The 288,358-nt window shown below is 44.6% G+C and overlaps 2 protein-coding genes across 3 annotated transcripts; one reads left to right on the forward strand and one right to left on the reverse strand.

Annotated features, from left to right (window-relative positions):
- Window positions 1-18,279: 18,279 nt before the first annotated feature.
- Window positions 18,280-153,885, reverse strand: SUSD4 (sushi domain containing 4). Of its 2 annotated transcripts, XM_061185336.1 has the most exons (9): window positions 153,671-153,885; window positions 152,908-153,078; window positions 85,977-86,189; window positions 54,211-54,384; window positions 49,568-49,756; window positions 25,697-25,888; window positions 24,683-24,827; window positions 20,567-20,949; window positions 19,498-19,615 (listed from the first exon to the last, which is right to left on the reverse strand). In XM_061185336.1, the coding sequence occupies exons 2-9, from the start codon at window positions 153,041-153,043 to the stop codon at window positions 19,587-19,589; spliced, it is 1,461 nt and encodes a 486-aa protein (XP_061041319.1). In that variant the 5' UTR covers window positions 153,044-153,078; window positions 153,671-153,885; the 3' UTR covers window positions 19,498-19,586. The 2 variants fall into 2 exon arrangements, with proteins under 2 accessions (XP_061041320.1, XP_061041319.1); XM_061185337.1 differs by lacking the exon at window positions 20,567-20,949 and having other exon boundaries at window positions 18,280-19,615.
- Window positions 153,886-181,145: 27,260 nt separating this feature from the next.
- CCDC185 (coiled-coil domain containing 185) lies at window positions 181,146-183,005 on the forward strand. Its single transcript, XM_061185338.1, has one exon. The coding sequence runs from the start codon at window positions 181,146-181,148 to the stop codon at window positions 183,003-183,005; it is 1,860 nt and encodes a 619-aa protein (XP_061041321.1).
- The last annotated feature ends 105,353 nt before the right edge of the window (window positions 183,006-288,358 follow it).

A 288,358-nucleotide genomic window follows, 5' to 3' on the forward strand; every position in this document is an offset into this window, starting at 1 on the left:
GTTCTAAACTTTCTAACCACCAAACATTTATGAGTTTTATACTGTCACAGAGAAAATAGAAGTATGATTTATGCCACACAGTTTATGGACCCAATTTCATAGCTATTTGCTAGTTTTAGCCTATATCTGACAGATACATATTATTTTTTCCCCTAAGAAGTTGTTGAGTGTAGATAGAAACTGCTTAAACATGATAAAGACTATTTACTAAAGACCAAGATCAAACATTTTACTAAATGGAAAAAATGCTGAAGTCATTTCTGTTAATTCAAGAACAAGATACAGTGTCCTCTGTTGCCACTATTGATCAACACAGGTTTGGAGGTTTTAACTAATAGAGTAAGACAGGAAAATGAACTGAGTGGAATAAATATTGAAAAAGGAGAGGAAATATCTTTATTTATAGCTGATAGAGAGTATACCTAGACAACTGAATAGATTTTAATAAAATAATAGTCAAATGAATAAGAGAATTTAGTGAAGTAAATGGATAAATATATAAAGTTTTGATCTATGATAGCAATAAACATTTGGGAAGGGAAATGGAACAAATAGCCCATTCATAATAGCAACAAAACGATAACATTTCTAAGGGTGTATTAACAAGAAAAAGTATGCCACTTATACAAATAGAATGAATAAAATTGTACTGAAGGACATAAAACAACACTTCAACAAATGGAGATGTACAAGACATGTTTCTGTGTGGAAAGACTTAATATCATAAACATGCCGGTGCTTAGGAAATGAATATATAAATTTAAGACATTAATATCAATATATACATTTAATGCAACTGTAATTAGAATCCTAATTCTAAGAACTGGATAGAGTAGTTTTAAATTTTATATGGGTAAAATAATTTTACATTTCAAATGTGCAGAGAAAAACAGTGAAGAAAATTACAAATGGGGGGGAGCAGCTTTAGTTAATGTTAAAACTTAGACTAGGGGTCTTCCCTGGTGGCGCAGTGGTTGAGAATCTGCCTGCCAATGCAGGGGACACGGGTTCGAGCCCTGGTCTGGGAGGATCCCACATGCCGCGGAGCAACTGGGCCCGTGAGCCACAATTACTGAGCCTGTGCGTCTGGAGCCTGTGCTCCGCAACAAGAGAGTCCGCGATAGTGAGAGGCCTGCGCACCGCGATGAAGAGTGGCCCCCGCTTGCCGCAACTAGAGAAAGTCCTCGCACAGAAACAAAGACCCAACACGGCCATAAATAAATAAATAAATAAAATTAAAAAAAAACAAACATGGAAATAACCCCCATCTGTTTCAAAAAAAAAAAACAACTTAGACTAAAGCTGTCAATATCTAAATGGCATGATACTGGCACAGGAACCGACCAGAATAACAAGGAAACAGTTTAGAAAGCCCAGAAATAGATGCAGGTAGATCAAGAAAACTAAAATATGATGGTGGCATTTCCAGTCAGAGGGAAAGGGTGGTATATTTAATGAATTATACTTTCATTGGTCATCCAGCTTTAAGAAAAACCAAGGGAGAGCCTACCTTAACCATATATGAAAACAAATTCTAGGTGAATTAAGTATTTGTGTCAAAATAAAACACTAATATATTAGAATAGGATTTAGGGGCATATTTATAAAAACTTGGATGAGGCAACACTTCTTAAAGAAGGCAGGAATCTCAGAATCCATCAAAGAAAGGGTAGAGACATATTGACTATTTACAAATTGAACATTTTATATGACAAGAGAAATCCAGAAACAAAATCAAAGAGCGAACAATTGATTAGGAAATATATTTCCGTTGGCTTGACAGATGAGAGATAGATTGATAAATGGATAGATGAAGGGTTAATATCTCTTGTGTTGAGTGCCTATAAATTAATTATATTTTTAAAAGTTAAATAAAAAACATAGTAAGAAGATGGTGAGGGAATATGAGCTACCAGTTTGCAGAAGAGGGAACCGAAGAATCCAGTAAACGTGAAAAGAGCGCAAACTCACTAGCTGTCAGAGAACAGATTAAACAAATGAGGGAATGGGGCCACCTAAAGTTTTAGGGTGACCAACTTGTCCCAGTTTGCCTGGGACTCTCCCAGTTTCGAAACCCCTCAGTCCTGGGCAAATTGGGATGGTTGCTCTGAGAGAAGGAAGAAAAACCTGGAGAGAGAGTTTGAACTTGGACTGGACCAAACATTTACCCAGTGAGATCAAGTTAACTCAAACAGGAAGAGAAAAATCCGTTTTCTCTGTGCTTCATCATTGCCTGCTTCCCAGTCCCCACCAGTACTTGGTGGTTTGTAATATCCTGGCTGTGTCCAATCCCCTGGCAGACATGAATCCACTTTGAGTTATGGGGGCTGGAGAGGCCAAGATGCAAGAGATTGGAGAGTGTAATGAACTGAATGTTTGTGTGCCCCTAAAATTCATCTGTCGAAGCCCTAATCCCTAATGTGATGGTATTTGGAGGTGAGGCCTTTGGAAGGTAATTAGGGTTAAAAGAAGCCATGAAGGTGGGGCCTTCCTGATGGGGTCCTTTATAGGGTCCTTATAAGAAGAGATACCTGAGCTCTCTTTCTTTCTCTACCATGTGAGGACACAGCAAGCCAGAGATGGCCACCTGCAAGCCAGAAAGAGGGCCCTCACCATAACCCGACTATGCTGGTACCCTGATCTTGGACATCCAGCCTCCAGAACCGTGAGGAAAAAACTGTCTGTTGTTTAAGCCACCCAGTCTATGGCATTTTGTTATGGCAGCCCAGTGGGCTGAAAGACAGTGGGGAGAGGAAGTTGGGGAAATCACCTCCAAATCCAAAGGAAGCATTGACCATTTAGATGCCTGGACGCATAGTATCAGCCACACCTGGGAACTGGTTAGAAAAGCAGATTCTTGGGCCTCACTCAGACCTCAGAATCAGAAATTCCGGGGTTGGGGCCCAGCATTCTGCATTTGAACAGCCTGCCAGGTGATTGCAGTACGCACTCAAGTTGGAAAGCCTCTTGTTTAGACTCTACCTGGGAAGTGCCAAGTGTGCCTCCCCAGCTCCACAGTCTCTGGGGACTGAAATGCTGGGCTGTAAGGTTGAATATGAGACAAGAGACAAGGTGGCACAGAACATTTGCAATTAACAGGCAGGCAGGAAACGTACAAGCCATCTGCCAGCCTCACCACTCAAAGGCTAATGAAGGTGTATGGGAGGGGTAGTGACAGAGAGTTCCAGCCTGGATCAGCTAGCTCCTCCCCCATCTCTGGGGTCCCTCCCTGCCTCACATTCTGAAGTAGTTAGAGGTTAGGACTCCAACATAGGAATTTCGAGGAAACTCAATTCAACCCATCAGAGCGGATGATGATGTAAACCCAGCATCTGGTTCTACACTTTACTTCTTTACCTCAGGTCATCTGCTGCAACCTTGCGAGAAAAGTACTGTATTTTTTTTCTAACTCTTTATTATAAAAAAAAATTTTAGGCAAACAGCAAGCTGAAAGAATTTTACAGCTAACACCCCTAGACTGCATATGCCTACCACCTAGATGCTATCTTTGACATTTTGTTATATTTGCTTTGTCACATAATCTGTCCATCTATTCACCCTTCTAGCCACCCATTAATCTGCTTTATTTTTAGATGCATTTAAGAATAAATTGTAAACATCGGTACACTTCCCCCTAGATTGGGCATGCAATCACTAACTAGAGTTCAATATTTTTTTAACAGATTTTTCTTTGGAGGTAAAATGTACTTACAATGAAATGCTCAAGTCAAATTTCTTGAGTTGAAACCCAGCTGTGTAATCCAAACCCCTATCAAGATACAGAACATTACTATCATCCCAGAAATTTCCCTCATGTCCTCTCAGTCAGCCCCTGCCCCCCAACCCCCAGGGGTAACCACTGTTCTGATTTTTCCACCATAGGTTAGTTCTGCCTATTCTAGCAAGTTTTCAAGGCTCATCCATGTTGAGTGAATGATGTTGCGTGTGTCAGTAGTTCATTCCTTTTTATTACAGAGGAGTAGTTGCTATGTGGCTGTACCACGCTCCGCTCCAGAGGCCCCTGGCTTGTTTCCAGTGTTTGGCTACTCAGGATAATCATGTATTCACACCTGCATTTTACAGATGAAGAGAGCGATGCTCGGGCTGTTCATGTGACTTGCTGAAGGTCACACAGCTGTGAGGGGTGGAACCCAGATCTGAACTCAGCCACATCTGTCTGATGCCAGAGCCCAACAAGTTTTTTTTTTTTTTTTTAATTATTATTATACTGTGATATCCTCTTTGGCTTTCCCTGGTCTGGGTAGCTTAGGAAATAAAGTATACCCCGGTGTGTGTGCTTCTGCATCAGAGTCAGGCAGTCTGCAGAGAGGCTGTGAATCCTGCTTTGCCCTTTACCAGCTGGGTGACCTTGACTGAACCTGCCTCTGCCTCTACTTTCCCATCTGTAAAATAGGGCAGTAACAGGAGGCCTTCACTGGGTTGCTGTGAGGATTAAATGAGCTAATATATGTGAAGCCCTGGGGCCGTTCTAGGCATATGGTAAGTGCCATGTCAATGATTTCTGTTACTAATGTGACAGGAATCTATTTGGCATTGTCTCTAGGCCGGAACCCTGTGCTAAAGGACGAGTGACACATTGTATCAGACTCCTCTTGTCCACACCTCACATCCTCTGGACACACATTTTCCTCCAGCCATTGGTGAGGTCATCAGCTTCACACAGGTGTACCTGTCAGCATCTCTCGCAGGAAGCTGGGAAACCTGAATAAGTGAGGGTGTGAACAGCCCATGGAGCAACTCTAGACCAGCCGGGCACAGGAGCCAGTTCCATCACTGGGATTCCCAGGCACGTTCTCTTGGGCATCTCAGAGGGTCCCAGTGGGACCGAGTTCCAGGTGCCCCGAGCAGTGACATCTCAAGAACATAGCCTGCATCACCTTTCCTTCCTTCTCTGCTTCACTCTTCCCAAGTCCCCACTCCTGTTTGTTTGCAGGTAGGTGATTCAAGGAGGTGATGCCAAGGCATCATTTCCCCCAAATTAACCACCTGCAAACAAGCCCTTGTTTCAGGCTCTGCTTTTCAGGCAGAAGCTGGGCTGAGAAAGCTGACGTTGCTCACAGGCTGCCAGGGAAGGCAGGTGAAGCCAGTGGTGGGTCCATACTTCAGAAGTGGCATCCGGGAGCCTGTTGCTCTGCGGCCAGAGTGCACTGGACACAACTGACGTGGGGCAGAGGACGTGGCCTGGCCAGTGCATCCTGGAAGTGAGGCTCGAGGGGGCTTCGTGCCATCTTCCCTTCCACCTTCTTCAGTCCCAGGGGCATTCTGAGGCTGGCGAGCCGCATCCAGGTGTCAGGAAGCATCTGATTAAAAGAATCTGTCTTTAAAGTGGTGCAGCCCCTGTGGACAACAGTATGGCGGTTCCTCAAAAAATTAAAACAGGAATTAACATATGATCCAGCAGTTCCACATCTGGCATATACCCAAAGAACTGAACGTGGGTCTTGAAGAGGTATTTGTACACTCATGTTCACAACAGTATTATTCACAATAGCCAAAAGGTGGAAGCAACCCAAATGCAGGTGCTGGATGAATGGATAAAAAAATTGTGGTATAAACATACCATGGGATGTTCTGGGGCCTTAAAAGAGAATTCTGGCACGCTCTCTGGATGAACCTGGAGGACATTATGCTAAGTGAAATAAGCCAGACACAAAAGGACAAATGTTCTATGATTCCACTTATTTGAGGTACCTGGAACAGTCAATTCATAGAGACATGTTGCCAGGAGCTGGGGTGAGGTGGGAATGAGGGAGTTATTATTTAAGGGGTACAGAGTTTTCAGCTTTGCAAGATGAAAATGGTTTTGGAGATGGATGATGGTGGCGATGGCTGCACAAACATGTGAATGTACTTAATGCTGCTGAACTGTACACCCTCAAATCATTAAGACGGTAACTTTAATGTTGTGTATGTTTTACCACAATTAAAGAAAAGAAAATCCTTCTAAAAACTGTTTTAAATGTTTTAGAAGTCTGTGTTAATTACGCCCTCCTGCTATTGACCCCTGGTTGTGAACCTAAATGATTCTCTAGTGTTGCAGATGACACAGCATCTGAGAAATGTTCTGGGGCGAGAGATCACATAGTTGACTTTTCTGCCTGTGGGTCTGGATGGCCCTGCAAGGGGAGGAATGTTCGAATCTTCCCGAGCCCTTCTTCCTAATTTGTGAGAAAGCAGGAGAGGAGGGACCTGCCTGAGCAGGAAGATGCAGCTCCTGCCCACCCCCCCCCTCCCGCCTTTCCAGGACCGGGCTTGGGGCTGGGGTTTCAGGCCTCAATTCAAGCCCCTCTCTTGCACCCCCTGGTGGCGTGCTCCCAGGCCCGACACCCAGTGTCTGTCAGGGGAGGGACGGAGGGGCTCAGGCGCTTGAGTCTAAGTCACGTGGGCTCTGGGGTCCTTGGGTCCCTGAGTGCAGGCTTCCCCTCAGGAGAGTGGGGAGACACCCCCTTCTGGGAAGGACAGGCTCAACTTGGAAATGTTTGGCTTGGTGATATGAAATCTGAGTCAATCCCCAAACGCTCTCTATGGCAATTTACACGAATGTCTGCTATTTGTGATGAACCCTCCGAAGCACTCATTCACTCATTCATTCACTCATTCATTCATTCACTCAAAGAGCAGGCACTGTCTACCAGGTGATAGACACAGAGCTGAGCCCCAGGGCAATAGATATGATGGAGACAGGCCTGCCCTTCCCTCCAGCAGCTTCCAAGGCAGAGGGCGAGGAGGACGTGGGACAGGAGGTGACGCAAAGCTGGGTGAAGGCTCTGACTGGGGAGGAGAGCTTTGGGCATGGAGGACAGGAAAGACGTTTGGTGATGCCTAAACTGAGATTAGCCAGGCAAAGGGGGAGGGGCAAGAGCGTTGCAGGCAGGGAGATGGCATGCACGATGCTCTGGGGTCCAGAGGGCAGGACCCAAGCAAAGTGGAGTTTGGGTGAAACATGGAGTGGGAGGGAAGAAGGGCGAGAGCTGGGCTGGCTGCAGAGGCCCTGTTGCTTGTGCGAAAGAGATTGGGCTGCATTCCGAGGGTGGCGGGGAGGCCTGGAGGGGCTGGGGCAGGGACGGTCAGCTGGCTCTGAAACTGGCGGGGAGCTTCACCACCCCCCACCCCCCGCCATTAGCAGAAGCAAACAGCTGCTGGCACCCAGCAGGCTCTCAGCATCACCCCTGAGCGCCTGTCCAACCTGCTGGCTCCCAACGCTGGCTGGCTCCCTGCCCAACCAGCCTGGGAGGCAGAGGCCGTTGAATTGCTTCTTCATCCAGGGGCCAGAGCCAGACCAGACCTCAGCCTCTGCAACGTGAAAGCAGGTGGAATTCCGAGGGGTTCCGAATTAGCCCACATCTGATCCTCTGAGCAAGCCTGCCTGGGGCAGAGTCCCCAGGAACGAGTGTCCCTGTGACCCAGCGTCCTCTTGGTCTTTGGTCTAAGACTGAGGGCTGATGCGGGCACTAGGTGAGCTCAGCTGTGCCGGGACCACTCTGCAGCCTACCTTCCTCCCCCCTGTGTGTATGCACGAGTGTACACACGCATACACACACAGTCTCAGAAGGTGGGCTTTGCTGCCATGCACCAAGGGCTAAGGGGATCACTTCAGTGGGCAGCAAATGGTCCTTTCATGGGAATTGCTGGGAGTGGTGTGCTGGTACCTGGAAGGACCCCAGTGTTCATCTCTCTGCTCCAATAATTCCCAAACTTCACTCATTCATCACGCTCACCTTCTTTGAACATGCTTTGTTTGCTGATATTTTTCTTTAAATTGATTCATTTGAAATTAAATACCCTGATTTAAAAAGGACAATTGCATTCCTATGGTTTAATGAAAAACTACTTTCACTTTCTATAAATAGAAGTTTAAAAAATAGAAACCTAAATATCTAGAAGGTTGTCCATATACCATGTCAAATCACCTACTGGTGTTCCCCAGTAGGTAGCGGTACCCCAGCTGGTGATTTTGTTTGCATCTGAGAGCATTTTTTTGAAGTTTTGTAAATCTTTAAAAAAATTTTTTTTTTAAATTTTTATTTTATACTGGAATGTAGTTGATTAACAATGTTGTGTTAGTTTCAGGTGTACAGCAAAGTGATTCAGTTTTACATATACATGTATCTATTCCTTTTCAAATTCTTTTCCCATTTAGGTTATTACAGAATATTGAGCAGAGTTCCCTGTGCTGTACATTAAGTCCTTGTTTGGTAATCTATTTTATATATAGCAGTGTGTACATGTCAGTCCCAAACTCCCTAACTATCCCTCACCCTCACCCTTCCCCGCTGGTAACCATAAGTTCATTTTCCAAGTCTGTGAGTCCGATTCTGTATTGCAAATAAGTTCATTTGTATCATTTTTTTTTTTTTTTTTAGGATCGGAGAATATCTGAGAAAAGTCCCTGCACCTGTGCTGTGCTGAGCCCCCAGGGCTGGTGCTGACCTGAAGACGCAGGTGGGAGGCTGCAAGGTGTCAAGGTAGGGGGTGCCTAAGAGGAAGTGGTCAGCCAATGGGTAGACGGGGCTGGTCTAGGAAGGCTTCCAGAATGTGAAGCTCCAGCTGCCTCCCAAAGGACATGGCATGATTTGGGCTGAGGACTTTCCTGGTGAAGCAGGGGCCGAGGGGCCCAGTGCCCTCAGGGGGCTGGAGGGCATCTAGAGAAGCCGGCACAGCTGGCCATGGGGGACCCTTATTCCCACCTGAATAGTAGAGTTGTGAGAGGCTGGTCACAATACCGGGGAAGCCCTTTATGAGACCAGTGCTGGCAGGCACAACTTACGTCGTAATTACAGAAAATACACAGAAAGGACCCAAGCATCAGATACAGTGAGAGTCTTCAGTCCTTCCTTTGTGGCTTCTGCACTTTGATGCCCCTACCGCCAGCCCCTGGGCTTTGCTGCCGTGCACCAAGGGCTAAGGGGCTCCCTTCTGTGGGCAGCAAATGGTCCTTTCATGGGAATTGCAGGGAGTGGAGTGCTGGTGCCTGGAAGGACCCCGGTGTTCATCTCTCTGCTCCAATAATTCCCAAACTTCACTCATTTGTCACGCTCACCTTCTTTGAACATGCTTTGTTTGCTGATATTTTGCTGGGACCCCTTCCCAGTCCCTTGGTTGGATGCTGCTCCTCAGGGGCAGCCTGGCCACCTGCTCATCTCCCTCCTTGTGAATTCTCCAGGTCATCTTGCCCTTCTCCTAGCTGGCAGTCCCATGCCCATGACTCCAAATCTCCATCTCCAGGCCCACCTTGCTGCTGCATCGCTGACCCATTGCCCATCTTGAATCTCCGCTTCCAAGGCCTGCAGCTCCTCAGACTCAACATGGTGGAGTCACCTCATCTTCTTCCACCTCAGACCTGTGTCTCCCCATCACCGTGACCGATCCCACCACCCACTTGCTTAAGCCAGACACCAGCAAATACACTTGGTCCCTCCCTCCTCCTTCCCCAGCAAGTCTGTGCATCCATCTGAACAGCCTGTCTATTCTCCAGTCTTTTCCTGCCAGCCTGCGGCTGGATGGGTCTCCCCAGACCTCAGAGCTGCTTGTTAAAACCCTCCCATGGCTCCCCGCTGCCCCAGGGATGACGCCACCCTCCTCAACATGGTCACGATGCCTCTGCAGTTTGTATCAGGTTCTGGGTCCCAGTTCCAGACTCCTTGAGTCCACTTTTCGTCCCCCCCTCATAGCACGCAGCGTCTGATTGCATTTACCCGGTGCTTCTCCTTCAGACTGGAGTGTTCCAAGGACTGGCCATGTTGAGGAGGGTGGCACGGGCACAGCAAAGGCCAGAGGGACAGTTTAGGACATGGGAAGATGCTTAGTTTAAAGGAGCATTGGTTTTTGTAGGCTTTTAAAAAAAATTATTATTTAGGCCTATGGAATGATTTACCTACATACCCCAGAGTTGCTGGGAGAATTTAATGAGATAATTGACATGAGAGTACTGCGAAAACCCGACAGCGCTACAATTATTAGTCCTTATTATCACCTTATTATCAGAGGCTTACAGTCCTGGGTCTTATGGAGATGGATAAAATGACAGAGCTAGAAGGGATCCAAGGGAGCCCAGAATCTTTCGGCCCTCTTTAAGAAAAAGAAAGCAAAACTACAAATGTGATGTTAATACAAAAATGAATATTTATTTAGAATGAGAAATCACAGCAAATTACACATTTCAAAAAGCTTACAACACAGACATCACAAAAATCGAGGCAAAGATAACAAAATATTTTATAAATCATTATTATTGATTGTTGCTGTCACTCATCTATAATACTTTCATCCTACACGTTTTGGCTGTACGTTCTTTGATCTCCTCTTCATAGGACAATAATTGGTATTGTCATTTTCTATAGAGACAATAAAAAGATAATTCTGTCTTTCCTGTAATCATGGTCGATGTCAATTTGTTTTTATTGTCGGTAGTTTAAAAATGCGTTTCTTCTGGCTTCCCTGCTGGGTGTTGGTGATGCCGCATCTAACTGTGCTCCACATGGGCTGCCCCGATGAGCCAGCTCCTGGTGGTGGCAGACCCGTCGAGAGCCCTGGCCTATGTCCTCGCCCCCAGGCGTCCCCCCAGCAGCTGCTTCAGCTCGGCCACATCCTTGCCCACCTCAACACCCAGCAGTCTTGGCCTCTGCTGGTCCAGTCCTGGGTTGGGGCAGGGTGGCCATGAGGCCTGGGTCACGGCGGTCTCTGAATAGGAGGCTGAGCAGTGTCTTATTCTTCCTGGGACCAAAGTGTGTGTAGTTTTGGTGAGGCGCCCCAGAAATAGGTGGGTGTCGGCCATTAGAGGTGGAGCTGGATGGCAGTCCTGGGACCCTGCTGGGATGGCACGTGAGCTCCGCTGGGGCCGGGCACCCACCGCATCCGGGTCCACCATGGCCTCCTAGACGCCCGGACGAGAATGTGTTGGGACCAGCAAGGCCTCTATGAGTTCGGGGCTGTGAGGTGTGGGCTCAGTTGCCCTCTGAATCCCACTGACCCCGGGTTAGCATTTCCCAGAGGGGTCCTGGGGATGCTCTGTGACGCCAGGGTGCTGTGAGACCATTTTACCATTTCCATAATAAAGATTCTGTGATGCCCTTCAGTAAGGATACCTAACGATTTGCTTAAGAGAACTTTCCCCAGAGTTGACCTTAGAACACCTCTTTCACTTAACATCTGTTAGCATCCTCAACTTAGGGAAATGCTGCCGTATAGAGACTTTTTCAGAGAAAAGTGAGGGTAGCTAATGTTCAAGACCCTCCAAAGGAAACTCCACGGCTGGTTTTCCCACAAGGAAACAGATGGGTCTGAGTATATCCTTCTCAGCGAAGTTACATATTCATTAAAGGGCTAGAGCAAACCCTACATCTCCAGACGAATGTCCCCTGGGCGGGGGGGGGGGGGGGCGGAAATCACCACCATGCTAGAGACACCTGTGTGACACCTGAGGGTTATTTGAGGGTTAAGTTCAATTACACCTCAATGCCTGAGCACGCAATCAAAGTGGCTTTTCTTTACCCTGTTTTTGTTAGGACACCAGATTTCAGTAAGTTCGGGGTCAAGACAGCCTGGGCTCATGGCCTGAAATTCCACAGTGAAGCCCCTCCGGTGCTGGCAGCCCTCACAGTAGTAATTATGACAAGGGACCCCCGGGGAGCCCAGCCTCGGTGAGCCCTGGGTGGCGAAGAGCAGGGACCATGGGTGCCGGAGGAGTGTGGCCTGACCTGAAGCATGGACGTTTGGGGTAGGGGTCGGGCGAAGGACAGGAACGGCAGGGACTCACTGCTGCCCGATGGATGGTGCAGGGCTGATTTTTTGCAGGGTTTTGATTGCTTCACAGCGCAGCAGCAGAGAGAAGAGAGTATAGAGAGCAGCTACCGTTTTTGAGTGTTTACTTTGTGCCAGGCGTTGTTCTAAGCATTCTATGTCATCATGGTATTTAATCCTTTCAACAAACTACAAGGTAGGTGCTATTAGTGGCCTCACTTTACAGGTGACAGATGTGAAGCTTGGGTGTCAAAATCTTGCCTGACTTTGCTTCTGTAAGTGGTAGAGCTGAAATGTAAACCCAGGTCTGTTGGGTTTCAATGCCCAGGAGTTTAAGCAGCAGACAGCACTGCCCAGCGCCCACTCCAGGCACCCAGAAAACCCAGAGCTGATACTGCAAAACCAACGTTAGGGGCCCGTGTGGAACTGCGGAGGCTGGAGCGTCCCTGAGGCTGGAAAGGCCCATCTGGGACAGTGTTTGGCCAAACTAGAGAAGGCGGGGCTGGGACCCACGGACTTGTGAATTCAGTGTTGATAGTAGACAAGCATCTGATTCAGTTACAAAATAGATGGCTTGTCAGCTCTTGGATACGGAAGAGGTGGTGCATAAAAATCACTGTGATATCCTAAGTTAACAAAAAACAGGTTATACCAGACGGACTTCATTCCTCTTTATGGCTTTGCCCTTCTGCTGGTCTGGGGCGTGGTGGAGGGGAACTTGTAGACGGCTGTCCATCGAGTGTCTGCTCCCATTTCTCCTGACATTGGTGAGGACACTTTTGGAAAGTGAGCTGGATGATGCCAGGGCGGGCTGCTTTCTGGTGGGTTGAAGAATTGAGCCCTAAGGGGCCCCCTTTAGCCACAATGAGCACAGAGGGAGTCTCAGGAGGAAAGTGGAGACGGTTCAAGAATCAAAGAGGGAAATGTCACCGTGACCTGCTTGTGGAGAAAGCCAACACCACCGAGCAGGCAGATTTAACTCCACGTCTGGGGCACTGTCTGGGTGAAACAACCTTTGAGTGGGTGTTCCAGGCCAGGCATGGATCGAATCACTGTACACAGATTAACTTGTTAGTTCCTCCCAACACGCCTGTGAATTAGGTCCTATTATTTTCCATGTTTTACACTTGGGGAAATTGAAAGAGAGAAAGGTCATGGCTAGCAAACCCCTGAGACTGTGTCCCTTTAGACTGAGATTGTCACCTACATTGGGGAAGAGCAGCTATTGTGTGCACAAAATGATGACCATCTGAGCTCCCATCCCTGGCTCTGGGAAACCTTCTCTGCCTCCCAGGCAGGGCTGGTGGCCCCTCCATGTACTTGCCAGGCCACACCTCCACCTGGTCTATTATTTCCTGGGTGTAGGTGTCATCTCATCCATTTAGGGACCCTCACCATGCATCTCAGTGATGCTTCACGGGCTCTCTGTTAAAGTTGATGAGAGGTTGGGAAGGACTTGAGAACTGAGGGGTGGAAAGAGTTAGAAAGTGTGGAGGAAAGATGGAAGTCCTAGGGCCCTGGAGCCTGAGGGTTAGCAAAAGTTTACAGGGCATGTGTGGCCCAATCTCAGTTAAAGGCCAAACGGAGGGGATGACATAAGGAAGAAGTTTGTCATACCCCAGAATGTGGTCTTGAGGGAAGCTGCAGAATGTTCTTTCCCGAGTCCTTGGGTGGCCCGGGGAGGGGACCTGGTAATAGATTCCCTGGCTTCTCACACTCTTCTCCAGCCCATGAGCCAAGAAGCCTACGAACTCTTTGAAGTTTCTAGTTGTGAAAATTGGCTGCCTTCCTTGTTGTTCTTTTAAAAGCACAGAGATCTAAAAGACATGGAGGAGCCTTACTTGCATATTTCTAAGTGAAAGAAGCCAGTCTGCTAAGGCTACATACTGTATGATTCCAACTATGTGACATTCTGGAAAAGGCAAAACTATGTAGACAGTAAAAAAGCTCAGTGGCTGCCAGGGGCTCAGGGGGAGGGAAGGATGAATAGGTGGAGCACGGGGGATGCTCAGGGCAGTGAACCTACTGTATATGATACTGTCATGGTGGATACATGACATTGTACATGTGTCCAAATCCAGAGAATGGATGACACCAAGAGTGAACCCTGATGTAAACTATAGCGTTTAGTTAATATTAACGTATCAATATTGGCTCATCAATTGTAGCAGGTGGGGACTTCCCTGGCAGTCCAGTGGTTAAGACTCTGCGCTTCCACGGCAGGAGGCACGGGTTCGATCCCTGGTCGGGGAACTAAGATCCTGCATGCCTCGTAGCACGGCCAAAAAAAAAAAAAAAAAAATAGTAGCAGGCGTATCAAATTGCACTGAGAGAGGGGGGATCTGATGAGAACTCTGTACTTTCTGCCCAACTTTTCTATAAACTACGACAGCTCTAAAAAACAAAGTCTATTAAAAAAAAAAAAAAAGCACGGGTCTCTGTGTCCGCATCTGCAGCGTAACCAGGAAATACTGCCGATCTGTTACCGTGAAGTCACAGGAACGTGAGAACTGGGGAAGGACGGCCTTCTCAGTCCCAGCGATGAATGTACTGATAAAAGAGGCACAGCCAACGGGAACCTGGCGCATGTCTGCTTCTTTCCCATCCCCCAACCCCCAAAGTACACAGTAGGTGAGCGTGCTTCATAGCGTGGACAACGCTACACAATTATAAAGAATTTGTGGGCAAACTCAATCTAATAGATTTGTTTGGGCTTTTAGTTGCTTCCGGTCATCAGAGTGAAATGGACTCCGTGAGGGGCCCTGTTAGCGTCAGCTTCTGGCCAAGGGTCCAGGTAACCGCCTCAGGTGGCCAGAATTGCCCGTGTCTCTTGTCTCCTCCATCTCCATCCCGATTGAGGTGGCTGCAGGTTTTCTGGAGGGTAGATCCCTCCACCAAGGGGATGTTGGGCGGGGGCTGCTCCTGAGTCCCAGGTGCTCAGTGGGAGGAGTAGGTGGGAGGAGTGTGGGGACAGTGTAGGTGGGGGGAAGGGCGGGAGTGGGCGCTGCGAAGAGAGATCTTGGGGATGGGGATGGGGGATGGGGGATGTTTGACTCTGGATTTTTTTAAAAAGACAGGAAAGAGAATTTCACCCTGTCAGAGCTGGAAGGGCTCCGAGACCATCTGTTCTACCCTCTCACTGTACCGCTGAGGAACCGGAGGCCTGGAGGGTCCCCCCCACCCCGCCACCCAAGACCCGGTGGCGCCCTCAGCTGGGTTCAGATGTCCAGGACTCCTAGGCGTGCTCCACAAAATGGAGCAGGACCTGCTCAAACTCTCAGACCTGCTCATCTACCCCCATCTCACCCCAGCACTTCCCTGCTTCACACCTTCTCTGACTTCCCATCCCCCGAAGGGAACCACCTGCCTCCTTAACATGGCACCAGGCTGCCAGGGTCTGGTCCTGAGTTACATCTCCAGTCCCTCCCCAGACCCCCCCTCCAGGCCCCGAAGCACAGAACTACTCTCCCATTTCCCACCCCCCAGCCCTCCTCTACCTCCCCGCAGGCCTGTGCTCCTCTCACCCCTTCCCCGAACACCCCCTTCAGCCTACTCCCAGCTGGGCTACTGTGCCCGCGGGCAGCCCCTGAGAGCCCAGGCCTGGGTCCAGCGTCCTTAGCTTTGGAGCTCTGGGTTTATCTGCCGGTTTCCCAGTCCTTATTTCCACTGGACTGGAGAGCGCAGACCCAGCCTAGCCCATAGCGGGTGCTTAATAAATATTTATTGACTGAACGGGGTCTATAAATATTCTTATGGGCTCCAAGAAGACAATATCAATCTCCTTCCCTCAGGCTCCATCCCATCCCCCTTGCCCCAAGCTCTTAAAGCACCTGCTCGTGTTCGGGTTTCTTTATCCCAGCGTCTTGGAGGACCAGGGACCAGAGTTCCCGCAGGCTCTGAACACGTGGATGAGGCACTAAACAGGGCAGGTTCGGCTCCTACTCAGGTAGCTGGGCCCTTCTCTGGCCACTTAACACTGTGCACCGCAGGTACCCAGGGACTGATTTTGCAGCCCAGTGTGGAGACGGTACACTGCCCGCCACAGCAGTTAAACATGGCCCCAGTGACGCTGCACACTGTGTGTTAAGTTTTACGGTTTCAGTGCGATCGTGCTCAGCATCCGCCCTCCCTGACAGGTAAGTGCTGCTCCCCGGGGCCCTGTTCCGCCTGCTAGAGCACGCATCTTTCCCTTGGACTTCTTTCTTTATCACCTTGGAAATGCATGGGCATTAACTTTTATGCTTTAAATCCAAAATAGACAATAAAATTAGGGGAGCAGGTTAGTGTTAATCTACAGGGCTGCCTGTGGAGGTGATCTGAGTCCTTCAGAGTCCTCGGAGGAATTTGTGAGGTTGTCCTGCCCTCCCTGAGCAGAAATTTCTGCAGCACTCAAGAGAGGGCTACGCTGGGAGGGAAGGCAAACGCCCAGAGGACGGACAGCGTCCCTCTGCATGGAAAGCTTGGCTTGTGGAAGCCAGGGAGGTGCTCCTGGCAAGAGGGTCTGGGGGAATAGGATGGCACATCTCAGCCCGCCTGCTGGGGCAGCCCAAACGAGCTTTGTCTACAAACACTTTGGAGGGTGGTGGGGACCAAGGCAGGTCAACGGTGCCTAGAGCTGCACTGAGTAAATCACCCACGTGACACCCTCTTTCACAGTGGGGAACAAGTGGAGAGCAGCGGCCATTTGTCAGATGCCTACTGTGAGCTGTGACTTACATTAGCTGTCATCCTCACTACAGCCCAGCGGGGAAGGCAGAGGTAAACCATCTCTAGTTTCTGCATGAAGAAATTGAGGTCTGGGGTGGGGGGCAAGAACTCGTCCAAGTGCACAGCCAGTTAGTGGCAGAGGCAGATTTTGAAGCAGGTGATGGCCCGTTCCAAAGCCAGTGCTCTCCCGGGATGCCGCACCGCTCTGCAGGGGTTGCCTTGGGACCCAGACGTCCTGGGAGGAGGGCTGCCTAGCATAGCCAGGTGTGGAGGGAGGGAGCAAAGGAGCAGGAGAGGCCTCCAGGCCCGGCAGGCTGTGGCCTGTGAGCCTCTGCATGTCACTCCCAACTGTCCAGGTCTGCTGTGTGCCCGGGGGCAAAACACTTCTGCAGGAATAGGAGGCAGTCCTGTCCATGTGCCAGCTGCTGGGATGGGTGTCATTAAGTGGAAAAGGCTCTAAGGAGCCCACACCAGCCAATCACAACCTTGCAATTAAAACAAGCTACATGGAAGTGAAGTGTGACGACATCCTGCGACTTCCGCCTGGCGTGCGTATGATGGGGGGCTGGTCAGCCGGAAAACTGCTGCCCTGCAGTTCTTTCTAACAGGCACTTGTGTAAACACCTCAGGCTGACGTCTTGGAACACCTCGGTTCTCAGCTCCTGACCGCTGCCCTGGAGATGCCTCCCTCTCCCAAAGCAGAAAGCACTTTAGGCGGGGATGGCTCTCTCCCACACCACCCCTCTGGGCACCAACTCACAATACAGCCCGGTGTGTTCTCATACCTACTAATTCCTGGGGCAGGGTGAGAATGATTCTGGTTATACCCAGAGGGCCTCCAGGACTTTTACACGAAAAGAGCCAGAAGCATGACATGCTTGGGATAGCATGAGGATGTTTTCCTGCCACAGAAGCTCACTATAATGAAAAAAAAAATCATGGCAAACAGTATTTGTGACTGCGACTCTGATGTGGCCACGCACTAAAGGGACTGAGGGGAGGATCCAGGTAATTCGGTTGGACATCGTCTGACTCTGTCACTGAGCAGGCGTTTCCTTCCTACCAGCCTCTGTGCTTAGAACAACGTTGACACTAACACCTGGATGTACGCTGCACCTGTGCTACCTGTCTCCCAGGTGTGGGGGGCTGGAGAGGCATCCCTGTGCTCGGCTCACAAGCTGCATGCTGTTGCTCTCTACTTTGGGAGAGCATTTTCTGGAAGGAGGCGAGGCCAGGCCCCAGAGACAGCCTCGCAGGCTTCTTTGGTGGGAAATGAGGCACTTACCTGGTGGTCTCTGAGACACACTCTCCATTTAGAGGGAGTGAGGGGAGGACAGGTGTGGCGTGGAGAAGAGCTGAGACCTGCCCGACAGGGACCCCGGGAAGGCTGCTGGCGGCAGGGGGCAGGAGGGTGTGGGCTGCCCACAGTGAACTCCGGACCCCGGTCCCACCCAGCCACCTATGCTGTCTGTCTTTGAGCTGGCCAGATGGACTTTAAGCATGAACACCATGAAAACCCGCTTCCGGCACTAAACAATGTCACAATTACCAAACACCTTTACCCACTCGCTCAGCTGTTGCCGCTGGTGGCCCCGCTGCCCAGGGCACCGGGCCAGGCATGCCCTTTCCTGTTCCCTCCCTCCTTCAGCCTCTGGCTCTGGTCCTCCGCTGTCTCCATCCCCTGGGATCACTGCCACAGCCCCTCCCTGCCCACCCAAACCCACTCCACTATTGAAGCCACGCTTCAAACTGTCATTTTCTTTTTAATTTTTAATCAGTCTGTGTCGAGAAAAAACAGGATTTGATCAAGCTTCCAGCTCTCACCGCTCTATCAGCATAGCAATTTTATGGATCAGAGTTTTGATTGTATTTGTCTAAAACCCAGAGGAGAAACGGAATCAGCTCCACAGATCAACATGTATTGGAAGAGACACTTCAAGACTCGGGAAATGTTTTTATCAATCATTTTCTTAGAACGACACCCAGTGGGCCCCGGGAGAGCGTGGTGCGGGTGCTGGATGGATAGGCGGGTGAGACAGCCGGACGCCTGGGAAGCAGGAGCGGAGAGTTGTCTGTCTTCGGAGACTGCGGACTTCGCAGGACAAAATAAAAGGGGGGAAAAAAATCCAACCTCATATTTTATTTGGAGGAGGAGGAATATATTTTCAGATACAATCTCTGTTTTGGAAAATTAAATCTGTCTGAGTTTGGCAGCAGGGGCAACAACCCTATTAGTTAACTGGAGATGGGCTCACGACTCAGATAAATTGTCAAGTGGGATCTTTTAAAGATGCCGAAACAAAACATTACCTTGGTTACTTCTCCACCATGAGATGCTATTTGAACACACTCTGACCATGTGTAAAGTCACAAGATTTAGCCAACGCCATGGATCCGTGTGCTAGACCATGAATACAAATACTGATGATATTTCACCAAAGGACAGCACGGAGGACAGGAGCTCTACTTTTTGAAGAAATTTCCAGAAAGCCGAGTCTGTCTGAGTCTTTCCTTTCCTTTCTCAGTGGAACCGCCACATCCCGCTTTAGTCTTGCCTTGATCAGAGTTGTCCAGCCCAAGGGACACACCAGAATCTTCCTTGGGGAGCCTGCAGGGGGCGCTCTGCCGCTCTTCCAGCAGCTCAACACAGACTTCCGGCAGAGGCTGATCCATCCTAATTTGGCGTCCAGAGACAGTCTGAAGCAGATTTTAGAAGCGATTTACATAATGTGACATGCTTTCAGAGGAGGCGGGTAGTACTCATAACATAAGTCAGCGGGACGTGGGATTTGGTGGGATATGCGTGGAACCGTCTGTCCCATGTTCCGCAGCACAAGATGCACTTAACACCTTCTTCCAGGACCACACAGGGTCTCCCCCCATCCTTTTTGTTCCTCACTGGTCTTGGCAAATCCTCAAGTTTCATTTAAAAGCACTGCCACTGCCCTTTGTGTCAGCCTCACTGTTGAGTCCGAGACGTATGATGGAGTCACCGTCCCCATGCTGATAAATTAGAAAACTTCCTCCATCCCCCCAAGCTCTGTCCTCCAGAGGCCTCACTCCAAAGTACAAGGTGCCCATCCCCAAAGGGGCAGTAGAATCACTGGGACTTTTTCCAGTTATGGATCTTCTTCCATTAGAGGGATCTCTGTAAAAGAAGAGATGGTTATTATACTAATACACCGGAAGACACCGCAAAGATCTGGAATCGTGAGCTTTAGTAAAATGTCTACGGTTCCTACAAATCAGTGAGAAGAAGAAGATGCTAAGTTCCACATATCAGTCAACAAGCAAATAAACCAACTCCTCTGTACAACATTATTTGCTGGAAAATCTCATACTCAGCTCATAAAAAATAAACCGTTAGGCTTCAACCATGCACCCTAATGGTCATACAAACCAAAAGGTTACAAGTTCAAGTACAGAGAGGCAGGGTGGTACTGGAGAAAAGGAACTCTATGAGGAACCAGGAGACCCCTGTTTCCATGTGGTTACTGCTACTTACTGTCAATATAAGCTGGAATTAGTGCCCTCATTTGTAAAGTGGTGCTGGTGCCCCCTTGCCCCGGGAAACACAGCCCTAATTAGTCTGATGCATTTTTACTATTTTGCCATGAGCTGCAATCTGCCTTTCCTTGCAGTAGGCACATACACATCTTTTACTTCACCCCTGATAAACATAACTTGTATGTACCCAGAGCTTCTCCAGGGCTGGGCCCTCGTGCCCGCATCTGGGTCTTCCCTTTTAGCACGTGTGTGTTACCTTGATCCCAAGCACCACTTTCAGAAGTCCTGCCTAATTAAGGGAGAAAGAAGAAAAGCATCCTGGATCATACGGATGCTATTAAAACCAAGTTCCGCCCACTGTGGCCTTTCTACTTTGGATGGCTTGGTGCTCTTTTATGCCTCCAGTTAATGGGCTCATCACTTGTGAGATGATGATCATTTCTTCCAATAATTGGCCTTGCTCACGGCCTCTACATGCAGAGAGAGCAAGATGCAATTTAAGCTGAGTGAGACGGTAGCACTGATTTGGCCCTGAGCTGGGAGCAGGGTGGGGCTGTGCAAGGGTGGCCCGGGCCTCGGGGCAAATGCTTACCATCTGCAATGTCAATGCCTGGGCTGGTGGATGCCACCTCCCCCGCCGTGCTGGGAGCTGTGTCAGGGTTGTCGGAAGCGGGGCGGGTGCCCCCTTGGCACGTGGGAGGTGAATACAAACTCTGGAGCAGCTCCGAAGAGCCTGAGACGCTGTCACGGGTTCCTGACTCCCCCGGGCCTGTGTCCGTGTCCCCTGAGCCGGGGTATGCTGGGGGGCTCTGGTCGTCCACGGGTAAGGGGCAGCCCTGGCCCACGGAGGCCAGGTACCCTGGGCCTAAGGCACTCAAGCCGCCACTCACAGCCTCGTCATAGGACGGGAGCATGACGGGCACGCCGTCTACCACCACGAAGTCGGGGTCGCTGCTGGAACTCCTGGGAGGCCCCCTGTGGAGAGGAAAGTGGTGCTAATCTGTCAGGTGACAGGTCACCCCGGGAACGAGGCCACAGTGCCCCCCACTGCAGCTGGGGTCCTGGGGGCTGCGGAGCCCTGGGAGGAGGCAGTGCAGGAGATCCAGCCTCCCTGCCCGGTCCCCTCCGGCAGATGGTGCGTCCACCAGGGCCGCACTCTGGACGGGAGAGGTTTTCTTCTCCTGCTTCCCTCCTGGCCTCCTGCCGCCTCTGGGCTCCAGTATCTCCTCATACTTCCTTCTTCCCCCCATTGGACCTCTGGGCTTGGCCTTATGGTCATAAACCTGGGAACAGGGGACTATCTGGCCCATTCCAACTGAGCATCCCAATGTGCCCCTGCAGTGTCCCTGAGGAAGCCTGTTGGAAACGGAACAGTACCGTTAAAAGCTTGGGAAACCGTGGACCCTAAGTGCCCCTTTCAGTTACCCCTGTGCTTCGTATGCTTCGTGTTTGTTTTCTGCTACGGTATAAAAATCACTCATTTTTAGACAAGACAGAAAAACAACAACAGAAAAAAAAGGAACTCTGAACACCATCTCACGGCCACCCCCCGACCCAGCAGCCACCTGAACCTAAGCTCTGCCCGTGCTGCCCAGAGCGGGGGTTCCCTTACGCTGACACACACGCGGTTCTGGCCTTGCCCTTGGCCTCCGGTCCCTTGCACCTTCCGCACCGCGGGTCTGATGCCAAAGCCCGAGCTCCGTGACCACTCTCTGCTCCTGGTCCCTGGAGGAACCGGGGTGGCCAGTAAGTGGCCGGTGGAACTTGGTTCCTTATTTCCTCGGCTGGGAACTGGTGCTGAGTGATGTGGCCAGAAGGTAAAATATCAGGAGGAGAAGACAACCCAGCTGGGGGGTATGGGGTGTAGACCCTGAACCCCTGCATGCCAGCGGCAGGGGCTCCAAAATCTGAGGACTGAGATGTCTGGACGCTGGTGTTTGAGGTGGAGGAAGCGTCAGGCCGCCTCTCTCTGACGCTCGGGGCCACTGGCTTTTTGGAGCATCTTGCTTAGAGATTCTGGCGGGGGGCTCCTTGCTCCACCATCCTTAAGGCCACCCAGAGATGGGGGAGATTGCAAGGCCCATGACCCCCCAAAGGCAGGAGCCGGGAGGAAAGGAAGAGTTTGCTCCAAATCCAGCTTCTCTCCCCTTCCACAGCCCTCGTGAGTGGATCTGGAACCGGCCGAGCTCCCCTCCTCCCTGGCCTCCATGGTCTCACACTGGCCTCCTTTCTCACTTAGGCCTCCCTACCTCTCACTGTCCCTTTCACCAGCAAGCTGTCTGGGTCAGGGCGACCCGATGGATGCCTCTGTTCTCCGTTCTCCCCCAACAAAAGCTCCCACAGTGGCAGCTTCTCCCCGCTGGTCCCAGCCCCACGGACTGTCATCAGCATCTCTTTGGCGTCTACACCTCTGGGACCTAGAGTAAAAAAGTCCTTCCTGGACCTGCTCCTGAGAACCTTATCATCTATTTGCACAGCTGAGATCAACGTTTCCACACAACTAGAGAGTAACCTAAGATGGAAATAAATACTTGAGGGATTAAAAAAAAAAATCAAGTGAGTTTTAGGGACCATTTTTATTATTTATTTATTAAATTCTTTTGGCTGTGCTGCACGACTTGCGGGATCTTAGTTCCCCAACCAGGGATCGAACCTGGGTCCCTGGCAGCGGGAGCTCCAAGTCCTAACCACTGGACCGCCAAGGAATTCCCTAGGGACCATTTTAAAACCATCTTAATATTTAGTCTCTATCCTGGAAACTTTGTTCCCAAGCCTATGTAGAAAAATAGCTCTACAGGCCACGTTCAAGTACTCCAGTGTACTATAAATCACAATATGTGGTTCAGCTTTCTCCTTATAACCCTTAGGCCTTCTTTAGATAGTCTAATTGCTCAATGATAGAACATGGTCCCTTGACTCATAAATAATAACGGTGAAGATGAGAGAGCGGATGGCAGGTTGGAGAGGAAAGAAGATTCTGTCACCTGAGCTGGAGCTTGGCTGTGGCCCCAGGATGGTGTCCACACACACTGGGCCTGGCGTGGATGCAGGCGCACACCCACCCCCGACCTAGCACACTTTCACGGCTGGGAGAGTGGGGTGCTTGCAGGTTGGGGGGCTCCTGCCGCCAGCTGGTGTCATTGCTACGTGGGATGAGGCCGTCCTGGGGGCGGGAGGTTGAGGGGAAAAGGTGGGTGGTGCTTTCTCCAGCAGCCCCGCCTGCTTCCCGCCCCCGCGCCTGCCTGGGAGTGTGAGAGACGCCAGTGAGTTTCCTGGAGGGCGGAGGGCGGAGTGGGAAGCGGTGAGTCCCGGGAGCCGCGAGTCCCGAGTCCCGGGAGACGCCTCCTCCACTAAGCAACACGCTCTTTGCCAGGGGCGTGGTACACACGACCCTGGGGGCCAGTTTGTCCCTGTGGGCAGAAACAAATGCCCTTTTCTGAAGCATGAGGTCCCCAAATGAGAAGACTCTGACATCGGCACAGGAATCCAAGGAGATACTTGATTCCCTTGGGAGCCCTGGCTAGCATCCTATGATGTTCGGTGCCCTGACTTCCTTCTCACGTTCACAAACGTATCCCTGTGCTTTCTTTTTTTTTATAAATTTATTTATTTATTTTTGGCTGCGTTGGGTCTCCGCTGCTGTGCGCGGGCTTTCTCTAGTTGCGGCGAGCTGGGGCTACTCTCCACTGTGGCGCGCCGGCCTCTCATTGCGGTGGCCCCTCCCGTTGCAGAGCACGGGCTCTAGGGCGCACGTGTTTAGTCGCTCCGCAGCATGCGGGATCCTCCCGGACCGGGGCTCGAACCCGCGTCCCCTGAATCGGCAGACGGATTCCCGGCCACTGCGCCACCAGGGAAGCCCATCCCTGTGCTTTCTAAATGACTTCTCCTTCCAGGAACAGTGATCTGCCAGCAGCAGTGCTGGGTGGCTCTTGGTTCCGAAGGGCGCTGGTGTGCTTGGTTCCGGGCAAGGGGCCAGCGTCGGAGGGGCAGGGCCACAGGCTGCCCTGGGCACTGAGAGGACCAGACCGCCTCTGAGGGACTTTGACAAGCTCCTCTCTGGTGATGACGACAGGGAGGATGAAGACACTGACCCAAGCTCACCTGCGCAGCCGAGGAGGATGGAGAACCACCCCCCCCGGCCCCCGCCCGCTCACAGGTCCCACTCCGAAAGCTCAGACCCTACTTGGAGGCAGAAGCTCACCAGCCCTGTCCTGGCTCCCCATCCAGAGCCTTTTCTCCTTCCGGAGACTTGCCACGGTTTTGCACACCGGTTTTGAACCTCTGTTGGGTCACGCACCTTGGACCTTGTCCCTAATTACTTCTGTGTATTTCTTATCCTCCCTGTGGCCTGGAAGCTCCAAGGTACGTAACTCTAGAGCTGCAGGCACATAGTGGGCAATGGGGGGGACCCCTGGGGGTGGGAGGTGCAGGGTGTACAGCCCTGACGGTGCTCCCCTTCTCTGCACCCCCTACAATGCCTGCCTCGAGAATGTTTATCCAGGGAAGGAGGGAGACAGGGGCTCACGGGTGGGGGGGGCGGAAAGAGGGAAATGAGTGTGTCTCCAGCTTGGTGTTCTGACCCCAGACACCCCAAAACCTCCCAGGCGAGTGTTTTTGCTTTCTCCCCTATTCCCCCTTCGAAGCTCAACTCTGCACTCATCAAGGCTGACCATCCTTTCTCCTTGCTGCTCAAGGTGGCTGCACTGACCTGGGGGGAAAGTGGGCCTTGAACTTGGTCTGGAACATCCTGGCCAGGATGACAAGCAGCAGCACCAGCAGCACGCTGGTCGCCGTGAACGCCACGATCTTCCACGTGGTCAGCAGGGTCTCATGGGTGCCGGGCCACGCTGGCTCTGCCGGGAGAGAGAACGAAGCAGCTGTGAAGCTCCCAGGCCGTGACGGGCGCTGGGGTTTCTGTGTGCTCGTTTGAGGGATTTGCCTTCTTTACTTCTCTGCACTCCACCCGCACTGGTTCATGTTACCATTTGTGGGCCTCCAGATGCGCTGTGTTAACAAATGCTTCCCCCCCGCCCCCGACCTGCTGCATCCGGGGCAGCCATCACCCCTGCTTGGGGCAGGTGGCTGTGGCCACATCTGGAAAAAGCCGGGGCAAGCGGGCTGGACCGGGGTGGGCGGGAGACGGTGGGCGGACGTGCACGGGTGCCCAAGTCTCCGTCGTGTGGTCACTACCCAGGTGCTCTGAGACCAGGGGTGAGGATGGTTTGCTAGTAATTTGTTACTAAGTAGGAAGCACTGACACTTGCACGTGGCTTACGTTTTTAGAAGTGAGAGCAGGTTTTACCCATAATCATATCATTTGTGTTCTGATATGCGTCCTGGAGTGGAAGAGAAAGGCTGAGTCATGCATCGCTTGGGTCACACCCATGGGCCTGTGTCCTTGTCAGTGGAAGGGGACAAGGCTGGGAGAAGACAGAGTGCACAGAGGCCAGGTCCTTCCATGGATGCTAGGGGTCTAGGGACCCGTTCAGAGGGTCAGCATTTTAACATGGGCATGGGCGGGTTAATACTCCTGACCCTCTGAACAGGGTTTGGAAGTATCAGCCACGTGTATCCACAAAGATGAGTTTCTATATCCAGTCCCTAACACCGTGTGTGAGGGGGGGAGGGTGTGTGGGAGGAGGCACGGGGCTCAGGACACAGCCACCCGCCACTGTGAGTAGTCTGAACCTGGACCATCCAGGGACGCCCTCGACGTGCTCACCTGACTTGATGCAGTAGACTTGATAGGAAGGAAACCACTCCCCGTACTGGCAGGTGATGTACTTGTAATCACTGGTGAGGCTGTAGCCGGGATCGCAGTAAAACTCCACCACGGTTCCGTGGTTGTAGCGCTCACATGGCCGCGGGTGGCAGATGAAATCGCCGTGACTCACCATGGGAGGTAGCGGACAGACTTGGGCAGTGGGGGAGAATAAGAGTTTCAGAACCACATGCTTATCCTGTCTGGACCCTCAAAACAGAGATTGAGCTCGGAGAACACATCACTCAGAGATGCACTGATACATGAATCATCAGACTAGTGATGATCAGCTGTCCCCGAGACAGTCCCTTCGTCTGTCCCTTCACGTGAGGTCAGACGGAAGCCTGCAATAAGATTCGGAGCACTTGTCGCTGTCACGTGTCACTTTATAATGATAAAGTACATCATAAAAGAGAGGTTCGTTTTACATCGCAAAGAGTATGCCTACTTAATAGACAGTGTTAAGCTGCTCTATTAATAATGCATGCTATTATGTGCCAGACAACCTAGTAAATACAACTGAGATATTTATGGACAGAATCTTCGCTGAAATGAACAGCTATCCTGAGCCTGCTCCTGTGGCTATGGGAGTAATCTGGGACCATCCAAATCCCTGGGTGTGCCTGACCTGATCCACAGATGCCCTCCTGGGGTTTGGCCAATGACGTATATGCAGCTCTTCTGCTGGCTCCGTGCAGGCCCAGGCCACAGCCTCCCAGTCATAGGCCCCCTGACCAGCATGGAGGAGCCTCGGGGCCTGGGCCTGGTTTGCCACCAATATGCTACGTGACCTTACAGAGGTCACTTAACCAAATTTAAGCCTTGATTTTCTCCTCCGTAAAATGGAAGTTTATTCTACCCTTGATAACGTTTTATGGTTTTTCCTAACCCTCACAGTCTATGATTTTAGGGGAAGAAAAAGTTGTTTTCAGTTGCCTCTCTTGAACCCAAACTCTGGGTTGTCAGGTAAGAACGGTTCTGTCTCTGGGTCCAGAAAGATGGTTTTCGTGGAGTTTAGGGCTTGTTCACTGATTCCCACAAAGAGCCCTCTTTCCTGGACGAGGACTCAGAACTGCCCTTAAACATTCCTCAAGAAACAATCAAAGCCCAGACCACCGAGGCCAGCTTCAAACCCACGCCTATGGAAACCGCTACAAGCTTTGACCAAAACAGGGAGAGAGTTAACTTTTGAGCCTCTTCCCAGGGGTACCCAAGCCCTGGGCAGTGGAGACGCACAGGCAGGCCTCAGAGCTCTCCCCACGCAGCCGCATCTGCAGGCAGCTGCCCGCCCCACACGGGCCGCTGGAATGTGTGTCGGGAGCTCTTTTCTGGCAGCAAGCCGGGCACTGGGGCTGGTCAGCAAGATGGGCCCACCCGATGGGGGTGTCCCATGGCTTGGGGCCAAGAGGCTCTTTACAGACACTCTCTCTCATCCTGCAAACAAGGCCACGAGGCAGATCTTGCTGGCTCTTTTCAGAGTCAGGGAAACAGAAACTCAGAGAGGTCAAGTTCTCCAGGAGCAGCTGGAGGAGTGGGTAGGAGCTCGGGCTGAGTTCTGGCTCAGCTCCTCACCAGCCGGGTCACTCTGAACAAGTGGCTTCTCATCTCCGAGCTTCAGTGGCCTCATCTGTAAAATGGGAGCATCTGAGGGTTATTCTGGGGAAGGCTGGCCAGGCCTCAGTTCCGAGCTGACATGATGTAAGTGGGCAGTCAGGGATAACCAGGAACCGGGCATCTACAGAGAGGGGTCGTAATGAGGCAACTGCTTCCGCAGGTGATGGAAAAACCTACGTGGACAATGAGGCCCCTGAGATGCACAGCAGCGGGAAGCCACTACTGCCCCTGGCCAGGTGGGATGAAGGTGTCCTAGTGGCCGGGCCCCCGTGGAAGTTGGAGCCACGGAGGTGATCCTGTGGGAGATGGAGGCCGCGGAAACTCAGGCACTGCTGGAGACGCCCCGGGGCAGCGAGGCTCAGGGGGAAATGCCCCAGCTTCTCCACCTGCCCTCACTCCCTCTGGACAAAGCCGGCGGGGAGCCAGCGGACCGGGGTGGGGGGTGGTGCAGGGGAAGGTCCAGGACTGGGTCTGAGGTCCACAGGCCCAGAGTGTTCTCCATGAATGGCGGCTGGCAGGTGACTGCGCCTCGGGTCCCACGGGTAGACACTGGTGTAGAGTTGGGACTGGAGCTCTGGCTTTCCGCCAGCCCAGGGCATCTCCTGTCCCAGTAGATGCATGCCCTCCACAGAGCTGCCCAGGGCCACGGAGTCCCGTCACCCAAAGCATTTCTAGTTCCACAAACTGGGGCTCCTGCCAAATCCACTCCCTCCAGGGTGTTCCATGAGCATCCCCAGTTGGTGATCAAGGCAGCAGGAGAGGAAAGGGAAGGGAAGGACGAGAAGGAGGGAGAGAGAAAAGGTACCAGCAGCATTGAGCTGGTCCTGGGATGCCAGCAGGGATTTGCAGCAAGGGCCCCTCCTTCCCCAAAGGCCCCTCTGTGAAGAGAACAGGGAAGGAAGTGTCCGGCTCCCGGCCCAGTGAGGGAGGCCACTGGGCTCTCAGAGCCACCTTCCTGGGCTGAAGGAGGCCCTGCCTTGCAGAGTGAAGGGGAGGTTCGATGTCCGCTGTGCGGCCAGCCTGACAGCAATATCTGCCACTCTGGTGGCCTCCAGGGCTTCCTGGCTCATGTGGCCACAGGGGGTTCCCCTCCTCTGCACCTCCCATGAGTGCCCCCCAGCACTGCAGCAGCTCACGGGAGGCTGGACCTTTGCTGGGAGAGTAGGTCCTTTCCACGGTCGAGGGTTATACAGAGCAGCAGGAATCTCCCCCTAGCTGCCCTCCAGACAAACCCCCAGCAGTCCCCACAGGATGAGAGAATCATCAGAGCATTTTCAAGGCCCAGAAAACGTCATGAGAGGTCGGAAGAAGCCCTGTAAATATATATATGCAAGTTTGTTATGCCGACTAAAAATCGGCATTCTCCACCTGGTTCTACAGGAATGAAGTCACTAAGTCACTGCAGTCTCTGACCTTCAACACCCCGTGAAAGGAGTTCAGGGCGGAGATCAGGAATGAGGCACTCTGTGCTCTGGAACAAACTGGCAGAACAGGCCTCCAGACAGTTAGATATTTTCAAGAGAAGATTTTATGAGCCCAATTTCTTGCATCTTCTGATATCTAGAAAAGCACTAAAACCATTAATGGAGACATCTCCTTGTGACCAGCAGCAACCTTCTGCCAAGACGTGAGCTTGACTGTACGTATCCCCGTCACCAAAATCACATGTATGCTGTCCTCCTCCCACCTCTTCAGAGCAGTTCCTCAGAGCCATCTGAGAGCCTGTCTCCCAGGCTATAGTCTTCATTTGGCCCCAAATAAAACTTAACTCACAGCTCTCACGTTGTGCAATTTTTTTCACTTGACAGTTTTCAGCAGCATTTTTCCTCACTTGGAGGATAAAGGACTGTTCAAATCATTGCCTTAACCCTGAGGCAGGTGGTCCCTGATGTGCTAAGGTCCTGGGCTGACCGGACCCTGCATTTGACCAGGGAGGGGGGTGGTACAGCATGTGCAGCCAGGCAGGGGCATGGAGGGCCCCAAATTCATGTTCAAATCCCAGCTCGATACCGCTGAGTTGGGGGCGGGGTGTTAGGCAGCTTGTTTAACTTCTCGGGGGTTTAGCATCCCTATCCGTGTAGTCAGGGCAACAATTCCTAACTCCTAGGGTTGTTGCGAGGATTAGAAAGTGTATGTAACGTACGTAACACAAAAGTCTGGAACGCAGTAGGCACTTAATAAATAACAGTGCTTAGTATTACTGGTGCCTGAACTTGCTGAGTGCCCGTGCTGTATAATCAGGATACGTGGATTGCACCAGGCCGGCCCCAAACATTCCTGGAGGGAATCTGGAAGCATCTCACTGGCAGGTTTTCTCAGAGGCCGGATAAAAACCACCCACGGTAGAGGCTTTGATTCCGAGACTGTCATAATCGGTTGCTAATAGAGATGCATTTGTCCCCTAAGTGGAAACATTTATCTTCACACTTTGCAGGGTTTCTAGTGATTGCACCTGGCCGGCCATTAACTTTGCTGCAAGGAAAACCACCCCGTGCATCCTGGTAGGGGCAGAGGGTCGGGAGTGTTCTTTAAACTTGGAAGGAACAGACAATCAAAGTGTTAATTATAAATTTGGGAAGCTTATTTTTTTTAATAACTCTCTTTTTAAAAAATTATATATTTATTTATTTATGGCTGCGTCGGGTCTTCGTTGCTGCACGTGGGCTTTCTCTAGTTGTGGCGAGCGGGGGCTACTCTTCGTTGTGGTGTGCGGGCTTCTCATTGCAGTGGTTTCTCTTGTAGTGGAGCACTGTCTCTAGGTGCGCGGGCTTCAGTAGTTGTGGCACGTGGGCTTCAGTAGTTGTGGCTCGCGGGCTCTAGAGCGCAGGCTCAGTAGTTGTGGTGCACGGGCTTAGTTGCTCTGCGGCATGTGGGATCTTCCCTGACCAGGGCTCAAACCCATGTCCCCTGCATTGGCAGGCGGATTCCCAACCACTGTGCCACCAGGGAAGCCCTGCTCATTTCTTAATTCATTTACTTAACACATAGTTTTTGGACAACCACTGAAACTAGATAATGCATTGATCCCGCCCTCCTGGGGCTTACTAAAGACAGATAATAAGTAAACAAATGAATATTGATGTGTCTGGATGAGGCCTTTCCTCTTTCTGTTGAAAAACACCATCAACTCTCACACACAGGAGGTGGCCTGGGCGACCTGCCCCCACCTCCCGAGAGGCCTGGAAGGTGCCTGGGACCAAAGGCAGCCAGATGTTCTTTTAGGCACAAGAAGATCCAAAATGTAAGCTGGTCCTGGCAGGGGATTAGAGAACCAGGGGTGCAAAAGCTTTAAAAAGGCCAGACCACCTCACGCCCCCTGTGATGGAGACGGGCCAGAGGACAGCGGCTGCGTGCACCCCATGCTGGAGAAACCGAGGATACCCCAGACGCCAGAGCAGCCAAGGGCAAGGGCCCTGATCTAGGACAGGTGGTCAAGGGACATGTGGGGAGGAACATCCCGGGCAGAGGGGACGACGCACGTGAGGGCAAGCTGGAGGCATGAAGGGAGGAGGGGGTGGTGGCCGTGTGTGACCAGAGAGGGGAGGGGCTACACACGGGAGAGTGCAGAGGCAGCCAGGGCAGTGTGTAGGCAGCTCCGTGGGCCCCGTGGCCGGGAAGTTGAGATTTTACCCACAGTGTCAGGGACACTGTGAAGAGCCGGTATAGACCTATTTTCACAAGGAAGCTCTAGCTGCTCTGTGGAGGCTAGGAAGCAGGGATGGAGGTGGGGAGGCACTCAGGTGGCTGCTGCCACAACCAGGTGAGAGAGGATGGTGGCTTGGACCAGGACAGTGGCAGTGACATGGTGAGAAGGAGAGTGATGGGACCTATTTAGAACTATCTATTTCTACAATAGGATTTGCTGAGAGATGGAATTTGGGGGCCACGGGAAGAATCAAGGATGACCCCCAGATTTCTGCCATTAGGACCCAGGCAGATGGTGATGCCATTCACCACATCAGGTTTTTGTTTGTTTGTTTTGTGGGAAGGGAGAGGTAGTGAGAGTCTGGGCTGCCAGTGAGACAGTCAGCCAAGTATCAATCAGGCAGCAGGAGAAAGTGCCTGGGGTCAGTAAAGAACTCAGGCATCGGGGAGTTCCCTGGTTGCCTAGTGGTCAGGATTCTGGGCTTTCACTGCCATAGCCCAGGTTCAATCCCTGGTTGGGGAACTGAGATCCTGCAAGCCACGCGGTGCAGCAAAAAAAAAAAAAAAAAAAATAGAGAAAGAAAGAAAAAGAACTCAGGCATCATGAGCCTAGAGATAAGACTGAAAACCATGAGACCGGGTGAACTCACCTAGGGAGAGAGGGTAGAGAGAAAAGAGGAGGGGTCCCCATCCAAAGGCTGGGAAATCAGTTGAAAGAGTGAAAGAGACTGGCTGAGCAGACTGGGATGGACCAACGAAGCTGACACAGGAAACTGTTCTGAGCAGGGGGGGAAGTAGTTCCCAGCAAGCTGAGAACGATTGGAAATCACCAGTGACCTTGAGGCAAGCAATTTCAGAAGAGCGGTGAGTGGCCAGCGGAAGAGGGGCAGTGTGGGCTGAGGAGTGGGCGGGGTAGGAAATGTAGACTCAGAGAAGTTTGCTAAAGGAAAGCAGCCAATGGGGCAGTTGGAGGCCCGGGGGGATCCTGCCCACCCCCCACCCCCCAGGAGCCCTGGACCTTGTTTATATGTCCTCTATGGGAGCAGACCAACATGGAGGACAAGGCTGGTGATGCTGGGTGGGAGAAGGAATGCAAGGTCATTATGAAGGTGAAAGGAGCTGTGATCCTGTGCACATCAGTGGACAGACTGGCCTTTGACAGGAGCAGGAGGAGGCCGGAGGGAAGAACTAGAGCTGGACACAGGGACGAGTGGATCGAAGCCAGGGTGATGGAGACGTGGGGGACTTGCCATCTGCAGGTTCGCACTCTCTGAAGGCAGTATGAGGTGAGGCCGTTGCTCAGGGAGGAGGAGCTTAGAGCTGAGAATTATACATCACTTATCACAGTCCTTCGCCCATTTATATATTTCATTATGTCCAGAAGAGGAAAACAAGGTTTAAAAATAGTCTGTGTGCTTCGTGAACATTCACAGAAATTATTTTGGGGGGGACAGAAGAATGTAAAACATTACCACCTCTAATTATTTTTTTAATCCTTCTGAGCCACGAGCCCAGGTATTTGGATTGCGTGTTTCCATTCTCAGTCTTCCAAAGCTTCATGCGGCCCCCTGGGTGGTCTTCGTGTAGGGAGAAGCTGGCTCTTTTGTCTGTGTGCCCAGATCCAGCCCACAGGGCTGGTGCTGGAGGCTGCTGGCTGCTCCCACGATCCCGTTCCCCTCTTCCTTCTGGGCACAGAACTGTCTGCATTGCCCAGTGTCCCTTGTTCCTCTGAGTTCTGGTCAATGAAATGTGAGCAGAAGTGGTAAATACTCCTCCAGACCCGATGCACGGAATTCTTCCAAGCTTCTTGAATGAGACAGCCTCCCAAGAGGACCTTAGAAGCTGCACCTTGAACACAGCAGAGGCTCCACTGGCCCCTGAATGACTGGGTGGAGAGGAGGCACTGGCTGACCCACACTCACTAATTCCACTCGTGAAAATAAACTTCTGTTTTGTTTGAGCCACTATACATTTTTGGGAGCCTCCTCCCAGGAGTGGGTCTACGCTCTACAGTGTGGATCAGCAAAGCACTCGCTTTCCTGCAGTTCACTGCTACCATGACAGGCACCCACCCTCCCTGCCATGTCAACATCTTACCATCTGAGGAGCATCTTAGTGATTTAAGTCAGTGGTCCTTCAACCCTGCACATCAGCATCACCTGGGGTGGTCTGGGGTGGGGTCCTGGGTGTGGCCAGGTCTTTGAAGCTCCCCAGGTGATTCTGCTAGGTGGTCAGACTTGAGAGCCGTGGAGATGAATCTCCCTCCATTCTCCACCTGCTGGGATGGAGGGCTTACAACATCCAGGGGAGCGAGTGTGAGAAGTAAGTTGCCATGGTTTCTGGTCAGAGTCTTTACCTTCCACAAGGCCCTTCACTGCTGTCCATGGACCATCAGCTTTGGGATCAGCCAGGAGCTTGTTCGAAATGCATAATCTCAAGCCACATCCAAGTCCTACTGAATCAGGAACTTCATTTTAGCAAGATTCCCAGGTGACTCACACACACAGTTCAGTCTGAGAAGCGCTGCCCCAGACCACGACGAAGCTTTGTAGCTGAGCTCAGCGGTGACAAGGAGAGAAAACTCGCTCTTAATGCCAGAATCTGGCCCTCAGCTGGCCTGGCAGAGCATGTGGGGGGGGGGGGTGGGAAAGCCAGCAAGTCTGTGTCTCAAGTCCAAAGGCATCATCTCAAGACCAGCAGCATGATATCCGAGCACCTCTCAGGAACCAAGAGCATGGCCACTGCTCTGTACACGTACAGAACCAGCCAAAACTCTGCCTTCAGGAGTTCTGCTGGCTTCTAATAATTAAACTGCCACTGCCCCCACCGGCTGTCCCCAGGCTGATCTAAGTTTGGGTAATGATTCCAGGAAGCTGCCTGGCACTCTCCATGCCAAAATCATAGCTGTTTCCAAGGCTACGTCCAAAACCTTGCTTTCAGCTCAGGGAAAATCAATAAACATTATACAGCACATAACATTTTCCACTTTTGTTTTGCTGTAACAACACGGAAGGCCAATAAATGTGTCCACCCAAGGAAGCAAATGATGACAAGGCTGGGCCTTTGCTTATTTCCAGGCCTGATGGAGCAAGGTGTTGACTTGCTTGGAGATGCGCTGACAGATCAAATTTAAGATCAATATTACCCAGCAGCTCCGAGGGAGGGGCTCTGATCTGCTTTCCGTCTTGGAGTCACCACATTAGGGTGTCCCTGAAGGAACACACGATGCACCTGATGACGACTGTCAAACTTCAGTGCAAAAAAAAAATACGGCTTCACGTAAGAAATCCAAAGTGTGTCTAGTTTTGGAGACACAGTGAAGCCGCAAAGGAGCACACAGATGAGGGAGCAGGTGTAAAACCGTGATTTACTCTGACATGTGTTTCTGGGTACCAATGAGGTGTCCTTCCTTCTTTGTAGTGACTCAAGCACCAGGGGCTAAGCCCGGTACAGCCTCACTCACCGCAATGTGAAAATAAATCACAAGACATCTGTGATGTCTAAGTGTTCGGATGCCTGTGAACATCTTCTCAAATAGGATTCCCACAGATGGAATGCCTGATGGTAATCGGGGCATCTTAATTTTTTGAAAGGGAGAGAAATCGGGGGCTCAAGATGAAAAAGGTGTGTGTCCCACAAGTTAACACAGAAAGCCCACAGGGAAGGGAGCATTTAGAGCAGGTGTCTCCTGCCTTTCCCTGCAATCAGCAAACCCTTCCCCATGAGAGCATGCTGAATATAAAATGTTGCCGGTGTATTCCAGCAATTCTTAAGTTCCTTCTAAACAAACTGGACCAAGGTGCTACACTGATATTAATGCATAACACATTGATTTTCCGAACTTCAAATTTTTCTCCCATAAATTTTTTCTTAAATTTCTTGTGCCTTCTCAATCTTATCTGTTAGCAAATCCTAGCAAATGAGGGAATAAATAATTGAGTACTAAGTTCATGATAATGGAAAGCAAGTGGTTATGCTTTTTTCCTAGCTGAGTGTGGGTGCGTGCGTGTATGGGCATGTGTACACTTACGTGTATGGTCCCATACTGTACATAGAAAATACATAGCTCTGTTTTCTGCTAGCAAAAGTGTTTCTAAGGCTTACACAGTATTCCTTAGTGTTCTGCCAAAAAGAAAAAAAAAACTTGCTATTCTGTGAAAAGTACCATGCTTTTCGGACATCTGAACGTATTTGAAAACTACTGGCTTAGAAGTCATGGACAATGAAAAAAGGAAAAAGGGGAAAAGTCAGCTAGAAGAGCAGGAAAGGAGAGAGTGTGAGAAAAGCCAGGAAGACATAACATCCGTGGATTAATGGAAGTTGCCTACAGGCAACTTTACATAGTGCAAAGCGCATTTTCTTGGGTTCAAATCTTGGCTCAAACACTTTGGAGCTATGTGACCTTGGGCACTTCATTTAACCTCTTTCTGAGGTAGTTTTAGTTTCCATCACCTGCAAAAGAGGAATAGCAACACCCACACTGCAGAGATTTTATAAAAATTAGAAATAATAGCTGTAAATCAAGCGCAGTGTCTGACACAAAAATAGATGCCCGATAAACAGATAGCTACTATTATTAGTAACCATATTGTGTATGTATAGTAGCTGTATTATGAGCCAATGAGAGAAAACGCAAGCAGAAAGGCCAATGACAACTTTGAACAAGCCCCGACCATGAGAGCAGCATACACGCCACATGCTGTTCTACTTCATCCTAACCACAGTTTTGCAGAGCAGATTTTGTTATGGCCTCATGCATACAGAGAAGGGAATCGAGGCTCAAGAAAGTGAAGTTACTTGTCCAAGGTCAAATAAATAGAAGACCTAGGATTTGACCTTAAGTGAGGCTTACTCCGAAGCTATGCTCTCTCACTGAGCCTTGCTGTAGGGTTTTACATGTGCACAGGCACACGGGAGTGTAGGCCACCCAAGGACCAGATGTGACAGAATGGGTTTCTTGATCTGCAAAGATGTGGGCTGTGCACAGTGGGGTTAGAGTTTGGAAAAGCCTTGGAGCCTCTCGAGAGAGAAGAAAGGCAAGATGGGGGAACCCTGATGGACACAGAGCATTCCTGTTCCACTTGTGGGCATCAGCAGGATGCTGTGGACAGGGCCAGAGGAGAGGCGAGCTTAGGACAGGGCTGTGGGTGGAGTCCAAGGATGCTGGCCAGCTGGGGTTTGGGAAGCTTTGAAGACGGTCCTTTAAACCTGACACAAGAGGTACAAGGAAGACACAAGAAGCATCTGCTTCTTCTCAAGCCAAGGCAAGGGGAGCACGTGGTGTGGGTTGCGTTGTGTTCCCCCAGAAGTTCTGTCGAAGTCCTAACCCCAGGTTACCCGTGAATATGACTTCACTTGGAAACTGGGTGTACTGCAGATGTAAAAGTTAAGATGAGGTCATATTATAGTAGGGTGGGCCCTTGATCCAATATGATAGGTATCCTTATAATAGGAGAAGAGACACACAGAAGGAAGATAGCCATGTGAAGACACAGACTCATAGGGAAAACACTACGTGATGACAGAGGCAGAGACTGGAATGGTGTAGCTATAAGCCAAGGAATGCCAAGGCCACCTCTAGAAGGAAGGTGAGTCTCCGAAGGAACATGGTCCTGTCAACACTTGGATTTTGGACTTCTAGCCTCCAGAACCATGAGAGAAGACATTAATTTTGTTTTAAGTCACCAGCCCGTGGTACTTTGTTCCAGCAGTGCTGGGAAACTAGTACAGCATGAGTCTATCCTTGGCCTGGGAGGAAGTGGCCAAGCGCTTGGGCCAGGTCCACAGGGAAGCAACCGGCTAGAACAGGAGGGTTTCCTGGCTAATGTCAGAATGTCTCACTGAAATAACTAGACACCAAGATTTCCTCAAAGTGAAGTAAAAAAAAGAATCGTTTTACATGAAAGTGGTTATTTCACGAGCTATGCTTTAGTGGATGGAGTGGAATAAAGCAATGCAGGAGGACAGCATCCCAGGGCTGGAACCTTAAGAGCTCCTTGGGGAGATACCATTCTTTGGGTAGCACTGGCAGAAACCACGTTGGGGAGCCTTATGCTTTGGGGACAGTAGAGAGTCACTCACAGTTAACTCCAAGGACCACAGGACCTTTGAAAAGGTCAAGTAGTATGGGAGAGTAAGGGTCCTCTTACACGCGATTTTAGTCATGGTTGTCTATAAAACTCTTAACTTCCTAGCTTCCTATAAATTTACTTTTCTTCCCAATTCAAAAAAATTTCCCTTGGAATAAGATGTTTATGGCATGAAAATACAGATTGATGTCGGCACAGTTGTTTGCCTGTGATCTCCTGAGCTAAGGACTAGTTTTAAAATCTGAAATCCAGTATAACTGGCTTTTTTAAAATTCCAACTGTTTCCACCACCTTAATGCCTGGACCTGTTACCTCCCTGCCCATGAGTGGAAGAGATGGCGTTAGAAAATGCATTAGGTTCTCATCCATTGAAGAACAAACTGGCCAGCATGTGAGCAAAGTCCTAGACTTTTCGGCAGGAGCCCCAGGTACTGGGAGGAAGAGGAACGATCAGATGAAGGGCCACCTCCGCTAAGCGCTTTGACTTTACAGAAATCTGGGCACAATTTAGAGTCGGGCATCATCTTTTTGCAAAAACAAAACCCCAAACAACAAAAAATCCTCCTGTACAGGAAGAGAAAATGATTGCGAACACAGATATTATGTTACAGGCTCTAACAACAACAAAAAAAGAATGACGCAAGACACCAAGATGGACACAGACAGGTGTGACTGTTTTACCTGCCTATCATCCCAGACTTCTAATCACCTTAGGGAAAAAAGGGAACTCTGGTAACTGCTTGTAAAGAAAAGTGGGGTTGCGGGAATTCCCTGGCGGTCCAGTGGTTAGGACTTGGTGCTTTCACCGCTGAGGGTGCGGGTTCAATCCCTGGTCAGCGAACCAAGATCCCGAAAGCCAAGCAGCTCGGCCAAAAAAAAAAAAAAAAGAAAGAAAGAAAGAAAAAGAAAAGTGGTGCTGGGGGTGGGAACTGGGGAGGAATGACCCCCAAACCACCCTGCCGAATACTTCCTGGTGACTCTCGGTCTGTAAAAGGCAGGGAGTGACTGAAGGAATTTATTACCTTCTGTGTTGCACCTGATTGCAAGAGGTTTTATTACCAAAGTCATCTAACTTTCCAGAGAGGAAAGAAGGAAATAAATCCTGCCTGGAGCAGGGATGGAGAAGATATTCTAGAGTTTAAGGAAAAACACCAAGATTTTCCCTTTTGTACAAGCCATCTATTTTCTGAGCGTGATGAAGTCACCCTCTCGGCATAGCCAGTGGCTCAAACCACTGGCCGCAGCTTTGAAGTTGCTTAGTTGTGCGTTCCTTTCACTGACCTGACATTTAAACATCACAAAATAAAGACCTCTGCTTGCACGCCTGTGAGCTTTTCAAAAATATGAGGAGACTACAAGGCAAAGCAGAAATACATTTTGGTGATAACAATGAACGCGGTGGCTGAAAGGGATTGGTCCCCACACCCTTGTCCCCTCGAATCCAGCCTGGCCTGCAAAAAAGGGGTGAAAGATCTCAGATCTCTCTGCCATGGAAGGTTTGGAATTCAGACTAATTCAGAACACTGACCCCAGGAGAAGCTTGCATGTAGGAGTCTCGTTTTATACGAGTGGCTTCCACTGCAGAAAATTTGCAGCATCCTTACTGATACAAAGGGTTTCGACAGAGCCAGCATGAGGGGGCTTCCGATTTATTCCGTTTCCGAGGATTCAACCCCACCTCTTTGCCTTGCAACCAGGAGACATTTCCATAAAAACATGAGTGATGGTGCCTGGCTTCAGATCCACTGTGTCCCCCTGGGGCCTGAATCTGCCCCAGGACAGGCTGCCTGCCCGGGTGAGAGCTGAGGGGTAGGGGCCTTGGGAGAAGTTGGGTCCGAGCCCATCTGGTGGGACCCATCTCTGAACGTGACAGTATATTGGGGGGGTCGGTTAGCCAAGTCCCCCGTTGGTGTTCTCTTCTTTCCTTGATTTGGTGAGAGAAACCAGTCCAGAGCCCTGCCACCTTTGCTCGCCTTTGGTGGGAAAAGGAATCAGTTCTATTCTTTGATGTCAATGTAAAATCTCTGCAATTGAATGAGGTTAAAAAAAAAAAAAGATGATCCTAGGAGAGCTGGAGGGTTGATGGCTACATGTTTCCAAGGAGGTTAAAAGGAAAGCAAGGTGGCGGGCAGAGCCTGCTGAGGGGCTACGGCTGGCAAACAGCAGGCCTGGAGAGAGAGGATGAGGCGGAGTTCAGGGCCATCTATCAGATCAGCAGTCATACAGTTCAAGAGAATAAGAGCCTATAATGTAGTAGCCGGGAAGCCTGAGAACTTGGTGCCACTTGAAAAATAGGAACAAGGTCTCCTGGTTTTCTTAGGATTTCTTAGTGTTTCTGGATTCAATATAGAAAAAAGAAAAAAAGAAAAAAAAAGAAAAGAATCATGAAGCTTCTTGATGCCACAGCACAATCTACTCTTGAATACAAGAGAGACGTGTGCCCAAGAAGAGGAAGTACTACAGTGGCAATTACTTATTGTATAAAGAAAAGAGAGAGAGGAAAATTAAGCACAGTGATCCCTCAGAAATGCTGCTATGACACGCAGGCAGCTATTTTCTGGTAATCACTCTGTTGTAATGTATGAACAGTACATGGAAATAGTATTAGAATAATTTACTATTGCTTGTGAACAATAAATTAACAAGGTTGCTTGCTAGTTTGCATTTTCTTCTAATAAAAAACCCCATGAGGGTCACAGGCAAGGTAGCTGTAATACAAACAGTGCCGGATACAGGAATTTTCATTGCCAGGAAACAGAACAGGAGAGGATGTGATGCCCTAACACATGTGCCAAGATGGCAGAAGACATTTTCAGTTCACAAAGCGACTTCCACGTTGCTTCAGACAGGGCTTCTCCCTAGCCAACGTCACTGACACATGACGACGGACGACCTGAGATTTCCTCTTTTCCAGGCCCAGGGAACACATCTGTCTTCAGGGAACTGAAGAGTCTTTTGTTTTTGAGAATAAGATGGGGAAATCCCGTAAGACTTTGACTGATGGAAGTTGGATGCCTAATGAGGGTTCGAAATTAGCCATCGACTCACATACTTGAAGGCTGGGAGTCTGAGGAGATGGGGGAATTCTGCTATGACCTGGCAAATCACTTCATTTCTCTGGTCTCAAGTTTCTAAGGAGGCAGAATTAGATGAATGATTTTCATACTTTACAATGGGAAGCTCTTTCTCCAAATAAATCTTAAGTGGGAACACGAGATGCAAGTATGTAAAACAGTGCCATGGTGGGGGGCGGTGAGGGCAGCTGGAACAAAGCTACCTTGGACTCTGCTGGCTTCCTAGGGACCCCCGGGGTCTCAGAGCCTTGGGGACAGGACAAAACCACCTGGCCAAGTATTTCCTAGCCCTGTATAATCCTCTTACATTTGGAAGAGAAGGAAAGGGAAGGGTATAGGGTCAGATAAGCAGATAAAGAAGCCCTCTCTCCCTCTTCCCATATAGAGGCCCCACTGCTACACTGAGTAAACAAGAGAGAAAAAAGAACATTCACTGCTCCTTTCTTCATTGTCTGCTGACTCCATTTCATTTGGATTCAGCTGCTGGCAGGATCACAGGTGAGTCTGCAGGAAGCTTGAGAGCCCAGGAGAGGCTGAGGGAGACCCTGGTCCTGGCTAGCTGGTCTCCTCTGAATTCTGGGAGGCCTGGGTAGCTGTGGGTGACCAGTGGGTCGCTGCTTTTATCACTCCAGTTTTGGTGAGCAGGACTTGAATTCCTAATAGCAATAGCCCCACAGCATTTAGTACATCTCTGGTTGGTACCAGAGTCCTAACTGGGAAGGAGGGAGGGAGAGAGGGAAGGAGGGAGAAAGGGAAGGAAGGAAGGAAGGAAGTGGGAGAAGGGAGGGAGAAAGGGAAAGTTCCCATGTTGTCCAACATTATATGCAGTGCAGCTTGGGCCAAATCATATAGTGTACCCTCCTCCTCCCTCTAAAATCTCTTACATGATAAAAATCCAGGTTATAGGGAACATCAGCAGAGAAAAAAGTGGCCCACGGGCAGCTGAGCAGATTATACAGAAGGCAGGGACCTGGCCTCTCTCGCAGGAGCCAGCAGGGGCAGGAGAAGAAGCACAGCTGGGGAGTCAGGTCAGGGCTGGATCTTTTGAATCTTTTGAATCCTGGCTCTGCAATTTACTCCCCGAGGCCATGTTACCAGCCTGCTGACTGTCAGTGAAGAGGGGCATAATAATACCTGGAGTTGTTTTAAAGCTAAAAAAAGACAAGTGAAGTGCCCAGTGCCAAGATGACCCCCAACAAACATCTATTTCCTCTCCCTGCCAGTTGCCTACTGGTGATGAAGGCTCATGGGTTGACTGAATACGAGCCTCTGGGAAACTGTCAGCAGTCGTCCTGGGGAGAAACTCTCCCTTTGCTTTGCTCCCAGAGCCAGCGGAGGGCAGGGTGGCCCCTCTGGATGGGTGCGTTCTGGTTCAGAGCAGAGTCAAGGAGCGTGGCGGCTAAGAAAGAGCCTCAGAAATCAGCTCTTCCCACTCCCTCCCTTCCCATCCAACGAAATGGACTCTCTGCAAGCAGCAGAGCTAGGATTAGAGCCCAGGCCCTAATCTCCAGCAGGTACTCTGGGTCCTAGGAGTGCCTGGAAGAGCAATGTGGGTAGAAAGTGTGGGCTCAGGGGGCCCCCTGCTGCACCGCTTGTGAGCAGGGTGACCTTGGGAAAGGGGGGAGACTCTCTGAGCCTCAGTTTCCTCATCTGCCATTGGCACCACACTTACTTCTCATGACGCTCATTAGGATGAGAGATCACGTGCCTCCACAGGGCCTGGCATGGAGCAGGCATCCACAAACAGTCAAAGGAGTCAAAGGAGGCTTTAGTTACAATAGCTACACATTGATGAGTACATATACCACGTGCCAGGGGAATGCAGGGAGGAACAAGTTGTTTTCTACCTTGGAGTTGCTCCTAAGAAGCTAAACTTCTGATCTGCTTCTCCCTGTTCAAGAATGTAAGTGAGGAAGGCAGAGAAGATGAGTGGCCTGGGCCCCCCATGTTGAGGCAGTCCGGTGGTGCCAGAGCCGGGGTACAGGGGTGGGAACCTCGCTGGCACTCCCAGGCCCCGAGACCTCGCACAAATCCACTCATCTCCAGCACTGCTGATTCATTTCTGCAAAGGGAGTGCCAGGGTGCAGTGCGTAGGGTGGGGGAAAGGTAAACTGGTGATGTCTAAGGCTTTCTAAGCTCTGAATTCTAAGATCAATGGTCCCAAATCAGCACCAGTAAATCCTGCTGTGACTTGGTTCTGTCATTTCCCTTGATTGACTTAAGATTCAATACAGAAGCTTCCAGCTAATTAAGAGGTCCAGTTGGCCACTTTGTGGTCGAGGATGGCTGGGCAGGAAGGCGCGAGAGACCTGACGGTCCTTTGCTTGTCTGGTGAGACGTGGCAGCAGGAGGGACACAGCTCCATGGGAGCACGTCTGACTCTGGTTTAGGGGATGACACGGCGACACGTGACCTCACCACGGACACTAATTTACAGCAACCTTCCTCGGACCAGGCATGGACTCCTTTCTGTGCTTCGTATTTTCCTTTTGGAAAATGGGGAACCACCTTGACACAGGGTGGGCCATGATTATTCCTTTGAGTGTTATCTGCCGAGGATAAGACGCAGGGCAGGTCTTTTCTGAGGAGGTCCGGGTTCTTCCTCTCTCTTTCTTGTTCCTACACAGGATTCATTTAAAGTCCTGAGGCGCTTCTGCGCGAAGGCAGGGCTCCTGGAGAGAGAGATCCCTGCCGGCGCCTCTGCCTCCGGGCGCCTCCTGTACCAGAAACGAGTTTTGACTCGGGAACAAAGCACACTGAAAAGGCCGCTCAGGAGCTGGGAATCCACCCCGTCCAAACTGGCTTTCAGTTTTGATCCCAAATTGGAACCTTTCAAGTAATTTCACATTTGACCAAACAGGGTTTTTCAGTTTCTTATTTTTCCTTCTTTTCTTATATAAGGATGCAGACCTAAAAGGACCCCTGGGCACTCATAGGTTCTTAGGAAATCTCGCTGCTGCCTTTCCTTGTAATTGCATCTGAAACTGATTAAGCTTCCATCTCTGACCACGTGAGCAGTGAAATGGATGGGAAGGGGCGGGGCGCTGGGAATTACTTCGGGCATTCTGAGTTTGGGGACTGTCTGGATTTAAAAACAAAACGTCTTGGATATTCAGCTTCTAATGAGGTCAGGTTTGCTTGTTCCTGGGAGAAATGCCAGCCATGAAGCTGAGAAAGTCTGTGGAAAGGTCAGCATTGGGGAAGCCCCCGCCTAAGTCATGGCAAATGAAACCGTAGGCCCCTACAGTTCCTGGAGCGATTTATTTCTCTGTTTGGGAGAAGCAAACACACAAGCACAACAAACTCTCCTGGGCCCCAGCGTCCACGCTCATGGTCCTCCTGGGAAGCCTGTGTTCCCGCTGCCTTCGGAGTGGAGCCCAGGCACCACGTGGCAGACAATCCAACACAGCAAAAAGTGACTCACCCTCCCCAGTTCCTTCAAAACCATAGAGACCCCCTTGGGAACCCCTTCCAGGCGGCCTCAGAGCAGGTGACAATCTTCTCTACCACCAAAGGCCCTGAAAACTTAGAAATGGAATATTCGGAACCGAGACCCACCTGTGTAGAGTGAACTTTCAGGAACTGCACGTGGGATGGGTGAGCCCAGCGGGCAGAGACCTCGTGTCACTAGTTTGCCTGTGTATCCTCTGTGCCTTGCGAAATACTTGGCATATGAACATAAAAATTTTTACTGAACGCATACATGAATCTCCCAGGCATTTATGTAAAATAGCATATACCACTGATTTGGGTTTCTTTCTTTTCAAACTCTAATCTCACGAAATGTTTGACTGGTCCTTTCTAGATCTGATCCCATCTTTTTCCCCAGAGGCTATTGAAAGAAGGACTTTTGGTTAAAGGATCCAGCCCTCTAATTTAATGGTTGGGAAACAGAGGAATCTTTAAGTGGGGAGGTCACAACCAGGGACTAAAAACTCCAAGTTTGGGCGTCCACCATCTGTCCTCCCAGCCCTTGCTACCTGCCTCAAAGATGCAGTCATGTGAACTCTGCTGTCGTTAACCTGCTCCCAGGAATTCCTGTCAACAGATACCCAGCACCCGTGTTACTACTTCCAGGACATTTGAAAACTTGAATGTGAACGGAGTGTTCCGATACTTAAGGCTTTTGGATGGTTCTTCCCCATGCAGACAAAGAGCCCTTTTCTGCAGCCACCTGTAGCCAGCATCCCTTGCAGCCCTAACATCACAGTGTCTATGGGATTCTGGGGAGTTAGTACCACTTCCTAGACATGTGTCTTTGCAGCCTTGCCTGTAACCGTCTGTTGCATGCTTGGTTCGTTTGCTTATTTTTATGCCCCTCAATATCCTCCTATATTCCACCTTCAAACCATTGGGCCGGCACTCCTCACAAGGCATGTTGCCTTGGCTACTGAGCTCTACAGAGCTTCAAAATGTACAGTCCTTCCAAATGAGTAAGATGTTTAGACTCTTTCTCTTTTCCCAAAGCCCAAGCAGAGACAAAAAACACACTTCCGCCCCTTCCTGCACTTAGTTTCTCCTCTGGATCAAACACGTAATAAAGAGAATGTTTGGAATCTGAAAAAACAAAAAACAAAACAAAAAAAAACAAAAAAAAACACACTTCCGTTTGGCCTTCAGGGAAAAGAAACAAAAACTCATAGATCCCCAGACAGAAATTTTCATTTTACAATTGCGATATCACCTACCAGAACTTTCCTTTCACTCTTTCCAAATGCAGACGCACGCACGTGCCCTTTGGTTAAGGTAGCTGTGGGCGTACGCGGTGCAGCCTGTGATGACGCTAGTCTCTAGGTAACGGGATTTGTCATCTTGTTCTCCCCATTAGACTGTAAGGTCTTCAAAGTAAAGAATGATGTCCTTTTCTTTCTCTGTAATTCCCCAGAGCCCAATTCGGTGTCGCTCTGTGCCTACCAGGTGTCCAATAAACACTGCTGACAATGTAAACAGAGTTCTTAGCACTTACAAATGAGAAAATGCCCACATTCACTGTCAAAGGTTTTTGTTGTTTTTTTTTTAAAGATTTCTTGGATTCAATGCGTGTGTGTGTATGAAAGAGAGAGAAATGAAAGCCTCAGAGATGAAGACAACCTGAGAATGGAAAACATGAAGACACATAGAGATAAAGAAAAGCACGCAGACCCACAGCGAGAAAGACCAGCACATAGAAACCCATGGGGCTCCTTCCAGGCTCAAATTTATACATTCACGTATTTTTAAATGACGTAGCCGACATTGTGGTCCAAGATTTTGTGATTTCAGGTGTTTTACCCCACACAACCTGTGGGAAAACAGACAGGAGACGGGTGTCATACCACTCAACAAGCCAGGTGCCACGGCCCCAGGCCTTTGAAACACGTCACCCACACCTTCCTACTGGGCCTGGGAATTCTTGCCACCTTTGGTGAAGCTGCCAGAGTTTTTCCTTCCAAATTATAAAGTCCTTCATGAAGCCAGGCCTCAGTTATGGGATTGTTGACATTGAGTGTGACGGCTGCCACTCAACACTGGCGCCAGCAAAGCCTGCTCCATGCCACTAGGGAGAGGAGACACCACGTAGTGGAAGAAGCCACGGCCAAGGGTTGGCAGTGTGGACAAGTCACGCCACCCTCAAGGTGTCAGTCGCCCGGTCTGCGAGAGGAGACACAATCCCTGCGCAGCCCAGGGGCTGAAGTGAGGCTCTGCTGTAACGGGGTGACTCGTGGGCACGTGCGGGGCAGCGGGGAGTGCTCTCTGCCACCCGGACTCACGGCCCCCTGCAGCCGGGATTTCTACAGGGCGGAGAATTGGACTAGGAGAACAAATCCCTGCCTGTGTGATAACTGTTTTAAATTTTTTGATGCTTTAAAAAAAGGGCTATAAAAATATCAAATTGTAAAGAAATCAGAACAAATTAGATAACGCGTAATTACATAACGCACCTTAGTGATGAAGAGCACGAGCTTTCAAGTGGCAAAGACCCTTGTTCGAGTCCCCACTCCCCCACTTACTAACTGTGTGACCTTGGGTGAGTTACTGAATCTTCAGAAACCTGGGCTTGCTCAGCAGTAACATGGGATTAAAAATAGTACTTGTCTGGGACTTCCCCAGTGGTCCAGTGGCTAAGACTCCACGTTCCCAATGCAGGGGGCCCGGGTTTGATCCCTGGTCAGGGAACTAGATCCCACATGCCGCAACTGAGAGTTCGCATGCCACAACTAAAAAAAAAAGGTCCCGTGTGCCGCAACTAAGACCCGGCTCAGCCAAATAAATATAAAAAAAAAAATAGTACCTGTCTCACAAAGGCAATAGGAGGACTAAATGAGATACTTTGTCAAACATTCTGCTACATAGTAAGCTCTCAAGATTACTGGCAATCATTATTATTGTTCAGTACTTCCTCCCATTATCTGGGATTCATCTTATACAAACACAGTTAAAAGTACGCAAGTAACCAAAATCTCCTCTGAACAACCAAAACGGTGTTGCAATGTAAATGCATAAAAGCCTGGGTATTTTGTTCACACAGCCATGTCCAGATTCTCATTTAGTGTGACTCTGTACACAAGTCTAAGAGCAATACTAATGATGGACACTTGATCGACCACCTACTGTGCACCCAGCACTTCACTAAATGTGTTACACTTGTTATCACAGTGGATCCCCACAGTCCCACAGGTATAATCATCTCCCGCATTCTACAGATGAGGAAGTAGAGGCTGATAGAAGCTAAGTGACTTGCCCTGGGTCAAACTGATTAAGTAGGAGACTCAGGATGTAACTCAGCCAGTCTGATGCCAACCCACACTCTAATCAATACCCTACAGCGCCTCCATGACCATCCTGGTGATCCCATCTCCAGGCTTGTGGCAGGTTAGAAAAAAGAGCTCGAGGGGTGGAGGGAACTGAAGTGACAGGTACAGTGACATGTGATGGATTGACGGATTAATAGGGAGACAGGAAAGGGAAGGGGATAAAAAGCTCACAGAGAAAGGCTTCCACGGCACAGCTGTCCAGACCCAGTCATATCAGGGGTCAGAACGCCCTAATATATATTCAAAGCCCCCAAGAGCATCATGATTCCACAGCACAGTGTGATAATTTTCACTCTGCCATCAAGAAAAATCAAATTGTGTGCTCAGGAAGACAGAAAACAAAATGAGGGGATGGGGGACCATGGGTGATATATTAAAGGGGTGGGTAGATTCCGTCGGGACAGTGCATCTACGTTGAATACCCTTTGACAATTTGCATAAATAAGGCACCGCCTTTGAAAAAGATGATACACTATTCAAGTAAGAGTTAAGGAAATACCAACACCCAGGTGCATCTGGATACTTTTTGTTCGTGGATCCTTACCTTGTATTTTAACCCAGCTTCTATCAAGTCTTGAGACAAAAAACCCTTTAGTCCTCTCTGCCTCTCTCAGTTTAGAATCATGTCTTTGGTGTCTTTAGCCAGGGTAGCATTTAAGGGTCTCACAAACTAATTGCATCAGGTAATTGAAAGGAACACGTATTGAAAATAAGGATGTAAAGATTATTTTTTTAAAAAATGGAGGAAAAAAGGTATTAGGTGGCCTTCTTGTAACAGGCAGCTGTCACCTGGACTTTTAGCGTCCCCTTCGGGCACAGGCCAGGCTGGCAGAGAAAAAGGGACTGTGTTAAATCACGAGACTTGTTTCCAATCAGAAGCCAGTCACGTCCTCCTGTTCATAACCTTAGCTCACTGCCCCTTAAAGTGAGATTTTGTTTTATGCCTATTCACATTATATTCCCTAAGCTCCAGAAAAACTGCTTTCAAAGTCTCAAAATGACGCTTAGAATATGATGGCTTGAAAGGCATTTGAACCGAATTTGAAAAGATTTGAAAATAGCATTTTAAATTGATATAATTGTAACATGATACCTTTAACAGGTCCTCTAGTTCTGGTTATCTGAGCAGGGAGAAACCTCCAGGAACCAGAAAAGCCCCCATTCACCAGCAGCCCACACTCACCACGCTGGCCAGCGGTGTCCAGACGGCAGAAAAGCTGTTCCCAGTGGAAATAGAGGGGATACCCTTATCCCTCTAGGCTAGGGTTGCCAGATGTGGCAAATGAAAATACAGGACACTGAGTTATAGTTGAAGTTCGGATAAGCAAAGAATACTTGTTGACCATGAGTAAGTCCCATCCAATATTTAGGACATGTTCACATTAAAAAAGTATTTGCCATTTATCTGAGATTCAGATTTAACTGGGTGTCCTGTATTTTATCTCTCTCTACTGTGGGGTCTGACCCCCTAGGAGATTCAGGATGTGTGGGAAGTCGGGGCGAGCGGGGGTTCCGCTTACCAGCCTAGGAGAAGAGCACCACTGACGGCCCCGGCTGGCATTCTCTCTCCTTCAAGCACCAGGCTCCCCTCCCTTCCACCCCTTCCTCCTTTCTCTCTAAGGAGGCTCCACGGCTCCAGCCAATCCATGGTCTTCCTTAGGAGACACCTCTGATCCCTCTGGCTGTCACCCCCCATAACACACCTCCTAACCCGACCTTGTCCCACACTGAGGTGCACGCGCGGAGGCAGACGGTGCTTGTAAGAACTTGTTTGTTTCTACGTTCTATTGTGTCTTGATCTGTTTCCCAAGAAAAGCTGCAGATGGGCTTTGGAGGGGCTCTTGATTGGAGATTTCCTTTCATTTTTTTCTTTCCCCGTATAGACCCCCTTCCCGCCCACTGTATTCAGATGCCAAGAAGTAAATCGGTGTTTGTTCCCTGCGATGATAATTTCAAGACCTGAATTAAAGTGAGGGCTGAGCCAGCATGCCCAGCTTGCCTAGGAGAAGTTTCTATAGACTCTATACCCACAGACACTGGCCTGACTCCAGCAGTGGATGCTCTGACCACCTCCCACCCCGACCATTTCATACTACTGATTAGTGGTCTTTAGTGAACCACACTCAAAAATAATCACATATATTTAACAAAAACAAGGAGGAAAGATCTCTTGGTTTCAGGCTTCCAAGTGTGTGCTTGCAGCAAAACATTTAGAGTCAAGCCATAAAATGAATGGAAATAGAAGGAAACACTGACACAACAATAAAATGAGGGGTGAGATTAATGATGCCATAATACAATCTGTTTTCATTTGGTGCAGAGAAAATTAATTTTTGAAGACATTTCATTTAACTTTGCAATATTTTGCAGTGTAACCTTTGACGCCTGAAACTTTTCTCTTTCATCCCCTTTAAGCCTGAGAATGGGGGAAGCCCGTTTTATGTCTGGTTGTAAGTATTGCTTCATGGCAGATGACCAGGCTTGCTGCCTCTGCAAGCAATGTGCACTCAGGGAACAGAACTTATTGCTGACCATAATTCTCAGCTCTTTACCTCCTATTGAAACATCCACTTTAATAAGCCAAAATTCAACTTCCAAAAGAATAAGATGTGATACCTTCCAGAGCAAGGCACCGGGGTGGGCTGGACGACCAGATAAGGTTGTGTAAGCACTCAAGATACTCTGACCCCTCGAGTTTGAATCCAGGAAAGCAGTGATAGGAGATCACAGTTCCCACTGGGAAGGAGGTCTGGAACTCGGAGATGTTCACATAGCCATTAGAAGAGGCGAGCGGTCTCAGGCAGCCTGCGACGTGGGAAAGAAAAAGGGAAGTGTCTCACGTGGTCATCTTTGTACACCTGAAAGACAAAGCACTATATGTCTTTCGGTTTCCCCCGCTGTAAACGTGGCATGGCCTCCGAGGACTGCACACCTTGGTCTTAAATGCTCAGACCTCCTTATCTACGTACCCATTCTATTTCTAAAGCAGGTATTTGCTTTTATAGTTGCAAGTGGCATCGAGAGGGTCAGACGAGTAGGGAAGTAGTAATGGGAGGTGGAGCTGAGGATCAGGACACCCCTAGCCGGTGGTTCCAGCCCTGACTGCATGTTAGAATCACCTGAGGAAATTTTTAAATTAATTTATTTTTCATTGAGGTATAGTTAATTTACAATGTTGTGCTAATTTCTGCTGTACAGCAAAGTGATTCAGTTATACATATATATACATACATTCTTTTTTATATTCTTTTCCATTATGGTTTATCACCGGATACTGAATATAATAGTTCCCAGTGTGATACAGTAGGACCTTGTTGTTTATCCATTCTGTATATAATCGCTTACATCTGCTAATCCCAACCTCCCACTTCCTCCCTCCCCCAACCCCCTCTCCCTTGGCAACCACAAGTCTGTTCTCTATGTCCGTTTCTGTTTCATAGATAGGTTCATTTGTGTCATATTTTAGATCTCACATATAAGTGATATAATATGGTATTTGTCTTTCTCTGTCTGACTTACTTCATTTAGTATGATAATCTCTAGTTGCATCCATGTTGCTGCAAATGGCATTATTTCGTTCTTTTTCATGGCTGAGTAATAGTCCATTGTATATATGTACCACATCTTCTTTATCCATTCTTCTGTTGATGGACATTTAGGTTGTTTCTATGTCTTGGCTATTGTAAACAGTGCTGCTATGAACATTGGGGTGCATGGATCTTTTTGAATTAAAGTTTTGTCTGGATAGATGCATGGGGGCGAATTGCTAGGTCATATGTTAATTCTATTTTTAGTGTTTTGAGGAACCTCCATACTGTTTTCCACAGTGGCCCCACCTACTTGCCTTCCCACCAACAGTGTAGGAGGGCTCCCTTTTCACCTGAGGAAGTTTTTAAAAACACCAATGCCCAGCCCTGTGCCCGGGTCAGTATCCAGCCTGGGCACCCCTATCTTTTTTAAAGCTCCCCACGTAATCTTAAAGTGCCATCAGGGCTGAGAACCACTGAGGTGCCACAGAGGAAAGAGAGACTATTTCCTGTTTCAGCAGTGGTGGTGGGCAGCTTGAGAAGGTTAGGATGCAAACTGGGTTCCACGGCAGCAGATAATGGAAGACACCTGTCTGACGTAGTGCAATGAAAGTTTTGAAAATCCCATTGTGTTTTAGGTGGAATAGGAAAGTAACATGTAACACAGTGGTTCTCAAACTTGAGGATAACCCAGAGAGGGCTTGTAGGACAGACTGCTGGCCCACACACCCAGAACTTCTGGTCCAGTGGGTCCGTGTGGAGCTCAAGGATTTGCACTGCTGCAGGTTTCTGGGTGCTGTTGCCGTGGCACCAGGCTTTGAGCAGACGTGCTGTAGCGAGTTTGTGCACCAGGCACAGAATTCTGTGTGCCATCTGAATGAGCACGAGGCCTGGATCCCTGCTTCTGTAAAACAGTAGCTGCCTTTTGTCCTGAAGCCTGTGCAGCCCAGTGGAACATTCCCAGTGGCACAGCAACCCACTTGGTGTGGCATCTGCTGTGATCAGTGAATTTCTTATTGGCTTCAGCAGCTTCACTGGAGGGAATAATGACCCTGCAGAGCTGTGCTCTTCCCGGGGAGAACTAATTGTGTGTGTAGTAAATAATGGATAATGGAAAAACCTACTTTCCCTTCCAATCACCAAGCACAAATTATATCACGCAGGCACTGCAGCAGATGACGGAACTCCTCTCTTAAGATGACTCTGTGTCACATTACAATACAAGCGTCGAAGAGCCACATATTCAGCGAACTGCTTGGGTTGGCGCCTTAGACTGTGGTGTCTGTGTCTGTATCAAAGCAGACACAGACACCACAGTGAGGGGTGCAGAATGTAGGAGGCATTCACTCTGGGGCCGTCAAGGGTCAACCTGCACTGCTGCATCCTGGTGTCCTGGAGCCCCGCAGACCCCACAGACCCCAAAGATCCCTGCCCGGAACAAGCCACACTCAGGATGGACCAGATCAGAAATGCATGGTGCCCAGCCATCCTTTTGGACAGTCCCAACTGTCTTAAATGATTTTTTTTTTTTCGGAGCTGAAAACTGACACTGTTCATGGCAAAAGTGAAATGTGTGGAGGGAGGTTGGCAATCGGGCATAAACAGGATCAATAATTGAGAAAAAAAAAAAGATAAGCAAATCAACACCAACAAGGGAATGTGTTAGAACCCTGAGCAGGGTTCCAATGTGTGGGCACACGTGACTGTGCCCCTGCCTCCTTCTGGGAAGCAGTGTGGTTCTAAGCTACCCATGTGGATAGACTGCATCCCCGAAGTAAAAAACTAACTCTGACTCACAGGGAGCAGGAAGCATCGGGCCATGGATCTCTAAAACACAAAGTTCCGGGGGAAAAATGGCCTTGGAACGGTTCCCACCTCCGACCCCAAAAGGAGATGAAAGGGGTTGGAACACGTGCAGCCAATCAGAGAAGGAAAGCTATGTCCACTCTTGGTTGGAGGACAGCCTGTCTTAAAAATACAGTAGAAAACTGGCTTCGACTCAATAGTTGAATGTGATTTCTATTTGCACTTCGAGATAATAGAGAGACGGTTCCTCAGGCTGTAGCCCCTGGATCTATAGGTGCAAATAAAAATTACAGGATGAAATGTCACTCGAAGGGCCAATTATATACACCCTGGGGGCTCGAGAGGTGTCAGGCTGTCTAAAGCAACCCTGCTGTGCCCACGCGAGTGGACGGCAAGGTGCAGGGGCTGGAGGGGGGTATCAGGGCCCAGACCAGGGGCACCTCCTCTGTGGGGACCGAGGGCTCTGAGGAGGGCTGAAGGTGGGCTGTGGGCTGTATTGCTGTTTGAAGAAGCACACCTTTCAAGAGCGGCCGGCCAGCTCTTTTGTTGCTGCAAAAAACATCGAAGCTGTGTTATGACTGAGATTTAGTAAGGGGTGCTAGAGGGGAGGGGCAAGAGGGTGCAGACAGAGCAAGAGGCAAGCCTGCACCTGAATTCGTGACAATGACACCCCAAGATGTCTATCACCATAGGGCATTTAAAAAAAATCATTGGAATAAAAAGAACTCCTAAAGAAGCGTACTGTATTTAAGGGACGTAAAAGGAAATTGAAAGGGTGGGAGAACCGAAAGACAAGTGGAAAGTATGAAAGCAAGAAGGGGTTGGAGTCTGAAATAATTTTCTTGGCCGTTACTCGGATAGCGCCGCAGGACTGGAACGAATCCATGGTTAATAAAGTTCATTTGGATAAACAGCCCCACCTGAAAGCTGGCTGCTGATTCTCTGGAGAGTCTCTAAGAGTATAAATAAATCAAGTGTCTCCTTTAAGAATGTAACACATAACACGCTAAACAACCCAGAAGCTTCTGGGGAGAAATGCAGGAGGGTGAGGACCTGGGTTGCCTCTGTCCTCCTAATCCTGAAGCCTTTGTTTCTTCAAGGGGCCGTGACTCTTAAACTCTCACATAAGGAAATGATTTATTTCCAACTATGGAGTGCGCAAAGCAATATCAGAGTCTGCCCGTCATGATTTCCAAGCAGAAAGTTGACATCCGTCTCAACTTTAACATGCCAGTGCTTTTGGTGTAAATAAGATTGCTAGCCCTCTCCCTTGGATTATGAATTATGCATGGGTTTCTTGGTCCTTTGGTCCAAGTCACATGTCAAAAAATAAAATCAGAATTAATGGGAACTCGAGGGCTTATTTTCACAAATAGGGCCCTCTGTGTCGGCCCAAGCAAATTTAAAAAACGCAAGAGGATAAATATTCATCGTATGGTTTGGATGAAATTTGAATTTGATTATTTTTCTGCTCCTCATGCATTATAAAAAAGGATAACATTATTAAGAGAAAATAGCCTCTGTAAGATTGGCTTTAAATATATTCGCACCACAACCGAAATCAGTATAAATGCTGTTATTTCCATTAAATATACAATAGTTCATCATTGGGTTCACAGCCCAGTTACAAGGCTCCTAATTCTGCAATGACTTTTGGTTTCTTAGAATAAAGGAGACATCCAACACACTAAAGAATAAGGTATTTCCCATTTAAACTTTAAAACTGGGTGTATAGAGCTGGAGAGAAGCACAGGGAATTGTGGGAAGATTCCAAACACAGAGCTGTGGTGATCAGAATGCAGTACAGCTGAACCATGGGGTGTGCGTGGTTTTGTGTTTCCCCCTGTCATCCTATCAGAGAAACGTGTACACGCTCCACAATCAAGTCTGAAAGAACAGCTGAGAACCACAGCCTCAGCCCCGTACCTTGACAGATGGGCAGATGGTCCCACGTTCCGTCATCACGACATAATGAAACCTTGTTGTACAGGTCAGGGTACCGGATCTTGAATCCTTCATGACAAGTGATGATTAATTTATCTCCATGTCTGTATGTCTTGTTATGAATCTCGGCATCTTCAATTTGCGGGATGCGGCAATCTGCAATTGCGTAAAAAGGATACATTATTTTCGGAATTCAAACAGTTGTGGTTCACAGCTTCACAAGAAAGCTCTTATTTTCACATCTGGTCTCAACCTACACGGCGATCTGATAAATGGTTCCTTAGTTATCACTAGACTCAGGTCCCAAGGGCAAGCAGCAGAAGTTGCAGAACCTGCTTCACAGACAAATAGGAAGAGGGGTCGAGGTGCCGAGGTCCAGGTCCAAAAGGAACCTTGTTTTCTGCCCGCGACACTTTACACTCTACAGTTCAGCTTACAAGCAATTTTGGAAACGAGTGAAGAAAGACAAAAGCTGGGGATTCACCTGAACTATCTAGCTGGTTGCCCACTTGGCTGGGTTTGTGGACTGTGCACTGCACCGAACAGCCTGGCTGGCTGGTCTCTCCTGGTCCCCCCGCCTCTGCCTGTGGGGCGAGGGCCTGGGCCTGATAAGAAAATGTGCTTTGCAGAACAGCAGGGGGCCGAGCTGGGGCTGCATTTGCTATTAGCATTTCCCATCCACCTTATCTGTTTTTAAAAAGATAATAAATAGAGCAGCACATACTACTGCCAGTATCACAAAAGGCTCAGAGAAAGCAACTGTAGCCTTTGAAAAATGGAGTCAGAGCAAAATGCAGGTGGCTGGGAGGGGAAGAGGCGACGGAGTCAGGAGAAGGGTGTTGGGGGGACAATCATGCAACAAAATGATTAAAAGAGAAAATAAAACTGATCAATCGTAACTATCCGCTTCTAACTCTAGCTACCTCCGGTTTACCCTGCGGGCCACTCCACTCTGCGCTGGGAAGTTGGGATCCTGCTCCCGCTGGCCCCTCCCCCTCTAAACACCGCCCAACTAATCCCATCTAATTTTTTTTTAAAATATATATCGGAGTAGAGTTGATTAACAATGTTGCTGTGTTTGTTTCAGGTGTACAGCAAAGTGATTCAGTGATACGTATGTATGTATCTTTTCAAATTCTTTTCCCATGTAGATTATTACAGAATGTTGAACCGAGTTCCCTGTGCTATACAGTAGGTCTCTGTTGGTTATCCATTTTAAATATAGCAGTGTGTACACGTCAGTCCCATCTGGTTTAAGTCACTTTGTTCACCATGTCTCTCTCTTCATCTCCTGTTTTAAAGTCTCTGATTTTACATGCATATATGCTTGTAAGCATGAGCTATTTATTTATTTCTACTTTTAGAGTCAGGTAGATGAGTTATGTTTCCAGTTTGCTGCTTCTTAGTTTTTTGAAACAAGGCAAAATTTAAAAACAGCACTTTGATGATCATAGAAGCTTCCTTCAGAAATTTCTCGGTGGGTTTCTCAGCCACTCCCCAAAGCCTAGTGAATCCAGAATAGGTTGGAATAGTATTAATAGGAAGTCTGACCTTCAAGTTCCTCTAAGCTTTGAACGGTTAGCTCTAGGGCAATGAGCCTTGGGAACCCTGATGCAGGTGGTTGGCTTGAGGATGGCTCTGGGAGCTGGGAACTTGGGTAGCTTTCAAAAGAGCATGTCCCAGGAGCTTTGATGTGGGGTTCAGGCTGGGTTTACTGGGAGCAATCTGACAACAACGGACTCCAGAAAACAGAATGTTAGTGACAGGAAAGGCTCGGGCAGAAGAGGTCTCCCAGGCAGAGGAGGGCCCTGGCAGCTGAGAGCCCAGGGGTGGTGGCCATTCACCATCTCCTATGAGTCCTCCGGAGGCAAACGCTTGGGAGGCCGGCTCTGCCTTGATCTCAGCCCTCATTCCCAGCATTAGCTTGAGAGCAGGGACTGTGTCGCCACTTCCTCTGACATTCCCTCCGCGCCTCCAGACCTTTGTACACACCTGGCAGAGAAAGGCTGAGGGAAGCCATGTGGACCTTTGCCCGAGAACGCTGTGCGCCTGCAGCCCCCTCGAGAGGCTGATTAACAGGCTTTCGGGGCAGTCCTGGCAGCTAAGCCTTGCCCTGAGGAAACCCATCATCAGCTCTTCCCTTTATCTATGGATTTCAACAGAGAGAGTCTTGGCTGGAGAACCGGGTTCTGGTTTCCATCTTACTTCTCATTTTTGTGTCTCAGGCTGCAGAAAGAGGTTTCCTAACTGTTCATGTTTAACCAATAGTTTTTCTGCAAGAATAGCTGAATTCCTCCCAAATCAATCCCAGAATAATGATGACGGGAGTCACAGATAATTGACAGTTCTCTGCACACCGCTGCTGCCTTCTTCTTAATGGAAAATGTGAATTACATTTTTTTCAATACCGCTATGCAGAAATTATTCACAGCAAATAAAAACACATTTGTCAAGGCATCCGTCTGTAAAATCTGGGCTGTAAATAGATCCTGTGGTAGTAATTTATATGACTAACAGTTATTTTCATGGTTGACTTAAAACTTATTCAAGAATTAACCAGGATACTCAGGAGGTGGCCAACTAGTGGCAGTAAACTTAATGGACAAAACTGGCCATTTGGACACTGTGACATATGGACACTGGCTGACCAGAAGCGGAAGCACCCAAGCCTTGTTTCCAAGAGTGGCTTCTCTGCATAGTGGTCTCTAGTATAGGATGCTTTGAACTTCTAATTAGAATGTCATGTTTCCATAGGCAGGAGCCGGGGACTATAGGTTCAAAGGGAATTCACAGCCTCCCAAATGCCAGTAATTATGTACTCTACTCAAAGAAGAGTCAGCATAGAGAGTGATATAGAACCAATTTACTATGTGAGTGGAACCCCATATCCACTGGGGAGTCAAAAGTTGGAGTTCAAACTCCACCAAGGTAGAGAGGCCAGAAGCGGCCATGCCCTACGTGTAAGCACAAAACTCAAACAGACCAGCTCTAACAAAGCCTAACCTAAACCTTGACAGGAGAAAATACCATCCAGAGCCTTTCTAATTATTTTTTATCCAGAATGTCTGGCACCTAAGCCCCCCAAATGAAAGAGGGTGAAGTAGAAAGAAGGCATTGGAATAAATACATGTCCTAACCAGTTAATGGTAGCAGTCAACAACTCTGGACCTTATTTCTCTGGAAAGAAATAAACCAGGATCTTTAGTCTCTGAAAAGAAACATGCATTCTTCATCAATTCTACAGTTTCATATAGAAATAACATGATTTTCTATAGCACAAATGCATCCAGCTGACACAAAGAATTTGTAAAAACTGCTTCAAAAATATTGTTACCAAAGAAATATACCTATGAAAAAAGGTCTATCAATAACTGATTCTATCAAGTAGAATCAGGTCAACAGTCAAAACTTTTGTCTACAGGGTACCAATGGGCACTTTGGAGATAAATTTGAGGGATATCAAAAGCTTCCATTCCAGAAATCATTTTTCACCAGCCTATCACTATCATTATTTTTGTATCTTGCTACTAGTAACAATGAGGTTTTAACATGATAAATAAATAACAGAGTGGATAAAAGGCCCTAAGGCAGTACTACACATGTATACCTACGTATAAATCAATTGATCAGATTAGTTGCAGACAGCAGAGTCCTAAAGGATGGAGCAGGAAAGAGAGGGAGGAACTTTAAAGAATATGTGCCATGTGTTAGATTTACTTCTCTTTATTTAATTAATTAATTTATTTTTATAAATTTATTTATTTTATTTATTTATTTTTGGCTGCACTGGGTCTTCATTGCTGCACACGGGCTTTCTCTAGTTGCGGCGAGCGGGGGCTACTCTTCGTTGCGGTGCGCGGGCTTCTCCTTGCGGTGGCTTCTCTTGTTGCGGAGCACGGGCTCTAGGTACGTGGGCTTCAGTAGTTGTGGCACACGGGCTCAGTAGTTGTGGCGCACACGCTCTAGAGCTCAGGCTCAGTAGTCGTGGCACACGGGCTTAGCTGCTCCGCAGCATGTGGGATCTTCCCAGACCAGGGATCGAGCCCGCATCCCCTGCATCGGCAGGCAGATTCTTAACCACTGCGCCACCAGGGAAGTCCCAGATTTGTTTCCCTTTAAAATGTTAGTTATACGTGGAAACAAATCTGATTCCTTAAAAATGCTAAGTTTCAACATCAATATGCCCCCCAAAGTGTTCCTAGGAACATGAATACATGATACACACTCAGATTCACAATTCATATTAGCATATTAAAGGCTCTGAAAGCCTTGTTGTAAAGAATTCTACTGGATCTTGTTTAAGCCAGCACTTGTAAAGCTTATTATTCATCCATCAGTTCATTCATTCATTGAGTTATTGAGTACTTACTCTAGGCCCAGTACATTCTAGGTGCTGGGGATAGAGAAAAAGTCAAGTATCTTACTCTTATGGCATTTGCAATGAGGGAGACTGCTAACAGGCAAATTATCAGGTGAGTGAGCTAGAAAATAACAGGCAATGATCACTGCTATGATGAACACATAACAAGGTAATAGGATAGGAACTGACTTGGGCACTCCTTTAATTTGTGTAGACAGGCAAGGCGCCTCTGAGGAAATGACTTTTATTAAGCTAAGACCTAATGACAAGAAGAATCCAATCATGTGTGGACCAGGAAGAAGTTTCAACCAGAGGGAACAGCTACTACAAAGGCCAGGAAAGAGCTCAGTGTCCTTAAAAACACAAAAGAAGATCAGGGACTTCCCTGGTGGTGCAGTGGTTAAGACTCCATGCTTCCAATGCAGGGGGTGCGGGTTCGATCCCTGGTCGGGGAAATAGGATCCCACATGCTGCACAGCATGGCCAAAAAAATAAAGGCTAATTTCATGTAAAAAAAAAAAAAGAAAATCAGTGTGCCTATAGTAAGCAAGAGGGAGATGGAAAAGTCAGATCATGCAGGGCCTTGTAGATGAGGACAGGGGATTTGGTTTTATTTTAGTGTGGCGGGAGCTCCTGGAGCTTCTAAAGCATGGGCCATGACATGCTCTGTGTCATGTGGGTACATGCAGTAAAGGGCTGGCCTTGCCAAAAGGGAGTTCTGGCCTTTGCCCTCAGCTCCTGGGAATTAACCTCTAAGCCCCTGGATTGTTCTACCCAAGATGAGTATCTTTGTTTATCTGGAGCTTAGCATAGACCAGATAGTCTATGCTAACAATGTGACTTAGGCCAGGGAACGTTGGTCCCTACAGTTATCAGCTCTACTTTCGGAAGAACTGGAGACACATAAGTGGCCAACTATGTCTACATGACCAAGCCCCAGTAAAGATGCTGGACACCAAGCCTCAGGTGAGCTTCTCTGGTTGTCAATACTCCGTGTGTTTTGACACACATTGTTGCTGGGAGAACAGGCACTGTGTGTACAGCTCCACTGGGAGAGAGCAACTGAAAGCTCATGCCTGGCGCCTCCTAGACCCTGTGTGCCTCTCCCCTTGGATGATTTTAATCTGTGTCCTTTTGCTGTAATAAACCATAATCATGAGTATCATCAGTCCTTCTGGTGAATTATTGAACCTGAGGATGGCCTTGGGGACTTCCAAACTTGTAGCTGGAATCAGAAGTTGATAGTCTTGGGGACCCTTGAACTTGCAGTTGTTTTCAGAGGTGATGGTGGTTTATGGGGGGATCCCCAAATCTTGTACGACAAAATCCTTTTTTCACTTAATATCTACTAACATCCCTCAGAGTCACTGTTCTGTATCAGTGCTGTTCCACACCTCTACTATTCTACATAACTACTGTTCCATGCAGTAGTACTCAGAGAACACTGTCCTGACCGCCATAGTTTACTCAGGGTCAGGCTGAAGATGCTGAATGGAGTCAACTGTGGCTGATGATGTCATCATAAACAAGCAACATAAGGCAGAGAAAAGTAGAGGCAAGAGTTGGTGCTGTTCAGAAAGGAGACGACTGGAGAGAGTGGATGCTTCACAGAAAAAGAGGCACCACCATGTGGGTAGTTTTGCTTTGGGAGCATGGCTAGTTCAGGCTGTTTCTTTCTTCTTCATAGGATACTGACTCCTATGAAGCCTGAAGAAGCATCAGGACAGGATATTCAAGACCCTGTGGCTCTCAGCTGAATGTTAATGTGGAATTAGCATCAGGTCATGCTTAAAACCACTGAGGAGAAGGCATGTGCAACAGAAGTGGATGGAGTAAAGTTATTATAAGTAAGCGTGTTGCTTGTATTTAGTGTTTTTCTTTGACCTACAGGTTGGTATATTTTATTTATCTGTGGTTGACGAAGGCAATTATTACCTGTGTTTTGTTATTTATTTTTATATTTAACATTTGGATAATAATTCTCTGTGGTTTCTTAGCTGTCCACTCTGAAGGACTAAGAATGTTATATATTTCTTTTAAGCATACATGGAACATTTACAAAAATTGACCATACTTGGGCCATAAAGTCTCAAAACAATTCAAAAGACTGAAATTATAGAGCACGTTTCCTGGCCACAGTGAAATTAAAATAGAAATGAATACAGTCATCCCTCAGTATCCATGGGGCACTGGTTCCAAGTAGGACCTCCCCCTAACCCCATAGATACCAAAATCCACAGATGACTCAAGTCCCTTATACAAAATGGAGAAGTATTTGCATACAACCTACACGCACCCTCCTGTATATTTCAAATCATCTCTAGATTACCTATAATCCCTAATACAATGTAAATGATATGTAAATAGTTGCAAATAATAATATAATAATATAAATGCTAGGTAAATAGTTGCCAGTGTGCAGCAAATTCAAGTTTTGCTTTTTGGAACTCTCTAGAATTTTTTTTTGTGTGTGAATATTTTCAATCTGAGGTTGGTGAATTCTGGTGAAACCTGTGGATACTGAGGGTCAACTGTTTGGAAACGAAGTAAAACTCCCATATGCTTGGAAATTAAGTAATACCTTTCTAAAATAATCCATAGGTCCAAAAAGAAATAACAATAAAAATAGAAGGTACTTTGAACAGAATAACAATGAAAATACTACATATTAAAATGTATGCTCACAGACAAAACTATGGCTCTAAATTTCCCTTTAATCATAAATGCACATATTAGAAAAAGAGAAATATCTGAAAATTAAGAATGTATACCTTGCAGTTGGTTAGGTCAACTTTGTTAATTTCATTGTTCAAGTTTTCTATACCTAGTAGGTTTGCTTTTTCTTGATTGCTCTATAAATTGCTGAGAGGAATGTTTAAAGCTTTCACTGTGTTTATGGACTTGTCCTTAAAGAGCTCTTTTTGTAAAGTCTTATGTCATCAGGCATTTATTTTTTACTTATTTATTTATTTATTTTAATTTTTTGGCCACACCACGTGGCATGCAGGATCTTAGTTCCCCGACCAGGGATCCAACCCACGCCCCCTGTAGTGGAGCGCAGAGTCTTAACCACTGGACCACCAGGGAAGTCCCTGTGGACTTGTCCTTAAAGTTCTATTAACTTTTGCTTTATATATATTGAGGTATATTATTAGGAACACACAAATTTAGAATTATTATTAAGTACCCAAATTAAGAATTCCTCTAGAAAAGTTAGAAAAAGGACAATTGAACCTGAAGAAATTACAAGGAAGTAAATAATAAAGAAAATAGCAAGCATTAATGAAATAGAAAAGAAACATATTTAAGAGAGGATCAACAAACCCAAAAGTTTGTTTTTTCAAATCAATAAAATTGGTATATCACTGATGAAACTGATCAAGAAACAAAGAGGGACCACACACATAACCATAAAAGAATAAAAAAGGGACAGCATTCCAAATGCTACATTAAAAAAAAAAAGATGTCAGACTTCCCTGGTAGCACAGTGGTTAAGAATCTGCCTGCCAATGCAGGGGACACGGGTTCGAGCCCTGGTCTGGGAAGATCCCACATGCTGCAGAGTAACTAAGCCCATGCACCACAACTACTGAAGCCCGCACGCATAGAGCAAGTGCTCTGCAACAAGAGGAGCCACCGCAATGAGAAGCCCGTCCACCGCAACGAAGAGTAGCCTCTGCTTGCCGCAACCAGAAGAAGCCCGCATGCAGCAATGAAGACCCAAAGCAGCCAAAAAAAAAAAGATGTTGTAAAAAACTTTATACCAAGAAATTAGAGATTTTAGATGGAGTCAAATTCCTAAAACAAACAAAAATTGTACAATTTACCAAAAATGACACAAGAAAAAATAGAAAGTGGTTATAATCCCACAAAATACTAAATAAATTAAATTCAAAACTAAAAACTTTCCCACAAAGAAAATTCCAGGTCTAGGTGGCTTCCCTGTGAATTCTACGAAACATTTAAGGAAGAACAAGCACGCTTCTTATACAAACTCTTTCAGATTTCTAGTCTGTAGGACCAAAACCACTCATTTTATGAGTGCAGAATAATCTGGACTGTAAAACCTGACAAGAAAGTTACAAAAAAAGAAAAATTCACAAAAACAAGACCCATATATATGCCGTCTACAAGAGACCCACTTCAGACCTAGGGACACATTCAGACTGAAAGTGAGGGGATGGAAAAAGATATGCCATGCAAATGGAAATCAAAAGAAAGCTGCAGTAGCAATTCTCATACCAGATAAAATAGACTTTAAAATAAAGAATGTTACAAGAGACAAGGAAGGACACTACATAATGATCAGGGGGTCAATCCAAGAAGAAGAAGATATAACAATTATAAATATATATGCACCCAACATAGGAGCACCTCAATACATAAGGCAACTGCTAACAGCTGTAAAAGAGGAAATCGACAGTAACACAGTAAGAGTGGGGGACTTTAACACCTCACTTACACCGATGGACAGATCATCCAAAATGAAAATAAATAAGGAAACAGAAGCTTTAAATGACACAATATACCAGATAGATTTAATTGATATTTATAGGACATTCCATCCAAAAACAGCAGATTACACTTTCTTCTCAAGTGCGCACAGAGCATTCTCCAGGATAGATCACATCTTGGGTCACAAATCAAGCCTCAGTAAATTTAAGAAAATAGAAATCATATCAAGCATCTTTTCTGACCACAACGTTATGAGATTAGAAATGAATTACAGGGAAAAGAACATAAAAAACACAAACACATGGAAGCTAAACAATACCTTACTAAATAACCAAGAGATCACTGAAGAAATCAAAGAGGAAATCAAAAAATACCTAGAGACAAATGGCAATGAAAACACGACGATCCAAAACCTATGGGATGCAGCAAAAGCAGTTCTAAGAGGGGAGTTTATAGCTATACAAGCCTACCTCAAGAAACAAGAAAAATCTCAAATAAACAATCTAACCTTACACCTAAAGGAACTAGAGAAAGAAGAACAAACAAAACCCAAAGTTAGCAGAAGGAAAGAAATCATAAAGATCAGAGCAGAAATAAATGAAATAGAAACAAAGAAAACAATAGCAAAGATCAGTAAAACTAAAAGCTGGTTCTTTGAGAAGATAAACAAAATTGATAAACCATTAGCCAGACTTATCAAGAAAAAGAGGGAGAGGACTCAAATCAATAAAATTAGAAATGAAAAAGGAGAAGTTACAACAGACACCGCAGAAATACAAAGCATCATAGGAGACTACTAAAAGCAACTCTATGCCAATAAAATGGACAACCTGGAAGAAATGGACAAATTCTTAGAAAGGTATAACCTTCCAAGACTGAACTAGGAAGAAATAGAAAATATGAACAGCCCAATCACAAGTAATGAAATTGAAACTGTGATTAAAAATCTTCCAACAAACAAAAGTCCAGGACCAGATGGCTTCACAGGTGAATTCTATCAAACATTTAGAGAAGAGCTAACACCTATCCTTCTCAAACTCTTCCAAAAAATTGCAGAGGAAGGAACACTCCCAAACTCATTCTATGAGGCCACCATCACCCTGATACCAAAACCAGACAAAGATACTACAAAAAAAGAAAATTACAGACCAATATCACTGATAAATATAGATGCAAAAATCCTCCACAAAATACTAGCAAACAGAATCCAACAACACATTAAAAGGATCATACACCATGATCAAGTGGGATTTATTCCAGGGATGCAAGGATTCTTCAATATATGCAAATCAATCAATGTGATACACCATATTAACAAATTGAAGAATAAAAACCATATGATCATCTCAATAGATGCAGAAAAAGCTTTTGACAAAATTCAACACCCATTTATGATAAAAACTCTCCAGAAAGTGGGCATAGAGGGAACCTACCTCAACATAATAAAGGCCATATATGACAAACCCACAGCAAACATCATTCTCAATGGTGAAAAACTGAAAGCATTTCCTCTAAGATCAGGAACGAGACAAGGATGTCCACTCTTGCCACTATTATTCAACATAGTTTTGGAAGTCCTAGCCACGGCAATCAGAGAAGAAAAAGAAATAAAAGGAATACAAATTGGAAAAGAAGAAATAAAACTGTCACTGTTTGCAGATGACATGACACTATACACAGAGAATCCTAAAGATGCCACCAGAAAACTACTAGAGCTAATTAATGAATTTGGTAAAGTTGCAGGATACAAAATTAATGCACAGAAATCTCTTGCATTCCTATACACTAATGATGAAAAATCTGAAAGAGAAATTAAGGAAACACTCCCATTTACCATTGCAACAAAAAGAATAAAATACCTAGAAATAAACCTACCTAAGGAGACAAAAGACCTGTATGCAGAAAACTATAAGACACTGATGAAAGAAATTAAAGATGATACCAACATATGGAGAGATATACCATGTTCTTGGATTGGAAGAATCAATATTGTGAAAATGACTACACTACCCAAAGCAATCTACAGATTCAATGCAATCCCTATCAAATTACCAATGGCATTTTTTACAGAACTAGAACAAAAAATCTTAAAATTTGTATGGAGACACAAAAGACCCCGAATAGCCAAAGCAGTCTTGAGGGAAAAAAACGGAGCTGGAGGAATCAGACTCCCTGACTTCAGACTATACTATAAAGCTACAGTAATCAAGAGAATATGGTACTGGCACAAAAACAGAAACATACATCAATGGAATAAGATAGAAAGCCCAGAGATAAACCCACGCACCTATGGTCAACTAATCTATGACAAAGGAGGCAAGGATATACAATGGAGAAAAGACAGTCTCTTCAATAAGTGGTGCTGGGAAAACTGGACAGCTACATTTAAAAGAATGAAATTAGAACACTCCCTAACACCATACACAAAAATAAACTCAAAATGGATTAGAGACCTAAATATAAGACCAGACACTATAAAACTCTTATAGGAAAACATTGGAAGAACACTCTTTGACATAAATCACAGCAAGATCTTTTTTGATCCACCTCCTAGAGTAATGGAAATAAAAACAAAAATAAACAAATGGGACCTAATGAAACTTCAAAGCTTTTGCACAGCAAAGGAAACCATAAACAAGACGAAAAGACAACCCTCAGAATGGGAGAGAATATTTGTAAACGAATCAACAGACAAAGGATTAATCTCCAAAATATATAAACAGCTCATGCAGCTCAATATTAAAAAAACAAACAACCCAATCCAAAAATGGGCAGAAGACCTAAATAGACATTTCTCCAAAGAAGACATACAGATGGCCAAGAAGCACATGAAAAGCTGCTCAACATCACTAAGTATTAGAGAAATGCAAATCAAAACTACAATGAGGTATCACCTCACACCAGTTAGAATGGGCATCATCAGAAAATCTACAAACAACAAATGCTGGAGAGGGTGTGGAGGAAAGGGAACCCTCTTGCACTGTTGGTGGGAATGTAAATTGATAGAGCCACTATGGAGAACAGTATGGAGGTTCCTTAAAAATCTAAAAATAGAATTACCATATGATCCAGCAATCTCACTACTGGGCATATACCCAGAGAAAACCATAATTCAAAAAGACACATGCACCCCAATATTCATTGCAGCACTATTTACAATAGCCAGGTCATGGAAGCAACCTAAATGGCCATCGACAGACGAATGCATAAAGAAGATGTGGTACATGTATACAATGGAATATTACTCAGCCATAAAAAGGAATGAAATTGAGTCATTTGTTGAGACGTGGATGGATCTAGAGACTGTCATACAGAGTGATGTAAGTCAGAAAGAGAAAAACAAATATCGTATATTACTGCATATATGTGGAACCTAGAAAAATGGTACAGATGAACTGGTTTGCAGGGCAGAAACTGAGACACAGATGTAGAGAACAAACGTATGGACACCAAGGTGGAAAGCTGCGGGGGGTTGGGGGTGGTGGTGTGATGAATTGGGAGATTGGGATTGACATGTATACACTGATGTGTATAAAACTGATGACTAATAAGAACCTGCTGTATAAAAAATATATATATTATTCAAGTCAAAAAATAAAATAAAATAAAATGAACATATTGTTCAAAAAATAAATAAATAAATAAATAAATAAAAGAAAAATTCAGTCCAATCCATCTCATCAAAGTAGATGTTAAATTTATAAATAAGGTATTAGCAGATATAATCCAGCAACAAATTTAAAAGAAAACACATCACAAGTAAGTTGGGTTAATTTCAAGAATGCCAGGTTAGATTAGCATTTGATGATCAAACAGTGTAATTCACTATATTAACAGAATAAGGGAGAAAAGTATTATTATCTCAATAGATGTAAAAAAGCATTTGATAAAATTCAACATCCATTCATGACATTAGAAAAAAAAAACCTCTTAACAAGCTAGAAGTGGAAGGAGACACAATATAACGAAGGTTATCTTTTTAAAAATCTGTAGCAAAAATAGGCATTCCATTTGAGACTGAGAATAAGCCAAGGACGCTCACTCTTTCCACTTGTATTCAGCATTGTACTGAAGCTCTTAACAAAAGCAGAAATGCAATAAAAGGAAGCGAAGTATTAGGATCAGAAAGAAAAAAAGAGAAGTTGCATTGACTAATGTCATACATGACGCGGTTGTGTGTGTGGTAAAAATAAAAAGAATTTACACAGATAAATAGAAAAATTAATAAATGAGTTTAGCATCATGAATTTCTATATATCATCAATTAAAAATTGTTTTAATTTATCATCAATAGCATCAAAAATATTTGCACTTCTAGGCATAAACCTAACAAAAGGAATGTAAGAGTTTTACACAGAAAACTATAAAACATTATTGAGAAAAACTGTTAAAGACCTAAATAAATGGGAGAATATTCCATGTTCCTGTGTGAAAACTCAATATCATAAGGGCATTATCTTCCCCAAAATGTATCTATAAATTCAATACAATCATATTAAAAATTAAAACTTGTTTTTACAATTGATATGTTGATTCTAAAATTTGTATGGGAATGCAAAAGGCCAAGAAGAGTCAGGACAGTCTTGAACAAGTAGAGCAAGGTAGGAAAACTTGCTTTGTCAGAATTCAACACTTATCATAAAGCTACAGTAATTAAAATAGCACAGTATTGCTACAAACATAGACAAATAGACCAGACCAGAGAGTTCTGAAATAGGACATCTGTCTTATGACAAAGGTGGCAATATAGAGCAGTGGGTGAAAACAGTGTTTCAAATAAATGGTGCTGAATTATATCACATACTGAAATCAAATTCAGATAGATTACAGATCTAAACATGAAAGTCAAAATAATGAAGTCTGAGAAGATAACATAAGGGAATGTCTTCATGACATCAGAGTAGAAAAACATTTTTTAAACAAGACAAAGAAAGCACCAGCATAAAGAAAAAGATTGATAGATCTGACTGCATTAAAATTAAGATCTTCTGTTATCAAAAGACACTGATAAGAGAGTAATAAAAAAGTAAGCCACATGATGCGAGAAGATATTTTTAGCACATATAACCAACATAGCGATTGTATTCAGCATATATAAAGAACTCCTAAAAATCATTAAGAAAAAGACAACTCAGTAGATAAATGGGCAAGTGAATTGAACAGGCACTTCATAAGAGAGAAAAACATGGTGCCCAATAAACATACAAAAAGGTGCTTAACCTCCTACTCACCAAGGAAATGTACAATAAAACCACAAGCTACCACTACATACCCACCAGTGTCTAAAATACTGACAATACCAAGTGTTGGCAAGGAGCAACAGGGACTCTCACACTCTGCTGTGGGAGTGTAAACTGGTACAACCACTTTGGATAATGGCAGTACCTATTAACGCTAAACACAGGTATATCCTATGACCCAGCATATCCAATCTTAGGTGTATATCCAACAGAAATGTGGATATATATATTCACCAAGAGGTGTGTTCAAGAATGTTCACAGCAGCACTATTTGTAACAGGCCCAATTGGAAAAAAAACTAAATTTCCATTACCATCAGAATGTCCAAATTATGGTCTATTCATATAATAGAACATGATGTAGCAATGCCAACGAACAAACTACAGCTACATGCAATAATATGCATGAATTTCACAAACATAAAGTAAAAGAGTCCAACATAAAATTATACTTACCTTATAATTCCATGTATATAAACTCAAAAATAAGGCAAAAGTAAATTACACTTAAAATAGTATCATGTTTAGGAATGCACACTTCCAGGCTAAGTGATTACCGTGGGACATGACTGCCATGATTCAGGAAAGGGGTTACCTCAGAGAGGGAGGGAGGAGACGGTGATTGGGGGGTGCTTCTGGGGTACCAGTGATGTTCTATAACTTCACCTGGATAGTGGTGACAGGAGTGTCTGCTTTGTGATAATTTGCAGAATTGTTTGGTTTTGTATACATCTCTCTCTATATGTTATATTTTATGAATTTTAAAGGTTAAAGCAACAACAACAAAATTAATCCAGAAAGAGGAGTAAGGAAATTCACCGGAAAAGTAGTGATCTTTCCCAACTAAACTGGGAGCTTCTGGGCCTGACAAATAGAGAGTGCTTAGCAGAATTTTGGGAAATGAATGACTAAACATCTTGGGGTGGCATTTAAATTTCCGAAAGCATAAAACCTTAATTATTTTCCAGAAACTTTTTGGAAGGTAATTTGACCTCTTATGTAGATATAGAGGTTGTTGGAGAAACTGGGTTTGGTTCAGAGAGTTTGGCCAACAAATCAGGAGACAAATCGACCTGATTTCTTGCTCTTCTCTTTATAAGCAGAATTTTATCGATTTTATTCTTAAAAAAACTTTGAGGTCTCTTTCCACCTTCTGGAAAGTAGCCTTCACTTTCAACAACAAGGAAGTGATAGAAGCACGTGGTTGCTAGAGCTGAGCTCACAAGAAAAATAAAAGAAGACCGTTCAAATGCCATTCTCATGGGCTGCGGACTTTACATAGGTTGTAACCTACATCTTGATGTTCTGCTTGTGGAGCACCTACGGCAAGAAACGCAAGGTGTGTTTTAAGGCCTGCCAGCATGAGAATCTCCTGGAGGTGCCTGCTAAATTCAGATTCCTAATGCATAAAACCTCTAAGAGGAGGCCTGGAAATGTGCATTTTTAACATGCCCCTTGGGCAATTCCCATGAAGTCAAAGTTGAGAACCACTGCTTGATGGATACACAAGGTGACTGACTAGATTGAAGACAGCGGTCCAAATGCAGAGGCTGGTTCACATTTAACAAGCCCCAGCCCATCCTTAGCAGCTATGTCAGACAAATGCAGTAAAGAACAGAATCTTATCTGAGCAGCTGGGAGGCAGCTCTGCACCCAAGGCCTCTCCCTCCGCTGGCCCGATGTGGGGTTCTGAGGAGATCTGCATTATAACAGGACCTCCAAGATGCAGACTGGGGAGCCACGGTCAGCCCCAAACTGCTCAAGATCAGCATGAGGGAAAAACGAACTTCCTCTGGGATAGGTTTGGAAGGATGGGTTGCCCTGTATTTTTCACAAGCAGCCAACCTAATTCTGGCAAGTTTCAGTTGCAAGCTTGTGAAGAACTGCTTTCTAGGGAATCTCCATGATGGGCGTGGTGTTCGAGGTTGCTAACAATCATTTTGTGACCTTTATGCACGATCTGACAAGGATCTGTACACGTGCGGATGTTCTGCACTTTCGAATAATTCTGCGACTTAAAGCAACTCCATACCTCCATGGCCCCTGTACCGAGAGGGAGAATGGCAGCACTCACATGACATGGGAGATGACGGGAAGCAGCTGGTAAAGGCTGCTAGGATTTGGATTTTCCCTCTGCACTTACAGGGGGCTCAGCTGGGCAGGCTTGTGAACCTTGTCTGAGGCGGTCCGGCTGTCATCTTGCAACAATGATAACTGATCATTTCTGTCACTTATCTTTGCTGCATCTGCCCCCAGCTGACCTGACCTTATTTCCTCTGGATTTGTTTTTCCTTTCAAGTCATGACCACATTTAAGTTAAAGAAATCTTTTTAAGAACAAAAACCCAAACTCACACTGAAGCCACAAGGGAGGGAGAGTAGGAAAGCAGTGACTTCTGTTACAAGAATCATAAATAAGTAATGACAGTGGTCCTGGAGACCGGGAGAGGCAGTGCTCTGCTCCTTCCCATCTTAGAAGATGGAAAATGCAAAGAGATTATCTTAGGGGAAGACATGCAAATACTTGCCCTTGTGGGCACAGGCTGCTGTTTCTGATAACCCATGTCCAAGGCAACAAGAAAGAAATTTTAGATGGTAGAAAATGCACACGAGAAGAAAAGGGCCCTAAACAAAACATTTTTAAAGCATCCATCTGTTTTGGGAAGTTTCTGGAACTGGGAGACAACTCACCTTAATGTAGGAGTAACTGTAAAAAAGAAGTAGGACTACCTTGCTTTTGAAAAGTGCCTGCACCCCACAGTTTCACTGAATAAAGGAGTCACCTGCCATCTTTACTGCCAGCTTTAGCTCATGAGTCAAGTTGAATTTTTTAACTAAAAATTTATAATGTAATAATACTACTTAAACTTACATTGCACCTTTTCCCCAGGAAACTCAAGGAACCTTCTTAACATCAAATTACTCATCTTTTACAGCAATCCTGGTCAGGTCTATGGGAGTCAAAATATTTTAGTAAGTACTTAAAAATAACGCTTACTGAGTGAATTCATTTTTTTTCCCTGTTGCACTCTGCAAGGAACTGGGGCAGAGAGGGGTTCAGCATGGAGACACAGCAGATTGGGAAAGGGACAGGGCCAGCTCTCCTGTGCTCTCTGTGACCTTCAGCCACAAGCAGACAATTAAGGCAATTGAGACAAAAAATGCAGGTGGCAGCAGTAACTGAAATTACCCTGGGAACTTTTAGAAATACCATGTCCGAGCTCCCATTGCCCAGAACAACCAAAATAGAATCTCTTGGAGAAAGTTCCAGGCACTGTTATTTCTAAAAGTTCCCGGCACTGTTATTTCTAAAAGTTCCCTAGGTGATTCTGACACGCAGCCTGGGTTGCACACCAGCCGGATGGTAGAAAGAGCACTGAGCTAGGAGTCAGGATGTGGGTCCTAATCCTGGTTTATTAGCCATGTAACTTGTGTAAGTCACTTAAACTCTACAGGCTTTAGTTTCTTTTCTTCTTCTTCTTATTTTTTAATGGGGACCATTTTTTAAAGTCTTTATTGAATTTGTTACAATATTGCTTCTGTTTTTATGTTTTGGTTTTTGGCCACGAGTCATGTGGGATCTTAGCTCCCCGACCAGGGATTGAACTGAGGCCCACGGCAGTGAAAGCGCCAAGTCCTAACCACTGGACCTCCAGGGCATTCCTGGCTTTAGTTTCTTTGTTTATCAAATGACAGCAGTGACATTCTCTGATTCTAAGAATTAATGATCTCCCAGAACCTCTGTTTTACACTAGAAAAAATCATGGTCCCTTCCCCATTGTAAAACAATATCAGACCACATCCCCACATGAGTAGGCCTCAAACTTTTTTGCATAAGAATCTGTTGAGAGTTTTAAAAAAATATGCAGGATCCTTGGCCTCACTCCTAGCATGCTAATGCAGGAGGTGTGAATATGCATTCTTAACAAGTGCTTGATGCAGGGGGTCCTTGGCACACACTTTGGGAACCGGTGCCCTGCATGAATAGGTTCTTACCGGTTTAAGCAAGATGCCACCCCCATGAGGTGTGGGTGTGGCCCACTGTGATTATGTGTCACTTGCTCCCCCTCCCTTCCCCTGGGAAAAATCAGCTTTGGTCAGGTGAGATGAACATACTGGAAAGCACAGACCTGGATCTGGTTACTAGCTCTGCCACTGGGATGCAGGTCTACCTATGAGACCGTGGAAAATTTAGCCTCTCCGAGCCTCCACGTTTCCTGTCTGTAAGGTAGTAGAACCTCACAGGGTTGCTGTAGTAAAGAAGATAATGCATATAAAGCATAGGTACCCAATACATATAACAGATGCCGCCTAGAGAATTCCCTGGCGGTCCAGTGGTTAGGACTCCACGCTTCCACTGCAGGGGACATAGGTTCGATCCCTAGTCAGAGAACTAAGATCCCACATGCGGTGCAGTGCGGCCATTAAATAAATGAATGAATTAATTAATTAATTAAATAGCAGACGCCTCCTAAAACACTGCAGTCTTGCTGAGAAGGGAAAACAGAGGCAATGTGAAGACCAGGAACAGGTATATGGGGGTGTTGGGCGGGCCGGGTGCCCAACACCAAGGTAGACTTTGCCGATAATGATGGGGGCGGGGCAGGTTCTGGATTGCTGTCTAGGGATCTTTCTCCTTCATCTGCTGCCTCTCTGAATCCATCTTTGTCAACATCCCCAGAGTGCAGGACCTGGGACTGGCAACTCTATTCTCAATGTCCTCTGGAAAACTCATTCCCAATTGCTTTGACAACATTGCTAATTGTGGGCAGAGCAATGATAAAATGTGTACCAAGATAATCAGAAGGATGGAAGCAAAGAATGCCCACGTGCGTTCCTTGTGTGTGAGTGACAAAAAATGGCTGGCGCCAACTGCACTTGGAAGTCAAATGTCAGGAAAAGCAGTAAAGGGGAGGCCAGAAAAAAAAATTATCAACTCCTGGAGGAGCTCATTGTAAGTATTCGCGGGCAAAGGCTTACCTGAGGGATGCAAAAGTCTTAACCAGACCGCCTGTCTAAAGGGGGCATCAGGCAGACGGGCTCCACCAGGCCTACAGTCAAGTGATGAAAGAAGACAGGCCAGGAAGCACCACAGGAAACAGCTGCCAGTGTGCTGGGGCCTCCCTTGCCCACCTCATGCATGAGAACCGCCTGCTTAGACTGGCAGGTAATATACATGGTAACATCTAGTGTGGGGAGCTGGTCATCACGTGCACCACGGCTAGCGTGTCATTGGTACCCACATCTCCCTCCTAGGTGGAGGGACCTTTCCCCTGAGAAGCACCAAGAGGCCGCATGAGGTTGCTCTGTGGGTCGTCAGGCAAAGCTCCTGGGTCTCAACGCGGCCCCTGGGACTGCATTTCCAAGCAGACCATCCTGCCAGGGGCTACGCTGGTCCTTCTCAGAGCGAGGAAAGCCATCCCAAGGGCGGCTCTCCTTACAGGGGCGGCCCTTTGGGGCTACACCAATGTGTGCTTGAAACAGTCCTTCTGTCTCTTGCTCGGCTCCAAGCACAGAGGGAGGACTTCCTGAGAAAGCTGTCTGCTCAGCGAGCTGGTTCTCAAACAAGCGGCGCTCAGCAGACCCACCAGCGCTCAGCGGCGTGGTCCTGGGGTTGCTCAGAAGAGCCATGGGGGGTTCAAGCTGGTCTGGAACCTGCTCTGGAAGACTCGCACTTGAACAAGCTGTCTGCCTGCGAGAACTGTGGGCCTCTAACTTCACCCAAATCCTTTTTATTTGCTTAGTACAGATCTATCTGAACTTTACCAACGAGACCACTGACTATTTGCAGAGCTGCTCAAGAGAGAAGGTGAGGAGAAAAGAGAAAGTCCCCTCCACCTCACAGAGGACGGTCTGAGAAGAAGTCCTCCGATATGAAGACCCTTTGCATAAAAATGGACTTCTGGGGCTTCCCTGGTGGCGCAGTGGTTGAGAATCTGCCTGCCAATGCAGGGGACACGGGTTCGAGCCCTGGTCTGGGAAGATCTCACATGCCGCAGAGCAACTGGGCCCGTGAGCCACAACTACTGAGCCTGTGCGTCTGGAGTCTGTGCTCCGCAACAAGAGAGGCCACGATAGTGAGAGGCCCGCGCACCGCGATGAAGAGTGGCCCCCGCTCGCTGCAACTGGAGAAAGCCCTCACACAGAAACGAAGACCCAACACAGCCAAAAATAAATAAATAAATAAATAAAAGCATTAATTAAAAAAAAAAAAAAAAAAAGTACTTCTGCAGCGGCGCTGGTGTAGCCTCTGCCTTCCCGGGTGCATGATCGGGAGGAGGAAACTCAAAGGAGACAAGAAACAGGTGTGTTTCTGTACAAGGGGTACAGGGTCTACATCCAAGGATGCTTCATGGGCATCCTGAATCCACCCAGAAGCTGAAGCTCTGGCTAGAGGTGTCTGGCTTTAAACGGTGTCCGGCTTTAAACGGTGTCCCAGACACTCTCCCAGAAATGAGAATCCAAAGAAAGGGGGGATTTGGGTGCTACAGAACATCATCTCGCAGTCTAAGTAAGGCTCTCACCCTACCCAGGAACTAGGCACAATTATTTAGTTAGTTCTCTTTTTTAAAACAAAACCAAAAACTTGTGTCTAGCTAGTATAACCAATGCCATAAGAGGTGAGATGTATTCTGTATCCCAGCTGGACCACGGGATGGTCAAGTAATGAAATATTTCCATTAATATTGATAATAAATAGATTTTGGCGAGGCATAGGCAGATTCTTCTCTGTCTCCCCATATGATACTTGTTCATAATATAAGTGGATTTGAATTCATTTTAGTTTAGTTTCTTTGGAATATTTATTTTTAAAATAAACTACTTCTTCATGGCGTGCAAATCACAGTCTGAATCGCTGTAATACTGACCCCACCCCTTTTAAGGCTATCAGGGTATGGATAGCATCTTTCCATGTCCTGATTTGACATGTATTGCATAAGTGTCAAGTGAATTTTTTTAACACCTTTATTGGAGTATAATTGCTTTACAATGGTGTGTTAGTTTCTGCTTTATAACAAAGTGAATCAGCTATACATATACATATATCCCCATATCTCCTCCCTCTTGTGTCTCCTTCCCACCCTCCCTATCCCACAGCTCTAGGTGGTCACAAAGCACTGAGCTGATCTCCCTGTGCTATGCGGCTGCTTCCCACTAGCTATCTATTTTACATGTGATAGTATATATAAGTCCATGCCACTCTCTCACTTCATCCCAGCTTACCCTTCCCTCCCCTGTGTCCTCAAGACCATTCTCTACGTCTGCGTCTTTATTCCTGCCCTGCCCCTAGGTTCCTCATAACCACTTTTTTTTTTTATTCCATATATATGTGTTAGCATACGGTATTTGTTTTTCTCTTTCTGACTTACTTCACTCTGTATGACAGACTCTAGGTCCATCCACCTCACTACAAATAACTCAATTTCGTTTATTTTTATGACTGAGTAATATTCCATTGTATATATGTGTCATATCTTCTTTATCCATTCATCTGTCGATGGACACTTAGGTTGCTTCCATGTCCTGGCTATTGTAAATAGAGCTGCAATGAACATTGGGGTACATGACTCTTTTTGAATTATGGTTTGCTCAGGGTATATGCCTAGTAGTGGGATTGCTGGGTCGTATGGCAGTTCTATTTTTAGTTTTTTAAGGAACCTCCATACTGTTCTCCATAGGGGCTGTATCAATTTACATTCCCACCAACAGTGCAACAGGGTTCCCTTTTCTCCACACCCTCTCCAGCATTTATTGTTTCTAGATTTTTTGATGATGGCCATTCTGACCAGTGTGAGGTGATACCTCATTGTAGTTTTGATTTGCATTTCTCTAATGATTAGTGATGTTGAGCATCCTTTCATGTGTTTGTAGGCAATCTGTATATCTTCTTTGGAGAAATGTCTATTTAGGTCTTCTGCCCATTTTTGGATTGGGTTGTTTGTTTTTCTGATATTGAGCTGCATGAGTTGTTTGTAAATTTTGGGGATTAATCCTTTTTCAGTTGCTTCATTTGCAAATATTTTCTCCCATTCTGAGGGCTGTCTTTTCATCTTGTTATGGTTTCCTTTGCTGTGCAAAAGCTTTTAAGTTTCATTAGGTCCCATTTGTTTATTTTTGTTTTTATTTCCATTTCTCTAGGAGGTGTGTCAAAAAGGATCTTGCTGTGACTTATGTCATAGAGTGTTCTGCCTATGTTTTCCTCTAAGAGTTTTATAGTGCCTGGCTTTACAGTTAGGTCTTTATTCCATTTTATTTTTGTATATGGTGTTAGGGAGTGTTCTAATTTCATTCTTTTACATGTAGCTGTCCATTTTTCCCAGCACCATTTATTGAAGAGGCTGTCTTTTCTCCATTGTATATTCTTGCCTCCTTTATCAAAACTAAGGTGACCATATGTGTGTGGGTTTATCTCTGGGCTTTCTATTCTGTTCCATTGATCTATATTTCTGTTTTTGTGCCAGTACCATACTGTCTTGATTACTGTAGCTTTGTAGTATAGTCTGAAGTCCCGAAGCCTGATACCTCCAGCTCCGTTTTTCTTTCTCAAGAATGCTTTGGCTATTCGGGGTCTTTTGTGTTTCCATACAAATTGTGAAAGTTTTTGTTCTAGTTCTGTGAGAAATGCCATTGATAGTTTGATAGGGATTGCAGTGAATCTGTAGATTGCTTTTCATAGTATAGTCATTTTCACAATGTTGATTCTTTCAATCCAAGAACATGGTATATCTCTCCATCTGTTTGTATCATCTTTAATTTCTTTCATCAGTGTCTTATAATTTTCTGCATACAGGTCTTTTGTCTCCTTAGGTAGGTTTATTCCTAGGTATTTTATTCTTTTTGTTGCAATGGTAAATGGGAGTGTTTCCTTAATTTCTCTTTCAGATTTTTCATCACTAGTGTATAGGAATGCAAGGGATTTCTGTGCATTAATTTTGTATCCTGCTACTTTACCGAATTCATTGATTAGCTCTACTAGTTTTCTGGTAGCGTCTTTAGGATTCGCTATATATACTATCATGTCATCTGCAAACAGTGACAGTTTTATTTCTTCTTTTCCAATTTATATTCCTTTTATTTCTTTTTCTTCTCTGATTGCTGTGGCTAGGACTTCCAAAACTATGTTGAATAATAGTGGTGAGAGTGGGCAACCTTGCCTTGTTCCTGATCTTTGGTTTCAGTTTTTCACCATTAAGAATGATATTGGCTGTGGGTTTGTCATATATGGCCTTTATTATGTTGAGGTAAGTTCCCTCTATGCCTACTTTCTGAAGGGTTTCTATCATAAATTGGTGTTGAATTTTGTCAAAAGCTTTTTCTGCATCTACTGAGATGATCATGTGGTTTTTATCCTTCAATTTGTTAATATGGTGCATCACATTTATTGCTTTGCGTATATTGAAGAATCCTTACAATCCTGGGATAAAACACTTGATCATGGTGTATGATCCTTTTAACGTGCTGTTGGATTCTGTTTGCTAGTATTTTGTTGAGGAGTTTTGCATCTATGTTCATCAGTGATATTGGCCTGTAGTTTTCTTTCTTCGTGACATCTTTGTCTGGTTTTGGTATCAGGGTGATGGTGGCCTCGTAGAATGAGTTTGGGAATGTTACTCTCTCTGCTATATTTTGGAAGAGTTTGAGAAAGGTAAGTGTTAGCGCTTCTCTAAATGTTTGATAGAATTCTCCTGTGAAGCCATCTGGTCCTGGGCTTTTGTTTGTTGGAAGATTTTTAATCACAGTTTCAATTTCAGTGCTTGTGATTGGTCTATTGATATTTTCTAGTTCTTCCTGGTTCAGTCTCAGAAGGTTGTGCTTCTCTGAGAATTTGTCCATTTCTTCCAGGTTGTCCATTTTATTGGCATATAGTTGCTTGTAGTAATCTCTCATGATCCTTTGTATTTCTGCAGTATCAGTTGTTACTTCTCCTTTTTCATTTCTAATTCTATTGATTTGAGTCTTCTCCCTTTTCTTCTGGATGAGTCTGGCTAATGCTTTATCAATTTTGTTTATCTTCTCAAAGAACCAACTTTTACTTTTATTGATCTTTGCTATTGTTTCCTTCATTTCTTTTTCATTTATTTCTGATCTGATCTTTATGATTTCTTTCCTTCTGCTAACTTTGGGGTTTTTTTGTTCTTCTTTCTCTGATTGCTTTAGGTGTAAGTTTAGGTTGTTTATTTGAGATGTTTTTTGTTTCTTGAGAAGAAAGTGTATTCTGTTGTTTTTGGATGGAATGTCCTATAAATATCAATTAAGTCCATCTTGTTCAATGTATCATTTAAAGCTTGTGTTTCCTTATTTATTTTCATTTTTGATGATCTGTCCATTGGTGACAATGGGGTGTTAAATCCCCTACTATGATTGTGTTAGTGCAGATTTCCCCTTTTATGGCTGTTAGCATTTGCCTTATGTATTGAGGTGCTCCTATGTTGGGTGCCTAAATATTTACAATTGTTATATCTTCTTCTTGGATTGATCCCTTGATCACTATGTAGTGTCCTTCTTTGTCTCTTGTAAGAGTCTTTATTTTAAAGTCTATTTTGTCTGATATGAGAATTGCTACTCCAGCTTTCTTTTGATTTCCTTTTGCATGGAATATCTTTTTCCATCCCCTCACTTTCAGTCTGTATGTGTCCCTGGGTCTCAAGTGGGTCTCTTGTAGAAAACATATTTATGGGTCTTGTTTTTGTATCCATTCAGCCAAGTTTAAGTCTTTTGGTTGGAGCATTCCATTTACATTTAAGGCAATTATCGATATGTATGTTCCTATACATTTTCTTAATTGTTTTGGGTTTGTTACTGTAGGTCTTTTCCTTCTCTGTGTTTCCTGCCTAGAGAAGTTCCTTTAGCATTTGTTGTAAAGCTGGTTTGGTGGTGCTGAATTCTCTTAGCTTTTGCTTGTCTGTAAAGGTTTTAATTTCTCTGTCGAATCTGAATGAGATCCTTGCTGGGTAGAGTAATCTTGGTTGTAGGTTTTTCCCTTTCATCACTTTAAAGATGTCCTGCCACTCCCTTCTGGCTTGCAGAGTTTCTGCTGAAAGATCAGCTGTTAACCTTATGGGGATTCCCTTGTATGTTATTTGTTGTTTTTCCCTTGCTGCTTTTAGTATTTTTTCTTTGTATTTAATTTTTGATAGTTTGATTAATATGTGTCTTGGTGTGTTTCCCCTTGGATTTATCCTGTATGGGACTCTCTGCACTTCCTGGACTTGATTGACTATTTCCTTTCCCATATTAGGGAAGTTTTCAACTATAATCTCTTCAAATATTTTCTCAGACGCTTTCTTTTTCTCTTCCTCTGGGACCCCTATAATTCAAATGTTGTTGTGTTTAATGTTGTCCCAGAGGTCTCTGAGACTGTCCCCAATTCTTTTCATTCTTTTTTCTTTATTCTGCTCTGCAGTAGTTATTTCCACTATTTTATCTTCCAGGTCACTTATCCGTTCTTCTGCCTCAGTTATTCTGCTACTGATTCCTTCCAGAGAACTTTTAACTTCATTTATTGTGTTGTTCATCATTGTTTGTTTGCTCTTTAGTTCTTCTAGGTCCTTGTTAAACGTTTCTTGTATTTTCTCTATTCTATTTCCAAGATTTTGGATCATCTTTACTATCATTACTCTGAATTCCTTTTCACATAGACTGCTTATTTCCTCTTCATTTGTTAGGTCTGGTGGGTTTTTGCCTTGCTCCTTCATCTGCTGTGTGTTTCTCTGTCTTCTCATTTTGCTTAACTTACTGTGTTTGGGGTCTCCTTTTTGCAGGCTGCACGTTCGTAGTTCCTGTAGTTTTTGGTGTCTGGCCCCAGTGGCTAAGGTTGGTTCAGTGGGTTGTGTAGGCTTCCTGGTGGAGGGGACTAGTGCCTGTGTTTTGCTGGATGAGGCTGGATCTTGTATTTCTGGTGGGCAGGTCCACGTCCGTTGGTGTGTTTTGGGGTGTCTGTGACCTTATTATAATTTTAGGCAGCCTCTCTGCTACTGGGTGGGGTTGTGTTCCTGTCTTGCTAGTTGTTTGGCATAGGGTGTCCAGCACTGTAGCATGCTGGTCATTGAATGGAGCTGGGTCTTAGCATTGAGATGGAGATCTCTGGGAGAGCTTTTGCCATTTGATATTACGTGGAGCTGGGAGGTCTCTGGTGGACCAATGTCCTGAACTCAGCTCTCCCACCTCAGAGGCACAGGCCTGACACCTGGTCAGAGCCCCAAGACCCTGTCAGCCACACGGCTCAGAAGAAAAGGGAAAAGAGAAAGAAAGAAAGAAAGAAAGAGAGAGAGAGAGAGAGAGAAAGAAAGAAAGAGAAAGAAAGAAAGAAAGAAAAAGAAAGAAAGAAAAAAAGAAAGGAAGGAAGGAAGAAAGAAAGAAAAATTAAATTAAATTAAAATAAAAAATAATTATTAAAAATTAAAAAATTAAAAAGTAATAGAAAAAGAAAAGAAAAAAGAAAGAAAGAGAGAGAGAAGAGAGCAACCAAACCAAAAAACAAATCCACCAAGGATAACAAGCGCTAAGAACTATACTAAAAAAAAAGAAAACAATGAACAGACAGAACCCTAGGACAAATGGTAAAAGCAAAGCTATACAGACAAAATCATACCAAGAAGCATACACTTACACACTCACAAAAAGAGAAAAAGGAAAAATATATATATATCTTTGCTCCCAAAGTCCACCGCCTCTATTTTGGGATGATTCGTTGTTTATTCAACGAGTAGACACATTCTATTGTCACAGATTCTATTGTGGAATCTGTGTATTCCACAGATGCAGGGTACATCAAGTTGACTGTGGAGATTTAATCCGCTGCTCCTGAGGCTGCTGGGAGAGATTTCCCTTTCTCTTCTTTGTCCGCACAGCTCCTGGGGTTCAGCTTTGGAGTTGGCCCCGCCTCTGCATGTAGGTCGCCTGAGGGCGTCTGTTCTTTGCTCAGACAGGACGGGGTTAAAGAAGCAGCTGATTCGGGGGCTCTGGCTCACTCAGGCCAGGGGGAGGGAGGGGTACGGAGTGCGGGGCGAGCCTGCGGCGGCAGAGGCCAGCGTGACATTGCACCAGCCTGAGGCGCGCCATGTTCTCCCGGGGAAGTTGTCCCTGGATCACGGGACCCTGGCAGTGGCAGGCTGCACAGGCTCCCGGGAGGGGAGGTGTGGATAGTGACCTGTGCTCGCACACAGGCTTCTTGGTGGCGGCAGCAGCAGCCTTAGCGTCTCATGCCCGTCTCTGGGGTCCGCGCTGATAGCTGCGGCTCGCGCCTGTCTCTGGAGCTCATTTAGGCGGTGCTCTGAACCCCTCTCCTCGTGCACCCCGAAACAATGGTCTCTTGCCTCTTCAGCAGGTCCAGACCTTTTCCCGGACTCCCTCCCGGCTAGCTGTGGCGCACTAGCCCCCTTCAGGCTGTGTTCACGCAGCCAACCCCAGTCCTCTCCCTGGGATCCAACCGAAGCGTGAGCCTCAGCTCCCAGCCTCCACCCATCCCGGCGGGTGAGCAGAGAAGCCTCTTGGGCTGGTGAGTGCTGGTGGGCACCGATCCTCTGTTCGGGAATCTCTCCGCTTTGCCCTCCACACCCCTGTTGCTGCACTCTCCTCCATGGCTCCGAAGCTTCCCCCCTCCGCCACCTGCAGTCTCCGCCAGTGAAGGGGCTTCCTAGTGTGTAGAAACTTTCCCTCCTTCACAGCTCCCTCCCAGAGGGGCAGGTCCTGTCCCTATTCTTTTGTCTCTGTTTTTTCTTTTTTCTTTTGCCCTACCCAGGTACGTGGGGGTGTTTCTTGCCTTTTGGGAGGTCTGTGGTCTTCTGCCAGCGTTCAGTAGGTGTTCTGTAGGAGGTGTTCCACATGTAGATGTATTTCTGATGTATTTGTGGGGAGGAACGTGATCTCCACGTCTTACTCTTCCACCATCTTGAAGGTCTCCCCTCAAATGAATTTATGCAAAGTCAATCTGACTTTACCTATACTTTTTCTTATGAAATGTGGGAAAGGGATGTATTAGCAGGGAAAGTGTCCCCCAGTAGACTAGTTGAGTGATTTTGGAAAGGAAGAGGCCCAGATGGTGGCTGTCCCCCTGGCCTTTAGTCACTGTACTTAGTATGTCAGCAGCCCTGTGCCCCCAGGCAGTATTTTCAGTCCTTTGCCAACTCCATGGTACCCTCTCCACCATACTGGTCACCTCCCCTGCTCCCTGGACCATAAGTATCCTCACCCCTGTTCAGGGATGTGCAGGCTCTAGTCTTACAGAAGCAGCTTTGACAAGCACAGATATTTCTTAGGCTGGAGGCTTTGGGTGCCAGGAAATTAATTCATTGCCTATATTATCAGTTCTGTAAGTCCAAACTTCTATAAGTGAGTTTGCTTGGAATAAACCATTTAGATTGGAGTAAAAGGAGAGAAGGGAGATGGCTGGTATGTGTGGCAGGGTGAAGTGGAGAATAAAAGAGAGGGAATCTGTGTGAATGCACAAGAAAATATTTGCTTTAATACCACCTTGCTTCTGTAGAGCACTTTACTGTTATAAAGCATTTTAATGCATATGAACTTATTTTTAAAAATCTGTATCTCAGGCAGAACTGGCTGACAGCAGGGAAGCCTGGAAGGAGTCCAGGCAACAGTGACAAGACCTGGCCTAGAACAGATGTGTCCCTAAATCACCATTTAAGTCTGGGAAGACTCTTAACTTCTCTGAGACTCAGTTTCCCTATTGATCAAACAAAAACTAAATTAGAATGAGGGCTTGGATTATCTAATTTCTAGAGTCCCTTCGACTCTGAACGTTGATGATGCCATTTGTTATAACAATGTGTTGTTGCATAACTGATTACAGTAGGGCTTTTGTGACACCAAGAGGAAAGTTAGACTTAATCTTGTAGAGGAAAAATGCTGGCTTAGAATGAGTTACAGATCTGCTGCTTACTCATCAGCTGTGTGACTTTGACAAAGCGAGTAACTTCTCTGAGCCTCAGTTTCCTAATCAGGAAATGAGGACAGTAAGACTTGTCTTGTAGGGCAGTTGTACTTGTTAAATGAGATAGTGAATCTGAATGTACTTTTAAACTCTAATGACCTAAAAAATGTGATAATTTATTGTTATCACTATTTCCAGCATGCAGAAAAATCCATTAGCCCTCTAAGAATTACCTAACAGGGCTTCCCTGGTGGCACAGTGGTTAAGAATCTGCCTGCTAATGCAGGGGACACAGGTTCGAGCCCTGGTCTGGGAAGATCCCACATGCCGCGGAGCAACTAAGCCCGCGCGCCACAACTACTGAGCCGGCGCTCTAGAGCCCGCGTGCCACAACTACTGAGCCCACGTGCCACAACTACTGAAGCCCATGCGCCTAGAGCCCGTGCTCTGCAACAAGAGAAGCCACCACAATGAGAAGCCCGTGCACCGCAACAAAGAGTAGCCCCCGCTCTCAGCAACTAGAGAAAACCCGTGTGCAGCAGCGAAGACCCAGTGCAGCCAAAAATTAAATAAATGAATAAATTAATTAATTAAAAAAAAAAAAAAGAATTACCTAACAACGGAAACAAATGAATTGAGCAGCCCTTACTATTCACCCAGCGTTAAGTCCTAATCAGGGAATAAAGGCCATTTACAACTCCAGGGAAAAATAGTTTAGCTTCTTCCCTGCTTTACGACATCCATGGAGTAGACTTCTGTGTGCCCCTCGCCCCTGTAAGCCACATACAGAAGGCTTAGGATGCTAACAGTGATGATTTTCTCCACCGTGAGGGCAACGAAAGTAATCTCCTTATACAGATCTTTCAAAGACCAACAAAGACCACCATTTATATAAAGATAATTAATTATACCATCGTACTTAGAAAGGCAATACCTGTTCTTCCAAACTTTGTAAAATGACGATTAGAGCACAACATCATGACTGGAAATGAGGAATCATGGAACGTTCTTTGGAAGCACCTGGTCTTATTTTAAGTTGCCTAATAAAAGAACTGACACTCCACTGCCATCCCCAGGTACACAGCCCCTCCCAGCACATTTGGGGCTAAGTGTTCAGAATTATGCACGCAGACCTATATAATAGAAGCCTCTACTCCAAAGTGATTTTTCACTCCCTTTCTTGGAATTACTATGTATTACATTGTTATGTACAAGGTTGGAAAGAAGCTCATCTAAAAAGGGATAAACTTTTTTTTTTTTTCCAGGATGACCAAGTAACAGAGGGCCTTCATCTCTGGGCAATATTCAGGAAGCCTATTGTTTTCTTTGTTCTCTGATGTTTTTGAGCTTGTCTGGGTTTTAAGTACTGGGTATCTTAGGCCATAGGTTTTAGCAGGAAAGTCTTTACATACAAATTAAATAACCTTTTTATTTTAATTGAAGTAGAGTTGATTTACAGTGTTGTGTTAGTTTCCAGTGTACAGCAAAGTGATTGTTATATATATTCTTTTTCAGATTCTTTTCCATTATAGGTTATTACAAGATGTTGAATATAGTTCCCTGTGCTATACAGTAGGTCCTTGTTGTTTATCTATCTTATATATTAAATAAACTTTTAATTAATAGAATCTTACAGAAATCATAGCTTGCATGGACTGCATGTAAGAGGAAAAATAAATTTACTTTTAAAAACCTTAATTCTTTATATAATTTTGGCTTTTTAAAAAATACCTTGAAAATAAAAGCAAAGATAGCAAGTACTTTAAGGGTAAGACACCACCTTGCCCATCCTTTATAATTTCCATAAGGAGGAGCATAATAGATGTTTGATCAATGCTTGCCAAATTAAATTACTTTAAAAGTTTCATAAAGAAGATACACACTAAATCAGAATAAGAGTTTACATAGCATTATTATAAAAGCTCCATCCCCAAATAAAATCAATAATGGTGTTGAGAGAAAGTGAAACTCTCTTCTAATGAACTTGATGAAATATCAGTTCTGTGCCTCATGGAAATTTGGGGCTAGAATTAATTCTTAATTCATGCCTATTCCTACTTCAACCTTGCTGATCATCAGAGATATATAATCAACAATTTGGCATTCCAAGTAGCTAAACTCAATGCATTCTTTTAAACTCTAAAAGTATCTCTATAGAGTGAAAACAAACAAGCAAAAAATATATATATATACATATATAAAGTTGTTTCAACCAACAGACTTAGGGATAATTGCTAGGAGTAAATGAATATCTTGTCACGACCAATAAATTTAGGGATACCTGCTAGAAATAAATGTCTACCATGTCAATCTACCATTGCTTGCCACAGTTCTTTCTTTCCTTAAATGAATCATGTCTAATGCAGAACTGATAAGTAGTAATTGATTTAATTCTCTGAGTAACATGCATCTTCTGTATCATTATATACAGTTTTGGCCCAATATATTTACTGCACTTTTTATTGAGTAACATGGACGTGAGTGCTGAGTTGGCAGCCCAATAATAAATGGCCCTCATGTTATCTGAGTTGCTCTCTTGCATTGACAAAAATGGTGATAAATTGGGTTGTAATTGAGAAAGAAAAGGAAGACGATTACTCCTGATGCTGAGATGCATTTATCCCGTGCCCCAGCCCTTACTGAACATGCATGCTCCTCCATTAGCCTGCAGGATCAGCCCTGAAACAGAGAGCAGCCCAGGGTACCGCCCCGTCTGGCACACAGCCTCATACCCCTGCAGCCACAAGCTGACCACGTGAGTGGCTTCCATGGGATGGGGGTAGGGGGTGGAGGGGAGCACTTTACCTTCCTGCACACAGACGGGTTTATCACTTGGGATCCAGCCTAGGGTTCCGTTCAGATGTTTCATACACAGTCTCTTTGTAGAGCCCTTCAGCTTGAATCCATCTTGGCAGTGAAATCGGGTGACAGAGCTTTCAAAGAAAACCCCTCCGCTGGGCGTCCTGAAGCCATTCTCAGGGACTCCTGGGTCAGCACACACCTGAAGGTCATCGAACCCTACATGGACAGAGAGAAGAAAAGGTGCCTCTGAATATATTCTTCGGATGCTGAAGGTTTCCCATGATAAATGGCAGACACTGTATTCTTTCCGATGCTATGGGCCACCCAACTCCACCAATAAAAAAGCCAAGAAAATAAACACTCTAGTGCACATTTCACACTGCTTTTTGCCCTTTGCTTAGAAAAGCGCTCATTAGTGATTTCAGTTCCACGGTCAAGTTAGCCCTTCAAGAGGTTCTAGGAGTAGGAGATGAGGAAAAGTAAACAATGAAAGGAATACAAGACGGTAAATGTCGAGACTGAAGTACAAAATGCAGAAGGGAGCGGAGGAGGGAGAGGTGGTCGGGAAAGGGGAAAGGTGGTCGGGAATCTGAGCCTGGCTTTGAAAGACGGGTAAGACTTCAAGGACAGAACCAACTTTGTGGAGGGAGACACCGGGGAATGGCAGGTGCAATGGCCGGGCTGGGAGACCGCGGGCGTATCTGCAGAGCAGCAGGTGGCTGAGAGGATACAGGGTTTGCGGAAGAGGCAGGCTGGCGATGCCCACCCTCCCCTGCCCCCTGCCCTCGCCCCCATCAGCCCGGCCTGGTCCACATTTCTCCTCCTCCAGGAGGCCTTCCTTAACCCCACTCCCCCTGCCCCCCCCATTGGTTCCACCACTGTAACGTGAACACAGCCCTGTACTGAATCATTTGGAGAATGATCGCCTCTCATTCTGGGTTATGAGCCCCTCGAGGACAGGTTTTGAGACTTTTTCACTCTTGTGAAACCTATCACAGCTCTGTCTAGAACGTGCTCCATAAATGTTTGATGAGTGAATAAACAGAGCTGGAAAAGGGAGTGGGAGACATACCAGGGTGACCTTAGAAAGCCGGGCTGAGCGAGGAGGCCAGCGTGGAGCCATGGAGCTGGGTAGTGGGGACCAGGAGGCCGACAGGACAGCAGCCTGAGGGACTAAGTGGAGGAGGAAGAGCCCAGAGCGTGGCTAGGAGACCCAGGCAATGGTGCGGTCAGATGTGGTGGGCCTGAGGGCACAGGAAAGTGCTGGAAGCAGCAAGGAGGGCACCAGAGTGTGAGACATCCCGGTTCCAGGGGCTCCTTGTCAACTGACTGGATGTCGGGGTGAGGGAGACGGCCAGACGGCTGGGACGAAGGCCCGACTCTGGTCTCCATGAGGAGGAGAGGGGTGGGGTCATGGTACATGGCACGTACTGAGAGCTTCGGACAAAGGCATGACCGGGACCAGATTTGCATTTTTGAACGATCTTTTGTGTAGCCACACGGAGCTCATGGATGTCACGAGCTCGTTGGGGGACACCAAGGATAAGGAAGGGGTCATCTATGTGCACAATGCTCCAACGTACCCTCCAAGGAAAGCAATGCAGGCGACAGAGAGAACCCTAAACTTCTGTGCACTACGAAGGCCTTCTACTCCATTTTCTTACAAAATCAACCAACAAATCCTTCCTGAAAAGGTACCCAGAACAACTATGCATGACTCCATCCAGATGGGGGTTGGTGTGCCCGTCCACCCCCACCCCCAGCGCAGCCAGGTCAAGACGTGGCAGAGGGACAGGAATAGCCTGGGCCATCTTAGAAAATCTCAGCCCAGACCCAGAGGCAGTATCACTGGGGCTCTTGGAGGACTCACGTGGTTTCCAGGTGATGCCCAGATGTCGGACTCATGAGACATCTGATCCTCTGTAACACACTGGGCTTGCAAAACGTCCTCAGCTGGTAGGTGATTCCCTGACCCCAACTTTCATGGGCTCATGAAGGACTCACTTGCTGTCCTCCCCAACTGACCTCAAGACCCTGGACATTCTGCCAGCACCGCTGTGCTGAAAGCCACACGACACGGCACAGTAGGCACCGCGGCAGCACGGGGTCCAGCAGTCATAACGTGCTCTCTCTGCCGAGGGCATGCGGCTGTGGACCAAGCGAAAAGTCAAGGAGGAAAGCAGGGAAGTGGACAGCGTCCACATCTGAGTCTATTACATCTTTAAGTGGGAGCAGGTCTGATACTTTATCAAACAGAAGATGCTTTGACAAAGGAGACATCATCTAGCCTCTCAGCCCCCCTGACACGCAGCTGCAGCTCTGCCCCGCTGTAAGCACCCCGACAGTGGAGGCTGTGTTCCAGCCCCTTGGAGGGTGATTAATACCCATCTGGGGGGAGGGCAATAAAGTACTGGCAGGTCGTTAAGTGATGGCTTCATGTTTTTGCTTCAAAGGAAAGTACTGTAAATTGTCAAGTGCTTCCTAAGTGATGAAGGTCAATGATTTCCTTCTGAGTCTGGCCATCTCAGCGTGGGTCCTTTAAACGTACACCCATTATGGTATTGAGGGGGCAACTAGCAGCAATGGAATTCGTGATTCCATCCCAGCCGAGAAAGCCTAGAAGCATAAACATACAGAAACCTGAATGGTCTGGACACTTTCTGGCAGTCTGTGAGTGAAAGTCACTCTGACACACACGCTGTAAGTCAAACAGAGGCTGTATCAGACACTGGGCGGCCACAGAAGGGCAAGCCGAGGGTAAGAGGAGGGGACAGCCTTCTGGAAGGTCTGGGGCTGACTCCTCACAGCTAGGCAGACACCCGCCAGCCAGAGGGAGGAAGGGTACTGGGGGGGCAGGTCGCAAGGCACGGAGGTGGGAAGCCGCTGAGCACATTTCAGGGAAGAGGCGGTTCTGCCGGGCTGGGGGCAGGATGACTGCCACAGGTGGAGCCCTGGGGTGGAGGGTGGTGAAGGGAGGGCAGGAAATGGCGACAGCAGATCCCGAAGGCTGAATGTGTTAGCTAAGGGTCTGGACTTGAGGAGGAGGTGAGGGGTAGGGGCGTGGCATGTACTGAGAGCTTTGAACAAAGACATGACTGGGATCAGATTTGTTTTGTTGAATGATCTTTCCTGTACTCGCACAGAGGACTGACTCGTATAGACCAAGCAGGGGGCAGGAAGCTCGTCGGAAGTGCCTCCAGGCCACCAGCTGCACCAGAGGAGCAGGAGGGCAGCTTTGTAAAAGGACATTCACGGATCCAGGCTCTCTCTGGCTGGGGTCGGGCCCAGAAGTCTTGAGTTTTAGAAAGTTCTCTCAATGACTCTTAGGCAGCCAGTCCCGCACCTGCCCGAGGGAGGACCAGCATCTGAGAACCGTGGGATTTCAGGGCTCGTGCCAGAACTGGGTGGGAAACGAGGAGTCAGAACCAAGGCGGACGCAATGGAATAGAAAGAGGGCCACCTGAGACACTAAGGACACAGAATCACAAAACCTGTGACCGCCTGGATGGAGGACGGGGTTAGGGGAATGAATTAAAAGAGAGGCATCTAGGATAACGCCCACGTTCTGATGTTGACGACGGCGTAGTCAGTGGGGCCGTGCACTCAGACTGACAGGACAAGGTGAAGACAGCAATGATGTGTCTGGTGGGGGGCCGGGGAGTTTGAGTTCTTGGTGGAAGGGGGACACCCAGGCAGAGATGTCTGGTGATGAGCTGGAGGCTGAGCCTGAAGCTCCATGGTGCCCTGGGCTGGTGCGGGCATGGGCGGGTGCGCTGTCCCGGGAACGAGCACAGCGTGAGAGAAGCAGCAGCCGAGGCACCCGCAAAGGACGCTGGGAATACAGGGCCGTGGAGGAGGAAGACCTGACTGTGTCATGGAAGCAAGGGAAAGGGTTGCAGGAAGGAAGGAATGGGCGGCAGTGTCAGCTGAGATCCGCTAAGCAAAGTCTGAGAAGCATCCACTGGCTGAGGGCACGGAGCACTGAGACCAGTGCCCAGGCAGCTTCAGGGACAAGGAAGAACTAGCCCTGGGGGAGGACGCCTGCCTGCTGATGTGTCGGGGCGGGGGGGGGGGGGGCAGTGAGAGTAAGCATGGGCTTCTCTTTCCAGATGCTTAGTGTGAACAAAAGAACACAGGTTGGGAGTTATCCCTGGATTAGGGTCAAGGGAGGGGTTTTATTGTTGTAATAAAATTATAAGATGAAGGAGATTTGAATACGTCTCTACACAGCAGGGAGAAACAAAGACTGCAGATGAGGGGGAGGCAAGTGGGGTAAGTTCCCTGCACCTGGATGTGGGCAGGAAGGGGACCCAAACCCCGGAGGAGGGATTGCCCTCCACTGAGGCAGGAAGGGGAGTTATGCCGGAACCTCCGCTGAGGGAAGCATGTGCCCCATAATGTGCTCAGCCTCCAGGACTCAGCTTAAATAGCGCCTCCCCCTGGGAGCCTTCTTCCTCCCTTCAGGCACCTGGGCTGACCTCTCTTAGCGTGCCCCTTGCCCTGTCATTGGTCTGCTTAGCTGTCTCTCCCACTGGGCTGTGAACTCCTGGAGGGGGAGATGGGGTCCTATACTTCACTTCCTCCTATAGTGAGTGTGAGCATTGCACAAGTGCTGCTAGTGAAGGATTGGTGGGTGGATAGATGGATGGATAGAGGATAGGTGGGTGAATAGATGGATGGATAGATGGGTGATGGACAGAAGATGAATGGATGGATGGATGGATAGATGATGAGGATAGGTGGGTGGATGCATGGATGGTTGGATGGATGAATAGAAGATGAATGGATGGAGGGTGGGTGGGTGGATGGATGGAGGGTGGATGAATGGATGGAGCCACATGCTCTGCTGGACTCATCAGGCAAAGATCCCTACCCCATCCCACCAAACAGTCACACCTATCACTCTGATAGTCCCAGAAGCTTACGTATTCCAAGCTTACGTATTCCAAGGGAGGTGTGCATTCTCTCCCCCAGCACAGACACACTCTCTCTTAACACCCTCTCGCCTTCCTCTCTTCTCCCAGCCTAAGTAGACTGCATTTCTCAGATTTTTATACCCTTCCTCCAATCCACATCCTCAGACACCTCAGCCTTCCTCCTCCGTCTCCACTGTAGGGCCCAAGGCAGGTTTACACAAAGGATTTGGCTGAGACATCTGTGCCTCTCCCGCCACCACACACACACTTTTGGCCAGTCACCCCCTGCTCACAAATGAGCCATGCGGACTGCTAAGTCCTAGGCACTGACCCCTCGACTTGTCACACCACCCTACCACCGTGCCCTGGGCCACAGAGCTGTTCTCTCTCAGAGAAGGACAGATCATTCAAGTGAGAGCTGAAGATGCAGCCCCGAATCCATCAGAAAAACGACTCCTGCTCTAATAAATAAATGATGAGAGCATCGTGGAAATGATGACGGGAGAGCAGCAGAATTTCCCAATGAATCTAACTCGATACTCTTTCTTTCTTTATTCCTTCCTTTTAAAAAGAGCATTTCCATCCACTTTCCCTGCTTTTGTGTCACCACTGCTAGCCTCCGGCTCTGTTCCTGTGCCTGGGACAGCGCTGATGATCAGGGTGCTGCTGGCCGTGGGATCCAGCCCTTGGCATGGAAGAGGGAAATAAGAACAAGTGGTAAAAAGAGAACAATCAGAAAATGGGATGGTATAAGAAGAAAATATTCTTCATTTTGGACAACTAATCTCATTGAGCAAGATAGTAATTTTCTAGGACTTGCCACAGCTTCAGACTCCACTTTTCAAATCACCCCTGAGCGGATCAGTTCCCAGCCCAGGTCATTCTTCTGTAGAGCTGTTCTCTTAATGTCTTTCTGAAATGTTGATGATCAGCCCCATCAGATAACACATCCATTAAGGGGGTGGGCTGCTTTAGGTATTAGGGAAGAGGAGTGGAAAATAACTTGAGCATGAGCCCACTCAAATAATCTTATCCTAGGAACCATACTCCTAAGGTCCCAATCGCTTTCACCCCATTCTTCAAATTCTGTGTATGCTTTGGAGCTAAGTAGCCACAGCATGGAGAAAAGAGTTCACAGAATGATTTCTAATATGTTTCTTTGTGGGGGAAGTGGGAGGAAAAGGGAATATTCCATTTTAATAAGTGGCTGGAAGCGGCATCCCCTAGCAGTTGCTTCTAAATTCAATTCAGAGTGCAACACCTATCTATAAGAGACAGTCTTTGTGATGGTTCATTTTATGTGTCCACTTGACTAGGCCAGGGGATGCCCAGATATTTCATCAGACATTTATTCTGGCTGTGTCTGTGAGGGTGTTTCTGGATGAGACTGACTTTGAGTGGGTAGACTGAGTAAAGCAGATTGCCCTCCCTAATGTGGGTGGGCCTCACCCAATCAGTTGACGGCCTGAATATAAAAGGGAGAGTAGAAAGAATTCTTGCTCTCTCCTGACTGTCTTCAAGCTGGCGCACCAATCTTCTCCTGCCTTCAGATTCAGACTGAGGCTGGAACTTACACCATGGGCTCTCCTGGTTCTCAGGCCTTCGGATTCAGACTGGAACTACACCCTCGGCTCTCCTGAGTCTCCAGGTTGCCAACTGCAGATCTTGGACTTCCCAGCCTCCATAACTGCATTAGCCAAGTCTTTATAGTGCGTGCATGTGATCTATCTCCTATGGATTCTGTTTTCTCTGGAGAACCCAGAATAATACAGTCTTCCTAAAGGTACTCATGCACTTTACAAACGTGAGTAACATGGATGCTGACTGTCCCCACACTCCAGAGGATGATATTTCTCTCTGGACCCCTGAGTTCAGGTAAGCAGCCCGTTGAGGCAGTCGGGGTACAGTGGCAGGGGTGGGGGCAGCGCCTGGGGCCTGGGGTCTGAACAGCCTGATGTAGAGTCCCGGCCTGAGGTCCCCTCTGGTTGCATTCTCAGCCTGTGTCACACTCTTAAGTCCTGGCGTCTCCATTACTGGCACTGATTTTCCTGCTTAGTGTTTGTGAGCCCAGGAACAAGTCATGGGTAGGATTATAATTTGAACTTGTTCTCAGTGGGATTGAGAGAATCCCTGTCTTCACATACAAAGAAATGCATCCAGCCTCAATCTCATGATGAGGTCTTGACACTTCTCATTTGGTTACTTTTGAGTCTGCTGAAACCTACCAGACAGTTTTTCTGTGAGCAACAGAAGTCTTTGAAAAGAATCATAAAAATGAAAGAGGTGCGAAAAGCAATCTTTTGGCTTATTATAACTGAAAAGTCACATCCTAGAAAGGAAGAGTGTATCAAATGTAGCCAAATCAATTTCAAACTAGGGCCGGGCTTCCCTTTCCCTGTAAACTGCTATATGAGTCTTTGGGGGAAGAAACAGAATAGAGACACAAAAATTGATTTTTTATGCATTTACTTAGTGAGAAGGTCCGGGGGCTAGGGAGAAAAGGGCATCCCTGCTAAAGTTTAAACAGACACGTTTGCAAATTTTAATTAGAATCAAGAGCAGCCCCCAAGCCTCGCCCCCCCCCCACCTCCCACTGCACCCACTGTCAGTCTCACACGGTCGGCATTACAATCACCTTAGAGGGTCTCTGGTCCGACCCCTTTGTCTCCCAGAAGAGGACACGGAGGCCTGCGGAGGTCAAGGGTGAGTCCAATCACTCTGATCACAGAGCTGGAACTGACACCTGGGCATTTGACTCACAATCCAGTGCTCCTGCCACTGACGATGTTGTCCCCACTTAGCCTTTTCCTGTCGTATTTCACATTTGTGAATGACTCGAATCTTCATGAATCCTAAACTCTTTGAGGGCAAGAGTATTCGTTATTGTTTTCGAGTCCCTGTATCTGTTAAAACAGGACTGAGCCAATAGCAACGGTGAAAGAGTTAATGATTCAATAGGATGTAAATCCTCATGGTTCCCCCCAAAGCTGACACCTCCCAGCACACCGTCTCAGAATGAAGAGGCTGGGGAACCTTTATGGTCCCCCAAAACATTCAAGAATCCAGGCAGTCAGCCACCAGACAGCCATTGACCACAACAGGGATCTGTAGAGCAGTTCTGGTGATGAAAGATGCTCTTGAGGAGATCACGACCTAACCTCAGATATCAGTTTCATGAAACAGAATTAGTCCTGGTGAGTGGAGTGCCTAATGCCCTCAACAGCAAAAGAATAAATGGAGAAGGATGTAGTAAGCTTGAGGAAGTCCCTCTTGACCACGTAAGGGCTTTTCCCCCATTAGATGTGAACATTCCAATTCCAGCTGCCTTGGGCTGAAATCTCTCTTCTTCTCATCACCAGCAACGCAGACCAAGTTTCTTTTAAACCACCTAACTAGTAAAATATCACTGTGCTTCAAAAAGCATTTATACCGGGAAGGGAATGCTTCTGCCGCATTAGAGAAAAATCTTCAAAACACCTTTCCTATTCTTAAAGATTCTGAAAGTTTCATTATCTGGGCTTGTTGAATTACAAGCTAAAATGCATTGGGAAGGTCCTGAGGATCTGTTGATGAGGGGACCCTTTGACTGTCTCTTTACTGCCAACACACACCTCACCTTGATCTTCCCCACCGTCTCAAGAATCCCTTGCTCTTAGAACTACTTTAATTAATTTTGTTATTGAACACATGTATTGATGGCCTGCCTTATTCCAGAAACTGTGAGCTGGTGCTGTATCTGTAACAAGGCATCAGCAACAAAAAGAAGAGGAAGATAGAGGCAATACTACAGAAATCATATTAGGCGAAATCTATTCAGCAAATAAATCAATTCTCTAACAACAGTATTTTCAAACACAGTGCTTCTGTGTATCAGGTCGGCTATAGGTGACCTGATAACATAGAACTACCTGACGTGCCAGAAGTTTCCGGCCACGTGGCAGCCAACTGCACTTTTGGGCTGGTCCATTCTCTGCCTGTCAGCCCATCAGAGGCTCCTGACATCCCTTCAAGGTGATGCCACACTGGAGTTGAACATCAGTGGATGTTCCTTCTGAGCCTGAGATCCTAGAGAAGTTCTACATATTCTGGAGGTCCGTCCTGAGCCAAGGTCAGGCTCAAACAATTAGAGGATCCCCCTCCCCGGTGCTAGATAGTTTAGGGGCTGCCAAACATCTTCCAGGAAATGCTAGGAGGACTGAGTAACCCGGGCCCCAAGGCTGCTGGAATGCCTCAACTCTTATGGAGATGGAGGAGCTGGTAAGCCTCTCCCAAATGAACCCACCTGGAGAAGAGAAGCCAGAGTGGGCCACAGAAGACCCTTGCTGGGATAAGAGGAGGTCCCCGAGTCAGAATGTGGTAGAAACAGCAATTTAACAATTTAACACTGTGGAAATTACAATTAAAATCAATGAGAAAATGTAATTTGCTTTATAAAGATTCATTAATAAACCATATCTCCATAACAAGATCATTAGTCAGTGTTTCTTGACCTCCTCTGTTCCAGTCTAAATCATCTCCATGTTTGGCAAAATTTCAGCTTTTTGTTTTTAAAAAGAAAATGAAAGAAGGGGAGAGGGCACTTACTAAAACAGAGATGGGGAAAGGAAAATATAATCTGTGTATACACTCACTCAACAAACAGTGCTGGGCGCTGGGGGAAGGAGCTAACGGGCGCTCACTCAGCAGGTGGCATGAACTGGGACTTCCTGCAGAGCCAGCCTGCATCTAGGACCTTGAGTTTTTGATCTACAAGCTGTGGCCTTGCAGTAGGTCATGAAATCAATTTTAAGGGTCACAACCAGCACTTTTTAGAAATGAAAGAGAAAGGAGAAGTCAGAGTGCATCCTCCATGGTAAGGGTGAGTACTGTTTTGTGTGGTTTTATTAGTTCTGCTTGTGCACACGTGCTGGTCTGCAATGTAAAATATATTTCTTTCAGTGGTTCACAGTCAAAAAGGTTTGAAAAACACTGCTTTAAATATACTCCACCTTATCATTCCACGTGATAACATACATTTACTTCAAATAACGTAGTGGGTGCTTAAGGGCTCAGGTTCTGCAGTGAGACTGCGTACTTTGAATCCCGACTCTGCCATTTTCTAGCTGTGTACTACTAGCTGTGTACCATCTACCATTTATTATAGCAAATTTATACTAACAGGATATCACTTAAACCTAGTTTTTTGAAAAACCAACAATGTGTTGGGAGGTTCAGGATTTATCTAGGTGGGTTGAAAACTCAGTATTTTGGATTCCATTACCCAGAATCTACACTGAATACTGCATACACAGCTATAAACATAATAGAAACTTGGAATATTTGTATGGTAATCAAGTTAGGTAACATTTCCCAAGAAATAGTGAGAATGTTTTAATGTTTCAAGAAATATCCAGAGATGAATATAACATCGGCTATGTCTGAGCAAGTAAATGTAGCAAAAATAAGTCTCAATAGCATAATTTCAACTTGATTAAAATGGATAAAGACTACAGATGTGGCAGTCATAGCACTCCCCATTTGATGCCAGAACTGATATTTTTCTCCTCTTGATTTAATTCGCTTTGATTACCCAATTATTCCTAAGTCCTTTCACTCAGTTTCAGCTCCAATAAAACTGATAACAATGCTAACTCATAATGTGATTTCACTCTAGTCTCGTGATACTGCTCCATAAAAGCATGTCCAGCAACATAATAAAATTATTCCAGATTGTGATATTATAACAGGGAAAAACAGAATAAACCTTTATCTGTTTGAAATAAACCATTCATCAGAAAAATCTGAGGATTTCTTCCATCAGCTGGGAAGAAGAATGGAACATGGTGGCATGGAAATTTCACAGTTGATATAAACTTTAGGATTACCAGTTGACAAAACATTTGAAGAAGGCAAGGATAAATTTAAAAACTGACTGAGAAGTTAAAAATGTGGCTCTTTTCGAAAGCAAATCCTTATTGAGTATAATGAGGTGACCTGTCTAGCTAGCTCTGTGACCCTGGATAAGTAACGCGATCTTCTTGGGTTTTAACATCTTATCACTGAATGAAGTAATTGGATGATTTATCAGATCTCTACCACTGCCAAATTCCATGATTTCTAGTCACTTTTTGATAAAAATTGGTAGAAACCTCCCAAAGCACAAGCACTCAGACTGAAGTGGCCCAGAAGACAATGCATGGTTGGTTAAAAAAAAAAAAAAAAATCCTAGAACACACTTTCAAAATGCTTGTGGTTATTTGTTACTTTCTAAAAATCAAATTCCCTTCACATGAAAAGGGAACATTGCTAATTATTAGAGAAATGCAACTCAAAACTACAATGAGGTATCACCTCACACCGGTCAGAATGGCCATCATTACAAAGCCCACAAACAATTAATGCTGGAGAGGGTGTGGAGAAAAGGAAACCCTCCTACACTGTTGGTGGAAATGTAAAATGGTGCAGCCACTATGGAAAACAGTATGGAGGTTCCTTAAAAAAACTAAAAATAGAGCTACCATATAATCCAGCAATCCCACTCCTGGGCATATATCCGGAGAAAACTATAGTTTGAAAAGATACATGCACCCCAATGTTCATAGCAGCACTATTTACAATAGCCAAGGCGTGGAAGTAACCTAAATGTCCATTGACAGATGAATGGATAAAGAAGATGTGGTTTATATATATACACAATGGAATACTACTCGGCCATAAAAAAAAGAATGAAATAATGCCATTTGCAGCAACATGGACGGACCTAGAGATTATCATACTAAGTAAAGGAAATCAGACAGAGAAAGACAAATATCATATGGTATCACTTATATGTGAAATCTAAATATGATACAAATGAACTTATTTACAAAACAGAAACAGCCTCACAGACTTAGAAAACACACTTAAGGTACCAAAGGAGAAATGGTAGGGGAGGGATGAATTAGGAGTGTGGGATTAGCAGATGCAGACTACTATATACAAGATAGATAAACAACAAGGTCCTACTGTATAGCACAGGGAACTATATTCAATATCTTGTAATAGCCTATAATGGAAAAGCATCTGAATAAGAATATATATGTATAACTGAATCACTTTGCTGTACACCAGAAACTAACACAACATTGTAAATCAACTATACTTCAATTAAAATTTTTTTAAATAAAGAGGTAATTAAAAATCAAATTCCCTTTCTTTTCTGTAATCAACAGCTTTAGAGCAATATGAAAAGTGTTTTCCACATGGAGAGAACTTTACAGTTTACAAAGTGTTTTACATACACAATCTCATTTCACCCACACGCCAACCCTGTGAGATCAAGATAACAGTCTGATAGGATTCACTTTCCCAGCCACTTTATAAAAATCCAACTGTTAACAGTACTAACTTTTCTAACAGTACCCACAATCTTTTCAAAAACACTGTATATTCCCTCCCTTGAATGGTTCAGTCACCAACTAGAGTCCAGATCATGAGGTTTCTAACCTTTATTTACATTCTCAAATGCCACTGGGACTTTTTCATCATGTGGGGACAGGCAGGAAGAGCAAGATACAAAACGAAATAGAAGATGGAAAAGAAGCTGCTGAGTGAGGCCCAGATCGTGCAAGAAGACTGTCTTCTTTTATCACCAAGACAGTCTTCAGTCCTATTAAGAGGTAAACCTCGGACATGCAAGTAACAAAGAGATTAGGGCTCTGTTTTGGGTTTTTTGTTCGTTTCTTTGTTTTTAAGATGCCCTTAGCTCAAGGAAAATCTTGTTTCCATCACCTATATAAAGTCACATACAAAACGTGCCCATATGTTCCAGGAACCACCATTTCTGTTCTGTCTCCCTTGGATTCAGCTATCTTCAGTCAAAGCCACACTCTTCTCCTTGCTGGGATTTGTGCCAGCAGATCCTCTATCTGAATGTGTCAGGATCACGTATTTAAATGGCAAGGTATTTTATTTTATTTTTTAAATTAATTTATTTATTTTTAACGTCTTTATTGGAGTATAATTGCTTTACAATGGTGTGTTAGTTTCTGCTTTATAACAAAGTGAATCAGCCATACATACACATATATCCCCATATCTCCTCCCTCTTGCGTCTCCCTCCCACCCTCCCTATCCCACCCCTCTAGGTGGTCACAAAGCACCGAGCTGATCTCCCTGTGCTATGTGGCTGCTTCCCACTAGCTATCGATTTTACATTTGGTAGTGTATATATGTCCATACCACTCTCTCACGTCATCCCAGCTTACCCTTCCCCCTCCCCGTGTCCTCAAGTCCATTCTCTACGTCTGTGTCTTTATTCCTGTCCTGTCCCTAGGTTCTTCAGAACCTTTTTTTTTTTTTTTTAGATTACTAAATGGCAAGGTACTTTAAATACAGTTTTATCACCTATCTCCCTTACAAGGTTATTTAAGTCAAATGGGATCTTTATAAAATTATTTTGAAAACTACAAAACAGTATGCAAGTATATATAAGCTGGAACTTTCCAGCAATACAGAAATTACAGAATGTTATTGCGGGAAGCAATCTTAGAAGTCACCTAAATAATTTCCCCCTCATTTTCTAGCTGAGAAATTTGTGACAGAAAGTTTAAATGACTGTGCAGACTCACACAGTGAATCCCTAAGTGAGGGATTAGAACACAGGGTCCGGATTCCTAATCCAGGCTTCTTCCTACTTGGAGGGCAGAAGGTAAACCTCAAAGAGGGGCTACACTACGTTGCCCCCTGCTGGAACGGGCATCTTGCCATGATGGCACCTTTACCTCGGACCATTACCAAAATTTACCTCCAGGAAAACGTACGGGGATCAGATTGTTAAATCTAAAGGATTTCCTCTAAACTAGGATAACTGTGTGAATTCATTCGAACAGACTTGTACAGTATGTGGTTCTTCTCTATAAAAATTGGGGCAACATTGCTCTTCTGATGCATAGAGAGGTGTTTTTCTCTCCCTCTTCTAACAAACCCTCTCAGAGCACAGCAGGCTAAGACATTACCAAAACCTCCCTGCAACAGGCCAAAAGGGCTTCAAAGTGAAACTAGAAAGAGGCAACCTAGTTCGCACGTATTCCCCGCCATCTCACAGACCACCACGTGTAGATCAGCCTCCGTCTTCCGAACGGCTGCCAAGTATTCCATTTATGCCTTTCACTGTGTTGTCTACCTACTCATGATCAGTTATTTTTGTCACAGAAGAAAGCTTAGGCTGGAGGAAGCAGGAAGGGGCCAGGGTCAGGGAGACAGAGGCTCTGGAGGGCTTTTCCAGGGATAGGAGGGGATCAGGGGCTACACAGGTGCTACGCCAGGGCCAAGAGCGCTGGTACCTGGGGTCTTGCTCAGTTTTGAGGGGTGCTTTGGGGGCAGCCTGAGCCCTCCCAGAGGAGCAGGACCGGAGACCCTGGCTGGAGGTACCCGGGCAGCTGAAGAAGGGATGGTAACACAGCAGCGGTCAAGTGCTTTCCTTGCCTGGCACCGCAGAAGCCCAGGACTCTTATGGGATGCAACGAATGTGGATGTGGAGAAGGAGCCTGCCATGTCCCCCATGAGCTACCCACACGCGCACACACAAAGACTGAACTTCTCATCAGCCAGGCAGTTAGGGGCTCAAAGCAAACTATATTTGCTCTAGAGAAATACAGGAATTTGTGCCACTTCTTCCCTCTTGGTTTCCACACGAAGTCTCGCTCCTGGTACCTAAGTTTGGTTCGAACAGGGAGGAGCCACCCTGGTAGCAGCTATCCTAGAATGCACGGGGCCTGGGTGAAAGCCATCCCTGGGGATAAGATGTATTCCACCAGAAGGACTAGTCTTTTGGGATACCCCCTGACATGTCTTTGATTGGCAGAGTTTCCTGACCTTATTGTATCGTTCACAAAGCACAGCTAATGTGGTTTCCCCACGTGACCTATGTTGCTTTATAAAGCGTCACATCACTCAGCATTCTGTGGTTGAGTTGTAACATCCGGTGTGCCCATGAACTCCGGCACCAGGGCTTGCCTGGGATGACGGGGTGGCCTCACTTGTGGCCCACTGGTGACGAGTTAGAGATGGATCTTCAGCTTGAAAAGGCTGCACATCTTATCTTTTACTGGGTCCTGTGGTCCTGCAAAGGCATCCCTCTCCTTAGGCTGGACAGGCACTGACACAGTGCCTTTAACCAAGCAGAGAGGGCAGGGAACCCGGATGGTGCCCTGGTGTCAGAGCCTACCTCTGTCGTGATGCCTAATGCCGTGATGCTTTTTTGAGCACAGCAGTGGTGCTATGGCCTCGGGCTGCAGCAAGAATGTGCACTCCCTGTATTCTTCTACTGGGGACCCTTGTATAAAATTCATAGCATCCCAGTTTGCAAACATGTTAGTCATACAGCATTTTCTCAGGAGCACCTGTACATTCGGCACCTGGACCATAATAATTGCTAGTATCTGTTCATACGATAAAACACTCTGAACCCATTAAAATTACATTGTGAGGACTTCCTGATCACTCAATGTTAATGATTATGGAACAATTCCCCACATGTAGTTAATGAAAAAAACAAAACACCAAAAAGTGTATACTGCACGAACATTTTTTTTAACTATACAAAAAGGATGCATGTGCACAGAAAAAAAAAAAATGAAATGTTCCAAAATATTAACTGTGTTACTTGGGATTGAAGGATGATGGGTGATCTTTATATTCTTTTTTATACATTTCTCTATTTTCCAAATTCTCTGCAATGAATATTTATAATCAAGAAACAAGGGCTTCCCTGGTGGTGCAGCGGTTGAGAATCCGCCTGCCAATGCAGGGGACACAGGTTCGAGCCCTGGTCTGGGAAGATCCCACATGCCGCGGAGCAGCTAGGCCCGTGAGCCACAACTACTGAGCCTGCCCGTCTGGAGCCTGTGCTCAGCAACAAGAGAGGCCGCGATACTGAGGGGCCCGCGCACCGCGATGAAGAGTGGCCCCCGTTTGCCGCAACTAGAGAAAGCCCTAGCACAGAAACGAAGACCCAACACAGCCAAAAATAAATTAATTAATTTATTTTAAAAATAGGCATCTCCTTGTTTAAAATTAAAAAAAAAAGAAACAAATGTTACTTTTTAAAAGTGAACACTAATAGCAAGGGTGGGTTAAATTTGAGGTGGGTGAGAGCTGGCCCGTGGGGCTCTCTACAGACACACACAGTCTCAAAGATTCAAAACAGAACAAAACTGCGACATTCTTCTAGAGGAGCGTGGTACTGAGGACTAGCTCTGCCTTGGTGGGTATGAATTCCACAGAGGCTCCTGCAAATAACAGAATGTCCCTTTAGTGGTCCCCCTAAATCATCTCTCTGCCCAAGAAGCAGCATTAACTCTGAGTGCCCAAGACTCTGAAGGTCTGCGCTGAACGTCTAAGGGCTGTTAACATCTAGAATTGTGCTGGCGTGGTTTATAGCTGTGCTCCCCAAGAGGGGTGCCTGCACCCTGAAAATAAACGGTGCTCACCCTGGGCAGGCACCAGGAGACTAGGAGAGAAGCAGAACAGATGGATGCTGAGGATAAAACAGGATAACACAGCCGTCTGGTCAGGATGGATGATGAACCGCTACATCCTATCTGAAATTACTTAATTTCTGAAACACTGTATTATAAACATGCTGTCAATGGAGTCAGTGGGTTTGTGAGGAAAGGAGGTGAATCAGAAACGGTTTGACAAAATACCACTGGTTCCCCAAACAGATATCCTTCCCTCTGATCTTAGCCTACACGCTACCTGGAGGATAAAGGGAAACGCTACCAATGACGTAAGACATTCTCCAGGCAGCCTTGGGCTACTGCGAGCAGCTTTGCTTGGAAAAAAAAAAATCATAGTTACTAAAGGGCATCGAAACGTTGGCCCTTTTTTATCTGCAGACTTCTACCCTAATTTATGGTTTTAAACGTCATGTTACAGTCTTACAGTTGTGAAGGAGGTAGAGGGTGTCTGTGAGCAGTTGAATAGAGGAATAAATGCATAACATGAATGCAAAGAAAAATGCAATTAGATACTTGTTTATTTAGCAATAGGTTTGGGTTTTTTGTTATTATTTATATTTCTTGCAAATAGAAGCAAGTAAATCGTCCTTTCTTGAGTGTCAACATGCAGCCTGTACTATCATTATTGGCCAAAAAACAAAACAAAATAGAAAAATCTGCACTTAGGGTAAGCTGAGGCTTGCTTGCTACCTCTGCTGCTTCTTATGGCTGGAAGAACAGCGGAAAACTTTGTGCTCTAGGATTCGTCTGTTTGCTAATTTTCTCTAAGTGCAATTCATTTTCTAATTTCATCTCTTCACTATTATTTCAGCGAGAAGCTGCAGGTATTGCCTCCACCTGTGAGGTATTATTAATTAGCAGCTAACAAGGGTGAGTAGGAATCATGTACTCCATTTGGTTCATGAGAGGTGGTGCTCACAATCTTTTATACCAGCCAATCTGAAAAAACACAAAAATCTGATTCTGGGTGCATTTAAGGATTCTTGGATCCTGCAGGCCCAGACACGCATACCTTGAGCAACCATGTAGATGAGATTGTCATAATTTCAAAGTTGGATAGGAAGAAAATGAACCAGCTGCTATTTAATTTTTATGGCGCCTACAATTTGTCTCATTAGCTGGCAAATAGGATAGGCTGGGAACTAAAGCTGCTCTGGCCTCAACTCTGCACGAGAGAAAAAAAGTGATGCATAGCTACTCACTCACTCTGATGGGGAGGGGAGCAGGTAAATCACAGCTGCTAGGCTGGCTCCATCACTGCAGTGACCCATGACCTTCAGCAAATTACAGAAGATTCCAGATCTTCGTTCCCTTATCTAAAAAAGAGGGTTTTGGAATGACCCTGTCCATATCTCAGAGCTGTGGGGCACCTGGAGAGGTAAGGATCCCTAAGTGCTTTGAAAACTCTGGAAGGCTATTCGAATGCGATTTGGAAATGACCTGATTGGTAACCTGAAGCCCAAGGGTGGCAGATTTGACCTGAATCATAGAGGTGCAGCCCAGAGGCTGGGTTCCCTTATTCAGAGACTCAAGGAAAATCCCTACATGTTTCTCTTTCTCTGTTCATGGTTGTTACCCCTTGGCCAGTGAGGCAGTTGGAGAAAGGGAGGATGAAAGTCAGTAGGTTTCCTAGGTCATTTCCGACTTAGAAACAGGGTGATGCTACCTGGTGACAAGTCATGGTAGCCTGCTGATAGAAGTCTGTAGACCATGCAGACCAAGTGGAGTTGGGGAGGTGGGCAGGAAGCAAACAGTAAACATTCTTTATTATGTATAATAAAGAATCTGGGGGCTTCCCTGGTGGCGCAGTGGTTGAAAGTCTGCCTGCTAATGCAGGGGACGCGGGTTCGCGCCCTGGTCCGGGAAGATCCCACATGCCGCGGAGCAGCTAGGCCCGTGAGCCACAACTACTGAGCCTGCGCGTCTGGAGCCTGTGCTGCGCAACAAGAGAGGCCGCGATAGTGAGAGGCCCGCGCACCGCGATGAAGAGTGGCCCCCGCTTGCCGCAACTAGAGAAAGCCCTAGCACAGAAACGAAGACCCAACATAGCAATCAATCAATCAATCAATAAAAAAATAAATAAATAAACTTAAAAAAAAAAAAGAATCTGGCTGGCCTTTGGCCCTGGATCCTAGGAGGTACCCTCTAAAGCCTTGGAATGTCCTGAGTGATATGTGTCTTTATTATTCATGCTGGGCTCCAAGTAGTTCGTGCTAATGCGATGACTCAGAATGGGGGTGGGCCATGCCAGAAAGACCAACCATGTGATTAGAGGGTTGGAGCACTGAGCCACGTGATGTCAAGCTCAACTTTCTGACCTCTGGGGAAGAGTGGGGTGTTGGAGATTGAGTTCAGCCATGTGGCCAATGATTCAATCACTCATGCCTATGGTAATGAAAGCCCAGTCCAGACACTGGACACCAGAGCTCAGGTGAGCATCCCTGGCTGGTGATTCACACTGATATAGAAGGAGAGTGATGTGTCCTGAGGACAAGGGCACTTTGTTTGGGGACCCTCCCAGACCTCAACCTGCGTCTATTTTTTCGACTGGTCCTCATTTGATTCCTTTATAATACAACTATAATCATAAGTATAGCACTTTCCTCAGTTCTATGAGTCACTCCAGTGAATTATCAAACCTGAGGGAGTAGAAACCCCCAAATGTGCAGCCAGTAGGTGGCCTGGGAACCCCCAGAGCTTGTGGCTTTTGTCTGAAGTGGGGGCAGTCTTACTGGGGACCCTACCCTTAACTTACAGGGTCTGTGCTGAGTCCGGTAGTTGGTGTCAGAATTGCACTGCAGGCCCTTAGGGTCCAAGGTGGCAGGAAGGCAGTGAAAGATGGGATGAGTGATGTTGATCTGGATTTCAGTCAGCAAACCTGGGGCTGAATTCTCGCTTTATGGTCAAGTTAGCTTTGTGACTTTATTCAGGTTACTAAACCTGTTAATTTCCCCCAGACGTAGTGTCCTGACTGGTTGGTAAAATGGTGGAGATAATACCCGCCACGTGGAGTTATGAGGACTGAATGAAATGTCACACCAAGTCCTGAACATTCCAGGAGTGGAGGTCTGATCTGAGCAGAGCCGTGGGGTAGAGCCCAGAGGTGGGTAAAACAGCAACTCGGCCAGGTCCTGAGCCTCAGGGTGGGAGGCTGGGGGCATGATGTTGCCATGGCCTGCAGGTCAGGGGCAGGAAATGAGTGGGGCAGATAGGTTTTGAGAGTAGAAAGATGATCCAGAAATGCTCTGAAAACCTCCTTCTTTGAGCAGAGTGTCTGACAAGTGATCCCCACTGAGAACGCTCTCTCCTAGAACAGGGGTTGTTCCAGGTTCAGCCTTGAAGGAAAAGGAGAAGCTGAGGGATTGGGGCTCTGGGGCCCCCCCCCACTTTTCATGTTTCCTATATGGGGGCTACAGGTAAAAAAAATCATCTGGAAAACGTTTCTGCCACTATTTTTAAAAAAGAGTTTGTTTTAGAGAATAGCTCTGATTGCTAGGATGGCTCCTCCCCAGTACCTTATCCTGAGTTTCAAGAATCAGACAACAAAATTAAAGTGACCAACCTTTGGGAGGGAGAGACTGCTGATTAGAAGTTCTGATTGCAAGGAAGGGGATGCTAGATTTACACAGCCTGTCTTAAAAGCCTGTACTTAAAATAGCAGGTTTTTAAAAAAATCAAAGAAAAAATAGGGCTGATTTCATAACAAGACTCTAGAAGAAAAGGTGACTCAAAAGTGTTGAGATGCTCTTCTTCTTTCCTCAGCCTCAAGGAAAGTGGCTTCAGATGTTAAGACCTGGGAGCTCCCTGGTGGCCTAGGGGTTAGGATTCTGGGCTTTCACTGCCAGGGCCCAGGTTCAATCCCTGGTCAGGGAACTGAGATCCTGCAAGCCACGCGGCGCAGCATGGTGCAGCACGGCCAAAAAAAAAAAAGTTAAGACCTGCATACAAGGAAGGGCACCAAGGTAACCACGGATGCACACAAAGCTGTGGGGTGGGCTTGCAAGAAGAGTGACAGGAATGTATGGTGGACAGAACCTAAAACGACTTACAAACATCTTAAGGACCAAAAAACGGTAGGGGGTTGGGATGGAGAGTGACTGTTTGTGTATTTACCCAGCATCCAGTAACCAGGCACAAGGCCAAGTGCTTCTGGGGAGAAATGAGGGAGACTGTCTCTCCTTTTTTACATCAGTCTGATGGGGAGGCCAAAATAATACTGTCTTGCACCCAGTGGCTTACAGAATTCTCACTGAAAACAGCTCCTGCAGTCTTAGACCTCTCTCTCTATCCTCTTCCATATCTTCCTCCACGCCCTCAGACAGAAGGAACCCTGGAGGAAGGGGGATGAGGGAGACACCAGGCAGTACTGGGCTCTCTCCTTGCCCTGATAACTGCCACTGGTTATCTGCCTTTTTCTTTCCTGAGGATGAGTCTCTCCCTCATCCATCCCTCATTCAAATAGACTTCTGCTAGGTCAGTGCCGGGCTCAGTGGAGCGCAGAAGTTAGGCGGGGCTGGGGCTCCCCGCCACACCCTCCTTTTACAACTGAGGAAACTGAGGCTCCAGGAGGTTGAGCAACTTGCCCAAGGTCATCAAGTTAGTGGGTCACAGGGCCAGGATCTGAATCCAGGACTGTCTAGTCCACTCTCTCTCCCGACATGACCCCACCTGGAGAGGCCGTGAACTGTAGAGGCCGGTGAGTCTAAGAAGGCAAGGGAGGGCCTCCGAGGCTGGGGGGGGAGTTGCCCCTGTGGAGGTCAGAAGGTCTGGGAGCTGGATCTCATGGGGGGCGGCCACAAACAAGGGAGTGGGCTGGTGGGGGAAGGCCTTCAAGTGAAGCATCAGGGTCGTGAATCGCTCAGATCTCAACCTGGTTCTGCAAAAACTTTGCTCTGAAATTCCTCTGAGTCTTAGCCCTCAAGAAATTTGGGCAAGCGGTCTTTGCCAAGAGCTCATATCCCTCCCACTCCCAGAAGGACATCATTTGTTTATTTTTCAAAACCTCAAATCCCTGTTTCCCATGAGGCCAGGAAGCCCATCTGTTCCAGGTCCGCTTGGCTGTGGCCTTGACCGCACTGGAGCGGAAGCTCTTTAACTCGCCTTCTGAATGCGGGATTAATGAGCCCGGCAAGCTCTGCCCCTCACGAGGCTGACCTAACAACCTCCCCACGAAGACACCTTCTGACTCCACTGCCGGGTCAGGCGCCTGCACCCGAAACACACACTGAAAATCGCAAGCCGCGATGGGGAGCGCCAGATGGTCTGGTTTTCACTGGCAGGAGGAACAAAGCTGCGCTTCCAGCAGCACTGACTTCTTCTCTAAGGGCGAGTTTCTTCTTGCTGAATTTTAATCCACAGTTCTTTATGTTTTTCAATAAAGTCAAAAGCTCCCTCCTGACATTTCCAACCAGCAAAGAAAATAAAGGTGTAAATATGCTCAGAGGCACCCCTTTCCGTTCTAGGGAGAAGTGTTGGGGAATGGGCTGGACAGCGGGGAAGGCCAGAGCTTGAAGTCGATAGAAATGGGCTCGAGTCCAGCTCTGCTACTGGTCAGCCCGGTGGTCTTGGCTGGACAGGCTGCTTTTCCCTCTGTGACTCCATTTTCTCATCAGCAAAACCAGTTTAACACAGGCTGAGTCATGGAGAGGATTCAATGAAGCGTCATGCTGAGTAAGGGCATGACGCCCTCAATAAGCTTCCTTCTGCACTTCCTCATCTGGGAGAGGTTTGTTTTTTTTTTTTCTTTAATGGTTTCTTCTACGAGTTTGATAATTTGTCCTTTAAAAATGTAAGTGAAAGTAGGAAAAGTTAACTTCATCTCCTCTCTCTGCTTCCCTGCCACCTCAAGAAATCATGCACCTCGAGCAAGGCAGTGCCCCGCGTGGTCTCTGCCCTGCTTCGCTTTTAATGTCGTCGACATGGGTGAGGGTGGGTGGGAATGGGACCATCCTTAAGAACTCTGGTCAAGGGATTAAGGAAGGCGGAAAGGAGAACAGGGCTCCACCACCCATGTGTGGTGCCAGTGAGCTGAGGTGGGCTCAGCTCTCGGAACAAGATCAGGAGGCCGGGAGCCCCCAGGGGCTGGGGCTGCTGCTTCTTCCCACCCAGGCAGGGCCCAGGATGGCCTGTCCCTCTGCTTCCTGGGGCGCCACACAAGGAAGCCCCCATGGACAATGGGTTTGCCCGCTGACATCCACATTTCCTTTGCGGGGGACAGAGCCATGGGGCAGAGTCCTTAAAAACGGGAAGTGGCTGACTCTAGCCTTTGGCACCCGGCCACTTCCCCAGAGAGAGGCAAACAGCTGGTTCAGTCTGAGGGTCTCAGGGCACGTGGCGCCCCTCCCCATCCAGGCCACACTGTCAAAAGCCCTCTGCGAGTCCCCACAGCCCCCAAGAGTGGTGACAAGGTCTGCTACTATAAAAGTCTCTTTCCTCCCTCGATGGCCCCGGGCTCAGGAACTGCTGTCCTGGGACAGGGTCTCACCTCCACAGGACTGTGCCCCCGTGTCACTGGATCCCGCCCCACTGACAGCCCTGCTGTTCACAAACCTGCCCTACTTCTCCTTGGAACCATTTTGACGGTGCCCCGGCTTCTGTGGGAGACGGCATTTCCTTCAAGGTTTTCCTAAGTTGACTTCCTCCAAGTTTGGAAGGTTGCCCCTGACTCTGACAGTCTCTGAAGCCACACGGTTTACAATGTTACGGATTTCTATCCAGACAGCTCTCCCGATGCACCTTTCCAGACGTGAGTCCGGGTCCTTGCAGACACCTCTCCATCGGCAGCCCTGCCCCTCTGATCAGGCCACTGCCCAGGTGCACTGGACTCACCCTGCCTCTGACAGAAGCACTGACAGCACACAGCCAGCCGGTGAGAAGGGAGACGGGGCCCTTGTACTGAGATGGATGGTGATGCCAGAGCAACGTCAGTAAGATGCTGGCCGACCTGAGCCAACTCAGGAAGGAGCACAGTGCCTGCTCCAGGCTCAGGCTCTGGCCCTGAGTGTTCCTTCCTGCAACATTTCGGGAGGCAGCACACACGCAGAGAAAAACACAGACACCAGCATCTGACAACCTGCCTTCAACCCGGAATCAGCCCATCTCTAGCTGTGTAACTTGGGACAAGTCAATCAACCTCTCTGGGTCTCAGTTTCCTCATCTGTGAAATGGGGACAGTGAAGTCCTTACCTCTTAGGGCAGTTAGGAGGTTTAAAGGAGATATGATATCTAAAGCACTCAGAGCTCTGCCTGGTGCCTGGTAAGCAATCAATACATGTTGACTATTATTATCATCATTATTGAGTGGTCTTCATCTCTTCTGGGAAGATGTTTGACTTCTCCCGGCAGTACGTGTGTTTTTTCCTCTGTATCTCCCCGACGTCATGCTCACATCACCAGCCCAGCACTTACTATGTTGCTATAATTATTTAGCCATGTGTTTTTCGATCTAAATAGATCACGTATTTGTTCCTCTGACAACCCGGTGAAGGCCAGGGACCCCTTCTCAATGCAGTGTTTTAAATGCATAAAATAAAATGCATAGGATTCTAAAGGAAACCAATCATACTGAAATAGTTATCAAAATATTTCTCAAAAACAGATCTGTGATATGGTAATCTATGTTCTTCTTTATTAACACTTTAAATAACAGGATGTACTGCTGGGTCTCATAATTACCTTGACTTTAAAGGAGTGATGAACATAAATGATATTTTGAGATATTTACAACAACCATAAGTAATATGAAATATCTGTCATTTCTATTGGTGATAAAGGCACAGGGACTACTGATATCACTCTGGTCAATCCCCTGCCTTTATAAGTAAAGGAAACGCTACACTTCAGTTAGAGATTAGTGAAAATCAAAAGGCGATTTTTTTTCTAATCTAAACTCATAGACCCTTTGAATTCTATTGAGAACCTTGATCTGGGCTGTGAGTTTCTAAGAGCTCGTTGTTCTGTTTATCTTTGTAATCTCAGACTCAAATACAGAGCTTGGTATGCAGGAAGGACTTAACACATTGTTTCTTAAACTTAATAAACTTAGGACATTGTGCCAAGTGCTACAAACAGATGCTGAGGCTCCTGCCCTCTAGAAGCTAGAATCTGTACGCAAGTAACTGTGACACAAGACAAAAGCTGGAAAAAGCCATAACGTAAGTGATTAGAAGGATAGGGGGCCTCAGGGGTGTGTGTGTGTGTGTGTGTGTGTGTGTGTGTGTGTGTGTGTGGTGGGGAGTAGAGGACTGGATGACAGTCGTACATCTATCAAATTATTTTGAAATTATAAGTTATCAATCTGTCATCTCCTTGACTAAAGTGAGCTTTTCATGGACACAGACCATGCTTTATTTATGTCTGTGCAACAGGAATGGTATATTGAAAATATTAAACAGATGTATTTTTCATTCCCTTATAATCATGTTCCCTGCAGCCCTCACACAATTACAGCTAAGTCTTTTCCCCAAAGGAGGGGAGCAGAGCAGCAAGGAAGGCCAGGGGGGGAAGGAGGCAGGCATGGAGAGACAGGCTGCCACCTGCCACCCGACAGGCGGAGATGGTGGACAGACAGCCCTGCTGCCTTTGCGCGGGGCTGGAAGAAGAGAGTAGGGACGGGTAAGGGCAGCACCAGGGTCCTGCTCCTCCTCCCCGTGGGGCTGACTCTCAACATGGGGAGGGCAAAGGGGAAAAGGGAGGGAGGAGGGAAGGAGGAGGGAGAGAGGTTAAGAGAAGAAGATAAAAGCTGAGGGCACTTATTTCCTGCATCCTCTCGAGACGCTGGGTAAGGACCACCTTGCAGATGCCTTGGCATCAACAGGAGACGACCATAGCAGAAAGGAAACGCAGAGGTGTGTACAGGGTTCTGAAAGGCAGGGGCCAGGAGAGCACCCACAGGGGCCCCTGGGCTTCCAGGTGGCATGAAGGGACCCAGTGGGGACCTGGAAAGTAGCTGAAAATTGAGAGGCAGCAGGTGTGCCATGAGGCTGCTGCCGGGAGAAGGGAGGGGGCTTCATACCTAAACTGCAAGGTGAACCACCCAGGCCGGGGGGCAGGATGGAGAACAAGGTGAGACTCAGCGTGCAGAGCAGGCAAGCAGATGGCCATGCCGAGGGACCTCAGCCCCAGAGGTTACACCAGCTGTGGACTCCGTCCTGGATGCCAGCAGGATGCCTGGTGCCCAGGGCGAGGACTCAGAGGAGGAGAGCTCAAGGCCAGCCTGCCCCTTCCCAGCGCCATGAGGACATCCCGGCTGCCCCTGCACCGAGAGGCCATGTCAGCCCTTGGGAGGGCAAGGACTGAGCCCATCTCTGTAGGAACGAGCGACAGGGAGGTGATGGGCACTCGTGGGAGAACCGTCTACATGGTTTACTGTAATTGTGTCTGCTCTTCTCGGCAGAAGGGCTTTTATCTGTAAACACGCACTCTCCCCACCCCACCCCAAGATCAATGTACTGTCACTCCAGTCTGGAGTTCTTTCTTGTGTGTCTCTGTGACACCCACTGCCACAACGCAGTTGAGACAGGCCTAGGAATCCCCGGCCTTCATTTTGCCAAGGGGGGAAAGCAACCAAGGCACCTGGCAATCTGAATGACGCGCTTTGGTCATCCCCAACCAGGACTGGAATTAAAGCCAGCTCTCATTATGTGGTTTGGCATCAGTATCCCTCCTCTATGCTGAGATCTTTATTTTTTTAAAATTCAACAAGCAAATTAAAAAAGAAAAGAATTCCCAACTAATACCATCATTTGATTGAATCTAGCCGTAAGAAAAAATTCAGAAAAGAACATGACTCTAACAGAAATATATTGAGTGGCAGGGGAGATTAACTTTGGAAGGTATGGAAGTTCTACAGAATTCAAAGGAGAGATCATTCATAATTCATACCAAGCTTCGACAATGTGCACAGTCTCCTGTAAACCACGTTTAACTCATCCTATGAGTTCACCCATTTGCCAGAGTAAGAGAAAGTGGCTTTTCTATTATATGGTTAAAATGTGACTGTGACCCCACCATGCTTGGGGCCACTAGTTGCTGAGCTCCTGGAGAGCGGCTCCCAGACCCTACTTCCTCCCTGTTACTCTAACTCAGTGAGGGGCACAGAGCCACTACTCACCCACAGGGATCCTCTGTGCACTTAGAAAAAGGCAGACATGAAAATTGCAGGCCAGAGCCCAGCCAAGGTGAGCAAAACTGGGGGCCACCTGTATAATCACAGGTGGGCACATTCAATAAGACATGGCATTTACACAAAAAGTCTCCTTGGTCAAATCTGTAATCATTTAGGGATAAAGAAGATGTGGTATATATATATATATATATATATATATATATATATATATATATATATATATATATACAGTGGAATACTACTCAGCCATAAAAAAGAATGCAATAACGCCATTTGCAGCAACATGGATGGACCTAGAGATTATCATACTAAGGGAAGTCAGAAAGAGAAAGACAAATATCATATCTAAAATATGATACAAATGAACTTATTTACAAAACAGAAAGACTCACAGACATAGAAAATAGACTTACAGTTACCAAAGGGGAGGGGGGGATGGGTAAATTAGGAGTTTAGGATTAGCAGATACAAACTACTATATATAAAAGAGGTAAACAAGATCCTACTGTATAGCACAGGGAACTATATTCAATATCTTGTAATAACCTATAATGGAAAAAAATCTGAAAAATAATATATATACACACGTATAACTGAATCACTTTGCTGTACACCAGAAACTAACACAACATTGTAAATCAACTATACTTCAATTTTTAAAAATCTGTAGTCATTTAGAAGGCACCATTTTGCTGAAAATCTACCTTCTTAAGGGGTAGTTTCTTTTCTTTCTTTTTTTTTTTTTTTGAGGGGTAGTTTCTTATTTGGCTCTGGTCCACAGGGAAGCGTGCAACAGAGAGAAGAGAGTTCTCAACAGCAGCCTCCAATCTCTTTATCCACAAAGGCAATCTTTTCCTCTGCACCCAAGATTGGACAGAGACAGAACACTACAGGGGTAATGTCATCTGTCATGAGTAAAATCATTAGTGCTGTGTAAAAAAATTTTTTAAAGAAAATTGGCATTTTTCATCTCTGCTATGGAAATGATGATCATGATGTCAAAATGTCCAAGTATGACTATTATTAAAATATCTCACATTTATTTGACTCCGCATGTTTTCTAAGGGCTCCCACTTACTAGCCCTTCCTACCGGGCCCTTACATCCTTTATTTCAGGGATGAGGAAACGGGACTCTGAGATGTTAAGTGACTTGCTTACGGTCTTAGCGTAGGTGGCAGAGCCAGCACTAAAACCTACACCAGCCCCCTTCCTACTCTATCCTATACTCAGGCAGGGTTGTCTGAATTGCCCTGAATAGAGAATCCACCTATTCTGTTCTTGAAAAGTTCCTGATTCCTCTGGTGAAACCTATCAGGAAACCTTCTCTGGTCAAAAAGTATCTCTGTGTTTGCTTTTTCCACCTGACTGCCCACACCATTCAGAGTCAGTGCACCTATCCAGGGAAAGGGAGACCAAGGATGCTGCTGCCTTTGCCGTTCATCAACCGTGTCCCAAGTCTCATTGCTTCCCCATGCCCTGACATCAGGAACATCTGCAAGGCTTGCTGGGTATAAGCCTTACTTAGCCAATACCATCAGGCCCTTGTGTCAGCAGCCAGGCCTCAGAGGCAGTCCCTGCCACCTCGGCTGGTGGACCAGTTGGCTCCTGAGAATCCATAAGGGATTCTGCCATTCAGGGTCAAATTTGGCTCCCGATGGAGGTGAGTCCTGGCTTTCGAGGTATCTGTCCCTACCACCACTCCACAAACTTTTATTTTGGCCTGGAGTTGACAACCATTATTAGCACCACGCTCTATCCACTAGGCTTCCAAATCCATCTGTCACTGGATCGTGCCAAGACAGCAAAAATCAGCTGCTGTGCTTAGTCCTGACTTTCAGTTGCCTGAAGTTGAGGATCCTGTCCTACCACTTGGTGTGCCTCCCTCTCCTAACATCTCTTCTTCTTCAGATCACTGAACTCCCCAGGGGTGATTTTCACTTCAGTTCAGCAGCCTTAAAAACAGGTATAGAGAAGAGTGAGAAACAGGGGTTTTTAAGTCCAGTTTTCTGTTTATAATCGGGAAGAAGATTGAAACACATGCAGACAAAATATAAGGATTATTGATGGCCTTTATTTCCCCAGATTATCCTATTCTTGATCAATACATGAACGAGAATGACTGTGGGTTGTCTGTTCTGACAATAACTTATAATCTTCCAAAAAACCTGAAAACACCTTTGCCTGAAATTGCCCTGCTTTTCCCATGCGTTCACACTCCAAGTCCTTTTTCCCAAGGTTGTAACTTGCCCTCCTCTAACCTTCCCCAGCACTTCATCTACATGTCCCGTTTTTGCTTTCGCTATTTTATAGTCATTTATATTTATAGTGTTCTGTGCTCACCTTTCACTCTAAGCTCCTGGAAGGCACACACTCCTGATTCAATTTTGCATCCCTAAGGTTCTTACTGCTGGCCTTTCACATGGGTGGAGCTCAGAAAAAGTTGGTTTAGTGAATGGACCAAGGGAGGGATGGATGGATGGATAGATGGATGGATGGATGGATGGATGGATGGATGGGATGGATGCGATAGATAGATGGGTGGATGGACAGATGGATGGATGGACAGATGGGTAGATAGATGGGTGGATGATAGATGGGTAGCAGGGAGGAGGAGAGAAGGGAGACTCTTGGGTATACTACTACAACTTACTCTCTTTTCGTATTTCTTTGGAAAAGCAACTCACATTCATCCTCATTATCACACTCATTTGATTCCTAGGCACGTTCTCAGTTGGGGAGGTTTTGCAATTTCTCTGCTGCCACCACTAAATTAAAAGCACACTGGCAAGCTGTAGCAAGGGAAAGCCATAAAAGGTCCAGAACTTAAAGGGCTGGATTTCTGACTAAACCACAACCCACATATCACTGTTCTCACTTCATAGTTAAGAAATAAAAGTTTTCTGTTTGGAAAATTCCCCAGGCCTTCCTTCTCTCACCTGCTTAACAGCCTTCCCAGTTCTCTTGAAATATCTTTATTCTTTCCTAAGACTCTCATTGCCTATTTTCATCAAATTTTAAGTTTTAAGCAAGGAGAGTCAGAAAACAACAAAGGAGAAAATAAAGTCCACACTAAGAAAAATAAAACAGGTTAGTTGACAGCCAAAGGAATATCTGCCAATAGCAATGCCATTTGTCTTAGTTACTGCTTTTAACTTTCTCTCTCTCCTGGCATTAATAGAAATAAAACTGCGTGTCTCCAGCCTCACGCAGCTAATATACAGTTAGCACCCCAGGCAACAGGAGCCACAAAGTTCAAGTATAGTAGAGACAAATTCAAGTAAACAGATTGTAGACACAACTGATTGCAGCATTTAGTCTCATGGTGCTAGCCACCATAGCTGGTGGGTTTCATGCAAAATCAGGGGACTCCTATGGGAGAAGAGCCCCATGTAGCCAGCTAGGGCCTCCTCATCACAGAAGTATTTACCCACTGTACATAAAAGATGTAAGGATGGCAGAGAGAGGGGAACAGAATGAGGAGGGCTGCCAAATGGTGATTTGGGATCTTTGTTCCAATAAAAATGCCTGAACCCACATGCTAGCTCTGCTGAGTCTCCCTCCCCCGCACTGTCAGATCACTGCTGGAGGATCACCACCCATGTGACTGTCCCGCTGCGAGGCAGTGAAAGGCCCAACAAGCCCTTTAATGGATCCACTCAATGTCACCCCTTTAATTTCTATACCTGCACTTCGACATCAGATTCGTACTATATTCTCTGACGGCACTGGCAATTATAACTGCTCGGAGTGGCGACCACTGCCCATAATCTAGAGTAATAATGACAATGGCTTAGATTTGGTGGCCCTTTAGAGTTCCAATTCCAGCATCCAAGAGAGGCCCATTCCTTAGCATGGAACCAATGCTCTGAGCTACTGAGTCCCACATGCAAGCTTTTTCTGAACATTTATTCTTCTCGTTCCAAGCCAGCTGGGAAATCTTGTGTGCCAACAAAGCGCTGTCATTTCCAGCAAAACCACAGCTGAACCCGTGTCCCCACGTGGTCCAGCTTGAGCACCACTGAAAGGGCCTCGGAAAAGCAAATGCAAGTCTGGCCTGGAAACCATAGTCATCCCACACTGCTTCCTGGAAGGCCCTGGGTTTATTTCCAAGGCCTTTGATACAACCTATATGAGGCAGAACTGGCGTTCTTGGGGCCTGAGACTTTTCAACAGCAACCTCCCTGACGAACTCACACACTGTGCAATGTCTCGATTTGCAGGACCTTGTGGGCTTTTTTCAGCCGGGCCGGAAAGAATCCGTCCAAGCCATCTGCCCCTGTAGGCAGGAGCTGGCGCCCCACAGAGGCCAGGGAGGATGTGGGCTCTCCCCGTGCTTGCCAGAAAACCACCCCCAAACCCCCCGAAGGGCAATGACGAAATGTCCACGTTGTACTGAAAACAAGAGTAAAAGTAAGAAGAAGACAGCTCCTAGTGGATGAGGCAGCAAGTGGGTCCTTCATAAAGCCTAAAGGGACACTTGGGAATTCCAGTTTCCCATCCCCCCACCTTGCTGACCTCCCACCTACACTCAGCTTCATAAAATCCCAGCTTGGAGGTTCTAGATTGCTACCTGGGACCCCCAAAGAGAGGGCTGAGTCACGGGGACAGAGGACCCGTGTGGCATCGGTACAAGCCCCCCTATTCTCTAGCTTCTGAGTTCCAGCCCTCTCAGTCAAAGGCCAACTACTAAGCGAAGCAGCAGTCAGGGCGGTACGTCAGGGATGCTCTAGGCAGCCGTAAAATACATAAGATGCAGCTCATAAAATATTCGCAGGGTGTTATTAGGAAGCATGGCTAGGCTACCTCAAAGCAACTTGTTTTCTACGTGACCATATACACACATATCTACAGAAAATACTATAGTATGTGTATAAATGGCATATCTATATTCAGACATGGTACCTGAATTCCACTGAGCATCAAAGGGATTAAATTACTTCGGTGAGGTCTCTTGCAAAAATTGGATACTTACTGCTGCTGGTATCTATAACAATTTTCAGGCACTCTGCATAACTTCACACCAACCTTCCTAGTTCATTGCACTGAGATATATAAAGTTTCTTAGGATCTGCCCATTTCAACTAGAGGTCGTTCGTTATTTTTAAGGCTGTAATTTGGATTCAAGACTTCAAAATACGCATCCTGGGCACTGAAACATGGCCTGACCGCACTGGAGTGAGTTATTCTGCAATTCTCAGTGACTGGAAGTACTTGTGGGAAGATGGGAGCCTCCACAGACAAGCCTCTCCTTCAGGCCACAGGGAAATAGAACCAGGGGTTAAAACTTCCTCCCGTGGCTTGGTGGTCCAAAGCTGGACCCCTCCCTCTCCTGCCCTTGTCCTTTATAGATCCCTCTGGCTAATGGGGCACTGGGGAGGATGGGAACCATTCTAGCGGTGCCTCACCTGCCCATCGTCCGCCACGTTCCCACTCCAATGACTGCCCCTGGCCACGTGCTCCTAGCACCCTGGGTGACACTGCCCCAACTGCCCACCTCGCCCAGATCACCGTCCCAGGACAGTCAGGCACACATTCCCCTTCCTAAGATGCAGCAGTCAAAGCTTAGACCCCACTGGTGCTTCAAACCAGACTCTACCACTCACTACCAGGGCAATTACTAAACCTCTCTCTGCCTAAGTGTCCACAGCTGTACCCCCGGGATATCAGTACCTCCTTATAGAGCAAGCAGGAAGATTCAGTGAGATGATACACACAACCACTTAGAACAGCGTCTGGTACTAGTAGGCACTCAATTTAAAAAAAATCACTCTGAAAGAAATTAAAATGAAATCAGAGCTTCCTGCTCATCTTGGCACACTTAACACATGGATAATTTTTCTCCTTCCCGAAACTTCACTGAAATGAAAATAAAGGATTATGAAAAGGTGTAAACCCCCAACGACACAGAGAACAGGAGAAGCAACACTGCGAAAAATGTCTCTAATTTTTTAAGAAACTGGAAAGTGGATAGAGAAGTTAGCAGAGCTGTGAAGAATAAAGTAAGGGGCACCCTTTCTGAGCCATGAAACCTCAGAAAGGCTGGGAGATTGGCAGTACCAGCTTCTTCAGAAAGTGGGGCTGAAATGTATTAAGGAGCGGTGAGACCCAGGTCCCCTCTCCTGGCTGGGGCCTCCAGGTGATCACCCTTCCCCCATCACAGCAGGAGAGGAGAGGTTCATTTTATGGCAGCCCCAGACTCGGAGACTCAGGGATACCAGGCACAGCAGAGACCAGGGAAAAGGCACCATACACAAAACAGGGGCTTCAGTGAAAGTGTAAATCTAGACCAAACACCCCTCCTCACTGCCCTTCTACCCTCTCCAGGAAAGGTGGTATCCAGGTGAATCTCCTCATCCCTACCCCAGGCGAGAAATCAGAGGATTCTCCTCTGGAGAAATGAACAGCCCCAGAGAAAACACTTATGGATGCTACAGATGTGGATAGTTGGGGACCACCTCCCCCCACCCTCAGTGAAATGGCTGAAATTCCAGCCCAATCAATTTTCAGTGATGCCCAGGAATTGACAAACCCCACCTGGGCACACAGAGCGTCCCTACATGTCTTGGTATTAATTACAAATGGGCAAGGAAGTTTCCAATTTAAAAGGCAATCTATGAAGAAATAGGAAACAATGCAGAAAGAAAAAGACTGCAGTTAATATCCTCAAATATATAATAGAAGATAGGTATCCATCATACATGAACAGAACGCTATTTAAAAAAGAATCAACTGGAGAAAGAGTTCTTAGTAATTTAAATATGCAGCTGAAAAAAATATGACAAAAATCTGGAAGAAAAGTCATGGAAATTTTTCAGAAAAGAGAACAAAAGGGCAAAGAGATGGAAAATTGAAGATAAAAGATAAGAACACTTAAGGACCAATCTAGGAGTTATAGGAAAGCCAGAAAGAAGAAAGAAAACGAAGAGGAGAAAATAAAGCAGTAATATAAGAAAATTTCCCAGAAATGAAAGGCACAAGTCTCCAAATGGACAAGACCACAGTAAAGGAACAGACCCCATACTGTGTACATTATTGGGAATTTCAGGAAACTAAGAGATAGAAAGAGATCCTAAGCTCCTGGTGTAGGGAGGACAGGTCACGTATAAAAGACTGAGAATCAGAATGACATCACACTTCTCACCAGAAATATTAGAAGCCAGAAGACTACGAATTGATTCCTTCAAAATTCTATGCTTCACACCAAGTTATCAGTCAAATGTGAGAGTAGGAAAAAAAGACATTCTCAAACAGTCAAATCTCAAAATATTTATCTCTCGAACCCCTTACTCAGGAAGCTACTAAAGGATCTGCCCCATCAAAATCAGGGGGTAATCCAAGAAACGGGAAGACACAGATTCGGAAAACAGGGAATCCAACGCTGGAGGGCAGACAAACCCTCCAGATAACTGGGCAGCAGACCTGGAGAACAGGAAGCCCAAATTGGGATGGTGGAGGGAGGACTCCAGGAAGGATATCTCCAGGGAAAAATGCGATTGATAGATTACTGATTGCATTTAACCATACAGAAAATAGTATTAAGAAAGATTTAGAGTTCTTTTGGAGATTTAGGGAAGAATTAATTACAGGGACACAGAAAATACTTCAGAACAAAACAAAATACCAACAAAGTGATGGTTAACTCCTGGAAAAATAAAAAGTTATTGAAAAAAAAAAGGAACTGTTATCTGAGTATACTTTTGTGCTTAGTATAGTGAACAATACTCACCAAGTCAATGGAATGTAAACAATGACTGGATTTAAACAAAAATTAGGAGACAACTGTCTTGAGACCAGAAAGAATGGGAACTGGGGGAGGGAACTTCCCATATGAAGTCAATAGGTAATATCTAAAAATTTTAATACCTTTAAGTTTTAGAAATCAAGAGATATCAGTGTAAGCAAATGACTTAGAAAAGTGAAGGCAGCCTCGTGAGCAGTGACAAGTGTTGACAGTGGCTGCCTCAGAGGGGCAGAACTCAGGCCAGGGAGGGGTGATGCAGGGCACCGTTCTCTCCCAGGTTAAACCTCTACCCAGAGGTCACAGTTTCTGTGCTTCCTAAAACTCTTGGCTAGCAGGTGAGAATTTCAGTCAATGGCCCTATGGACTTGTATGAGTCTGAATCGTTTATGCAATAGCTTCTTGGTGATTGTAACGGAGAGCTGTAGTCTGACTTAGTAAAATGTTCTGTTAGAAACTGTTTTATAAGAAAGATACTTTCAACTACTAAACGCAAACCTGCTTCCAAGAAAGGAAAAGTTGAAATCTGCTCAAAGCATTAGCATTCGATTAGAATCATCAGGAAAAGCACAGTGGTGCCTGAATAGAAATGATACTGCCAAAGTGGTTCTATTAAAAAAAAAAAATGAGCTGGCCTTAATTCTTATTGGGGTTCAGCTATGACTATCTCACCCAGAAGAAAACGGTCTGATGGGCCAGGTTGGAAATTAACATAATAATGATAACAGCCACTACTACCATATTTATACTTGCATAACATTTTGCTCAATACTTTCACTTGTATTATCGCATTATCCTCTTTTTACAGCTATACACATATTTTTCTGTAAGGACTTAACAAAATCCACACAGCTAGTATTCTAGGCAGGCTTGGACCCCAGCTCTTCTGACTCTAAATTCAGTGCTAATTCTATCTCACCAGCACCTAGCACAGTATCTGGCTCATAAGAGGTGTTCAAAGAGTATTTGGTGAAGGTGTGATTTATTGTGTCCCCCAGCTTGTGACTCCAGCCCACCTTGCATGGCCCAGAAACACCCCGGAGAGCCTGAAACCTGGTGAGAGAGTCACAGAGAAGGTAGGACAGGCTACTGCCACTGGCCCCCAAATTGATCTCGCTCCTCCAGCCCTGCTCCTGCCATATCCTCTGCACCCTTCACACTTCACTGTTACTGTTTTCCTGTCCATCTTCATCTCGACTGCACACTCCCTGAGGGCAGGCTGTGTCTATCTCCACGGCGCCCTCGGCGTTCAAATATCAGTTGAATGTGTGAATGCATGAATGACACTTCCTAGAGCCTCCCCACGGACTGTGCCCAGCGGCTGAGACCTTAAATGGCTAATTTTAGCATCAGGTGTGAGGGACAAATAGAAGGATCCAATGATGAGCTCCTGACGACCGGGGTGGGAGGAAATGGGAGGTCTCGCTACAACAGGGTGTGAATCGCAGAAGCTCTTCTGCAACCTGCACACCACCGGCGTCAGCCACCTGCTCAGAAGATGGCAATTAGGACACTGCAGTCCGAAAGCCCAGCACCACGTGCTCGCGGCTGTGAGCTGTGTACACAAGTGGCAGGTCGCACGCCCCCTCCGTCGCCTGTGTCAGCTGTGTGGTTACCTGCTACATGATCTGTTCACAGAGTCATCACTCAGGGTTGCTTTTGTACTCAAGAGGCAGGGCTATTGTTTTTGGCATCAACACAGGAGAAAACAAAGGAGGCTTAGAGTGAAAAAATGAGGCCAAAGCACACCAAATCCCTGAAGAAAGATCCCAGGAGCCCCTCAGAGAGCCTGCCCGGCCGAGGCCACCCAGCCCTCTGCGCAGAGCTTCTTTCTCAAGCAGGACTAGATTCGTTCCACCCAAGGTCCCCGGACTCTGAGGGGATGCTTGAACAATTTTTCATTTCTTTAGAAAGATGAATGGAAATAGTACATTTATTCAGGACAAATCCACATAGACCAACGTAAAAATCCAGGTTTCTTTGTTTGATTGGGAATATAAGGTGGTGAAAAAGCTGATATTCAAATCGAAATACCTCTTTAATCAAAAAGGAGAGAAATGAACGAACTATTGCTAAATAAAGGTAGTCCCTCTCTTTTAGGACACAAAGTTAGTGGGTTGAAAATAATAAAAGGGATCCAGAGGGGTGAAGGCTGGGAGCCACTGTTCTCAGAGGCATATTTGGGTCCTCGGCTTTGTAATCAGACCGATCAGAGCTGCACAGAGTATCCAGGAACGCTGGAGGCATTTAGTACAGCCGAAAAAAGAGAGGAGATGGCCAAACTGAGGCAGGGGAGAGAGGCAGGTACAGCCTGCAGAGAGCTCTGTGTCTGGTGCTTTGGTTACACTCCAACTGCAAGGGGGACCAGTGAAGGACCCGTGCAGGAAAATGATACAAGCAAAGATGTGTTTTGGAACAACAACTCTGTTAGCAGTAGGGTTGATAGAATGGAGGCAGAGAACCCACCAATTGGGCTTCTCCAATGGCCCAGGAGCAACAGGAAGAGAGCGGGAATGGGGGCAGCAGGGCTGGGGACGAGGGGCAGTACTCAAGGTGCCTATGGTGCAGAACTGCCAGGGCGGGCTGCATACGGAGACTCGGCGGGTCCAGGCCTCCGATCTGGATCAGAGGCCCAGACAGATGAGAATGCCAGTCCCCGAGACGGGGAACTTGGAGAGAGAAGCACTTTGAGAGAAGAATATAATTCAGTTTTAGACAAGCTGAGGTATGATGCGGGGGACACCTCAGTAGAAATGTCCAGTAGGCAGCTGCACATCCCCATCAGGTCCAGGAAAAAATTCTGAGTGGGGAAATACATGCAGTTCTAGGTGGTAATTCAAGCCACAAGGGGAGATAAGCTTGCATAGGACAGACTGTGTGTCGTGAGAGGAGAAGAGGGCCAAGAAACTCCGGTGATAAGGTGATGTCCTCACCGTCATGGGAGGAGAGGATTTCAAGAAAGAGGAGAACAGACAAGACCCCATGGTGGGCATGGACTTAGTGCTCCCGTGTCTTCTGGTGGTGACATTTACCAGGGGAATTTCAGTGGGGCGGTGCGGGTGGAAACCATATTGTTGTGGGTTGAAGAGTGAGATGGAAGTGAGCAGAGAGACTAAATATGGACAATTTTCAAGGAGGTTGGCTGCAGAGGGAGAACACTAGGGCAGGGCCAGGATCGAGGAAGGGTCTCCATTTGAAAGGGGAGCTATTAGGTCTATCTATCGACTGAGAAGGAGCCAGGAGGGGCAGTGGTGGGATGGAACAGAGGGACCCCATACTCCCCACCTTGCTGGCTCCCATCCTGCCTACCATAGCTCAGAAGGTGACATCTCCCACTGGCCAGTTTGTCTTGGGATGCAGTGCAGCTGTGGCCACCTTCCTTCAGGGACGTCAAGTCCTCTCAGATCTGGTGTGGGACTGAGGGGGTCACTAGAGAAGGGTTACCAAACCTAGCTAGCTACCCATCAGAATCTCGTGGCACTGGTTAAATATATAAATCCCCAAGCTCCACCCAGTTCTGCCTTCTCAGAGTCTCTGGAGGCGAGGTCAAGAAATCTGTCTTGGTAGAAATTCCCCAGTGGTTTCTGATGCGCTGGGGCACCACTAACTTAACTAACAAGCCTTGTGAATCGTACACTGAAGGGCCCACAGGAAGCAGGGCCTGGTCTGCCCCTCACCCAGGACCGGCTGGTCATGAGGCCTACCCATCGCTCCTGCCCTCACACAGCTCAGGGCAGTTTCCAACAGTCTTGAGAGAAACCGAGGCTAATTTGCAAAGCCGAAGGGACCGAGGCCCTCATGCACCGGCCTTCCCCTGACAGAGCAATGACAGAAATCCTTTATCTCCTTCAAGTTGTCCTCCTTTACCCAACAGGGCTGGGAAGAACTGCAGGTAACAGAGCCCCGCGATCTTCTTGCTTGAATCACATTCCCTGAGGATGACTACATACAGCCCAGTCCTGGAAGAACGTTCTGGCTGTGACACGAGCTTGAGTGCCAGGCCCAGTACCCTAAGAAAGAATGAACAATGCCAAGAAGTTAAACACCCTATTCGTCTGGGAACCAGGGGAGCCACACTTGTGCCCATCACTCCTTCCCCCAAGACTCAGCTCGGCTCTCGGGAAATTGGTCCTGTCCCCCGGAACTGACAAGAATTCAGGCTCTGGAAGCTTAGAAGAACCGCAGGCTTGTCAGTCCTTCCGAGGGGGGCAATGGGAGGAGCTGGGCACCTCGGCAGACACAGAGGAATGGCCTGACCCTGTGAGGCCTCACCTGGGGGTATGGAGCTGGGCGAGCATGCAATGCTGCAGCTGTGAAGGAAAACCGCAGTCAGCTTCGTGTCAGCGAAGAGACAGGAAGGGCATCCAGGTGCAGAGAAGGCTTTGAGAGTAAAGGTGAGGAAGGGGATGTCAACACTTAGTCCTTTATTATCTTTGCTAATCCAAAGGGGCTTCAGTCCAGAGGCCACAGGATTCAACCTGCTTTGACCTCTAGGACGCTGGCTGGGTCAGAGAGGTTCCAGCCAAAGATCAGAGAGTGACCTCTTCCCACAGAAGGTGAAATGTGGTCCCTCTCAGTCCTGTGAACTAGTTAAGGCAGTTAGGGAGAGAGAGAACCCATGCAATCAGGCCTGTGGCGGGAGAGAGGACATCAAAGGCTGCCGGACTCTCTGTAGGAGCATTTCTTCAACCTCCATTGTTTCAGAAACATAATCATCACCTAGCCAAAACTGTCTTCCCGAAAAAGACATACGTGACCTCATATAGCTAACCTCCTGTGTGTTACACATGGTCTTTTAATCTGGTTTGAGTGTAGGTGCTATCTGTTCTAGGGAGGGAATAAAAGTAGCTTTGATGGCTAAAATACACGTGTTTGATGTGCAAAGTCCTCAGCTTGAAGCAGATACGGTCATGATCTGCTGTTCTTTGGAGAAAGGTGGTTCTTGTTGTAAATTTATAAAATCCAAAGGTATTTACAAGAGCCGTGGCAGTACTGGGCCTGCCGGGTACCCCTGTCAAGGGGGTCGTTTGTCACCCTACCTGTCCTCCACTAGATCACCAGAACCCAAAATGCAGAGCCAGATGCCTGTCTGGGTACTTGGCAGGCTACAGGCGCAGCTGCAATTAGCAAGCTGGATCATGATTCAGCATCAGACGCGGGCAGCCTCCACCGGAGCATAGCCGACAGCTTAAAAATAGCGGAGCTGCGGCTGCATCTCGCCACCCCAGGCTCCATGCGAGGCAGGGCAGCTGCCGCCAGCAGAGCCTGCAGAGTGTCCGCCTTCCAGCTGTGACGGCGTGGGAAGCGGAAGGGGCGGCTCCCATCAAGCTTCCCAGGAACCACGCCCAACGCAGAAGAGCCGGTGGTCCCCGGTCCCGCCATGCGGCAGGCGCCCGAGGATTCACAGGTCCAGGTCTCATTTGAAATACACAAGCCACCGAGGGACACATCCAACACTGCTTCCCCACGTCCAGAGCACCACACAACTACGTGTGCGGCCACACCCACAGGGGGCGCCGCCAACTCCCCCTCCCCAGTTAATGACCAGCGAGGGGCTGCTCTAAGCCTGAGGGAGGGAAGCAAACATCTCGGTCTAGCGAAAGGAGGTGGGATTTCGTCTTCAGAGAGGCCTGGGTTCCAAACCCGTTCCAACCATCTGCCAGCAGACACCACCGGCTTCCTGGTCGCCCATCACTAACCGTCCCTGTTTAGGACAAATTCTGTCCCTTCTTAGGGTCTCAGACTCTGGTGTAAAACAGAGCTCATGATCACTAATTTTCTGGTCATGTTAAGAGTAAATGAGGCTTTATTGAAAATGTTTGCCTTTATTTGAAATGTCCTGAAAAGTTAAACTTTTTATTGTTATTGCTCGTGAAATACTCATATTAAAACTGAAGTCTTAATTTAAAAAAAAGAAAAAAAGTAAATGAGGCAACATACAAAGCAGTGAGAAGGATGGGCAGCATAAATGAGCCGTGATAAATCCACACTTCCTTCATGGCAGTGACTGAGCTCTGCCCTGGGGGACCACAGTCACAGTGGAACCATGGTCAGGAGGACAGGTGGCGACCTGGGGCATACAGGGCAGGGAAAACCACCGGCGGGCCCTCGGTGTCCTGCTATCGGTCGAGTTTTCATTTCAGTCATATTTTCTAGATGATATTTTCTAGATGAAAAGGCAATATCTTCAGGGCTGCTGTTGTCTTTAGACATGTTCTACCCAATAGCCCAAAAGGAGATTTACAATAATGGAGAGACTTGCCCTTTTTCTGAGAATACTAGTATTGAATAGATGTCACTTGTCCCCAAATTAATCTATGAAATTAACAAAATGATTCTAAAATATATCTGGAAGAATAATTCCATGGTACTAGCTGAGAACATTTTGAAAAAGAAAAGTAGTGAGTGGGGATTTGCTCTATCAGATTTTAAAAGGTACGAGTAGTAAAATAGTGTGGTAATGGCATAGGAAGAGACATCAAATCAATGGAATATAATAGAAGGTCCAGAAACAGACCCAAATATCTAAACATGTTAGTATATTATGAAGCTAGTATTTCAAAACAGTGGGAAACGGATGGACTATTCAATCAATAGTGTCGGTACAACTGGCTAACCACTTGGATGAAAATAAACTATATCCCCACTTCTCTGAATACACACAAATGAATTTCCAGATTGACTAAAAGTTTAAATATAACAAAATATAGGAAATATAAGTGGATATTTAAATAACCTTGTGTTGGTAAAGAAATTTCTAAGCATGACACCAAATAGCAGAAACTGTAGAGAAAAAAGGTTGATACATTTATAATAAATGCAATTAAAGGCAAACGGAAACTTCAAGGACAATCACTGTAATACAGGTGAAAGGGTGAATATTTGAAAAGTTTTTACAAATGAATAAGAAAAAGATAAAAACATCAATAGAAAAATTGACAAAGTACATGAACCAACAACTCAAACCAATAAATACAAATGGGCTTTAAAGATATGAGGCTTTCTCAACATAATAAAGGCCATATATGACAAACCCACAGCCAACATCATCCTCAATGGTGAAAAACTGAAACCATTTCCACTAAGATCAGGAACAAGACAAGGTTGCCCACTCTCACCACTATTATTCAACATAGTTTTGGAAGTTTTAGCCACAGCAATTAGAGAAGAAAAAGAAATAAAAGGAATACAAATTGGAAAAGAAGAAGTAAAGCTGTCACTGTTTGCAGATGACATGATACTATACATAGAGAATCCTAAAGATGCTACCAGAAAACTACTAGAGCTAATCAATGAATTTGGTAAAGTAGCAGGATACAAAATTAATGCACAGAAATCTCTTGCATTCCTATACACTAATGATGAAAAATCGGAAAGTGAAATTAAGAAAACACTCCCATTTACCACTGCAACAAAAAGAATAAAATATCTAGGAATAAACCTACCTAAGGAGACAAAAGACCTGTATGCAGAAAATTATAAGACACTGATGAAAGAAATTAAAGATGATACAAATAGATGGAGAGATATACCATGTTCTTGGATTGGAAGAATCAACATTGTGAAAATGACTCTACTACCCAAAGCAATCTACAGATTCAATGCAATCCCTATCAAACTACCACTGGCAGTTTTCATAGAACTAGAACAAAAAATTTCACAATTTGTATGGAAACACAAAAGACCCTGAATAGCCAGAGCAATCTTGAGAACGAAAAATGGAGCTAGAGGAATCAGGCTCCCTGACTTCAGACTATACTACAAAGCTACAGTAATCAAGGCAGTATGGTACTGGCACAAAAACAGAAATATAGATCAATGGAACAGGATAGAAAGCCCAGAGATAAACCCATGCACATACGGTCACCTTATCTTTGATAAAAGAGGCAAGCATATACAGTGGAGAAAAGACAGCCTCTTCAATAAGTGGTGCTGTGAAAACTGGACAGCTACATGTAAAAGTATGAAATTAGAACACTCCCTAACACCAAAGACAAAAATAAACTCAAAATGGATTAAAGACCTAAATGTAAGGGCAGATACTATCAAACTCTTAGGGGAAAACATAGATAGAACACTCTATGACATAAATCACAGCAAGATCCTTTTTGACCCACCTCCTAGAGAAATGGAAATAAAAACAAAAATAAACAAATGGGACCTAATGAAACTTAAAAGCTTTTGCACAGCAAAGAAAACCATAAACAAGATGAAAAGACAACCCTCAGAATGGGAGAAAATATTTGCAAAAGAAGCAACTGAAAAAGGATTAATCTCCAAGATTTACAAGCAGCTCATGCAGCTCAATAACAAAAAAACAAACAACCCAATCCAAAAATGGGCAGAAGACCTAAATAGACATTTCTCCGAAGAAGATATACAGATTGCCAACAAACACATGAAAGAATGCTCAACATCATTAATCATTAGAGAAATGCAAATCAAAACTACAATGAGATATCATCTCACACCGGTCAGAATGGCCATCATCAAAAAATCTATAAACAATAAATGCTGGAGAGGGTGTGGAGAAAAGGGAACCCTCTTGCACTGTTGGTGGGAATGTAAATTGATACAGCCACTATGGAGAACAGTATGGAGGTTCCTTAAAAAACTAAAAATAGAACTACCATACGACCCAGCAATCCCACTACTGGGCATATACCCTGAGAAAACCATAATTCAAAAAGAGTCATGTACCAAAATGTTCATTGCAGCTCTATTTACAATAGCCAGGACATGGAAGCAACCTAAGTGTCCATCATCGGATGAATGGATAAAGAAGATGTGGCACATATATACAATGGAATATTACTCAGCCATAAAAAGAAACAAAATGGAGGTATTTGTAGTGAGGTGGATGGAGTTAGAGTCTGTCATACAGAGTGAAGTAAGTCAGAAAGAGAAAAACAAATACAGTATGCTAACACATATATATGGAATCTAAGGAAAAAAAAAAAAGGTCATGAAGAACCTAGTGGCAAAACGGGAATAAAGACACAGACCTACTAGAGAATGGACTTGAGGATATGGGGAGGGGGAAGGGTAAGCTGTGACAAAGTGAGAGAGTGGCATGGACATATATACACTACCAAACGTAAAATAGATAGCTAGTGGGAAGCAACCGCATAGCACAGGGAGATCAGCTCTGTGCTTTGTGACCACCTAGAGGGGTGGGATAGGGAGGGTGGGAGGGAGGAAGATGCAAGAGGGAAGAGATATGGGAACATATGTGTATGTATAACTGATTTACTTTGTTATAAAGCAGAAATTAACACACCATTGTAAAGCAATTATACTCCAATAAAGATGTTAAAAAAAAAAAAAAAGATATGAGGCTTCACTCCGGCCACACTGGCCTTCTTTCAGGTTCTGGAACATTCTATGCCACCTCCTGCCACGGGATCTTTGCACAAGCTCTTCCCTCCACCAGGAACCCTCTCCCTCCATCTTCACCTAATTAAATCCCTCAACTCTCTGGTCAAAGCTAACTTCCCCAGGAAAGCCCTCTTTAAACACTCCCCCAACCCAGACTAAATGAGATTCCCCTCCCTCCTCCTTTACAAGTCTTTCAACACCAAGTAGTTTTCCTCCTGGCACTTTTTACAGCTGGTTATTATACATTTATTTTTGTAATTATCAGACTGTTTTCTCCCGCTCTGGATAAACTGCCTGTTTTTTGCTGATCATTTTATGTGCTGCACAACGGTTACATAAATTACATGATACACATAAAATGGAATTCTACACAGTGAGTTAAAGTGTTATAGAAGATTAATTTTAATAGTATAAAAGATATCATGATATATTGTTAAGAAACAAAAGCAGGTTATAAAATCACGTATATAGTACCATTTGGGGGGAAAATGTGTACATATAGAAAATAGACATACATCACATTTTTAACAGGAGGTTAGTGTGACGTCTGTTTTCTTAATTTCGCTTATCCAAATTTTCGTTTAAAATTTCAACAGTGAATACACACACACACATACATATATAGCTTTTTTAATAAGAGGAAAAGATTGAAACGAGCTATGGTTTTCCTCTCCAACCCATGGAGTCCAGTGATTCCTACAGGAGCCCACTGGGTGTCCCTTTCCACAAGTTTCCCACGACCCTCCACCACCTCTCTACCTTCATTTCCACCAACAGAAAGAAAGAGCCTAGCTCCAAGGCACCGTACAGAACTCTGTTTAGCCACCTCCAAGCCCCAGATTACTCGTCTTCAGAAAATAAAAACCAAACGAAAGAGCATACCGCACTTTAAAAAAACTAAACAGCCCAACTCCCAAGAACAGTTAAAATGGGAAATCTGTGCTTAGCCTTGAGAACTATGTCTACTCAATGAATATATGTGGACAGACTGACCACCTAATAAAATGGACAAAGGGGCAACTGCAAGTTTTAATACCGAACAGCAAAGATCATGCTTACAATAGTTCAAAGAGGTGGGCGTGTTTTGTACGTTACGGGCATACACGATGTCTGACACAAGCAAGACCCCGAGAAGGAAAAGTGTTGCTGCCAAAGGTCAGGGGAGGGGTGGAAAGGGGACCCAGCTTCTCAGGTGAGGGTCTCATACAATGAAAAAGATACATTTCATGAGAGTTCAAGTACCCCACTGGTCTGGCGTTCTTGACACAGTAAGCCTGTGCTGACACCGCACTTTCCTGGGGCTTCCTTTCTTGAGAGTGAAATTGGCCTGCTTATTGGTAGGTAAGGATGGAGCCAGCCTGCACTTAATACACTGGTGGAACTGCTCAAGAATTGTCCATCCCTGAGAAAAAACCTCCCCTTGAAGGGCCGCCAAGGACAAAGTCCGCTCTCCTTATCGGTGTGGGCTGGGCATGTTTCAGTCCCAGTGAGATGCGGACTTCAAGGCCAGATAAACTGCCGGTCACACTCCATGGTCCCCAGACCCCGTGGCCCCGCTTAACGGGGATGGACCTTTCCCATTTGCGGCCGGGGCGCATTGCCCTTCCGCTGAGCTCTCAAACCAAGCAGGCCTGTCTTGTGGTCCATCCAGGAGGAGCCCCTTTGCCATGCACTCGGGGAAGGCAGGCAGTTTGCTCCCTTGAGTCCATCTGGACCGCTTTCCTGAGTTAGAACATTTAGCACTATCCCTTACGTTCAAGGCTTGGAGTTTGGGGGTAAGAAGAAAAACAGATTCTGCAGAAATACTCCCAAAGTCCCCTCTGTTGTCTCTTCCCTCCCATTCCTAACTCATCTGGGCCTCTTCTTTCTCTCTCTTCCCCTACAGCTTCTCTCTCTTACTTTAAGGGGGGGAAAAGATAATGCCAGTAATTCACTATTAAGTCCACATATGCACAACTTCTGTCACCCACTGTAAAATAGTAATAATAATACCAGTGAGGCTAACCTATATTGAAGGGTGCTCACAAACCAGTCACAGAAATGCCGCCCCAAAGCCACCAATGAGCTCCCAACACAGGGGCCGCTGCTTGCCCTCATCCATCCCCTCTCCCTCTGCAGAGTTTCACGCTGCTGACCACCCCCTCCCTAAACCATGTTATCCCAGAGTTTGGTAACACTGCCCTATCCTGGTCCCCTGTCTGTCTCTCTGAACCTTCCCTTGGTCTCCTGTGGGGAAACTGAGGCACAGAGAGGTTCCAGGACATGTCCCAGATCATGGGCATATTAAGACATGGGCTGGGACTCAAATGCAGGCCTCCGGATTCTCTCTCTCCACCAGCCCTCAGGGGAGTCACTCCCAGGCCCCCGGGCCCCTCCGTCTCCTCTCTAGACCACTGAACTGCTTCCCATAAGAATACTCCTACATCCGCGTTTATACCCCCAACTTCTCTTTTCCATCCTCATTCTCCAACGCCTGCTGGGCAATCCCACCTGCGTGTCAAAATTTAACCATCTTAAGACCAAACTCATCATCTTTCTAAAGTAAGCTTTTCTCCCTGACATCTCCATTACAGTTAATGATTCCACTCTTCTCTCTGACACCCACATTAGAAACCTCTGGCTACAAGGTCTTCCTTGATCTTCCCTTCTATTCTCTTGAATCCATCCTTTGAAAGCTCTTCCCGGCTTTCTCTCCCCTCCCAGTCCTGCTGCCAGTGGGCCTCCTCTGGGCCTTTAGCACCCCTCCCCTGGAATACCTCCTTCTGGTTACCTGCTTCCATGACCCCTCCAGCCTACCCTGTCCCAACCACAGCCAGACTCATCACCCCAGAGCAGGGCTTCTCCACCTCGGCCCCATGGACACCGTGGGCTGCGTACTTCTTTGCTGCCGGCGGGTATTCTGTGTGTTGTAAGATGTTCGGCAGCATTCCTGGCCTCTGCCTTCCACCCATTCCAGTCATGACCCCAAAATGTCTCCAGACATTTGTAAATGTCCCCTGGAGGGGAAAAATCGCCCCCGTTGAGAACCATGGCCCTAAAGCATGACTCAAACACGCTGCTCCTTTCAGAAACTCTCAGTGGCTCGCCAATGTCCTCCCAACGAGTTCTCAGGAAGGAAACAGTCTTCAAGAGATTAGGGAATTATGTTTCCTACTTATGATCTCCTTTCTCTGGAGATTTTGGGCCACCTTTGGGCTGGGGTTCAAGGTGTAGTGGGGAAGAGGGGTAAAGAGGCAAAGCAGAGAGGGCAGCTGACAGATTCATCTTTGGTCTGACAGCTGGGGCTTCATGGCTGAGGGTACCCCTGCCTGGAGACAGTGAGGCAAGGAGGGGTAGACACACAGGGCTCCAGGGCCAGATGGTGCGGACTGGACCCCAGGCCCACCCCTTCTTAATTCTAGGACCTTGGGCCTGTCCTTTCATCTCTCTCTGCTGTGGTTTGCTTGTCTGAAAACGGGGATGAAAACAGTACCTAATTCATAAGGTTGCATGAGTTAATATGAATAAAGCACTTGAAAAGTGCCTGGCATGAAGCAAGTAATTGATAAACATTAGCCATCACTATTACCATTATTAATAATATTGCTACTACATTTCCAGCCTTATTGACTGTATGTTTCCAAAACATGCTCTCAGTTCAGGCCACAGTGAGTCCTTACGTGGCAGTGAACACACCTTATGCTTGCCCACGGCGAATGCCTATGTTCATGCTCTTTCTTCGAAAATCCTCTGCTTTCCATGTCCTCCTACAGAAATTGTACACGCCTTTCAAGGCCTACCGCAAATGTCATCTCTGTTACAAATCCTTCCCTCTTCAAACAAGCCAAAAACCATCTTTCCCGCTCCTGGACCTCACAACACTATGATTATGTACTCAACACATACTTTCTTCTGTTACAAGTACAGGGAATAGAATTATTCCAACTAAATACATCTCAACCCCTATCTTAGGGGTCACTCTACAGAATCTGGAATATTGCCTTTTCACATAGTTAGTAATTCTAACTTGAATGCATAAAGGAAATAATTAATCTAAGATACTATTTTATAATACTATGATTTCTTGTCTGAGAGGAGCATTATAAGGCATATAAATACAGTTGCCCCTTGGTATCCTTGAAGGATTCGTTCCAGCACCCCCAAGGATACCAAAATCCATAGATGCTCAAGTCCCTTATATAAAATGGCATAGTATTTGCATATAATATATATATATATAATTTATGCACATCCTCCTGTACACTTTAAATCATCTCTAGATTACTTATAGTACCTAAGTAAATGCTATGTTAATAGTTATAAATACAATGTAAATGTTATATAAGTAATTGCCAGTGCCTAGCTAATTCAAGTTTTGCTTTGGGGAACTTTCTGGAAGTTTTTTTTCAAATATTTTCCATCTGTGGTTAGTCAAATCTGCAGATGCACAACCCTTGGATATGGAAGACTGACTATACGCAGACTTCACTGTACTGAGCTGGATATCCTTGCTAATATACATTTGTAACAGAAAAGTGTTCAAACTTTCAGTTCTTAAAGTCATAAGCATACCATTTCTCCACTTTTCTTTAGTATGTTAAGTGCTGAATTAATATTCTTACATAAATCATCAATTGCTTCCTCGTAGTTTTGCTTCTGTGCTGGCTTTGATAGTTTCCCTGTACTAAAACATAGTCAAACCTCACAGTTCCTGCTCAGGAGCCTGAAGATCTCAGCATGAAGGGAAGGGTTTCCCGTTACACCGCTCCTGAGTCTTTGTGTGAGCGAATCAGGCTCAGAGAAAACAATTCACACTATAGAGTATTCATGAAACAACGGGCTGCGGGCCATCAGTGGATGGCACAAAAGGGCCTGAGAGTTTGGATCTCTGTTCCCTGGAGAAAATATCACCTTGTGTGCTGCGGGAAACCAAAACAGAGCCATCATCAGAAAGGAACCTGTCACACCAGCCTTGGGCCAGCCCACATGCCTGGGCAGCTGAGCACCACTGCCCTGCAGCCAGGCCTCAAGGGGACTGGATCCCCAGGCCCCAGCCCAGGGAAACTCAGGCACTCGGACAGATGAGGAGACAGAGGGGGGCAAAATGACTCACTCATCTTCCCAGGGAGGTGAAGTGTGAAGAACAATAGCGTATTTAAATTCCACAAAAAACGTGCCAGGCTGATCTGAGTGTCCCCTATAACTCTAAACGTATTGGAGGGAAATTAAAAAGAAGTACTTAGCAGTTCATAAACATATGAAATACATTACCCAAGACACAGGGGGCAGAGAACCTGTGGAAGAAGGGTTTTAAGGGAATTCATGGAGAACAAGGTTCGCGGGAGGGAGGGAGGGAAGGAAGGAATGGCAGAAGCAATCGTGGCTAGCATTCACTGAGCTTCTGTTCCTGGCCAGAACTAGTTACAAATGCTTTCCCGTTAAATGCTTTTCTCATTTAATCCAAATAACCCCCAAAAGATGGGCCCTGTTGTTATAATCCCTCAAGTGTCTGACGGACGGTGAATGATGTCACAGAAAATCCCCAGCAGAGAAGAGACTGGGCCCTAGGCCTGGCTGTGCCAATAACCAGCTGTGAAACCCACAACACACCCTCACTCTGGGCCTTCATCTCCACACCAGCAATTTAGAAAACCCGTAGGGCTCTCCAGTTCTACCGCTGCTAATCCAAAGCCCAGCCTGGGTGGACCACACACCTGAACCACAGGAACGGCCACCATGCTCCTAATATTCATTATGGCAAAAACATAACCAAAAAAACTTTTTTTCATGAGCGACTAAACCATCCGCGTATAACACTGGAAGCAGTAGCATCGGCACACTTGATGCTTCAGTACGTCACGACGACGTAATGACTTACAGAGATAAGCGAGACAAAAGCATTGCTTTTGCCTGTTTATTGGACTATTTCTCATTCTGCCCACATTTTCAGGGAGAAAAAATAAAGATGAATATTTCTCGCACATCATGTCCTATGACCTCACAGGCTCCTGGGTCCCGCCTGTCATTCACCTCTGCCTCTCCCACCCTGCCTGGCCCAGGGCCTCGCACATAATAAAGGCTCCATAGATGCTAGTTGAGTAAATGATCACCCCACCTCTTCTCTATTTATTCTTTTGATACTTATAGAGGAACCACTTGAGAGCAGAGAGTTCTTCTAAACCGCACAGCGTTTGTTTGCCACTGCCAGGGCGGAGGAAGGGTTAAGTTAAAGGGGCAGCTCTCCAATGGCCGCCAGTCCAGATGAATTTGTCAGCCTCCCTGTCTGCTGTTCCTCTTCACACCCTCTTTCCCCAGCACGCCTTGAACCTCACCCCTAGATGTTTAAGACCAAACCTTCCAGAGAAAGGCACTCATAAGGAGGAAAAATCATTTGCCAGGCCCTTGAAAACGGCTTCCTTCTCTGCACCATTTCCATCAGGAGCTTGCTAGAGACTCACTCCCCAGCACTCTGTACTGAGCCTATGATTTTTAACCCTTTCGGGTCATGAACCCATCTGAGGATCTGTGGACAGCGACATACCCTCTTCAGAGAAATGCACACACACGTCTTCAAACACATGCAGGGCCTGGGAAGGGACGGTTCCCAGACCTCCATAAGCCGGTTCACAGGTCCACAGGCACAAGGCCGCAACTCCTAGGCTATGGGGATCAGAGAGGGGAGGGGGAGCTAGGCCTCAGTTGACCTGGCACTGCCTTCTCGGTTGGTCTGGACGACACCTCTCCTTTAACGAAAAGGGATTAGGGTCTCATAACACAGGCCCCTCAAAACAGCACCACAACCCAGTCTGAACTCACAAATCATTCAGCTCTTCCATTTGTTTCAACTTAAAATATCAGAAGAAGAAGGGAAAAAGAAAAGAACAGAGGAAATGTTTTGACTAGGAGAGAAAAAATTGCTCTATAAAAGATACTTCCGAAATGACTTAAAAACACAATCAAAGATAGCTTCCTGCTACTGTGCATGTTAACCCGTCACTTCCCTGCAGGCTAACTCCACATAATAATCCAATATTTACCCGATCTGAACCAGGGTGGGCCCACCGGGTGGCCTGGGGAGCCATCTGCAATAGATTTTTTAGTGGTCATTTACACTTGCCACTGTAATGGAATAATGGGAGTGTCTAGCCGTAGATTGATTCAGTTAGAGCGAATATGATGGCCCTTTAATTTGGGAAACTGCAAATCTGAGCTTCCAGATCATCTCTGGACCCCACTGTCAGACTCTGTATGTGGTTTGTCTGTGTACAGCAAATCTTAATGTTTGGTGAATGACTTCATGAGATGCATGCATAAGTGAATGGCTTGTAAACCAGCCCCCTTAAATACACACACACACACACACACACACACAAACACACACACACACGTAGGTTCAAATGGCTGTACCTTTGACTCATATTGCTTCTTCCTCCCCTTGTGTACCTAACTGCCACTATTCCTTCAGCACTCAGCTCTGCTATCATCTCCTCCTGGAAGCCTTCCCTGATCTCCCCTGGCTGGGATAAGAGCTCTGGATCCTCATAGTATCTTTCTATTAGAATTAACATTTGTCTTCCTTTGATATCTGCTAAGGACTGAATTGTGCCCCTCCTCCAAATTCATATCTTGAAGTCCTAAACCCCAACATGACTATATTTGGACACAGGGCCTATAAGGAGGTTAAATTAAACCTAGTAAGGTTAAATAAAGTCAGAAGGGTGGGGCACTAATCTAATAGGACTGGTGTCCTCATAAGAAGAGACACCAGAGTGCTCCCTTTCTTTCCCCCTCTGTCCATGCACACAAACCAAGGAAGGGCCATGTGAGGACACAGCTAGAAGGCGGCCATCTGCAAGCCAGGAAGAGAGCCCTCACCGGAAACCAACCCTGCTGGCACCTTGACCTTGGACTTCCAGCCTCCAGAACCGTGAGAAGATAAATTTCTGTTGTTTAAGCCACCCAGTTTGTGGTATTTTGTTATGGCAGCTCAAGCAGACTGACAACAGTACCAATGCACAGACACACGAGCTCCTTGAGGGCTGAGACTGTATCGTCTTCCTGTTTCTAGTCTTAGTACCTAATGTGGTCCTTGCACACAGTAAGTGATTAATAAATTCCTGTTGAGTAAATATAAGAGTGGATGGAGGTAAGAGGCTGCAAAGACCTCCTCCCTTTCTCACCCTTAGAATCTCAGAGCTATGTTTAAACCCCCTCAGGTCAGAGTAAGTAAAAAACTCAGACCCTCCAGGTGCTGTCACTCACTGAGGGAGAGGCAAGGTGGCTGCCTTCTAGCTGTGTCCTCACATGGCCCTTCCTTGGTTTGTGTGCAGGGACACAGAGAGGGGAAGGAGAGGGAGCACTCTGGTGTCTCTTATAAGGACACCAGTCCTATTGGATTAGGGTCCCATCCTTCTGACTTCATTTAACCTTAATAGGTTTAATTTAACCTCCTTATAGGCCCTATGTCCAAATATAATCATGTTGGGGTTTAAGGGTTCAAGATATGAATTTGGGGGCATAATTCAGTTCAAGGCAAAGCCAGACGTCAACCCTCTCAGTGTCCTTCCTGCCAATTACTTGCAGCTGTTGGGGCCACCTGCCCAGATGTCAGATGCAAGCGGGAAGAGACAGTTTAGAAATAATAAAATGCTCAACTCAACAACATCTTTTATTCATATGGGAGCAGGTCCTGGCTGCAGAGTCCTTTAACCCGTTGACCAAGCCACCAGTAAGGAACCACTAGCTACGTCGGCGGTGCTTTGCGAGATCACCAAGGGGAAAGCCTGGTGCCTGCCCTGAAAGAACCTGTAATCTAGTTGTGAGGTCTGAGTTAGGAAATATTCTCTGGGTCCTTGGTACCTTCGTTAGTCAGTAGACTCGTGTTTACTGAGTATCTAGAACCTGCAGAACATGGTCAGGTAAAAAAAGATTAATCAGCTATGGACCCTAGCTTTCAGGAGCTTTTATAAGTAAAAACAAAACAAATAATAATGATGAGGATAATGAGAAGAGTAGCAGTCAACACTTAATGAAATCTCATTATGAGCCAGGCACTGGTCTCCATGCTTTCCATATATTAACCTATCTATTCCTCACAACAGTTCTATGACATGGGTTTTATTATCCCCATTTCACAGATGAGGAGACTGAGGCAGAGACAGATTAAGTAGTTTGCCTCACATATAAAGCAACCAAGGAGTAGAGCTGGGATTCAATCCCAGGGATCTGTCTCCAGACCCCTTGTCCTTAGTGACTAAAAGTGCCACATAGGTGACAGAGACCTTCTTTTCCCTCCTCCTGAGAAAGCGGGGCTGGACAGGGTGCAGTGTTTTCATAGGTTGATGACAGAATAAGAGGAGGCGCAGCCATGTAAAGCAGGTACACACCCAGGTGGAAGCAGGTGGGGGCCCTGGGGTGGCTTGCTCAGCCAGGTCCCCACTCAGTGCCCACTCTGTCCAGGCAAACCCTGTAGGTGGAGCCAAGGGGCTCTGTGCAAACCCCCTGGACCAACCATCTGCATGGTCCTCCCCAGCTCAACAGTCTATGATTCCAGCGCTGTGAGACTTCTGACAACAGAGAAGATTTGCAGAGCTAAGGAAGCCAGAGATCATCCAAGAGTCTCAGAAGGTGTGGAAGGGAGATGTAAGCTGTCTCCTCGGGGACGGGAAGGCTCAGTGAAGGCAGAAAGAGGATGGCGGGTAATGTTCCAGGCCCGGGTAAAGCCCAGCTGGAGGGCGATGGACCCTAACCCTAACCCTCACTTAGGGCAGAGCAAATGAACGGGTTCAGCAGATCCAATTTGAATTTTGTCCCACCCTTGTTTTTCCAGGTCCATGGGCCATCTTTAGTGCATCACCTTTCTTCTGGAACTTTTAACGAATATGTGGTCATCTGGCTCTTCAACTTGATGAGAGCAACTTTACATGTGTACCTTCATCCAGGAACGATACTGAAAAAATAGAGTTTGCATGTAAATGGAAGGTCCAGGAGAAACGGGCTTTTTGCAGCCTCTTGCATTTCCGTGGAAGTTAGCTGATGCTCCATCACTGAGAACATGACCCAGTTTAGCAACAACATCGACACAGCAGGGACTAGGGAAAACGCCAAGTATTAGAAGACCAAGGCCCATGGGAGGTGAGATGCCACAAAGTGGAGGTAGAGACCAGTCCCCTGCTCTGCTTTTGATTAGAGCCTCTGGTAGCCACACGGCTGGAGGAAACCGAGAGAGAACAACGTGAACAGTAGCAGCAGCAACAGACTCTCAGGAATTCGCCCTTGAGTGTGGCTGCGGTTCTCTGCCCAGGGCGCAAAGGCGATCCTCACAGAGACAGGGCAGGTTCACTCCCAGTTTTACATCCTCTGTGTTTGGGGAGCCCCCAAAGAACTGGGTCTTCCTTCATCTGGAGGTGACAAAGGGCAAAAGCTCTGGGCTCATTACCATGTAAATGAAAACTACAAGGCAGATTTTCAGCAAAGCCGCTCTCAGGCGATAAATGCCCTGCTACCTCATTAAACCATGCAGGACCCTCTTCTATTAATTCAAAGCCCGCTGATCGGGCTGTCCTTTAAAGGGCTCCTTCCCCAAAATGAGACCCGGCATTCCAGGGTTGAGGACAGCTGGGGACCCGAGAGGTGGCTGCAGCAAGGCGCCCTTGGCGGCTAACAGGCTTTTTCCCGAAGGGCTCTGAGGATGGATCGCAAACGGGATTTCCAGGCATTCCCGCTAAGGACTAGGAGTCCCAAGATCTCCAGCCCACAGACACCCAAAAGCAGCATCCCATCCGCAAAGCTATAAAGAGAGTCTGGAGGATTAGAGCCAGTGTGCAGCTGGAGTTCGACGGAGATCAAGCACTTAGTCTCTGGATCCAGACGCGGCTCCCAATTCATGCTACTGTCCTACCTGAGCCCGGAGCTGCTGGCCCAGTGTGCCGGGATGCTTCCGGCAGAGAAATACCACGCAGGAGGAGGCGGAGGCGGAGAGGGACACGCGGAGCCCCCGCCTCGCTCCTGGACCTCTGAAGCACCTTTAATCCATCCCCTGCCTGCCTCACATGTTGAATTGCTTTTTCCTGGGGCATCTGTGAGCACACAAAAGGGGCTGACTGGGCTTGGGCCAACAGCTATTGAGAAGTTCCTCTCCGCGGTACAAGGACCTTCTCAATCTCCAGACGCGACCATTCACTGAAGGCGCCGGCAGCAGGGCTGGAGCACAGATTGGCACATTCCCCTTTGCAGCAAAAGAGCTCCTCCAGCTGCCTTGACATCGTGTCTGCATAAAATGAGCTTTCAGGGGGTCAGGACCCGCACGTGGGGAGGTGTTTCCGTGCTGTGCAGAGCATCTTCCTTTTGGATTTAGGAAAGCAAAAGGCAAAAATGGCCCTAGGCGCAGTGGAGAAGTCTCCTTCCAGACCAGCAATCCTAACTCTGTCTTGTATTTATCAAACCCCTTGTCTTCTGACCCTGCCTCTTCCATACCTGCACATCCGGCCCCCTGCGGAGTGTAAAGGAACGAGCCTTGTTGCCCCTGATTTACAGATGAAGAAACCAAAGCATGGAGAGGTTAAGTGACTTGCTTCAGAGGTGACAGAGCTGGTCACAGGGGGTGGGGGTGACAGAGGGCTCTCTCTCTGACAATCGCACCTTTGAAGATTAACTGACAGCCTGAGAGGACTGAATCTTTGAAGGACCGGAGAACAGGGCTGCCAAAGGATTTGTGTAAGAAGGACGTGCAGCTGAAGCACGGAGCTCGTAAAAAATCCCAGCCCCCCAGGAGTTCGGAGGAAGGGGCAACTGCGGGGAGGAGGTCCCCCAGGCAACCCTCACCGCACTCACGCACACCATCCCCTCTGCTCAACATCCCCAGGAGGGGGAACACACAAACACCACCTAGTGACCGTGTCCAGCTCTAGTTCTCGGGTTAGCTCCGTCCTCCCCATGAAGGCTGGAAAAGACTGTGACGCTTCTGCAGTCAAGCATGAAACATCTCTGTGCAGACCCTCCATCCTCCCGAACAGAGCCTTCCTCCCTCCTGCCCTGCTTTCCTTTCTGTCCAGTGGGTGTAGGCATCCCGAATTCAAAGTACTTAAACATCATCCTGATAATAAAATAAGATTAAACCTCCTGCCCCCAAACAGAATGGGCCATCAACAGTCAGAATCAAGTTCTATTGTCGCTGTCACTGTTTTGTTATTATTACCACCAATACTGATTAGCAGCACAACTCCTCACCCTCCTTACTGGCTTCTCCTCTTGACATTTGAACATGGATATTTCCCGGGCTTCCTCCTCAAACCCTCTTCTACACTCTCCTCCTGGCAAAGTCATGCCCCTCCTGCAGCTCCTGCCACTTTTCTTTTGGCCACACCACACAGCATATGGGATCTTAGTTCTCCGACCAGGGATCCAACCCGTGGCCCCTGCAATGGAAGCGCGGAGTCCTAACCACTGGACCACCAGGGGATTCTGATGCATAAATCTGCGTCTCCAGCTCTAATCTCTCTCCTGAGCACCTAACCTAGTTTTCAACTGCCTGATGGACGGATGGTGCCCAAATGGGTGTCCTTCAGGCAATGCAAGTCTCCTAGTCCAAACTGAACTCATTAGCTTCCCTCCAAATGACCGCTGCTGGGGCTCTGCTAACGGCTCTTCCTCCGTCCCCACATCCAGCCAGCTGTCTGGCCCCAGTTCCTCCTCCTTCTTCACCTATGTTACATGCATTTATTTCTCTGTAGTTAAAGCCCTCATCATGTCCCTCCTGGGCCAACGCAAGATTCTTCTAACTGGCCCCCGCTGGAATACAAGTTCCCTGAGGTCAGAGCTGTTTTGCTCCCCACTGGATCCTCCACCAAGTCACAGTAAACCCTTCATAAGCAAAGGTCTCTCTATCTCTCCTCCATCTTCACATTGCTAAAAAATTCTTCCCTAAAGCAAAGATCCAATCACGTCATGTCCCCGAAGACATATTCTGTAGGTCACCAGTTGACCCCAGTGTTCAAATTCCTACACGTCGTAATTAGCTGGGCATGGAGCTCCAACCTGCCTGTCCAGCCCCCTCCCTTGTGTCTTCTCAATCTATCTGCCCTTTACTAAGGCTGCCCTGGGCTAGTCCTTGTCTTTGGTACATATTCTTTTCAATCTTAGTATCTGTATCCTCTCTCCTGGAGGGGAAAAAAAAAGCACCTCTCAACCAACACCTTCTCTGCCTGGAAAATTATTTTATTGTTCAAGACTTAGCTCAAGTGTCCTCTTCTTTGGTAAGCCTCCCCCTGCTCCTCCTCCTTCCCCAGAGTCTCCAAGATACGTCTCCACTATAGGACCTGCTATAGGAATTATGACAGTGAGTTCTATACAGGGGCCAGGGCCCGGTGACCTCTTAGTGATTTCAATACCACACACCTGTCTCAGCCTGTGCCATCGGGTGTTATTATGTATTTGTTACACTATATTCCTTCAAAACAAACGAAGCTCTTGGTAGGCTAACCCCAGCATGGTGAATGTAGCAAACATTCATTATTCATCATCAGTTTGTTAGTGATGACGTTGACACCTCAGATAGTTATGATTCTTCCCCTTAGTCATGCATTTGATTCTCACAACAATCATGGGAGCCAGATGGTCCAAGTATTTCACAAATAATGAAACTGAGGCAGCAAATAGGTTACCATCACTTAGCCAGATGGTGACAATAGCAAGGAAAACTGACTCCAAAGTACTCCAAAGTACTCCTGAAAATGCATCCTTGGGTTAGATCCTGACATTGAGACTCAGAGTTAGTTAACAGAGGCAGTGTAATAGAACAATTGAGAGCCTCTCCCAGGATTAAGCCTCTAAACCTATCAAGTTTCTACAAAACAAGTAGATCCTGTTATTTCTGCCTGGAGAGAATCAGAATCTTCTGACTTTAAGTGTTAAAGGATTCTTCTACATACAGAGACTCTGAATTTGGAAACCAGCTAGATGAGCCACAATGTTGTACAACATCCAGATTTTAAAGAATCCACTATAAGAATGGATTTTCTTTCTTTCTTAAAAGAACCTCTCGCTTGCTGGTTCACCCAATTCAATCACATATACCTTTTATAAATGCAATCAAACCAAAGAAATAAGGTCTTTTTTGTATTTTGTTACTCGGAGAAAAAAGGCGTCTTGAACACGAGTGACCCTCCTTGTTCGGCTCTGCTCCCTCACTGGTAATTCCAGGACATAAAAGTCACCAATTTCAAACAGAAACAGGAGATAACCAGGTCGAACTGTCATTTCCAGAAAACCTTACTCATCCTCTCTCTTGAAAAGGTCAGTTTATTGGGATAATGATGAAATGATTATTAACCAATCTTACTGGGCTCTGCAAGTCCTCTCACCTCTAAGGATAAAAATCCATTCCTGGAGACCAGGCATTCACTGGATATGCTCACACTTATGTACACCCATAGCCCCCTGCCCTCCTGGGGCTGCTTGTGGCTTTAGCCCACGGGGAATTAATGGAGGCTCACCCACCACGGTGCTCCCAAGTTTACTGGCATCGCCAGACAATGTCAAGAATTATTTTGTTTTACTTCTCTGATGTTCCCAGTTTACCTTGTTTCAGATTAATAAAGCAATTACAATACTCTCAATTAAGAAGCTATTTTACAATGCACTTTCAATTCCAGTTTGTGAGCAACTCACTTAATTATTTCTATTTGTTTTTCTTCCTGAGTGGATAATTTCTTCTGTCTTAGAATAGTAGAGCAATCTTTTTCTTAAAGAAGAAATACTGGGCCAAATTCTTCCTTAAAACTTAGTGTCTTCAGCTCATACCATCAAACATAAACACCTTCCTGGACAGTAAACAGCGCTCAGATCTCATCAAATATCAAACCTTATTCTTACTTCAACGCTGTTGAAGGAACTTTTCGTCATGCTCATGATCCTCAGCTATAATCTTTCTGTTTATCTTTTGATATGTACTAATTAGATTATCATCTACATCGTATAAATGAAAAGTCAGGTTTAAAGGCTGGCCCCGAACAACAAAGAAAAAAAAGTCTCGACCAATAGGCCTGGCTGCTTATCCATCTTTGTCTATTTGTGGGACCTTAGGAGATCAACCTCCCAGAGAATGTTTCTTCAAATTAAAAAAAAAAAAAAAAAAAAGAGAGAGAGAGAAAAATCAAAATCTCTTCATTTCACTGGGTTGTTAAGAAAATTAAAGGTGGTGATACATGTAAAAACACCTTGCAAACCATAACACTCTAAGCACATATTAGCTAAAGTTATTATTAGTGCTTGACAACATGGCATGGAAAAGGACCCCTCCAGGGAAGGTTATCTCATTGGGAACGATAAATAGGAGGGGATGGTGATGGCCTGACAGTCACTAAGGCTATCTCATTGGGGACAATAAACAGGAGGGGATGGTGATGGTCTGACAGTCACTAACGGAAGGCCCCAGAGACCAGCCATTTGTTTTCACACCCTTTGCTCCTCAGGGCAGGTAAGACTCAGAGCATATCTCATTCATTCTGACCCCCTTCCTCAGACAGTCACAAAGAGACTGGAATTGAAATAAAACACATCCTGATAGGTTCATGAGTTTCTAGCCCTTTCCCTTTCTCCATTTGGAGCTCAAGATTTAGGCACTGTGGCCCTCACTTTTTCTCGAGTTGAGAGATTCTGTTGCTGTTGTTGATTTGCTTATACATTTTCTGCTTTTGAGTCACAACACAAAAGAGTGCCCCTGGAAATGCAAATCAAAACCACAATGAAAAATCACCGTACACCTGTCAGAATGACTATCGTCAAAAAGATAACAAATATTGGGGCTTCCCTGGTGGCGCAGTGGTTGAGAACCTGCCTGCCAATGCAGGGGACACGGGTTCGAGCCCTGGTCTGGGAAGATCCCACGTGCCGCAGAGCGACTAGGCCCGTGAGCCACAACTACTGAGCCTGCGCGTCTGGAGCCTGTGCTGCGCAACAAGAGAGGCCGCGATAGTGAGAGGCCCGTGGACCGCGATGAAGAGTGGCCCCCGCTTGCCGCAACTAGAGAAAGCCCATGCACAGAAACGAAGACCCCAACACAGCCAAAAATAAATAAATAAATAAATAAATAAACCCCAAAGATAACAAATATTAATATATTAATAGTATAGCACAGAGAACTCTTCTCAATACTCTGTAATGACCTACATGGGAAAAGAATCTAAAAAAGAGTGGATACGTGTATATGTATAACTGATTCACTTTGCTGTACAGCAGAAACTAATACAACATTTTTAATCAACTATAATCCAATAAACATTTTTTTAAAATAAGACAACAAATAATAAGCATTGGTGAAGATGTAGAGAAAAGGGAACCCTTGCACACTGTTGGTGGGAATGTAAACTGGTGTAGCCACCATGGGAAACAGCACAGAGGTTCCTCAAAAAATTAAAAATAGAATTACCATATGATCCAGCTATTCCACTCCTGGGCATATATCCAAAGAAAATGAAAACACTAATTTGAAAAGATATATGCTCCCCCATGTTTATAGCAGCATTATTTACAATAGCCAAGATATGGAAGCAACCTTAATGTCCGTCAACAGATGAATGGATAAAGAAGATGTGGTATATATATACAATGGACTATTACTCAGCCATAAAAAAGAATGAAATTTTGCCATTTGGAACAACATGGATAAGCCTAGAGGATATTGTGCTTAGTGAAGTAAGTCAGACAGAGAGAGACAAACACTGCATGTTTTCACTTATATGTGGAATTTAAAAAATAAAACAAATGAGTATAACAAAACAGAAACAGACACAGATACAGAGAACAAACAAGTGGTTACCAGTGAGGGGAGGGGCACAATAGGGGAAGGGGATTAAGAGGTACAAACTACTATGTATAAAATAAATAAGAGGGACTTCCCTGGTGGTCCAGTGGTAAAGAATCCCCCTTACAAGGCAGGGGACACAGGTTTGACCCCTGGTCAGGGAACTAAGATCCCACACGCCTCGGGGCAACTAGACCCTTGCACCACAACTACTGAGCTCGCGTGTCTCAACTAGAGAGCCTGTGTGCTGCAAACTACAGGGCCCACGTGCCCTGGAGCCTGGGTGCCGCAACTAGAGAGAAGCCCGCGCGCCGCAAGGAAAGATCCCACATGTCGCGACTAAGACCTGACGTAGCCAAAAATAAATAATAAAATAAATAAATAAATAATTTAAAAATAAAATAAAATAAATAAGATACAATGATGTAATGTACAGCACAGGGAATATAGCCAACATTTTATAATAAACTTAAATGAAGTATAATCTTAAAAACTATCAAATCACTATGTTATACACCTGAAACTAATGTAACATTGTATATCAACTATACTTTAATTGAAAAAAAGAGTTCTCTTATTCCAAGGTGGGGCAGGCCACAGTTCCAAAATATTTGATAACTGTGGCTTAAAGAGAAATATTTGGGTTGAAATACAAAAAGCAAAAAAATGCATTTAGAGATTAGCATTTCCATGCCTATGGAGAAAGTTTACAATTAAAAGGATAATATGGGTCACCATGCCTTACTATCAGGGTGACCCTGAGCAATAATATTTCCTACTTTGTAGAGCTGTCATGAGGATTAAATGAGTTAATATATGTAAATGTGGAGAAGAGCATTGGCACAGAGTAAGCACTGTCTAAAGGTTTGCCATTAGTATTATTACAACAATTGACAAATTTTTATCAATCACTCAGGTGCTGGCCAATTTAAAACTTGTCCCCCCCCAAAAATAAAATAAAATAAATAAAACTTGTCCCATCTTTTTCCAATCTTCCATGGTTAGCAACAGTTGACAGTTTGTTCTTGTGAGAATGGACCAATAAATCAACAAAATGTCCTATCTGATCCATGAGAATATACATCTGATGCATCTGTCCTAAGTGCTGTGGTTGGTTTTGGTGAAATGCGACTGTGTTTATAAACAAATTAGAAAACCTATTTTTCTGCCCCTTTCTTTCCCTCAATTCAGAGACAATGATCCCAATGACCTCTTTAGACATATTGTTACTAAGTGTGGTTGTTTCAATTATCAAACACCAAATGAGCTTGCAAAATAAGACAAGGATAAAAGAAGTCTGGAAAAATCACCTTCCTCTTCAGTATCAATAAATAACACTAAATTTTCAATTGAATTAAAAATGTACATGAAGAAAACAGTTTGATGCAACCTTCTGCATTCAAACTTTCGAGAAGAAACCAGCCCTTACTTGTCAGTTTCCTAAGGATCAAGGACTACATTCCCTTATCTTCATATCCCCAAGGCATTCAACAGACACTCGCAAAAGATGGATGCATAGATGGAAAAAACAGAGCTGGCTTTTACCCACAGTGTTCAGAACCCATCAAATTCCTATAATCACAGAATTAAAGAATGTTAGTGATATGGAAGGAATTGAGCTCAGGAGAAGTTACACAACTTGCCCAAAGCCACGTAGCTATTTAACAGCAGAGACTGAACTTGATCTATCACCCCTATAAAGAACGCAGGGCTCTCAAGCTGTACCAGAGCTTCCCAGCTAAGGGCAAGTCTCCGTGGCCTTTTGGAAGCTTTTGAAATATGCCTCTGACACCAGGAAAAGTGTCACATGGGTGCTTTTCTTCACGTATCTAATCAATATTTACTGGAGAGCAATCTTCACCTACACTCTTCGTTACTCTCAGGAATTAAAGAACCACTGACTCTCTCTCCAACTTGCCACTTCAGGCCTCTGAGATGAGAGATTCCCTACTTGTGGTATGAAATCCTTCTCCTGTCTCCCAAAGCTTTCCGATTTCACCTCGGGGATAAATCAAAAGCGTTTCCATGCTGTTTATATTAGAGTGGGCTTTTGTTGAAGAAACATGCTTTATAATTTGAGGCGCTGGGACTTTTGTTTACAGATGGAATTAAGTACAGGTTGAAACTGTGGCTTTTAGACATAACACTGCAGGAGAAGCTTACGCTCTACCACGTAAGAAATCTTTCTCAAACTCCAAGAGACTGGCACCTCCAAATCAGTGAGCTGGGCAGACAGCATTTGTTCCTGCCTGCTGGCACACAGCTCAATGCTACGGCCACATGGCCCAAACAAGACCTCCAGGAGCTTAAGCCAGCGGTACTAGTGCCACACCTCTGATGTGCAGACAGGGCAGCCCAACGGGGAGTGCCCTGGGTCAGAGACTTGGAAGCAGAGAAAGGAAACGGAGCATAGCTCAGATGATATTACGTTCCTGCTCTAAACCCTTCAGTGATTCCCACTGCCTGCTGTGCGACACTCAGAATCCTCACGGGGGCTTACGATTGGGTCCCAATCTATTCCTCCTCCGTACCTCCTGGTTCCCTGCAGGTCTACCATGTTCTAGACAATCCAGACTGTTCTGTCTCCCTGAACAGTTCAATGACGTCACCACCTCCACACCTCTCTGCACAAGGTGTCTCTCCCCTGAGATGCTCCAACCACTCCCTCCCTCAGATCTCATCCTAAGCGCCACCTCTTCTCTAGAACCTTTCCTGAGTTCTCCTCCAACCTCCCAGGCCTCCTCCAAGTGGAAGTGGCCTCAATCGCCATGACACTCTTGCAGTACTTTTGTAACCGCCCATGGTAATTATTTTCTAAACGGTGTGGCAGCAATTTGGGAATTTTTTTCTTGCCGTCAGTCAGCATTAGCTGAGCATCTTCTGTGTGTCAGATGCTGTGTTGGGTGCCTGGGACATGAAAATAAATAAAGTCAAGGTTCTTGCCTTCAATGGGCTTATGCTCTAGTGGATGAGATGACACTAGGACAAAGAGTTATACCTAGTGCAGGGGGGAAATGAAATATGAGAGAGATGATGGCATTTTAAGTTGGGTCTGAAAGAGAAATGTGTTCACTGGGCAAAAAATAGAGAGGAAGGAAGGGTTCTTCTAGGGAAAAAGAACATTATATACAGCAGTGCTTGTCACAGGTTTTACTGAATGAAGAAAACAAAGGCCGGGAAGGTTACAGATCGGTTAGCTCCCTGCTCACTACTGTCTACATTTACTGAGTGTGTTCACGACTCCCATCCGTCACAGCAACCCCGGAAGTTAGGCAGCATCATCCTCATTTTATGGATGAGAAAACTGAGGCTTCCAATGCCCAAAGCCCCAAAGCTGTCAAGTAGCAGAGCGTGGCCGGTGTTCCTGATACTATAAGGTTGTACTACTGAGTTCGCCTTCCAGGACCTAAATATAAAGCAAACTCTTAGCTCTCTTCCTCTGAGCCTGGGTGGACCACTCCGGGCAGCCCTCAAATACTCAAAAACCATCTCAGGGAACACATACTGCGAGGGAAGAAGAGAGAAGCAGCCGAAGCTGTGCTGCGGGCAGATTCTGGGAACAGCGAGGCCCTGTGTCTCCCTATAAACCTGATGTTACTCCTCTCACGGTATATGGTTTTAGTGGCCCCACATGTGGGCCCTCTTTCCTAAGATACAAACGGCAATCTGGAAAGAGCCATCCAAAAGTCACCTCAGGCCAACTCAGGCTCATTAAAGCTGCCTTAGGGCTCCGAGAATTGAATGGAACCTCTGGCTTTCTAGGAGAAAGCATTTCGTTTTTGACAGAGTTCTTTTCCCCCCTTTTCTTCATCTAATCATTTTCTCAATTTTTCCCTTTCTAGTTCAGGCTTTTTCTGTAACTCTTGTATTGGGCACATGCTCTTTTTTTTTTTCCTCCTAGCTGAGACTATTATATCTTGCTATTGTCATGTTCCTTTTCCATTGAAAGCAATCAAAAATGAAAATCCACATTCCAGAACAGTGTCTATTAAATAGGCACCTTTTCATGGTTAAAAAAAAAAAAAAGACAGCACTCTCTGAGGGCTGGGTTTCAGTTCTGTGTGTCACCTAAAGATTAGACACTTGGGTGAGACTTCTGCCTCTTCACAGGCCATTTGTATTTGGGTATTTGAGAGAGATGGCAGAAAGTCTGGAGTCAGAACCAACTTGTTTTAAGGAATTCGTCGTCGAAAGCATTGCTAATCAAAGTGTGGTCCTGGGACCAGTAGCAACTGCATCGCTTGTGAGCTTGTTGGGAACGGAGACTCTCAGGCTCACCCCAGACCAGCTGAACCAGAATCTGCCGTTTTGCAAGATCCCAAGTGATTCGTAAGTACATTAAAATTTTAGAAGCACTGGTCTAGAATTAAAATGAATTTGCTTTAATGAAACCATCCTGTAGCCTCCACGTGGATTTCTTTCCTAAGAAAGAAACCTCTGTACAGTGAACTCCATAGAGCAACCTCCACCACCTTTTTCCGCCCAAATTGTTTATTCATGGAAGAATTTTGAAATGATAAATCATCTTCCAGAAATCACACTCAGCCTGAGGGAGCTCCAGATGACACAAAGCTGATGGCCAGCCTTTCCGCGGCATGTGGGAACTAAGAAGGGAGAGGTGATAGGTGACCCTCGTCCCGCCTTCTTTAAGGCCCTGGATCTTTTTGTTGATATCTTTGCCTCTCGGAAGAGGGGAGTGAAAGACGTGTTGTACAACCGCACGGGTGACTAATGTGAGACTGAGGGGGCTGTGCTGTGTACTGAGCTCTGAGATCCTTGAGTGGGGGGTGCTCTGTAAACACAAATGGCAGAACCAAGGGCCAACCAAGTCCAGGCTGTGCTCAGACCTCACACTTCCAACAACAACAGTCAAGACACACACAGATGAACCCTGACTAACCTGTCATCTACACTGGAGAAAGGAACAGAGAGAATGGAGAATCACGTGCACCTGGTTTAAGGAAATGACAGCTAGAACTGGAGGCAAGAAAAGAAAAGAGGGGAGGTGATGACCAGGCCCTGCTCGAGGCTGTTCTGCCCACCTGGTCTCACTCACCCTCCAAGTGGAGTTAAAGCTCACGGGCGGACAGAGGCTGTGACCAGAGCCCTGGCAGGCCACACAGGTGCTGGCCTGGCATCTCACTTGACCTTGTCCTCTATGAAGAGGACACCTGCCTCAGAGACATTTCTGTAAAAAAAGGGAGCACCAAAAAAGTTACCCCTTGTTGAAAAACCAAAACCGGGTCCCCCATCCAAAGTGAGTGTTTTCTCACTAATTCCGATAAATATGCACATCACAGGAAGCTCCCTTAGATTCCTGGCATCTCTCAGACCTCTAAGTGCAACGCCTGGGTTATTGATTCCTCTGTGTTAAAGCCCAACTTGGTAGTGCCCTCCCCCACTTCTACTAATTTTTCACTCATTATTTCCATCTTCACCTTTGAATTCTCTAAAACGGCAATATTTTAAAACACTAAAATGGTTTACTTGTATCAATCAATACCTGCTTTTCCACCAATTATAATTTATTTGTAGATTAACAGTTTTTCAGCTCCAGAAACATGATTCTGTCCTCTTAATATGCCCACATCAGCAAGCTCTCACAGGAAGTCTGGAATGGACAGCAAAGGGCAGTGGTGGCAGAAAGACCCTCAGGCTCTGAAATTCAGACAGGAATGCCATCCATCTTCCTCGACCACAACCAAAAGACAGCCCTCCCCCCCCAGAACCGAATGCGTCAGAGATCAGCTGCCCCTGAGGACTGAGGCTCTGAATTTGATTTCAGCTAACTTCCACTTCATAGAAAAGCACTAGACTTTATTCCCCCTGTAACTCAGACCTGGATAAGCCAAGCAGTTCTCCAGAAACACATCTGAAGGAACACCTCTGCATCCCCTCCCCACCGCCAACATGCACGGGCATGCCTGAACACACCACCTCCCAAGGCAAAGAGAAAGTTAACTTTCAAATAAAGCCGTCCTGCAGCCAGTCTGGTCACATTTCCAGACCCTTCACATTCACAAAGGTGGTTCTTGCAACTCTGGCCTAAATCCAGAAGCTGAAAACTGACCTCTGCCTGCTGAGGGCACAGACCAGGGTCAAAGGTCCACAAACACACGTTCGCCACAAATACACCACTTTCTTTCTTTCTTTCTCTCTCTCTCTCTCTCTCTCTCTCTCTCTCTCTCTCTCTCTCTCTCTCTCTCTCGGCCAAAGTGAGAATAATGGGCCAGGCTTATTGTCTTTCCTTCAGAGAAGCCAGGATGGGCGGCTGGTGGGAAGCTCCAGACAGAATGTGGGCGTGTGAATCTATGCAGGCTCCACAGAGGAATTTTCTGGGAACTCCAGGGGTTTTGAAGAAGGGTGGTCTCAGGCTGGGACACAGGGGCTCCTCGGATTCTCGGGTACCCCAGAAGTCCGGGGTGTAGGGGGGGCGGAGTGGCAAGGCTATCCTGCCAGCCAGGCTCCCCTTCCCTGCCGTCCCAGGCCCTCCCCGCCACGGCGGGGTCACTCACCGCCCGTGAGCTGTGCAGGGCCGAAGCACAGCGCCAGCTGAAACCACAGGATCACGGCCAAGAGTCTCTGGGGGGACTGAGGCTGCTGCTGCTCTAGAAATCCATCTCCATTGCTCGGGTTCATTCCATGATACATCTTTCATCCACAGAGGGCATCCGGCTTGCAAGAGTCTGCAACCAGGAGCGAACACGACGATACCCCAGGCCGCCGGGGCGCCGGGGGCCACGCTCCCCCTCCTCCGCCCTGGGACCGGGACCCTCGGCTTCCCCTGCTCCTTCCCCATTCCTCCCCCGCGCGGCCCCCGCACCCTTTCCCACGGCGAGCTCCCCCCGCTTCTCCCCAGCGCGGGGTACACTGAGTAAGAGCCGCCGCGGGATGCTGCGCGTGCGGGAGGGATGGAGGAGGGGAGGGAGGGCAGGGGTTAGAGCACATTGGCTCCGCGCCGGTCCCCCGGATTCAGCGGCTGTGACCACGACAGGAAAGTCTAAAGCCTTCCAGCCTCTTGGGGCTGAAAAAACACTTTTCCCCGGGCCTATACATTTCACTCTTAGGAATCTCACGAGGTGGCACCGGATCCCCCCAGCTACTTCTCTGGTTTTCCCCAGGATCGGGATGGGTCCTACTGCCCAGTCCCCAGTAAGACTTCTCTGCGCTGTCAAAAAATTCCTCCCTAGGGGAGCAGAGCCAGGCAGCAACTCCCCCTCCTCGGCCTGCGAGCGCCTCCCCGGGATGGAAAGCCCCTTCCGGGGCTCTCGGTCTTACCTGTGGGTCTCATGCATGCAGCTTCCTTCCCTCCTCCGCCTCCTCCCCCCGCCAGTCTAACCCGCATCTGTGCGCGACCTCTGCTGCCGCCGCTGCGCGAGCGAGCAAGACGGAAGCCTCGGCGGCGGAGGCGGCGGCGGCGGCGGCGCCCGGCTCCAGCTCCCCGCGCCCGCGCTCTCCCTCCCCAGGCTCCGGGAGCGGACGCGTGCGGGAGTTGCCGGGGGAGGACGACAGTCCGGCCGCGCGCCCCCGAGGAGGCACCCGCGCGCCCGCTACCTGAGCTCCCGAGCGCGCGGCGGCGGCGCGGAGAGAGGGAGGGGGCGGGGGCGGGGCGGAGGCGCGCAGCCCGGACACGCACGCGGCGGGCACGCGCCTCCGCAGACCCAGCCAGCGCCGAGGCTGGGGAAGGGGCCCCGCGAGCGCGGGGAGGGGGAAGGGACCCGCCGCCGCCGCAACCAATCGGAAGCCCGCGCGCCTGCACCTGTCGGCACAGGCCTAGGGCCGGGTCGCCCCTTTCCTGGCGCAGGACGGCGGTCTCCGCCTGCGCTGCGCGCGAGCCCGGCTGGCCGCCGCGGCCTCCGCGCGTCCTCCGGTGCCCCCAGAGCGCGGCACGGCGCGGGAGAGGGCTCCGCTTTAGGCTGCTGCCGCGGTGGCGGCTCCAACCCGTGGGACAAGAGTGCGCAGCGCGACTGGTCCCCACCCCAAGACCCTCACCACCGACGGGGTTCACGTGGGCGGGGCGGGGGACGGCCAATTGCCAAAGTCTTCCTTTCCTGCGTTTAGCTCTCCGCACCTCACCACGTCCCACCAAGGCTCTGCGTGTCCCCTCAGAGCCCGAATGACACTCTTCCCCCTCCCCCGCTCCCTTGATATTTGCCCTTTTGCGAGCCACAGGCGTTGTGCAGGAGGACTCTTAGCCTGTCTGGGAGATGCGCTGGCCCCTCCGAACCTCCGCCCGGCGCGCGCTCTCCTTGCGGGGAGAGGGAGGGTCCTCGGTGCCGCTGCAGAAGGTTGAGTACGGAGGAGGGGGCGGCGGTGGGGTGGGGGGTTTCTGGGGCTGTGGATCGGAACCCAAGGGGGGTCGAGGGTGTTTGCCCTCCCAGCCCCCGGTGGAGAGAGTTTGCCTCGTCGGTGTTGTCTCTGTGTGGCTTTTGGTGCCCGAGCCCAGCCCGCAGAAGGGTGCAACTCACTCCCCACTGGTTCTGGCCGCCCGCTGGCCCTGCGCAAGGCTGGCCTTCCTCGGCCTGCCTGGCTCCGAGGGCCTACGTCCCAGCCACGGTAGTTAAGGGGTGTGAGCTAATGAGGTGGTGCAGGCAGGCGGCACTTTAGAACCAGCGGCACCCCATTATTCTGTAGCAATTTGTGGATATGAAAACCATGTTTCGGATGCCGCCACCAAATCATCCTCTGCTTCCGTCGGCTTTCCCCAAATCTCACATACTGATGGTAGTCAGGAAATTACAGCTTTTACTGTGTCGACTCTTACTGGGAGTAATTTTAACAAATTCTTTCAGGATAGATTAACTTTTAGTAGATAAATCTAACTCAGCATTTTTTCTCTTTATTTTTGCTTTGTAAAACTGAGATGGCAGTTTTGCATAGAATAAGTTTAAGATTTTTCACTAGCACAAGTTAGTTTCTGCTAAAGCTTGTGCTTTGGGGCTCCAGAATCTTAGTTGGGTACCCACGCTTCCAAGGTCCTATGACTGACCTCTAGAGTTTGAATATTTATGTAATTGTTTTTCTCAGTAAATTTTCTAAAGCTTTCTAATAAGCCGTCAAATCAACAAACTCAAAAACATTTGTTGACCATGTGTATGTCTTTACAATCATAAGAGATATGTCTAAGCACTATTGAGACCTGTTCTCCAGCTGATAAGTACAATCCAGTTGTACAGAGAATATCAGGATTGAAAGAAACATCCAAGTTTATCTGGTGCAAACACAGGACCTGTGCTTGAGTCCCCCCTCTGACATTTCTGCTAAGTGGTCATGCAGCCTCATGGTATACTTGAGGAAGCCTGTAATGTTTGCCCACAGCTCTCTTAGAAAAGCCCTCTTTGTACTGAACTGAAACCTACCTCCCTGAAACTTTTACACACTGGTTCCGGCTCTCCCATCTGGGCCCACACAGCTAAATGGAATTCCTCTTCCTTAAGACAGTGCTTTACTCATTTGGAGATGGCTTTACGTCCCCTTAACTCTTCCTTTCTCCGGGTTAAACTTAGCTACTTTGCACAGTGTGACAGTGCCTAGACTCCTCGCCAGCCTTGTAGCCTTTCTCTGGATGGGACCCAGTTTCCCAATGGCCACCCACCCCCAAGCAATCAGAGTTTGTTTCCAGAAGGGGATTCCACATTCACTCTGTGGGTTCTGACCAGCATACGATAGGACTGGCACATCCTGTATTTTAAATAATTTGCTTCTATTAATGCAACTTTAGAAGACAAGCATTTGGAGGGCAAGTATAGCACACCATTTTGTTAGCTTTCCACATTATCTCATGTATTAGTTTCTAGGGCTGTCATAACAAAATATCACACACTAGGTGTCATAAAACCACAAAGATTTATTTTCTCACAGTTCTGGAGGCCAAAAGTCCGAGATTAAGGTATCAGCAGGTTTGGTTTCTTCTGAGGCTGCTCTCCTTGGCTTGCAGATGGCCACCATCTTGCTGTGTGCTCACATGGTCATCCCTCTGTGTGTGCAAGTGTCTGGTGTCTCCCTCTGTGTGCGTGTGTGTCCTAATCTTTTTTATAAGGACACCAGTTATATCGGATTAGAGACCACTCTAACAACCCCATTTTAACTTTATTCCCTCTTTAAAGGCCGTGTCTTGAAATACAGTCACATTCTGAGGTATTGGAGGTTGGGCGGGTACACAATTCAGTGTCCAGTGTTACACTCATTTTACAGGCGAGGATGCTAAAGACAAAGGAGTTCAATCCATTTACTCACGACCACCCAGCCAGTGGAGGCATCAGATTAAATCTAAAGCAGTTCAGTTCCATCCTAATGGTTTTACCAATACGTCACAGCTATTGCTATGAATACCTTCCACCTCAAGGATTCTAGGTAAGTTATCCTGAATATAGGATGTAGATTTTTCTCAAGAGGACGAGAATAAGGGTAGATGGAATGCAGGAGAGAGCATGACTTACTTCCTCCTAAATGGGAAAAAACTTAATCTTTCTTCCTCTTTCATATAGAAGTCAATGCCCAAACCAATACCAGTGGGGAGACATGCTGAAGCAAAGCCCCCAGAGTCTCCCTCCCAAACACAGGAGAGCTGAGGGGCTTTTCTGACCTGATTAAAAACTCCACCCCTCCTCGGACTCCATGCTTCTCTCAACCCTCCATGAATGACGTTCCTCACTGTTTTCACTCATTTTCCCCTCCCCCTCCCATCCTCTTACTGCCCCCCCACCTTGCCCTAGGATTCTTTTTCAAAACTTACTGAAGCTCTGTCTTCATGGCATAGCCTTTGATTTCATTTTCAGTGGACAATAACATTTCATTCCAAATATATTCATTGAGCACCTACTATGAACTGGGCACTGTACTAGGTGCTGGAGATGCAGTAGTGAGCAAAGATGCTAAACCCCCTGCCCTGGAAGAACTCACAGTCTACTTAAGGAATACATGATAAACAAAAGAAGAAAACATTGGGAGTGTTAGATGGTGTGAAGTACTAGGCAGAATAATAAATCAGGGAATTTATAGAGGAGATGTGTAGGTTAGAGCATAGGCAGAGTCGTTATAACAAAGTGATCCAAATATTCAGTAACTTAAATAGAAGTTTATTTCTCCCTTATGTGAATGTCTTACTATTCTAGGTGGATGGGGCATCTCTGCTCCATAGGGTCATTCAGGGACCCAGATTCCTTCTACCTCATTATTCTGCCATCCTCTAAGATACTGTCTTCATGTGTGGGACAGAAGCTGGGTCACTGATCTGTCTGGGGTCCAGTCTGAGGGAAAGTGATAAGAAAAGGGAATCTAAGGCAAACAATTTCCTTTCAGGCAAGGGAGGCAGAAGTTACACAAAAATTAGCTCTCTCATCTATCATTAGTGAGAACCTAGTCACATGACCATATCTAGCTACAAGGGAAGCTGGGAAATGTAGTCTTTATGGGGCAACCAGGTGACCAGAAGCAAGAAGAGAGTGGACTGAAGGGGTCAGGGGAAACTGGCAGTCTATCACATGTGCTGTGCAAAGATCAAGGCTTAAATTTTTGATAAAGTAGGCAGGGAAGCCCTTACTGGGAAGGTAACATTTAACTAAAAATCTGAAGGAGTGAGCTATGCAGTTTTCTAAGAGAAAAGCATTTCCAGGCAAGGGGAGAACAGATGCAATGTCCCTGAGGCAGGAGCATGCCTGCTGTGTACAGGAAACAGGAAGGATGTCAATGAGGCTGGAGTGAGTAAGTGATGCAGACAACTAGGGGGGCTGAGGTCAGAGAGGTCTCCTACTGACGTGGACCTTAGAGGCATTGGCAGGGATCTGGTTCTTACTCAGAGTGAGAAGAGAAGCCATTGGAGGTTTGTGAGCAGAGAAAGGACACGATGGCACTTGAACAGGAAGTGTCTGAAAGGATTTATGTCCAGCATGGCATCAACCACACTCTACCACTCTGTGCTCTGTGGCCCTTTCATCCTCCCTCTTGAGCACCTCTCAGCTCCTGCGCCCCTGAACCCCAGAATGCCAGCTTTGAAGGCACACTGCTTCACAGTCCTATCAACCCTCAGTGTCTAAACATTGTCTCCACCAAGCACCTCCCACAGTCCACACCTTTTCATTCATCCCAACGTGCTTGCACTTAGCAGACTGGTACCGTGCCTCTGAGTAGATTGTGAGTTCTCTGGGAGCAAGTGTTTCTCTACTTGTTCCACCTATTGCTAAACATAGAGCCTGGAACACAGTAGAGCAATCAAGAATTATTTTCTGAATTAACTGATTAATAGCAGAAGGAAAGGAGACCTTCCCCACCAATCTTGCCCTGGCATTGAAAACCAGACTGAAGTCAGTTGATATTCTTCTCTCTTCTCTCTGGGTTTCCTCAATCCTGCCCATCCAGGAAAACATAGAATCAACCACAACCCATTTAATGAGCTCAGAACATGCTAGAACATAGCTTAGCATTGCACTAGATGCTGGGTTTGAGTACAGATCTAGAATTGTCAAAGCATATGATCCACCCACCACCTCTGCCCTGGACGGATAACACACTCAGTGAGGAGACACACTTCCAAGGCTGGAGTGTGGAACAGGATAAAAGTGCTCATTTGGAAATAGAGTTACTATATGATCCAGCAATCCCACTCATGGGCGTATATCTGGAAAAGCCAAAAACTCTAATTCGAAAAGGATACATGTACCCCAACGTTCATAGCAGCACTATTTACAATAGGCAAGACATGGAAGCAACCTAAATGTCGATCCACAAATGAATGGATAAAGAAGATGTGTCATATATATATATATATATATATATATATATATATATATATATATATATATATAATGGAATATTACACAGCCATAAAAAAGAATGAAATAATGCCATTTGCAGCAACATGCTGGTACCATGCCAGCACTGTCCCCCTGCCATAGATCCATCTAGAGATTATCATATTAAGTGAAGTCAGTCAGAGAAAGACAAATATATGATATCTCTTATATGTGGAATCTAAAAAAATGATACAAATGAACTTATTTACAAAACAGAAATAGGCTCACAGACATAGAAAAAAAACTTATGATAACCAAAGGTGGGAGGGACAAAATAGGATTTTGGAATTATCAGATACACACTACTATATGTAAAATAGATAAACAACAAGGACCTACTGTATAGCACAGGGAACTATATTCCATATCTTGTAATAATCTATAATGGGAAATAATCTGAAAAAGAATATATATATGTGTATATGTATAACTGAATCACTTTGCTGTACACCTGAGACATTGTAAATCAACTATACTTAAATTTTAAAAAGTGCTCATTCAGTCACCTCTCACCCATTCTTCCTCCATTCAAGGTGTATTCTCGGGTACTTGACATGTTTCAGTCATTGTGCTAGGTGTGGAGGATACAAAAATATAAAAGACACAATCTTTGTCTTCAACCAGTTTATAACCTATGGAGAGAGTAGAAAAGTAAATCTGCAATTACAGGGTCATGGGCTAAGTGCTAAGATTGTAAAGCAGATAGGATGGAGTGTGCTGGAAAAGGATCCTGGGGGTGACTTCATATGTTGTATGAGTAGAAGTGTGTGTGTGTGTGTGTGCGTGCGTGCACGCACGTGTGTGTGTATAAAGGGAAGAAAAGGAAGAGAAGGTGCAGTGAGTTTCCAGGCAGAGGGAACAGCTTGTGTAAAGACCAGGAAGGAGGGGGTGGGGAAAGAGACCAAATGTAGAATTTAGAAGACAAGTTGGGAAATGCCAAGAAGTAAAAATTCCGAAAAGCACCTGTGCCATACTGAGAAAGGCTTGGAAAGTCATGGAGGGACGTTTGGTTTGTGTCTGAAGAAAAAGAGAGAAGACTGTGGAGGAGTGGAAATAAATTGGAGAGAGGAACCAGGAATGGACTATTCACCATTGGACCAAAGATACATGAAAGGTACTCAGCATCACTAATTAATGAGAACATGCCAATTAAAACAACAGACACTGTTTTCCCCTATCAGATGGACTACAAATATAAGTCTGATAACATCAAGTGTTTGGTGACGATGCAGTGAGAAGGGAATTCCCATATTCTGCTGGTAGGAGTGTAAATTGCTATGTATTAACCAGGTCTTTTATTTTCTGTATTCTGATGCTTTGACACCTGGGGCCTTGCTGACCCTGGAGAGACTGCCCTTCCCAGGGCTAAGCAATTCCTAGAGATAGTAAACTAGAGCCCACACACCCCACTACCTCCTTTATGGTCTCTCACACTTAGAGTCACTATCCCCCTGCCATAATCACCCCAGGGCCAGGTACCAGACAACGAGGGACAGCCCCTATGCCTCAGAGCCCACTGAAATTATTCAAACTAGCCTATTATAAACTTGTTTACCCACCTCACCCATTCCTTCCCATGAAAACCACACATTCCCCACTGCACCCCTCACTCCCTCTGCCTCCTGACCGGTCCTGGTGCTTCCCCAAGTGGCCCTGCATGATTTGCCATGCCTCCTGCTTCTAGGGAATTGTGAGTATAAAGAAAAACACCTCTTTCCTGACAGTCATTTCCATGTCTACATGTCTTACTGTATCTGATTAAAACAAAGCCTTTGGTGTCCTTAAAACATGCTACACTTAGAGGAGGGTAAACTGCCCTGCAAACGCACCACTCATTATTACCCCTAAAGAAGCCCTGGCAAGTTCACCTCAAACACTTCACCCACTAAGCAAAGATGATGTCAGTACTTACCTCATACAACTGCTGAGAGGCTTAAATGGGATCTCCTAGAAAGCACCTGAAGAGCACCCAGGACTGAGTAAGTACTCAGGCAAGCATGTCCCAGGATGTTCACTGAAGATATTTATGTAATGGTGGAAAATTGGAGACACCCTGAATAATGGAATGACTAAATGAATTGTGGTACAGTCACACTAAGGAACAGTATGTAGTCATTAGGTATAAACTAGATCTCCATGTAAGACCATGGAGAGCTCTCCAAAACATTGTTGGGTGAAAGAAGCAAATTGTGGGACAAAATGGACAGTAAGACATGATTTACGGAAAAACAATACCATAGATTTTCTATCAACTAAAGTGAATAAAAAGGAAAAATGTCTGAAACGATGCACAGAAGACAGTGGGGTTGCATCTGGGTTGGTGAGAGCAGATGGAATTGTTGGGGAGGATTAATTAAAGAATAGTTTTATTTCTATAATTTATATTTTACTTTATTTATTTATTTGTATATAATTTTGTTGAGAATACTATTATGTAATGCTTAGATAGTTAGAAATTAATTTGCAAGCAAAGGAAAAGATAGGAGGGGAAAAAGATAAACACAGAAGAGGAAAATGTCGCAATGAACATGGGGCCTAAGGACATGAAGTTAACTTTGAGAATACTGTGCACTGATGGTATATTTTTTGAAACTAGAGATAATGGAGATCTATCTGCATAAGGCATCTTTTGACTGAAGCATTTCCTTGGACAGGAGTGGAGAGATGTCCAGTAAGGACTAACTGCAAAGCTAGTTTGCCATTTTGTAAAAGATCAACCCTGAGCTCCCCTCCTCATAGAGATTATTGAGATACTGGCTTCCCTTGTCTCTCTCTGGAGGCTTCCTCATTTCATACTATATCCCTAGCAATGGGTTGGTTGTTTTCCTATAATAATTATAGTAGGCTAGACTGACATAACCGGTAAGCCAAAACAAGTAACAACATAATAGAAGTTCCTTTCTCTTCATAGGACAGTGCAGGGCACTGACGGTGGGGCAGGGATGGGAGAGTTAGAGGAAGACATTCAGGACCAGACAGAAGGCAACTTTGTCATCATCAACATAGTTTCCAAGAATCTGTGATCACTGCCATTTCAGCTGTTTTATAAGATTTAAAGATGGTGAGACCCAACACAGTGACACTTGGATAAATGAAAGGCAAAATTCTCTGATTCTTAGAGCTCTGAACAAGAGAAGGTTGCTAGGCAGGGCCACACAGGGGATTGTACCCAGGAACAGAGTAACAGCAGGCTGGGGCTCTAAGGGGCAGCTGATTTATGGCAAGTGGGGTGGGGTTAGCTAGGTTTCATGGTCTTCCTGTGGATTGGCTAAGTTGAATAATTTGGGGGCAGGGCTCTGGGCATAGGGGTTTTCCCTAGTTGTCCGGTACCTGACTCTGGGGCAATTAGGGTATATGTTTCGTGGCCCCAGAGTGTTAGGGCCCAACAAGTGAAGTGGTTTGGGATGTGGACTTAATCGGCTGTTTAAGAAGGGAAACTGACTGACCAGCCTCTATTCAGGGCTTCAAAACTGGGACAAGACAGTACAATTAAAAAAAAAAAAAGTTATATCAGCCCATAGAAGGAGGGTAAGGCATAAGGTCCAGGCCTGAAAGTGGTCCACATCTTTTCTGCCCACATTCCATTGGCCAGAATGAGGTCACATGGCCAACTAGTCACATAGTCTCACATAGATGCAAAGGGAGCTGGGAAATGTAGTCCCAGGGACAACCATTTCTGAAGAAGGAAAGCTCAGATTTCAATGGCCAACTGGCAGGCTGTGCCAAAGGGCTGTAAATGAATCTGAACTCAAATATTTCTTTACTTCTTCCCCCCCACCACCCCCCACCCACCCAGCCCCCGCTTTCTTAATATCTGTTTCACCTGCTTACATGGTAAGCTGCTTCAGGGCAAAGACCATCACGTTCTCTCGCTTTTGATTCTTCCCCAGCAATTATTTCTGCACCCAATGGGCTTCTCACTAAAACAAGTCTCAAGTAATTTCAGTATGCAAATTAGCTGCCACTTCAGAGCCTGGCATAAATATCTGATACTTAGAATATAATTTCAGTTAGTTAAATTTAGATCACTGGGGGGAAAAAAGAACAGCAGCATAAACATTCTCCAGGCCTTTGGCCTTTTTATTTAATTCTGAATTGGATAAGTCTTCAATAACTTTAAGCTTTGACCTCTATATAGCAATATTTGGTTCTTGGATTAAATCAAACAAATGTTGCTAATGAGATGGTTTAACAATGTCACATATAGTCAGATTTTCCATTTCAGTTGACTCTTAGGTAAAGGTAAACCAGTGCTTTCAGGAACACTTTCAGTAGTTAATTACATTAAAAATGTTATTTTCCTGACCTTTTTATCTTGTCTCATCTTCTTTCACCTTGCCTTTTTTTCTTGGTTTCTTAAAGACTCTTACCTTTAAAACCACTGTCAACTTAGCATAAGTATTTTCTTCAGGAAGGCTAACACTTAATGACACCAGGGAAGGGGTGGGAGAAAACAAACCTCACTATGGAATCACTCGACATTCATCCAGCACTTATTGAGTGCCTAAGGTATGCTGAACACAATGCAAAGCCATAAAAATGCAAATGGCTATCATCTCAGCCTTTAAGAAGCTCACAGTTATGAACCTGAACCTACACTTTTTCTACATAAAAGTTTTTATTCAGCCACCCATTCATTCAACAAATATATCTTGGGTCCTACTCTGTGTAGGTTGCTGATCTAGCTACTGGAAATATAGAGTTGAACAAAACAAAGATGCCTGCCCTTCTGGAGCTTACATTCAAGGAAAGGAAGGTAGGCAATAACTTATCCCCACTCCCCACCCTTCCAACCTAGAGGTGATTTCCTTTACCTGTGAAGTCCCCTGATATTTTCGTATCTTCTGGCAATTGCTACTCTCTACCAGAGTTGACAAAGAGCAGGAACTAGGTCTTAACTTTGATATCCACCATGATGCTCGGACAGGGTTAATAAATGCTTATCAGCTCAATAAATGAATAATGAGTGCGTCTTTTCACAAAAGTACAACCTGTGTAGCTAACGCAGGTGAAGACCCACAGGAGGCTGAAAATGCCTTTTTCATGTCCGAAGGCAACAAAGTAGCTGCAAGCTCAATGGGGTTTGCACCCACACTCTCCCCGTGCCTTCTCCTGACCTGGTTTGGGGACTGGGATGAGAGGGTGTAGACATGAACTACATCTACCATTACAACTGCACCACAAATAAATTTTGCAATGGGCTTTATAGTATGTTATTTTTTTTATTCTCAAAGGAGAATTTTAATTCTCTAGGGGTCATAATAGTATGAGAAAAGATATAGACCACTTCAAGGCATGTTTGGGAAATTATGGATAACGTCTTGTGCCGAGAGAGTATGTGTGTTTAGGGGTGAGTTGTTAGGAGATGGCTATTAATAATAAATGTAGAACATCCTGTTAGGGCCTCACTGTTAGGGACCTTACATGCCACACCAAGGAGTTTAAACTTTATTCAAAAGACAGTGGAGAGGTTGTAGATTGAAGGTTGGAATGGAAGAGGTTGTGGGGAAAGAGGAGAATGAGAAAACAATGGAGCAGCCATCACAACAGGCCAGGTAAGGGGTAATGACGTGTGAACCAGAGTGGTGGCAGTGGCCATGGGAGAATGGAGGACTGAAGAGGAGAACTGTCAGATCTTCGGATGTGTTGAGGGTAAGGAAAAAGAGGATGCAAGGATGATATCAAGATTTAGAGCCTAGGAGACTAAGCTATAAATTACTATCAAAAATAGGGAACACAAATGAAAAGGTTTCATGAGGATGGTCATGAATTCAATGTTGGACATACTGACTTCGACTTGCTGGAGGGAAATACACATGCAGATATCAGGCAGGCTGTTGGAAAATAGGGCTTAGGAGCTTTGAAGAGGGCTCGGTGTGGAAGAAGTAGGTCCACGGGTTGCTCCAAGTCTGTCTGTTAAAGCCACAGAATAGATGTACTTGCTTGGGGAGTGCACAATAAAAAGAGAAGAGGCCCTGGACAGAGCTTTGGGGAACTGTACTGTAGGGGAAGGAAGGAATGGAGGGAGGGAAGGAAGAGGGAGGGCAGTCAGTGAAAAAAAGAGCAGTGGTTCTCAAACTCTAGAGGGTCAAAGAATCACCCAGAGACATTCATGCAGATTCCTAGACCCCTCCCCAGAAAACCAGATTCAGTAGGAACATACAATCTAAAGAGAACACTCCCTTCATTATCTATTGATGCATGACAGATAACCCCAAAATTTCACATCTTAACACAGCAACATTTTTGATCTCATGGTTTCTGGAAATCAAGAATCTGTGAGCAGCTCAGCTGGGTGGCTCGGGGCCTCTCACAAGGCTGCAGTCAAGTTGTAAGCCAGATATCTGAAGACTTATCTGGGCCTGAGGCTCTGATTCCAAGATGAGTGTCCTCATCAAGTGGCAGCCAGCTTCCCCTAGAGCAGGTGATCCAAGAGAGCAAGGCGGAGACCACAATATCTTTTATGACCCAGCCTCAGAAGTCACATTTGTCATTTCTGCAAAATCCTATTGGTTACATAGGTGAGTCCTATTTACTGTGAGAGGAGAGTGCACAGAAGTGACAGGAGACAAAATCAGGGTGGAGGGGCAACTTGGAGGCTGACTACCATATGTCCCTACTCTCTTGGAGTTATTTTGATGCAAGTAGCCCTCAAAGAAATACTGGATGGGAAAGAGTAAAGGTCAACAGAGGAAAGAAAATCAAACAGAAGGTGGACCTCAGTGCCAAATAAGACTGAGAAATCAAGATAAGGTTGAGAAGAGGCCAGTGGATCTGGCCTCTGGTATATCAGTCTTGACCTTCTCAACTCGGAAGCAGCATTTCTAGAGAAACACAACTCTTTTTATGCAACTCATGGTGAGAAATATATTTTACTTCATTGCCTGGTACACAATGCACTCGTATATAGAAACAAATGTTTCATGAATTAATACCTATTTCTACTGCATGAGAAGCACTCATATTTCTTATTCTAGTCTGGTCTATTTCTCTAAAAAAATGCTAGTCAAAACCCACTAAACTGATTTTGTTGGTCATTAAAGCATCTGACCTGAAGCTTGAAAAAGCAGTCTCAATAGGATTGGATAACAGTGAAGATGATGGTGATGACAACAACAAATACATTTTGAGTATATACACTTTGCACTAAATGTAATACCATGAATTATCTTATTCATAACAACTCTATACTATAGTACCATTATCATAATTTTAGATGAAAAAGTTTAGTACTTAAGTAGCTTTCTCAAGGCCATATGGTTAGGAGGTGGTACAACTGTAATTTATTTTAACCTAAACAATATGATTTTGGAACTTACACTTTAGAGCTGTGGGATCCAATATGGAGGCCGCTAGCCACATGTGTGTATTTTAATGTTAAATTTAATTAAAACTAAATAAAATTAAAGTTTCATGTCTCAGTCACACTAGCCATATTTCAAGTGCTCAATAGCCACATGTGGTAGTAGCCTCCATATGTGACAGCAGAGATACAGAGTATTTCCCCCATTGTAGAAAGTTCTGTTGGACAGCAATGCTAGAGAGCTAAACCACCAAGGGCCAACGTATTTGGAAGATGGGAGTCACCTGAGCATGGCTGTAAGGTGAGAGGAAGGAGATGGAAAAAGAGAGAAGAGTCGAGATAGGGGATGCAGGTTGGAGCAGTGGCCTGGGGGAGGATGGAGGGGCAAGATCAGAGTATGGGGAAAGTTGGCTTTGGCAAGGGATGGGGACAATTTCTGCTCTGGGTCAGAAAGGAAGAGGAAAATGGGTGAAGGTCCAGAGGAAGGGGAAAGTGACGAAGCTTGCTTTGATAACACTTGATATTGTCTAAAACGTAGGGGCTGAGAACAGGAACAAAGAGTGAGCGGGCCAAGTTTGGGCATTGAGTCAAGTAAGAAAGATTGGAAATCATCACTGCAGGAGGTGCATATACACAAAGAGAATGATTGATGCTCACCCATGGGGGCTCAGCTGTGGTTAGATACTGAATTTTAGGTGCAGCCAACCATTTATTTCATTCATTCAACAAATACTTGCCAAGTGCCTACAACATGCCAGGCACCATGCCAGGCACTGGAGAAACATTAGTGAATGATAGTGACAAAAACAGGCAAGCCCATTCTCTCATGGAACTTACTGGTGGAGGTCTTTGTTAATCACAGAGCTGCCAAGAGTAGCCCTGCAATGGACACATACCACCAAGGAGAGGGGCTGGTGCTCTAAAATGGCTATGAGAGGGCATGGCAGGGGATTTCATCTGGTCAGGAAGGTCAGGGAAGGCTTGCCTCAAACCAAGACTTGAAGGAGGAGCACCAATCCATACAGAAGGGAGAATGGCTCATAACTTTGCCCTGAACTGGGACCATGCAGAGACCCAGGCAGGCAGACAAAGGCACCTTTGTAAGGTTCCTGCAGACAGAAGTGTTTGCTGAGCACACAGACAAAGCCACCCATGGTTGTCAAGATTCTACTCCAGCCCTGTGTGTGGGTGGCTTTGAGTGAAAAGACACCATATGATATCCACAGTAGGATAAGCCTGCTGGATGTGGCGGCTGGAATTTTAGTGGGCTGAGTGTTCCTAACCTGCTGATAACATCAGTAAAGAAGTCAATGCACAGGACTTCCCTGGTGACGCAGTGGTTAAGAATCTGCCTGCCAATGCAGGGGACATGGGTTCGAGCCCTGGTCTGGGAAGATCCCACATGCCGCAGAGCAACTAAGCCTGTGTGCCACAACTACTGAGCCTGCGCTCTAGAGCCCGCGAGCCACAACTACTGAGCCTGTGTGCCACAACTACTGAAGCCCATGTGCCTAGAGCCTGTGCTCCACAACGAGGGAAGACACCACAATGAGAAGCCCGTGCACCGCAACGAAGAGTAGCCCCCACTCGCTGCAACTAGAGAAAGCCTGCACACAGCAATGAAGACCCAACGCAGCCAAAAATAAATAAATAATTAATTGATTAATTAATTTTAAAAAAAAGAAGTCAATGCACAACATTATTACTGATTACATGTAGAGTCAGCACTCACAGCAAACCACCCATCATCAGACTTGTACTGTAGAGCTATCTCCCCTCACTTAGACCTTTCGGAAGAACAAATTTCCTTTGAAGTTAAAAATTCCAGGCTGAATTTTAGCAAAACAGAAAAAGATAAAACTTTAAAAAACCCACACATTTTTTAAAGTTTCAACAAAGCACATTCTTTAAAAAAAAAATTTAATATAATACCTATATTATGTTGAGGATGAAGAAGAAATTCCAAATTGGGTAAGTTATTAAGTGTGACTATTTTTCCAAATTTTCATTGGGAAAGCCTCTTCCTATGTTTAACTTTACAAATTATTTGTGATAAAATTTCAAAAATAAATAACGTTATGGCGCAGTTTTGTGTTCCTGTGTCACTGCTGAGTGATCCAGTAACTGCATCCCGTTATCACACTGTGGAAGTGAACTCCCTTTCGGCTCTCAAGTACTTATTTTAAGTCCTTCCTTCCTTCATAAGAATTGGTTGATTATCATCTCCTGCTTTTAATTGCATTAAGGTTACAAATGTGAAAAACATCAGAATGCTAAGATGAAGCAAAACTAGAAATGTTTAAAATCCTGTCCTGCTCTCTGGTCCCCACGTGGTTCTCTCTGACTATAATTATGTTGCACTTGCTCAGAAGGGCATACAATGTAGAGGTTAGGGTGAGGGCCAGGGTTCTGATTCTGGCTCCACTGCTAGCTAGCTTCCTGATCTTCTGATTCTCTCTCTGTGCCCCAAGAAAAAACAGTCCCTACTCCACTTCATTGTGGTAGGGTTTACACATAAAGCACTTACAGCAACACTCCAACGCTCCAACTTAATATGGGTCAGCCCTCATTTCTACACATATCTACTCTCGTACACATGGAATATTTGCATGGTGGATAAATGATTGTTTCCATGGGAACTTAACTTTCATATTTCCAGGTCCTTATCCCACTATCTTCTTCTTTTTTTTTTTTAAAGAAGTTTATAAGCTACAAGTTTCATTCTTAGAACAGCATTAACATAAGTTTTACATTCACTGCCGTGGGTGTTCCCATAAAAAATTTTTTTCACTGTTTTGTGGGTCTGGTATTTTTAATGAGTTCATATCTCATAGGCACATGTAGAGAGTGGCCTATTCTGTATTCTCAGATACTGTTGCTTTGGGGCATCGTATTCTTGTGTAGTAAGGAAAAAGTGGGGGTGGGGCGTGAAATAACTGAATTCCTGTGAAATTGTACTGCAAAGCTAAAATCTGAAACTTAATAATTTAACCTATCATCCAGCCATTGAGGAAAAAACCTTTTGACCCAATTATTATCTTTTTAGAAAAGGTAATTTCAAAGCAATACATTTTTTAATTATCTAGTGTCAGGTGTACAGCATCATAATTTGAAATCTGTATACACTACAAAGTGATCACATCCGTCACCATAAAATTGACCCCTTTCACCCCTTTTGCCCATCCCCTAACCCCCTTCCCCTCTGGTAACCACTGATCTGTTCTCTGTATCTATGAGTTTGTTCGTTTGTTTTGTTTTGCTTTGTTTTGGATACCACAGATGAGTGAAATCATATGGTATTTGTCTTTTTCCTTCTGACTTATTTCACTTAGCATGATACTCTCCAGGTCCATCCATGTTGTCACAAATGGCAAGATTTCATTCCTTTTTATGGCTGAGTAGTAGTCCATTGGGTATACATACCACATTTTCTTTATCCATTCATCCATGGATGGACACTTAGGCTGCTTTCATATCTTGACTATTGTTAATAATGCTGCAATGAACATAGGAGTGCATATATGTTTTTGAATTATTGTTTTCATTTTCTTTGAATAAATCCCCAGAGTGGAATTGCTGGATTGTATGGTAGTTTTCTTAATTTTTTGAAGAATCTCTAAAATGTTTTCCATCGTGGTTGCACCAATTTACATTCCCATCAACACATCCTCTCCAACACTTGCTATTTCTTGTCTTTTTGATACTAACCATTCTAACTGGTGTGAGGCGATATCTCATTGTGGTTTTGAATTGCATGTCCATAATAATTAGTACTGGTGAACATCTTTTCATGTGCTTATTGGCCATCTGTATGTCTTCTTTGGATATGTCTCTATTCAGTGTCTCTGCCCATTTTTTAATTGGGTTGTTTTGTTGTTGTTGAGTTTTATGAGTTCTTTACATATTTTGGATATTAACCCTTATCAGATACATGATTTGCAAATATTTTCTCCCATTTAGTAGGTTGTCTTTTTGTTTTGATGATTGTTTCCTTCACTGTGCAGAAGGTTTTTAGTTTGATGTAGTCCCATTTGTTTATTTTTACTGTTGTTTCTCTTGCCTTTGGAGTCAGGTCCACAGGAACATTGTTAAGACTGATGACAATGAGGTTACTGCCTATGTTTCCTACTAGGAATTTTACTGTTTTAGGCCTACATTTAAGTTTTTAATTCAATTTGAGTTGATTTTTGTGTTTGGTGTAAGACAGTAGTCTAGTTTCATTCTTTTACATGTGGCAATCCAGTTTTCTCAACACCACTTATCAAAGAGACTGTCCTTTCTCCATTGTATGTTCTTTGCACCTCTGTCATAAATTAATTGTTCTTATATGTGTGGGTTTACTTCGGGGCTATCAATTCTGTTCCACTCATCAGTGTGTCTGTTTTTGTACCAGTATCATACTGTTTTGATTACTATAGCTTTGTAGTATAGCTCGAAATCAGGGAGCATGATACCTCCAGCTTTGTTCTTCTTTCTCAAGATTGTTTTGGCCATTCAGGATCTTTTCTGTTTCTGCACAAACTTTAGAATTATTTGTTCTAGTTTTGTGAAATATGCCATTGGAATTTTGATAGGGATTGCATTGAATCTATAGATTGCTTTGGGTAGTATGGACATTTTAACAATATTAATTCTTCCAATCCATGAGCACAGTGTATCTTTCCATTCATTTGTGTCTTCTTAGATTTCTTTCATCAGTGTCTCATAGTTTTCAGTGTACAGGTATTTCACCTCCTTGGTTAAATTTCTTCCTAGGTATTTTATCCTTATTGCTACAATTTTAAATGGGGTTTTCTTAAATTATCTTTCTGATAGAAATGCCACAGATTTCTGTATATTGATTTTGTATCCTGAAACTTAGCTGAATTCATTTATTAGTTCAAAGAGTTTTTTGGTAGAATCTTTAGGGTTTTCTATATATAGCATCATATCATTTGCAAATAATGATAGTTTTGCCTCTTCCTTTCTGATTTGGATGACTTTTATTTATTTTTCTTGCCTAATTGCTGTGGCTAGGACTTTCAACACTATGTTGAATAAAATTGGTAGAGTGGACATCCATCCTTGTCTTGTTCCTGATCTTAGAGGAAAAGCTTTCAGCTTTTTCATCATTGAATATGATGTTATCTCTGGGTTTGTCATATATGGCCTTTATTTGTTGAGGTACGTTCCCTCCATACACATTTTGTTGAGAGTTTTTATCATAAATAGATGTTGTTATTTGATCAAATACTTTTTCTGCATCTATTGAGATGATTGTATAATTTTTATCTTTCATTTTATTAATGTGGTGTATCATGTTGATCGATTTGCAGATGTTGAATCACCCTTGTATCTCTGGAAGAAATCCCACTTGATCATGGGGTGTATGATCCTTTTAATGTATTATTGAATTTGGTTTCCTAATATTTTGTTGAGGATTTTTCCATCTATACTTATCAAGGATATTGGCCTGTAATTTTTGTGTGTGTGTGTGTGATGCCCTTATCTGGTTTTGGTATCAAGGTAATGCTGGCCTTATAAAGTGAGTGTGGAAGCATTCCCTCCTCTTTGATTTTTTTTTGGAAGAGTTTGAGAAGGATAGTTATTAAATCTTTGAATGTTTGGAAAAATTCACCAGGGAAGATGTCTGGTCCTGGAATTTTGTTTGTTGGGAGGTTTTTGACTACTGTAATCAGTCTTCAGGTTTTATATTTCTTCATGATTCAATCTTGGTAGATTGCATGTTTCTAGGAATTGGTCCCTTTTTTTCTATGCTGTCCAATTTTTTGGTGTATAATTGTTCATAGTATTCTCTTATGATCCTTTGTATTTCTGCAGTAGCAACTGCAATTTCTCCTCTTTCATTTCTGATTTTATTTATTTGAGCCCTTTCTCTTTTTTCTTGGTTAGTCTAACAAAAGGCTTTTCAATATTTTTTATCTTCTATTTTCTATTTTTTTTTAATCTTCTCAAAGAACCAGATCTTAGTTTCACTGATCTCTTGTCTCTTTAGTATTTATTTCATTTATTTCTGCTCTGATCTGCTCCTTCCTTCTACTAACTTTGGGCTTCATTTGTTCTTCCTTTTCCAGTTACTTTAGGTGTAAAGTTAGATTGTTTATTTGAGAGGTTTTTTTGTTTGTTTGTTTGTTTCTTGAGGTAGGCCTGTAATGCTATGTACTTCTCTCTTCAAACTGCTTTTGCTGCATTCCATAGATTTTGGTACATTGTATCTCTGTTTTCATTCGTCTCCAGGTATTTTTCAATTTCTCCTTTGATTTTTTCAATGACTCACTGGTTGTTTAATCTCTACATTTTTGTGGTTTTTCCAGTTTTCTTCTTGTAATTGATTTCTAGTTTCATAGTGGTCATTGTGGTCAGAAAAAATGCTTGATATGATTTCATTCTTCTTGATTTTATTGAGACTTGTATTATGGCCTAATATGTGATCCATCTTGGAGAATGTTCCATGGAGAAGAATGTGCATTATGCTGCTTTTGGATGGAGTGTTCTGTAGATATCTATTAAGGCCATCTGATCTAATGTGTCATTTAAGGCTGATGTTTCCTTATTGATTTTCCATCTGGATGATCTACCCATTGCTGTAAGTGGAGTGTTAAAATCTCCTACTATTATTGTATTGCTTTCAATTGCTCTCTTTAGGTATGTTAATACTGGCTTTATATACTTTGGTGCTCATATGTTGGGTGCATATATTTATAAATGTTACATCTTCTTGCTGGATTGACTCCTTTATTATTATTCCATGCCCTTCTTTGTATTTTATTACAGTTTTTGTTTTAAAGTCTCTTTTGTCTGATGAGTATAGCTACACAAGATTTCTTTTTGTTTCCATTTGCATGGAATATCTTTTTCCATCCCTTCACATTCAGTCCTTACTTCTAAAGTGAGACTCTTGTAGGTAGCATATAGATGGGTCCCGTTTTTTCATCCATTCAGCCACTCTATGTCTTTTGATTGGTGAGTTTAGTCCATTTACATTTAAAGCAATTACTAATAGGCATGTACTTATTGCCATTTGGTTAATCGTTCTCTGGCTTTTTTGTTTTTCTTCTTCTTCTCTGTTCCTTTCTTCTCTTTCTCTCTTTCCTTGTGGTCTTTTGGCTTTCTTCAGTGTTATGTTTAGATTCCTTTCTCATTTTCTTTTGTGTGTTTAAGTTTTTTCCTTGTGGTTACTGTGAGGTTCATATATAACATCCTATGTATACAGTGATCTAAGTTGATAGCAACTTAACTTTGAACACATTCCAAAGCTTTACATTTTTACTCCCCCCCCCATGTTTTTTTTATGATATCTTTTACATCTTTTTATTTTATGCTTCCCTTAACTAATTATTATAATTTTAGTTAATTTTACTACTTTTGTCTTTCAACCTTCATACCTGCTTTATAAGTGGTTGATCTACTATCTTTCCTGTATATTTACCTTTCTAGTGAGATTTTTACTTTTGTATGTTTTCTTATTATTAATTAGTGCCTTTTCTTTCCAGCTTAGAGAATTTCCTTTAACATTTCTTGTAGGGCCAGTTTAGTGGTGATGAACACCTTTAGCGTTTGCTTATCTGGAAAACTCTTAATCTCTTCTTCAATTCTGAATGATAACCTTGTCAGGTTGAGAATTCTTGGCTGGAAATTTTTTCTTTTCAGCACCTTGATTATGTCATGCCACTCCCTTCTGGCCCATAAAATTTCTGTTGAAAATTCTACTAACAGCTTTATGGGGTTTCCCTTATACATCATAAGTTGTTTTTCTCTTGCTGCCTTTAAAATTCTCTATCTTTAACTTTTACCATTTTAACTATAATGTGTCTTGGTGTGGTTCTCTTTGGGCTCATCTTACTTGGAACTCTCTGGACTTTCTGGACCTGGATATCTATTTCATTCCCTAGAGTAGGGAAGTTTTCAACAATTATTTCTTCAAATTATTTTTCTGGCCCTTTCTCTCTGTCTTCTCTTTCTGAGATCACTCTAATGCAAATGTTAGTCCACCTGATGTTGGACCAGAGGTTACTTAAGTATCTTCACTTTCTAAAATTCTTTTTCATTTTCCTGCTCTGTCTGGGTGATTTTCATTGCTTTGTCTTCCAGCTCATTGATTCATCCTTCTACTTCATCTGGTCTGCTGTTGAACCCCTCAAGTATAGTTTTCAGTTCAGTTATAACTTCTGTTTGGTACTTTCTTATATTTTCTATTGCTTTGTTGAAGTTCTTGCTGTGTTCATTCATTATTCTTCCAAGTTTGGTGGGCATTTTTATGATCATTACTTTGAACTATTTATCAGGTAGGTTGCTTATCTTCATTTCATTAATGTCTTTTGCTGAGGATTTGTCTTGTTCTTTGGTTTGGAACGTATTCCTCTGTCTCCTCATTTTGTCTGACTACCTGTGTTTGTCTATATGTATCAGGCAAAACACTTACTTCTCAGTCTTGAAGGAGTGTTCTTGTGTAGGAGATGACCCTTGGGGCCCAGAAGCACAGTCTTCCCTAAACACCAGAGCCAGGTGCTCAAGGGGAGGCCCTCGTGTGGGCTGCATGCACACACCAGCTGTGGTGGGGTCTCAGCTGCTGTGTGGAAAAGGCAGGGCCCTGGGGTGCTCACTTGACTTGGTTGCAGCATGGCCACTGCCTGGGGAAGGCAGGACACAGTGCATTCGCCCAGCCCAGCTGTGGCGCAGCTGCTGCTCAGGGTGGGCAAGGCCCTCACCCAGCTGGGTTGTATTGTGGAGTGGGTGGAGCATGCCCTCTGGTGCTATCAGGCTAGAGGGAGGGTGCCAAAAATGGCATTCACCAGCTCTTCACCAGCAAGTTAGGATGAGATTGTAAAAAAGGTGCCCACCAGCACTTCCATCCCCAAGAAAGTACCAGCAGGTTCCTACCTCTCTGGCAGCTACTGTAAAATCAGTAAGTGGGTCTCCCTCACTTATGGTCTAGGTGCTTTTTGCCATTTTTGCCTTTTCTGCTGCTTTTGCCCTGGATCTCACTGCAAATGGGTCTGCATGTAAGCCCTTTAAGAGTGGGTTCACTGTTCCCTATAGTTTTATGGTTCTCCTGGACTTAATCCCCACTGATTTGTGGGGCTCGTCTTTTCAGTGTTGGACCCAAAGGTCAGGGTGCCTCACATGGGGCTCAATCCCTTCACTCCTTGAGGGAAAGTTCTATATCTTTGGGATCCCTCCCAACTGTGGGTCACTGCTTCTGGGGTGGGGACCTGGGTGAGACACTCTGCTTCTCTGTCTCAATGCATCTTTTTTATCTTTTGTTGTCAAGGCACTGTTTATCTAGTTCTCAGGTCCTTTTCAAAGGAAAATCATCCATATGTTGCTTTTGTTGTTTGTTGTGTCCATGGGAGGAGTTGAGTTCAGGGTCTTCCTATGCCGCCATCTTAAACCCTTCTACTCAAAGCAATAAATTTACATAAAATAAAAATTACCTAGACATTGAAAGCTTTCACTTGCAACATGAATGTTGAGGAACCTCAATTATCTAGAGTAGTGTTGTCCAATAGAAATATACCGTGATATATACTTACATATATATAAATTAAATTGACTAATAGCCACATTAAAACAAATAACATGTGAAATTAACTTTGATAATATGTTTTATTTAGTCCACTGTGTTTAACATGCCATCTCAACAAGTGACCAATATTATAAAAAGTGTTGAGATATTTAACTTTTTTTTATAGTAAGTTTTTAAAATCAGTGTGTATTTTATACTTATAGCACATGACAATTGGAACTACCCATGTTCAAATGCTCATACCCATGTGTGGCTGCCAGCTGCTATATTGGATGGAGAAACTCTAGTTTATTTCTCCCCTTTGGCCCATCCAAGAACTAGTTGCTTTGTGCCAAGAGATCAAATTTGAAGTCACTACCACTAACAGTCATTCTGAGTAAGGGCCCAAAACACATGTCTATTCCATAAGTCAATTCAGATTGTGAGGTTAGAGCACATTTTGCCATATTTTCCAAGTCTCCAACAAATGGAGAAAAGAGGCCCATGTCCTCATTTGGCAGAAGGTCTAAATTCTGAGGCCTCCAGTGAAATACATTGAGGATTTTTCTGCCAAATAAAAAGGAGGCTGATTGTTCCTAGTATCAAGGGAATGCTTGGCAGCTGAACATTTACAAAACATCTCTTTCATCTGCCCGATGGAAGAGCTGACATAGGCTTCCCAGCTAGTCATTCTCCCAGGGATCTTGATCAGATGCTAACAATGCAGGTGAGAGCACCTGTCCTGCTTGGGCAGCTATGCTCTAAGCAGGAGCCTCGTCACCAGGTCCCTCAAAAGATAAGGTTTCTCTTCTCAGTTTCATCAGCCTCTTCCAGACATTCTGTTTACTGCTCTGTGCCGTAGTCACTTTTATTACAGCTTCTTTCACCTGATTTCCAAAATCACTGTTTTCAAGGTCACCTAGGCTGAGACCTCTTGTCACTGCCACTCGCCATCTTCCCAGGCCCCTGGGGTAGAAACCCTCCTTCTCCAGATCGAGTCCACCTTCAGGTCATGGTTCCTTGACTTCTGCAGTATACCTTGAATCCATCCCTCCCTCTCCCTTTGCCAATGTCTGGGTTTACACTCACTTCCTTCTTGCTTGCCCCAATTTCTTAACTGGCCCCCTTTCTCCAATTTCCCTCCCCATACTCCTCATCTCAATTTATCTTCTACCTTGCTGCCAGGGTGAGCTTTCTAAAATAGAAACTAAATCGGGTCACTTTTTGGTTTCAAGACTTTTATTGACTCACTGTTGTCTACATAGTGGATTTTAACCCTTTTTTATAAGCAGAGGAAGCCCCAACTTTTTTCAATAAGGTGTTACCAAGATCCCCAGGATAGAAAACAGATAAAATCTGAGCTGCTCTGAGCTGCTCTGGGTGAAGCAGGGACAGACGCCTCAGAGGCTGCCCTAAAGTCCCCTAGCCCCACCTCCTCTGGGCCCCTGGCAGCTTCAAGGAATCCTGAAGCACTTCTGGACACAGCTGGAACCCTACTTCCAAGTGGGAAGCCTGTGACCCTTGGCCTGGTATTCAGGGCCCAATGGAATCTGGGTCCAGCCCACCTTTTTGGTGCCATCACCTGTCACTGCACTGCACACATACCCCAAGTCCCCGCTACACAAACCACACGTGACCCCACATGCCAGGCATTTCTGAGGCTTCACACTGTGGCCACACAGTGTCCTCTGCCGGGTGTGTCCTCCTGCTCATCCCTGTATGGCGAGATCCTAGTTGCCTTCCCAGGTTTAGCACCATCATTCTATGTGAACTCTTCCCTTATGAACAACCTGGATGAACTTCCGTTATAAACTAACCCTTCCCTCCTCTAGGAATACTGTTGAATTTACTGTCTAACCACTTACCACATCTGTTACCTGGACGTGTTTCTCCTAGCAATACTGTGGACAAGGGCCTTTGATTATCTTTCTAATCCTGGCCCAGATTTCAATAAATGTTTGTGGCATCATGAAGTTAAGACTGTGTCCCCTCTATCGTCAACAGAGGTGAGTGAGCTATTCTCAATTCCATGAGGAATTCTGAGAACCTTCAGGGCAAGAAAGAGGCCAAAGAGCCCTGAATTGGGAATCTGGCTTGCTCCAAACTATGTCTTTCTTTCTTTCTTTCTCTCTCTCTCTTTCTTTCTTCCCTTCTTCCTTTCTTCCTTCCTTCCTTTCTTTCTTCCTCTCTTTCTTTCTTGCTTTATAATTGAAGTATAGTTGATTTACAATGTTGTGTTAATTTCTGCTGTACAGCAAAGTGATTCAGTTACATACATATATACATTCTTCTTTTAAAAAATATTCTTTTCCATTATGGTTTATCATAGGATACTGAATATAGTTCTCTGTACTATACAGTAGGACCTTGTTGTTTTTCCATTCCATATGTAATAGCTTACACCTGCCAAACTATGTCTTTAAATTCAGCCCTACACTGCTATGGTTTTAATGCTCTTGGAATAATGATAATGATCACTCTAGTGACTAATTTTTATAAGGCAGCAACCACATGCCAAGCACTGCTGTAAGCGTTTTTCAGGGATTAACTCATTTTTGTTTTGCAGAATGAAGGCTGCAGGAGTTACTAAATTGAACTCCTCTTTCTAGTTGCACTGGGGACTGAATGAGATCTTACAGATCATCTCCTGCAGCAATGAAGAAACTACCAGAGTCACCAGACAGAGAATAAGATGACCACTTCAGGTGATTCAGCAGGTGGCAGAGCTGCCTGGTGGCAGGTCTCCTGGCTCTTGGGTGGCTGTACTTTCGCCCACACAGCACTGCTTGTCTGTAACAGGAAATGGCCTGGTACCAGCCAGAGCCACATGTAGATGCACAAAATGTTTTACAAAGCTTCCGCAAAGGCATATGACATTCAGGTATCAGCACAACTCAGTTCATGCCCAAATATTTCCTCACTTAAATGATTCCATTTCAAATTTGATTTATTTTATGTAAAAGTTGCCTCCTAGTAAAAATTATAATCACTAAATAATTTCTCTAACAATGGTATGAGTTGCACCAATAGAAACCTAGGGTAGAAACAACCTCCTGTCCTCAGCTATAGACGTGCTAATGACTGCATGTGAGATCCCATCCAGGCAGAGTGGGCTCCTGGGGAGGCCTCAGTCACTCTGGTTAAGGCTGCTACCACATGGCTTAAAGGACATGGCTGTCATGACCCTCGGATATATACTGATCATAATTTTTTGTAAAGCATGTCATCTTAGTCAGCTGAGGCTGCTCTAACAAAACACCATAGACTGGGTGGCTTAAACAACAGACATTTATTTCTCACAGTTCTGTAGGCTGGGAAGTGCTAGGTGAAAATGCAAGCACATTCAGTTCTTGGTGACGGCCCGCTTCCGGGCTTACAAAAAACCACTTTCTGTTTGGGATCTCACATGGCAGAGAGCGGAAGTTCTGGTCCCTTCCTCTAATCCCATCATGGAGGCCCCACCTTCAGGACCTCATCTAAACCTAATCACCTCCCAAAGGCCCCACTTCCAAATACCATCACACTGGGGTTTAGGGCTTCAACATATGAATTGGGAGGAACACAAACTTTCGGTCCATAACACATGTCTCAATTCAAAGTACATTTCCTGAAAGGCAGCATGATATGGAAAGACAAGTGAACCTGAAGTCAAAACTTCCACCATTGACCAACTGATCTTTGGGGGAATCAGTTAATATGGCCAAGTCTCAGATTTGTCTTAAGGAAATGTTATCAGTTCTACTGGCCCTGCCTAGCTGGCTCACTGTGAAACTTCAAGGAGATGTGGGTGAAGAAGACTGGGATCAGTAAATACTTAATTTTCTTCTTTAAGGATTGACCATATTTGGAGAATGTTATCCAGAACTGTTCCCTCATTACATCTCAGAGAAAGGAAGTGACTTAGCCATGATCCACAGTCCAGGATGAACACAACAGAACCTGGGCATCGCCCCTCCCTAGCACTCTATACTTTACCTAAACTGTTTTAGGATAACATTAATTCCATTCTTCTTTTCTAGGAATGTGTAGAAACTTTTGTAAACCCATATATTAAACCTTACAATTTGTAATTGAAGGCTAGAAGGACATCAAAATAATGTTTATTGAATGCATTAAGGCACTAAGCTCTTGATAACATAGTTTCATCCGACCCTCAGGGCAGCCCAACAGTGCTATTGTCACGGCCCCTCTTCCAGTCCACTGTTCCAGAATTTGAGGGTCAGGAAAGTTAAGTAACTAGCCCAAGACCACACAAGTGGAAAGTGGCAGAGGAGATTCAAACTCAACTTTGCATGACCAAATCCAGTGCTTTTCCCATTAGCCCTGGGTGCCTCAACAAGAAAAAATAATCTCACAAAACTGGAGAAAAAGGAAAACAACAATAACAATGTGATTTCGGCATGCTGTCCACTGATGTTATTTCAGAAATGTGCACTTAACATTCATATTTTGACAAAAGCAGTAATTGCCATATTAGGAGAAAACAAATTAGTTGGGTTTTTTTTTTCTCTCTCTCTCTTCTAAAAGTTTAAAAAGTATACTTTGGGCTTGCTAACTTAAAAGGGCAGAAGGATGGTGCAGTGAATTAACGTGCTTCCACGGCCGCTTCATTTGCACACACTGCAGAGGCGCAGAGACGGAGGGACCCCTGACTAAAGGACTTGCCCGCCACATTCCATTCTGGGGGTAACGCCTTCACCTGTCTACTTTTTAAATTCTGCTACTTTAAGGTGTACAAATGCTAGTTCAAATTCCTGCCTGAAACACCGGTGGGGGTTCACTACACACCCTCAGCTTTAAGGGTCACCCTGTCTTTCTACAGCCCCTCCCCCCTCCTCCCCTCCCCCTCTCCTCCCCTCCCCCCTCTCCTCCCCCTCTCCTCCCCCTCTCCTCCCCCTTCCCCTCCCCCTCTCCTCCCCCTTCCCCTCCCCTCCTCCCCCCTCCTCTCACCGCGCGGGGTGCTAGGAAGGCTGGGGTGGGCGAGGGCCGAGGGCCGGAGGGCTGCGGCAACCGCGGGGCGGAGGCGCATTGTGAAGTGGCCAGAGCGTCACAGGCGGCCCGGACCCCCGGGATCCGAGGGCGGGGCGGGTCTCCGCAGCGCCCCCGTGAGGTCCAGGGACCCTGGCTCAGACGCTGGGCGCGCGGGGAGGGAGCATGGAGGGCTTCGGCCGCTTCTCCCCCTGGCCTCACGCGGACCTCTGGGAGGCCCCACCGCCCCGCAAGGAGCGCGCATCCTCGACGCGGCTGGGCGGGTCAGGGCCGCAGAGCGAGCAGGGCCTGTGCTCCCGGCCCGGGACTCCCCGCGAGCGGAGCGAGGCCGCGGCGCCCTGGCCGCACCTGCGCTGCTCGCCCACCCCGCGGCCCCGCCGGCGCCGGTACCCGGACTTTCCGCCTGAAAGCCGCAGCCTGACCGACGTGGCCCGGAGGCCCCCGGACCACGCCAGGAAGCACCGGCCCCGCAGCCGGCGCCTGGAAGACGCCTGGGGGGAGGCGGGTACCAAGTCCCTGGAGCAGAGACGCAGCCCGCCTAGCCCGGCCTGGCAGCAGCAGCCCCAGCTGCCACCGCAACAGCCTCAGCCCTGCCAGCACTACTCTCCGGCCCGGGGAGATTCGCCCCCACCTTACCCGCAGGGAGCTTACACTCCCCCGAGTGGAACTTTCGGGGTAGAAAAGGTGCAGAGTGGAGACCAGTGGGCAGTGCCAGCCTGCAGAGGTCTCGGTCGCTGGTCCCTTTCCTCGGTTCACACGAAGAAGTGTTCTGTGCCCTCCAGAGAGTTCGGGACGCAGTCAGGTTGCGTGTACCTCCAGAAAAGATACCGTAATGATCCGGTGGAGTCATTAGCCAGCCAGTACTCCCAGCCCTCGCTCTCCAGCAAGGCGATGCAGAACCAGCACACCCAGATCCTCAAGAACAAGCTGGAAGAGGCAGTAATGTCCTCCAGGGACCGGAAGATTGTGGCCCTGGTGCTGACCTGGCTCAAAAAGGCCCAGAGGATGCGGGAGCTGCAGCAGCAGGCGGCCCTAGCCTGGGAGGAGCTGAAGCGCTCGGACCAGAAGGTCCAGTTGACCCTAGAGACAGAGCGCAAGCTGCTGCTGCAGCAGAGCCAGGAGCCATGGCAGCAGGAGAAGGAGCAGCGTGTCCGACGGCGGGACCGGCAAGCGACGAACACGATCCGGCAGGAGCGCAGGTGGAAGGCGCAGCTAGAGGACCAAGAGAACCAGCGCCAGGAGAAGCTGGAGGGGGCCCCCTCTGAGACGGAGGCCAAGCGCGGGAGGGAGTACCAGGTGCAGCGCCTGCAGGAGCACGAGAAGATGATGCAGGACCTGCGGGAGCAGAGCAGCCTGCAGCTGCAGAAGAGGCTGAAGCAGGCCTGTCTAAAGAGGCATGTGCACACCACCGAGGGCCAGAAGAAGATCCAGGAGACCAGTCTTAGCTCCCTAGTCAATTACCAGGCCCGGAAGGTCCTCATGGACTGCCAGGCCAAGGCTGAGGAGCTCCTTAGGAAGCTGTCCCTGGAACAGAGTTCCCAGTGGTCCCAAGAGATCCCCCAGGGCCTGATTAAGGAGCATCACCGGGAGCCGAAGGAGAAGTGCCAGCAGGTCAAGGGGTGCGCGGAAGAGTCCGGGGAGCAGAGGAAGGAGCACGAGCGGCTGTCCTTGGAGCTCGCGGACCAGAAGATCCTGCAGACCAGGAGTAACGTCCACAAGAGTATCAGCGACAAGGTGCAGCAGATTCGGGAGCTCAACGTCCTGCGGGAGAAGAATCATCACATCCTGAAGCTGAAAGCCGAGAAGGAGGAAAAGTGCCACATCGAGCGCATTAAGGAAGCCATTAGGAAAAAGGAGCGGAAGATGGAGCAGATCTCGCGAGAGAAAGATGCAACCTTCGGTGAATCCCAAAAGATCTCCAGGGCCTCCAGGACAGACAGCGTGAGAAAGTTTGCCAACAACTTCTTTGATCCGATAGGGCGGGAGGCCCAGGTTCGAGCTGGGCAGCAGAGAGGAGGCCACTGAGAACCTGACGACAAATAGCTTACAGCCCAGGCGGCTAGAAAGAGATGTGGCAATGTGATTCATTTTATAATCTGATTATAATTGAGCATTCATTTTTAAAAAGTATATAAAATAGCTGCAATTTCCTCTGATGAACTAGTTTATTAATTCATTTGGATGGTTGAGAGGGTTGGGGTAGAAATTTGGAAATTTTAAGAAAATTACTTGCCTTTGTACATATGGATTTATGTAGAAAATATTCATTTAGTTCTCAAGTAATCTTAGAAGCATATGTCAGACACATCTTTGAGGAACCAAAGAAAAATCTACAGTGGGGAATACAGTTCTGTGTCATGAGGTAAGTCTTTCCCTGTCCCAGAACTTATGAAAGTGTGAAGTGTGATGTACCTGTCATAAGAAATCTCCAAGAAAAAAAAGAGTGTGTGGGGGTAGGGGTGGGGGGAATTTCTGTAAACAAGTATATTTGGGAACACAGCATACTACAGCCCCTCTTGGGATTTCATAATGCATGTGAAATTTTTAAAGACTCTGAAAAGTCTGGCAGTAAAGACACATTTGATTAACCTAGTGTTTTTCACAAACCACGGAACTCTTTTTTTTCTTGGATCTTTCCATGGGATTGATGTTCTGTGAAATATTTTTGGAAACAGCTCTCTGTAGATCCTCCCAGGCTGCACTTCTTTGGCCTTCCCTTCCTGTGTTAATAGGAAATATTTATAATTCCTTTAGCACTACTGATTGACTGCACCAACACAGACATGCTGTCCAAAAGCTCACTGGAATCTTTTGGTCCAATTCTTTTTTTGTTCCCCCCCCCCCTTTTGGTCAGTCTCATCCAGTCTTTTGGAACAAAATTCTATTAGAATCCTTCTCTTCCCCTCTGTTTCTCCTCTGTCTCTTCTGAAGGAGGTATGTGATGTCATTCTGTCTACCCACATTGTGTCTAATTGACCTAACCAGTCTGAATGAATGGCTAAGCATGATTCAGGAACACGACATTTAAAAAATAAGGAGCCAGAAGCTAAGTAGCATTTAACCCATCACATCTCAAAGTCTCTATTGAAAAATTCTAAAGGTGTTCTTTAAATGCCCCTAATGTAACATTTGTCTTTCAAAAAAAAAAAAAGAGAGAGTAAGCCCCACTGGAAGATTTGTGTCTTCTTAGTGTTTTTGAAATGACATGAAAGGTGACCTGGCAAGGGGTTTTGTTCAAAGGTCAGTGTGAGATCCATATTCTCATCTTACATAATGGAGACTGGGCCCACTTCCCTGCCGTAGTTCCCCTCTGTCTGCTGTCCCCAAAGAGGCCTACTCAGGCCCTCACTCCTTTGCTCAAAAGTAGAAAGGCCCATACATCTTGGCTCAATTTCTAATCTTATTATTTTCTTCTCTTCACCCAAGCTAATGCTGTTCCAGCCAAATGCTGTGTACATTCCCAGCATTCTAGGAAAGTGCTTAAAATATCTCAGACAGATGTCCCATGAATCTAACTCTTCCTCTTGATATAGGTATGTGACTTTGGGGAAGTTACCTTCCTGGGCCTCAGTTTCCTCATCTGTGAAATAGAATTATATTTCTTACTTCAAAGGGGTGTTGTGAGGGATGATTAAAGTAATGTAAGGTGCCTGTCATAGTGTCCAGAACCTAATACACACACAGTAATTAAATATTGCAGTTGTTATTATATTACTGACTTTCCATTTTTGTCAATTCCATTCTCCCTATCTAATTGCTTTCTCACCAGCTGCCTCCTCCCATCATACCCAAGTCTGATTTCTCTGAGGTTAGCTCACATCCTGCCTCTTGTATGAAATGTGGGACCTCCCTGGCTGCTCCATCTCAGCATCAGCCTTCTTTGACAAGCTGCTCACTTTACGGCTTATTGAGCACTTAGAAATTGCTGCTTTGTTGGCATATCCGTTTTGCTATCCCATCTTGGCTTCCAAGCTGGACTGCATGCTACTTAAGGCTAGGGTCATTATACCCATGCTTCACATGGTGGTCAATATAAAGTCAAAAGCCATTAAGCACGATATTTTGACCCTACATCCATATCCCATGCCTTTACCCTACTAATGTTCTTTGCTCTTTGCTCCAAGAAATAAATACAGACTTTCATTCTTTTATCCAATTCTTTATGAATATTACTGGTAGAAATAATCAATACAGAATAAAACTGACAGAAGATGAAGTACATTTACTTTCCCCTATTTTTCCCTTAAAAATATATATATATATTCTATATATACATATATATCCCCAGTATAAATATATATATTTTTTGACCCCAACAATTACCCATGCCCCCAAAGACCCAGTGGGGAGCCTAGACTTTTACCCTCACCAGGATGTAATAAGGAGCTCCCCACCCTGGCAGTGTCAGTTGAGACCACTTGGGGAGCCTAGACTTTCAACCACTACTGATACCACCACCACCACCACGATGCAGTAACAGGGCACCCCTCTCTCTCCCTACTGAGTGGTATCAGATAAAGCCTAGTGGAGAGGAGTTTTATCACCCTCCATCAGTAACACCCCTCTGGTGTCAATAGATGTCATGTGGGGAGCAGTAATGAGGCACTCTTAGCCCTCCCAGCCAGGGAGGTATCAGTGGAGGCCTAAAGGGGAGCCAACATCCCCACCTCCACCAAGCAGTGGTGGACAGAGCCCCCTCCCCCCAACTTAGGTGGCAATGGAGGCTGAGTGGGGAGCTGGACTTATACCCCTGCCTGGCAATAATAAGGCCTCAACCTTCTTCCCTTTCTAGAACAGTGTGAGAGGAAGCCAGATAAAACAGCAGATCCAGTCTTACAATACTCAAAATGTCCAGGTTTCAATTCAAAATCACACTTCATATCAAGAACCAAGAATATCTCGAACTGAATGAAAAAGACAATAGGTGTCAATGTGAGGATGACAAATGTTAGAAATATCTAAAGATCTTAAAGAAGCCATGATAAAAATGCTTCAACAAGCAATTATGAACACACTTGAAACAAGCAAAAAATAAAATTGTCTTGGCAAATAGAAAGCCTCAAGAAAAAAAAAATACAAGATATAAAGAAGAACCAAATGGAAATTTTAGAACTGGAAAATACATTAACAAAAATAAAAAGCTCAGTGGATGAGCTAAACAGCAGAATGGAGGGGACAGAAGAATCAGTGAACTGTAAGACAGAACAATAAAAATTACCAACTCTGAGAAATAGAAAATTACCAAAAAAAAAAAAAAAAAAAATTAGCAGAGCCTCATGGACCTGTGGGACTATAACAAAAGTTCTAACAGTCATGGCATGTCCCCAGAGGAGAGGAGTAAGAAGGTAGGGCTGAAAAAGTGCTCAAGGTAATAATGGCTGAAAACTTTTCAAATTTGGTAAAGAGCTAACCCTACATATTCAAGAAGTTGAGTGAACCCCCCAAAAGAGTAAACCCATAGAAATCCATAAGACATATCATAGTCAAACTTCTAAAACTGAAGAAAAGAAAAAAATTCTTGATCAGAGAATGAGAAAATAAGCCACAGACTGGGAGAAAACATTTGCAAAAGAGTGGCTATATTAATATGAGACAAAGTGCACTTCAGAGCAAAAAATTACCATAGACAGGAACATCATAAACTTACAAGAGAGTCAATCCACTGAGAAGACATAGTTCTAAACATCTATATATAAACAACAGAATTACAAAATATATGAAGCAAAAACCAATAGAACTAGAAAAAGGAATAAAATCACAGTTGCAGCTGGAGACTTGAACACCCTTCTCTCAACAATTGATAGGACTTCTAAAAAGAAAATCAACAAAGATACAGAAAAACTTAACACCATCAACTAACAAGATCTAATCAACAGTTACAGAAAACCCCAGCCAGCAGCAGCAGAACACACGTTCTTTTCCAGTGCTCATGGAACAAATAGCAAGAGAGATCATATCCTGGTCCATAAAATAAACTCAAGAAATTTAAATTATTGAAATCATACAAAATGTGTTCTCTGACCACAAAAGCATCAAACTAGAAATCAATAGCAATGATACCAGGAAAATCTCCAACAGTTAGAAATTAATCAGAACTCTTCTAAACAATCCCTAAGTCAACATCTCAAAGGAAAATTTTAAAAATACATTGACTTTAATTAAAATAAAATGTCAAATTTGTGGGACACAGCAAAAGCAGTGCTGAGAGGGAAATTTATAGAATTAAGTACATTTAAAAAGGCAAAAATATCAAATCAATGATCTAAGCTCCCACCTTAGAATAACCTAGAAATAGAGCAAAATTATACCCAAAGCAAGCAAAGAAAATCGAAGAATAGAAATCAATTCAAATAAAATTGAAAAATTCTTTGAAAAATTCAATAAAATAGACAAACCGCTAACAAGACTGATAAAGAAAAAAGAGAAGACACAAATTACCAATATCATGAATGAAACAGCAATATCACTACAGACCCTGAAAACATCAAAAGGATAATAAGGGAATGCTATGAACAACTTTACACAAAGTTTGACAACTTAGATAAATGGACAAATTCCTCCAAAAACATAAACTAACACAACTCACCCAATATGAAATAGATCATTTGAATAACCCATAATCACTAATGAAATTAAATTCATAATTTTAAAACTCTCCCCCCAAAATCTCCTGGCTAGATGGTAACACTCAAGAATTTCACAAATGCTTAGACAAGAAATAACGCCAATTCTACACAACCTCTTCCAAAAAAATGGAAGAGAAGGGAACACTTCCCAATTTATTTCATCAAGTTAGTGTTACCACAATACCAAAACAAAGGCAGTGTGAAACAAACAAAACCTGCAGAATAATGTCACTCATGAATATAGATGTAAAAATCCTTAACAAAACGTTAGCAAATTGCATTCAACAGTATATAAAAAGAATTATGCACTACAACAAAGTTGGATTTATTCCAAGACTGCAAGGCTGATTCAGTACTTGAAAATCAATCACCATGTTAATAATCCAGCACATTAGCAAATTGAAGAAAAGCACATGAACATATAAATCAATACAGAAACAGCATCTGACAAAATTCAACACCCATTCATGAATAATACTTTAAGAAAAATAAAAATAAAGGGGAACTTCCTCAACTTGATAAAGAGCATCTACAAAAAAATCTACAGCAAGCATTACACCTAAGGGAAAGACTTCATGCTTTCTCCCAAGATCGGGAACAAGGCAAGTGTGTCCATTCTCACTGCTCTTATTCAACATCATGCTGGAAAGCAAGAAAAGAAAATAAAAAGCATAAGATTGGAAAAGAAGAAACAAAACTATCCTTATTCATAGATGACATGATGGTTTATATAGAAAATCCGAAGGAATCTATGTAAATCTTCTAATAAGTGAGTTTAGCAAGATCACAGAATATAAGAGCAGCATACAAAAATCAATCAGATTTCTATATATTATCAATGAACACATGGTCACTGAAATTTAAAAATACACTACCATTTACAATAACTCAGAAAAACTTACATATAAATCTAATAAAACATATATACAACTTATTTGCTGAAAACCACAAAATGCTGATGAAAGAAAGAAGACCTAAATAAATAGACCTACTATCCATGGATTAGAGGACTCAACATAATAAAGATGTCAATTCTCCCCCAACTGATAAACAGATTTATTGTAATTCCTCTTAAAGTCTCAGATTTTTAGTAGATATGGACAAGGTTATTCTAAGATGTATACGGAAAGGCAAAGGAACTAGAAGAGCTAAAACAATTTTGAAAAAGAGAAAGTGGGAGGAATCAGTCTGCCCAGTTTCATGACTTATTACATGGCTGCAGTAATTAAGACTATGTGATACGGATGAAGACATAGACACATACATTAATGGAACAGAATAAAGAAACCAGAAATAGACCCACAGAAATATGTCCAATTATCATTTTCGGCAAAGATGCAAAAGCAATTTGATGGAGAAGGACAGACAGCTCAACACGATACTGCTGCAACAAGTGGATATCTACAGCAAAAAGTAAGGAAGTAACAGAGGGGGAGAGAGAGAGGGAGGGAGGAAAGGAGGGAGGGAGAAGGGGAGGAAGGAAGGAAAGACTTCAACCCAAGTCTCACATCTTATACAAAAATTAACTCAAAGTGGATCATGGACTTAAATGCAAATTGTAATACAATAAAGTTTTCAGGAAAAAATCTTCAGGATCTAAAGTTAGGCAAAGAGTTCTTAAACTTGACACCAAAAGCACAATCTATAAAAGAAAAACTTGATAAATTGGACTTTGTCAAAATTAAAAACTTTTGCTGTGTGAAGGAATCTGTTAAGAGGATAAAATGACAAGTTATGGGATGAGAAAATGCAAGTTTAAACTATAATGAGATATCATTATTCACCTATTGAATGGCTAAAATAAGAAATAGTGACAACACGGAATGCTGGCAAGGATGCAGAGAAACTGGATCACCCAGGCATTGCTGGTGGAAATGCAAAATGGTACAGTCACTCTGGAAAGCAATTTGGCAGTTTCTTCAAAAACTAAAGATGTAACTACCATATGACACAGCAATTGCAGTCCTGGGCATTTATCCCAGAGAAATTGACTTATGTTCGTACAAAAACCTATATATGGATGTTTATAACAGTTTTATTCATAATAACCCAAAACTGAGTTAACCCAGATGTCCTTCAACAGCTAAAAGGTTAAACAAACAGTGGTACATCCATACCATGAAATACTACTCAGCAATGAAGAGAAAACAACTACTGATACACACGACAACTTAGATGAATCTCCAGAGAATTATGCTGACTGAAAAAAGCCAATCCCAAAAGGTTACATAGTGTGTGATTCTACTTATATAACATTAATGAAATGACAGGATTGCAGAAACGGAAAACAGATTAGTGGCTGTCAGGGATTATAGATGGGATGGAGGTGGAGGAAAGTGTTTATGGCGATAAAAGGGCAACATGAGGGGTCCTTCTGGTGAAGGAAATGTTCTGTATCTTGGCTGTCAATGTCAGTATCCTAGGTGTGATACTGTACTATAGTTTACAAGATGTTATCATCAGGAAAAATTGGGTAAAGGGCACATAAGATCTCTCTGTCCTACTTCTTAAAACTGTATGTGAATCTACAATTATCTCAAAAGATTTCTAAAAACAAAATAAAACTAACATTATTGATTGCTGGAAAAAAAATGCATTTTTGTTGGTGACAGTGAGAACGTCAAAACCTGAACCCAGGAAAACTAGATTTAGTAGAAATTTATTAACACAAAGTAAACTCAACAAAGGCTAAAACTGAAAATAGTAACAGTTGTTACTGACTAAAAATTGAAGCACATTTTCTCTATACATGTATCTATGTATAATTTGGCCTGGAAAATTGAACTTGGTAGAAATAATTCCCACAACAGCAAAAGCTGTAATTGGTCACATTTGATATTGTCAAGAACACTGATAAAATAAATGCAACTGGTCTCAATGCAAAGAAGTTTCGTAAATTGAAAACAAAAATAGAAAAATTTGGAAGCAGTGACTGTACCATTTAGAAAACTGATCACAGAATTGAATTGGCTTAAAGGAGTTTGTGTTAGAAAATACTCTCTCAATGAAAATGTAATAGCCTTAGTATTCTGACTTAAATATTTGTATTCAGTACTTAGCAGATCAAAACTATGGGATCAAAACATCCTATCATCTAGCCAAACCTTATGAAATGTTTACTATGTGCCAGGCACTTGACATACACTAGACACTTTTACATTCATTTATATCCTTTTATTTTATAACCTTTATAACGTAAGTTAGCTACGGTATTTCACAGATGAAGAACTGAGGTTTACAGAGATTGAACAAGATTTCTGAGATGCTGCTGCTAGTAAGTGGTAGAGCTGGGATTTGAACCCAGTTCTCTCTGACTCCCTATGCTGTTTCCATACATTACCGGCCTTTCAGTGATGAAAAGGAAATATACCATTGTGATTATAACCCAGACTCTGAAACCAGACTATCCATGTTCAAATCTAATCTCCATCATTTAACTAAGAGGGGCATTGGGCAAGGTTCTTCACCCATCCATGCATCAGTTTCTTTATTTACATAAAGGAAATAGAGTGCATAACTCATAGGGTTGTGGTGATTAAATGGATCAACACATGTAAAGTATTTAGAACAGTGTTGAACACACAACAAAAACTCCATGTTAGCTTTATTATATAATATTTTCTTGACTCCAATGCTGGACAAAATATTTTTGAAAAAAAAAAAAACTAGGGGCTTCCCTGGTGGCGCAGTGGTTGAGAATCTGCCTGCCAATGCAGGAGACACGGGTTCGAGCCCTGGTCTGGGAAGATCCCACATGCCGCGGAGCAACTAGTCCCGTGAGCCACAATTACTGAGCCTGCGCGTCTGGAGCCTGTGCTCCGCAACAAGAGAGGCCGGGATAATGAGAGGCCCGCGCACCGTGATGAAGAGTGGCCCCCACTTGCCGCAACTAGAGAAAGCCCTCACACAGAAACGAAGACCCAACACAGCCATAAATAAATAAATTAAATAAATAAATAAACCCCCCCAAAAAAAAAGTTAAAAAAAAAAAAAGATCCCGCGTGCTGCAACTAAGACCCAGCGCAGCCAAATAAATAGATAAATAAATATTTAAAAAAAAAAAAAAACTAAAAAAAGGAAAGGAAGAAATATTTTTGAAAATCTGATTTGCAAGGACACTCAGAATTTGGGAGGAATGAATGGTAAAATAACCTAAGTTTTGTCAAACATTAACATGTATATATCTTTTATTGTAGGATTTGAACAACAGATAGTGATATTAATTGCATTTGACCAGATATCAGGAGTTTTAAAGAAGTTACCTTTGGCTCTAGGGAATTGAAGTGTTTCTCCCCTGACTATCTAATTGAATTAATTCCATATTGGACCAGCTTTTATTAATGTTCCTACTCTATGCTGATCCTGTAGTGATTGTGCATTGAGGGGAGAAAATACTGATTCAACTGAGTATTCTCAGGCATTAATCCTTCCTGGGTATGCGATGTCACTGAAATGATCTGGAGCTGTACGCTTCTCCTTTGTGTGTATCTTGTATAATGAAGAGTCAATAATGGACTTTTTAAAAATTATTTTTTGAGACACCAAACACTTGCCAATTTGATTTTGCCTTTTTAAAAATCAGAAAGTTCTGGGTATTTTCCAGTTCTATATCTAGTTACAATCAGACCCATTTCCCTTTCTCATAGCACATGAAACCAGCATCATTCTATTTCCAGTTAATTTTTCTGTGCTTCTAAAGGAGTGATTGTTTCACTTTGATGTTGCAGATGTTGAAACTCACAGGAAGTAGGGGGTCAGATTTACTGGAAAGCTTACATTTTTGAGGTCAAGTAGAGGTGAGCTAATTCTCAAAAGGGGAGGAAGGACCACTTCAAAAGGTTCTGAATCTTATTTTCTCCATTAGCCTAATTGACACTTATACTGGGTGGATGATGGTAATTGCTTAAAGCCGTGCCCCTTTCACTGCCTTGAAGGTGGTAAAGGGATAGAAGCCTTAGGTCCCTGTCATGGCACAGCGAGGGAGTCCTCCTGCAACCGTCTGAAAGTATGAGCTGCCAGGAACTACTCACCCCCCCTTCTTTATAATCATTTTGTAAATGTCTTCTTTTTTTAACTTTTTATTTTATATTGGAATACAGTTGATTAACAACATTGTGTTAGTTTCAGGTGTACAACAAAGTGATTCAGTTATACGTATACATGTATCTATTCTTTTTCAAGTTCTTTTCTCATTTAGGTTATTACAGAATACTGAGCAGAGTTCCCTGTGCTATACAGTAGGTCTTTGTTGGTTATCTATTTTAAATATAGCAGTGTGTACATGTCAATCCCATCCTCTTAAGCTTAGCTCAGAAACAAACCCATGTGTTAATCAAGGCTACAGATTGACTCTCCCTACGTGGCGTGGAAGATGGCCACCAACAGCCTCAGTCTTATGTGTTTCTTATTTGCAATCCAAGAAGAGAGACTTCTCTGCCTCCAATATGGAAAATTCTAGGAAAGACTTGGATTGGACCAATTTGGGACCCAAGCCTTTCCCTTGGACCTGTCTCTGTCTATTATAGCCTTATAGCATACAGCATTATACTCCATCCAGTCTGCAAGTCAGGCCTCTTGCGGGCATTACAAAATGAGGTGAAGTGGGCAAGGGTGCTCTCGAGATGCTAAATAGAAGAGAGGATATTGGGTAGCCCTTGGAACTCAGGAAGCAAGCTTCATACACATGAGGTAGCCAGAAAGCAATGACAGAATGATGAGTAGGAAATTATATGCCACAAACAATAACTAGGATTTACTTAGGGTTGCTTAAATGGCAATGAAATGTTTCCATCTTTCCCTGAACTCTCATACTCCCTCTCTATTTTATTAATGCAAAAACAGGCCCAAATATCTACTTCTCATAGTGTGGGAGATTAGTGATCTTGAGGGTCCTCCTGTTTCAGAACAGGTATATCTTTCTTAAAATACAACTTCTTTGCATTGCTGGGATTATGGAAATAAGGGAGACCTCCATGGGGGCACACCACACACACACACACACACAGTCAGAGATCTGAGTAGTTAGTATTGGAGAGTTGCTCTGAGGACATACAGGCAGAGTTGCTCTGAGGACAATTCCAAATAACAGTATGTCAAGAGGGAGAAGCTGACTCTGAGATTCACAGTTTAGTCCAGGGACTATGGAAGGGGATGACATGGGTCCAGGTCAGCAGCGTTCCTGGTCCTGGCAGAAGAAACCACTCTGGAGACAAGCATCCTATTCTGTTTTCCACAGATCAAGAACAGCCAAATGTGATCTCAGTAGATCATCACACAAGGACACAAATCATAATGAGTGATGATCAGCAGAAATAAAACAGATTAGGACGCATATGGATTTGAAATATTAGAATTCTCAGAATCAGAATAGAGAATAACCATATATAAAATGTTTAAAGGAAAAGATGGGATCATAAAGATGAGCAAGCAGAAGGGAATAGCAAATATGATGAAGGAGATTTGAAAAAGACATAGAACTTTTTGAAATGACATATATAGTTTTAGCTATTAAAAAAATTCAGGGAGTGGGGTAATAGCATATTAAACACAATTCAGGAGTGAATTGGTGAAATTGAAGCTAGATCTGTAGAAATTTTCTAGAAAGTAGAACAAAGAAACAAGATGTAAAGTGCAAGAGAGAAAAAAAGAGACAAGGAAGATAGAGTAAGAAGTTCCAATATCATATCAGAGTCCAGGAGGAAGGAGTAGAGAAGACAGGTAAGAGGGCAAATTTAAAGGTAATTTTATAAAACTGTTGTACATGAGTACAAGGACACAGTAATCATGGCAGTTACCCAACAAGACAAAGAAAAAGTAAATCCAAACATGGACATATTGAAGACAACATGCCAAGTACCAAAAACAAACTGAAGATCTTAAAAGCATTAAAAAAGAAAATGTACCACCTTCAAAGGAATGACAGACTGACAGCAATTTTCTCAACAGCAAAAACCAAAGCCAAGAGACAATGGAATAATATCTTCTAAATGCTGAGGGAAAATCACATCACAGTCATCCTAGAATTGTCCACCCAGCAAAAATACCTCCACTCATGAGAGTGAAATAAAAACATTTTTAGAGAAACAGAAACCAAGGAAGAAGGGAAATAATCTTGGAAGAAAAGTCTGAGTTGCAAAAAAGTAAAGAAGTAGGCAAATATTAATATTGTCCATAAAATAATATTAATATCTAATTTCCATGTCTAACTTATAGAAATAAAAATGTTTAAGAAGACAAAATGAAAATACTCAGGATAATAGTATAAAAGTTGAAAGAGGAAATTGTGCGATTTGCTAGGAGGGTTGAGGTACTATTGTTAGTGTTTAGTAGTTTTGCATGGTATAATTTCAAAGGTAACCATCAGAGAACAGAAAGAGTACAGCATCACTTCCAAACGAGTAGAAGGAAAAATGGAATGAGAAAGCCAATAAAAATGGAAAGTTTTAATAGTCAAGAAGAGAAAAATAGGCAGAGGGAAAAATAAATAGGAAGCAGAAGGTAACAGCATAGTGGAAAGACAGACAAATCTGGCATCACGTTAATGAAACAGGACTAAACTCACCACACAATGGACCGAGATAGTCACACTAGATATTTTAAAACATTCAGCCATGTGCTATTCACAGGGGACACATTCAAACATAAGGACAGGGAAAAGTTGGAAGTGAAAGATTTATGAAGCAAATATTAACAAAAAGAAAGATTTCTACTGTCAGAAAAGGTAGGCTTTAATACAGAAAAGCGTTATATAGACAGGGCCTCTATGCAATAACAAAATGTTTGATGCATCTGGAAGATAAAACAATTCTAAAAAGTCTTATGTTACATGTAATGCAAAATTGATAGATTACATAGGGAAATTAAACTCATCATCAGAGTGGGCAATGTTCAAGGTACGTCTTTTATTTATTGATAGGACAAAAAATTAGTAAAAATATAAAAATGCAATTATCGTTTCATTTATCAAACATATATAGATTCCATATGACAATATTTACAAAGACTAACCATGGAATAGAAGAAGGGTTAAAATTTTCAAATATCCCTTATCATATGGACCAAGTTTTCCAACCACAGTGCAATTAATTTAGACCTCAAAAACATATGCTTAGAACTTTTAAATCTCACTTTTAAATACCTTTTGGATAAAAAACCCCGAGAAATTTAAATATATTTAGAACTAAACAATAATGAAAATACAACATACCAAGGCTTCTGGAATGCAATAAAAAAGATACTACGAGAGAAATGAGAGAAATGTAGAGACTTAAATGCTTATTCGTATAAGAGAGGCAAGGCTGAAAATTAATGAGCTAAGTACCCAACTTAAGAAATTAGAAAAAGAACAACAGAATAAATTTAAAGAAATATAACTTTATGTGTCGAAATTAATGAAATAGAAAACAAAGATTTACAAAAACCAAAAGTTGGTTCTTAGAAAACGCGAATAAAATAGGCAAGCCTCTAGCAGAATTGTGCAAGAAAGAGAAATGCACAAATAATATTAAAAATAAAAAGGGATATAATGAGAGATCCATCAGAGACTAAGAAGATAAGAGAGTACTATAAAAAAACTACATGCCAAAGAATGCATAAAGATGCATTAACTTAGAAGAAATGAGCACATTCTTTTAAAAATAACCAACTCAAATAGAAATAGCTCATAACCATCAAAACAAGTGAATCAATTGTTTAATTTTCCTACAAATAATCACCAGGCACAGATGATTTTACAAGTAAATTCTACCAAGTGTTCATGGAACATATCATTCTAATATTATGCAAATTCTTTGAAGAAAAAAGAAAAAGAATATTCCCTAATTCAGTCTATGAGTCCACTCTACCTTTGATGCTAAAACTGGAAAAATATAATAAAGAAAAATCATAGGGAAACTTCATTTAGGAACATAAAGACAGTAATCCTACACAAATATTAGCAAAATAAATCCTGCACTTTATGGAAAAAAATAACACATCATGACTCAGCTGAGTTTATTCCAGGAATGTAAGGTTTAACTTCAGAAAATCTGTAATTATCTTTCACCCCATTAGCATTACAAGAACAAAACAATATGGTTATTTCAAAAGACAGAGAAAACACATTCGATGAAATTCAAAATATCTATTTATGATTTAAAAAATTAACTAGCTCAGAATCGAAAGGGATTTCCTTAATCTGATAAGGGAAGTCTAACCAAAACCTACACAAAATTATTTTTAATGGTGAAACAGTGAAGGCTTTTAAAATCAGGAAGAAAAAAGAAAAGAAAGAAAACATATAAGGTTTGGAAAGGGGAAAAAAAAAACTAAAAATTCTCATTATCCACAGATGATATGATTGTCTATACAGATTCTTTTATCTACAACCTTAAAAGTTTATATATGCACAATACAACTTTGTGTAATAGCCAAGAAAAAGAAACAATTCAAAGTCCATCAATAATAGAATGGATACATAAACTGAAGCGTAGTCACACAATGGAATTCTGTACGGCCAAGAGCATACCAATGATCAACAGCCATACTCAACAACATGGGTGAATCTCACGAACTTAATGTTGAGTGAAAGAAGCCAGACACCAAAGAGCACACACTGCATGATTCCATTTACATAAAGTACAAATACAGAAGGACTAATCTCTGCTGTGGAAGTCAGGAGAGTGGCTCCCCTTGGGTGGGGGCTAATGGCTGGAAGGGGTCCAGGAATGCAGTGTGCAGTAAGGAGGTAAAGCATGGGATGTAGAGTCAAACGGTGTGGGGTTTAAATGCCGGCTCTGCCACTCATCAGCTGACAGACTGTCCACGCGGGACGTAACCACTGTGAGACTCAGTTTCCCCCACTGGAAAATGGGCATAAGGATGGTCCCCACCTCACTGGATTGCTATGAGATGAACAAGATAATATATGTGAAGTCTGTGGCTCAGGAAGTTCTGGAAAGTGATAGCTATGGTTGTCACTCTTGTTCTTCTTCCTGGACTCCTCCACTAGGAACCTAGTGATTCCTGGGGGTAAAACACAAAAAACTGAGTTTTCCCTTAGCAGATGGCTTTTGATTTCAAGACGTTTCCTTCAAAGACGCTTCGGGGACCCTCCAGACCCCAGATATGGCCTCTTCAGTCAACACAGGGGTTACTTTGTCATTGGAACTCCTGCTGAGGTCACAGGCACCAAATGTCAAATGGTAAATTCTGCAAGGGGAGGGGGTGAGATACTAAATCAACTGCTTACTTGACTGCACTTCTTACAAATCTCAGACCAGCAAAACACACCTCTCATTCTTACCTTTATGGTCAGAGCTGCTTGAGTCTAAGGGCATTTTGGTTTGGAGGCTGTGTTTGGAAAACCTTCTGGTACCACTCTATCCGGAACTAGTCAGGCAGCCTCCCACCCCACCCTCGCCCGGGCATGCACCGCCATTTATCATGAAAAGAATGCAGCACCTGCTTCCCCCGCTAAATTTCCTGCTTTTTGTAAAAGCTTCTAAAATAGATTTTGAATTGTATGGTTTTCATAAATGCTGTTTTTGCAAAGTGTTTCTTGAATAATTATTTGTGCTTAGTGTTTGAAAAATAACTTCGCTCAAAGAGAAGGAAGATAATGTGTCTAGTGACTATAACTTATATTAATGGAAGCACCCCTGAGCCAAGTTGAAGGAGATGGAGATGAGACACGTGGATAATCAACATTTGAGCTCCTGGAAGGGAGCCATAAACATGAAGTGGCAGACTTCCGTGGAGCTTCATCAATTCGTGTTCACTGAGCCTCATTCATGAGGGCAGTTGGGAAGCAGCAGGTGTACACACGTGTGCACATGTGTGTATTCCAAGGGATGTAAGGACGAGAGATTGGTCCAAGCATCCTACCAATGTGACTTCTGCTTCATCCCCAGATGAGTCTGAGGCTTTCAAAGTATTGAAGAAAATAAGAAACGCTCCCCTTTTTCATGACGTAAAGCAGGAAGAAGCTTCAAGTGGGGCGGGCTGGGTTCCGGGTGCTGCACAAAAGCCCAAAATAAAAACAGAGCCTTTTCAGCCCAGAAAGAAAGCCACCCTATCCGCTGCCCAGGCTGGAAAAGACGGTCCAGAACATTTATTCTGCCATGCTTCAGTCTTTCAGGCAGAAGAAGTCCTGGCAGAAGTTGATTTTGCAAGCTGAACAGAGAAGACTCCTCTTTGGAGTGGAGGGGATCAAATGATACTAGATGTGAAAGCACTTTGGAAAGTTAAAGGGATTACACAAAGGTAAGAGATCATTGTTATTAGTGGTGTGTTTGCTGAGAAGATGCCAGAATATTTCTTCTCCATAGATGATCACGACACCGCAAGGGCCAGTCGTGTCAGAGTGAGGATGGCGTCAAGTCAAGTGCCAGGAGGTGGGCCGTCAAGTGCAGCCCTACCGCTGATGAACCGCTAACTAAAAGCAAGCCCTTCGCCTCTCTGGCCTTGAGTTTCTATATCTGTAAATGGGGCATAATAATAACACCCTGCTCAGCGGGATGTGGGAGGCCACATAGGTAAACATGCCCAGCATGTGAAAGCCCTCAAAAAACCAGCTATTGTTTACTGAGCTCTTATTCTGGGCCAGACACCACGCTGAGTGCTTTTTGTCTAGTCTCCCATTAATCTTTACAAGAAACCCATGCGGTAAGAATGGTTATTCTCCACGTATGATGGAGACACGGAAGCTCCTTGTGGATGGAGGCCCCGAAAGGTCCTACTGGGTGCCCGAAACCCATAAGTGACAAGATCAAAACCCAAACACAAAACCCTGTGGTTCCAGCCCCAAGCTCTGTTCACTCTCTCCCATTTTTCCTCAATAAATGTTACTTGAATCTCAACTAGGTTGTCCATCTTTTGAAGGCAGGTCCTGTTTGTACTTCCTGAACTCTCATCCCAGAGCATCTGTTCTGGTATTGACTGCCATTAAATATTTACTGAAATTGAATTGTAATAGCTCTGTGGGAAAGTCCCTGCTGGCCAGGTCAGGCTCTGACAGCTGTTCTGTGACTCCATGTGACTCCCTGATCCAGGAGGGATGACCTCTGCACAGGGGAGCTCAGAGACCATCATACACACAGCTTCCAAGGGCAGGTGATCAGACAACTGTGCCCGTCACCACCCTGAAAAGAGGGACCCAGATCAGGTAGCCTCTGGTGGCCAGGCAGGTGTCTGAGGCCCTGGGGGCATCCTCCAGCCCAGCTGTAGGAGTGCAGGTTGGCTTATCACAAAGCTTCCCAAAAATCACTTCAGAAGTAACATTCGAGCTGTCCCGCATTGTAAATCTTCGAAAAGATTTCTTCGAAAGCCTGACGTAAAGACTGTATTGTAGGAAACACTGCATCACCATCAGCTTCCAAGTGAAAACTGCTGAAGTGTACACAGTGGACGATGCACCCAGCATTTCAAATTAAGGCTTTCTAACGTAGCATTTCTTCACTCTCACAGACAGATGCACACGGCCTGATTTGATACGATACCCAAATATAACCAAAGTGTAATTTAGGAAACTAAATTAAACTAAACCAAAGTGTAATTTATTTTTGAGTCGATGATAATACCACTGTAAATTTTCTTTAGGATAACTCCTTCTCGTGCCAGAGATAATAATGTTCCTGTCTTCAATTAAATGAAAGATTGAGTATTTCCTAGGGAGCTAATTGGTAGATGTGGTGAAGCTGCTTCCCTTGTGCTGCCACGTCTCCTCATTTTCCATCTTTCTTGGGTGCTCTCCTTTCGTGCATTCATCCCTCTTTGCGAGTGCCTAGTTCAGAGTTAGTCCCCTCGGGTATACATAAGTCTGGAGGAGGAGGACCGGTCCTCTGCCATTCAGATCCCAGGGGAGCACCCAGGAATGAGCAGGAGACAACCAAACTGTGCTGACCAGCATGGGAGGCTGGCAGGTGGGGCAGCGCACCAGTTTGGCACTATGCTCTGCATCCAAGCAAGCCCCGCCCCTAGTGCAACGAGTATCATTTTTCAGGGACTGTTTGCCAGGCTGCAAGTGCTGTGTGGATTGGAACTCCAGTGTCCCATGGCCTCTCCAGCCTCTGACATTAAACTGGCTTTTGTCTTGACCTGCTCATATAAGATCTTGGACTCCCACAAAGTCGCCTCTGGAAGTACCCAGAATAGGTGCCCCTCCCCACCGTCATGCTTGTGGGCCATGTTCTGCCTCTGTCCCGCTCCCGTCCTCCTGAAAACCCACGTGAGAGTCACTGGCGCTACCCAAGTGAGACCCCAGTGTCCCCATCTTCCTGCACAGCCACTGCTGCCAGGTTGTAGGGTCCTACAGCACAGGGTGCCGTGTGCCCAGAATATTAAACTTCCCTGTCCGCCACTGTGAGCCCTGCTTTGTCCTAGGGACACACATGCCTGCCTCTCACATTCTTAGATTCATGGTGTCTCACACAAGACAGTTCCTTCAATCCCTGCCTGCTGCCCTCCACACCCTGCCCCTTATCAGAGGCCAGCACGAATCCCCCACCACACTCAGAGCCCCGGTGCAGTTCAGTTCTCGTGTACTGACTCCTTCTGCCGGCCCCCAGCTCACCAGACCGGCCTGGACACGTTTGCTGTCAGTGAGGGCTCAAGGAAGGATACCCACTGTGGGAATACATCGGGGTTTTTTAGTTAACATGCTGTTTTGTTTTCAAAAACTGAGATAGATAGATAGATAGATAGATACATGAGAAAGTTCTTCCTTACAGTAGAAAACCAACAAATAAATGTAAAAGGAATAATGGATTTAGAAAACCAGCACCTGGCAACCATCATCATAATGATAGATTCAAGCCAGAATCATCAATGGATGCTAAAATTAGTGGGTGAAATTTAGAGGAGTATATAGACCAACTCAAAGCATCTCCCCCCAAGATTCTTATTAATTACAAAGTAACCTTACAGAAGGGAAAATTAAGTCACTCTACCATGGAAAAATCTGGCCCATCCCCCCTTAACCAAACGATCAAAGCTAACATCACTGGTGATGAAACAAAGAGACAGCAGCACGTGCCTCCTGCTAGGGTGCCCTGAGAAAAACCCAGCACCACAGCTTTGGGGTTACTGCCCAGAGCATACGACCTGAATGCAATCACAAAGAAACATCAGACAAGCCCGAAGGAAGGGTCGTTCTACAACGTAAGTGGCCTGCGCTATGAAAAATGTCAATATCATGAATGCAAAGAGATACTCAATAACTGTTCAAAATTAAAGCAGACTAAAGTGATGCAACAACTGAATACTATAGTCCTGGGTTTTCTTTTGCTATAAAGGACTTTATAGGAAAATTGATGACAACTGAATAAAGTCTGCAGGTTGGGGAATAGTATTGTATCAGTCTTACCCTGTATCAGTATACGTGGTGAGAGAGAAAATGATAAAACAAATATAGTAGAATGTTAACATTTGGGGTACAGGCAGACTTTGTGTATTGGGCTTTATTGTACTTCACAGATACTGTGTTTTTTACACATTGAAGGTTTGTGGCAACCCCGTGTCAAGCACGTCTATCGGCACCATTTTTCCAACAACATTTGCTCACTTCGTGTCTCTGTGTCACGTTATGGTAATTCTCGCAGTATTTCAAACTTTTTCATCATTATTACATTCGTTACGGTAATTGTGATCAGTGATCTTTAATGCTACTATTGCAAGAAGATTATGAAGGCTCAGGTGATGGTTAGCGTTCTTAACAATAACGTATTTTTTAATTAAGTTATATATGCTCTCTTAGACATGCTATTGCACACTTAATAGACTATAGTGTAAACATAACTTTGATGTGCACTAGGAAACCACAAAACTTAAGAGTGTCTCACTTTCTTTGATATTCTTTTTTTCTGGAACCAAACCTGCAATATTTTTGAGGTCTGCCTTATTTGAGTGAAATTCTTTGCCCTAGCCTTGTAACTGCTCTGTAAATTGAAGTTAGGTCAACATTTATTTTTTTTAAATCTGAGTTTTTCTTTGAGATCTCTGAAGGTATGTTTGTATGTTGCCACACCAGGGTCGTGGGAGAAATAGTTGCTATTTTCCCAGCAATAGCTAAATCCAGTCTTCTCCTTGGCTTTAAGGGCACAGCTGGCTTTCCAGGTCTTTGCAAACAGAGAATCATCACTGTTACCTGAATTTAAAGCAGTTCTAAACCTTTTCATGGCTGTTTCAAAATAGCTTGGAAAAAATTGGTGGGGAAATGGGATGGGCGTGGGGTGAGGAGGGCTGCATTTCTAAAAGGACGCATACCCTGTACACTCGGAGCCCCCCGTAGGGTTGTCTGCTCGGCTTCTGAGAGGGAAAAGCTGCAAGGTCAAGGCAAGACCCTCCTTCCCCTTCATGCCAGGGGCCAAGAGCTCCATGCCCACAGATTCCTGCAAGCCTGCTCATGACTCAGGTCTCAGAGCTGATTTCTTACAGTCCTAAAAATAATTCGAAACTAGCCCAAAGCTACTCACACATCAGAAAACCTGAGGGCACTCTTGCTGGCATCAGGAAACTCAGAGACCTAATTAAACTCTTCTTCCCCTCCCCTCCCCTCCTAGGGAGCACAGACTAGGGGAGAGCAAATCATAATGGTCAGATCCACGTGGGTGTCTCCTGAGGGGAGGGGGTGACCTCAAATCCCAGCAGAAAAGCAAAGAAGGTGGGAAGACTGTGGGATCCTGGGCTGCCTAAGGCTGGTTTCCAAGAAAGATGTGTCCCTGCTGCTTCTCTCTTTTGTTCAGGGGCCCGCCAGCCCTCTGACAACCGCCCATATGTCCAGCTGGGGCAGTCCCACTAGGAGAAAAGAGACCTAGATATCTGTGCTAGAGACGGGCTTCAGAGCAGTATGTGGGCCGTGGCAACTGGAAAAGACTATTTTCAGTTGAATCTGCAGCAATCTACCATTCCCCTCCTATGTGGGAGGGACTGATATAAACCAGGGACGGGGCAGTTCTCCCAAGCTTAGTTAGGATGTGACCTCAGGGTTGGGCAGGAGGAAGTTATAGGACTAGAGTCCCCACCTCAACCCCTCCTCCCCACTGTCACATACCCTGAGTGAACAGGAAGTGTTTATACACCTGGCAGGTATGCAAGAACACTTCTTAGTTTTGAATCAAATAAATAACATCGAGGCGACATTCAGTGTTCATTGTGTACCTGCCTCATTCCAGGCACGATGCTAATCGCTCCAGGAGATGATCTCTTTTCGTCCTCCCAACCGTCTGTGTGGTAGGTATTATTAGTCCCATTTGAGAGTTGAGGAAACTGAAGCTGAGAGAGGCAATTTCCCAAGTCACCTTTGAGAAAGTGGAAGAGCAGTTAAGTTTGCAATCAAACAGGGAAGCCAAACTACCACATGAAATATTAAACAGCAGTAAAGGAGCTCTTTGGAGAAGGGTTTCACCCTAGACTTTGTCCATGACCTCGCCATTTTCAAGGCTTCAGTCATCTCCATGCAAGGCCCCCTAAACCTGTAGCTCCAGGTCCAGCCTCTCTCCTGTGCTACAAAAATTCCCTAAATGCTTGCTGCCTGCTTGCTATCTCCTCCAGGTTGCCCTCTCTGGAGCTCACACTCAGCCTGGCCAAAACTAAGCTCACCATCACTTCTATGTTCATCCCAGACTAACTCCTCATCCGATGTGTCTATTTCTGGGCAGTGACACCATCTCCTAAAGACGAAGGTTTGAAATCTTGAGCCTTTCCATCACTGTTCCGTTATATGCTGTCTGAAATACTTTTTTCTCATTTTCCTTCCTCTCCCATACCTGCAGCTCTTCTTTCACCAATCCTCCCTCACCCATCTAAGGAAATCTGGGCTCTCTTTTAGCAGAAAAATACGATAGAACTCCTTCCTCATCTATCCACCAGTGCCTAAGAATGATTTTTTGAAAGTTGATCAGTCAGAAAAAGGAATGTCAAATCCTGGACGCTCACTTTACCTAGATCCAGTTTTAATGATTCACATACATACCTTTATTATCTAACAAAACGGGACGAGGATACTCAGCGTGAAGAAAAAACATTTTTTTAGACTCTACCAAGCCTTGTGCCAGGGGCTTTCACATACATTACCTAACTTAATTCTTATAACAACTCTGCAAGGTAGATACGATAAAAATCACTTTATAGACAAGTTCAAAATCAAGCTCAAAGGGTGGGAGGGAGGGAGACGCAAGAGGGAAGAGATATGGGGATATATGGCAGTATATGTGAGTATATGTATAGCTGATTCACTTTGTTTTAAAGCAGAAACTAACACACCATTGTAAAGCAATTATACTCCAATAAAGATGTTAACAATTAATTAATTAATTAATTAATTAATTAATTTTTAAAAAATCAAGCTCAAAGAAGCTGAATAACATGCTCAAATCATACACCTAGTGAGTCTAGAAGCCTTTCTCTTCTCTTTTACAATCTCTCCCTAAGTGATCTCACCCAGATGTAAAATATCATCCATAAGCTGATAATTTCCAGCTTCATGTCTACAACTCTGTGTTCTGGACCTCTTACATCCTCCCTTAAATGGCTAATCCACCTAGATAAATTAACATGTCCAAAACCCAAGTCTTGGATTTTCCCCTCCCCCACTAAAATAGTTTCTCCAAGGCTACTGAAACTTCTGCCTCATCCCTACCACTCTCTCCCTTGCCCTCCAAGCTCCAGTAACACAGGCTGATTTGGTATAACTTAAACATGTTAATCTTATTCTTGCTACAAAGAGTATGTATTTACAAGGAATATCCTTTCCCCAAATCTTCCTTCTAGCTTTTTCCTTCACAACTCAGATCTCTCACCTCCTCAGAGAGTTTCTCTAATCGTCTAGCTCAAGTAGCCTGTTGGTCCCACCACTCTCTATCCCATTATTCTATTTTCTCCTTAGTACATATCAGTACATATGTGAAATTAATTTTTTAAAATATGTTAGTTGGTTCTCTCCCCAGACCAGATAGTAAGCTCCATGAAGGCAGACACTTTATTTCTTATATCCCAGTTCCTAGTATAATACCTGACACAAAATGGGTACTCAATAAATATATGTTGTATCAAAGAATGAAAGAGTTTCAGAATAGGAATTGAACACAGCCTTGTGTAAATGCAAACCTCATGCTGGATGAAGGTTGAGTGACGGTTACTTGTCTTGGAAATCACAAGATGAGGCAAGTTCCTAGGTGTGCATCAATTTCATTAAACCCTTTGTAGCCAGTTTGATCCTAAATAAGCTAAGGTCAGTGGTGGGTAAGAAGCAGGGGCCTGGGGGCTGCCATGGTGTTCCATAGTCAGTGCCCCCTTGAATGATCCATGCTTCCATCTCCATGCCAGGATGGCTATTGTGACATGGATTCAAACCTCTAATTTCACCCTGAAGTAGACACTACTAGCTGCCTTCCCAAGAGGCATTTCCATCTTCCTAATGCCAAGTTTAATTCATGCATCTACCATTAGCTTGCCATGTGCTTTGGGGAAAGCTGGATACATCCTTAATCCCAAGGGTCTATATGAGTCTAAGCCAGTCATGGTGGTCCCATTCCCCTTGCCTGTGACCGGTTTAGGCATGGACATGGTATGCGGTCCTGGCTAAGGACACATGAGGGGAAATCTGTGTGGGGCTTCTGTGAAAGATTCCTTCACTTGCCCAAGAGAGACACAAGGAAAGATAGTTTCTTTTCTTCCACAAGAGGAATTGTGTTATTGTGTCTGGGTGTGGCACAGTGGAACTAAGGCAGTCATCATGAGCTCACAACAAAGCTCATGTGTTGAAAAGGGCAGAATAGAAGTATGGACAGAAACTGGGGCCTTGATGCTAGATGAGCCACTGAATTAACCAACCCCCGCAGCACCCTACCTCGAGATCTCTTTTTATGGGAGATGATAAGAACAATGGTCTTTACTGTCCAAACCATTCTGAGTTGAGGTTTCTGTTTCTTTCATCCAAAAGCAGGCTCAAGGAGCCATGCCCTGATGAGACTTTGTCGATCTACTTCTTGGCTCTGTTTCAGGCCTACATCAGTCAAAGTCAAATTGTTGCTGCCTTTAGCAACAATTGGTCACATCTGGTCCTCGGTCCTGAACTAGCCTCACTATGTGGAATCCTTCCAGATGGAGAAGAGCCACATGAAATAAATAATTTTGACATATTTATTGCACTTTGCATTTTATAGAGGTTTCAGTATTTCCTTCTAAATGCTTAAGCATCTAGTATGTGCCAAGCATGGCACAAGCAGCATGATATAGCTGTGAAGGCAACAGACAAGATCTGTGTCCTCATGAAGCCTACAAGGAAACAAGTACAATAATTTCATATTGTGGTGAGTGACATGCAAGAAATAAATAAGGCAATGAAACAGAGAGTAACCAGCTAACTGCAGTAGGAAGACTTCTTAAGACCTGATGGTCAGGGAAGGCCTCTTTGAGGAGGTGACCTTTTCTCAGTTGTAACTTGCATCTGTTTTTTCTATTATTGAAAAATGTACATAACATAAAATTTACCATTTTAACCATTTTTAGTGTATAGTTCAGTAGCATTAAGTACATTCACATTGCTATTCAACTGTCATTACCTTCCATCTCCAGAACTTTTTCATCATCCCAAACCTAAATTCCATATCCACTGAACACTAACTCCACATTCCTCTCTCCCCCCAGCCCCAATGACCACCATTATGCTTTCTGCCTATGAATTTGACTACTCTTGGTACCTCATAGAATTAAAATCATACAATATTTGTCTTTTGTGGCTGGCTTATTTCACTTAGCATATGTCCTCAAGCTTCATCCATGTTGAAGCATGCATCAGAATTTCCCTCCTTTTTAAGGCCAAATGATATTTCATTGTATGGATACACCATTTTGTTGATCCATTCATCCATTGATGAACACTTCAGTTCAAGAAAGTGACGTTTGAAATGAGAGCTAAAGAATGAAAAGAACCAGCCATCCAAACCCAAAGAATGTACAACACTGAGAGTGGACCATAGTGTAAACTATGGACTTTCAGTGGTTATGATGTGTTCGCATAGGTTCATCATTGTAACAAATGTACCACTCTGGTGGGCGATGTTGATAATGGGGAAGACTGTACATGTGTGGGCACAGGGGTATATGGGCAACCTTTGTACCACCCCCTCAATTTTGCTATGAACCTAAAACTGCTCTAAAAAAATAAAGTCTTAACATTAAAAAAAAAAGAGCCAGTCACAGGAATTGCCAAGGGACTGGTTTCTTGGCAGATGGGGCAGCAAAGATAAAGGCTGGGAAACTTCTAATCTTTCCTGAAGACTCAACTCCAATGCCAGCCCCTCTGCAGTTTTCTCTCACATCCCTGAGCAGCTGGTCACTCCCTGTCTGTGCTTCCAAGGACTTTTACCTGTATTTATCCCATCGCACCATTGTCTCTCCTACCAGGCTGTGGTTCCATCACCCTTCCGAACACACATTTTTTTTTTCCAAGAGCTGCAAACAACTGCAAAACGGTGAATTTGAGCTGCCAACAAACTGTGAAAATGATGGATTTGAGTTTCTCTTTACTTCCAGCCCCATAAGGCAGAGGAGATAAGGAACACGATGAAACAGCAAATGCAGGCAGAGGAGGAAAAGAAGCAAAGGGCCCGCGTCATCTCCTAGCTAAGCCTTGAATTTAGAGCCACAGCTTCCTGGAGCTGGGAGGGATATTGCAGATCCTGTAATACAAGGTGTTTGCTTTGTTCTGGGGTGAAATGTTTTGTGCAAGCTTCCTGGACGGACGCGGAGAGGCTGGGAGAACAGCAGGCTCTTAGCAGTCCTGAGAGGTGGTTAAAGCAAGTTTTCAGTGCCCCTCTGTATCCTCCCGGTGTCCCATCGGCTGGAGGACCTCACATTACTCCACGGTTGGTGGGCTTCTGGGGCAAAGAGGTCCTTGCAGGGGCCCCTCAGCTCATACCTGCAAGGGCTGCAAACAGCCCTGGGAGACTTGCTGTGAATCTTTGCTAACAGGAAGGAAAATGGCGGTTACTCCCATTGCCCCAAAGATCCTGGGTCCCAGAGAGAGAGAGAGAGACTTGGTCTTACTCCAGAGGATGCCATCCCATCAGCTGGGAGAGGGTCGCTGGTGGGGCGGAGGCCCCAGGTGCACTCTAGCGGTTGGTGGGTGGGCAGACCATCCTGAAACTGGCTGTTCAGAGGTGGCCCCTGTGCTTTGCTCGTCCACATGGCCTTGAACTTGTCAGAGCTGCCACTGCGCTTTGCATGAACTTGCCCTCTACAGCCCAAGCCATCCTTCTCTGACTCTCTGTCACAAAGCTGATTAACACTCTCTCTCGGAATAATTCCCAGGCCCCTCAATCCCTTTCAAAAGCTATTTTCTCCCTTTACATGGAGCACAATTTTGTGGGGACAGAGGATATCTAATAATGCCAATGCTGAATTCTCAGAAAATGGCCAGACGTTAGATTGGTATGTATGCATCCCTCACATAGAAATAGGAAGATGTTCGTCTTTTGTTTATTGACTAGGCAATCAAAAAATTACTCAGAGTCTATTGTGTGCTACGAACTAGGCATTTTGGAAGAGACGGCACAGCCTGATATGGTCCTGGCCATTCACAGAATTATCAGCCTGCTGAGAATGACTAGCACATGTGAGAAAATGAGAGAGAAACTGAATGCTATTGTGTGTGGCCCTAACCCTTTGTGCGTAATTACAGGCTGCCATCCATCCCTGGGAAACACACCCTTTCTATAGGATGGGTCTCCCTTGGAGTATTTTTGAAGGTGAACGAGGCACTGTTCTTCTGGATGTGGCATTCCTGCCAAACTCTCTAGCATATTCATCATCTGAATAAATCTGATCAACAAATGATACTCTATACTCCTTGGAGCAAACACCAAGTACGGATGCTGCATGTGGACCCTGAAGACGGAGGGTCATCTCAGTGACAGCTCATTATCACATGACCTGGAAAGCCAAGGTTGCCCACGTCCCCGCCCCTCACCAGGCGGGGCCACGTCCCCTTGCCTGCAGGGATTCCCAGGGTGGCGGCTCTGTGTCTGCAGCTATGGCTACACCAGGCACGACTGCCGATTGTTTCCCTGGGGCTGACCTCATACACCTCACACTTTTGTCCTCTGGGCTGCTGGGAATGTCCTTTGGGGTTTTCCCATCTGAGCTGCTATCTCTCTGCAGTGGCCTCTGCCCTTCCCCTCCTCCTCTCTTCTTGGGGGAATCACAAGGTTTAGGGAAAAAATAGAAGCAATTCCTCTCTAAAGAATTCCACATTTGACTATTTGTTCCTCCTGTGATGGGGCTCAATCACAGCCACCACCTCTGTCCAGAGTTACAAGTGCAAAGGAACCCAGAGAAGGGAGAAGTCAGTGTGGAAGGAAAAGAGCTGGGAAGGCTGCCTGGAGGAGGCACCTGATTGTGTCTTTGACATATTGGCATGATTAGAAAGAGAGGGGGAGGGGAGACCCCAACAGGGTGAAGAACTGGGGCAGATCTGAGCAGGCTGGAGGGGGCAAGCTGAGGGTGACAACAGGGGGCAGAGGGCATGGAGGAGCCTGGTGAGTCCAGGACAGAGGGCCAGGGGAGGAGGTGAATAAGGTCCACTCCCCAGCCAAGAGTGAGCACTTACTATGGGCAGGCACTGTGCTAGGTCCTGGGGACAGAGCAAGGGACAAACAGGCAAATCTTACCGCCCACCACATTGGACTGTGACGGAGCTTATATCCTAGTGGGCAGAAGCATTCTAGGAGTAAAATAATAAGTAAATTATATAGTATTTAGAACCCGATAAGTGCTATGGAGGAGAATAAAGCAGGGAGAGTGAAAGGGTGAGCTGGAGAGGCTGAGGAGTATCAAAATGTAAATGTGATGGTTAGAGAAGGCCACACAGAGATAAGTGACATTTGAGGAAAACTATGAAGGAGTTGATGGAGTGAGCCATGTGAGGAGCTGAAGGTAGAGTAATCCAGGCAGATGGACCAGCAAGTGCAAAGGCCCAGGGGTAGGAGCTAAATCCACATATCCACAGAATAGCAAACGGACCAACATGGCTAGCGTGAAATGGGCAAAGAGAGAATAGGAGATCAAGTTAAATAAGTCATGGGGAGGTGGATTGTGTAGGGCCTTGTAGACCCCTGGGAGGGCTTTCTTTGCCTTTTTATTGTCCTCTGAGTGACATAAGGAGAGATTTAGCAGCTCTCTCTGATGGCTTGGTTGGCAAGACGGGGGGAAGCAGGGAGGCCAATTAGGAAAGAATGCAACAACAAAGGCAAGCGGTCATGATGGCGAGGACCAGTGTGGTGGCCGTGAAGGTGAGAAATGGTGGAGGCTGGGTGGTGGTTTTTTTTTTCCGGCCACATCATGGCATGCAGGACCAAACCCATGCCCCCTGCAGTGGAAGCATGGGGTCCTAACCACTGGACCGCCAGGGAATTCCTCTGGGTGCTTTTTTAAAGTGGTCTCAACAAGCTGGCTGTAGCTGATGATATAGCCTGGGGTGTAAGAGAAAGAAAGCACTCCAAGAAGACGCCAGGGTTTTCCACCTGAGTAATTGGAAAGAAGGAGATTCAATTAATGGTGATAGTTACTTGGTTGGGGAGGGGAAAGGACCTGGTGGGAGGGGTGGAGTTTCAACTATAGAGACTGATTTTGCCTTGCAGGCAACAGGAAGGATTTTAGTGTTTGTGATGAAATGAACGTTCCAGAAAGGCAAATCTGGCAGTAATATTTAAGAGGGGCTAGAGCAGAGAAAGACCTAAGATTAGGGACTCTGCTTTAATCTAGACATGAAGTGATATTTATGGGAATGAAAGTAGAAAATCTATGTAGAATGCAAATGTGCAATGGAGTCTTTTTTTGAGACCCACTAAAAACAGGCTGAACCTTCCCATGTCCCACAGTAGGTCCTATGCCCTCCCTGACGTTTCTGTGATTTCAAAGCCTGACGTTTGTACAGCCATTTCTCACGCTGTCCTTTGAGCACTGATCTCGCTCTGTCTCACTTTTTGGAGCTGGTAGCTTCTCTCTGACTTGGGAGGGGGGACATCCCCTTTTCTTGATTTTTTTCTCCCAAACTACTCACACAGGAAAGCAGGGGGTAGTCAGCTTTACTGAAGATTTGTAGGGTCATGATGGTGGCATGGGGTGTTGGGAGGTGACATTGCACTCCTGCCCCCAGGAAGCTTAAGGACACCTTGTTCTTAAAAAGCTGCTCCACTGCATCTGTCTTAACACGTGTTCTCACTGGTGTGAGTGACAGACCCCAAATGACAGCAGCTTGGAGTCAAGATAGAGGCTCATTTCTCTCTCACGTGACAATGCCGAGGTCAGGAATCTGCTGTGCCCCCGGGGCTGGTGTGGCCTCCCGTGGTGTCAGGGCCCAGGATCCTCCTGTCTTCTCGCTCTGCCGTGTGTGGCCTCCGTTCCCAAAGCCTTCTGAAGGGGACAGCTGGCCTCTGGAAAGAGGAAGGTAAGAGCCCCACTCCTCCCTGGGAGGGAAGTTCCCCCAGGCTGCCCGGACCTCTTCCTCTTACAAACCACTGGGCAGAAGGAGAGCGACAGGTGTATCTGGTTGCAAAGGGGGTGGGATTTGCAGGTGGGATTTATTCTGGGATGTCATGTACCCACTGAACATTTAGGGATTTTTTTTTTTTTTTTTTTAACTAGAAGAATAGAGGAAACTGGAGGCTGTTGATAAGCCTCCCTCCTTGGAGCCGTCTCACTTCCCGGGACTCCCTTCCCCAGCCCAACCACTCCACACTGACAGCCTTGCTTTCCAGCCAGACACACCCTTTAACTTGAATTCCTAAAACAACACTGTTTTCTCCTGAGAAGGACTTTGTGCCAGCCTCTTCAATTAATGCTTTTTCTCCCAACCCACAAAAGAACAGGCATTTGAAGAAAACAGCGACAGAACTTGGGATGAAGAAGAGAGAAAATTTAGGTCCCTGCCTTGGGAAACAGGAAAAATAGGAGTCACCCTATTGGAAATAAGGTCATGGGGAAGGAAGAGTGTAAATAAAAATAAAAAAACAAACTTACGGTTACCAAAGGGGAAGGGGGAGGGGGATAAATTAGGAGTATGGGGTTAACAGATACACACTACTGTATATAAAATAGATAAACAACAAGGATCTACTGTATAGTACAGGGAACTATATTCAATATCTTATAATAACCTATAATGAGAAAGAATATGAAAAAGGAGATATATATATATATATATATATATATATATATATATATATATATATAACTGAATCACTTTGCTGTACACCAGAAACTAACACAACATTGTAAATCAACTGTACTTCAAAAACATATTTATATATATAGGTGGGGAGGTGCAATGGGGATGGGAAGAGAGTGCATTTCTAGAGGAAATGGTTATACAAGGTTTGGACATGATAAATTAGAGGTAAGGGTGGCATCAAGGTAAAAATGTATTCCACATTCTTGAAAATGTAGAAGAAAATATCAGGTAAAAAGTCAAGCTGAAGGATGGATGTAATTTCTATATGCCTCAGTTTTCTCATCTGTAGAGTGGCGGTAATAATAGGACCTCTTAAATGATGTAGAGCGTGTAGCACAGGGCCTGCACACAGCGAGTGCGGGGTACGTATTAGCTGTTACTGCTTTCACTAGGTGCAAGTCATCAGCTAGCAGGAGGCAGAATGTGCTCACCTAGAGGGATGTTTGAGAAAGAAAAGAGGTGAAAATCTCCCCTTGGGGGTTAACCAAGGGGGAGGGAGGAAGAAAGAGCAGGAGAGGGAGGAGAAGAGGCTGGGAAAGTGTGGGACTGCTGAGGCTTTGAGAGGAGGGAGGGTCAGGAGTGGGTGATCTTTAGGTCAAACGCTGCAGTCAGACCTGGATGAGGGGGACTGAGGCAGAGACCCCGGGTTCAACAGGCAAGTCATCAGTACACTTTGCAAGGGAATTTCCTTGAGATATTAGACACAGCAGCCAAGACCACAGAGGATAAATGAAGAAGTGCTGGTATAAATGAAGGGCAAGGGCAGCATAGATCTTAAATGACCACCGAGACACAGGAGCCAGGTTGCTGGGAGTCACAGAGAAACAAGGCTGGAAATCTGCCAGGTTGATGGGGGAGATCACTCAACCTGGGTGACACTGCGGGTTCCAGCGTGTCCACCAATCTCTCAGGGCAGCAGGACCCGAGGGATGCGTGGCCAAGGACTCCACAGGGAAGGGTAGAAGCCAAGCCAAGCAGCAGGCTCCAGCTCACATTCCAGCCCCCCTGCATCTCTTACTTTCTCGATTCTACACACAGGCAATTCTGAGGGCTGGCCAGCTGGTCTCAGAGAAGCAGGTGCTCCTTTGTGGCTGCTCCTAGGTCCTCTGCATAGCGATGCCACAGGGAAGTGAGTTTGAAATTGATGGGGGTTTTCTGCCAAAACTGGTACCCAACTTGTTCCAGTCACAATCTACTCATCATGTAGTGATTCAGAAATATGGCAAAGCAACCCAACAGAGACCCATATTCTTTCTTTCCCTCTCTTTGGTATCTTAGAGGTGATGAATAAGAATGTCATATTATTTATGATAAAGTGCCACACATATACTCCCTTTGACATTCAAATCTCGACTTAAATACCATGAAACATGCCTGCCCTCTTTAAAGGATGGCTTCTCTGAAAGCGGATAATTCACCATTATCTCTACATGACCAGGTGTAATTTGCGAGACCAGAAGATTCATTTTCCTGTTTAAAACAATGAATGGGGCTGAGATGCTGATTTGTTTGGTAGCTGCTTTAGGCTGCCAACTCTAGATGTTTTCATCTTTTATCTAGGTTGGTGTCTGTTTCAGAGCAAAAACAGCCAGGAGCAGTCAGTAAGATAAACACATGCCAAGTGAGAACTTTTGCCAAGAGGGAAAATCTTATCTAATCCACGTGGGAAAAAGATGTGCTGGTGGACGAGCCCATGTCCAAGAGTAGGCTTGAGGTCCAAGGGGAAGGCTGAAATGGCCTGGAGGTCCACAACCTTGTCTCTGCCCTCACAGCCAGCTACACCAGTCAAATTGTTGTACAAAGCCATGTTAGTTCAGGCCTTCTGGGAAACCGATACCAAGATGGCAAGAGATTTTTACTTGGAAAAATGTCAGAAGGACAAAGGAGAGGGAGCAGGAGAAGGAAAGAGAGCCTACAGATGGTGGTACAGGTCTGGCCCCTGTGGAGGGGCCAGAGAGGAGGAAGGATGAGGTGGGAAAGTCTCAGACTTCAGCTCTATTCTAAGAAAGCTTCTGCCAAGCTGATGGGAAGTCTCCGAAGCAAAGTGGCTCATCTAGGGAGTCCCCATCCTGCAGGAATGGGCCTGCCACAGACCTCTGCCTTGCATAGTCATTGATTGGGACCAGCCCTGGGGAAGCCTGGCCTCCATGCCAGTGCCACGTTGGATCCTGCTGGAGCCGTCAGTCAACCTTGCTCCCTTCCAGTGGAAGATCTGAGCAACACATTTTTACGGCTGCCAGGCAGACAATTCGCAAAAAGCCATGTCTAAAAAGCCTGGTAGGGACTTCCCTGGTGGCACAGTGGTTAAGAATCCGCCTGCCAATGCAGGGGACACGGGTTGGAGCCCTGGTCCAGGAAGATCCCACATGCTGCCGAGCAACAAAGCCCGTGCGCCACAACTACTGAGCCTGCGCTCTAGAGCCCGCGGGTCACAACTACTGAAGCCCACGTGCCTAGAGCCTGTGCTCCGCAACAAGAGAAGCCACTGCAAGAAGAGAAGCCCCTGCAAGAAGAGAAGCCACTGCAATGAGAAGCACGCGCACTGCCACGAAGAGTAGCCCCCGCTTTCCGCAACTAGAGAAAGCCCGCGTGCAGCAGTGAAGACCCAACGCAGCCAAAAATAAATAAATACAATAAATAAATTTATTTTAAAAATTAAAAAAAAAATTAAAAGCCTGGTAATGATCCTTGTGAAAATGTTTGTGACTCAGATACCAATAGGAATGAATTTTACTCCAAGAGACCACTGCTTATTTGGATGATTTTGAAAGTCAAGGGACAATAGTGGATTCTCCTCACAGGGGTTGGGCAGGGACTGGCTCTGGTTCTAGGTCTTGAGCTGTGTCCCACACACTGTCAGTGCTCCATAGAGTTTATTACGGTAATAATAGCAATAACGACCACCACAACAATAACAATAGAACAGAATAGAATAGAAAAGAACAGAACTAGGTTCTTACGTTTGCTAAGTGTGATGTTTTCCATAAAAATCCAGGGCTGAGATCACAGCAGAAGTGGGTTTTTTTCCTCTCATATATAACTTCCAAATTATGGTAACTGCTATACTCAAGACACTCTTCAGTTAGAGACGGACGGGGCAGCTCATGGAAGGAAAGGGAGGCTGGCAGGATATTCCCATGTCCCATTTCCCAACCGCTGACACACTGTGCAGAACAGCATGTAATAATCATGAGCACCACTGAATTAGCATCTCCTGCCTGGCAGCCTCGGAACTGGATGTTTTTACATATATTTATTATCTGGATTCCTCAATACAGGCTCACAAGATAATTTTTAATTGAGAAAACGAACTCATCCCAGGTCACGCTACAAGTGGCAGAGCCAAAATCTGGTTCCGGGTCTGCCTAACTCCAAACCCCATCTTTTTTCCACATCTTCTGAAAAGATTGGAAGCAGCTTTTGAGTGACACCACACTGCCTTTCCCGTGGCATTAGGACCAAATTCTCTAACCTGGGATTTGAGGGTCTCCATGACCCGCCCCCATCCTCCTGTCCCCCACACTCTGGGGGTTCCTTTCTCCAGGACTCCAGCCAGGTCTCCCCTCGCTTCATTCTCTCTCCACCCCTCCCCCACTGTCCGAACCCACCCTGGCTTTTTTTTTTTGAAGGAGCCACTAGTAGGGAGAGGAAAATTTAGAGATTATAGGTTCACGGTATATTCACAATAGCGTTTTGTGTCTGCCAGGATCTTTTTTTTTTTTTTTTTTAATTAATTTATTTATTTATTTTTGGCTGTGTTGGGTCTTCGTTTCTGTGCGAGGGCTTTCTCTAGTTGAGGCATGCGGGGGCCACTCTTCATCGCGGTGCGCGGGCCTCTCACTATCGCGGCCTCTCCTGCTGCAGAGCACAGGCTCCAGACACGCAGGCTCAGCAGTTGTGGCTCACGGACCCAGTTGCTCCGCGGCATGTGGGATCCTCCCAGACCAGGGCTCGAACCCGTGTCCCCTGCATTAGCAGGCAGGCTCTCAACCACTGCGCCACCAGGGAAGCCCTGCCAGGATCTTTTTAAACACTAACTAGTTAATCCTTACCTTCCCTTTGTTCTTTCTCTGTGCTCTGTGCTCTCAACACAGTAGATTCTCAATACACATTTATTGGCCAGTTCGTTAATTCTGTTAATAAATACTTGTCACGAGGGCATTAAGTGCATTTGCAACACACTGACTGCACCACAATATGTAGCACTGGTTTCAGATGACCTTGATGTAGAATGTTTTGATTATTAAAATATTGTCTTCCAACTGGACGAAAGGAACTTAAGGGAAGGAAGAAATGTAGAATGAGCCACAATTCTTTTTTTCTTTTTTTTATTGAGGCATAGTTGATTTACAATGTTGTGTTAGTTTCTGGTGTAACAAAGTGATTCAGGTATATATATATATATATATATATATATATATATATACACACACACATTTTTTTTCTTTTTCAGATTGTTTTCCATTATGGTTTATCACAGGATATTGAATATAGTTCCCTGTGCTCTACAGTAGGACCTTGTTGTTTATTTATCCTATATATACTAGTTTGCCTCTGCTAATCCCAAACTCCCAAGCCTTCCCTCCCTCACCCCTCTCCCCTTTGGCAACATTTGTCTTCTATGTCTGTGAGTCTGTTTTGCAAATAAGTTCATTTGTATCATTTTTTTATTCCATATATAAGTGATATCATATGATATTTGTCTTTCTCTGTCTGACTTCTTTCACTTAGTATAATCATCTCTAGGTCCATCCATGTTCCCGCAAATATGAGCCACAATTCTTTATCTGCAACTCTGGAATCCAAAAAGCTCTGACAGCCGTAGTGTTTTTTTCCCAAGGTTTGAGGCAAACTCCCAAGGTGGTACAACTTGACCTGAACCAATGTGAGACTATTGGTTTATCCTCCTACTATGAATATTCATATGTTTCACTGCAGAAATACTAATGTGTTGTTTGCAGAGCGCTGCTCCAGACCCCCTTGTGGTGTTATGTAATGTACAGATTAGGAACTGGATTACTTCTCTAAATCCGAAAAATTCTGAATTAGAAACATGCCTGGGGCTTCCCTGGTGGTGCAGTGGTTGAGAATCCGCCTGCCAATGCAGGGGACACGGGTTCAAGCCCTGGTCTGGGAAGATCCCACATGCCGCGGAGCAACTGGGTCCGTGAGCCACAACTACTGACCCTGCGCGTCTGGAGCCTATGCTCCGCAACAAGAGAGGCCGCGAAAGTGAGAGGCCCGCGCACCGCGATGAAGCGTGGCCCCCGCTTGCCGCAACTAGAGAAAGCCCTCGCACAGAAACGAAGACCCAACACAGCCAAAAATAAATAAATTAATAAATAAATTAAAAAAAAAAAAGACATAACAAGGAAGAAAATTATATAAAAAAAAAAGAAACATGCCTGGCTCCAGGGATATGGGATAAGGGATTATCCTCTTGAATTCTGCATCCATCAGCACATTTTCAGTTGCAAGTAACAGACAACCTAACTCAAATTGGCTTAAATAATAAAAAGAATGTATTAACTCATAACTAAAAGTCCAGAAATTTTGTGGCTTTCAGACCTGGGTTAATCCAGAGGGCCACAGACTGTTAAGCCCTACATTCTCTCTCTCCATCTTTCTTGCCTCTGCCCTCCTCAGTCTGTCAGCTTTATCCTCAGTTATATTTACTCACTGAAGCAAAAATAGTTGCCATCGTTCCAGGCCTCACAGGGACACAGAAAGAGAGCTCAGAGGAAGAGAGACAACTTCGTCATGGATTCCAAGAGAAAGGTCCCATGGCTGCACTTGACAGCCACCATGTATGGTGACTGGGGGTCAATTGTACAGATGAGCTTTGCCTGGGGCAAGTGTACTGCCTCCAGGGCTAGGATCAAGTTGGTTGACCTGGACCCCCAAACAAAAACCAAGAGCTACTGGGAAGGGGAAAGGGGAAATGGATGTCGTGGAGGTAATGACCACCTCATCACCTCTTATCGAGTATCTGACACACAGCCAAGCACATTAAAGACACACAACACGTACTGGTTGCGATGGTTACGTTTATGGGTCATCTTGGCTGGGCTAACGGATGCCCAGAGAACTGCTAAACTTTATTTCTGTGTGTGTCTGGGAGGGTGTCTCCAGAAGAGGGTAGCATTTGAACCAGCAGACTAAGTCAAGATCACTTTCCCCAGTACGGGGCAGGGGTGGTACGGGGAGGCCTCATCAAATCGTTGAGAGCCTGAATGGAACAGAAAGGCAGAGGAAGGGTGAATTTGCTCTCTCTGCCTGAACTGAGACATCCACCTTCTCCATCCCTCGAATACTGCGAGTTTCTCAGGCTTTCAGATTCAGACCAGGACTTAACGCCATCAGCCCCTTGATTCTCAGGACTTTGAACTCAGTCTGAGTTACACCACTGCTCTCCTGGTTCATCAGCTTGCAGACGGCAGATTGTGGGACTTCTCAGCCTCATGCGGGCCAATTCCTGTAGTAACAATTTTTATATCTATCAATCTATCATCTATCTATCTACCAATCATCCATTTATCTCCCTATCATTTACCTATCTTTCTATCTATCCCATTGGTTTTGTTTCTCTGGAGAGCCCTAACTAATACACCAGTCTTTACTCAATTGAAACTTTATCCCCAGTGGTAAACAAGGATTCTGCTTTCTTTATACCATTAGTTGTCAACCCTGCTTCATGATTCCATGCAGTTTTCCATGTAGTTATCTTACAGTATTTATTTACTTTATTATACGTCATATTAGTCATTTGTGGAAATCTCATCCACCTCACTAAACTCTAAGCTCCTTTAGGTGGGGTCTTGTTTGGCTCTGCCTCCCCCTCAATGCTTAGTATGTGTCTTGCAATAGCAAACAATCTGTGTTGGTTGAACTAAGTCACCTCTCCCCATCTCGGGTCAAAGCGGTGGCCGCAGAGAGAACTGGGCAAGGCAGGGAGGGTGGGGTAAAGATGGATGGAGAGAGAATGATGTTCTCTTCCTACGTTTTTCATTAGAAAACTAGCCCTAATAGCACCGCACTTACCACACTGTAGTAAGGTGGTTCAGGGAGCAGGAAGCAGAAAGCGTCCTTGGAACTGCCTTGAACAGTAAAGCTGATTTATTTGTTCATAAATAAAATCCTCGAGCCAGGGCAGGTTTTAGAATTGACTGAAGGACGGAGAAGCTCTAGAGTGTCGACATGGACCCAGTTTCTTTCATCGCTCCACTTTGTCTTCCTAAAATTGTCTTTCTCATGGAGGCGAAAGGCCTGCCGCAGTCCCAAGCATCTCGTCCTCACACCACGCCGTCCAGAAGGCTTGCACTGCTTGAACTGAAAGGTGGCCGGGGAGATGGAGGGTGATGCTGGATGGAAGCCAGGGGAACAAGGGAGCATCAGCTTTTCCCTGAGTATTTCATGGTATACTAGTTTCCTAGAGTTATTGTAACAAATTATCCAAACTAGGTGGCTTACACAACAGAAATTTATCATTGCACGATTCTGGAGGCTGGAAGTTCAAAATCAAGATGTTGGCAGGATTGGTTCCTTCTGAGGACTGTGAGGGAAGGATCTATTCCAGGCCTCTGTCCTTGGCTTGTAGATGACCATCTCCTCCCTGTCTCTCTTCACATTGCCTTTCCTGTATGCTTATTTGTCTCAGTGTCCACATTTCCCCTTTTTATATAAGGACACCAGTCATGTTGGGTTAGGGGCCCACCCTACTGTAGTGTGACCTTATCTTAGGTCATTGTATCTGCAATGACACTCTCTCCAAACTAGGGCACATTCTGAGATACTGAGGGTTAGGACTTCGACATGAATTTTAGAGGGACACATTCAACTCATAACACATGGGACAAGGGAGAAGATAGCTAAATGAAAATCAGGATTCTATTAGGGGAAAAGCAAGAAAATGGATGCTGGGTCAGTGACCCTAGAAGCCTCTACAATATTTTTTTTTATAAAGAGAGAGTGTTTTCTCTTTTAAGTGCAGCTTGTGGAAAATCACTTCCCCTTCCTCTAGCCTATGGTAGATGACAGACAGCACGACAATAAACCCTAAGAGAGAGATCTCTCCATCACACTGCTTTCTGTCTCTGTGGTTTCACTGTATAGTCTCTCTCTGGCAGCTGTGCTATGTAGCCCTTTAGATCCTCTGAGATACCTTTGAATATTATCTAGCTAGTCTTCACAGTGCCTGCTGGGAGACAGGACTTCACTTAGAGAAGAAAGTCTCCAGAAGATTTATGGTAAAAATGCCCAGAAATGAGAATCCTAAGGTTTCCCTGCTGTCCCAGGCATTTTTCTTGCCCCAGAACACTCAGCATTTGGGATTAAAATCTATATTTTCAAACTTGGTGGTATCCTGACACCCTAGTGGGGAAAGATGATCTCACTGGGCAGTGTCCACAAAATGTGGAAGTGAAAAAGGCGGAGACTTTATCTCAGATAAGGACTCTGATGAACGAATGAGCTGGGAGAGAATGAAGGTCACAGGATGACCTGGGCTATTTAGAGGTGCCCCAACCCCAAACAGTGGCTCCTTCAACCCAGGGAAAAGAAAATGCTACTGTTAGGGTCCAAGCTATCTAGAACATCTTATTCAGGAGAACCCAGTTGAGACCAGGTGTGATAATGTCTTACTTCTCCCTAGTAAAGAGGTCACAAACAACTCTAAGGAAAAACTGTGTGGGGTCCATGGTTTGTTTTACTTCATTTTGTTTTTTAACAACTTTACTGAGGTATGATTGACATACAATAAATTGAACTTACTTGAAGTGTACAATCTGATAATTTTTGACATATGTATACAACTGTGAAACCATCACTATAATCGAGATAACGAACATGTCCATCACCCCGGAAAATTTCCTCCTCTTCCTGCTCTCTCACCAGTCCCACACCCATCCTCAGGCAAACACTAATCTGCTTTCTGTCCCTATAGATGAGTTTGCTTTTTCTAGACTTTTACAGAAATGAAACTCTACAGTATGCACTCTTTTTTTGTCTGGATTTTTTTCACTCAGCATAACTGAGATTTACCCCTGATGCCGTGTGCATTGATACTTCCTTCATTTTTATTGCTGAGTACTAGTCCATTGTCTGAACATCCATTGACCACGATCTCTTCATTCATTCACCTGTTGAAGGGCGTCTGGATTGCTTTCAGTTTCTGGCTCTTATAAAAAAAGCTGCTTATAAATTCACCCTTGTTTGCACAGGAGGTCCATGGTTTGATTGTGGCATATTGGTTTGGCAGGGATGGCTTCATTCTCTGTGCGTGGGTATGTGGGCCACACAAGGATGTTTTAGGGGATGAGTGGTTCTGCTGAGATCCCAGAGCTCTACTTGGCAGAGGCTGGCTTGCTGCTGCTACTGCCATCTTGGGCCATCTCTGGGGTCCTCTGACTCAAGGGACACTTTCTGGCTTCTGCTTCGCTCTCCTACCTTCTCCAACCCATAGTGCTGCCATAGTTAGTGACTAGATTGAAAACTAGGGAAAATAGTCATCAGGGGAAGAAGAATTGACTTTAAAAGGACCTGAGTTTTATTTTTTTTTAAATCAACTCTAAATCCTCCATTATTATCAAGCAAACTAGCTGGCCCACATAAAACCACCTTAAGATCCAGGCCAGACAGGCCCCTGTCCTGCACCCTGGGATTAGAGGTTCCCACTCTGGCTCTTCTCCAGCCACACCTGACTCCATCGGATAGGAAGCCCACCCAAAGCCTGAGTTACCATCACCCCCTTCACCACGTGCTCAGTGCCTGGGTCCCTAGAATCGCTTGTCCAGATGACCTCAGTCAACTTATAGGACATCTATGTGCTGTTCCCCAGATCTGAACTGCCAAAAGGTAGACAGCTGTGTGCAAAGAGTGCGGACAGAACTTGCATGTGTTCATAAGTGTACCCTCGTGTGTATGTACACCTGCATGAATACACTAGTTCACAAGGCCCCTTGTAGTATGGGTTGCAGTCAGAAGTGAAAAGAGAAGGGGGCAGACAATGGGCCAGGGTCTGGGGACCAGGGGCCAGCTCTTCCCATGCTCCCAGCACAGACCTCCAAGGAGTTCAAAAATTTTAAAACCAAATCTGGCCTACAGGCTATCATAAAGGTATATTTGTCAACATAGGAATCTAGAACAGATTTCACTTAATGTTTGGCTAGATTCAGAACTTTGACATATTCAGACACTGGGCCCATGGCTCTCCATTTGTACTCTTGCCTTGAGCTCTGAAAGTATTAGGGATGGGCCTGGGACCACCCCTCCCCTCCTCCTGCATCACATATCTGTCATGTTACTTGCTAGCTTTTGATCCTTTCTTTTGCCTTTCGGGGCTACCCTTGATGTTCATTTTAATCTTTTTTCAACAGCATAAATATTGAGAGAAAAAAGTGTGATTAGGGTGGGGAAGAGGGGGACACACACATGGTGTAATCTGCCCCAAGCCCACCTGCCTGTAGACCAGACTCTGCAGAGACTCTAGAATTATGAGTTGATGTTTCTCATCTAAATTATGGGAATCGGAGTAGACTCACTGCTTTGAAGTCAGGCAGCTTGGTTTCTCACTAGAAAGCTATCCTGAGCACCCCTGTGGAAGATGAATTGCCAGGATGGCCCCAATTCTCCACTCCTCCTTGTATCCACCCCCTTGCGGCCCCTCCCATCAGGAGATGGAATCTGTTTCTCCACCCCTTGGGTCTGGGCAGCCCTTGTTACTTACTGTGACTGATAGAATGTGGCACGAGTGACAGTGTGCCAGGTCCAAGCCTAGGCCTCAAGAGGCTTTGTGTATTTTTACTCTCTCTCAGACCCCTGCTTCTGTTATGAAGATAAGGCTGGGCTGCACTGCTGGAGTATGACAGGCCACACAGAGCAGAGCCCAGACCGCCTCAGCCGAGGCCACCACTCATCTGTCTGCCAACTGACCGCAGATACATGAATCAGCTCCACTGAGATGAGCTAAGCACTGCCCAGGGTAGCAGAACCCCCAACCTGATATTTAATTTCGCAAGAAATAATAAATAATTTTCTTAAGCCACTGAATTTTGGGGTGGTACGAGATTGTAGAGAAACTATTTTTATGTTTCTGCACAGTTAGTGCTTTCTAAACAAATTTCACTGAGATTTGCTTCCTGGGCTCAAAGCAAGCTCTGAAAGGCAATATACAACAGGGTAGAATGCAAACTCTAGAAAGATTTACCTAATTCTGGAGGTATGTGCACATTTCAAGGGAGGATGAGCTCTGGGACATTGGAGATACCTCTGAGATATAAAACTGGAGACACTGGGCTTATCTTTTCCCTGGAGAGACTTATTTACATGCCAAAGGATTAGGGTAAGGATGCTTCCAATAAGACTCCAAAGAGACTCTCTCAGAAAGGGAAGGGGAGGAAGCTGCCTCTTCTTTCCGCACATAACACTGAAAATTCATTTCTCTGTGTCCTAGGCCTACAGACTGAGATTACCATCCCATAGATCATTCCTGCAATTTTACTCTGGCTGGTGATCATCTTGCTGTGAGTAGAACAAGAAATTTGTCTCCAATCCAAAAATGTCTTGTATGCATTCAAGACAAAATTAATAAAGATAAAATTTCTGTTTGTTATGTAGCATTAATTGCAGCAATAGCTGACTGATACAACCATTGATTTCGTTCTCCTTATTGGTTTCTGCTGGAGCATGTTGCCCAACATACTGCACTGTGACTGATCTAGAGGCAGGGCCTAGGTGGAAATCAGAATTTTATCTTACTGTTGTTGAAGCAAAAGGCTATTCTTATACCCAGGAATGTTGAAAAATAAACTAGTCCAGATTTTATCAAACTATCCTTCAAGTTACCTTAGTAACTTGTACGATGTTCTGTAAAATGTAAGTGTTCTGTAAAATAAGGAATAGGTTTTGGAAATTCTGGGTTAAACTTGGTTAACCTGGTTAAACAAAGTTAAATCTGTTTCTTTCTTTCAGAATTTCTCAGACCTTTATACAGAGCTATCTAATCAGTATGCCTATGCCATGCAGGCACAACAAAGATCATCAGACCAAAGTGCAAAATTGTAGCTTTAAAAATGTTAAAGTCATAAATTAGACACTAAAATGTGAATTACCTCAAATGTGGATTAAAGTACAGGATAATTCTTTTCTTCTTCAATCTTGTCCTATCAGTATGGACAAGTTAAAAAAATGAAGCACTGACACCAAAAGCATAGGCAATAAAAGTAAAAATAGATAAACTGAACTACATCAAAAGTAAAAACTTCTGTGCATCAGAGGGCACAATCAACAGAGTGAAAAGCAACCTACAGAACAGGAGAAAATATGTAAAACATATATTTGATAAGAGGTTAATATCCAGAACATATAAAGATTTCCTACAATTCAACAACAAAATAACCCAATTAAAAGATGGGCAAATGAGAGAATGACATCAGCAAGACGGTAGAGTAGGAGATACTAGACTTTGTTCCCCCACAAAAAAACAATTAGACAGCTATCCACAAATGAAAATAGCCCTGGGAGGCTTCAAGAGTCCACCTCAGAACCTACAGTAACACAGTGGAGTGAAAAATGGAAAATAACAGCACAGAGATGACTGCTAGAGACACTGGCTTAGCAGCGACATCTGGAGACAGTTAGGAACAAAGAAGAAGACAGTGGGCACTATAAGCATCAGCCCTATGGCAGATGCCACTGTGGTCCCTAGTGACCTAAAGAGGGCCCCAAAAGCCTCTGCTACTGAAGACTTCAATAGCCCCCCCGACAGCTGTGAACTTCCCACAGCTTTCACAGAGGAGGACCCCATAGCATTATTTGGTGCAGAATCCAGGGGCCTGCTCTGCAGAGAACACCAGCAGCTTGCACCACTGAGGTAACCAACAGAAATTACCACCACAGGGGAGATGCTGCTGTGCACCCCCCTCCAGAAGCAGCTACTGTTGCACTGCCAGGAACCAGGATTACCAGCACCCCTGACAACCCTGTGCACACCGCAGACCCCAGAGCTGCAGTTGCTCTGTATGCACTTGCAATTCAGATCCTGGCTCTGAGGCCACTTCATATGTGCCCACGCTACAGATCCCAGCCCCATAGCTTCTCTGTGTGCACCTGTGTCTCGGCACCAGAGCCAATGTCACTGCAGGCTACCCAGTGCTCTAGATTCCAGAGCCAACATAGCTCCAAATATGCCAGCACTCCAGACCCCAGCTTCATGGTCACTTGGTGTGTACCTGTGTCTCGTACATCACCACCACTGTGGAGTGGCCAGTGCCCTGGACCCTGGGGCTGCTGTTGCTCTGCAAGCATCCATGCTCCAGTCCCCAGCAACATTGCTGCTCCATGGGCACCCATGCATTAGACTGCAAGGGTACCCACAAGCAGGACCCTGTACCAAGGGGGATCTCCTCAGCCATGATATACCCCAGGAGTAAAAGAGATCAACAGCCTTTGCCACTGAAGACCCCAACAGCCCTTGCTGTCACTGCAGACACCCACAGCCTTGGCCATCGAGGACCCTTGCAATCTTTGCCAACAATGACCTCAGCTGACAGAGCTGCATGGAGACTACACTGCTGGGTCTTCCCCAGAGCTATAAACACGACACCCCATCCAGCTGGTGCCCCCACACCTATCTGCAGATGAAGGTCTTTCCTTAGCTAAACCAATCTGTAAAGTCTGGAAGAAGTGACTCCTCCATCAAATGCACATACATCAACACATGGCTACAAGAAACACACAAAAAAATCAAGAAAACTTGATACTGCTGAAGAACACAATAATTTTCCAGTAACAAATCCCAAAGAAATTGAGATCTATGAATTGCCAAAGAATTCAAAATAACTATTTTTGTAATCCCAGTGAGCTAAAGAGAATGTGGATAGACAACTCCATGAATCAGGAAAGCAATACAGGAAAATGAGAAGTTCAACAAAGAGATAGAAATTATAAGAAAGAGCCAAACAGAAATTCTGAAGCTGAAGAATAAAATGAAATGGAAAAAAAAGTGCAAAAGAAAGCATCAGCAGAAGACTTGATCAAGCAAAAGAAACAATCTGTGAACTAAACACAAATCTTTTGAAATTCTCCAGTGAGAGGAGAAAAAAGAAAAAAAAAGAGTGAAGAAAGCCTATGTGAATTATGAGACATAATGAAGCAAAAGAATAATTCACATAATGGGTGTCCCAGCCTGAGAAGAGGAAGAGAAAGGGGCAGAAAGCTCATTTAGAGAAATAATAGTTGAAAACTCCCCAAATCTGAGAAAAGATATAGACATCTAAGTACATGAAATTCATAGGTTCCCATACAAATTCAACCCAAGGAAGACTTCACTGAGACATATTAGAATAAAAACTGCCAAAAATCAAAGACAAAGAGAATTTTGAAAGCAGCAAGAGAAAAACAAAACAAAACAAAAAAACTCATCTCATCCAAGGGAATCCCCAAAAGGCTGTCAACAGATTTCTCAGAAGAAAACTTGCAGCCCAAGAGAGAGTGTTATGATATATTCAAAGTGTTGAAAGAAAAAAAAAAAAAAAAACTGCCAACCAAGAATACTTTTACCCAGCAAAGCTGCCATTTAGAAATGAAGGAGAGATAAAGACTTCCCAAACAAAATTAAGGGAGTTCATCACTATTAGATCTGCTTTACGAGAAATGCTAAAGGGAGTTCTTGAAGTGGAAGTGAAAGGATGCTAATTAGTAACATTAAAACATATGAGAGTATAAACTCACTGGTAAAGATAAGTGTATTCTAAAATTCAGAATATTCTCATACTGAAATGGTGGTGTGTACTCTAGTAAAAAGATAAAAAGACAAAAGTATTAAAAATAACTATAGCTACAATAATTTGTTGTATGAATACAACAGTGGACACACAATATAAAAAGAAGTAAATTATGACATCAAAAACATAAACTGGGAGGGGACAAAAAGGGTAGAGTCTTCTATGCAATCAAAGTTAAATTGTTATGAGCTAAAAATAAATTGTTATCTATCAGATGTTTTATGTAAACCTTATAGTAACTACAAAGCAAAACAAAAAACAAAAAACAAAAAACCCCACAAACCTATAGTAGATAAACAGAAGAGAAAGAGAAAGAAATCAAAGCACATCACTATGGAAAATCACCAAATCACAAAGGAAGACAGAAAGAGAGGAAGAAAGGAACAAAGGAAATACAAAACAGCTTAAAAAAATAAACAAGATGGCAAAATAATAAACTGATTAATAATTACTTTAAATGTAAATGGATTAAATTTTCTAATGAAAAGACATATAGTGGCTGAATGGATTAAAAAAACAAGACCCAACTATTTGCTGCCTAAGAGAGACTCACTTCAACTTTAGCACACACCTAAGCTGAAAGTGAAGGAATGGACATGGAAACCAATGCAAATGGAAACCAAAAAGGAGCATGGGTAGCTATACCTATATCAAAAGTCAAAAACTGTAACAAGAAACAACAAAGGTCATTATATAATGATAAAGAAATCAATTCATCAAGAAGATATAACAATTATTAAATATATATGCACCCAACATTGGAACACCTAAATATATTAAACAAATATTAATCGAGCTAAAGGCAGAAATAGACAGCAATGCAGTTGTATAAGGGGACTTCAATATCTCACTTTCAACAGTGGATCGATCATCAAACAGAAACTCAATAAGGAAATACTGGACTTGAACTATACTTTAGACCAAATGGACCAGACATATATAGAGCATCCCATCTAACTGTAGCAGAATATACATTCCTCTTAAGTGCACACAGAACATTCTCCAGGATAGATTATATATTAGGTCACAAAACAAGTTTTAAAAAATTTAACAAGATTGAAATCATATCAAGTATCTTTTCCTGCCACAATGGTATGAAACTAGAAATCAATACCAGGAAAGCTGAAAAATTCAAAAAGATGTGGAAATTAAACAGCACACTCTTAAACAATCAATGGCTCAAAGAAGGACTCAAAAGGGAAATAAAAAAAATATCTAGACACAAATTAAGTGAAACATGAAATACAACATACCAAAACTTATAGGATGCAGCAAAAGCAGTTCTAAGAGGGACGTTTATAGCAATAAACACCTACAATAAGAAAACTCAAACAACCTAATTTTACACCTCAAGGAACTAAAAAATAAAAATAACCACAACATTAGCAGAAGGAAGGAAATAACAAGGATCAGAGCAGAAATAAATGAAATACAGACTAGAAAAACAATAGAATAGATCAATAAAACTAAGAGGTGTTTTAAGATAAACGAACTTGGCAAACCTTTAGTTAGACTAAGAAAAAAAACAGAGACAACTCAAATAAATAAAATTAGAAATGAAAGAGGAGACATTATAACTGATTTCACAGAAATACAAAGGATCCTAAGAGACTAAACATTTATATGTCAACAAATTGGATAACATAGAAGAAAATGGATAAACTCCTAGAAACATACAACCTACCAAGACTGAATCATGAAGAAATAGAAAATCTGAATAGATCTATAACTAATAAGGAGACTGAATCAGTAATCAAATATCACCCAACAAAGAAAAGCTCAGGACCACATATCTTCATTGGTGAATTCTACCAAATATTTATAGAAAAATTAATGTCAATCCTTCTCAAATTCTCCCCAAAAAATTGAAGAGAAGGAACACTTCCAAACTCATTTTCTGAGGCTTGCATTACCCTGATATAAAAGCCAGGCAAAGACACTATAAGAAACAAAAATTACAGGCCAATAACCCTGATGAACATAGGTACAAAAATCCTCAACAAAATACCAGCAAACTGAATTCAACAGCACATTAAAAGGATCATACATCATGATCAAGTGGGATTTATCCTTGGAATACAAGGATGGTTTGACATATGCAGATCAATAAATGTTATACACTACATTAACAAAATGACACATAAAAATCATATGATCATCTCAATAGATATAGAAAAAGCATTGACAAAATGCAACATCTATTTATGATAAAAACTCTCAACAAAGTGGTTATACATGGAACATACCTCAACATAATAAAGGCCATATATGACAAGCCCACAGCTAACATCATACTGAACAGTGAAAAGCTGAAAACTTTTCCTCTAAGATCAGGATCAAGACAAGGATGCCTACTCTCAACATTTTTATTCAACATAGTATTGGAAGTCCTACCCAGAGTAATTACGCAAGAAAAAGAAATAAAAGTCATCCAAATTGGAAAAAAGAACTGAAACTGTTACTATTTGCATGACATGATATTATCCTAAAAACTCCACTAAATGACTATTAGAAATAATAAACAAATTCAGCAAGAGGGAAGGATATAATTTCAATATACAAAAATCTGTTGCATTTTATACACTAATAGAAACCATCAAAAAGAGAATTTTCTTTTAAAAAATCTGATTTACAATTGCATCAAAAAGAATAAAATACCTAGAAATAAATTTAACCAAGGAGGTGAAAGAACTGTACACTGAAAACTGTAAAACATTAATGAAAGAAACTGAAAGAAACACAAATAAATGGAAAGAGGTTCAATGCCCATGGATTGGAATAATTAATATTGTTAAAATGTCCATACTACCCAAAGCAATCTATGGATTTAATGCAACACCTATCAAAATTTCAGTGACATTTTTCACAGAAATAGAAAAAAACAATTCTAAAATTCATATGGAACCACAAAAGATCCCATATAACCAAAGCAATCTTGAGAAAGAAGAACACAGCTACAGACATCACACTTCTTGATTTCAAACTATATTACAAGCTATAGTAATCAAAATAGTACAGTATTGGTATAAAGACAAATAGACCAATGGAACAGAATTGAGAGTCCAGAAATAAACCCACACATATACAGTCAACTAATCTTTGACAAGGGCTCCAAGAACACACAATAGGAAAAGGATAATCCCATCAATAAATGGTGTTGGGAAAACTGGATATCTACTACAAAAGAAAGAAATCAGACCCTTATCTTACCCTACGCACAAAGAGTAACTTGAAATGGATTAAGGACTTAAATGTGAGACCTGAAACCATAAAAATTCGAGGAGAAAACATAGGGGAAAACCTCTTGACATTAGTTTTGGTAATGATTTTTTGGATATGACACCAAAAGCACAAGCAACAACAGCAAAAATAAACAAACAGGACCATATCAACTAAAACACTTGTGCACAGTGAAGGAAGTAATCAATGAAATGAAAAGGCAACATGCAGAATGGGAGAAAATATTTGCAAACCACACATCTGACAAGGGGTTAGTACCTAAAATATGTGAGGAACTCATATAAATTAATAGCAAATAGTAGACCGACCTTCAAGATGGTGGAGGAGTAAGAGGTGGAGATCACCTTCCTCCCCACAAATACATCAAAAATACATCTACATGTGGAACAACTCCTACAGAACACCTACTGAATGCTGGCAGAAAACCTCAGAATTCCCAAAAGGCAAGAAACTCCCCAAGTACTTGAATAGGGCAAAAGAAAAAAGAAAAAACAAGAGACAAAAGAATAGGGACGGGACCTGCACCTCTGGGAGGGAGCTGTGAAGGAGGAAAAGTTTCCACACACTAGGAAGCCCCTGCACTAACAGAGATGGGGTGTGGGTGGGGAAGCTTCGGTGCCACAGAGAAGAGCACAGCAACAGGGGTGCAGAGGGCAAAGCGGAGAGATTCCCACACAGAGGATCAGTGCCGACCAGCACTCACCAGCCCAAGAGGCTTGTCTGCTCACCCACCTGGGCGGGCGGGGGCTGGGAGCTGAGGCTCTGGTTTCGGAGGTCAGATCCCAGGGAGAGGACTGGGGTTGGCTGCATGAACACAGCCTGAAGGGGGCTAGTGCATCACAGCTAGCCGGGAAGGAGTCCGGGAAAAAGTCTGGACCTGCCTAAGAGAAAAGAGACCATTGTTCCCGGGTGCGCGAGGAGAGGGGATTCAGAGCACCGCCGAAATGAACTCCAGAGATGGACACGAGGCATGGCTATCAGCGCGGACCCCAGAGATGGGCGTGAAAAGCTCAGGCTGCTGCAGCCGCCACCAAGAAGCCTGTGTGCGAGCACAGGTCACTATCCACACCTCCCCTCCCGGGAGCCTGTGCAGCCCACCACTGCCAGGATCCCGAGATCCAGGGACAACTTCCCCAGGAGAACACACGGCACGCCTCAGGCTGTTGCAACGTCATGCCAGCCTCTGCTGCCACAAGCTCGCCACGCATTCCATACCCCTCCCTCCTCCCGGCCTGAGTGAGCCAGAGCCCCCTAATCAGCTGCTACTTTAACCCCGTCCTGTCTGGGTGGGGAATAGACGCCCTCAGGAGACCTACACGCAGAGGCAAGGCCAAATCCAAAGCTGAAACCCAGGAGCTGTGCGAACAAAGAAGAGAAAGGGAAGTCTCTCCCAGCAGCCTCAGGAGCAATGGATTAAATCTCCACAGTCAACTTGATGTACCTGCATCTGTGGAATACCTGAAGAGACAATGAATCATCCCAAAACTGAGGCTGTGGCCTTTGGGAGCAACTGGAGACTTGGGGTTTGCTTTCTGCAACTAATTTGTTTCTGGTTTTATGTTTATCTTAGTCTAGTATTTAGAGCTTATTATCATTGGTAGATTTAATTATTGATTTGGTTGCTCTCTTCCTTTTTTTTCTATATATATAGTTTTTTTTTTCCTTTTTCTCTTTTTGTGAGTGTGTATGTGTATGCTTCTTTGTGTGATTTTATCTGTATAGGTTTGCTTTTACCATTTGTCCTAGGGTTCTGTCTGTCAGGTTTTTTTTAAGTATAGTTTTTAGCACTTGTTATAATTGGTGGATTTATTTATTGGTTTAGTTGCTCTCTTCTTTTTTGTTAATTACTTTTTTATTTTAATAAATTATAAATTTTTATTTTAATAACTTTTTAATTTAATTTAATTTAATTTTTTTCTCACTTTACTTCTGAGCCACGTGGTGGACAGGGTCTTGGTGCTCTGGCCAGGTGTCAAGCCTGAGCCTCTGAGGTGGGAAAGCTGAGTTCAGGACATTGGTCCAGCAGAGACCTCCCAGCCCCTCGTAATATCAATCGACAAGGGCTCTCCCAGAGTTCTCCGTCTGAACACTAAGACCCAGTTCCACTCAATGACCAGCAAGCTGCAGTGCTGGACAGCCCATGCCAAACAACTAGCAAGACAGGAACACAACCCCACCCATTAGCAGAGAGGCAGCCTAAAACCATAATAAGGTCACAGACATCCCAAAACACACCACCAGACGTGGTCCTGCCCAACAAAAAACAAGATCCAAACTTGTCCACCAGAACACAGGCACCAGTCCCCTCCACCAAGAAACCTACACAACCCACTGAACCAACCTTACCCACTTGCGGCAGACACCAAAAACAACGGGAACTTCGAACCTGCAGGCTGTGAAAAGGAGACCCCAAACACAGTAAGTTAAGCAAAATGAGAAGACAGAGAAATACACAGCAGATGAAGGAGCAAGGTAAAAACCCACCAGACCAAACAAATAAAGAGGAAATAGGCAGTCTACCTGAAAAAGAATTCAGAGTAATGATAGGAAAGATGATCCAAAATCTTGGAATAGAATGGAGAAAATACAAGAAACGTTTAAAAAGGACCTAGAAGAACTAAACAGCAAACAAACAATGATGAACAACACAATAAATGAAATTAAAAATTCCCTGGAAGGAACCAATAGCAGAATAACTGAGGCAGAAGAACAGATAACTGATCTGGAAGATAAAATAGTGGAAATAACTACCGCAGAGCAGAATAAAGAAAAAAAGAATGAAAAGCATTGAGGACAGTCTCAGAGATCTCTGGGACAACATTAAATGCACCAACATACGAATTATAGGGTTCCAGAAGAAGAAGAGAAAAAGAAAGGGACTGAGAAAATATTTGAAGAGATTATAGTTGAAAACTTCCCTAATATGGGAAAGGAAATAGTCAATCAAGTCCAGAAAGCGCAGAGAGACCCATACAGGGTAAACCCAAGGAGAAACACATCAAGACACATATTAATCAAACTTTCAAAAATTAAATACAAAGGAAAAATATTAAAAGCAGCAAGGGAAAAACAACAAATAACATACAAGGGAATCACCATAAGGTTAACAGCTGATCTTTCAGCAGAAACTCTGCAAGCCACAAGGGTGTGGCAGGACATATTTAAAGTGATGAAAGGGAAAAACCTACAACCAAGATTACTCTATGCAACAAGGATCTCATTCAGAATCGACAGAGAAATTAAAACCTTTACAGACAAGCAAAAGCTAAGAGAATTCAACACCACCAAACCAGCTTTACAACAAACGCTAAAGGAACTTCTCTAGGCAGGAAACACAAGAGAAAAAAAAGACCTACAATAACAAACCCAAAACAATTAAGAAAATGATAATAGGAACATACACATCGATAATTACCTTAAATATAAATGGATTAAATGCTCCAACCAAAAGACATAGACTGGCAGAATGGATACAAAAACAAGACCCGTATATATGCTGTCTACAAGAGACCCACTTCAGACCCAGGGACACATACAGACTGAAAGTGAGGGGATGGAAAAAGATATTCCATGCGAATGGAAATCAAAAGAAAGCTGCAGTAGCAATTCTCATAACAGACAAAACAGACTGTAAAATAAAGACTATTACAAGAGACAAAGAAGGACACTACCTAATGATCAAGGGATCAATCCAAGAAGAAGATAAAACAATTGTAAATATTTATGTACCCAGCATAGGAACACCTCAATACATAAGGCAAATGCTGACAGCCATAAAAAGGGAAACTGACAGTAACACAATCATAGTAAGGGACTTTAACACCCTACTTTCACCAATGGACAGATCATCAAAAATGAAAATAAATAAGGGACACAAGCTTTAAATGATACATGAAACAAGATGGACTTAATTGATATTTATAGGACAGTCCATCCCAAAACAACAGAATAAACTTTCTTTTCAAGTGTTCATGGAACATTCTCCAGGATGGATCATATCTTGGGTCACAAATCAAGCCTCGGTAAATTTAAGAAAATTGAAATCGTATCAAGTATCTTTTCCAACCACAATGCTATAAGACTAGATATCAATTACAGGAACAAAACTGTACAAAATGCAAACACATGGAGGCTAAACAATACACTACTAAATAACCAAGAGATCACAGAAGAAATCAAAGAGGAAATCAAAAAATACCTAGAAACAAATAACAAGGAAAACACGACGACCCAAAACCTATGGGATGCAGCAAAAGCAGTTCTCAGAGAGAAGTTTATAGCAATACAATCCTACCTCAAGAAACAAGAAAAATCTCAAATAAACAACCTAACCTTACACTTAAAGCAATTAGAGAAAGAAGAACAAAAAGAAAAAAAACCCAACGTTAGCAGAAGGAAAGAAATCATAAAGATCAGATCAGAAATAATTGAAAAAGAAATGAAGGAAACGATAGCAAAGATCAATAAAACTAAAAGCTGGTTCTTTGAGAAGATAAACAAAATTGATAAACCATTAGCCAGACTCATCCAGAAGAAAAGGGAAAAGACTCAAGTCAATAGAATTAGAAATGAAAAAGGAGAAGTAACAACAGACACTGCAGAAATACAAAAGATCATGAGAGTTTACTACAAGCAACTATATGCCAATAAAATGGACAACCTGGAAGAAATGGACAAATTCTTAGAAAACCACAACCTTCCGACACTGAACCAGGAAGAAATAGAAAATATAAACATACCAATCACAAGCACTGAAATTGAAACTGTGATTAAAAATCTTCCAAAAAACAAAAGCCCAGGACCAGATGTCTTCACAGGGGAGTTCTATCAAACATTTAGAGAAAAGCTAACACCTATCCTTCTCAAACTCTTCCAAAATATAGCAGAGTGAGGAACACTCCCAAACTCATTCTACGAGGCCACCATCACCCTGATAACAAAACCAGACAAAGATGTCACAAAAAAGAAAACTACAGGCCAATATCACTGATGAACATAGATGCAAAAATCCTCAACAAAATACTAGCAAACAGAATCCAACAGCACATTAAAAGGATCATACACCGTGATCAAGTGGGGTTTATACCAGGAATGCAAGGATTCTTCAATATACACAAATCAATCAATGTGATACACCATATTAACAAATTGAAGGAGAAAAACCATATAATCATCTCAATAGATGCAGAGAAAGCTTTCAACAAAATTCAACACCCATTTATGATAAAAACTCTCCAGAAAGTAGGCGTAGAGGGAACTTACCTGAACACAATAAAGGTCATATATGACAAACCCACAGACAACATCATTCTCCATGGTGAAAAACTGAAACCATTCCCACTAAGATCAGGAACAAGACAAGGTTGCCCACTCTCACCACTATTAGTCAACATAGTTTTGGAATTTTTGGCCACAGCAATCAGAGAAGAAAAAGAAATAAAATGGATCCAAATTGGAAAAGAAGAAGTAAAACTGTCACTGTTTGCAGATGACATGATACTATACATAGAGAATCCTAAAGATGCTACCAGAAAACTACTAGAACTAATCAATAAATTTGGTAAAGTAGCAGGATACAAAATTAGTGCACAGAAATCTCCTGCATTCCTATACACAACTGATGAAAAATCTGAAAGAGAAATTAAGGAAACACTCCCATTTACCATTGCAACAAAAAGAATAAACTATCTAGGAATAAACCTACCTAAGGAGATGAAAGACCTGTATGCAGAAAACTATGAGATACTGATGAAAGAAATTAAAAATGATATAAACAGATGGAGAGATATACCATGTTCTTGGATTGGAAGAATCAACATTGTGAAAATGACTATACTACCGAAAGCAATCTATAGATTCAATGCAATCCTATCAAACTACCAGTGGCATTTTTCACAGAACTAGAACAAAAATTTCACAATTTGTATGGAAACACAAAAGACCCCGAATAGCCAAAGCAATCTTGAGAAAGAAAAACGGAGCTGGAGGAATCAGGTTCCCTGACTTCAGACTCCACACAAAGCTACAGTAATGAAGACAGTATGGTATTGGCACAAAAACAGAAATGTAGATCAATGGAGCAGGATAGAAAGCCCAGAGATAAACCCATGCACATATGGTCACCTTATCTTTGATAAAGGAGGCAAAAATATACAATGGAGAAAAGACAGCCTCTTCAATAAGTGGTGCTGGGAAAACTGGACAGCTGTATGTAAAAGAATGAAATTAGAACACTCTCTAACACCATACACAAAAATAAACTCAAAATGGATTAAAGACCTAACTGTAACGCCAGGCACTATAAAACTCTTAGAGGAAAACATAGGCAGAACACTCTATGATATAAGTCACAGCAAGATCCTTTTTGACCCACCTCCTAGAGTAAGGGAAATAAAAACAAAAATCAACAAATGGAACCTAATCAAACTTAAAAGCTTTTGCACAGCAAAGGAAACCATAAAAAAGATGAAAATACAACCCTCAGAATGGGAGAAAATTTTTGCAAATGAAGCAACTGACAAAGGATTAATCGCCAAAATATACAAGCAGCTCATGCAGCTCAGTGTCAAAAAACAAACAACCCAATCCAAAAATGGGCAGAAGACCTAAATAGACATTTCTCCAAAGAAGATATACAGATTGCCAACAAACACATGAAAGGGTGCTCAACATCACTAATCATTGGAGAAATGCAAATCAGAATTACAATGAGGTATCACCTCACACTGGTCAGAATGGCCATCATCAAAAAATCTACACACAATAAATGTTAGACAAAAGATCAAGATGAAAAAAAAATTAATTACATGGGACTGAGTGAACTGATGAGGACTGATTATAATTTTTGTGACTTTCTGTTTGAATTAAAAAAAAAATCCCACAAGGACTCAGAGGCAAAGAATATACAAATCAATTTTCACTGCAAAGTAAAGGAGCTGTTACAGTGGAGGATTGCTGGACTGAATGTCAATATTATGACATAGCATGAGTGTGTTTTGTGTTTGGTAATTGCAATCATTGTTGCTTTTGTTGTGGTCATCCATTTACAATGCTTGGTGTCAGTCTATTTATCTCTTCTAAAAGTAAAATACAGAATGTGTGTGTGGAAAAAAAAAACAAAAAACAAAAAAAAACCCAAAAAAAACCCTGCTAGGAACATTTATGTAAAAGTCTTTGTATGTATATACGTTTCCTTTTCTCTTGAATAAAACCTAGGAGGGGAATGGCTGGATCAAAAAAAATAATAATAAATGTTAGAGAGGGTATGGATGAAAGGGAATGCTCTTGCACTGTTGGTGGGAATGTAAATTGATACAGCCACTATGGAGAACAGTATGGAGGTTCCTTAAAAAACTAAAAATAGAACTACCATATGACCCAGCAATCCCACTACTGGGCATATACACTGAGAAAACCATAATTCAAGAAGAGTCATGTACCCCAATGTTCATTGCCACACTATTTACAATAGCCAGGACATGGAAGCAACCTAAGTGTCCATCGACAGAGAATGGATAAAGAAGACGTGGCACATATTTACAATGGAATATTACTCAGCCATAAAAAGGAATGAAACTGAGTTACTTGTAGTGAGGTGGGTGGACCTAGAGACTGTCACACAGAGTGAAGTAAGTCAGAAAGAGAAAAACAAATACTGTATGCTAACACATATATATGGAATCTAAAAAAAAAAAAAAAAATGGTCAGAAGAACCTAGGGGCAAAATGGGAAAAAAGATGCAGACCTACTAGAGAATGGACTTGAGGATATGGGAAGGGGGAAGGGTAAGCTGGGACAAAGTGAGAGAGTGGCATGGACATATATACACTACCAAACGTAAAATAGATAGCTAGTGGGAAGCAGCCGCATAGCACAGGGAGATCAGCTCAGTGCTTTGTGACCACCTAGAGGGGTGGGATAGGGAGGTGGGAGGGAGACGCAAGAGGGAAGGGATATGGGGATATATGTATACGTATAGCTGATTCACTTTGTTATACAGCAGAAACTAACACAGTATTGTAAAGCAATTATACTCCAGTAAAGATGTTAAAAAATAAATGAATAAATAATTAAATAAATAAAAACAAATAAGATATAAGGATGTAATGTACAGCACAGAGAAAATAGCCAATATTGTATAATAACTTTATATGGAGTATAATTTATAAAAATCTCAAATCACTATGTTGTACACCTGAAACTAATATAATATTGTAACTATACTTCACTAAAAATAAAAAAAAATAAAAAAACAAGGAAATGAGGTAGAAAATAATAAGTACCTTAGGTTGTAAACAATATCTGTGGCTTTATCCTGTAACAATTGGGTAATTATTTAGCACAACAGTGTTGATATTATTAAATTATAAAGTGAGAGAATTTTTAAAAAAGCAAATAGTAATAATAATATTAATAATCCAATTTTTAAATGGACGTGGTACGTGATAGTCATTTTTTTTCCCAAAGAATATATACAAATGGCCAACAGGCAAATGAAATGCTGCTCAACATCATTAATCATCAGGGAAATACAAATCAGAACTATAATGAGATATCACCTCATACCTGTTAGTATAGCTAAAATCAAAAATACAAGAGTTAACAAATGTTGGCAAAGACGTGGAGAAAAGAGGATCCTTGTAATTGTTGCTCACAATGTAAATTGGTGCAGCCATTATGGAAAACAGTATGGAGGTTCCTCAAAAAATTACAAATAGAACTACCTTATAATCGTGCAATTCCACTTCTGGGAATATATCTGAAGGGAGCAAAATCAATATTTCCAAGAAATATCTGTACTCCCATGTTTGTTGCAGCATTATTCACAATTGCCAAGACATGGAAACAGTGTCTGTCAGTGGACAAATGAATAGAGAAAATATAATATAAATGTAATGGAATATTATTTGGCCATAAAAAGGATATCCTGCCATTTGCAACAACATGGGTGAACACAGAGGGTGTTATGTTAAGTGAAAAAATCAGGCAAAGAAAGACAAATACCACATGGTATCACTTATATGTGGACTCTAAAAAGAAATAAAGGCAAACTCACAGAAACAGAGAGTAGAATAATGGTTACCAGGGGCTAGGGAGTGGGAGATACGGGGAGATTTCAGTTAAAGTATACAAACTTTTAGTTATGAGTAAGCACTGAGGATCTAATGTATGGCAGAGTGAGGATAGTTAATAATACTGCATTGTGTACTTGAAATTTGATAAGAGTAGATCTTAAGCATCCTCATCAAAAAATAAATTAATTAAAAAGGTGATGGATGCTAATTAACTTGAGTGTGGTAATCACAGTGTATACTTATATCAAATCATCACACTGTATACTTTAAATATGTACAATTTTGTCAATTATACCTCAATAAAACATAAATAAAAATAAAGTTGATGATCAGTTTTTGTTAAAGATGTACTACAAATCTAAAGATCCTCATTTAGGAATTTGGAGAATTTGTGCTTTTAATTGAAGGAATTATAGAGCTATGAGATGATATCACAGATGCTATATAATAAAATTAGGCTTCGTATCACTACCTTTTTTTTTTCTTCAGGACTTGAATTGTGACTTCCGTGTACTAAATAATATGAAATATACCTATATTTTACTGTGTCTGTAAATATTAATCTTGTCAGTAAATATTTTTCAACAGTTTTTTTATTATTATTATTTTAATCAGTCATCAATTTTATATACATCACTGTATATATGTCAATCCCAATCGCCCAATTCAGCACACCACCGTCAACAGTTTTTTTTAATGGGCAAAAGACTTGAATAAATATTGCTCCAAAGAAGACATGCAAATAGCCAACAAACACATGAAAAGATGCTCTACATCACTAATCAGTAGGGAAATGCAAGGCAAAACCACAATGAGATACTACCTCACACCCATTAGGATGCTAGTATTAAAAAAAAAAAACCCAGAAAATAACAAGTGTTGATGAGGACGTGGAGAAATTGGAACACTTGCACACTGTTGATGGGAATATAAGATGATGCAGCTGCTATGGAAAACAGCATGGAGCTTCCTGGAAAAATTTAAAAATAGAATTACTATATGATCCAGCAATTCCACTTCTGGTTATGTACCCAAAAGAATTAAAAGCAGGGTCTCAAAGAGATATTTGTACACTCATGTTCATAACAGCATAATTCATAATAGCCAAAGGTGGAAGCAACCCAAGCGTTCGGATGGATGAATGGCTAACAAAGTATGGTCTATACATAGAATGGAATATCATTCAGCCTTATATAGGAAGGAAATTCTGACACATGTTCCAACATGGATGAACCTTGAGGACGTTATGCTAAATTAAGTAAGGCAGTCACAAAAAAGAGAAATATTGTATAATTCCACTTATATGCGGTACCTAGAGTGGCAGAAATCATAGGGACAGAAAGTAGCATGTTGGTAACCAGAGGCTGAGGGGAAGAGGAAATGGGGAGTTGCTGTTTAATGGGTGTGGAATTTCAGTTTTGCAAGATGACAAGGTTCTGGACATTGGTTGCACAACAATATGAACATAATTAACGCTACTGAACTGTACACTTAAAATGGTTAAGATGATAAATTTTATGTCATGTATATTTTGTCACAATTAAAAATTTAAAAAAGAAAGAAAATGAAGAAATAATGCCAAGCAAACTATGTCAACATATTATCTCGAAACACCCACCTTAGCCAGGAAAAAAAACTAATGTTCTATGCATCTCCAAGTGCAAAATAAGAAACAAATAACTTCAAAAGATCAGTTACAACAATATCAGATCAAACTGAAGAAGCTAGATAAAAGTCAGGCAATTAATAACTAAAAGCCAAAATGCCTCCTGTAATTGCCTAATGGCTCATTTTCCCTGCTGCCTAGAAATTGTCAGCCCTGTGTTTGGAACCAATGAAGCAAAAGGAATAGAAAAGGGAGCACTTTGGAATAATGTTAATAGTAGGTGCATCGTAGCATTTCAGATGGCGCACAGGCAAATTATGGAGTCAAAATGTCTCCACAGCAGGTTGATGAATCTACAGATGTTAGCGATTGTGTTCAGTAATTGTATTGGTAGGAATCCCTGAAGAAAGGAGCTTGGAAGAAGCATGTCTCTTTTGCAAAGAAGTACCAAAACAAACCACAGGTGATGAAATATTCAAGGTGATAGATGGAAGCATCGAAAGAAATAGTATCAAAACCCTGCATAAATGTAGGGATTGATGGTATAGCTGCAGTGACAGGAAGAAGTAAGTGATGTACATCAAGCATTTATTCTGAAAATCGTGAGACACCAGTAATACCTTATTTTATTCATAGAGAAGCCTTCATATGAGCAATTTTACCTATAGATCTGAATTTATATTGAATGATACTATAAAAGTGGTGAACCTAATGAAATTCAGGCTTATACCGTCCCATCTGTTTTCAGCTTTTTCTACATAAATGGTATCACAATACCCATTTCTGATGTTTCATGCTGAAGTGCATTGGCTGGCCAGGGAGAGAATTGTGTCAGGAATTTATGGACAAAAGGAAGAATTAAAAATTAATTTATGAATCATTCATACTATACAGATATACTAAAAAATAGTTCATGACTTTCTAAATGATTTGACTAATAAGTTTGAGCATCTGATAGAAATTAATTAAAAATTATAAGAACTGCATGAAAACATATAAATGTGGGTGGACAACTTTGTGAATTCAAAGCAAAATTTACCTTTTGATAAGTGGGGTTAATGTGATTTACTGGTGATATTAATCAAGACTAATATATGAATCCTAAAAATGATTAAAGACCAATAGAAGAATATTTGTGTAGGCTTAAGGAAAAGCTTCATTATTATTTAGAAATACTAATATGATCAAATTTGATTGCATTCTAAATCCATCCACATTATCATAAGATATTATATTTGGTAATGACAGAAAAAGAAAAGCTGCTGGATTTAAATAAAGAATCATCTTACCCTTAAAGTACAACTTAAAGAGATCAAATTATATAAATTCTGGCTAGTGGCAAGGGGAAAGTTTCTGCCAGCTGAGAAATAAAAGACATTATTCTGCCATTTGCTACAACATATGTGTTCCAATGCTAACTATTAAAATCTTGATTAAGATTTACGTGCAGCCATCTCAAATATAAAACCCAATATTAAAAAGTAAGTTCGTGAAAGCAAGATCAAGTTTCTCATTAAAGATTATTTTCAAAAAGTAAGACTTTGTATTTCATTTTCTAATCGCAAGTATATAATATACAGAAAAATGTAATATATGTAAATGTAAATCCCCTCCTGTTTACTCCAGTGAGCTACAGAAATAGAATATCATCATTTTCTATGTGTGCAATCATGCAAAAAATACTGGGAAGCAATGTTTTAATATATTATATGCACTGTTTATACTCAAAAGAGTACTACGGTATGCAGCTTTCCCCAAACTGACTCAATCATAGAACTTTTCTTGCGTGTAACTGGTTAATGTCTTATGGATCACTAGTGTTTCATGGAACACAGCGTGGAGAAACTGAGGTGATCTAAACCTCTCACCACACAGGTGAGGAAACTGGTGTCCAGAGAGGGGAAGTGAATTGGCCAAGATGGTATCATCGTTTTCATATCTCTGAACCACCCCGTGGGTTCAGAGTAGAATACATTCTTGGATGATGCAGAATCTGCTGATATTATATTGAAAACAGAGCAAGCAATAGCATTTGGAGTTTTTCCAGAAAGAACCTCTCAAAGTTCAAGTGGAAGTTACTTTGTGAAAGATCTTTTCTTTTTTCCTTTTTTTTTTTTTCTTTTTTGCATCTCTCTGCTTTCAAATCATTTACTCTTTTACATGGCTTCCCCAAAGAGACAATCAAATTAGGATTGGGATAAACCCATAAACAATTCTTTATTGTTTTTTTCTTAATAATGACCCGTCATCATTTTAACTTCAGCTCCCTAAGAACTAGAGTTGCATTTATCCTGTGGTCTCCTGTTTTAGAATGCCCATCCTCATTTTCTATTATCATGTAATTCCTAGGACTGATTTGTATTGTATACATGTTTTTTCAATCATTCGGCTAATTTGGCTAATCAAATACCCTATTTTTCAACGATTTTACTCTTTTAATCATCCAGCAATTGGAAACATGGACAGCCACTGCAGAGTTCCTGAGCCCTGAGATTCCACAAACCCAACATACGAGGTGGGAAACAGAGGCCAGAACCTTCCAGCTTCAGATCTCCAATCCTCATCTTTAACTCTTTTTCTTAGACTTCCCATAAGAGTTGAAAGAGAGCCATATAGTCTGTATCTTGGCCCTTGTCACATGTTGGGTGTTAAAACTGCCTTGGAGATGGGGTGACATCAGGACACGTACTGGGCCTGCTCCCCACGAGAACTGAAGCAGGACTGAGCTGAGAGAGGGGTCGGGCTGTGACAAAGGCACAAAAAAAAAGCCTCAGCCATTCCCACAGGGAGCTCTGGAGCTGGGACAACCCTTCAGAGTTGTCCCCAGCCGGGCGAGGGCCCCAGGCCTTTGTACCCCTACATCGTCCAGTCATTGGATGCCATTTAGCCCCTGGAAGGGGCATGAAGTTGGGCGAGGCAACTGTCTTCTGTTGAGGGCAGTTCCCAGTCCTCGGCGATAAACTGGCAGCAGCGGGGAGAATAAATCCTTCATTTTAGAGGAGGCATCGGGAAGTACAGCACGGCATTCGCCACCATGGAGCTGCTTTTGACTTCAGGCCGACAACCCGTCTCCTGGTCAAGCAAATACTCACCAGCAAATGCGTGGGCTCCATGCTGTAGCTGGAGAAACGTTCTTCAGACCCGCCAACCCCCCTGAATGAAGGCAAGTACCACCACCTGGAACCAGGTTGTATGGCTCAGTGCAAAGATCAGGAGACCTGGAAATACCAGATGCTTTGCACAGCATAACCCATGGTTATGGATGCCAACTACTGAGTCAGTCCCCTTGTCCCTTGCCATATGGTATTTCTAGATCCAGGGTTGTCTCACTGTGCTTGGGAATCAGCCCCAACCCTTTCCTCTGGGAACCGCTGTGCTCACCAGGCAGAGCTGTAGTCACCTCCAGAGTAGCGCCCTCTGGGCAGGTACCCAAGCAGCGTCAGGCACCCTGGGATCCCACTGCACAAAGCTGTGCTGTCCTCTCTCCCTCTTTGGGGTTTGTCGTGTAGGTACCAAAGCAGCACTGACCTCTGCCCCGGACTCTCTGAGATGTTTAAGGAAACAACCTTCAGTCTTTATCTGCAGCTCTCTCCTCTTCTGGCTCCACCACTGGACTCAGTCCTTGGGGACTTGGCTGGGACACACGTCCGAGTGACAGCCCCTGTGCTATGCTATGCGGAGCAGCCTCGCTGTTGACATCCCAGGTTCTGGATTTGAAGCTGGGCTCTGCTGCTCACTATGTGTTCCCACTCAAGTTACCGAAACTCTCTGTGTCTCCCCTTCCTCATCTGGTAAAAGAAGACTTAATACTTCCTACTTCAGAGGTGGGAGAATTTTAAAAATTAGTATATGCCGCATGCTTAGAATAGCATGTGGCACAGAGCAAACACTCAGTAATATTACTTCTTTTCGGAATTGCCCTACCCTCCAAGCAGTAACCCAAGCCTGGCTAACTGATCTCTTCCCTGAGGATTTCTCCCCAGCAACTCCTCAGTTCCTTAGGCAGATTTCTCATTGTCCGGCCTCTTGGCACAGTGATGAGCACAGAGCAGGCCCCACCTGCAGGCAGCCGGGTCCATAACCACCCTTGGCACCTCTGACCTAGTGGCAAGGGAGACCCGCCCCCAGCCCTGGCTCAGCGGACCTCCCAGACAGGCAGGGAGCCCAGGTCCCTGATGAGTGTATCTATGTATCTTCTGTACTTCCTGCGGCACAGAAACAGCACGTCTCTCTTTTCAATCCCCCTTCCTCACTTTCTAATCATTGCCTGTGCCGTGTACGTTCCCCTGGGCCTCTCGCTGCCTGCACGCCTCCTCCCTCCGGAGCTTGTGATTGGCATCAGCAAGACCCTGCCTGGCCCTGCGGTCCCCTCCCACACGCGGCGGGACGTCTGTGACTGTTCTCAGCTGCCCGTCCTCTTGCCAAAGTGCAGCCCTGACTCTGTCCCTGGCTGACTTCGGCCCAGTCACTTGCCTTCTCTGGACCCAGCGGCTTTACTTATCCCTGAAAGCTCAGAGCTAAGCAGGATGACTCATTGGCTCCCTCCAGCCCTAACAGGACATCGCTGGGGACAAAAAAGCACAGAGGCGTGGGCTTCAGACACGGATGCAAGTCCTGGCTTCACATGCTCCCACCACGTGGCCTTTAGCAGCCTCTCTAAGCTTCAGCCTTTGCATCTTCCAAGAACAGATGATGGTTCTAGCCTAATAATAATAATAATGCCCTGACCCCATCTCCTTCCTGTCCTTCAATGCAGACTTTTCCAAGAATCCTTTACTCAGCTCATCTGAATGCAGTTTTTTCCCCCCATAATTAGGTCCCTGTGACACTGAACTTCTCTCTTTCTGAGTGTACAAATGATGTGTACCTTGCACTCACATCATTATTATGGGGTGGGGGCAATGTCCCCCCTGTACCCTATGCCAGCCCAACACAGGGTCTCACACATTGTAGGTCCACAAAGGACATCCTTTGATTTGATCATAGAAAAGAAACAAAGGCTCAAGTGTACCCCTCATCTCTGAAGTCCTGGCATCAATAACACATCAAAGGAGGGGTACCCCTGGGGTACACAGAGTAGGGGGTATAGTAGGAGACTTTGCAAAATGTAACTTGGGAAACCAGAATTTACACCTGAGGGTTGATATAAATCTAAGGAGAATAAACCAAGTCAGGCCCCTGACCCTTCCCCATGGCCACCACCACTGCCCTTTAAATAATTCCATATGGCCCCTCACTGGGCTCTCAACAGCACCCACCAGTGTTGTTTATGTGTCACTATGTTTGCCCCCTTTTGTGGGGAAAACCCAGGAGGACCCGGGAGCGGGGGCAGGTCAGGCTCCACCTGCCCACACTTAGGGTTTTGTTTTACAAACCCAAAGGACGCAGCTCTGCTCTGTGCACGATTTCACACACACACCTGTTGTCCTGTCGCATGTGGGGAAAAATTGAGAATAATAAAATCATCTGTCCTTTTTTATACCCAGGCCATCACTTCCAGACTCGACTCTAATTATTTTAACCACCACAAAACCCTCTTCAACAAAAGAGCATACCAATTAATTTTCCCTTATCTGAGATGAGGTCATAATGCATTCCTCCAGGAAAGACAAGCTCTGGATACTGGAAAAGAAAAGAGATTTTAGGACTCCATTGTCATCTCTAATCCTCCTTCTCAGATGAAGCTGGTTTTCTTGTCACTCAAACAGGTATTTACTTGGAGCTTGAAGTCATATGAGCCTAGGGTCCTCAGGCAGAATTACAATGGTGGTAATTATTCGACTCCTCTTCAGTCTAATTTACTGCTCTTTTCAGTGTCTTGCGTGCAGGCAGGCCCAGAATGCAAATGATATGATTGCTTTCATTAAATCATCTTTTTATGACTGTATAATTTCGGTAATTAAAACCTTTACTAATATATTCTATGAAGCAGGCAGAATGTTACACTAATGTATGGCCCTTATTAATTTTTGAAAAACAGGGGTGAAATTTGAATAACCTGCTTCCTCACACTTAAGAGCTCTGGAAAGAAAAAAAAAAAAGCAACCGGATACAAGTTTGATTAATGTAAACTAATTAGCATTCATTGTTTTTTATTCCCTCTTCCCCATCTGAAAAGTCACCATAGCGGGTACTCACATTGCCTATTGCATATTTCAAATCCTATCTTATTCCTGGCATACCTTTGGGTTTGTTACCAAATGAGAGAGTTTGCCGACTTTTAATCATCACAATTAGAGTGTGAGAAATCTAAAACATGATCTCTGACTTCCTTGTCTCTCTCAGAGAGTTCTAGGAGCTCTTGTTTTCCCCAAGCAAGACCTTTCTATGTCCTGAGGAATACTGGCTACACTTGATTCCTTTTTTTTTTTTTTTTAGATTAGTTTTTATTGGAGTAGAGTTGATTTACAATGTTGTGTTAGTTTCTGCTGTACAGCAAAGTGAATCAGGTATACATATATCACTCTTTTTTAGATAAATGGTACAAATGAACTTATTTACAGAACAGAACTAGAGTCACAGGTGTGGAAAACAAACTTATGGTTACCAAGGGGGGAGGTGGGGGAGGGAGACTGGGATTGACATACACACACATATGTAAAATAGATAACGAATAAGGACCTACTGTATAGCACAGGAACCTCTACTCAGTACTTTGCGCTTGATTCTTCAACGTGCCTATGGGCACGAGATCACGGGCATCCGCGGGCACACGCAGGCAGGCACAGGCTCAACCAAACATGGAGCTTCTACTTGGGTGCTGTTCCCAAAACATCAGTAAGAACTAGAATTTGGAACACAGATGGTTTCAGTTAGATCTGGAAGCAAGTCTCCTGCACTGCTTTCATCTTCCATATAACCAGAGAGGTCAAAAGTTCACGCTCTATAGTAACAGTTTCAAACACACGTTGGGATGTACAGTGGCTGAATTCAATTTAAGTTTTAGTTTAAAAATAGCTCCTCTATCTGCAAGTCAAGTACCAAAGCCCCTTCTAAAAAGAACAATTTCCAGTATGAAACTAAAATCCCATCACGAGAAACCCCGAAGGGGATCGTCTTTTGTTTTTCTCTTTGTTTTTCAATTTTTTTTTTATTTTATTTATTTTAGTTTTGGCTGCGTTGGGTCTTAGTTGTGGCACGCAGGCTCTTTGTTGTGGTGTGCAGGCTTCTCTCTAGTTGTGGCGTGTGGGTTTTCTCTCTCTAGTTGTGGCACGCGGGCTCCAGAGCATGTGGGCTCTGTAGCTTGTGGCGCGCGGGCTCAGTAGCCCCACGGCATGTGGGATCTTAATTCCCCTACCAGGGATCAAACCCACGTGCCCTGCATTGGAAGGCGGATTCTTTACCACTGGACCACCAGGGAAGTCCCTCGTCTTTTGTTTCTATCAAACATTTAAGTAAGCAAGTAATTAGCTAGGGTTAGTACATCGGTAATTTTGACATCCAGGTTTTGTTATACTGGTATGTACTGTTGTTCAACAACCATCATCCCTAATATCAGCTTTTTTCAACATTTTTTTTAAACTTCTAGTATGTGCCAAACTCCATTCTGAGCTCAGGATCTAAAGCTATCAGTGGCTCCCCATTGCCTATAAAATCAAGTCCATTCTTCTAAGTCCTCCATGATCTGGCTCCAGACCTAGCTTTCCCAACATCATCTTCATCATTCTCATACATTCACCTTCAGATCTACTTCCTGTTCCTGATACACAGGTTGTATGAACCATCTCTGCCTCTGCTGATGCCAGTTCAAAGGCCCTGTTCCCTGGTCTCTGCATGTCCAATTCCTTTGCTCCCTAAAATGCAGCACGAATGCCATCTCCTCTTTAAGCCCTTTCCATATATAGGGGATCCGTGTTCATATCTGTGTTCATATCTGTGTCCCACAGGTCCTTGTTTCTTGGGGAAATAAAAGGTGTCTTCTCTTGCAGATAGTGACTAAGGAACTGACCTCTAGTAAAAGTAACCCTGTTTGACCCTGATTAACTACGAGGACTTGCTTGGCCCAGGCTTTGTCCTTCAGTCTTTCCCCGAAGAGACCTGTTGTAAACATCCACACTATAATGCACACACAATTCAAATTGATGGCAAAGTTAAATGAGGACTCTTGGGAAAGACGTGAATTTCATGAAGTCAATGAAAGTGATGTTGGAGAAGTGTCTAATCTTGTGCTAAGTCATTGACACGTACAACTGAAGAAAAGAATATCAAAGAGGGTGATACCTTCAAACGGGCCTTAGGAAACAATGATCTAAACACCAAACAATTAGGACAGGCCTTTGGAAAATTAATAAAGCCCTCAAACATTTTGGGAGAAAAGACCACCTTTTTGATTAGTCCAGGAAAGTGGAAAGCGAAGTGAAGAAGGTTGTCTTATGCTGTCATACAGTTTTGTCTGATAATGATGCAAAAAATTCTATAATCAACCCTGGATTCAGTTTTCATACATCCTAAAATTTAGTGAAAAGTTGTAATTATAACTTAAATTGTGTTACAGCAAAGATAATTTTATTTCTTCATAATTTTTAATTTGATTTCCCTCAAGACAAAGTCCCAAACTGTTCACACTAGTTACTAGTTAATGCCCCATTTCAACAGGCTTTGCTTAGAACCAATTATCCTTGGATAATAAGGACCTCCTGGACCACTACGGTGATAGCATCTCTTCCTTCTCTGAATATGTGTAGCCCTTTATCTGCACTTCTCACCCTCCAGCTGATGTTACAGCCTTTTAGGAACCAGTATTATCTCCCCACCATCTTGAGGCAAGACCTGTGTCTTCAGTATTGGAGGTTGAGTGCGGCCTTTGCTGTCAGGCTGCCTACAGTGAAATCGCACTTCTAACTCCTTCAAGCTGTGTAGCCTTGGGTGGGTTCCTTACCCCTTCTGCACCTCAGTGGCTCATCTGTAAAATGGGGACAATAAAAGTGTGTACCCTGTGAGGTTTTTTAAAAATGTATTTTATTAATGTATATTTGATTTACAATGTTGTGTTAGTTTCTGGTGTACGGCAAAGTGATTCAGTTATACATATGTATAATAGTTTGCATCTGCTAATCCCAAACTTCCAATCCACCCTCCCTCATAACCCTTCCCTCTTGGCAACCACAAATCTGTTCTCTTTGTCTGTGAGTCTGTTTCTGTTTCGTATATAAGTTCATTTGTGTCATATTTTAGATTCCCCACATAAGTGATAACGTGGTATTTGTCTTTCTCTGTCTGACTGACTTTATTTAGTATGATGATCTCCAGGTCTATCCATGTTGCTGCAAATGGCATTATTTCCTTTTTTATGGCTGAGTAATATTCCATTGTATATATATAGCACATCTTCTTTATCCATTCATCTGTGGATGGATATTTAGGTTGCTTCCATGTCTTGGCTATTGTGAATAGTGCTACTATGAACATAGGGGTGCATGTATCTTTTTGAGTTATAATTTTGCCAGTCCTGATATATGCCCAGGAGTGGGATTGCTGGATCATATGGCAACTCTATTTTTAGTTTTTTGAGGAACTTCCATACTGGAAGTTATTATGTTTTCCATAGTGGCTGCACCAATTTACATTCCCTCCAACAGTGTAGAAGGGTTTCCTTTGCTCCACACCCTCTCTAGCATTTGTTATTTGTAGACTTTTTAATGATGGCCATTCTGACCAGTGTGAGGCGGTACCTCACTGTAGTTTTGATTTGCATTTCTATGAGGTTGTTTTAAAGACTAAATTAAGTAATAGACATAAAAGATCTTGGAATAATGCCTAGCATATGTTAATTATTCAGTTAGTGCTAACCATTTTTAATGTTATTTCCATCCCCTGGAATGTCTAGGGGGAAACAATTTTTACCTATTCATGTAGGTATCTCCCATGTGGAGGTGTGAACTCCTGCCACTGTCCTCTCTCCCCTAACTGGCTTCACCCTGGGCAGGAGATGTGACTTTATCTGATTAGAAGTTTTGAAAAGAATAAACTGGGCATATTGATGTTGACTCAGCTCCTTCCTTTTTCCTCTTGGGACCCGGGCTGCTCACCAATACTGGCACCAGCCCTGGCCTTGTGGGGAGGAGGCCTGGGGTACCCAGCACTTCTATAACTGGGTCAATTTATCTAATTTGAAGATTCAGTTAACAAGCCCATTTGCTCTTACTCCTAGCTACATCTTTCAACCAATCAGTACTAACTGTGATATTTTGGTCTCCATCTGCCTTATTATTTGTCCTATTTTTCAGTTAGTTCAGAACTTGAGTGCAGAAAAAATTGCTATTTACTGGAGGGCAGGGTCTCCTTGAAGATTCCTGGCTGGTAATTCAGTTAATGTTTGCTGGATAGATGAATAAATAAAGGCATAAATTCCAGATTCTAGTTTTGCTTCTTGAAACATTATTTTTCAGATAAGAAAGACTGCAATATAGCAAGCAAAATCCTTATTGTGTTTGGGTCCAGTGAGTCCTATTAAAGGATTTGTAGAAAATCAATCAAATACACTCCTGTGTGCAACATAGGATCACCCAAAGGGGAAAAAAATGATACCGAAAATACAGTAGCTGCTCCCCAAATCCCTTCTCCAATGGCCCTTTCAACTCAAAGACCTGGAGATTCCAGCTCCTCATCCGTTGTTCCAAGGATGCCAGCTCTGAGCATATAATATGCCTCATACCTGACCTTTTCTGGTCAGAAATTTGCTTTGTGAATTAAGAGACTGGTGAAATGGTCAACCTCTGCTTGTGATTTGATAGCTATTGACATTTTGTGTTTGTGAAACTTTCTTCTCTCTGCTGGAACTTTCTTGCCCCTAAACTAGCTGGGTTTCTCTCTCAGGCATTGCTTGTACATCCCTTGTGCACTGTCCCTCCCCAGCCCAGCGCCCCTCATTGCTCACCATCCCTGATACCCCACTTACTCCCGAGTGAGGCTGGCAGGACCCTCCAGCCTCCTTGCCCGGTGCTGCTGTGGGCACCCCTCTTTCTGTTCGTCAGCAGCCTGCAGCAGCCCCTCTTCTCCCACTTCCCGTTCTCTGATTCCTTCTGATCTCCTGGCCCCATCCAGACTTACTTCTGGCACCTGCCCTTTACAAACCAGCTCAGCTGACATTTGAACTCTGTGTCTGAACTGCCTGGCCCACCACTGAACCCAGGAACCACACTCCAGACACCTGCGCTTGCCCTAGTCTGTCTGTCTTCTCTGGCTCTGCATTGCCGGAGATGTCTGGCCCTGGGGTCTACTGAGCTCCTGTCTTGACTGGTGCCCCTTACTGCCCAGTGACACACCCACTAGCCTCCTATATACCGAGCTCTCTCCCTAGGTCCGATGGCCCCATGAGACCAGCAGCGCTTCCTGGTAGGACCATCATGCCCTCTGATTATCGTATGACCAGCTGCCTCCTGTTCATCCTTAGGCATTGGAGAGGGCAGTCTGTTTCAACCTCTGCTTGTCCCCCACCCCTGCTCAGCTCTACTGACCAGGGCAGGGAGTCCACTGGCCACTTACCCCATCCACAGTGGGCTCCAGCAATAGCCCTGCTCCCTCAGACTCCAGCCCCAAGCCTGAATGCTTCTTGAGTCATGGCCTCCCCATCCCTATTCCCTGGGTGGGCCTAGTCTATGGATAGCAAGTACCCTAGATAAGATACAAGTATCTTATGCCAACCCTTATCCACTGGGAGTGGCAGCCTCGAATGATGTGTTGAGGTTATTTCTGGGCTTAGCAGGAAAGGATGATGCAATCGATTAGTGATGTCTACCATGTGAGCAGGAGTAGGGAGGGGTGATCTATATGCTGTTTGCTATCCACTCGACAGAGCTTCTGCCTCAGTTTCCCTAAGCAGGTCTGATTCTCTGCTGATTCTAAAGTCTGGTCTGATTTCTAGCCCACCTCACTGGCGCCCCAGATCCCTTCCATCTCTACTGGAGAAGTGACTCAATTTCCTATCTCCTCTGCCTGTGGCTTGGGTCCTGCCCTCAGCAGACTGGTCACTTGGGAATATGCCACAGTCACTGCCCGCCCACTTCCAAGTACTTTGGTTTGCTCAGTTCTTCCTGCCACCATCTCCCACCTGCAAAACTGGGCATTGGTTCAAAAGCATAGGGAGATAGCACCTCATACCCACTAAGAGGGCTAGAATCAAAAATTCAGGTAATAACAAGTGTGGGTGAGGATATGAAGAAATTGGAGCTCTCATACACTGCTGCTGGGAATGCAAGATGGTGCAGCCACTTTGAAAAACAGTCTGTAAGTTTCTCAAACGAACATAGGTTACCATTTGACTAAGCAATTTCACTCCCAGGTATATACTCAAGTGAAATTAAACATATGTCCACATAAAAACCTGTATATGAATGTTTATAGCAGCATTATTCATAACAGGCAAAACGTAGAATCAACCCAAATGTCCATCAAGTGATGAACGGATTAAAAAATGTGGTATATCCATATAATGGAATATTATTCAGCCATAAAAAGGAGTGAAGTACTGATACCTATTATAACTTGGATAAACCTTGAAAACATTGTGCTGAGTGAAAGAAGCGAGACACAAAATACCACATATTATATGATTACATTTGCCTGAAAGTCCAGAATAGAGAAATCTATAGAGATAGAAAGCAGATTACAGGACTTCCCTGGTGGTCCAGTGGCTAAGACTTTGTCTTCCAATGCAGGGGGTATGGGTTCGATCCCTGGTCAGGGAGCTAAGATTCCACATGCCTCATGGCCAAAAAGACCAAAGACATAAAACAGAAGCAATACTGTAACAAATTCAATAAAGACTTTAAAAATGGTCCACATCAAAAAAAATCTTAAAAAAAAAAAAAAAGAAAGCAGATTAGTGGTTGCCTGGGGCTGGGAAGGGGATGAGGGGATAAGAGGTGATAGCTAAATGGTACAGGGTTTCTTTTTTAGGTGATGAAAATGTTCTAAAATTTTCTAAAAATGTTCTAAAACCATGGTGATGATTGCACAACTCTGTGAATATACTAAAAACCATCAAACTGCATACTTTAAATAGGTGAAACGTATGGTATGTTAATGATATCTCAATACAGCTGTTTAAAAAATACAAAACAGGTCCTGGAGCCAACACCTACCTGAATGAGGTCTGGGGTCCTCATGGGCCCATCTGGCCTAGGCTGGGCTGGGTTGCATCTCTACTTTGTGCCCCAGGGGCTTCCAAGCCAGCACTGCCTAGCTCCAGCCAGGACTCAAAGTGACCTTGCAGCATGATCATGTGACACAAGCAGGCAAAGCTGAGTCGGGAGTGACCGTGAGAACAGGAGGACATCAGAGGCCACGTCCCTCTTTTCCTGGAACTGCTCTGACAACTGCCGCTCATGAACAACTCGGCCAAATCCACGGCTTCACTCCTCCTATGCCAGCGGCCCTGTGAGCGTCCTGCCCTGGTCCCGGCCCTAGTCTGATGCTGGTCACCCTAAGGGGTCTCCATGCTCTCAGGATCCCTCAACTAGCCTGTTCCCCACAGCTCCTCTTCCCCCCAGCCCTCCAGAGGGACTGCACCAAGGATGGCTGGTTCAGTTAAGGCTACTGTGACTCAAAGTCCCAACAGCCAGCTTGAGTAACAAAGAGGTGGCAGGGGGGATTCATTCCAAAGTTTAGAGCCCTGTTTCTCGACCTTTTTTTTTTTTTTTTTAATCATCCCCTCTCAGGGACTGTTTCAGAGATCTCTGTGTGGAAATCAGGTCCCCTAACCCCATAAAATTTTAGTACTGCAGATATATTCTGTATCTGTTTATGTACTATGGCCTTTGGAGGACCACAAACCATTGTAATATCAAAGGTTTTTTTGTCCCCCAAGAACTAATTTTGCCTCCTTAAGGGCAATATCACCCCTGTTAAGAATGCAGGGGCTGGGGATTAACCAAGATGGCGGAGTAGAAGGACGTGCTCTCACTCCCTCTTGCGAGAGCACCAGAATCACAACTGGCTGCTGGACAATCATCGACAGGAAGACACTGGACTTCACCAAGGAGGATACCCCACGTCCAAGGACAGAGGAGAAGCCACAGTGAGACGGTAGGAGGAGCGCAATCAGAGTAAAATCAAATCCCATAACTGCTGGGTGGGTGACTCACAGACTGGCGAGCACTTATACCACAGAAGTCCACCCACTGGAGTGAACGTTCTGAGCCCCACGTCAGGCTTCCCAACCTGGGGGTCCGGCAACGGGAGGAGGAATTCATAGAGAATCAGACTTTGAAGCCTAGTGGGAATTGATTGCAGCACTTCGACAGGACTGGGGGAAACAGAGAACCCACTCTTGGAGGGCGTACACAAAATAGTGTGTGCATCGGGACCCAGGGGAAGGAGCAGTGACCCTGGGGGAGACTGAACCAGACATAACTGCTGGTGTTGGGGGGTCTCCTGCAGAGGCGGGGGCTGGCTCTGTTTCACCGTGGGGACAAGGACACTGGCAGCGGAGGTTCTGGGAAGTACTCCTTGGCGTGAGCCCTCCCAGAGTCTGCCATTAGCCCTAGCAAAGAGCCCGGGTAGGCTCCAGTGTTGGGTTGCCTCAGGCAAAACAATCAACAGGGAGGGAACCCAGCCCCACCCAGCAACAGTCAAGTGGATTACAGTTTTACAGAGCTCTGACCGCCACAGCAACAGTCAGCTCTACCCACCTCCAGAGCCTCCCATCAAGCCTCTTAGATAGCCTCAACCACCAGAGGGCAGACAGCAGAAGCAAGAAAAACTACAGTCCTGCAGCCTGTGGAACAGAAACCACATTTACAGAAAGATAGACAAGATGAAAAGGCAGAGGGCTATATACCAGATGAAGGAACAAGAAAAAACCCCAGAAAAACAACTAAATGAAGTGGAGATAGGCAACCTTCCAGAAAAAGAATTCAGAATAATGATAGTGAAGATGATCCAGGACCTTGGAATAAGAATGGAGGCAAAGATTGAGAAGATGCAAGAAATGATTAACAAAGACCTAGAAGAATTAAAGAACAAACAAACAGAGATGACCAATACAATAACTGAAATGAAAAATACACTAGAAGGAATCAATAGTAGAATACCTGAGGCAGAAGAACGGATAAGTGACCTGGAAGACAGAATGGTGGAATTCACTGCTGCAGAACAGACTAAAGAAAAAAGAATGAAAAGAAATGAAGACAGCCTAAGAGACCTCTGGGACAACATTAAACGCAACAACATTCGCATTATAGGGGTCCCAGAAGGAGAAGAGAGAGAGAAAGGACCAGAGAAAATATTTGAAGAGATTATAGTCGAAAACTTCCCTAACATGGGAAAGGAAATAGCCACCCAAGTCCAGGAAGCGCAGAGAGTCCCATACAGGATAAACCCAAGGAGAAGCACGCCGAGACACATAGTAATCAAAGTGGCAAAAATTAAAGACAAAGAAAAATTATTGAAAGCAGCAAGGGAAAAACGACAAATAACATACAAGGGAACTCCCATAAGGTTAACAGCTGATTTCTCAGCAGAAACTCTACAAGCCAGAAGGGAGTGGCATGATATACTTCAAGTGATGAAAGGGAAGAACCTACAACCAAGATTACTCTACCCGGCAAGGATCTCATTTAGATTTGATGGAGAAATCAAAAGCTTTACAGACAAGCAAAAGCTAAGAGAATTCAGCACCACCAAACCAGCTCTACAACAAATTCTAAAGGAACTTCTCTAAGTGGGAAACACAAGAGAAGAAAAGGACCTACAAAAACAAACCCAAAACAATTAAGAAAATGGTCATAGGAACATACATATCGATAATTACCTTAAACGTGAATGGATTAAATGCTCCAGCCAAAAGACACAGGCTTGCTGAATGGATACAAAAACAAGACCCATATATATGCTGTCTACAAGAGACCCACTTTAGACCTAGGGACACATACAGACTGAAAGTGAGGGGATGGAAAAAGATATTCCATGCAAATGGAAATCAAAAGAAAGCTGGAGTAGCTATACTCATATCAGATAAAATAGACTTTAAAATAAAGAATGTTACAAGAGACAAGGAAGGACACTACATAATGATCAAGGGATCAATCCAAGAAGAAGATATAACAATTATAAATATATATGCACCCAACATAGGAGCACCTCATTACATAAGGCAATTACTAACAGCTATAAAAGAGGAAATTGATAGTAACACAATAATAGTGGGGGACTTTAACACCTCACTTACACCAATGGACAGATCATCCAAAATGAAAATAAATAAGGAAACAGAAGCTTTAAATGACACAATAGACCAGATAGATTTAATTGATATTTATAGGACATTCCATCCAAAAACAGCAGATTACACGTTCTTCTCAAGTGCGCACGGAACATTCTCCAGGATAGATCACATCTTGGGTCACAAATCAAGCCTCAGTAAATTTAAGAAAATTGAAATCATATCAAGCATCTTTTCTGACCACAACGCTATGAGATTAGAAATGAATTACAGGGGAAAAAGCATAAAAAACACAAACACATGGAGACTAAACAATACGTTACTAAATAACCAAGAGATTACTGAAGAAATCAAAGAGGAAATCAAAAAATACCTAGAGACAAATGACAATGAAAACACGACAACCCAAAACCTATGGGATGCTGCAAAAGCAGTTCTAAGAGGGAAGTTTATAGCTATACAAGCCTACCTAAAGAAACAAGAAAAATCTCAAGTAAACAATCTAACCTTACACCTAAAGAAACTAGAGAAAGAAGAACAAACAAAACCCAAAGTTAGCAGAAGGAAAGAAATCATAAAGATCAGAGCAGAAATAAATGAAATAGAAACAAAAAAAACAATAGCAAAGATCAATAAAACTAAAAGCTGGTTCTTTGAGAAGATAAACAAAATTGATAAGCCATTAGCCAGACTCATCAAGAAAAAGAGGGAGAGGACTCAAATCAATAAAATCAGAAATGAAAAAGGAGAGTTACAACAGACACCACAGAAATACAAAGCATCCTAAGAGACTACTACAAGCAACTTTATGCCAATAAAATGGACAACCTGGAAGAAATGGACAAATTCTTAGAAAGGTATAACCTTCCAAGACTGAACCAGGAAGAAGCAGAAAATATGAACAGATCAATCACAAGTAATGAAATTGAAACTGTGATTAAAAATCTTCCAACAAACAAAAGTCCAGGACCAGATGGCTTCACAGGTGAATTCTATCAAACATTTAGAGAAGAGCTAACACCTATCCTTCTCAAACTCTTCCAAAAAATTGCAGAGGAAGGAACACTCCCAAACTCATTTTATGAGGCCACCATCACCCTGATACCAAAACCAGACAAAGACACTACAAAAAAAGAAAATTACAGACCAATATCACTGATGAATATAGATGCAAAAATCCTCAACAAAATACTAGCAAACAGAATCCAACAACACATTAAAAGGATCATACACCACGATCAAGTGGGATTTATCCCAGGGATGCAAGGATTCTTCAATATATGCAAATCAATCAATGTGATACACCATATTAACAAATTGAAGAATAAAAACCATATGATGGGGCTTCCCTGGTGGCACAGTGGTTAAGAATCTGCCTGCCAATGCAGGGGACACGGGTTCGAGCCCTGGTCTGGGAAGGTCCCACATGCCGCGGAGCGGCTAGGCCCGTGAGCCACGACTACTGAGCCTGCGCGTCTGGAGCCTGTGCTCTGCAATGGGAGAGGCCGCGACAGTGAGAGACCCGCGCACCGCGATGAAGAGTGGCCGCAGCTCTCCGGAACTGGAGAAAGCCCTCGCACAGAAACGAAGACCCAACACACCCAAAAATAAATAACTAAATAAATTTATAAAAAAAAAAAACAAAAAACCATATGATCATCTCAATAGATGCAGAAAAAGCTTTTGACAAAATTCAACACCCATTTATGATAAAAACTCTCCAGAAAGTAGGCATAGAGGGAACCTACCTCAACATAATAAAGGCCATATATGACAAACCCACAGCAAACATCATTCTCAACGGTGAAAAAATGAAAGCATTTCCTCTAAGATCAGGAACGAGACAAGGATGTCCACTCTCACCACTATTATTCAACATAGTTCTGGAAGTCCTAGCCACGGCAATCAGAGAAGAAAAAGAAATCAAAGGAATACAAATTGGAAAAGAAGAAGTAAAACTGTCACTGTTTGCAGATGACATGATACTATACATAGAGAATCCTAAAGATGCCACCAGAAAACTGCTAGAGCTAATTAATGAATATGGTAAAGTTGCAGGATACAAAATTAATGCACAGAAATCTCTTGCATTCCTATACACTAATGATGAAAAATCTGAAAGAGAAATTATGGAAACACTCCCATTTACCATTGCAACAAAAAGAATAAAATACCTAGGAATAAACCTACCTAGGGAGACAAAAGACCTGTATGCAGAAAACTATAAGACACTGATGAAAGAAATTAAAGATGATACCAACAGATGGAGAGATATACCATGTTCTTGGATTGGAAGAATCAACATTGTGAAAATGACTATACTACCCAAAGCAATCTACAGATTCAATGCAATCCCTATCAAATTACCAATGGCATTTTTTACGGAGCTAGAAAAAATCATCTTAAAATTTGTATGGAGACACAAAAGACCCCGAATAGCCAAAGCAGTCTTGAGGGAAAAAAACGGAGCTGGAGGAATCAGACTCCCTGACTTCAGACTATACTACAAAGCTACAGTCATCAAGACAATATGGTACTGGCACAAAAACAGAAACATAGATCAATGGAACAAGATAGAAAGCCCAGAGATAAACCCACGCACCTATGGTCAACTAATCTATGACAAAGGAGGCAAAGATATACGATGGAGAAAAGACAGTCTCTTCAATAAGTGGTGCTGGGAAAACTGGACAGCTACATGTAAAAGAATGAAATTAGAATACTCCCTAACACCATACACAAAAATAAACTCAAAATGGATTACAGACCTAAATGTAAGACTGGACACTATAAAACTCTCAGAGGAAAACATAGGAAGAACACTCTTTGACATAAATCACAGCAAGATCTTTTTTGATCCACCTCCTAGAGTAATGGAAATAAAAACAAAAATAAACAAATGGGACCTAATGAAACTTCAAAGCTTTTGCACAGCAAAGGAAACCATAAACAAGACGAAAAGACAACCCTCAGAATGGGAGAAAATGTTTGCAAACGAATCAACGGACAAAGGATTAATCTCCAAAATATATAAACAGCTCATGCAGCTCAATATTAAAGAAACAAACACCCCAATCCAAAAATGGGCAGAAGACCTAAATAGACATTTCTCCAAAGAAGACATACAGATGGCCAAGAAGCACATGAAAAGATGCTCAACATCACTAATTATTAGAGAAATGCAAATCAAAACTACCATGAGGTATCACCTCACACCAATTAGAATGGGCATCATCAGAAAATCTACAAACAACAAATGCTGGAGAGGGTGTGGAGAAAAGGGAACCCTCTTGCACTGTTGGTGGGAATGTAAATTGATACAGCCACTATGGAGAACAATATGGAGGTTCCTTAAAAAACTAAAAATAGAATTACCATATGACCCAGCAATCCCACTACTGGGCATATACCCAGAGAAAACCATAATTCAAAAAGACACATGCACCCGAATGTTCATTGCAGCACTATTTACAATAGCCAGGTCATGGAAGCAACCTAAATGCCCATCAACAGATGAATGGATAAAGAAGTTGTGGTACATATATACAATGGAATATTACTCAGCCATAAAAAGGAACGAAATTGAGTCATTTGTTGAGACGTGGATGGATCTAGAGACTGTCATACAGAGTGAAGTAAGTCAGAAAGAGAAAAACAAATATCGTATATTAACGCATGTATGTGGAACCTAGAAAAATGGTACAGATGAGCCGGTTTGCAGGGCAGAAGTTGAGACACAGATGTAGAGAACAGACATATGGACACCAAGGGGGGAAAACTGCGGTGGGGTGGGGATAGTGGTGTGCTGAATTGGGCGATTGGGATTGACATGTATACACTGATGTGTATAAAATTGATGACTAATAAGAACCTGCAGTATAAACAAACAAACAAAACAACTAATACTAAACTTTCATTGGGTTATTTGTATGGAAATATGTTAATATAAATGTTTCAGACATTACATGAAATTTCTAAAAATCTTATATGTTCTGGTATAATGTTATAAGTCATAATCCTAGTTATTACTTTAAAATGTATATCTCAGAAATAACTAATTTTCTTGTCAACTGCATTATTATGAACTTTCATCAAATCTTTAACCGTGGTCATTTTTAAGTCTTTTGTCATTTACAGACAGTTCTGGGTGTACTCTGATGCTTTTGTAAATATGTTCCTATAAAAGGGTTTCATCTTCAGGAAATTCATGGAAAAGACTCTGACAAGTACAGGTTTCTGGTACCTGACTGTACTGCTGAACTGAATGAATAAGCATTTTCAGAACTCTAATGAAAAACTGATGAGCTCATAAAAGTGCTAACAAAAGATCAAGATGAAAAAAAAAAATTAATTACATGGGACTGAGTGAACTGATGAGGATGAGTATAATTTTTGTGACTTTCTGGTTGAATTTAAAAAAAGAAAAAATCCCACAAGAACTCAGAGGCAAAGAATATACAAATCAATTTTCACTGCAAAGTAAAGGAGCTGTTGCAGTGGAGGATTACTGGACTGAATGTCAATATTATGACATAGTATGAGTGTGTTTCACGTTTGGTAATTGCAATCATTGTTGCTTTTGTTGTGGTCATCCATGTACAATGCTTGGTGTCAGTCTATTTATCTCTTGTAAAAATAAAATACAGTGTGTGTGAAAAAAAAAAAAAAGAAAGAATGCAGGATATTCTAGTTTTCTCCAGATATATATTTTGAAAAGGTACATGCACCCCTATGTTCATTGCAGCACTATTTACAATAGCCAAGAAATGGAAGCAACCTAAATATCCATCAATAGATGAATGGATAAAGATGTGGTACATGTATACAGTAGTAGTCCATTGTATATAATGGAATACTACTCAGCCATAAAAAAGAGTGAAATAATGCCATTTGCAGCAACATGGATGGACCTAGAGATTATCATACTAAGTGAAGTAAGCCAGACAGAGAAACACAAATGTCATATGATATCATTTATGTGTGGAATCTAAAAAAATATATACAAATGAACTTATGTACAAAACAGAAATAGACCCAGACATAGAAAACAAACTTATGGTTACCAAAAGGGAAAGGAGTGGGGGAGGGATAAGTTAGGAGTTTGGGATTAACATATACAAACTACTGTATATGAAATAGATAACCAACAAGGACCTACTATATAGCACAGGAAACTATACTCAATATTTTGTAATAACTTATAAGGGAAAAGAACCTGAAAAAGAATATATATATATACATATATCTGATTCACTTTGCTATACACCTGAAACTAACACAGCATTGTAAATTAACTATACTTCAATTTAAAAAAAGAAAAAAGAAGTTTAAGTCCAAAAAAGACTTTTAAAATGAAAAAAAAATGTATTCTGTCTAGTTGAGCTACCATGAGCTGAGCCCCATTATTTTAAATATTTCTGTTGATCTTTGTACCTTCTGTAATTTTTGCTTTATAAATGTTATTTGGTGCAAGAAAAAATGAATGCAGGATATTCTAGAGGGATCTCAGGGGAACCAAGGCCACAGGTGTCCCGAGCCTCAGAAATAGTTCAGAACAAGAAAGGAAAGTGGCTCTGCTTCTCTCCGCCTGCTCTATCCTTATCTGTGTACTTGCTCCTTTTTCTCTCCCTCTCTCTGCAAAGTAACTTTCTTCGCTGTGCAGCCACCTGTAGAAAACACTGCCCATACTCCCTAGTGTTGACATAAACTATTCAGGGAGGCAACCCAGATGAAGGCTGGAATCCCTTAGTTTCCAACCCAAATGATCATGGAAGGACTTCTTCCAGCCCAGGTTGGAGTTGCCCACTTCTGAGACAATCAGTGGAGCCAGTGAGCAGGGTCATTAGGTACAAAAATGGCTGCTGGGGGTCCATCACTGTTACCAAGTGGACAGAGAAGACAATTTCCAAAGGAGGGATGCCTGAACATCAGCATCCTGACACTGGCTTAGAACCCCAGCTCTCCTATTCCTTCCTCTCTTCCGTACCTCCCTGAGCTTCATCTTCTGTAGATTACTCCTAAACCTCACCCAGACCCTGGCTCTACCCCCAACTCAGGCGTGGACCTCTCACTGATGTCCTGAAGCGAATTAATACTCAATGAGGGGCCTGGAGAGCCCGCTGGCCCTGACACAGCAGGGAACCCGGTGACTGACCTTGGCCAACTGCCTATCTTTCTTTCTGCGAATGGCCATTTGCATCATGTGAATTTCACCTTGTCTCTCCATCCCCAGCTCTGAATCCTTGCTCTAAGCTGTGTTTCCTCAAAATGACCCTCTTGGCAGCTTCCTGGAAACCATCCCTCACCTGTCCCAGTGTACTCTGTGCAGGACTCCTAGGGCCCACTGTCGTCCATACCTGGATCTTCTCCACGTCTATTACCTGCATGTGAACTTCATCTCGTCCGCCAAGCTACAGCTGTCCCTGCCTTCAAGACACAACCTTAGGCTTTTAAGCAAACACTCACACCTGGGAGTTTCCCTAGACTCACTGAATCTACCTTCCAAGCCAGTTACACGTTCCCTGATGTGTACTTGTCATTCATCACACCCTCTCCCCTCCTCTGTGTGACTGTCCCTCCCAAGGTGTGGCCCACGCCCAAACTTCATTCTGTGCCCCAAACACAGAGGGCCCACTGCCCTGAGGTGCTCCCTGTTAGATTACTCCTGGGCACCATTCTTTCAAAGGTGTCACAGTGGCAAGCGGCTGGCAAAGAATTTGAGTGACATGCCCTGTAAGCCAGAAACTGGCACGATAATAAGAAATGCTGAGAAGCACATGGAACAGCTTTGTCCTTTCATCCCAGAGGCAGCAGCTGTGTACTTAGTATTTGGAGGTCTCAGGACCTTGCTCCCCGGAGGAACATCGGTCTGGCTCGTAAGACTTGGAATGGAAAGTCGACAGCTCCCAGCAGAAGTGCCAAGCCTCACTCATCTCGATAGGGGCACAGAGAGTTCTTCCTGTTCAGTTTCCGGGAGGCTGATGAAGCTGAGGGGCAGTGGCAGGCAGGCATGGATACAGTCATCTTTAGAATCAAGTTTCAGCATAACAGCCCTCGCCTGCACAGCCAGGAAAATGGTTGTGGTCAGATAAGAGCAAATCCCTCTTTCGGCCCAGGACTCTCAAATGCCTCCAGACTCACAGGCAGCTAAGTCTTCTCAAGAGGGAAGTGATCAAATAACAGGTGCAGAATGGTTTTATCAAGAGTTGTTCGGTAATAACCTATATAGGAAATAAATCTGAAAAAGAATAGATATATGAATATGTTTAACTAAATCACTTTGCTGTACACCTGAAACTAACACAACATTGTAAATCAACTATACTCCAATATAAAATGAAAAATTAAAAACAAAAAGAGTTGAGTCACTGAGATGGTGGCCACAGAGAGTGGGGCTTAAAGATGTGGGTTGGAGCAACGCCCCAGAACTTCATATGTGAGGGACACCTTCTTCCTCATCTTCCCCATCCCCTCCTCCACCTCCTCTCCTGCATTTGCTTCTCTCCCTACACCGGAGTCGTTCCTCTCTCTGTCAGCAGACAGCCTTCCTGCTCTCCATCTCCATCACGGCTGCCTCCATACATACCTCTCAAGGGATTATCTGGCTCACAAAGTGCCCCCGTCTCTAGGAAGACACTTAAAACTCAGAGGTGAGCCTCCCATAACATTTTCTGCCCCTGTGATCTTGCCTCTGCCCCACTGATTGTCCCTATGGTAGACCTCTGACCCAAGCTGAGCTGGCCAGTTTCTCCTGCAAATTTGAACTTAAGAAAAGAGAGACATGATGACCTGAGCCACTGGAGCAGAATCACACTGGTGGCCTCCCAGGTGTCCTGCTGCTCTAGGTCTGAATCGGTCCCAATGCCTCTCATTGCTGCGTCAACTGGAATTATTATTATTGCTAAATCTCTCTTAAGTGAGCCAGGGCTAGATTCTGTTGGCTTACACCAAAAGAACTCTGAAGCTAACTGAACCATTTTTTCCATGTTTCTATTTCAGATTCCCTGGAGGGAGAATCTGACTCAGCCTTGCCCCTGGAATGGCTTTTTCTGGGTCAACGTCTACCCCAAGGCCAATCAGCTGTGGCCGGGAAAAGCAGGGCCGCTTAGAAACATGGCTATAGTGGCCCACCCTTGGATGTATTGTTCAGGGTTGAAGACACCATTTCAGGCGGGCTGGGAAGGCCCCCAGGAAGGGTCTCCTACAATGAGATTAGGCAGGGAAGGGGGAGCCAGGCATAGATGAGGGTAGTAAGCAATTTGGTCTGACTGAGGAAAAGGGCTTGTGATGGAGTGCAGTGTGGGGTTAGCTTGACTTGAGCCTTATTGTGTCTTTCTGAAGCAGGAAGAAATGTTTCTAGAATTATGTCTCCAGTGGACTCTGCAATCTTCTAACTTTGGAGGCTTGGTGTCTGGTGGGCTGCAGAGACGTGTGACTTCAGGTAAAGGATAACAATGCTAACTAGTATGCTTCCATAAGAAATAACTTATCGGTTACTCAGAGCTCTGTCCAAAGCTGTGAGTCTAATTAGCTTTAATATCCTCTTTGCCGAAAAACCTAATGTGAAAACACAGACACATGCAAGGAAAACACATTTGGTTAATTAGCCTTGTGAAAACAGCGTTCCTCACTTCTGCGCCAGCTCCCAGGTCTCTTCACTAAGCAGCCAGAGCCACGGCTTCCTGGAGGGATCCAAGGCCCTGTCTCTCTGATAATGAGAGTGGGCTTCGGGGAATCCTGGCTGCCACCTACCAGGTGCCAGAGGATGTGAGCTGGCTGCTCCTCTTCATCCTCTCCTAAGTCACCTGGACCGACACCTAGGTCAGAAGTGGAGCAAGTTGTGGAGTTAGACCTGGAAGGGCCATTGGGAAGCACCTAGAAGAGCCCCCTTATTTTATTTTATCATTTTATTATTTATTTATGGGTGAAATATACACAAACATGAAATCTCCCATTTTAACCATTTTAAGTACACAATTTAGTGCAATTAAGTATTCACATTGTTGTACAACCATCACCTCCATCTACCTCCAAAACTTTTCCATCATCTCAACAGAAACCTTTATACCCATTAAACAATAACTCCCCATTCCCTTATCCCCCAGCCTCTGGCAACCACCATTCTGCTTTCTGTGTCTACGTTTTTGATGACTCTAGGTACCTCATATCAGTGGAATCATACAATATTTGTCCTTTTGTGTCTGGCCTATTTCATTTAGCATAATGTCTTCAAGGATGATCCATGCTGCAGCATGTGTCAGAATTTCACTCCTTTTTCAGGCTGAATAGTATTTCATGGTATGGATATACCACTTTGTTTTCCATTCATCTGTGGTTAGACATTTGAGTTGTTTCCATCTTTTGCTATTGTGAATAATGCTGCTATTAACATTGGTTTACAAGTTTATCAATTTTTAATTTTAATGTCATATTACATAGTAACCATGCTCATTGTAGAAAAACTTAGAAAATGCAGATAAATGAAAAAGCAAATCAAAATAATCCTTAACCTCAACACTGAGAACTAACCCTATGAAGATTTACTATTTATCCTTCCAAACGTACTCTCACTCCTTCAATTTCTTTCTCCTTCTATATATCCATGTAGACATACTTATATTTGTAAACAAGATGGAAATATACTATACACATTTGTTTGTTTTTTTTATTTTTTAATTTAATTTTATTTATTTTGTTATACAGCAGGTTTTTATTAGTTATCCATTTTACACATATTAGTGTATATATGTCAATCCCAATCTCCCAATTCATCACACCACCTCCACCCCCCCCACTGCTGCTTTCCCCCCTTGGTGTCCATATGTTTGTTCTCTACATCTGTGTCTCAATTTCTGCCCTGCAAACTGGTTCATCTGTACCATTTTTCTAGGTTCTACATATATGCGTTAATAAACGATATTTGTTTTTCTCTTTCTGACTTAGCTTCACTCTGTATGACACCCTCTAGATTCATCCACGTCTCTACAAATGACGCAATTTCGTTCCTTTTTATGGCTGAGTAATATTTCATTGTATATATGTACCACATCTTCTTTATCCATTCATCTGTTGATGGGCATTTAGGTTGCTTCCATGACCTGGCTATTGTAAATAGTGCTGCAATGAACATTGGGGTGCATGTGTCTTTTTGAATTATGGTTTTCTCTGGGTATATGCCCAGTAGTGGGATTGCTGGGTCATATGGTAATTCTATTTTTAGTTTTTAAAGGAACCTCCATACTGTTCTCCATAGTGGCTGTATCAATTTACATTCCCACCAACAGTGCAAGAGGGTTCCCTTTTCTCCACACCCTCTCCAGCATTCGTTGTTTGTAGATTTTCAGATAATGCCAATTCTAATTGATGTGAGGTGATACCTCATTGTAACTTTGATTTGCATTTCTCTAATAATTAGTGATGTTGAGCAGCTTTTCATGTGCTTCTTGGCCATCTGTATGTCTTCTTTGGAGAAATGTCTGTTTAGGTCTTCTGCCCATTTTTGGATTGGGTTGTTTGTTTTTTTAATATTGAGCTGCATGAGCTGTTTGTATATTTTGGAGATTAATCCTATGTTCATTGATTCGTTTGCAAGTATTTTCTCCCATTCTGACGGTTGTCTTTACGTCTTGTTTGCAGTTTCCTTTCCTTTGCAGAAGCTTTTAAGTTTGATTAGGTTCCATTTGTTTATTTTTGTTTTTATTTCCATTACTCTAGGAGGTGGATCAAAAAAGATCTTGCTGTGATTTATGTCAAAGAGTATTCTTCCTAAGTTTTCCTCTGAGAGTTTTATAGTGTCCGGTCTTACATTTAGGTCTCTAATCCATTTTGAGCTTATTTTTGTGTATGGTGTTAGGGAGTGTTCTACTTTCATTCTTTTACATGTAGCTGTCCAGTTTTCCCAGCACCACTTATTGAAGAGACAGTCTTTTCTCCATTGTATATCCTTGCCTCCTTTGTCATAGATTAGGTGACCATAGGTGTGTGGGTTTATCTCTGGGCTTTCTATCCTGTTCCATTGATCTATATTTCTGTTTTTGTGCCAGTACCATAATGTCTTGATTACTGTAGCTTTGTAGTATAGTCTGAAGTCAGGGAGTCTGATTCCTACAGCTCCGTTGTTTTCCCTCAAGACTGCTTTCGCTATTCGGGGTCTTTTGTGTCTTCACACAAATTTTAAGATTTTTTGTTCTAGTTCTGTAAAAAAATACCATTGGTAATTTGATAGGGATTGCAGTGAATCTGTAGATTGCTTTCGGTAGTATAGTCATTTTCACGATGTTGATTCTTCCAATTCAAGAACATGGTATATCTCTCCATCTGTTGGTATCATCTTTAATTTCTGTCATCAGTGTCTTATAATTTTCTGCATACATGTCTTTTGTCTCCCTACGTAGGTTTATTCCTAGGTATTTTATTCTTTTTGTTGCAATAGTAAATGGGAGTGTTTCCTTAATTTCTCTTTCAGATTTTTCATCATTAGTGTATAGGAATGCAAGAGATTTCTGTGCATTAATTTTGTATTGTGCAACTTTACCAAATTCATTGATTAGCTCTAGTAGTTTTCTGGTGGCATCTTTAGGATTTTCTATGTATAGTATCATGTCATCTGCAAACAGTGACAGTTTTACTTCTTCTTTTCCAATTTGTATTCCTTTGATTTCTTTTTCTTCTCTGATTGCTGTGGCTAGGACTTCCAAAACTATGTTGAATAATAGTGGCGAGAGAGGACATCATTGTCTTGCTCCTGATCTTAGAGGAAATGCTTTCAGTTTTTCACCATTGAGAATGATGTTTGCTGTGGGTTTGTCGTATATGGCCTTTATTATGTTGAAGTAGGTTCCCTCTATGCCTACTTTCTGGAGAGTGTTTATCATAAATGGGTGTTGAATTTTGTCAAACGCTTTTTCTGCATCTATTGAGATGATCACATGGTTTTTATTCTTCAGTTTGTTAATATGGTGTATCACATTGATTGATTTGCGTATATTGAAGAATCCTTGCATCCCTGGGATAAATCCCACTTGATCATGGTGTATGATCCTTTTAATGTGTTTTTGGATTCTGTTTGCTAGTATTTTGTTGAGGATTTTTGCATCTATATTCATCAGTGATATTGGTCTGTAATTTTCTTTTTTTTGTAGTATCTTTGACTGGTTTTGGTATAAGGGTGATGGTGGCCTTGTAGAATGAGTTTGGGAGTGTTCCTTCCTCTGCAATTTTTTGGAAGAGTTTGAGAAGGATGGGTGGTAGCAGTTCTCTAAATGTTTGAGAGAATTCACCTGTGAAGCCATCTGGTCCTGGACTTTTGTTTTTTGGAAGATTTTTAATCACAGTTTCAATTTCATTACTTGTGATTGGTCTCTTCATATTTCCTATTTCTTCCTGGTTCAGTCTTGGAAGGTTATACCTTTCTAAGAATTTGTCCATTTCTTCCAGGTTGTCCATTTTATTGGCATAGAGTTGCTTGTAGTAGTCTCTTAGGATGCTTTGTATTTCTGCGGTGTCTGTTGTAACTTCTCCTTTTTCATTTCTAATTTTATTGATTTGAGTCCTCTCCCTCTTTTTCTTGATGAGTCTGGCTAATGGCTTATCAATTTTGTTTATCTTCTCAAAGAACCAGCTTTTAGTTTTATTGATCTTTACTATTGTTTTCTTTGTTTCTATTTCATTTATTTCTGTTCTGTTCTTTATGATTTCTTTCCTTCTGCTAACTTTGGGTTTTGTTTGTTCTTCTTTCTCTAGTTCCTTTAGGTGTAAGGTTAGATTGTTTATTTGAGATTTTTCTTGTTTCTTGAGGTAGTCTTGTATTGCTATAAACTTCCCTCTTAGAACTGCTTAGAACTGCATCCCATAGGTTTTGGATCATCGTGTTTTCATTGTCATTTGTCTCTAGGTATTTTTTGCTTTCCTCTTTGATTTCTTCAGTGATCCCTTGGTTATTTAGTAATGTATTGTTTAGCCTCCACGTGTTTGTGTTTTTTACGTTTTTTTCCCCTGTAATTGATTTCTAATCTCATAGCGTTGTGGTCAGAAAAGATGCTTGATATGATTACAATTTTCTTAAATTTACTGAGGCTTGATTTGTGACCCATGATGTGATTTATCCTGGAGAATGTTCCGTGCGCACTTGAGAAGAAAGTATAATCTGCTGTTTTGGATGGAATGTCCTATAAATATCAATTAAATCTATCTGGTCTATTGTGTCATTTAAAGCTTGTGTTTCCTTATTAATTTTCTGTTTGGATGATCTGTCCATTGGTGTAAGTGAGGTGTTAAAGTCTCCCACTATTATTGTGTTACTGTCGCTTTCCTATTTTAGAGCTGTTAGCAGTTGCTTTATGTATTGAGGTGCTCCTATGTTCAGTGCATATATATTTATAATTGTTATATCTTCTTCTTGGTTTGATCCCTTGATCATTATGTAGTGTCCTTCCTTGTCCCTTGTAACATTCTTTATTTTAAAGTCTATTTTATCTGATATGAGTATTGCTACTGCAGCTTTCTTTTGATTTCCATTTGCATGGGATATCTTTTTCCATCCCCTCACTTTCAGTCTGTATGTGTCCCTAAGTCTGAAGTGGGTCTCTTGTAGACAGCATATATATGGGTCTTGTTTTTGTATCCATTCAGTGAGCCTGTGTCTTTTGGTTGGAGCATTTAATCCATTCACGTTTAAGGTAATTATCTATATGTATGTTCCTCTTACCATTTTCTTAATTGTTTTGGGTTTGTTTTTGTAGGTCCTTTTCTTCTCTTGTGTTTCCCACTTAGAGAAGTTCCTTTAGAATTTGTTGTAGAGCTGGTTTGGTGGTGCTGAATTCTCTTAGCTTTTGCTTGTCTGTAAAGCTTTTGATTTCTCCATCAAATCTGAACGAGATCATTGCCGGTTAGACTAATCTTGGTTGTAGGTTCTTCCCTTTCATCACTTTAAATATGTCATGCTACTCCCTTCTGGCTTGTAGAGTTTCTGCTGAGAAATCAGCCATTAACTTTATGGGAGTTCCCTTGTATGCTATTTGTCGTTTTTCCCTTGCTGCTTTCAATAATTTTTCTTTGTCTGTAATTTTTGCCAATTTGATTACCATGTGTCTCAGCGTGTTTCTCCTTGGGTTTATCCTGTATGGGACTCTCTGCACTTCCTGGACTTGGGTGGCTATTTCCTTTCCCATGTTAGGGAAGTTTTTGACTATAATCTCTTCAAATATTTTCTTGGCTCCTTTCTCTCTCTCTTCTTCTGGGACCCCTATAATGCAAATATTGTTGCATTTAATGTTGTCCCATAGGTCTCTTAGGCTGTCTTCATTTCTTTTCATTCTTTTTTCTTTATTCTCTTCCACAGCAGTGAATTCCACCAATCTGTCTTCCAGGTCACTTATCTATTCTGCCTAAGTTATTCTGCTATTGATTCCTTCTAGTGTATTTTTCATTTCACTTATTGTATTGTTCATCTCTGTTTGTCTGTTCTTTAATTCTAGGTCTTTGTTAAACGTATCTTGCGTCTTCTTGATCTTTGCTTCCATTCATTTCCGAGGTCCTGGATCATCTTCACTATCATTATTCTGAATTCTTTTTCTGGAAGGTTGCCTATCTCCACTTCATTTAGTTGTTTTTCTGGGGTTTTATCTTGTTCCTTCATCTGGTCCATAGCCCTCTGCCTTTTCATCTTGTCTATCTTTCTGTGAATGTGGTTTTTGTTCCACAGGCTGCAGGATTGTAGTTCTTCTTGCTTCTGCTGTCTGCCCTGTGGTGGATGAGGCTATCTAAGAGGCTTGTGGAAGTTTCCTGATGGGCGGGACTGGTGGTGGGTAGAGCTGGGTGTTGCTCTGGTGGGCAGAGCTCAGTAAAACTTTAATCCGCTTGTCTGCTGATGGGTGGGGCTGGGTTCCCTCCCTGTTGGTTGTTTGGCCTGAGGCGACCCAACACTGGAGCCTAGCCGGGCTCTTTGGTGGGGCTAATGGGGGGGGGGGGGTCGTGGTGGGATGAATTGGGAGATTGGGATTGACTTGTATACACTGATGTGTATAAAATGGATGACTAATAAGAACCTGCTGTATAAATAAATAAATTTAATTTAATTTAAAAAAAACAATATTCAATGGGGAATTCCCTAACAGTCCAGTTGTTAGGACTCTGTGCTTTCACTGCTGAGAGACTGGGGTTCAATCCCTTGTCAGGGAACTAATATCTCGCAAGCCTCGTGGCTTGGCAAAAAAACCCCACAAAAACAGTATTCAGTGGAATATTATTTACCTTAAAATGGAATGAAATTCTGATACCTGACACAACTTGAATGAACACTGAAGACATTGTGCTCAGTGAAATAAGCTAGCCACAAAGGTACAAATACTGTATGACTCCACTCAGTTGAGGTTCCTAGACAGTGAAATTCATAGACACAGACAGTAGAATGGTGGTCACCGGGGGCTAGAGGAGAGGAGAATTGGGAGTTATCATTTAGTAGGTTCAGAGTTTCTATTTGGGATGATGAGAAAGTTCTGGAGATGGATGGTGGTGATGGTTGTAAAACAATGTGAACGTACTTAATGTCCCTGAACTGTGCACTTAAAAAATGGTTACGGTGGTAGGTGTTATGTTATGTATAGTTTATCATGGTAAGTAAATAAATGAAGGGGGATTCACATCCACTTGCAGGTTTTTCTCCACAGGCCTCACCAGGTGCCATCAAAAACCCAGTTCTCCAGACTGGTGGTTGCCAAGGGGGAGGGGGTTGGAGGAGGGATGGAGTGGGAGGCTGGGGTTAGTAGATGTGAGCTTTTATACACAGAATGGATAAACAACAAGGTCCTACTGTATAGCACAGAGAACTATATTCAATAAACCATAATGGAAAAGAATATTTTAAAAAGAATGTATATATATATGTATAACTGAATCACTTTGCTGTACAGCAGAAATTAACACAACATTGTAAATCAACTATACTTCAATAAAAAAATATTGATTAAAAAAAAAGAAAGTTCCCCAGGTGATTCCCATGTGCAGCCAAGGCTGGGAACCACTAGGTCTTTGGGGTAATTATCTTAATCCCTTATGGGGGAAAAGCATTGCTCTTAAACTACCAAAGATGGTCCCTTTGTGGGTCCTAGAAGGACCTGACGAGTGTGAACTAGCTGACCTACAGGCCCGACTGCCCGGGCTGAGTCCTGAGCACTCCCCTTGCGCAGGTGACTACAGGCTGTTACTTCACTTCTCCAAGACGTCAGCGGGACTAACCAAAGTGCCCGCCCATGAGGCTATGTTGTTTTTTGGTTTGAGGAGTTTTGGGGGTTTTTTTTGGTTTTTTCAATTTACGTGTTTTATTTTATATTGGAGTAGAGTTGATTTACAATGTTGTGTTCGTTTCAGGTGTCCAGCAAATTGATTCAGTTATACATATACATCCGTGAGGCTGCGTTGTGAGGGGACATGAGACAGCCATGCAAAATGCTTGCCACGTGGAAAGAGCGTCAATAAATGTGGGTTGATATTATCAGCTTTCAAATCAGCCAAGAGTGAATAATTCCTACTATGTCCCTCGGCTATGGCAGGGGAATACAAAGATGTGTCAGGCCAGTTCCTGCCTCTAGGCGTTTACAGTTATATGACTTTACAGCTACATGTGCCTTAAGAGAGACAAACCAAATGCTGCGGCAGTTCAAAGACAGAGGTGTGATGATGGCAAGGCTGGAGAAGGAAAAGCCTGAAGGTCAATGGTATCTGAGCTGGCCCTGCCTAGACACGAAGCAGAAAGCTGACCCTGTCTGGCAACATCCTTCTCCTTTTCCGATGAGATATCCCAGCCTTAGAGGGGTTAGAGACTCACCCAAAGGTCAGAGTGGTTCATAAAATGCCCCGATCCCCACCCCTACCCCCCATGGGGTAACCCCATGACTCTGATTACTGAAAAGCCCCCAGGAGGCCAACTGACAGGCCTCACTGTCCAAATGTGGTTCATCCCAGGGCGGCTCCAGGCTGCACGCAGGCTCAGTGTGCTCTGGCCACAGGCAGCTGTCCAAGCCCATGCAGCTGCCCTCCTCCCCGCCCAGGTGGGGGGACCCTCCAGGCCACCTGGGGTAGCGCTCCCTCTTGGGGACCCTAAGCATCCAACAGAACTGGAGGGGACTGTGCTGGGCAACCAGCTGGCTGGAGGGAGGGCATAGCTGGTGTTCTGTCATGGTCTTCCTTGGCCCTTTGCTCTCCCAGCTCAAAGCTTTCGTGATAGAGAAGCCGTCCCCATCTTTAGGGGGAGATCTGGTCATTAGAGCCTGGGAGGAGGAAGCCCTTCGTTTCCTGCGGACCTTGCAGCTTTGATGTCACTTAGGTTTCTGTTGAACCTGGACTTGAAGAGAGTCTGGAGGAGGGCACACAGGTAATGAGTGGTGGAACGGGGCTGAGGGCATTTCAAGCAGAAGAAACGGCACTAGCAGAGAGGCTCAGAAAAGACAGCCCAGGGCATGTTTGGAAATTTGAGAAGAATCTGTCAGTTCTGATGGGGAGGGCAGCTCATAAAGGCAAGATGGAGATTTAAGACTAGAAGGGTAAGCGTAGGTCTGAGCCAGATTGTGGAGGATTTGCCCTTACTTCAGTAGACAATGGGGAGCCATGGAAGGTTCTAGAACAAGGAGTGAGATGCGACTACAGCTGTGACTTATTTGTAGTTTGTTGAGCAAATTAATGAATGAGTGTCTGAGGAAGACGTGATAGTCGTGGGCAGGATGCCATGTGTGACAGAGATTGGCAGGAGGAGAGACTTGGCTGTAACGTGTCCCCATGGCCTTCTGTATGCTTGGGTAACTGGTACAACTGCTCTGCAAATTCAGCATGCAAGTAGGCTCATATCTATTCTATTTCTTACAAATAAACAAAACCAGGTCAAACCCACACACCAGATTAAGGAGAAGTCCAGAATCTCCCTCCTGGTGTTCCCCCATGTTCCTTCCTTGGTTTTGCTCTCAGCTGCCCCAGGTTACAGCCCCCCTTGGTTTCTGAGGGAGGACCATCCCCTGCCTGGTGTCCCTTGGGCTCCCTGTGGTTCCCTGGGCCCTGGTACCAGCTCCTCCAGCCTCACACCCAGCCATCCCCACCAGCAGTCCTAGGAGCCCAGCACAGCTGGCTCAGGCTTCCGCCCTGGGCAGTTCCCACTTCTGTCCACCCTGGACACCCACCCACAGGAGGTAGGGTAACCCTCCCCTTCCCAAGCCTTGGGATACAAAGGACATCCCCTTTCCCGGCAATGTGGCCTCCCTAAATATTACCAGTAGGGCTTCCCTGGTGGCGCAGTGGTTGAGAATCTGCCTGCCAATGCAGGGGACACGGGTTCGAGCCCTGGTCTGGGAGGATCCCACATGCCGCGGAGCAACTAGGCCCGTGAGCCACAACTACTGAGCCTGCGCGTCTGGAGCCTGTGCTCAGCAACAAGAGAGGCCGCGATAGTGAGAGGCCCACGCACCACAATGAAAAGTGGCCCCCCTTTGCCGCAACTAGAGAAAGCCCTCGCACAGAAATGAAGACCCAACACAGCCAAAAATAAATAAATAAATAAATATTTAAAATAGTGTGGAAAAAAAAGAAAAAAAAAGAAAAAATTATAATATTACCAGGAGCCCAGAAGCCTCCAAATGCCAAAGGTCTAAAACAGCTTCTTCTCCAAAGACAATGTCACTCAGCCTCCTTGGCACAGATGCCCGGACTCCCTCCAGGGGACCCAACAGGCCCACCCTTTTCATGTGTCAGGGAGGCACAATTAGTGCCTCAAAGCTGACTCACCCAACTAAGAAACACCACTAACTCCAGGATCAGAGAAAGAAAAAAGAAAAGGAGAAAGGGAGAAACAGAAGTACAGGGCATAAGATCTCCCACTACGTTTGTATTGTAATATTTTTCATACTGTATTATTATTATTTTTGTTGTTTTACTTGGGGTTTTCCTTAACATTGTATATCCTGTATATATTACAATCTGAGCACGTGGCATTTGCTTATGAGATCTCTATGGAGGAGGGAGGAAAGTGAACGGGGAAGCTGGAAAATAGAACTGAGATTCACCAAGTACCTTCTGCTGGCAGGCTCTCCATTGAACGCTGTGCACATGTCATTTCATTGACCTCTCCCCACAGCCTTATAAGGAAAGTATTATTGTTATTCTCATTTTACTGATTTAAAAAAATGAAGAAATAAAGCAGATGAATGCATGCATGAATGACAATGCCATTTTTCTCTGCCTTTCCATCATGCAAAGATGGCTTGCGTTCCTGAATTATAAAACATTTTTCAAAAAGTCAGAGAACAAAAAAAAATATTAAAAAGAGATTAAAGCAGTATGATTTCCAAACCATTCAGTAAATGATGAAAATAGCTTTGTTATCCAGCGCCTGTCTTCATAAAGTCATTGTTATCATGAGTTAGAACCTGCATTAACTCTGAAATTAAAATAATAGCCCCATGTGCAGCAAATTCTGAAGACACACTCTATGGTTTTCCGAGCGCCTATTAATATTCTCCTGAACTTTAGTTGGATTTGAACGGTTTACCAAAAGAGGATCCAGTTTAAGTGTTTTACTTCACAAAGAAAAAGCAATAGAATGGGGTGACTCTGAAAAGCTTCTTTTTTATATTAAGCAGGTCTGAAGTACAAACTCTAAAATGATCAGTATAATGCCTGCATTTAGGAACAGGAGGAAGGGCCTCATGCACACACCTCAGGAGGTGTATCAGTGGACAGTTCTGGAACCACTGTGCAGACTCGGCACAGTCTCCGTGAAGAACGTTGTTCACAGGTTTGGTTCCAATGACCCCAACAGCAGCAGCTGTGACAATACATTTTTAATCAAATCGAAAGGCAGACTTATAAAGAAATAAATGCTATTCAAATAAACACAATGCATTTTCCTGAAATATATTATTATGCTTTCTGGAAATTAGCCCAAAAATATAAAATAAAGAGAATTCTACGGGGATTCACTATTGAGTCACAGATCTTGAAGGCATTATCTCTGCACTAACTTCCAAGACAAATGACACTCATAGTTGGCCCTTTCTGCATGTTTCTGACCCTCTGTTCTGGGGCAGCTCACTCTGGTGGGTCCTTCAGGGGTGGAGCTTGCCATGTGGTCACAGTCTTCGGCGTTGGGCTGAGAACTCTTAGACAGTAGAGCCCGTGGTGTCTGATTAGCTCTGCCCAGCCTCATGAGGAGAAGGGCCTGGCCTGAGCCTCCTGATGTTCCAAAGATGGCTCTCCTGAGGACAAAGCAGGACGGGCTGGAGGGCAGATGCCACCGGCAGAAAGAGCTGTGGCCAGAAGGGGTTTTGCATAGTAATCCAGTACTTGGTCCATTTTCATTCTCCTGCCATTCAGAGGCCTGGCCCCCCGGGTCTGCTTTCACTGTGCTGTTAGTGTCACAGAAACAATACTTTGAATAAGGAAGAGAGAGCTACAAAGGCACAAAGATCTTTCATATTTGCTTTACACATGCCCTCCCCTGAGCTACCTGCAGACAGGTTTAATATGGGGATCTCTCACAGCAGGTGCAATAGCAGACAAGGATAGATGGGGAAAGAGAGGGAGGGAGGGAGGAGGGGAGGGAGGGAAGGAGAGGAATGAAAAGTCCCACTTCTGAGAAAAGAGTTCTTTCCAGCCAGATCAAACACAAAACTAGAGAAGCAGCAAACAGGATGATTTCTATTCTCATTCAACTCTCACAGGAGATAGGAACGCACACGCTAAAACAGCATTTGCCGGTGTAAGAGCTCACAGTTTTCCACAAAGTCTTTACCCGCAGGATTGTGCAGTTGAGTTGATCTACAAGTGGTTCATAAGGAGCTCCCCCCTCACCCCGCCACACACACCGAAAAGCCAAGTTTCATAACGCCATGACCCTGACCCCTGAAAAGCCCCCTGGAGGCTGACCGACAGGCCTCCTGCCTGAAGGTGGTTCATCCCAGGGCAGCTCGAGGCTGCACGCAGGCTCAGTGTGCTCTGGCCACAGGCAGCTGTCCAAGCCCATGCAGCTGCCCTCTTCCCCGCCCAGGTCGGGGGACCCTCCAGGCTACCTGGGGTAGCGCTCCCTCTTGGGGACCCTAAGCATCCAACAGAACTGGAGGGGCCTGTGCTGGGCAACCAGCTGGCTGGAGGGAGGGCATAGCTGGTGTTCTGTCATGGTCTTCCTTGGCCCTTTGCTCTTCCAGCTCAAAGCTTTCGTGATGGAGAAGCCGTCCCCATCTTTAGGGGGAGATCTGGTCATTAGAGCCTGGGAGGAGGAAGCCCTTCGCTTCCTGAGGACCTTGCAGCTTTGATGTCACTTAGGTTTCTGTTGAACACCTGGATTTGGAAGCAGTTGGAGGAGGGCACTTAGGGATTGGAAGTCGTCCAGGAATTTCAAGCAATCAGATGCACCTGGAATGTTAGTAGTTTAAATCAAGGTTTGACAAATGACAGCTCATGGGCTAATCCAGCCCTCGTCCTATTTTTATACGGCCAGCAAGGTAAGAGTGGTTTTTATATTTTTAAAAAGTTGTAAAACAAACAAAAAAGAATATGCAACAGAGACAGATGTGACCTGCAGCGCCTAAAATACTTACTATGTGTCCTTATGTGATTTACAGAATCAGCTTTCCAGCCCCTGGTAAATGAAGGTGCTAGAGATGATAAAATGTCTAAAGTTCACGAGGAAAGGTAAAGACACTGAATCCCTGGTGGCAAACATTCATCTTCAATGGAGAATGACACTAGCTGAGCAGGCGCATGGCTCCCCTCTCACCTGATGGTGCCCTGCCTGCTTATTATAGGGTGATGAGGGCAAAGTTTCCTAGATGGAAATTGTACAACATGGAGGGATGTGATGGACAGTTTTATGTCGACTGGGCTGGGTCATGGTACCCAGATATTTGCTCAGTCATACCTGGATGTTGCTGTGATGGTATATTTCAGATGAGATTAACATTTAAACCAGGAGACTTTGAGAAAAGCAGATTGCCCGCCATAATCTGGGTGTATCTCATCCAATTAGTTGAAGGCCTTAAGAGAAAAAAGATTGACCAGCCCACCCCACCCCCCCGGGGGAAAAGGGAATTCTGCAGCAGACAGCGTTTGGGTGGCCTTTCAGCGTCTCCAGCCCACCAACCCACCCTGCTGATTTTAGGCTGCCCAGCCTTTGCCATCACATGAATCAATTCCTTAAAATAACTCTCTCTCTCTCTCTCACACAAACACGCACACACATACACGCACATACCTACTCGTGTGTGTGTGTGTGTGTGTGTGTGTGTGTGTGTGTGTGTATTCTATTTCTCTGGAGAACCCTGACTACTACCAGGGGGCTGACCTATATACGAATCTTGATAAAAAATGCTCTCTGGTTACGAGCGAGGCCTCGGTGAGACTTGTTCCCATGGTACAAGTCCATCGAGGTCAATAAACAGCCCCAAATGTCTGCAAGTCAAACTAGACTCTTCTTTTTCTGTGTTTCCTAAGACTCCACATGGGGCTGAAGACACACAGAAGTCAGGCTCCTGGCGACCGCAACACTCTCTGTCCAGGGCTCCCCCCGCCCCGTCCTTTGGACACATCGCCAAGGCTCTGGAAGAGTACTCAGGGCAGGGCTCATATATGAGGGTCCCAAGGTTGGCGGCGGCCCTCTGGCTCTGATCACCAACTTTCCTCCCACTTAGGAGGTAGTGCAGTGATGGAGACACAACAGGGCTGGGCTATCCTAGCTCAGGAGCCCGAAAGGAGACTCTGAGGCCGAGCTTAGCAAGCAGGAGTTTTCCTGGGCAGTGCTCTTGGGGCCAACACCTTTGCTGGGCAAGTGCGGGCAGCAGGGCTGGGCAGAGGGAGCAGGTGAGCCTCGATGCCACCCCGCAGAGGCATCCGGCAATCCTGCGGGGAGCTCTGCCGCTGGGAAGCCCTTCAGAGCTGTTCCCGTTAGAGAGAGGGGCAGGCCTTCCTACCCACTCAGTGACCACTCATCTCTCTCCCCAGCGAGGCTGCCCAGGAAGAGGATGTGGTCTTAGCTGCAGGCAATTCCCAGAGAGGACTGAGCTGTGAGCCAGAAGGTGTTGGGAGAACAGGAGACTCTGTCCTGGAGGGGTGTCTGAAGGATGCAGCTGGCATTCACTACAGTGAGCTCAGCAAATAGCTTCCCAGTGGAGCCACCTTCCTTATCTGCAGCTCCACTTTCTCTGGGCTTCACCAACCTATGCAGACAGATGGGGTCCTAGCAGCAGAAATAGCCTGAATTTGCAGCACCTCCCTCAAATGAACATAACTCAAATGCCTCCAGGTCTTACCCACTGGCGTCTGTCAATGTCACATCTGTAGCACTGACCAAACCCACCATTCGTTTGATGAGCAGAGATTCCAGTGTTTGGGGTGGCAGATGAACTCTCCAGTCATTCCCTCTAGAAGCCCCTGGCAGAGTGGGCAGGGGAGAAGGTTTCACATACGATGGAACCACCACCTCTATCTCCGGTCCAACCTTCCTTCTGTTCTGTTCAGTCTCTTACTGAGCTGCCCATGGGCTACTATGAGTAGCCATGAGTATGAGTAGCCATGCCTACTCGTGCCCAATGCCTGGGCCACTTCTGACCATCTCACCCCCTTCCACCCCACCTCTGGCCAGCAGGAAATTTCCATCCTTGCCCTTCTCCTGACCAGCTCCTGCAGAAGGGTTGCTGGGTTTCAAGTGACAGCTCTCTCATTGGTGCCCCAGCCGGTCACCTTCCTGGATCACAGGCTCTTGGGGGGGGGGGGGCGTGGTCAGGCCAGCCTCAGGCCATATCTGGAATGTGTACACACATCTCGGGCCCTGCTGCCAAGGTTGATCCATGCTGCTGGACCTTTGCTACGGCCACGGTGACTTCCTCACCAAAGGCTCACTTCATCTTCCAAGTCACCCAACTTTGGGGGACCCAGTCCATCAGATCGTTCTCTATGTCTGAACCCCGATTATGAGCTGGCTTTAAGTTTTTCCCACTAGACTCTTAGCATGTGTCTGAACATTTATTTCTCTGTCCAGAACTTTCCAAGAGAGTCGAGAAGCTTCCTCTCATTTCTTGACAGTTGAAAAGTACCCATGCATGGCAAGCAGGGGAACTCTGAGGGTCTTTGCTATTTAATTCCAGAACCATACTAAGAGAATCATGACAACGCAGCCCAAAATGACAGCACACAAAACAACTGGTGTCCTTTCAAGGTCTGTTTGACAAAGGGATAGAAGAAATGCTTTTGAAATGCACCTTTAAAAGTGTCCCACCTAGGGACTTCCCTGGCGGTCCAATGGTTATGACTCCATGCTTCCACTGCAGGGGGCACAGTTTCTATCCCTGGTCAGGGAACTAAGATCCCACATCCCATATGCCGCATGGCGTGGCCAAAAAAAAAAGTGTCCCACCTACACTTGGATGATGGCCCAGCTCCACTGGTCACCCTCAGCATGATCTAGACTGGGATGACCACAGCTGTGTGGGTCAGAAGAGCTGGATTCTTACTCTGGCTTATCCTTTCTTTGCTGTGTGCACCTGTCCTACCTGGGCCTCAACTTTCTCATTTGTAAAATGGAGATACGGCAGCCTTGACTACCAGAGTGTAACCTTGGATGCCAAGTGAGGTGATGTCTGTGAAGGAATTTGTCAGGTATGAATTACACAGATGTGGAGACCAAGATGGCTGTGAAACTCACTGCCTTCATCAAGAATGCCTGGGCCGAGGAGCCAGAACGGTCTCATCCTTCACCATTTGGGCCTCGCTATAATTCTGCCCACACTCGGCCCCTACACCATGTACAATGTCTTGGTCAACCAGGCCACACCCTACAGCCACCCAGAGCTCCTCCGAGATGATGGGAACGTGCCCAGTTACCCCCAGGACACCAAGGCCCAGCTTGGAGTGGAAGGAGGAAGTGTGAGCACCCCATCCTCAGTGGCCCCTAATAAAAATGTGAAAACGGAATAAATAAATAAATTACACATAGAAAACAAACTAGTGAATATAACAAAAAAGAAACAGACTCACAGATACAGAGAAGAAACTAGTGGTTATTGGTGGGGAGAGGGAAGGGGGGGAGGGACAAGATAGGGGTAGGGGATTATGAGGTACAAACTACTGTGTATAAAGTAAGTAAGCTACAAGGATATATTGTGCAACACAGGGAATATAGCCAATATTTTATAATAACTATAAATGGACTATAACGTTTAAAAATTGTGAATCACTTTGTTATATACCTGAAACTTACATAATACTGTACATCATACCTCAATTAAAAAAACAGGGGCTTCCCTGGTGGCACAGTGGTTGAGAGCCTGCCTGCCAATGCAGGGGACATGGGTTCGAGCCCTGGTCTGGGAAGATCCCACATGCCGCGGAGCAACTGGGCCCGTGAGCCACAACTACTGAGCCTGCGCGTCTGGAGCCTGTGCTCCGCAACAAGAGAGGCCACAATAGTGAGAGGCCCGCGCACCGCGATGAAGAGTGGCCCCCACTTGCTGCAACTAGAGAAAGCCCTAGCACAGAAACGAAGACCCAACATAGCAATCAATCAATCAATAAATCTTTAAAAAAAACAGAAAAGAGAATGTAAGTTCAATGAAGATAAGGACATTTTATGCTTTACATATCTCTGTATTCTTTGAGCCTGGTAACTACCCTGTACGTAGTAGAAACTCAAATACATTCATTGAATGAAAGAAAGAAAGAAATTACACAAAGGTGGGGTCCACTTTCTAGCTTCATGGTCTAACAGCTGCAGCCACACTGGGAGGTCACTACCACACGCTGTTTATTCTCTATTCCTGAGTCCACACGTGTGGCCCTCAGCCAGAGGCAGGATGTGTACGAGCTGTATCAACACAGCCCCTCCCCGATAGGTTCCCAGATGCCCTGGTGGGGGCTGGGAGAAGACGTAGGTTTTGAAAAATCGCCTCAATAAGTTCCACCATGACCCCCCGCCTCCCAAGTTAAGCCCCCCAGGCTCAACTCCTTCAAAGAACCCACTGAGGATCAAAGGCCCTGGAATTCCCGACACCTTTAGCTCATTCAGAGCAAGAAGTTCACCAGACCTTCTTGAACTGTAAGCGATGTCAGACACAGCACCCTCCTCTGTGTTTTCCTAATGTGGGTCCTCACTCCCCAGCTCATTCGCTGGCTGCCTGGCCCATCTGGAGAGGTCTGGGGTGCAGCAAATGGTTTCCAAATGTCTGAATTTAATGAGACACATCTTTTCTAAAGCCATCCTAGAAAGAGATAGTGGCTTCCAGTGGGAGGTAAAGAGACCCCCTGGAAGCCATTAATCTTCCCACGTCTTAGGGTGTGCTAGGCAAGCAGTTTGGAAGGAGGCCAAACCCAACTGAGGACCCAGGGAGGATCACTTTGGGGTGAGCCTGGCAAGTCGACTCTCTAAGAATGTGTACCTCAGCTGTCACCAAGGCCACTGCTGGATCCCAGCTTGGGAGGGGAGAGGAGACAGGGATAAGTGTGGTGACAATCTCTCAGCGTGTTCTGCACCCCAGACCCAGCCCTGTCCAAGCTCCACCTCATCCAGTCCTCACAACAACCCGATGAGGTAGGTTCTTTTTTTTTTTTTTTTTAATTGATTTATTTATTATTTATTTTTGGCTGTGTTAGGTCTTTGTTGCTGCACGCGGGCTTTCTTTAGATGTGGCGAGCGGGGGCTACTCTTCATTGCGGTGCGTGGGCTTCTCATTGCGGTGTCTTCTCTTGTTGCAGAGCACGGGCTCTAGGCAAGTGGGCTCACTAGTTGTGGCTCGCGGGCTCAGTAGTTGTGATGCACTGGCTTAGTTGCTCCGCGGCATATGAGATCTTCCCGGACCAGGGCTCGAACCCGTGTCCCCTGCATTGGCAGGCGGATCCTTAACCTCTGCGCCACCAGGGAAGTCCCCCAATGAGGTAGGTTCTTTATTAGCCCACTTTACAGATTGGGAAGCCAAGGCTCAGGGAATGTAACTGAAGCCAATAGCCAACAAGTGTCAGGACTAGGATTTGACCCTTGCTGTCCAACCACTATGTTATGCCCCCAGAGAGAGGTTGAGGCATTGCTTCTCAGAGGAAAACTGAATGATCCCCCAGATGAGAACTCAGAAAAAGGCCTTCCTTTAGGCTTAGCAGGCGTGGGGTGAGTGGCATGGGAGTGGGTTGGGGATGTGGGGAGGAATGGGAGCACCCAGACCTGGGACAGCCCTTGGCACCTGCCTGGGCTTTGCATTTGGTGGTGAAGTCTCTGCTGCCATCCCCAGGGCTGCCCAGCCTCTCTTTCCTTGGCCTCTTCCTGTCCATCTTTTCCTCAGGGTGGGGGGTGCCCCACAGTTCAGAGCACAGCCGAGCTGGTCCTCTGGCCTCGGCATCCCGTCTCTTCTGCCCTCCTCCTTTCTCCAGGAGGAGGAAATGCCCATTTTACCTGAACACACTTGGGCATTGAGCCTCTTAGGAGCTGTCTGTGGGAGCTGCAGCCTGAAACGTGAAGTATGGGAAAGGCTGGTCCCCCACCCTGCCTCACACAGCTGCAAGTCAGTAGGAGGCCTGCTTGAGACAAGCAGCACTTTGTCATTTATTTTTCCTTTCCTCTTTTTTTTAAACACTTATATTCCATAATAGCTGGTATTCCTCAGTGTTTACTCTCATCATTATAAAGCCCTTATTCCTTAAATGTTTGCTTAACATTTTTTGCAGAGCAAAGGAGAAAGCTCCATGGGCCTCTGCAAACAGCTGCTTCCCAAAGACAAGGGAGGAAAATACCCAAAGCAGTGCTGAGGTAAAAGGGTCCGTGAGCCCTGGGAGCTTCTCCTGGCAGTCCGAGGGCTGTGGCTCATTGCCAAGGCCATAATATGGCTGCCTTTAGAGCCCACTCACTGACCAGTCTCTGGGGCCCAAGAAGGCCATGGAGGTTATGACAAAAAAGTCATCTCGGGACTTCCCTGGAGGTCCGGTGGTTAAGACTCCACGCTTCTGGACTTCCCTGGTGGTGCAGTGGTTAAGAATCCACCTGTGGGGCTTCCCTGGTGGCGCAGTGGTTGAGAATCTGCCTGCCAATGCGGGGGACATGGGTTCGAGCCCTGGTCTGGGAAGATCCCACATGCCGCGGAGCAACTAAGCCCGTGTGCCACAACTACTGAGCCTGCGCGTCTGGAGCTTGTGCTCCACAACGAGAGAGGCCACGATAGTGAGAGGCCCGCGCACTGCGATGAAGAGTGGCCCCCACTTGCCACAACTATAGAAAGCCCTTGCACAGAAACGAAGACCCAACGCAGCCATAAATAAATAAATAAATAAATAATTAAAAAAAAAAAAAAGAATCCACCTGTGAATGCAGGGAACACGGGTTTGATCCCTGGTCCAGGAAGATCCCACATGCTGTGGAGCAGCTAAGCCCATGCGCCACAACTACTGAGCCTGCGAGTCACAACTACTGAGCCCGTGTGCCACAACTACTGAAGCTCCTGCACCTAGACCCCGTGCTCAGCAACAAGAGAAGCCACTGCAATGAGAAGCCCGCGCACCGCAACGAAGAGTAGCCCCCACGCACCGCAACTAGAGAAAGCCCGCGCGCAGCAACAAAGACCCAACGCAGCCAAATTAATTAATTAATTAATTTTAAGAAAAGACTCCATGCTTCCACTGCAGGGGGCACGGGTTTGATCCCTGGTCGGAGAACTAAGATCTTGCATGCTATGTGGCATGGCCAAAAGAGAAAAAAGAAAAAGAAAAAAGAAAATGGGAGAAAACAGTTTCTAATTTATTTAAAAAAAAAAGAAAGAAAGAAAAAGAAAAAAGGTCATCTCACCTTCCACCCAGAAGCATTCAGTGGGATGTGCCCACAGTGCTGGAACAGTTCAAATGATCCACACCCCAGTGGGGCCTCCGAGCTCAGGCCCCAGCAGGGTAGAAGTTTCTTTGGGGAGCTCTGAGACCAGGATTGGCTCCAGAATAGCCAGATAGCACCCCCAGCCAGGCATCTCCAGCGACTTCTTGGCAGGTCAACTTCATGGTCTCTCCTGTGGTCCCTTCTCCTTGAATTAACGCCTTAAATTTTCAAAACTCCTTGTGATTTTCAAAACACTTTCACACACATTTTTTATTTGATCCTCACATTACCCTGGAGGAAGGCACCTGGCAGATGAGTAACTGAAGCATTGGAAGCTTAATGGCTTGCCTAAGGTCACTTCGTGTTATGGACTGAATGTCTGTGTCCCCTTCCCTCAAATTCATATGAGGAAGCCCTACCCTCCAATGTTAGGTATTTGGACATGGGTCTTTGGAAGATATTACATTTAGATGAGCTCATGAGGGTGGGGTCCTCATGATGGGATTCGTGCCCTTATAAGAAAAGGTACCATAGAGCTTGTTTTCACTTTCTCCCCCCATGTTCATGCTCACACACACAGGGAAGAGGTCATATGAGCACGCAGCAGGATGGCGGCCATCTGCAACCCAAGGAGAGAGCTCTCACCAGAAGCTGACCATGCTGGCACCTTGATTTTGGACTTCCAGCCTCCAGACTGTGAGAAATAAATGTCTGCTGTTTAAGCCATCCAGCCCATGGCATTTTGCTACAGCAGCCCGAGCAAGTAATACATACACTTGGCTTCTAAGATCCTGTTGGAACACCAAGGTCTATGGCCTCAACACCTCTCAGTGAATGGTCCCATTCTCCAGCTCCTAACCCCAGAAAACTGGATGCCATCCTGATTCCTCCCCTCCAGTCACCTCCAACCCACCATTCTACCCTAAATATCTCTGCAGCCCAACCCTGACACTCTGTCCCTGTAGCCACTGCCTCCATTCAGGTCTTTATTTCTCACTTGGATGAATGTAATGCCCTCCTCCCCATTCTCCACCTGGCACGCAGAACACACACACCTGGTTATGATTCTCCTCCAAGTCACCTTTTAGTGATCCCCCATGGCCTTCAGGGTCAAGCCCAAGCCCCTGGCACCTTCAGGGCCCTCATGGGTCACCTGATTCCTTCTGAGCAGGCATGCTGTTCCCAGGGCTGGGCATGGCACCCAGCTCCAGCCCACCACCCCTCAGAACCCTGCTGGATGACTCCTAGTTACCCCTCAAGATCAAACTCAGCCTCACCTCTTCTGGGAAGCCTTCCCAGAGTCCCCTAGTCTCAGTCAGGGGCTCCCAAAGCCCCAGGTGCCTCCTCTCATCATGAAGCTGCTCCTCCTGGGATATTCCTGTGTGCCGATCCTCTGCCCCTCCCACTGGACTCTGAGTTCCATGGGACACAGGACTGAGGTCTAACCTCCATACTACCTGGCTCTGGCTTAGGATACAGTTTTTGAGGGAGTGAATAGGTCCAAGGACTTCCGTTGGATTCCTGAGATGCAGACTCTGTTTAGGATAGGATTTTAGAATCCCTTCTCCAAGTCTGTTATCTTCACTCTGTCTGGCTCTAAACTTGGCTTCTTTGAAAAAGTGCCCATGCTGATTCCAGCCAGGCTTCCCAGCTCCCAACTGCCTCATCCTCACCTCCACCCACACCCACCCACCTCCAGGGGTGAAACGGTACACAAAGGCAGAACCAGGTGCCACCTGAGAAACAGTCCCGAAGATACGTCCCAGGCACCTGCTAGTTAAAGGACATTCAGCCTCCTGGAGGAGGGGACAGAGACAAGGGATAGAATACAACTGTTTTGCCTGTTTGGGGGTTGGGGGCAGGGGTGGGTGGG

The sequence above is a fragment of the Eubalaena glacialis genome, chromosome 3, assembly GCF_028564815.1.
Source record: "Eubalaena glacialis isolate mEubGla1 chromosome 3, mEubGla1.1.hap2.+ XY, whole genome shotgun sequence".
In the NCBI taxonomy this organism is placed as follows: domain Eukaryota; kingdom Metazoa; phylum Chordata; class Mammalia; order Artiodactyla; family Balaenidae; genus Eubalaena; species Eubalaena glacialis.

Bases quoted from the DNA above. Each gene is read 5' to 3' on its own strand.
- SUSD4 (XM_061185336.1), bottom strand. From the start codon at position 153,043: ATGTATCATGGAATGAACCCGAGCAATGGAGATGGATTTCTAGAGCAG. The intron at 54,385-85,976 runs GTAAAGTGCTCC...ACGCAATTGCAG, and splicing joins ACCCGTCTGTGTGCAGGAAG to ATTGCCGCATCCCGCAAATT. The intron at 49,757-54,210 runs GTACGGGGCTGA...CCCACGTCGCAG, and splicing joins CCATCTGCCCATCTGTCAAG to GCTGCCTGAGACCGCTCGCC.
- CCDC185 (XM_061185338.1), top strand. From the start codon at position 181,146: ATGGAGGGCTTCGGCCGCTTCTCCCCCTGGCCTCACGCGGACCTCTGG.